The sequence below is a fragment of the Amblyraja radiata genome, chromosome 23 (genome assembly GCF_010909765.2).
Source record: "Amblyraja radiata isolate CabotCenter1 chromosome 23, sAmbRad1.1.pri, whole genome shotgun sequence".
NCBI lineage: Eukaryota > Metazoa > Chordata > Chondrichthyes > Rajiformes > Rajidae > Amblyraja > Amblyraja radiata.
The window spans coordinates 16,966,152-17,254,509 of record NC_045978.1 but is presented as its reverse complement, the minus strand read 5'-3'; the positions used below and the strand labels follow the sequence as shown (position 1 = coordinate 17,254,509).

The 288,358-nt window shown below is 41.0% G+C and overlaps 2 protein-coding genes across 3 annotated transcripts; both read left to right on the top strand.

The window, feature by feature from the left end:
- Window positions 1-58,655: 58,655 nt before the first annotated feature.
- kiaa1755 (KIAA1755 ortholog) lies at window positions 58,656-182,919 on the top strand. Of its 2 annotated transcripts, XM_033041617.1 has the most exons (24): window positions 58,656-59,621; window positions 96,655-96,852; window positions 108,001-109,300; window positions 124,789-124,869; window positions 128,457-128,580; window positions 130,640-130,733; window positions 133,513-133,599; window positions 135,616-135,732; window positions 141,216-141,314; window positions 144,253-144,401; window positions 145,577-145,715; window positions 146,690-146,812; window positions 148,304-148,495; window positions 150,269-151,101; window positions 153,887-154,139; window positions 155,651-155,740; window positions 160,954-161,178; window positions 162,742-162,912; window positions 163,913-164,090; window positions 170,122-170,238; window positions 171,582-171,809; window positions 174,521-174,738; window positions 179,388-179,452; window positions 181,011-182,919. In XM_033041617.1, exons 1-23 carry the CDS (start codon window positions 59,619-59,621, stop codon window positions 179,430-179,432), a joined length of 5,064 nt encoding a protein of 1,687 aa, XP_032897508.1. In that variant the 5' UTR covers window positions 58,656-59,618; the 3' UTR covers window positions 179,433-179,452; window positions 181,011-182,919. The 2 variants fall into 2 exon arrangements, with proteins under 2 accessions (XP_032897508.1, XP_032897509.1); XM_033041618.1 differs by lacking the exon at window positions 170,122-170,238 and having other exon boundaries at window positions 58,659-59,621.
- A 55,140-nt stretch (window positions 182,920-238,059) lies between these two features.
- LOC116986257 (protein-glutamine gamma-glutamyltransferase 2-like) lies at window positions 238,060-270,260 on the top strand. The gene is made up of 13 exons (XM_033041616.1): window positions 238,060-238,289; window positions 238,604-238,783; window positions 250,431-250,670; window positions 251,592-251,710; window positions 253,525-253,653; window positions 254,663-254,840; window positions 256,997-257,132; window positions 260,015-260,118; window positions 260,814-261,056; window positions 262,511-262,783; window positions 264,036-264,196; window positions 266,801-266,937; window positions 268,208-270,260. Exons 1-13 carry the CDS (start codon window positions 238,280-238,282, stop codon window positions 268,362-268,364), a joined length of 2,067 nt encoding a protein of 688 aa, XP_032897507.1. The 5' UTR covers window positions 238,060-238,279; the 3' UTR covers window positions 268,365-270,260.
- The last annotated feature ends 18,098 nt before the right edge of the window (window positions 270,261-288,358 follow it).

Sequence of the window (288,358 nt, the reverse complement as noted above, 5' to 3'; positions counted from 1 at the left end):
TTAAATAAATTGCTAACTATTGTTCTTGTTAACTTTCATTTGACATCTAACTTAGCTTTGTGAGCTTAGTTATTCATAGGTTCATGAGTTATTAGTCATGAGTTCATGAGAATTAGGCCATTCAGCCCATCATTTCACTCTGCCATTCAATCATGGCTGATCTTCCTTTCCCTCTCAACCCCATTCTCTTGCCTTCTCTCCCTAACCCCGGACACCCTTACTAATCAAGAATCTGTCAATCTGCACCTTAGAATATACCCATTGATTTGGCCTCCACAGACGACTGTGGCAATGAATTCCACAGATTTCCAAGCCTCTGCCTAAGGAGATTCCTCATCTCCTTTCTAAAGGCATATCCTTTGGTACTTCTAAAGCTATGGCTAGTTCCAGACTCTCTCTCACTAGTGGAAACCTTCTCCACATCCACTTTATCCAGGCCTTTCACTATTTAGTAAGCTTCAATGCGGTCCCCCCCTCATCTTTCTAAATTCCAGTGAGTTCAGACCCAGTGCCGTCAAATGCTCATCATATGTAAACCCAATCATTTCTGGGATCCTTCTCGTAAACCTCCTTTGGACCCTCTTCAACGCAAGCATATCTTTCCTCACATATTGATCTAAAACTGATCAGAATACTCCAAATCTGTTCTGACCAGTGCCTTATAAAACCTTAGCATTACATCCCTGTTTTTATACTTTAGTCCTTACTACTGACTCAACTTGCAAATGACCCTTTGGGAATCCTGCACCAGCACTTCCAAGTCCCAAGTTTGATTTCTGGATTCTCTCCCCATTTCTAAAATAGTCTGCGCCTTTATTCCTACTTCCAAAATTTGTGACTCCACACTTTGCTACACTGCATTCCAACTGCCACTTCTTAGCCCACTCTCCCAACCTGTCCAAGTCCTTCTGCAGAGTCACTGCTTTCTCAACACAACCTGCCCCCCCACCTATCTTCGTATAATCTGCATACCTGGCCACAAAGCCTTCAATTCTCTCATCCAAATCATTTATATACATCATGTAGAGCAGCAGACCTAGCATCGATCCCTGTGGAACTCCGCTAATCACTGGCAGCCAACCAGAAAAAAAACCCTTATTCTCACTATTTGCCTTCTGCCATTCAGCTAACCTTCTATCCATGCTACTAGCATCTTCCCTCTAATACCATGGGTTCTCATCTTCTTTCAGATATGGAGCCCAAAACCTCTTAAAATACTCCAAATGCAGTCTGACCAGTTCCTTTTTAAGCCTTAGCATTACATCCCTGTTTTAATTTTCCACTCCTCTCCAAATAAATGCTAGCAATTCGAGGGATTTCTGATGAAAGATCATCAACCTGAAACTTTAACTAATTCTCTTTCTACGAATTCTGCCTGACCCATTGTTTCCAATATTTTCTGTTTTTATTTCAGATTCCCATCATCTGCATGATGTTCGCCTTTCTGAACTGTGTTAATTTTTTTACAGCCATGAACATTGTGACAATGTAATAGGCTAGATAATTTCAACTTCTAATAACTAAAACTTAACTGCACCTCATTTGTAAAACACATTTATTGTTATTTATCGTTATTTCCGTGGACGTAGAATATGAGGTAGGCCATCTAATAAAATGTTGTTGAAGTTTGCATGATTCCAGGAGAAAGTTATAGAGCAGTGCTTACAATCTTTAGCTGACGGTATTACAGCACGAATAAATAGGCACCAATTGGAGTGATCATTGTAGTCAGAGGCTAACCTCTTCAGATTCCAGATTCTTAATTACTGGTCCAGTAATGTATCTTCTTGCATTTTGAAGATGCGCTCACCAAATCTGAGTATATGGTGTGGCTTTGATCCCAGGTCTGCACAGTTAAAGAAAGACCACAGGTGGGTGAATACTAACTGTTTAACTACAGAAAAAGGCTGAATTAAAAGCCACACGATACATTCAGATCTGGTGAGCACTTCTTGGAAAAGTATGAAGTTGCATTACAGGGCCAGAAATTAAGAAGCCTGGATTGATGAACCGAAGGGTTAGACCATTTCATGGGAGCTCTTAAATTCATCTGGACAATTTCAATTCAGTTAAATAAAGATGGAATTGAAAATTTCATAATCTTCTAAAATTTAAGACTGTCATGAACACTTATGTTGGCTACTTTCCCAAGGCAGCATGAAGTGTGGATAGTGTCAATGGTGGGAAGTCTGGTCTGGTCTGTGTAATGGACTGGGCTACACCCATGACTGCAATTTCTTGCGGTCTTGGACAGAGCTGTTCTCAAACTAAGCTGTGATACAACTCAACAGTCTGCCTTATATGGTGCATCTGTGGATATTTATGAGACTCTATAACACTATGACTCTAAAGAACCATTCTCCAATTGTTGGAAGTTGTGTCAGAGAGTTGGAGTGATAGTACACACAGACTTTTGGAGAAAAATCAAAGGATTGAATAGTTCCTTCATGGAAAGCATGGTTAATGGTTTAAAAAGTCTATTCTTCAAAATTAATTTCTCACAGAAGACACCATATATTATAAGTAAAAGTGAGAGAAAAGTTATTTTAAATGTCATGCAATTATGGGGAAGGATTTACAGAAATAAACTTTCACTTGGTTAGCACTTTTATGTTTTACTAAGTACAAATGTTTTGTCCAGTTTTCTTTTGTGAACATATTAAGCAAGTCATGGGGAAATGCAACATTTTGAAACGGGCTCTTTGACCCTTGGAGGTCATGCCAACCATAAAGCACACATTTTTAATCTAATCCTATTTTATCCTCCCTACATTCCCATTAATTCCCCCCAGTTTCTACTACTCATCCATACATTTGGTATTCTGTTAACTCATCAACCCACATGTTTTACGTGTGGGAGGAAACAGGAGCACCTGGCAGAAACTTGCACTGTCATAGGGAGAGCATGCAAAATCCACAAAGACTGTACTGGAGGATTGAACCGAGGTCATAGCTCTGCCAGCTGTGCCACTGCACTGTGCATTTTTAGGAAATCCTCTTCAGCCAGTACACAAAGAGTCGTCTCACTCTGCTGACATCTTGGTATTGCAGTTCTATCTAAGTATCTTATCGTCATCCATATAATTTTTTTTGCACCATTTCAGTGCATTCTTTTATACTACTTAGAGACCTATATACCTGTACGATGCTCAAAATGTGGAGTATTAACCATGGTTTGACATTAATTGAGCATTGACGTCCCCAACTTTCAATTTTGCCTCTTATGACATATATGTTATAGGACAGCACGGTGGTGCTGCGGTAGACCCGGGTTCGATCCTGACTACGAGTGCTTGTCTGTACAGAGTTTGAACGTTCTCCCCGTGACCTGTGTGGGTTTTACTCGAGAGCTCCAGTTTTCTCCCATGCTCCAAAGACGTACATGTTTGTAGGTTAATTGTCTTGGTAAAATTGTAAAATTGTCTCTTGTGTGTGTGTGTAGGATGGTGTTGGTGTATGGGGATCGCTGGTCCGCGTAGACTCGTTGGGCTGAATTACCTGATTTCATGCTGTACCATTCCATGATATCTAATTTTTAATTTTAGTTTTAGAGATAAAAGTCCTTCAGCCCAAATTGTCTTCACCTACCAGCAGTCTCTCTTCTATATTAATGCCTATCAGTTGCTTTGCTCATTTACGACCCACTTTGCTCCTTTTAGTGATTTATGTATTTGTACAGTTAGCCTTGTTCCTTTATCCCATTTACATTGATATTTTCTGAATTTAAGATTTCCTTACTTTCCTCACAAAATTTCAGTCTTACTTACCGTGAAATTATTTTGAAATTTGTAAGGCTGTTCTGCAGGTTTATTGATGCTTTTCCATTAGGTGGTGACTGTGGGAATGATGACAGTTATGGAGTTTCACGCTGATAATTTTTCATGCTGCTTGTTTCCTGGGATTCTGGTTCCCCCTTCATGGATTCTGCTTAACCTGATGGGTATTTCTAATATGTCCTGATTTTATGTTAGATCGCAGATGTAACTCCACATATGGTTGGACATTTTTACCACACAACCTTCAATATTTCTTAAGGAAAGTGAACACACAAGTGAGCAGCAATTGCCATTTGTGGAAGAGAAATCCAAATTTCTAACCCTTGCATGTAGAAGTGTTTTTTGAACTTCACTCTTGTAAGATTTGGCTCTAATTTTTCATGATACCGCTGTTGCACCACACAATAAATTGTAAATTAGCCTTTCCTTGCTAACTTGCATTGATTACCAGATTTTTAAAGCTTCTAATTTAAAGTTCAACTTCAGAATTATTTTTCTCCTGCTCTGACCTCTTGTGAAACTACCCTTTCCCTTCCCCAATCTAATGCCATAATATTCATTTGTCAAATCTCTGTGCTTTCTTATTTCCTGCACCTCTCTAAAACAGTCATCTTTAGTCCAGCGGTCCTTGGTTTACTAAGAATGTTTTTGTCAGATTACATGAAGCACTTTGGGGATTTGTTTCCATATTAATGGCACTTTAAAATGTCAGTTTTTTAAGCAAAGACTTATCGGAGTGAGTGAAGATAGATTGATGGATGCAGAACAGTTATACTACAGATAAAATACATCTGGGCAGAATCTCCGTGCTCTTAGGTATATTGGCATCTGCCCTGGGCGCATAACACTGAGCATGCCTCCAAGTGCACAGTCTGGTCCTGAATGGACTTCTGGTTGTTTCAGTGGAACCAAAAAGAACAGTATGAGTCTGCTGAGATTATATTGAGAGTCTGCTGGAGATTGTTGGAGCTTTAATGTTTAGCTTTACTGATTACTTTTCCAAGGGTGCTTTTGTTTAATAGAAACCCAAGGGTCTGATACACTCACATATCAGGGAAAAGAAAGTTTCCACTGCACCTGTTTATAATTTAGACTCAAGTATAGTGAAATGCGAGTTTACACTGAACATCTTTAATGACATAGTTCTGCCTGGTCTAAATACCAAGTTTGGCATGAAGCAAAGCAATGTTTAAAGCTGGAATATATATCAATAAGCTTTCAAGATAGTTTTCAATGTGGTTCAATAACTGGTTATATTTAAATATGTGTACATGGCTTTTGAAATAATAATTGAAAGCATCCCACAATTTGGTTGTGATGAGCAACTTGAATATGAGTATACTTGGCAAGAAATATCAAAGCAGAAGGTTGGAGTGAAACATAAATACATACAGTACGGAAAAGCCATTAGAAGTTTTCTTTTGAAGAATTTATTTAGTATTGTACAAAAAAAACCCTCAAATACCAAACCAAATTGAAGGTATAACATCGTTGGCATATGCACTTAGGCTCAACGTAATATTTGAATGAATACTGAAATCTCAAATGTTATTGTCTGATTGCTTAATTAGCTTCAGATGAGGGGAGGGATTTAGTAAAACATAAAATATTAACTAGGCATTAGCATGCGAAAGGGGAGGTTGACCGAATACCATTTACCTGCAGCAACATTTGATCATTATTAACATGGTGAATACAATTAATAGAACAAATATTTAATAGCAAATATCAATACTTCTTTCCAAAGCCGTGGAGACAATGAGCTGAAAGAAAGTTATATCCTATTCCCTACAACACTAACCCCAGCTAGAAAAATATGTATGCTATGGTAAAAAGACCAAAAGGAAAGAAAATTAAATCTGAAAGTACATGTTGCAAACTCATGTTGCAATGATAACTATGTATTATAGGCTGTACCAAGTAGTTTTTGTTTCTGAGCAAAGGTTTCATAAATTGGGTTAGTACAAATAAATCAGGATGAAAGCCATAGCGTGCTGTTAAATAATTTATAACGAAACATCATGCTCAAAAGAAGTTGTTTATAACCTCAACAAGTTCAGAATTTGTCCTGTTTGTGATTCCCAGCCAACATCGTGAAATCTCTCACCAGCTTGTTAAAACCATCAATAAGATTAGCTTGTTTCAAAATATTTCTGCTATGTATCTGTTAATTGACTTTCTTACCTACCACTTGTGAGTTGACTGTGTGATGTGAGTGCGCTCATAATATTTCATGAAGCAAGTGGATGATTCTGCTCTGAAAGTGGTTTGACCCGCTTTGCATGAGTTGCTGATTCCCTGATTAAAGTTGATACTGCTTTTCAATGTTCTTTTGATAAAAGGGAAATGAAAGAAGTTGTTAATTGTGATAAAATAATAAACAGATGGTGAGAACCTAAAAGGAATTTTGGGAGACTCTTTACTGCAGTGGTGGGCAGGTTTGATTTGATACCAATAATCTTTATCTGGTTTCAATTACTTAGAAGCTACTTTTGTGTATTTTTTTAAAACAAAATTTAATGTATCAGTTCATTCAGATCATAAAATTCCACTCCTATGTAGAAAAAGAAAACAAGCTCAATTTCTCTTCCCAACAGAGTCTCTTTCCAACATAGAGATCACTCTTGTCCCTCATCAAAATGAAGCCATGGTGTTTAACCATTGAGTGATACAATGATCTGAAGAAGGGTTTCGGCCCGAAACATTGCCTATTTCCTTCGCTCCATAGATGCTGCTGCACCCGCTGAGTTTCTCCAGCACTTTTGTCTACCTCAGATTTTCCAGCATCTGCAGTTCCTTCTTGAACAATGATCTAATGATTTGGTGTTTTCTACTTTTTGGCCCCTCCAACTTCCACCACTTAATCCCCATGTGTTCTACTGAGGAGTGATATTGCTGAAGCTCTGAGTTGTACACTGGCACTGCCGTTAGAGAAAAGTCGACTCCTCTTGCTGGGATTCACAGATGTGTGGAAAAATGGAGAGTTTGAGAGCTTGAAGACTTGCACGTGTAATTTGTGTGGTCAAGAATAATTTATTTTGAAAACATAGGTCTGATTTGGTTTCTCACAGTTTTTGATCTGGACGATACCATGCTGATTTTTACTTTATGAATCTCTCCTGGTAAGGGCAGTCATGCCATAAAAGGCTCATGGATGGGGATCAGTAAAATGGCTTGGGCAAAAGTTGAATCAGTATTTAAACTGAGGAAGGAAGGAAGGTTGGAATGTGGTTTGATAAATTACTTCCAGCCTTCTTAAAAATATATAGTCGCATCACAGTTAATATAAATTCTTAAATGAGGAGGTGCAAGAAAAGATAAGAATTAATAAAGAGGTAGCAGAGCCACTCTGCTGTCCACTACCTGAAGTCCTGAAGATATGACATATGTCTGCATTGCTTTCTCTACGGCTATGAAACACTAAATTGTGCTCACTGTTATGCTGCACACTCAATCACTGTAACATCTTCCTCTCCAGCATCATATCAAACGGCCACTGGTTTTCCTAAACCCAGGGGTGCAATAATTAACATCAATATTACATTACATGTTTTTAAAGAATATTTCTTCCACTCCGAGAATCATACATATTGAGTATGAAACTGTAGAGGTTTTTGCATGTCAAAGTAAGTTCAAATCCATGTTCTTTTGATGTCTATATTTTTCAAAATGAGAATATCACTGAATTCTTCAAAAAAAATCATGTTAGTAGATACCATGTAGGTGACATAGCCTATCTTTTTCTCATCAACAACGCACTGTCTGAGATCGTGATGGCGGCAAAGGCTCTCACAAAATGTTAAAAGTACCTGGGCAAGCGCTTGAATCACCAAAGCATATGTACTGCTTTAAGGCACGTCGAAAGGAACTGCAGATGCTGGTTTATACTGAAGATAGACACAAAGTGCTGGAGTAACTCAACCGGTCAGGCAGCATCTCTGGAGAAAAAGAATGGTGAAATTTCGGGTTGGGATCCTTCTTCAGACTGCTCTGAACAAGCAGTCTGAAGAAGGGTCCCAATCTGAAACATCACCCATCCTTTTTCTCCGGAGGTGCTGCCTGACCGGTTGAATTACTCCAGCACTTTGTGTCTATCTTCAGTACTGTTTGGGCCCGTCCCACTTAGGCAACTTTTTAGGCGACTGCATGAGACTATGCAGTCGCCATATGGTCGCCACATGTTCGCGGATGGTTGCCGGGGAGTCGCCTTCATGGTCGTGAGGAGTTCCCGCATTCTGGGAACTAGTCGCGGCATCATTATGGTCACATGTTGAAAAATTAGCTGAGACTAGAATGAAGCCGCCATGGAGAGTAGCGAGAATTCTCGAGCCGTAGGTGGGTCGCAAGGAGGTCCTAGTGGATTGCCAGGAGGTGGAAGGTTCTCTTAGGTTCTCGTAGGTTGTAACCGGTGCTGACCGGTGAACTTCATTGGCTCATTGGGGAAAAAAAACGTAAGCAGTATTTTTCAGAATCAAAGATAACCGACTGGTAATGTTAAATGTCCGCCGAACTTCACAGCTGTGTATCTCTGGCTTATTAAAAGTTGTCTTGCTTCTTAAGTTGTCTCCACTCCTTCTCCCACACTTCTCCCCTCTTCTCCCTCCCTCTCGCCCTCTCTTTTAAAGGACTTACCTTACACTGTGATAGCTATCTTAATTACAGCGCCGACCTTCCTGTGTGTGTCTGCATCACCTTGGCTTTGCACCGTGTGAATTTCAGACAGCGCTCCCTCGATTACCCTGGCACCCACCTTTGCAATGTGTTTGTGTGTGTTCCACTCTGACAGTCACCGTTCCATTTCCCGCTTTTTCAGGCGACTGCTGACTGCTGAAAAATCGCCAAAGTGGGACAGGCCCATAAGGCAATGCTTTGATAACAGTTTTGGAGGAACATCTCCAGTTCAATTAACTTTGTATTTCCCATTTCACTCATTGTATACGAATAAGCAGGGTTAAAATGCTGCTGTATTTGATACTTATGAAATGTTAAAAGATATTCAAATGTGCACGTGCATTTTTAATATTTGCATATTGCAACCATAACAACATGGAGAGAGAACTAAGGCTGGATGAAGTACAGTCGACCATTTTCCTTGTTTAATTTCAAATGAATGATGCCATAAAAAAAATTGTTGTTGGAGGCAATTTAATTTAAGTATGATCTTGGCTGAATTAAGGCTGTGGAAACATTATCCTCTTTTGGTAGTTTTAGGATCAGTAGCGATTTCACAGAAATTATTTATTTGTAATATTTTTCATGCACTATGGTGCAGTGAAATAGAAGATAAGAATTTTTCCTTGTGACAATGACTGCATACAAATCTTGAGATTTTGTACTGAGCTACATTCGGAGGTTTCTATGGAAATATTGGAATGCTGCTTTGAATGGGTTCTCACTGTTTTTTAGTCATTAACTCTGCTGATTTAGTGCCAGTGAACTGCAGACAAGCCTCCGCCTGTAGACATTTCAATCTTTCTTCAGCTGCTGTTGTCCTTTCATTAATATGATCAAATACACCCTGACTAAAAATACAGGATGTACTCAATTGGCACTAAATCGTGCTATTGTTTTCCCAGCTGCGCAGCCTTTGAGGTTTGCTGGTTGATTTATCTGCTTTACTAAGGAGAACCCAGTTTCAAAATTGAGTGGTGTTCTGTTGTTGTCTTGTGTACACTGAAGTTCAAAATGTCCAAGAAACAGTCCGCAGAAAACGGGGTTAACTCCTTCATTCCTAACTATGTTTTTTCGTACTGACTTTTTAATCGTTCTTCTTTCCATTCTCTTCGTGCCATTCTTTGCTCCCTATGTTAGACAGAAACTGGTGATCCACTTCTAGACATCTACTGGTGACCTTCAGCAGACAGCTGATGGTCATCGGAGACAAGCTGGTGGCGGCTGGTCTTGACTTCTCCCTGCCTGCTTACAGCAAAGGTCTGATCTTTTCTCAGTGCCTACTTATGATATTGTCATATCTGGGATGTCTTAATATGGAGTTCTGTAGTCTTTAATCTTACCCTTGAAAAACTTTGGGGAAGCAGAAAATGAGCGATCTCTACAGAAGTGTTAGAATCTGACCTGCTCTTATTGGCATAGCGTATGACTGGTTTAGTTAAGTTTCTGGTCAGTGTAGACCTCTAGATGTTTACTTTGAGGTGCTAACATGATGATAGTAATTCCATTCGATGCCACAGGACTGGTTAGACTTCTGCCTTTTCCAAGGCAGTTGTTGCCTGGCACGTATTATGTTTTTCTTATCAACAAAGCTTGAACACTGTTGAGGCCCTGCTGCATGTGAGCATGGGTTCTTCATTCTCCAAGGAGTTGTGAATGGAACTGAACACTATGCTGTGCAACCATCAACAAACATCCGCATATCTGACCTTTTCATGGGGTGAAGGCTATCAATGAAACAGTTGAAAGTGTCTGGGTCTGGAAAACTGCCTGTGGAATCCTGAATCCAGGTCTTGGTACAAATAATTGACTATCAATTTATCGACTATCAAATAGCCTTAGCTATTTTCTGTTGTGATAGTTATGATTCTGGCTAGTGGGGATTTTCTATTGATTCCCATTAAATTATCACTATTTATGAACACATAAAATGACGAGTTTATAAAATATTGCAAACATTTCAGAACTTTTTATCATGCCCAGAAAAGGCAGAATAAACTGGAGTTGTTTAAAAGAGCAAAATTTAATAGATGGTAGAAATAAAACAGAAAATGGTGAAATCTCTGACCTCTGTACAGCCTCTGTCCCCCTCCCCCGTCCCCGCGCCTCCACACTGAAAGTGGAATGTATTGAAGCCCATGCCTTAATGACGACCAGAAAGCTGTTTCATTGTTGCAGCTGAGTTGACCACGTTGACATTTTTGTAATGGGCAAACCAACAAAGAAACAGAGTGGTTATGTTTGAGTGGTCCTGCTTCCTTCTCCCTGAGTTGAATTTCCCATTTGTGACCTCTACTGTTTCTTTAGAAACGTGGACATTCCAATGTGACAGTAGTGCCTTTGCGCAATGACGATGTTTCTATTGTAAACGTGGCATTCTTGGCATGCATAGATGTACAAAGCACACAATCCAATGTTTTAAAGTTTTGCATGTGTTAAGCCCTAATTTAATTTCACATTTAATTTTACCTCACAACTAAATGTTGTTAAGTGTTGCTACAAATGAATAGCTAGACCAACAAGTGCAGCTGACAATAAGCCATTCAATATAACACCCATTGTAGAAAACACAATAGATTTCCTAATAAAGAAAAACCAAACACACACCAGAGAAAAAATAATAATAATGAATAGTTTGTGGACTTTCGAAAGGAAGGTCTTGTGTGGCCTACCTTAGTGAATTCTATGAAGAGGTAGTTTGAGAGAGGTCTCAAGATTAATGTGGCAGATGTTATCTTGATTTCCAATTGGCCTTTGATAAGGTACTGCGGAATAGACTAATGCATGTTGAGGCCTGTAGTGTCGGGAGCCTGAAATAATAGCTGGCTAGCTGAAAGGCAGGAAACATAGACTGAGGTAAGGAGTAACTGCTTCGAATGGCTTGCTGAAAAATTGGGCCCCACAGGAGCAATATCAAGTTCACTATTGTTCTCAATTTGTGTTAGCAATTTAAATTTCACGATTAAAAAACAATTTCTAAATTTGCAAAATTAAGAATTCATTTTCAGTTTGAGGGATGTAGGCTGGTGGTATTAGCAATACTGCCAGACATACACTGAGCCGTACAAATTTAAATGGTTCTCACCAATCAGTCTACGCTTTACTAAGTTACAGTGTTTTTTTGCAGTATTGGTTTCCAACAACTTCTCCACCACAGATATTAGGCTGACCAGCTGATCATTTATTCGTTTGTTTGTCATTCTCTTGAATAGTTGGACACAATTAACATTCCAGTCTGCTACAGCCAATGAAAACCGAAACACTGTGACAAATGCCACTGCTTGTTTCAACTTTGCAAACTCCCAAATTCATTCCCAGGTGATTCACCACATTTCAATAAATTTAATTGTTTTTAATAGATATCTCATTATGTCTCACTCTCACACCAGTGTAGATCCATGTTCACTTATCTTAACATGTTTAACCTTCCTATTATTACTACCATGTCTATAAATTCTGTCTCCTCTTATACTATAACCTTCACAAGTGACTGAGGTTAAGTTCAGCAGCCCCAAAATGGACACAAGGATCACCATGGAGACAGTCTCATCACAAAGTGTTGACAATGGCTTTCACTCCACAGATGCTGCTCGACCCACTGAGTTCTCCCAGCAGCTTTTTTTTTTTACCATGATCGATGAATCCACCCTTGCTAAATGTAATACAGTCAGCACACCAAATATGCTGATGGCTAATTTAAGCATTTGCATCCCCTAGACAATGTTATACTGTTCTGATGAGAAATCACTGGTGGGAAATGTTAACTCTATTTCTCACTCCACAGAGGCTGCCCGTCGGGGCTGAGTTTCTCCAGCATTTGGCGTTTTTATTTCAGGTTTCTATCTTCTGCAGTTTTCGGCTTTTTGCTAACTACACAATAAGGGATCAACATGAATTTCGGCTTGCATGGCCTTCAATGTGCATGGCTCATCTTTGAAAGTCTCTTCATGTCTCTCGATCATATCTGTCATGTGTAGGAAGGAACTGCAGATGCTGGTTTAAACACATCTGGTAGACACTAAAAGCTGGAGTAACTCAGTGGGACGGGCAGCATCTCTGGAGAGAAGGATTGGGTGATGTTTCAGGTCAAGATCCTTCTTCACATCTATCATGTTCCAGTCTTATTTGTCTAAACATGCTGCATCTTCTGACAATCTGAGGCATTTTCTTTCAGTCCGTTTCTTCCTGGCGTATTGATTCTGGAGACGTGGTCTTTTAGCCTACATGATACATTTCTCCCCTGACCAGCAATCAGGCAGCATAAGTTTCCTTTCAAAGCAGTAACAGTCTTTGCTTATCTTTTTATGATTATATTAGGTTTTCCTTGGAACACTGTGTTTTATTATCTGTCCCCTATGCACACTGTTACATTAAACAGTGCTGCATATTATTATGTTGAGATCTCACTGCTTGTGCAACTTCCAGTGTGTTCTCAAGGGGGAGATTCATCTGCTGAAACTGATCATCATTGATTCCATATGCCAACATGTAGGTTTGAGTAAAATTTTGAGAAAAAATCTACAAATTGGCCAAAAATACATTGGATATTTTGCTGGGGAGATGTCTTGTATATTAATTAATAGGCTATAATGGACCATGTTAAGGTCTTCAATGACACCTCTTTACACAGCTGCAGGGTCATTGCCACACTGGGAAGGCTCGTAGAGATATGGCCCAAATGTGGGCGGATGAGACTAGTGTGGATGGTCGGCATGGACAAGTTGGGCTGAAGTACCTGTTTCCATGCTTTATGACTTTATGACTCTATGACTCTATGATTCTTCTTCAATTCCAGCAATTATATATTTTTGATGGCCAAGGAACCAGGGCTGAGTTTAACTTTCTGTTAAAGCAATGCATTGGAGGTTGAGCCTGTCACTTTGATTGGAAATGCCGCGCATTACATTGGGCCTCAACGACCTGCTGGCAGCTGGATTCTACAAGGAAGACTGTGGCTGAAGACCACATTAGATCAGAGGCAGCTCACCAGTCAGCTGAAGGTCTAGGATACATTGTTGTTTTGTTCACTTAAATCATCAGCAGCTATCTCAAACCGATAGCTTGTGGTAATCCTTAACCCATTGCCTTGAACAATTGTTGATGGAGTATCTAACCACTGTTCTCAAGATGTTCCAAAGCATTTCACACCCAATTAATTACTTTTTGAAATGCACTGTTGTGATGTGGGTAATTATGGCAGCCATTTTGCAATTGTTAGTGTTGCTCATCGGCAGGCATGGGGAAGGATGTTTGGTTTTGGTTCCTGAAGAACAGCAGAATCTCATGTTTAACTGGAGTAAGGAGTCTACAACATCATGTCAAAGGATGCTATTTTAAACCACCAATGCTAAGTCCACCATTCCCTTTGCATTGAACACATTAGTTTAAAACCCACCAAAGTGAGGGGTGTTCATAAAACACCCTTATTTCGGGCTGCTTGGATGGGACATGGATAGGACAGGTTTAGAGGGATATGGGACAATTGCAAGTGAGGTGGGACTAGTGTAGATGGGGCATGTTGGTCAGTGTGGGCAAGTTGGGCCGAAGGGTCTGTTTCCACACTGTGGCTCCATGACTCTATAACTCTATGCTTCACCACCTTCTGACCAGTCAAACCTCACTTGATGTCAAACCATCTTTATCAAATTAAAGTTGCTTTTGACTGTTACCTTTGTGTTCTGGTTCATTGAAAATCTTCCTTGACTAAACAAAATGACTTTAATTTGGCAATACCCACAAAGCAGTCTTAATATGGGCAGTACAGCAATGGTGATACAAAGTGTTTTTATGGTCCAGCTTGATACTGAAATAGATTTGGGAATGAGATGTCAATTAACAGGTCAGTATAGTTGCTTTGATGTCCTACACACAGAATCTCCCAGACACATTTTTCAATAGCCAGCATTGAATTCACTGAGGCTCTCTCCGCTGATGGCTGTGTTTTGTCACCAATAGCATGTGGCCTGCAGTGACCTCTTGCTTTTGATGAGGCCGCAGCTCACAGTGGCTTGGGGCCACTTGTTCCAGGGAATGTTATCAGGCTGTTTCATCACTGATAGGGATGTCCAGACACACTGGAGAGTGCGATATTTCTCTTCCTATGTGTTTTCCTTTGTTTAATTGGGTTGCTTTCTGAGGGTGCCATAGGGTGATTTGACTCACTCCCCAGTCTGCTGCTCTGAACTCTATAAAGAGGTGCCAAAGAGAGGCACTACGTGTTCCATTATGGCTATACTATTTTTATACTAGGCATCCCCATAGCATCACATCCATTTGGCCAATTTATAGATTTTTTTTGCAAAATGTGAGTAGGTGTAACTGTATCATAATAAATGCATCATAATAAAATAAGGTGGATTATAATTTTGATATTTATGTAAAGTGTTTGAGAAAACCCCCCAAAGAAATTTGGGATTCACCTTTGTTTTCTGTAGAGAAGATCAGCACAAACCAATTTCCCAATGATAGACTAATTTTGATATTTGTAAAGTGTTTGAGAGATAAAAAATACTAAGAAATTGGAATTCACCTTTTTCTGTAGAGAAGATTAGCACAAGCAATTTCCATTTAGGCTGGTCAGAGGCAGAATGTGTTGCTTCTGCTTCAGCTGTGAAAGATACATTGTGCATTCTGTAGTGTAAAACTGAGGCAAGTATTTGCAACTGCTTATTCTGAATTCATAGTAAATTCATGACGTAGTTCATGTTTAAATGGATTATTTATTATCAGACATTTCTGAGATTGGCAAAGCATGAGGTAACCATCTCACCAATTATACAACATTATTTTTTGGATATGAACATAATAAGCTGCTATAAGCTTTCAAGAGAGAGTTAGATTCAGCTCTTCGAACTAAGGGAATCAAGCTAAGGGGATAAAGCCAGTACGGGGTACTGATTTTGGATGATCAGCCATGATCAAATTGAATGGCGGTGCTGGCTCGAAGGGCCGAATGGCCTACTTCTACAACTATTTTCTATGTTTCTATACATTAATATTTAATCTCAGGTAATATTGCATTTGATGCAGCCCTTTGAATCAGAGAGAAAATAAGTGAATAAATGCAAAACCAGTATAGCTGTGATGCACTTTATTGTGTTTTGAGTTGTCCCTACATTGTTAATAAATCAGCCCAGTGTGGAACAGAGGTACAGATAGTATACCTGCTGCCTCGCGACTCCAGTGATCCAAGTTCAATTCTCATCTCAGAACAATTGACATGTGCTTATGTGATGATTTTCTATAACACCAGATTTCTTAGGAACATAATTGTTGTGTAATAGCAGAACTACTTGTATTTTAGAAGATCAAATCAGATAGGAGATACATATCATGAATGCTCTATCCCAATCAAGTATTTGGAAGCACTCTGGTATACAATTCGATAGATTCCAAAACGTGGCAGCATAGGTTGTTAAGGTGATAAGGAAGGCATAGATTTCTTGGGGCATATGGTATAAGAGGATGGAGATCATGGTGCAACCTTATAAAACATTTGTTAGGCCACATCTTGAATATTGTCGTTGTCCACTGTGGAAAGGATTGTTCTGGAGAGGGTGTGAAGGAGATTCATTGGGATGTATCAGGAGAGACTGGATGTGCTGGTTTTGTTTATCCTGAAGTGAAGAAGGCTAACATGAAACCTGGTAGAGGTATACAAAATGATGAGGGGCATAGATCGTGAGAAACTTTGCCCCATAACTGAGAATGAATAAAACCAAAGTGCAGTAAGTTTTCGGCGAGGAATAAGAGTGTTAGTGGGAGGGAGGGGGTAGATGGAAGGTAGATTAGGCAAAGATTGTCTTCATTCAGAGGTACTCAGAAGATTCACTTGGGCAGGTACTATCACAATGTTTAAGAAACATTTAGAGAGGTACATGGATAAGACAGGTTTAGAGGGATATGGGCCAAATGCAGGCATGTGGGACTAGTGCAGATGGGACATGTTGGTCGGTGTGGGTAAGTTGAGCCGAAGGGCCTGTTTGCACACTGTATAACTATGACTTTGACTCTAGGACTCTAAGGTGGTTGCAATCTGGGATGCACTGTCTGAGAAAATGGTGGAGGCTGAAACTCTCACAACATTTGCAAAATATCTGGATGAGGACTTGAATTGCCAATGTATAGTAGGATTGGGACCAAGTGCAAGTGAATGGGATTGGTATAGATCAGCATGGATATGGTGGGCTGAAGGGCCTGTTTCTATGCTGTACAACTTTGTGAATCTATAACTTAATGATTCCTTCCAGGTGAAAATATTTTTCCTAAGCTCCCCTCTAATAATTCTATCAATTTCTATAGATCCATGTCGCCTGGTTTTTGATTCCCATCAATGGAAATAGGTCCTTCCTACATAGTATGTGAGGGCGCCTTGTAATTATATACCTCCATTAAAGTCTCTCAACCACATCTGTTCCAAAGAAAATCTATCTTATCTAATCATCCTTCACTGCTACTATTTTCTTGACCTCATAAATCTCTTCTGGGGTCTTTTGAATTTTGACCACACCTTTCCTGTAATGTGGTGATCTAGACTGAGCACAATTCTCAAGCTGTTGCTTAATTAGTGTTTTTTTATGTTGCTGGTATAATCAATCTACTCTGACATTCTATGCTTCAGCAATAAATGAAAGCATCAGATGCTTGTTCACCTGTCCTGTTGCTTTGTGGAATCTATTGAGATACATTCTCAGGACTTTTTAACATAATGGCAATTGGCCATTAAAAATTGACCCTAGTGCAGGTTGGTAGTAGTGGAATCAGGGCAAATTGATGTCAAGTGAGAGAAAATAGATGACACAGGAAACGAGTGGGGGAATATGATTGATGAAGTTGCTCTGAGAGCTGGCATGGACATAAGTTTGCTGATGACACCAAAATTGGAGGAGTTGCAGACAGTGAGGAATGGTGGCATAGGCTACAGTGGGATATTGATCAGCTGCAGAAATAGGCAGAGAAATAGCAGGTGGAGTTTAACCTGCACAAGTATGAGGTGTTGCACTTAGGGAGGTAGGATGTAAGGGGAGAGTATACAGATAATGGCAGGCCTTAACAGCAGTGATGTGCAGAGGGATCTTGGAGTCCAACTTCATGGCTCACTGAAGGTAGTAAAGCAGGCGTATCAAATGCTTGCCTTCATTACTTGAAGCATTGAATATAAGAGTCAGGAAGTCATGCTGCAGCTCTATAGGACATCGGTTAGGTCGCATTTGCAGTATTGCATGTAGTTCCCCATTACAGGAGAGATATGGAGGCTTTGTAAAGGGTGCAGAGGATGTTTACCAGAATGCTGCCTGGATTTTAGGTTTTCAGCTTCAGATTGGATAGACATGGATTGTTTTTTCTGGAATGTCAGAGGTTGAGAAGAAACTGATAGAAGTATTTAAAATTATGAGAGCCATAGATAAGGTAGATTGTCAAAACCCTTTATCCCAGGGTGGAAATGTCTAACACTAGAGGGCATAGCTATAAGGTGAGAGGGGGCAAGTTTAATGGAGATGTTACACAGAGAGTGGTGGGAGCCTGGAACACATTGCAGGGGTGGTGGTGGAGCAGATATGAAACGTTTTTTATACAGGCACATGGAAGTGCAGGGAATAGAGGGATATAGATCTCGTGCAGGCAGATGAGGTTAGTTGAACTTGGCATCATGTACAGCACAAACATTGTGGGCCGAAGGGCCCGTTCCTAAGCTGTACTGTTTTATGTGTAGGAAAAAACTGCAGATGCTGGTATAAATCAAAGGTAGACACAAAATGCTGGAGTAACTCAGCGGGTCAGGCAGCATCTCTGGAGCGAAGGAATGGGTGACGTTTCGGGTCAAGACCCTTCTTCAGTCTGTACTGTTTTATGTTCTATTACTCTGTCCAATTCATGAAACACATTCCTTTACTTATAAATAACATTTATAAACATGAGAAAGCCTTGATAGCTTATTCAATACTTCTGCTGCTGTGATTGTTGTTAAATCTACCCTGCAAAAGGTAATGTTCCACAAAATGTTTTCATGTCTGTAATCATGCTATTTGGCACAGCATCTATTCCATCCAACTTGTGAAATCAAGTCTTCCACCAAAAGCTGAATTAGTGGTTTATTTCTACTTAATCATAAGTGTATCAATTAATCACCCAATTTATAAATGCAATTGCAATGATTTTTGTACAAAATAAGCCTGCATCCAGGGAAGTTGCAACTTGGGTGGTCCCTCAGAAATATACAGAATTTTTCATCTCTGAGAAAAATAGTTGAATTCCTTTTTCAACTGAAAAAATAGACAAAAGACAATAGGTGCAGGAGTAGACCATTCGGCCCTTCGAGCCCGCACTGCCATTCACTGTGATCATGGCTGATCATCCACAATCAGTACCCCTTTTCTGCCTTCTCCCCATATCCCTTGACTCCGCTATCTTTAAGAGCTCTATCTAACTCTCTCTTGAAAGCATCCAGAGAATCGGCCTCCACTGCCTTCTGAGGCAGAGAATTCCATAGATTCACAACTCTCTGGGTGAAAAGGTTTTTCCTCATCTCCGTTCTAAATGGCCTAACCCTTATTCTTAGACTGGTGTCCCTGGTTCTGGACTCCCCCAACATCAGGAACAGGTTTCCTACCTCTAGAGTGTCCAATCTCTTAATAATCTTATATGTTTCAATAAGATGCCTTCTCATCCTTCTAAATTCCAGTGTATACAAGCCCAGTCGCTACATTCTTTCAATATATGACAGTCCCAACATCCTGGGAATTAATCTCAAGAACCTACGCTACACTCCCTCAATAGCAAGAATGTCCTTCCTCAAATTTGGACACCAAAACTACACACAATACTCCAGGTATGTTCTCACCAGGGTGCTGTAAAATTGCATAAGGACCTCTTTGCTCCTACACTCAACTCCTCTTGTTATGCAGGCCAACATGCAATTAGCTTTCTTCACTGCCTGCTGTACCTGCATGCTGTACCTGCATCGTAAATGGAAAGTCACTGATTAACCATTCACAATATTTGAAGAGGGAATTTGACTTTTAAAGACAGCCTTCTGATAAATAGTGTAGGAAGGAATTGCAGATATTGGTTTACACCGAAGATAGACACAATAGGCTGGAGTAATTCAACGGGTCGGGCAGCATCTCTGGAGAAAAGGAATAGGTGATGTTTTGGGCTGAAACCCTTCTTTAGATTCAGGGGTGTTGGGAGGGAATCTGGAGGTATGAAAAGGTTCAGAACAAATCAGAACAACTAGGGTGGGGGAGGGGCAGAGAGCGGGAATGCAGGGGTACTTGAAATTAGAGACATCAACATCCCCCCCCCCCCCCCACCCTAGGCATCCTGCCAGTTCCACAGTATGCATCCTTATATTTCTTCTTTATCACCTCTTCCACAGCCAACAATGAACCATTGTGGGCTCCACCTTTCTTTGGTCATCGGTGCCGGCTCAGATTTGTTATGAACTTTTCCCTCCCCCAACTCTCAGTATGAAGAAGGGCTTCAACCTGAAATGTCACCTATTACTTTTCTCCAGAGATGCTGTCTGACCCAGCATTATCTTCAGAGATGCTGTCTGACTCCAGCATTTTGTGTCTATCTTCTGATAAATAGTATGTTGAGAGAGATTTAAGAAACCTTCATTATTCTTTCAAAATAGTCAACCATAAATAGAAGTGTTATTGCATAAAAATCCAAAGATTGCAGATATGATAATGATACGATATAATACAATACGATATAGTAGAACTTTATTTATCCCAGGAGAGCAAATATCTGCGGACAGTCATAAAAACACAAAAAAACACAAAATACATGAAACATGATTGGAAAGGATTAGGGCTGTGAAAAGATTGGAGGCGGGGTGCGGGGGGAGAGTCAGTGGGAGAGTCAGTCTCAGTCTCAGTCTCAGTCCACCCCACGACAGAAGGGGGAGAAGTTGTACAGTTTGATAACCACAGGGAAGAAGGATCTCCTGGGGAGTTCTTACTTCTGCATCTTGGGTGCAGATGCTGGAAATCTGAAATAAAATCTGAAATAAAAACAGAAAACACTAGAAATACGTAGCAGGTCAGGCTGCATCTGTGCAATCTGGTGTATGAAGGTTGCTAAGAAGGCACATCCAGATGCTTTGAACATTATTTTAATGCTTTCATTAAAGTTAATGCTCCAAGTTCAGACCTATTGTCAGAACTGTGAAGAGGGAAAGCCAGTTGGTTTGTAGTAGCAGAGAAGGCGATGGGTATATGTGTTAATACATCCTTTGAGACAACTGTTTTGATCGTTTGCGTAGGATGGGAGTTGGTGGCAAGACATTGTTAATTTATCCACCTCCAAGTATGATCCCAGTACTGGACTCTGAGGATTGAGGATTGCTCAAGCAATCAGGTGAATTTATAAAGGCATACAGTCCATGTCACTGGATGCCACTGAGAATGCCCAGACCCCAAGATGCGTGGCACTCAAAATTATGCATCATTAAAAAAAATGTTTCCACTTGTGACCTTATGCATGGAAGATTCAGCTTAATGTTAAAAGTGTCCAAAAGCTTGCAAACAGTTAACAGAAACTCAAAATGGTGATTATTCTTTGGATGTGAGACCAGTTTTATGCACAAGGCTATAAGGAATTTTCTTTAAACTTAATTCAACAATTTTTCATTTGTTGTCCAAATTCAGTTTTATTACTCAGGCACCAACAGTTACAGAAATGTTTACAGTCACACACTAAACGTGCAAACGAGTTTCTTGCACACACGAGATGCCCAGGTTTGGCTTCCAGGCATGTTGGACATACTCTGACCCATGAGCTCTTCCTCAGAAGGCTGCTAACAGTTCTAAAATAATCAATTTCTATCTATGCCTTTACTGTACAAAACACCTATGTCTACTTAACTTACATGATGCTTAGAAATGTGCAATTAAAGAAATTCCTCCAAAGTAAATGTCCAAGCATGATGTAATGGTTACTTTGATGTTACATTAGAATAGAAGATATCCTGACCATATAAGTAAATCTTCTACAATACACTCACACACATAGCCACACAAGCAGTAAATCCTTTTGTAACACACACATAACTGCAAGGTCACAAATTGTTGGAGTAACTCAGCGGGCCAGGCAGCTATTCCTGTAGAACATAGATAGGCGACTTTTTGTATTAGGACCCTTCAGACTGATTGTGGGGGTGAGAAACCTGGAAGAGAAGAGAGGAGAGGCAGAACAAAGCATGGAAGGTAGTAGGTGATCACAGGTGTGGGGGGAGGGGGGGAGAGGAGGAGAGGAGAGGAGGGCTGGTTAATAGGCAGATGGTTAAACAAAAGCCTGGGATTTAAAAAAAAAAGTGAAACAAAAGGATTGAACAGTTCCAAATTGTGAAGCTCGGGGAAGGAATGTAAGTTGGGGGGGAGGGAAGGGGATAAATAGGTGCAAGTCCAGGTGGGGTACAGGGAAGGGGGTTACATAAAGTGGGGTCTCGAGGAGAAAGTGCAGCAGGGGCAGACAAAATGTAATAAAAAGTAATTGCAAAACTGGTTTATACCAAATAAAGATACAACATGCTGGAGTAACTCAGCAGGTCAGGCAGTAGGTCAGAGGGAGGGGGTGTCTGTTAGAAGTTATCTAAAATTGGAGAATTCAATGTTCATACCGTAAGCTACCCAAGCGGAATATAAGGTGCTGTTCCTCCAGTTTGCATGTGGCCTCACTCAGGCAATGGAGGAGGCCCAGGACTGAAAGATCAGTATGTGAATGGGATACTGGTCAAGGCATACTGGATCTCCTGGTTGCTAACCATTTTAACTACCCTTCCCATTCCCATCAAATCCTAGTAGTTTATTTATATTGCTAGTAGTTGCAATCTACAAATTGATTTGATCTGATTGAAATGATCAGTAATCTGATCATTTTGCACCTGTAAAATAAGGGGCTGGTCATTCAAAACAGATGTGCAGATAAATTAATTTTCTCAGAAGGTTGTGAATCTCTGAAATTCTCTGCCCCAGAGGGTGGTGGGGCCTAAGATAATTTGATCTATTTAAATATTTGAAAGATCAGGATTTGAGGGTTTTGGGGAACAGGCACAGAAGAGTCGTTGAGGCCAGCATCGATCAGCCATGATCATATTGAATGGTGGGACAAGCTTAGATTTAGATCTAGCTCTTAGGGCCAACGGAATCAAGGGATATGGGGAGAAAGCAGGAACGAGGTATTGATTTTTGATGATCAGCCATGATCATATTGAATTGCGGTGCTGGCTCGAAGGGCCGAATGGCCTACTTCTGCACCTATTTTCTATGCTTCTATGTTTCAAAATTCTTCCCACATCCCAAAGAGGAACTAGTATGTAGACTAATTAGTCACTGAAAAATAGCCCCTAGTATGTAGGTGAGTGGTAGAATGTAGGGGGAATTGATGGGAATGTGAGAAGAATATAATGGGCTGTGTAATCCCATTGGCCTGCTGAATTTGTCCAGCATTTTCTACTTTTTTTTCAGGATTATAACATTGTAGTCTTTTGAAAATGTTGATTCACTGTAATGAGTGCTTGATGACTATTGCTGACTTGATGAGCTTACGGCCCTGTTTCTGTGCTGTACAACTCACGTAAATGTATTTCACCACAGAATTAAAAAAAAACAGTTTTTTTAATGTTATTCAGAAAAAATCCCAAATCTAGACTTTTGTAGGGCCATTGACAACCCAATAAATAGTCCACTGTGTGTGTAGGAAGGTACTGCAGATTCCGGTTATACACCAAAGATAGACAGAAGAAGGGTCTCAACCCGAATCGTCGCCCATTCCTTCTCTCCAGAGATGCTGCCTGTCCCGCTGAGTTACTCCAGCATTTTGTGTCTATACGATATGATAAGAGACTGTCTATAAACAGTCCACTGTAAACTTAAGTAGGCACCAGTCTTGCATTATTTGAATCATGGTAGAATGTCATGACACTTTAATGACAAGAGATGTAGTTTATCGATTTTAATATAAATATAAGGGCAACTAGAAATCTAAAGGGATACAAAAGCATATGAACATAGCACAGTTGCTTTGATTTTATTCTGGCAATGATGGCTTAACTACCAGTGCTCACTGCTCTAACTTTTTGCTATTGACCACTATTTAGCTGAGCAGGAAATGCCACTATTTCACCATTGATTGCAAATGTTGTTCTGCAGTGATCACAAAGCCATTTGGCATTATATTTCGAAAGTACTGGTAATAATATTAATTAATTCAGGTAAAAAATAAAACCCAAAGATTTAGAACAGTTATCTAAGCCTGTCAATTGCATTTTTATTAGAACATGTCATCAAATTTACCTCAGAGATTTCCACAGTGATCTGAGTTTCCAACCACGGAACATTAGTTGGACCAGCACATCATAAAATATCAAGACATTCATTAAACGCTTGCTATTAAAACCAGGGATCATAATTAACTGGAACTGAAACAGAGTTTGTGGCCTTTAAAAAGAGGCCCCACTTGCCTTTCCAAGTGGATATTAAAAATCTCATGGGCCTATTGCGACTTACATTTCTGCCTTCACTGTTTTAGGGAAAACAAAGGAGACAAGGAATAAAAGCAGGTTCCACTGCCTTATACTCACATCTATTATTTTTTCCCAAAAATTAATCAAGGCAGGAATTTCTGTCCCTTTGTTCATGTACCAGTTTTTGTGGAAAAAAATATATAAATGCTGATTGAGAGAGCTTGTCTTCTGTAGCTTCATTGCCTTGACTAATGTGGGGCTAATTAATTTGGAATTATAAAATAATGAATTAATTTTATTCACTGAAAAAATAAATCATATCTAGCATGAGCCGTATGCTAGTACTTTATGCCAAATTCTCCAGCCTACGATGTTTCAGTGATCTTGCAGGGAGAATGGCACAAGTCTTATCACTGAAGAGGGATGCTTCTGTGTGTGTGTCTGTGTGGTCTGATATGATTGATGCATAAGAAAACAAAGCAGAACTTAAGGCTGTTAACCATCAAACTTAAAAAAAAGAACTGGAATTCTGACCCCTGTGACCCTTGAATCATGTTATGTGTGATCTATTGTTGTTGAATACAGAGAATAAAGAGATATTCTCAATGCTATCTTTACAAAACTGGTACATTTGATGAAAGACTTTATTGATTGATGCTCCATAAGGTCCACATATCACAGAAAGAGTCATACAGCTATTCCTTATATCTGTGTCACTATATAATTATATACAGAATATTTGAAAATTATGGAATATTTTACCATCCACTTGGCTATGTATCCAGAATCCTGCAACTCTCTGGGGTCTTGGATGTTGTATCAGGTGTAAGCTAGTACATGCACAAGATCCAGGCACCTATATCCTATACATTTTTATATGTACACTTGTGAATATAGGTAGGAAAGAACTGCAGATATTGGTTTAAATCAAAAGTAGGCACAAAATGCTGGAGTCTGAGGAAGTCTGAAGTCTGAAGAAGGAGCTCGACCCGAAACGTCACTCATTCCTTCTCTCCAGAGATGCTGCCCGTCCCGCTGTGTTACTCCAGCATTTTGTGTCTACCTTGTGAATATAGGGATGTGCGCAATTGGCTAACTTGCCTAGAACATTTCGACAAACCACACTTAGTGTTGGCCACAAAGCTCACCAGTGCATTCGAGTGTGAACCTACCACTTAGAAAGTCCAAAGCATAGGATGCCACTGGATTGTCTTGACTCAAAGGAAAGCCTCTCTTTTTTGCATTGCACAAATGCACAGTATGCAAAAGAAAGCAGGTAAGATTAGGGAGGTTATAGAGGAAAGAGTTAGGGCAGGGAATGTGAATTGGAAGGTTGATTAGTGACTGAGGAAGGTTGGGATGGGCGTAATGTTGCATGAACTATGTGAGCTTGTGGGATTGCTTCAGAAGAGGTGGGGATAAGTGGGGGCAGAGCTGTAGGTAAATAACTCAGAAGAGGCCTATTGAGGCTGACTTCCCAGTAATCCAAAATATTTTTTTTTAAATAAGAGCAGAAACAGTGAAAATTCTCAGCCAGGCTGACAGTATCTATGGAAAGAAAAACAGAGTTGAATGTGTTCTGATGAAAGACCATAGATCACAAACATTAACTGTTTCTCCTTCCACAGATGCCATCTATATTTCCAACATTCTGTGTTTGTGATTTGGGTTCCAAGTCTTGGTTTGTGGGGTTTCCATTTAATTAACACATAGACAGCAACGCTATGAAAATCTGCTTAGATTGTGAGTGACCAATTTCAGCAATGAGTTTGATCAACTCACAATGTTCTGGATGAGTGCACAATGCACAGAATCATGATTCATGAAGGAAAATATCAAGGATTTGACTTTGAAAATCATGCAGTCACATAATAATTTTGATGTTGATATGTGTTCTACTGAAAGAAAGGGCACACCAGCACATCATTGCTTAATTGAATTCCCCATTTGCCTGAAATCTGCCAAACCCACGTGACCATTTGCAAATGCATTTGCACATATTTTAACTTTGGTTTAGAAGGCTTCCTACTGCAAACAGGCCTCCCCCATTAAGAAAGCCTTGCTTGCAGACTGAAGTAATAAAGGTACACAAAATTGCTGGAGAAACTCAGCGGGTGCAGCAGCCCGAAACGTCGCCTATTTCCTTCGCTCCATAGATGCTGCTGCACCCGCTGAGTTTCTCCAGCAATTTTGTGTACCTTCGATCTTCCAGCATCTGCAGTTCCTTCTTGAACACGAAGTAATAAAGGTGTTGAGTTTCCATCACATGCATGTTCAAAACAAAATTATTTTAAGGTGCAAATGATTCACTAGTCATATGTTAAAGTTTTAAACTGATTTGTGTACATCAATGAAACTAAAATATGGAGCAGTGTAATTTTCTGAAGTAAAACATTTTCTTCAGTGATGAAGGAATCAGGTTATTCACACACATGTGGCGTTGAGTCAGTAATCACTGCCTTGAGGATGACATTAAATGCAAATGTGTCTGCTCTCTCTAGTGTGCATGAGAGATTCACAAAGGAGAGTGAAGTAGATATTCCTGGTGTCCTGGCCAATATATATCCCTCACTTAACTTTACTGAAGCAGTTTATCTTTTCATTATCCTAATGTAGTTAATGGGAGACTGCTGTGCACCAACTGTATTGTAATAGTTTAATTGTAACCAACATTCATTTGTATAGGAAGGAACTGCAGATGCTGGTTTATATGAAGATAGACACAAATGCTGGAGTAAATCAGCAGGTCAGGCAACATCTCTGCAGAAAAGGAATAGGTCATGTTTCACATCAGAACCCTTCTTCAGATCTATTCCTTTTCTCCAGAGATGCTGCCTGACCCACTGAGTTACAGCAGTATTTTGTGTCTATCTGTCCACCAACATTACTTCATCTATTATGCAGGGCTGCCAGGGACAATTTACAGAAGCCAATTAACCTACAAAGCTGTACTTCTTTCAGATGTGGGAGAAACAGGAATATCCGGAGAAAACCCATGTGGTCATAGGGAGAATGTAAACATTCTGTACAGACAGCACCCGTAGGCAGGATCAAATCTGGGTCTGTGGTGCTGTAAGGCAGCAACTCTACCGCTGCGCCACCGTACCACCCCATCAAATTATCTTTTCTGTAATATATTTATTATGGTGTCAATAAAGATGAACACATGATTCTGATTTCTGCCTTTAGTTGGATAACACACATCTCCAGTCACTGTGTTTTACATCTATATGGCTGGTTTTCAACCTCTTCAGTCTGAAGGGTCTTGACCCAAAACATCACCCATTCCTTCTCTCCAGAGATGCTATCTGTCTCGCTGAGTTATTCCAGCTTTTTGTGTTTATCTTCAGTTTAAACCAGCATCCGCAATTCCTTCCTACACTCTTTGTTAAGCGAAACAGGTCCTATTCTCATAATATTATTCACCTCAACTAAGTATTTTTTTCACCTCCGTTGCTGCAGAGAACACAATCCCGGTTATCAAATCTTTCTTCATAGTGAAAAAAGATTCTCAAATCTTAATATCCTCTGATCTGAAGAAGGGTCCTGATTCGAAATGCCACCTATTCATATTCTTCATAGATGCTGCCTGACCCGCTGTGTTTACTCCAGCACTTTGTGTATGTTGTTTTTAGTGTTATTATGTGTGAAATGTTTTAAATTTCATGTGCGATGCTCCACTATTCCCTGGGAAACGTCTTTTCATTTTGCACTGTACAACTGTTGCTTGCAAGATGACAATGAAGGTTGATTGATTGATTGGTTATTGCTTTTCCAAAGTTCCAGGCAAGTTAGCCACTTATTACTCTTTGGTATAACACACAATTTCAATGGGATTAATAACTAGTTAAAGAATAAAATAAAGGTCATGAATATAAAATGTACTTTGCAAAAATAAATTTGATCCCTAGTAATGCATGCGATTCCTACAATTTACTGACCAGCACAAAGACTTTGTTGATATTTCAGATAGGTTTTTACTCACTATGTAACTGTACAACTCCTCCCCCTTCTGTCGTGGGGTAGACTGAGACTGAGACTGATTCCCCTACCCCCACCCGCACATACCCAATCCTTTCCACTCGTCACTTTAATTTCATGTTTCATGTATTTTGTAATTTTTTTATGACTGTTGGCAGATCAATTTCCCTCCTGGGATAAATAAAGTTCTATCGTATCGTATCATATCATACTCAGTGCAGGTCAGCTGTGTAAATGACACAGTTCTATTTAAAGTCACGGCGAGTTTTTGTATATTTCAGGATGAGCAATACCTAGTGAGAAGGAACTTCGAGTGGGACCTAAGAAATTGGGGAAATTATTTTATTAATGTTTTGAAGCCAGGATTAAAGTTAGTGAGCCAGGTGGCTTGCTGTCTGCTCCACTAGCAAGGGACATCAATATCATGAAGACATGCATGAGGATTTTACATCAGTGAGATGAGATGAGTAAGCAATGTTTTACTGGGGACTAATCTTGGGGACTGATAATTTATGGGATCAACATAGAGACAAGCACATCTGGAAATGACTATTATCAGTTAAATTTTGCGGCTACTCATTCCCACTACCCAATACAACCCGTGACCAGCATTCACACTTCAGAACAAATATTGAAATGAGGCCAAAAAATGTTTTGATCTTCAAGCCCCAGTTTTTAGATGGAAAGCACGATTAAGCCTAAATGCAAAACTAATCACGCCTGCTACTCATTTCCATAATTATCACTTTCCACTTTCGATCACAAGATTGGGATAAAAAGTTGGGACCGTGGCTCTCTTTCCCACATGCCTTTTCGAATAGCAGTAATGGGGCCTTTTCACGGGGCGAGTTGACGCAAGATGTCACCAGAGTGAAGAGGTCGAGGTCCAGCACGAGTCTCGCACGATATAACGGGGGTAGATAAAGAGTTCCCACGGTACTCGGCATTTCTGTTATTTGTGCGAGTGACTTGTCCGTTTCCCGAGCTTTCGCGTTAAATCTTGAATGAACATCGTGAACTACACGTGACACAAATGATGTAACTTTTTTTTTCACACACTATATATATCCTCCCTTGGTTGAATTGGCTCATTTGGAGACATATTTTACTGTGTATGTGGGAGACACAGATGGACTGAGCACAGTACCTCAGTCTTACTGTGTGTGGGAGAGGGGGAGAAAGAGACGTACACTCACAGAGGCAGAGTCTCTCAGCCTGTGTAAGAGGGAGGGAGAGAGAGAGAGAGGCACACACAAGGTGGATGTGAAATCTCACCTGCCTGTTTCAGTGACAGACACCCGCCGCCAGTAAATGAAGACACCCCCATCTGTCTCCCCCTCCTCTCCCTCGACTCCCCCACCTTTCCCTCCCAACTCCAGTCCCATCCCGACCCCCTGGGAAACTGAATAGAGCAACAATATAGATATAGAAACTGAAACAATATAGAAACTGAATAGCGCAACATGGCAAAAACATCTCTGACACGCTTTACCCCCTTTCTTTGAGATTTTCTGGGAGCCATCTCTGCAAGTGTTGTACGTGCCCCCTTGGGCAAGAGTGACCATAATATGGTTGAGTTCTTCATTAGGATGGAGAGTGACATTGTTAATTCAGAAACAATGGTTCTGAACTTAAAGAAAGGTAACTTTGAGGGTATGAGACGTGAATTGGCCAAGATTGACTGGCAATTAATTCTAAAAGGGTTGACGGTGGATATGCAATGGAAGACATTTAAAGACTGCATGGATGAACTACAAAAATTGTTCATCCCAGTTTGGCAAAAGAATAAATCAGGGAAGGTAGTGCATCCGTGGATAACAAGGGAAATCAGGGATAGTATCAAAGCGAAGGATGATGCGTACAAATTAGCCAGAAAAAGCAGCATACCGGAGGACTGGAAGAAATTCAGAGACCAGCAGAGGAGGACAAAGGGCTTAATTAGGAAAGGAAAAATAGATTATGAAAGAAAACTGGCAGAGAACATAAAAACTGACTGCAAAAGTTTTTATAGATATGTGAAAAGAAAGAGATTAGTTAAAACAAATGTAGGTCCCTTGCAGTCAGAAACGGGTGAGTTGATCATGGGGAACAAGGATATGGCGGACCAATTAAATAACTACTTTGGTTCCGTCTTCACTAACGAAGACATAAATAATCTGCCGGAAATAGCAGGGGACCGCGGGTCAAAGGAGTTGGAGGAATGGAGTGAAATCCAGGTTAGCCGGGAAGTGGTGTTGGGTAAATTAAATGGATTAAAGGCCGATAAATCCCCAGGGCCAGATAGGCTGCATCCCAGAGTACTTAAGGAAGTAGCTCCAGAAATAGTGGATGCATTAGTAATAATCTTTCAAAACTCTTTAGACTCTGGAGTAGTTCCTGAGGATTGGCGGGTAGCAAACGTAACCCCACTTTTTAAGAAGGGAGGGAGAGAGAAAACGGGGAATTACAGACCAGTTAGTCTAACATCGGTAGTGGGGAAACTGCTAGAGTCAGTTATTAAAGATGGGATAGCAGCACATTTGGAAAGTGGTGAAATCATTGGACAAAGTCAGCATGGATTTACAAAAGGTAAATCATGTCTGACGAATCTTATAGAATTTTTCGAGGATGTAACTAGTAGCGTGGATAGGGGAGAACCAGTGGATGTGGTGTATCTGGACTTCCAGAAGGCATTCGACAAGGTCCCACATAAGAGATTAGTTTACAAACTTAAAGCACACGGCATTGGGGGTTCAGTATTGATGTGGATAGAGAACTGGCTGGCAAACAGGAAGCAAAGAGTAGGAGTAAACGGGTCCTTTTCACAATGGCAGGCAGTGACTAGTGGGGTACCGCAAGGCTCAGTGCTGGGACCCCAGCTATTTACAATATATATTAATGATCTGGATGAGGGAATTGAAGGCAATATCTCCAAGTTTGCGGATGACACTAAGCTGGGGGGCAGTGTTAGCTGTGAGGAGGATGCTAGGAGACTGCAAGATGACTTGGATAGGCTGGGTGAGTGGGCAAATGTTTGGCAGATGCAGTATAATGTGGATAAATGTGAGGTTATCCATTTTGGTGGCAAAAACAGGAAAGCAGACTATTATCTAAATGGTGGCCGACTAGGAAAAGGGGAGATGCAGCGAGACCTGGGTGTCATGGTACACCAGTCATTGAAAGTGGGCATGCAGGTGCAGCAGGCAGTGAAGAAAGCGAATGGTATGTTAGCTTTCATAGCAAAAGGATTTGAGTATAGGAGCAGGGAGGTTCTACTGCAGTTGTACAGGGTCTTGGTGAGACCACACCTGGAGTATTGCATACAGTTTTGGTCTCCAAATCTGAGGAAGGACATTATTGCCATAGAGGGAGTGCAGAGAAGGTTCACCAGACTGATTCCTGGGATGTCAGGACTGTCTTATGAAGAAAGACTGGATAGACTTGGTTTATACTCTCTAGAATTTAGGAGATTGAGAGGGGATTTTATAGAAACTTACAAAATTCTTAAGGGGTTGGACAGGCTAGATGCAGGAAGATTGCTCCCGATGTTGGGGAAGTCCAGGACAAGGGGTCACAGCTTAAGGATAAGGGGGAAATCCTTTAAAACCGAGATGAGAAGAACTTTTTTCACACAGAGAGTGGTGAATCTCTGGAACTCCCTGCCACAGAGGGTAGTCGAGGCCAGTTCATTGGCTATATTTAAGAGGGAGTTAGATGTGGCCCTTGTGGCTAAGGGGATCAGAGGGTATGGAGAGAAGGCAGGTACGGGATACTGAGTTGGATGATCAGCCATGATCATATTGAATGGCGGTGCAGGCTCGAAGGGCCGAATGGCCTACTCCTGCACCTAATTTCTATGTTTCTATGTTTCTAAGTGTTCCTGTTAAAAAGATTATCCAACAATGACAATTAGGTGGGACGTCCTCGAAGGACACATGTTCCCTTGTCGATATTTTTACTCACCTTCTGTCCCCTCTGTCCAGCTTCCGGGTTTACCGTTCGCAGGAGTTCCCACGAGCTATATCTCTAAAATCTGAAGTTAGGTAATGTCTAAAGGAACTGCAGACGCTGGTTAATGCTGGTTAATACGCACAGAAGGACACAAAATGTTGGTGTAACTCAGCAGGTAAGTCAGATCTGGGAAGAAAAACATAAAAAGCTGGAGTAAGTCAGCGGGTCAGGCAGCATCTCTGGAGAAAAATAATAGGTGACGATTCGAATCGGAGCCCTTCTTCAGACAGCCTAATCGGAATTGAGTCTGAAGATGTGTCTCGTCCCGAAACATCAGCTTTTTTTCTCCAGAGATGCTGCTTGACTCGCTGAGTTACTCCAGCTTTTTGTGTCTGTCTTCGGTTTAAACCAGCATGTGCAGTTCATTCCTTACACGGGTCTCTGTACAACATTGTTCCGGACCCCTGGACCCGAGGACTCCGACCTGTATCTCTCAAAGAAGTACATGTGAAAAATTTCTCACGGACCATAAAAAAATGCGTAACCTTTCAGTAAAGTCCCTTTTAAAGTCCCTTTTAAAGATTATAGTTATTTTCTTGAATCTCATTAACATAATTCATGAATAAGTTGATGTCCATATGCGGATGCAAATCTTTATTTTTATTTATTTTTTAAATTCAATCCCACAGAAGATAATTTTTACTCACCTTCTGTCCCCTCTGTCCAGCTTCCGGGTTCACCGTTCGCAGGAGTTCCCACGGTAACCGCAAGAGTTATTACGGATATCGCACTGGCCACTACGTTCATATAATGTTGCAATACTCAACCACAAGTGTACAAGTCACTCTTGGAGAAATTCAAACTTTCTTGAATTTTCTCCCGAGTGACCAAGTTACACGACTACCTGCCGTTAGCGCTACGGTGGTCCACGGTGGTCCACGAATGCCGTACTGTTATCGCACGAGGTTCCCACGATGTTAAACTCCGGTTAACTCTTGCGTCAAGTCGCCCCGTGAAAAGGCCGCTTAATAGGGAAACCCTTATGTTCTGCTTGTTTATTCACCTTATGCATCAACTAGGTTTGTATTGCACATGTATTGGTCAAACACCAATGGGCTCATCTCTGAGGAAGTTCCGATGCAAATACATTGAATATTTTCTTGGGTGTATTAATTTATTAAAGTTACAAGTTGATAATTTATTTCATATGCAACAACATTCAGGATATTCTTAGGCAAATGCAACACTGCATACTTGCGTCATGTTTCCTAGAGAGGTTTACACATTTTTGTTGCAAAATGGGTATAGTGTTTAATAATCTGCCTTAAAAATGTAAGGATAACTACTATTCTAAAAAATGGTAAGAAACTCATCACTGCTCTCCCTTGACTCTTAAGGAATAAAGCTTGTGTACTTATTGACCACATGGGGAGAACAATGAGCATTTCATAACACAGGCATGTTCTCCACTGAACAATAGAGGACAAGCCAACCTACAGACTTTTGAAATTCAGCAGATTGTCTTCTGAGAGCACAGTGCTGCCAGAATGTTATAAAATAGTGACCTTCTCTTGGTTCATGTTTTCAAGAGATAATTAAAAGCAGAGCAGAAAAAGCACACACATTCCTGAAGAGTGGCTTCATCTTCTTCTCATACCACCCACACCACTGTCCAACTGCTGCCCAGAATCTGGTTGTTGTCATCACAAAAAAATAGCTGCTAAATATAGAAGACATGAATCTGGAATAAAACATTCCTCAGGAAACAACTTTTCAGATCCAATTTTGTGGCTTTCATCGTTGTTTTCAGTTGTGTGCAATGTTTGATAGTGTTAAGCATATAAAATGACTTTTTAAGATAAATTTATCTTATTATATACGAGTAACGAGTTATACGAGTGGCGGCGCTGCACTGGCAGCAGCGGCTCATCGGCAGTCCCGTTTTGTTTGTGTTTTTTGTGTTGTTTATTTCGTTTGGTTAGTCTAGTTTTTGGTTCTTAGTTTGTGTTTTGGGGGGGGGGGGGTTGAAACGGGTTTTGCAGTCTCTCCCTGCGGGGGAATGCGACTTTTTTGTCGTATTCCCCTTCTCTGCCTCCGCCTGCGCTGAGGCCTAAATGGAGCTGGCGACCTCGAGGCTCCGGAGGCAGAGCCCGTCAGGACTCGCCCTGAGCTCACTCCCGTGAGGGCGGTCCGGCTCAGGGCTGGAACAGTGCTCCCGTGAGAGGTTGTCGGGGCGGCCCGGCCCGAGGGAGAAGCGACGCCCAAGTCGGGGCGGCCCGGCCAGAGGGAGAAGCGACGCCCAAGTCGGGGCGGCCCTGCCCGGGGAAGAAGCGATGCCCATGTCGGGGCGGCCCGGCCCGGGGGAGGTTCAGCGCCCATGTCGGGGCGGCCCAGCCCGAGGCTGAAGACGGTACGGTACTCACGTGAGGGTGGCTGGGACGGTGTTCTGGCGGTGGTGGCCTGAGTCCGGGGTTCGGCCGCGGGCCAGCGGCTGCGTCTGCAGGACTGGTGGACGGCAGCTTCAACCACCCCGGGCCGCGGTGTTTGAGCCGCGGGACTGATTGTAACATCGCCTGGGGGGTATCGCCTCAGCGCAGAGGGAGAAGAGGAGGGAAGAGACTGCAGACCTAAGACTTTTGCCTCCATCACAGTGAGGAGATGTGGGGTGGACTCACTGTGGTGGATGTTAATATGTGTTTATTGTTGTTTTTATTGTATTATATGTATGACTGCTGCAATTTCGTATGACAATAAAGGCATATCTATCTATCTATCTATCTATCTATCTATCTATCTATCTATCTATCTATCTATCTATCTATCTATCTATCTATCTAAAAACGTCAGATTGTGGGCAAATTTCTAAGCATCATGTTTGAGTAGTGTGTGATATATTTCTAACCCACTCTACCTTCGAGTGTGGCCTTGCACCAACTGCACAAACTCGTTAATAGGCAGTTTATCATGCTGCACTATGCAAAATCTCATTTGATGTAGGGTAGATCTTACATTTTCTCGAACGTGTCCCACTTATTAAACAATCAATGCAAAACCGATTCATAAGACTTTTTTGACCAATGTGCCAAGGAATATCCAAAGGTACTACAGTATCTGTGTCTGTCAGAAATTATAGATTGAGGTTAGAGGAAAAATAATGACACAGTAAACAATAAAATTAAAGACAGGCCTGGCAAAGAAATGTGGAAAATTATTTCTTATTTTGTATGTCATAAATACATTAGAATATAGGAAATAATCAGTATTAAATTCAAAAGACTAAATCTTGATTAATTAACTTACTCTTTCATGAGATAACAAGAAGGCTAATCTATTTGTATTTTCAAAATGCTTTGATGAAGTGATGCCTCAAGATCAAGGGCTTGACTCTAGTGTTATGGAGTCGAGACGGACTGTGTGGTGAAGCAGAAACTTTCAGTTCAGGAAACATAGATAGTTGTTGTTTCCATGTTCTTAACTGGACCACCATTACTCATAAACAACACCAATAATTTGTGTTGATGACCAACTAATTCAATTTTATAATGTGAAAAGTATAGCAAATATCGAGGTAGAATGCCACAGGGACAAGAAGTCGTGAGAACACTTTCTGTGATAGATGAACATTGATACGTTAATTTGAAATAATCTTCTCAGTCCCTTGGAAACGAGGATGACTTGCTTCCACTCCAGGTTCTGTTGGTTCTGAGATGGCTAATGACACCGTAAGGCAACTGGCAAATCTTCTGTAGATGGGGCAGGAGGTATCTGATAATATGGGCACAACATATGAGGTAGTGTACTGCATTTGGTACTTAGCAATACATGGAACAGAGAACACAGAACTGTACAGCAAAGGTACAGGCCCTTTGGACCACAATGTCCAAGCCATACTGATGCTAAGTTGAACTGATCTCCCCTGCCTGCTTGTGATCCACATACCTCTATTCACTGCATATCCATGTGCTTATCCAAAAGCCTCTTAAAGGCCACTATCATATCAGCCTCCAACACCACTCCTGGTCATTCAGCCTAGACACTTACCATTCACTATGTAAAAGACCTACCCTGCATATCTCCTTTATATGTTGCCTCGCTCACCTTAAAGCTATGTCCTCCAGTCATTGACATTTCCACCCAAGGAAAATGGTTCTGATTGTCTACCCTATCTGTGCCTCTCATAATTATTACAGTTTTAATAGGTCTCTCCTCACCCTCCGATGCTCCAGAGGAAACAATACAATTTTGACCAACCTCTCCTTATAGCTAAGGAATGGTTAATGTAGTTTACTGCATTGTGAGGTATTGCATTTTCGGAAGCCAAACCAGGGCAGAACCTTCACAGTGAATGGTAGGATCATGGGGAACATTATAGAGCTGGGGTATCTAGGAGTATAGCTACATAATTCCTTGGAAGTGGTGTCACAGGTAGATAGGGTGGTCAAGATGCCTTTTGGTACATTGGCTTTCATCAGTCAGGGTACTGAATTCAGAAGTGGAGATGTCGTATTACATTTGGCCAAAACGTTGGTATATTGGAGTTGGTGTACACATTTGGGATATTGTGATCAGTCTTGGTCGCCCAGTTATAGGAATGATATTGTTAAGCTGGAAAGAGTGCAGAGAAGATTTATGAGGATGTTGCCAGGACTTGAAGGCCTGAGCTATAGGGAATTGGGACTTTATTCCTTGGAGCACAGGAGGATGAGGGAGGTATCTGAGATCATGAGGAGAATAAATGGGGTGAATGCAGTTTTTTCCCCAGAGTAGAGGGATCAAGAACCAGAGGACATAGGTTTAAGGTGAGAGGGGAATAACATGAAGCTATCTCTCCTTACCTCCTGCATAATAATGTTGTAAGTTGTCCTCCCCCAATTTATTACTTTCCACCAAGGTCCTTATTCTTAACGTTCTTCAAACTTATGAAGTTGTGATCACTGTTCAAAAATGTTCTCCCATTGAAAAAACATGCTATTTTAAGAATAAGCTGAAAAAATTTCAATTAATTCTGAAGATCAGCTGTACTCCCACAGGACGTTTGTTGTGGTAAAAAAAGGCACAAATATTGGAGTAACTCAGCGGTCAGACAGCACCAGTGACATTTCGAGTCGGGGCTCTTATTCACACTGAAACGTCATCTATCCATGTTTTCCAGGGATGCTGCCTGACCCGCTGAGTTATTGCAGCACTTTGTGTCTTTTTTTTGTAAACCAGCATTTGTAGTTCCTGTTTCTAAGTTTGTTGTGGTGTCGGAATCAGAAAGATTTAGGAAAGTATTAGGGCAATATTTGACACAATTCATCACACCTTAGTACAATGTACAAAATAAATTGCACTTTGGGAATTAAGGAACCAAATGGGTTCAAAAGCATTGGCGACCAGACAAAAAAATAAACATTGCAGGTCATCAAACCAATTAAAATGTTAATAAAACATTAAGATTTATTTCCAATGATAAAGAATTCAGAAACAAAATATAGTTACATTAAACATATAGGATACACCAGACTGCGCTTATAGTACTGTGCATGGTTTCAGTCCCTCTACCACAAAAGGATATAAGGACTGGAGAAAGGTGAAGTAAAGTTTATACAGATGGATAAGAATTGAGAGATTATAATTATTGGCAAAGATGGAACAGACTGAGACTTTTTAACCATGGAGAAAGGAAGATTTAAAAGAGATAATTATTATTTTGAACGCTTGTGTTACCTCTTTGAAGAATTCTATCAGATTAACTAAGCCCCGTCTAGCTATTTAGAATCCACATAAACTATTTCAGAATTATTAATAGTTTGAAAGGAGAGAATGACCTAGATATTGTTCAGACTGAGTCCACATGGGACTGATACTCTGCAATAAATAGGAACTGCAGATGCTGGTTTACACTAAAGATAGACCCAAAACGCTGTATCTGAGTATCTGAGATGCTGCCTGACCTGCAGTTACTCCAGCATTTTATGTCTACCTTTGGGACTGATATTCTGTTGCATGTAGGGGCTTTCTCATCAGTGGGAGGCTCCCACCATCCATTGACTCAGTTCCTTGATGGTTTTGCGGCTTAACTGGTCTGCTTTTGCTGTATGGAAAAGAGCATTGGAGAATTTGATCTTGAGAATGAGAAATTTATATTCCTGCTGCACCAGAGGTGCATGCAAAATCAGGGAGCACTGGAGTGATCGGCGACTGAAATTTGGGTTACAGATTTCATCTCTGAAGGATGGCAAATAATATACATCAGGCCTGTGAAGATAAAGGAAAAACAATGTTTAAAGCTGAGCTGTACTTCAGAGGAAGCAATTATAAATTGAAGATGCTCTTAGAACGATTTTGTACATTTCATTTCACAGTTCCAATGAAAAGTCTGGTCTAACATCTAAATCTCTTACAGAATTGGGAGGTCCTTTTCATCTCCAGGTTACTCATTTATCAGTGTGAATGGGAATAAAAGTGAGATGCTCCACAGCTCCCTATTAACTATTAACGATTTTGAAATAGTTCAAATGGATTCTAAATGGCCAAATGATGCATTGTTAAGAACTTCGAGGAGGAGCCATCTTGGGGAACGACTGCTAACCAGCAGCTGTCCGTTTAATTCACTTTTCTTTTGTAGTTCTAGTGAGTCCTGTGTTTTGTTTGTGGGAGAAATAGACTTTTTAATGTGGGGGGAAGGGGGTAACTATATTTCTAGGTCCCTACCTGGTCGGTGAGGCAGCTTTTTCTCCGGGCTGCCCCGTCGACCCGTCCTCGTGGCCTACCAGCGGGCGTGGAGCGCCGTTTCCTGGCGGGGACCGCTCAGCACTTCGGCTTCGGTGGCGGCACAGCGCTGGAGCGCTATCGCGGAGCGGAGCGGGCGATGCCTTGCCTGGGTCGCCGCGCTGGATCGACGCGCTGGAGCTCCGGTGAGCTGTGACCGCCGAGTTCAACACCTCCGGGCTGCGGGTCTGCGGAGCGGAGCGGGCGTCGCCGACTTCAACATCGGGAGCCTGGGAGCTCCAAACCGGCGCGGCCTTGTCGGCTTCGGAAGCCGCGGTCTCCGGTAAGGAAGCGGCCGTTCCAGGTGACCCAGCCGCTGAGAGGACTCTCCCGACGCCGGGGCAACAGCACCCGGCGAGAACGGCCAGGAACATCGTGCCTCCGTAGAGGCAATAGCGGAGGCCTCAATAGGCCTGTCTTTGGGAGAACTGGGGATGGGGACTGGACATTGTGCCTTCCCCCACAGTGGTAACCATTGTAGGGGGATGATTTTTGTGTGTAAGTGATTTTTTTAGTTTGTGTCCTAGATGGATGTCGGAAGGGAGAGTGTATGCTGGCGCGGTTTAGCTGCCGCTGCTCTCTCTTCACATTGTGTTTTTGATTTTTTTTGTCTTTGGATCGAATTCTGTCTTTAATTTGTGTATTGGTGATGTCTTTATAATTTATTTTATTCCGATTATATGTTTTTTACTCTTGTTAAATTCTGTAAGGTGTCCTTGAGACTTTTGAAAGGTGCCCACAAATAAAATCTTTATTATTATTATTAACTCTGCATTCTTTGAAGTGGTAAAAAGTACTTTATTTAAATGATAAGGTCACAAGGCCATAAGGAATAGGAATAGAATTAGGTCCTTCAGCCCAACAAGCCTACTCTGCCATTCAATCATGGCTGATCTATCTTTCTCTCCTCACCCCATTCTCCTGCCTTCTCCCCATAATCTCTGACAATCAAGAATCTATCTATCTCTGCCTTAATTATTTGATATTTGATCAAGTGTGCCAATGACATGAGAAAAGTAGAGAAACCACTTTACCCACAGGTACCCCAATGTAAGCTTTAAATTATACATGTGTTCACTTTCAATGTCTTATTTAGATAAATCCAGGTGCATGTGAAATTATGGTATACAATGTCAAGGAAAGCAGGAATAACTTATTTTGCTGTAAATTATTGTTGGTTTATAGATTTTAACAAAGCATTTGTTGATGGCTGCCCTTTTATATATCCCTGTTGAGTAATGACTATTTATTTAGCTTAAATCAACAGATGCAACAGTTCTTCAAGATATGGTATGGTCACAGGAGAGTACACTGAGGAAATGTAACTGCAATTAAGTTTACCTAGGTGTTCAAAAATGCTTTTCATGTCTTTCTTCATTTATTGTTGCAATTACTGACTCACTGCCACTTTTTCCTTTATTGCTTTCATTTATCTATAGGTGTGGGTATTGTTATAACATTTAATGTTTTTGTCTCATGAAAGATGGCTGGGTACCAGCCCGAAGGGAAAAAGGATAGTGGGGTTGATCTTTGTTTTATGGTGTAAAATGGGCAATAATGAATCATCAGCATTTTAAAAAACATTTACAATGACTTTTATGGAAATAAATGTCAATGTTGATTAGAAACAGACTGCCAATTTGCTTTCAGCTGCTTTATATTATTGAATAAAGTCGAGATCAGCCTCATTCTTGTTTTGGGGTTGTAATGAAGAATTTGGGCTTGAGGAAACTTTAGAAAGCAGGGGAAAAGTTAGTGATGCAGAAACATTTAGAAACAATGGGGGCATGAGACTGAAAGGGCAATCGCCAGTAGTGAACCAGAGAATAAAGAGTAAGCCAATACTGGGAGGGTTAAATGTGAGGGGAGGGTGAATGGGTGACGTTTCGGGATGAGACCCTTCTTCAGACTGATATCAGGGGAATGGGAGTGAAAATCTTGAGGTCAATTTGCAGGCAGGGAGGCCCAGTGGAGATTGATACAGATCAGGTTTACGAACAAGACTTTTGACAAAACGATGCTATGGTATCATCAGCAGATTCTGATTCGGAGAGTGTGAAAATGACCATGAATGCTTTTGAAGATTTTGAAACTTTAGGTACCAGAAATGATTGGGAAGGGAATACAGAGAAGAGATAGGGAATCAAAACTTTTTTGAGTTAGAATAATGTGGTTTTGATGGCAAATTGGAAAAGGGGATAAATGTTTGATAAAATTAAGGAATGTTCTGAGATCACTGGTTGGCGATCAAAATAAAGATGCATAGATGACACAGTGAGGCAGCTGCAGTATAATCAATAATTGAGTTGTGAGAGTTGATATTTGATGAAGGCTGATCATCTAAAATCAGTACCCCGTTCCTGCATTTTCCCCATATCACTTGATTCCTTTAGCCCTAAGAGCTAAATCTAACTCTCTCTTGAAAACATCCAGTGAATTGGCCTCCGCTGCCTTCTGTGGTAGAGAATTCCACAGATTTACAACTCTCTGGGTGAAAAGGTTTCTCGTCATCTCAGTCGTAAATGCCCTAGCCCTTATTCTTAAACCCTGACGCCTGGTTCTGAACTCCCCCAAAATGTACCTAGCCTGTCCAATCCCTTAAGAATTGTATATGTTTCTATAAGATTCCCTCTCATCCTTCTAAATTCCAGTGAATACAAGCCCAGTTGACCCATTCTTTCATCATTTGTCAGTCCCGCCATTCCGGGAACTAACCTGGTGAACGTACGCTGCACTCCCTCAATAGCAAGAATATCCTTCCTCAAATTAGGAGACCTAAACTGCACACAATACTTCAGATTTGGTCTCACTAGGGCCCTGTTACAACTGCAGTAGGCCATCCTTGCTCCTATACCTAAACATGACATTTGCTTTCATTACTGCCTGCTGTACCTGCATGCTTACTTTCAGTAGCTGATGTACAAGGCACCCAGGTCTTGTTGCACCTTCCCTTTTCTGAATCAGACACCATTCAGATAATTGTCTGAAAAGGGTTTCGGCCCGAAACGTCGCCTATTTCCTTCGCTCCATAGATGCTGCTGCACCCGCTGAGTTTCCCCAGCAATTTTGTGTACCATTCAGATAATAATCTGCCTTCTTGTTCTTGCCACCAAAGTGGATAACATCACATTTATCCACGGATAAATTAATGGATTTAATGAAATAATCTTCATCTTTCGCTGTTTGCTTATTTAAGCCAGTTAAGAAATAAAAAAAAATAGAGGAAGATTAGTGGACATGGGTGCAAAGAAATGAATGGATTCCCACGAGGATGGAGGCAGGCGGTTCAAATAGTGGACGTAAAGTGAGGATGAGATTAATGAATGCTACAAGGTAAAATCAAAATGGTTGAAATGGGGGAAATATACTGTAAGAGGCAAAAAGGATTACATAGAAACATAGAAACATAGAAACATAGAAAGTAGGTGCGAGAGTAGACCACCAGGTCCGTCGAGCCCGCACCGCCATTCGCTCATGGCTGAACACTAAACAGACACACTTACCCACAAACAGTAGACACATGACACAGAACACAAGACACTACCCTCCCCTTTATACCACTATCACCCCTCTCCACCCCAAGAACCTCGTGATCTCCTGGGGGAGGCAAAAAAACGGATAAAAACCCAGGTCCAATTCGGGAAAAAAATCCGGGAAATTCCTCTCCGACCCCAATCCAGGCGATCGACACTTGTCCAGGAGATCACTCAGTTCTTACTATACTAACCATACCTAGGTCCATATCCCTGCCCTCTCCCCGTAGCCCCTTATCCCCTTGGCAGCTAAAAAACCATCTATTTTAGTCTTAAATATATTTAACGTTTCTGCTTCCACTGCTCCCTGGGGCAGTGAATTCCATAAATTAACCACCCTCTGGGTGAAGAAGTTCTTCCTCATCTCAGTTTTAAAAGAGCCCCCCCTTATTCTGCAACTATGTCCCCTAGTTCTAGTTTCCCCGATCATTGGGAACATCCTCGGTGCATCCACCCGATCAAGGCCCCTCACGATCTTATATGTTTCAATGAGATCGCCTCTCATTCTTCTAAACTCCAAAGAGTAGAGTTCCAGCCTACTTAACCTTTCCTCATATGTCAATCCCCTCATTGCAGGAATTAATCTTGTAAACCTTCGCTGCACTGCCTCCAGGGCTAGTACATCCTTTCTTAAGTATGGACCCCAGAACTGTACACAGTATTCCAAATGTGGTCTCACTAATACTGTGTACAGCTGCAGCAAGACCTCCGTGTTTTTATACTCAATCCCCCTAGCAATAAAGGCCAAAACTCCATTGGCCTTCCTGATTGCTTGCTGCACCTGCATACTAACTTTTAGTGATTCATGTACTAATACCCCTAGATCCCTTTGCGTTGCATTACAACGCAGCTCCTCCTCATTTAGAAAATAACTTGCCCTATCATTTTTTTTCCCAAAGTGAATGACTTCACATTTATTAGTATTAAATTTCATCTGCCAAGTTGTTGCCCACTCACCTAGCTTATCTATATCCTTTTGCAGACTCTTCCTATCCTCCTCATCCCCTACTTTTCCTCCCATTTTTGTATCGTCCGCAAATTTTGATATATTACACTTGGTTCCCTCCTCCAAATCATTTATATAAATTGTGAACAACTGGGGTCCCAGCACCGACCCTTGCGGAACCCCGCTAGTTACCGGTTGCCATCCCGAGTATGAACCATTTATCCCCACTCTCTGCTTCCTATTTGTTAGCCAATCCTCTACCCATGCTAATATATTACCCCCAATCCCATAATTTTTTATTTTTAGCAATAGTCTCTTATGTGGCACCTTGTCAAAAGCCTTTTGGAAGTCCAAGTATACCACATCCACCGGTTCCCCTTTATCCACCCGGGTTGTTACTTCCTCAAAGAATTCGAGCAGATTCATTAAACAGGACTTCCCCTTCACAAAACCATGCTGGTTCTGTCCGATGAAGTCATGTTTATCCAAGTGCCCCGTTAGTGTTTCTTTAATAATTGTCTCTAACATTTTACCCACCACCGATGTTAGACTAACCGGTCTATAGTTACCCGCCTTCTGTTTACTTCCTTTTTTAAATATAGGTGTTACATTGGCCATTTTCCAATCCACTGGGACCGTTCCTGCCTCCAGGGAGTTTTGGAAAATTATCACCAATGCATCCACAATCCCCACCGCTATCTCCCTCAAGACCCTTGGATGTAATCCATCAGGCCCAGGGGATTTATCCTCCTTCAGTCTCATTAATTTCCCTAATACCACCTCCTTGGTGATCTTAATAGTATTTAGCTCCTCCATTCCTACCGCCCCCTGTTTATCCAGCGTTGGAATATTTTTTGTGTCTTCTATGGTGAAGACTGATACAAAATACTCGTTTAATGCCTTTGCCATTTCCATGTTCCCCACCAACAACTCTCCAGTCTCACCCTCCAATGGACCAACGTTCACCTTAGCCACCCTTTTTCTTTTTATATAGCTATAAAAACTCTTACTATTAGTTTTTATGTTGTTCGCTAAATTCCTTTCATAGTCTATTTTCCCCGTCTTAATTAATCTCTTAGTTATTTTTTGCTGACCTTTAAATGCTTCCCAATCCTCTACCCTCCCACTATCTCTGGCTACCTTATATGCCCTTGCCTTCAGCCGAATACTATCCTTTATAGTTTTACTGAGCCATGGCTGACTGTTCTTACCCTTACCCCTTTTTTTCTTCATAGGAATAAATTTTTCTTGAAGGTTATACAGTAGACCCTTAAACGTACACCACTGCTCATGTACCGTCTTATTCTTGAGTCTGCTATCCCAGTCAACTTTGATCAGCTCAGTCCTCATACCTTCATAATCCCCCTTATTTAGACTAAGCACCCTAGCCTGAGTTTCAACCTGCTCCCCTTCTATTTGAATATGGAATTCGACCATATTGTGGTCACTTGTTCCCAACGAGTCCCTAACTATGACATTTTTAATTAATCCTGCTTCATTACACAGGACCAGATCCAAGATTGCCTCCCCCCTTGTCGGTTCTGTGACATACTGTTCTAGGAACCCGTCTCTAATACATTCTATAAACTCTTCCTCTAGTCTACCCTGCCCAGTTTGGTTTGCCCAATTAATATGAAAATTAGGAAATATAGGTCTAATGGTATTTTGGCCCCATTAGTATTTTGTCAGGTTGCCACAAATAACTCTACTCCTAGTTTTCTAAAGTAGTAAATGAGTGTGTTGGGAAGGAAGGTAAAGTATGAGTTATAGAACTGGCCCTTACAATTTTTTTAAAAATGGCTAACCTAGCCACTTTTGGGGAGGCCTTGGTCGTTATAAGCTAAGCCGTCCAAAACGAAAGTCTTAGAGGGAAATAGTACCTGTGTCAACTGAGGACACATCAGCTATTGCTCTGCTTACTGTGATAAGAAGAGGATCTTCATTTTATTTATCTAATTCGTTTCTCGCGTTTTATGAAGGAAAATTGGTCAATTTAAAATCCTCCCTAAAACTCTATGAAGGCAGGAAAATAGGCACCTCAGACTTCCGGATTCCACTTGGAATTTTCAGAGGAGCAGTTGAACATTTCAGCCAAACTAACTGAGGATTGGTTGTGGAAACATTCTTAGATATAGTACTTCCTACTTTGACAGAGGCCACTTCCTTTATTCTTGCACTCTTTTGGGAGTGTTAGCATCACCCAATATTCATGACTTTTTGAACTTGCATATCCCTGAACTGTCTGATGAACTTCCGTCCAGTCCATCTCCATGTTTGGTGGTCTACAATGCTAAAGGTAATTAAACTATTTCCCTTCCTATTTCTTAATTCTATCCATATGGAGTCTGTTTAAACACAACCTTAAAGTTCTAGTGCTCTGATAAAATCATTAACTAACACTGTCCACCCAACTCCTTGTTTGCCTTTCGTTCAGTGCGATAACCAGGAACATGAAATTCCATCCCCTCAAATCCAATTCATGTAATCATTACAGCTCCTAACTCACTCATTCTGTTTTGACTGTATCGCATATTTATGTTTGGCCACTCAGTTAACTCCATTTTAACACCGTAATCCTTATGCCATGTATTTCCCCTAATTCAACTATTCACTTATTGGAATATTTTGGAAATACAATTTTGAATTGATCGTTATTTGCTAAGTGATACTGGATTGCATCGTCACAAATTTACCTCAAGGGACAGTGTGCTGGCAACATCACTGTTAGATCAAGGATAACAAGGAATAAACATAGGAAAAAAAGGGAAGGGGAAAAATGTGGTCAGCGTGTCTGAGTTCCTGGATAAACAAAGTACAAATTGCAGATTAAAAGTTAAAATCACTTGGACAAAAGCTTCCATGAATATCAGTTTACTACAAAAATATAAGGCTGTTTTTTTAAATGCAAACCTCTTCTAAAAATACATCAGAAGTTAGACTTTAAAATGTTGCAACACATTCATATTCACTGAGCTAGTAAATTTCCCTGCTGTTTCCTCTGTATAATTGTTTCCATTTGTCTCTGCATATAGTTCATTTGCCTTGCTGCCTCCGCATACAACTAATCAGAATTTGATTGGCTTTCTCAGCAATCTACTTACTTCTATCATTAGTTTTCTTTTCCCCACACTGTTGCTTTCTTGGTTAAAGTATGTCTTTTTGCTGGATTTGAATATCCTTGGTGGATTTATGGCAAGATTGAATTCAAGGAGAAAAATCGGAGTAAACCATAGAGACGAGGAGTATAGGAGTTCAGAAAAAGCGGCAACAAAAATAAAAATTTAGTAAGGTAACTGAAAACACAAAAAGAGATTGAGGAAAAAAAATGAAGACACAAACAACAGCAAACGCTGGAATCTTGAGCAGAAAACTAATTGCTGGCTGAACTCTACAGATCAGGCCAGCATCTATGGAGGGATATGGGTGGAATGGGATAGGGGGGCAGGAAAAAGGGATTTAAGGAAAGATGGGACAATGGGATGGGGGATGAGTGTACGGGGATGGGAAAAGGAGCAGGTTGACTAGGATTGTGAGAGATAGCTGGATACATATGTATGAACCGGGAAGGGGATAGGGACAGGAGAAAGTGAAGGGTTTGGAGGAGGGGTGGTGGGGTATTACTTGAAATTGGGGAATTCAATTTTCATACCATTGAGTTATAAGCCATCCAAGTGGAATATGAGGTGTCATTGTCAAGTAAAATGTGATATCGTTTCCAAAGTTTAATTAAGTGAAGAGCAAACTAAGGAGACTATTTAAATAAAAGGACAAGTAAAATGTATCTGGATCAAAACTAATATAGAAAACGAGAGAATAAAAAACCTAAAAGTAAGTGATAAAGAAAAATAGAGTTAACTGAAGTAAAAAAAATGTAAGATAAAATCTCACTTATAGGTTGATGCCTCATTGCACTAGTGAGTGGTACCCACCTTGAAAGTTGCATGGTTGCTACTGCAGTAACTGACCTTGACAAAGGTACCAGTTGCCATAAGCAGCTTCAGGATAGGAAGGAAATCTACTCAGGATTTCTGCTGCTGATCATTATGTAATAACCCCCACTGGAGAGTGGGATTTTGCATGAGTCCTTGAGCAAACATGTCAAAAGAATCATTTACAATTCACTTTCTCTCATTTCACGCTTTCACTTGAATCAGTTACACCCCTCATGCAAACCCGAATCACTCATGGATAGCCTGTAAAAGGGCCCCCAGTGTTCAAATGCTTCCCTCGGTCTTTTTTTCATTTAACAGAACATTGCTGGAAATAACCAAAGTGCTATATAAATGAGCGTAAACTAGATCCCAGATACAGGCTGCCCTCGCCAAATCCTTAATGCTGACATTTATATTTCCCTTGAGTATCTTTACATATTTTATTATTTAACACTATATGTTCTTTCCTCTCACAAATGTTTACATAATCTCTCTTCAAATGCATCTGTCCTATCCGCAATCACAGCCTGTGGGAACATGTTTTGTGTCCTTCTCTCTGGGTGAAGTGATTCCTATTTGTTTACTCTTACCAACTGGAAAGATGCTGGAAATGGTTTTATATTATTTTCTTGAATTATATACATTGATGACAAGGCCAAAACTTGATGTCCTTCCCTAATTGACCTTGGAGTGACATTGAATCAGTTTATTGAAGGTCTTGTTAGCAAACATTCTCCAGCAGTGCTAGGGTATAGCGAGGTCTATGGAGGCATAGTTTTAAGCCTATAATGATGCAGCATTGATTCATTTTATAAAGTTTAGAGATACTAGAAACACACCAGGGATAATTTACATTTATACCAAGCCAGTTAGCCTACAAACCTGTACATGTGTGTGTGCAAACTGGGGCTTCCCAGAGAAAACCCAAGCGGTTCACGGCTAGAGTGTACAAACTACATACAGACAAGCACCCGTAGTCAGGATCGAACCAAGGTTTTTGGCGCCGTAAGGCAGCAACTCTACCACTGCACCACAGTGCCGTCCCAAGTGGTGAGATATTTCCAAGTCAGGATTGTATGTTAATCTTCTAGAATTTAGAAGATTGAGGGGGGATCTTATAGAAACTTACAAAATTCTTAAGGGGTTGGGCAGGCTAGATGCAGGAAGATTATTCCCGATGATGGGGAAGTCCAGAACAAGGGGTCACAGTTTAAAGATATGAGGGAAATCTTTTGGGACCGAGATGAGAAAATCATTTTTTACACAGAGAGTGGTGAATCTGTGGAATTCTCTGCCACAGAAGTTAGTTGAGGCCAGTTCATTGGCTATATTTAAGATGGAGTTAGATGTGGCCCTTGTGGCTAAAGGGATCAGGGGGTATGGAGAGAAGGCAGGTACAGGATACTGAGTTGGATGATCAGCCATGATCATATTGAATGGCGGTGCAGGCTCAAAGGGCTGAATGGCCTACTCCTGCACCTCTTTTCTATGTTTCTATGTTTCTATGTTACTTCCGTTCTTCAGCTCCCATTGTACTTCTGGTTGGAATCACAAGCAATCTATATCTCTGGTCTCCACATCTCTGGCATTTGTCCAACAATCTGCCGATCAAATACCCACCTAGCCTATGTTCACCTATAACCAGCCATGCTCTGTCCTGCCCCTCCTCTCTCTCCGTTTTCTTTCCCACCTCCCTACAATCAATCTGAAGAAGGTACCCAAACCAAAATGTCACCTATCCACGTTCAACAGGTATGCTGCCTGACCCGCTGATTACGCATTGTATATCTGTCATTTAATTGGTATATGTTTCAGATTTGGAAGGTACTGTTGATGAAACTTCTGTGCATGTTGTCACACAATACAGTCACACTGCAGCCACAATGCTTGGTGACAAGAAAATGTCTTTCAAGCTAGTTGTTTGCTTTCAATGCTGCAAAAGCAGTCAATAGTCTCAAGGCTGTTCAAAAACCTAACTTGCTCAATTGGCAATTTATCCTCCTTAAATATTCTACATTCATCACTAATGTGATGCTTGCTGCCATGCACACCATTTACAACATGCACTCACTAAGGGTTCATTAGCTTTTCTTTCTAAATCTGTGATGTCCACCACCTAAAAAGGATAAAGAGAGCAGATGAATGGAGATGCCACCATTTCTAATTCACATACAAACCAGGGTGACTCATGTCTGGAAATCCACAAAATTTCTTTCAGTTGATCTGCTAATGCCCAGCCTCTGATCTTGTAGTTGCAGCTAGAATGGCATTTTCTTGCCATTAAGTGTGGCTGGTGTGTATTCCATTTATCTTTTTTGCCAATGGTGTACCCCAGAATGTTAATAGAGGGGGATTTGTGGCCTGAAATAAGAATAATCTCAAAGGGAGGTGGTCAGACTCTCTTCTGTCAGAGGTGGCTGTGGCCTGGATTTTAAATTTCATGAACATTAAGTTTCACTTTTAAGTTCAGGTCCTTCTTCATTAGACATGGACTGTTTCATTATCTTAGGTTGTGTATAGTTCTGAACATTGCATAAATATCAGAAACAATTTAGCTTTCTGTAATGAATGTGTTTGATGCCGAAGCTAAAGGTCCTAGGAATCTTCTCTGAAGAACTCCTACAAGTCCTCAAGATGAGAAGTTTGACCTTCCACAAACACAGCCATTTTTTTGTTTGCTAGTTATGAGTCGGGCTTTGTCATTTAATCTCACTCATTAATTATTTCTCACTCATGTTATTTTTTTGCAAAACTCTATCGGATGATGCTTTGATGTTAATCAATGGCGATCATACTGGATTCACCTTAGTAACCCATTGTCTTGTGTGCATCTTTGTATCAAGGCTGCAGTGTGTTTCAGAGTCAGTATTTTTAGTTGAACCTAAAGTGAGCATTTGTGACAAGATTATTTATAAGTGACACATGATAGCTGTGTACACAACTTCTTCCAGCGCTTCAATTGTGATTGAAAATATAATGATGAGGCAGTAATTGGAATGATTAGATTGTTTTTCCTTTTGTGGACTGGACATATCTGGACAATTTTCTATGTTCGCCCGTAGTGAATGGGGTATCTGGAGTGTAACAGCTTGAGTAGAGCACATCTTCAATTTTAGGACCCAGATAAAACATCTTATAAATTCAAAGCTCTCTTATAAATCTTCTCTAAGTTATTACTTTTCAAGTGTGTTTATCATTTCCTGACAGGCATAATTTGGTATTTCCAAAAATGCGTTAGAAAAAGTAGTCAGTCTCCTGGCCCCAGATCATGGTTGATCTAATTGTAATAATGTTCCACATTCCAGTCTACCTGTGGTAACCTTTCAATACCTCCCAATTTTGCTTATCAAGTATCTATCTACCTCTCCCTTCACATACTTTGCTTCTACCCCCTCTCTGAGAAAGAGAATTCCAATGTCTCATGCCTCTTTGACAGAAAATAAATTGCTTCATGTTTACCTTAAATGGATGACCACTTATTTTTAAAGAGTAACCCCTAGGTTTAGGCTCCTCCTCAGGTGGAACCATTCTCTTCAAATCCACCCTGTAAAGGCACTCTCACACCACCCCCCCCCCCCCCCCCCCCAGCGCTACCTGCCCCTCCCCCCCCCCCCCCCCCCTCCAAGATTTTATACCATCTGGTACAATCTTTGGGATGTGTTTGGCAATTCTGTATCATTTTTATATGATGTTCAATGGAATGTACATAGTACTCCAAATGTGGTCTGGCCAATGTTCACTATAAGGTTTACATAACTTCTCTATTATTAAATTCTATCAGTTTCCTTCCGATTAGTTGGCATACATTGTGTCAAAAAAGGACACAAAGTGCTGGAGTAACTCAACAGGTCATGCAGCATCTGCAGTTCCTTGTGTCAGACCCTCTCTCACTGCTCCCACTTTGTGATTCCTGCTGCGCTTCAATGATGCTGCCTGGCCTGTTGAGTTACTTGAGCACTTTGTGTCTTTTTTCATTTGTCTATTAATGAGTTAATTTGTAAATTTGGATACATTTATGACAAGCTTTGTTATCTGTTTCCTTTTTAACAGTTTAGTGATGTCTGTCAAGCATGATTTTCCATTTTTTAATTTAGTTTAAATTATTATATATTTTTATTTCTTGGTGTTTCTTATTTCTCTATTGGGCAGGATTCTGTTATTTTCTCTTCCAATGTTCTTAAATTAACTGGCTTATAATTCACTGGACATATTTTGCTTACTTCTTCAATATAAAATATTACTTTAGATGCCTATCGGTTCTATGGCACCACACCCTGCACTAACTAATTATTAAATGTGCGTAAAAGTACCCTGTTATCTTTTATGAGATTACTTTCAAAATAAAAACATATCAATCTATCCAGCCCCGGGTGTGATTGTTTTGTTTAATACTTATTGGTCTATTTTAAATACTATTATACTGAAAAATGGATGTGATCCTGCGAAATAAATATAGGGAGTTAGGCAAAAGGTTAAAAAACAGGATCTCGGGGGAAGTAATCTCTGGATTACTCCCGATGATAGGTGCTGATTAGGAGAGGACTAGAAGGATAGGATGTGTGGTTGAGATGCATGGGGCAGGGATTCAGATTTTTGGGCGGGGGGGAGAGAAGGATTTGATTAAAAAAGTGTACATAAACACAACGAAATTTAATGAGGAGTGGATACTTGGAATGAAAAGTGAAATCTCTACCGAAATGGAAAAAATCAGGGCGTTTCTGGGTCGGGTGTTGGCGTAGCAACGAATCAAAGGCTGGCAGCCACAAGCCAGGCAGAAACACACACAGCCAGCCGGCCGCCACACAGTTTTATATATAGATAGAGATAGATAGATAGATAGATAGATAGATAGATAGATAGATAGATAGATAGATAGATAGATAGATAGATAGATAGATAGATAGATAGATAGATAGATAGATAGATAGATAGATAGATAGATAGATAGATAGATAGATAGATAGATAGATAGATAAAGTAAATAGGAAGGAACTCAAGTGGGCTATTAGAAGGGGCAAAAGGGGCCATGAAGTGTCTTTGGTGAGTCAGATTAAAAAATCCAAAGGCTTTTTAAACGTACATTAGAAACAAGAGAGAAGGTAAGACCACTCATGAATAAAGGTTGGAATTTGTGCTTGCACTCAGAGATACTAAACGAGTAATTTGCATCTGCATTCACCAAGGAGAAGGACATGGAGGACATTGAGATGAAGGAGTTGTGTTGGGGCTCTTGAAGAGCATTGAGGTGGATAAATTCCCAAGGCCAAATAGAAACTATCTGAGGTTATTAAGAGAGGCAAGAGAGGCGATTGCTGGAACTTTGATGAAGTTCATTGCATCTTCTCTAGCCACAAATAAGGTCCCAGAGGCCTGAAGAGTAGCCAATGCTATTCCTTTCTTTAAGAAGGGAAGAGAGAGAATTTTGGGGATTCCAGGACTCATGCCAGTGGTCAGGAATCTATTGAAGCGGACTCTTCGGTATAGGACTTTCACGCTTTTGGAAGAAAATTGGCTAATTAGAGATAGTCAGCGTGGCTTTGTATGTAGCAGATCCTGTTTTACTACCTTGATCGGGTGTTGTAAGGAGATTACACCGATGTTCGATGAAGGTGGGACAGTGGATGTAGTTTACATAGATTTTAACAAAACATTTGATAAAGTCCTCCATGTTAGATTGAGCTAGAAGTTTAAGATGCACGGGGTTTGAAGATGCACTTACTTATCAATGATAGAGGGTGTGGTCCTGAGTGTTTGGTTGGAGAATTGTGACCAGTGGGGTTCTGTGGAGAACTCTGCTGGGAACTTTGTTGTTTGTGATATATAAATTATATAATGGAGATGTTGTGTTTAATTTATTGTCACGTGTACCGAAATACAGTGAAAAGCTTTTGTTGTGTGCTAACCAGTCAGCGGAAAGACAATACATGATTAAAATTGAGCCATCCATAAGTTAGCAGATGGTACTAAGATTGCTGGAGTTGCAGGCAGTGAGGAAGGCTGTCAAAGTATACAGCAGTATATAGATCAGGTACAGAAATGGCTGGTGAAACAGCAGATGGAGTTTAATCCAAGCAACTGTGAGCATTTAGGCGGTCGAATGTAAGGGAAAGGCACACAGTTAATGGCAAGATTCTAAACAGATTGATGCACAGGTGGATCTAGGGATCCAAGTTCATAGCTCCCTGAAAGTGGCAATACAAGTAGATGGAATGGTAAAGAAGGTTTATTGTATGCTTGCCTTCATTGGTCAGGGCATTGAGTATAGGAGACATGAAGTCATGATGCAACTCTCTGACACTTTTGATAGGCTGCATATCGAGTATTGTTTGCAGTTCGGCTTGCTCCAATGCAGGAAGAATGTGGAGATGTACAAAGAGGAGGTTCACTAGAATGATGCCTGGATTAGGGGGTATTAACTACAGGAAGAAATTGAAGAAGCTTGGATTGTTTTCTCTGGAACGCCAGAAATTGAGGGGAGACCTAATAGAAGTATATACAGTTTTGAGAGATATAGATAGGGAAGACAGTCAGGGTGGAAATGTCAAAGACTATCGGGCATAGGTTTAAAGTAAGAGTGGCAAAGTATAAAGGAGATGTGCAGACTAGTTATTTTACACCGAGGGTGCTGAGTGCTTGGAACGTCCTGACAGGGATGGCGGTGGAGGCAATTACAATAGTGACGGTGAAAAGGCGTTTAGATAACTCATGCATATGCAGGGAATGGTGATATATGGATCATGAACAAGTGGGAGGGATTCGTTTATCTTGGCATTATGTTCAGCACAGACATTATGGGCCAAAAGGCCTGTCTCTGCTTTATATTCTATGTATATTATTGATAATCTCATCTAATACCATCATGTCTCCCTTATCTGACCTCTTGTTAAATATGGATCCAAAAGTTTCTTGCCTCTCAGCCAATGTTTACATTGGAACCATTTGCTAATAACTTTACTCCTGCCGTGACTAATCCATCTACATTTATATGAACATGAAATATTGTGTTACTATTTTGTGTTATATTCCTTATGTTCATAGTTCCTCTTGCCCTTTCAGTTGTATTTCGATTTATTTCCTAATTTAGTTCTTTTAACATACTCATCCAAACACAGTTAGTACACTTAGCATAAGCTTCTTTGAAACATTCAATCTTTCTCTTATGTCATTGTTTATTCATGGAGTCTCATTACAGTTTAATTTATTCTTGTTTATTCATTGAGTATATTTTTCCTGGACAGATCAAGAGGTTCAGATTTACCCTGCTGTTTGAAATCATTGTTTGCCAATACTTTTGTACATTTTATTTTCCCAAGTTCTCAAATTGTCCTTTCTCCAATTCATTACTTTGGTCTTCATCATACTTGTCCTTCTCACTTATTAAATCAAATGATATTGTGGTCTCTGTTACTTAACTACTCCCGTGCTTTTATTTCTAATCTCTGTGTAAATTCTTTGTTGACTTTTTAAAATCTATTTGGTTAGGAAATAGTCCTGTGCACTCTTTCTGCCTCATTGCCTACCTTTTCATGCCAACTAATTCTGGTGTCATAATCATGGGATTTGCATTTTCTTTCTCTGCTTGCTTCCTTTATTAGAGTGCCTGCAGATTATTTTAATTGACCTTTTATAAAATCTTTTTCACGACTGGATTCAGATGGATTCCTTTTATTGGTACTGAGTCTGTCCCTTTTATCATCTCCGCCTTTTCTGAATGTGTCATATCCTGCAGGTTCTTTATTCAAATCCTGAGTTTTCAACACCTATGTCAATAATCACTCTTAAACTTTGTTCTAGATATTATTGTCTCCAGCTGCCCTGCTTTATCATAGGTGCTAAATGGGCGAATCCTTGCCAGTTCAACCTTATAATTTTTGTTTCATTCATTCATTGGGAGGCGACATCATTAGCCAGCTTTGTGTTTGTTGTCCATTCCCTTTTGCCTTTGAACCAAATAGTTTTTTGTCATTTGATTTAAAAGTGAACTACATTGTTCTGTGCCTTGAATCATAAGTAGGGAAAAATACTAGACTTCCTTCTTAAAGGAGCTTACCAAAACAATTGTTTTATTTTTACAATCTGGTAGTTTCATGGTTACAATTATGGAAAACAGATTTTTATTCTGGATAAATAATATTGAATTTATATTCCCAGATCATGGGATTGGATTAAAATTCATGTTTCTGGAGTATCACTCCAAAGCTCCAGGATACGTTCAGATGCAAGGAGACAGAATTTAGATCAGTGAGTTTCCATGATAAATGTTCCTCCTGTTTCAATTCTTGTAGGTCTTTGTCCAACTGGTGTTCCCCGTGATTCTCATCCTACACAGTTCAATCTAACCTTTCACAAGTGAACCTATCAATAGGTTGATTCTGTACTGAACCCAAGTGTGGAAATCCATTTTGTGGAAACAAACTGTGTTTACTCCAAGAGTTGAGTGCTGGCATCACTTGCCAGGATTCTGAGTCTCAAAGTCTGTCTGATGTTTCAAAATCTTGAGGTATCATTAACCATACATTTGAACCTCTGATTTCTGCTGGGCCTCAATGCTGAAGGCAGGCGGAGCGGAGAGCCCACAGGCTTTGGCGTATTGGAACGTGTTGGCTTATGTATAAGGAACGAGTGCCAGAGGAAGTGGTTGGGGTAGGTCTTATAATAGCATTTAAAAGACACTTGAACAACTACATGGATGGGAAAGGTTTAGATAGATATGGGCCAAACACAAGCAAATGGGACTAGCTTAGATAGGATATTTTGTTCAGCATGAATGAATTGGGCCAAAGGGCATGTTTCTGTGCTGCATGGCTCTATGACTGCATTACCAGTAGAGGCTGAAAGAGGAGGGAAAAGGCCTCTAGCTAGAAGTTCTACTCTCTAAATGTCTTTGGAAACATTGCTTCAGCGTTATAGATGAGCAATGTATAGGATTTTAAAATGATTTGTTTACTGACAGGTACTATCCATTCCAGACATGGTTTGGGATTTGAAGCTGCTCTGCTTTTACAACAATCCTTTCTCAGTTGATGAGTAAAACTGCTAGTCACCATGGCTACAACCATGTCTGGACCATTCTTCCTGACGCTGATGGCTCCCAACCTTGCCTCTGGCTCATTGCAAATGGTGGTGGGGTGAGGTGTGGCTGGTTTCAGTTGTAAATAACTTGCAGTTACTAGGTGTGGAGGATGACAGAGACTCTCAAGCAGAACGGAATTAATTTAATTCCACTTTGGTAGAGCAGAGGCAGCATAAAAATAGTTTGCCAACATGGATATTTTCTAAAGGTTCAAGGAATAATAGATGAAATACTGAGCTCCTGCCACAAAATCCAGACTATTTAGAATGAATTGTAGAATTAAAGAAAAAATGGGAGTGAAAAAAAGTGAAGCATTGAAAATAGTTTATCTCTGAATATATTGTAAGGGTGGGGCTAATCACTATTTACTCAGCTGAGAAACAAAAGCAAATACTGTCTTACATCAGGGAATTATGAAAACCATGCTATATGCTGAAGTGTAATTAAAAAAAGAACTGTATACCAAAGATCTTTATACCAAAGATAGACACAAAATGCTGGAGTAATTCAGTGGGTCAGGGAGCATCTCTCGTGAAAATGGATATGTGACATTTCGGGCTGTGTCTGAAGAAGGGTCCCGACCTGAAACGTCACCTATCCATTCTCACGAGAAATGCTCCCTGACCCGCTGAGTTACTCCAACATTTTGTGTCTATCCATATGCTGAAGGTTTGGACATCTGCTTCGGATTGATTAATCCACACCTTACAGATGGTGTGAGTAAAATGTCCACCCATTTCTCCTCGATAATCAACAGTATTACTATTCTCAAATTCCAGCATTAATATTATGGGGTTCACAGATAACTAGATGGTGGGAGATGGTGTCCTGAGGTTTCCCCTGATGATCCTACTATCCACCTACTCCAGGGTTAACTTGCAGAAGCCAATTTACATACCAATTTGTCTTTGAGATGCTGTGGAAACCAGGTGACCATCATATTCTATATTAACAGGAGATCAAACTGATCACTGGAATTATGAATCATAGTGTCAGAAAAATATCCGGAAATTGGGCCTCAGCCCACCAACCAACTCAACTACTCATTTACACTCATCATACTTAATCCCATTGTATTCTTCCCACTGTCTCATCAACTACCCCCAGATTCAATCACTCACCTACACAGTGGCCAATTAATACAACAACCTGCACATTTTTGGGATGAGGGAGGAAATTGGAACATCTGGAGGAAACCACTCATGCACAGAAAGAAGTTTATAAATTCCGAATCTACACCACCAGAGGTTAGGATTGAACCCATTTCCCTGCAGTACTATCTGCTGAGCCACTGAGGCATTCTAAGTAGAGACTTGATTCTATTTAAAGTTTATTTCCAAATATTTTGCTACCTTTTCACAAATGCAGAGAAATTCTCCACACCAGTCTTTTGGCCACGCCTGTATCCTCTGGTATATTTAGTTTGAGATACAGCACGGAAATAGGCCCTTCTGCCCATTGAATCCATGGTGATCATCGCCCATTCACACTAGTCCCATGGTATCCCACTTTTTCATTCACTTTTTACACATTAGGGGCATTTTCACAGCGCAAAAATTAGCATACAAACTTGCATATCGTTGGGACATGAGAGGAAACCGTAGCACCAGAAGGAAACCCACTGAGTCACAGGGATAACGTGCAAACTCCACACGGACTGCACCCGAGGTCAGAATCAAACCTGGGTCTCTGGAGTTGTGAGGCCATACTCTATCTGCTGCGCAACCGTGTTGCCTTTAAATCTGAAAATGTTGGAATCATTCAATATGTCAGGCAATAACCATTTCTCTCTTCATAGATACAAGATACAAGATACATCATAGATGCTGCTTGACATGTTGATTCTTTTCACAGCATTTTCTGTTTTGTTTTGGATTTTCAGTATCTGCAGGTTATTTTACATTTTCATTTCCTGTATTCTTTGGCTGTCTCACCATTTGAATTGGATTGTTTTATGCTCACCCAATTATGGGTAGTTTATTGGAAATCAATGGATTTTCTAACACTAGCTACAAACAAGATAAATTTGCTTGGTTGTGGCAAAGAGTTTCTCCGAACCACTTCACTCTGGTGAAGCTCAGTGATGGAAAAGTGGAAAAAAATATTCATTTTGATTTCACATTATGATTATGATTTGGAACTGTGCCAATGGAACTGAACTCTAGCGACTGTCGGGGAAAGGCGGGGAGAATATTTTAAAAATAAAGAGAGTTAAAAGATGACATCAAAAATAAATTCAGAACAGAATGAAACAGCTACAGTATGAAACTGCATGCAAATATCTTTGTGTTTGTGTTTGTGTGGTCAAATGTTCATGTGACCAAGAAACTAAAAACATTTTAAATGCTGATTTTTAAAATTTCAAAATGTTGTGCAAGAAAACTGAATGTAGACACAGTACAGCACTGCAACATCACAACCGGGTGTAGCTGTGCATCTTCAGAGGTTGAAAACACTGCACGGATCATATTGCTTATTAGTTCTGAGGCGGCTCGGGAGAGTATTGAAATGTTGCCACAAAGCATATATCCCATCCAGTCCAAACTTCTGTATCTTATGCTATTACCACAAAGAAGATGGCAAGATTCCATTAAAACTCTTTGAGATAAAATCCGTCAGAGGTTGCCTTTAACAGTTTCATGATGTGTCACAGAAAAGGGAGCCTGCTCGCTTGTCAGGAAATGTTGGCAAGCAGACAGGGGGGGCGTGATTCACTGGATTAATAAGTGGAAAGAGGAGTGCCGGTCTGTACAGTGACATAGTGAGCCACAGTAGCTCAGACGGAGTTGTACTTCTAAACTCAGTGTTAGATATTGCAGAATTATCTAGGGCTTTTTACAGCTGTTAGGCACAAAACAAAAGCAAGCCGTGGTATATGAAAGGGCCTTTGTGTTTGGACAAGCTGTAAGCTTATTTACAATGTGGAAGGGAGAACCTAACACATTTTTCTGGCTGTGCAAGCATCATAAAACTGAGAGGAGCACGGGGTTCTCGATGACAAGTGCAAATATTTGCTGCAAGATTAATGTATCCTGTGAGAATAGTGGCAAGAATGGACTTCTGCGCAATAAAGCATGAGGCAGTGTTAACTTACCTGACCAGGAAAACCTTCTTAGAAACCTTTGCATTTGGAAATCTTTAAAGAATCATGATTTTGCCAGCCATGACTGGTACTTCAAATCTCAGTGAAATGTTCAACTGAAGCTTTTTCAACTGGTTCAAGCTTTTGGAATTTCTGAAGACAGCTTTATTTTTGTAGACCTCCTCCACTCCCTCCCCTTTTTACCAGCCTACTTGTCCACTGAAGGAGGCACATTCATGCATTGCTTCTCCCACTGCAAATCACTTTTCTAAGCTCAACAGAGCTCTGAATTCATCGTGTCATGCTGCATTCTTCAAGCTTGCTGCTCCGATGAGATCCTACAGTGTGTGGCTGATCGTTATGAGTGGGGAGTGCTGACCCTTAGCACAGACTTGTTCTTCTGAACACAGACAGTGTGGGCGGACCATACATCCTGAAGCAATGGGATAACAGTGATATACTGAGGAAGATGGTAAAGTTCTTTCAATTCCATTTTTGAAATAGCTGTAAGCTTAGCATTTAAAACTGCCTGAGCCTGCATAACAGTTCAAAAACTAAATGAAAATCTAATCAATATTGTAAGAAGTAATAACATTAAGAAATATTCTTTGATACAGTAGTATCTATGTTTTGTTGGTATTATGTGCGAAAGAAAAACTGTTTGATCAGCCCTGCATTAGTTCCAGTTGAATTATTATTGCTAGTCTTTTGGCAAAAATTTAAACATAACTAAAATGTGGCTGTTTCCAAGAGAATTTTATGTGAATGATGTTGGGAGATATTAAGTTTCAATATTACCAGAGAGTTTCTTTTCAGTACTTGGCTTATGTTTCTGTCAGAGAAAGAAACATAATTGGAATTGATCAATTTGCCTTGGGATGGATTGTTCATCTTGCTAATGAAGCAAAGAATAACAATGAATACTTGTTAAAGTTGTTTTCCAAGAGCTTGCACTAGTGTTTTATCACACGCCTTGATTTCAGTCCCACTAGTCACACCTGTTGTTGGATGCCCTGGAATCAACAGACTTTAAACTTAGACTCGGAGCTGTGCACCAGCAGAGTATGTGCAGTACAACATATCCATAATCACCTGCCCTCCTCACTTGTAAAACAACCCTCCCATGCCTACTGTGCTCCAGACAGGTCACTCGAACTCCCAGTCTGTGGTGGGTGCTTGTTATTTGGTGGGGGAGGTAGTCAGATAAAATCACGTTGATTACGCAGCACCTAAACACACTTAAATAGGCAAGGCAAAGAAGAAAAAGGATCTGTATATTCCCATGAATGGGATCTCCTCCAACTACATAGTCCCCATTCCCACCTAGCAGGAGATTCAGATTCCCTGATTTTCCTTTGCTGATGGCCTTGACCCCACTCCCATGCATCAGAATATATTTGTCCTTTCTGATCCCCCACAACTCCTGCAAATCCTATATTCCCTCAATCCCAGAGGCTCCAGACTTTCCTGATCTCCAATTACCACACCCCCATCCCTTTCATATCCATTGTGATTCATGCTCTCCCAACAACAATCTGATCACGAAAAATGTTCCCAATGTTGGGCGAGTCCAGAACCAGAGGCCACAGTCTTAGAATAGTGAGAAAAAACTTTTTCACCCAGAGATTTGTGAATTTGTGGAATTCCCTGCCACAGAGGGCTGTGGAGGCCAAATCACTGGATGGATTTAAGAGAGAGTTATATAGAGCTCTAGGGGGCTATTGGAATCAAGGGATATGGGGAGAAGGCAGGCAAGGGTTATTGATTGGGGACGATCATCCGTGAGCACAATGAATGGTGGTGCTGGCTCGAAGGACCGAATGGCCTCCTCCTGCACCTATTTCCTATGTTTCTATGACTCTGATGACTGTTTCTCCCCCAGCAATCTGCTGGTTCTAATGCCCCCCCCGCCCCCCTCACTCCGCCCCCTACAATCTGCTGCTTCAGAATATCCCCCTCAAGATCTGTTGGCTCTCATAATCCAATCGCCAACCCATTTGTTTTGATTGTTCCCGACCTCCCCAGAGATACTGCTGGTCCTCACCACGCTCAATACCAACTGCCCGCGTGAATGCTGGGCTCTGGTGATGAGGCCTCTGGCTGAAGATGTACTAAACCCAGTCTCAGTAAAAGTGGACCAGGTGGCCCTTCCAGTCTAACGTGCATCCTTAACTCTTTATGGACCAGAATCAGCAGGAAAGGTCCTCCCAAGGTATTCCAGCTTGATTAGGCATCTCAAGCCCTAGTCTTTTTTGAAAGGCTTGATGTTAGAAACGTTTTTCAAGATTTTCCGAGAATCGTGGAAAAAGGTTTTTCACAAATTACATTAACTACCCGTTGCTCCTGGATAATCATTGCAACTTCCTGTTTCTGTCAAACTGCATTTCTATATGAGATCCCATTAATTTAGAAACTGTTATGTATTTGCCTGGAAATGGACTTAAAATAAGACTCAGAACACGCAGGTACTTTACATGCTTCTTGCATTGAAATCGCCATCTTGAGTCTCCCTGCGCATGCGTACAATTGTGCAAGACCTTCAAATATGCTAATCATATTCTCATACACAACACTCCTCCCCCTTTAACTTGGAGGCAGGTAACACAATTTCACCTTTATGGTTTATGCTCTTTTACACAACATCCGGTCTCTCAGGAAACTCCCATGGATGGATTTGGGCTTCAACAGTACTATGTTGACTCTGTTGACAGCTTGGACAACTTCTCACTTGTTGTTCCAACTCTTTGTTGATTACTGGCCACCAGACGTATGATCTGGCCAATGCCTTCATTTTCACGAGTGGATAGAGTGGATGTGGAGAGGATGTTTCCACTAGTGGGAGAGTCTAGGACTAAAGGTCAGCCTCAGAATTAAAGGACGTTCCTTTCGGAAGGAGATTAGAAGGAATTTCTTTAGTCAGAGGGTGGTGAATCTGTGGAATTCGTTGCCACAGAAGGCATTGGAGGCCGTTAATGGATATTTTTAAAGCAGAAATAGATGGATTCTTGATTAATACGGGTTACGGGGAGAAGGCAGGAGAATGGGTAGGAGGTTGGGGTAGATCAGCCGTGATTGAATGGCGGAGTAGATGATGGGCTGAATGGCCTAATTCTGCTCCTATCACATGACCTTATGACTTTCTCATGCGATGGCAGGAAATGCAACAGTTGTCCTTTCAATTCCATCTTTTCCAGCAACCAGCTGAAGCAGTGACTCACTTACACAAGAACTCAAGAAAAGTGGAGTCAGCTACCAATCACCTCAAGCCTGCCACACCGGTCAATATGATCATGGCTGATTGGCTTCAGCTCCATTTCTGTGCTAGTTCCACGTAATCCTTGGCTCCTTGATGTTTCAAATATTTATCTATCTCCAACTAAATATATCTAGTTCTGGCCTCCACCCCCTCTCAGGGGCAGAGAATTCCAGAGGTTCACTCGGCTCTGAGGGAAGACTTTTTTGTGCCTCCGTTTTAAACGATGGGCCCTTTATTTTGCAATATGTCCCCTTGTTTGTGACCCCCAATTGTTCCCCTTGCATTTCCAATCTAGTGCTCTCAGAACACCCTTAACTTTAATAAATCCAGCAGTGTCAGCATTTGTATATCCTATATTTTTTCTCTCATCCATCTGCTTTATTCTTTGATCACTTGTATTTGTCAAAAAAGTAGATGGAAGGTCCAGGAACAACCACACAAGATTATGTTTGCTGATAATTTTGATTTGTATCTTCTGTTTATAAAAATAATTCAGGAGCTAAAAGTAAATGTATTCTACACACTAAACATCCCATATTCCAAACTTCATTGACTTGCAGCAAGAAAGTCTTTGCAAATGAATCACTTCCACAAAATAACTACTGTTTCGCTTATTGTGTGTCACATAATTTGGACTGATGTTTGCCTTCTGCTGTCAATAGATCCTAGTTTAAAACAGTGTGAACAATTGGAACCAGTATCTCACCAAAGACTACCACAGGCCAGCTTTTACAGACCATTGTCAGAACTGTTTGGGGAGAAGATCAGAATTCAATAGTTTAGGTCATGAGCCAAGAGTGTTGTATTGTCATATGTACTGGAATGGAACAATGAAATTCTTACTTGCAGCAGCTTGGGAACAGATTTGTAAACAGAACTCAATAGATAATCTAATGAGCAAGCAAAAAATCTTCAATAAATAAATAAACCCAATATAGGGCAAAAATAAAACAAAACCCAAAGCCCCTAGTGCAACCTCGGCAGTAGTTCGGAGTTTAATTGGAGTTCATAGTGTTCAATAGCCTGATGGTTGTTGGGAAGAAGCTTTTCACACTCGTATACCTTCTTCATGATGGCAGGAGTGAAATGAGTGTGTGGCTAGGGTGGTGTGGGTCCTTGATAATGCTCACAGCCTTTTTGAGACAGCGCTTCTTCTATATCCCTTCGATGGTGGGTAAGTCATTACATCAAATCACAACAAAACAACTCTATCCACACACAATAAATCCCATTGATTCTGCAGGAGGAGGCAGTGCTCTTTTCTTTGTGAGTTAGCTTAGAGATATAGCATGGAAACAGGTCCTTCGGCCCACTGGGTCCGTGCAGACCAACAATCGCCCTACACTAGTTGTATCCTACACAGAAGGGACAATTTACAGAAGCCAATTAACCTTCAAACCTGCACATCTTTCGAATGAGGAAAGAAACCAAGCACCCAGAGAAACACATGCAGAAAAGTTACAGGGAGAAAGTGCAAACTCCATACAGACAGCAATAGACATAGACAATAGGTGCAGGAGTAGGCCATTCGGCCCTTCGAGCCAGCACCGCCATTCAATGAGATCATGGCTGATCATCCCCAATCAGTACCCCGTTCCTACCTTCTCCCCATATCCTCTGACTCCGCTATCTTTAAGAGCCCTATCTAGCTCTCTCTTGAAAGTATCCAGAGAACCGGCCTTCACCCCCCGATGAGGCGGAGAATTCCCCAGACTCACGACTCTCTGTGAGAAAAAGTGTTTCCTCATCTCCGTTCTAAATGGCTTACCCCTTATTCTTAAACTGTGGCCCCTGGTTCTGGATTCCACCAACATCGGGAACATGTTTCCTGCCTTTAGCGTGTCCAAACCCTTAATAATCTTATATGTTTCAATAAGATATCCTCTCATCCTTCTAAACTCCAGAGTGTACAAGCACAGCCGCTCCATTCTCTCAGCATATCACAGTCCCGCCATCCCGGGAATTAACCTTGTAAACCTACGCTGCACTCCCTCAATAGCAAGAATGTCCTTCATCAAATTAGGGAACCAAAACTGCACACAATACTCCAGGTGTGGTCTCATTAGGCCCTATACAACTGCAGAAGGACCTCTTTGCTCCTATACTCAAATCCTCTTGTTATAAAGGCCAACATGCCATTCGCTTTCTTCACTGCCTGCTGTACCTGCATGCTTACTTTCATTGACTGCATCCATAGTCAGGATTGAACGTGGGTCTCAGGCATTGTAAGGCAGTGACTCTACCGCTGCGCCACTGTGCCACATTGTTGTCGTACATTGTGTCTTGCGCATTATGCTTTGGCAGCAGTTTGATTGGTTGAGTCCCAACATCATTCAATAACCTAAGACACTACGACAAGATCAAGAAAAATTACCCACACTGTTGTGACCAGAAGATATTTATGAACGTGCGTCATTGTAAAAGATTACAATGCAGCTCATTAGGGTAGCTGGAATCTGTTACCTCACAGGACAAGTGACTCAGGTTCAATCTTGACCTTAAGGTGCTATCTATGTGGAGTTGGTCTGTTCTCCCTTTAACCTCCAGGGTTTTCACCTGTGACTTAGGCTTTCTCAAGTATCCCAAAAATATGGGTTGTTGGGTTCACTGGCCACTGTAAGTTGCCCCTGCCTTGTAGATGGTTGGTAGAATTACTGTAGGGGGAGGGGGTAGAGGGTGTTTGATATCAATTTAGGGAGAATACACAATGGAACCAATGTTAGATTAGCCAAAATACCTGTTTCAGTGCTGCATCACTATGACTGTAAGACTACAATATTATTGCTGATTTTGTGTATGAGATCTAAGTCTGTGCTTACACTGTATTTAAAGCTTCCTTGTGTTCTCAAAGATCATGAAAGAAAACGCAATTTATGTGTTTTGCAATTTTTTGGCGAATATTTCAAAACTATTTTTGAATGGTGAGTTGTGATATTTCAATTTCCATCCCAATCATAGATGTATGTTACAATTGTTACCACTTTGTAGTGTTTGAAAGATTAATTAAATATTATCTTTCTTCCTTCCTGGCTTTCTCTTTGCAAGAATTCTTTCAGAAAGTTGGTTACTTTGCCAGTTGGGTGACGTCACACCATATACCTGCAACTGCGGAAGCGATTGCTAACCTTTAGCCAGATCTTTTTGAAGTCTGCATCAGGCTCTGTTGCTTTCCCTTTTTACCGTAAATTTCAGCCTTTCATGATTGGTACACATTGGGTTCACTATGTACACATACCAACCATACGTAGCAACCGTAGCAACTCAATTAGGTTATCAAAGTGGCCATAAAATAATATCTCTTCCAAATAGTTATTCATTGGCTAGTTAATGTTTATTTTCCTCCATCTCATCCCTGTGTTCCACCTGAATTTGCACAGATTTCTCCTTTCCCCCTCCCCAGGCTTTGCCCTGGCCCCTCATCTCTTCCAGCTTTCTCCCCACACCACAATCAGTCTACAGAAGGGTCCCAAACTAAAACATCACCTATCCATGTTCTCCAGAGATGCTGCATGACCCGCTGTTATTCCAGCATTTTGTGTCTTATTTGTTCCATGCTTATGCTCAGTTAATGAATAGACTGAACACCTCATGGTATTTAACAGCCACAAGGGTTGGCGCTGTATACTAAGCTTCAATAAGCTCTACAATTGTGATCCAAATGCTCCCAGCAACGATGTTTATGGAAATTTAAAATTGCATTTATTGAAAATCTGAAATTAAAAACAAAAATGCTGGAAACACTCGGCAGGTCATGCTGCAGCTGTAGAAAGAGAAGCAGGGTCAACGTTTCAGATTACTGTCTATTCATCATGTCATTCTTTTTTTCACTTTTGGTGTGTGTGTGCGTGATGTGTAATGAAAAGAAGCCCTCTGTGGTTACTGGCTCAATTCTCTATTTGGAAGCATTGCAAACAAGTTTTAGTATTAGGCAGTGTCGTACGTGCAAAATAAGGACACACTGCTGAGGCTTCTCTTGCATGGATCATTTGAACTTTGCTAGATTTTACCCCATCAACGTAACCTTACCTTCTTTCCTAGCTAATCAATTAGCGTCAACTGTGACAATGTTTGGTAGAAATCTAGACTAGTAATGGATCAGACCAAGAAATAATTTGAATTCAGTTAAGGTCTTAGATTTTGGAGATTTGATGATGACCTCTTTCTCTTTCATCTGTCGCAAACCATTCTTATCCACTCTTAAATCCAAATACTTAATTTCCTTTTGCACATTAGTGTTTTATTTTAAACTCAATGAATCCCTCGCAAAATCTTACCATTGTTGAACAACATCATGAAAATATTTTATCACAGACGTAATCAAGGCTACAACCAAGGCTGTATAAAATGGAGAAATAATTGAGGGACACTGAAGGAATTACACAGGAAGATTTTAGAAGAGTTCCATGCAGAACACTTGGCTACAGTACATATAAAGATAGTGCCTGGGGAAGCTACCAATGAACCTGATATGAACAAACTTAGAAATCTGGTAAATCAATGAAAATATGTTTATACTACAGATTACGCCATCCTGTACAGCTATTCCAACACGTCCATTTACGATTCAAACGGTGCAGAACTTCTTGGTATTACTTCAGAACTAGTTGAACTGCCAGTAGTAAATCTTTTTAAAATGTATCTCAGTTTGTAGAGCAATGGAATGAAACACAACTTTACTTCTCCTGCCAACCCTCTTCAAATGAGGAAGCAGAAAAGTAATTTTGCTTGGTAAAGAAGATTCAAAGAATCAGAGTATGGAAGGCTGACTGATCATCATCACAGTTTCCTCTTACTCCTTAAGAATAGGGCACTACACATTGCCTTTCTGTCCTAGATCTCCTCTATTGTCAGAGTGAGGCTAAAAGGAAATTGGAGGAACAGCATCTCATATTTTGCTTGGGCAGCTTACTGGCCAATGGTATGAATATTGATTTATCTCGCTTCAGGTAGCCCTGGCATTCCATCTCTTTCTATCCCTCCCTCACCCAAGTCGCAAGAGCTTCTCATTTTCACCCGACGAACAGCTATCGATGACTTGTTTCCTTTATCATCATTACTTTTTTGCATATCTTTCATTCATTGTTCTTTATCTCTACACATCTCCATCTATATCTCTCATTTCCCTTATCCCTAACCAGTCTGAAGAAGGGCCTCAAACCGAACGTCACCCATTCCTTCTCTCCAGAGATGCTGCTTGTCCTGCTGAGTTACTCCAGTTTTTTGTGTCTATCTTCAGTTTAAACCAGCATCTGCAGTTCCTTCTTACACAATACACATTGCACTGCAGGATTTCTTCCAGCTGAAATGTTAATGAGCAGAGACAGAACGTAGTTGAGACTTGTCCAATCGACTTTGGAAGAGAAAATGTGGGAGATCCAATTGAAGCAGGTAAATCATCATGGCACAAAGAGAAGTGTTCGACAGAGTCTGTGTACTAAGATAGGGAAGTGAGACATCAGGGAGATACTGGAATTATACATGTTGAGAATTACGTGTTCAAAACCAGAAATAAATTCTGTCAGATTAATGTTGACCTCGTAGATGGGACCTGGGTGAATAACGAATCCGCAAGGTGAAAATGTTTACAAACTATTTTGCAGAAATCTACATGGGCTATCTCTAATGCCAGTTAGGGTGAGATAACTGGCATCATCTGGTGAGAGTAGGCCAGTTAGGTCTAACATTAACTCCTACATTAACACCTACAACACCAGGCGAATTTGCACCTTCAACATCAGCATTACTGCGGCAATTATAGTGCGCAGAAATCAGTTCCTCAAACAAATTTGTAATGTATGTATAATTGCAAAGGGCATTGAGAGTTTAAGAACCCACTGAGCTCCATAGTTAGCTCCCACGTTGTTACCCCTGGACAAACTCCAAACTCTTTAAGTTCTTCCTGCCGCGCGTGTGTGGGTTTGCAATTGAGCTTTGAGAGTTTAAGAACCCACTGAGCTCCATACATTGCATCTCCCAATGTGCAGCTTTAACTCTCAGCCAACCACTTTGGCGTGATCTCACTTCCACACTTGGCGTGATCTCACTTACATTCAAAGCACCAACTTGCTGAAAAGATGATAAATGAGGAAACAAGAACAGCAGCAGGAAAAGCTTTCTGATTATCCAAAACCTAAACAGAAGGTAGATAACATTCGGGGAATGGTTGATAAGAATTGATAAGTCTGTTGACTGATTGATGCTGTAGCAACCAGATTATGGATATTTCTCATTGGATTCATATTCTATGCAAGTTTATGTACATTGCGTGGCTAGCCCTTTGAATAAGTGCTTATTGAAAGCATTACATCACAATTGCTGGCTTCTCTAACATTTTTTGTGTTCTGTGAGTCAAAATATTTTCTAAGACAATTATAGAAATAACAAGGTAGTAGGTTTGAATTAATATTCCTGCATAGTGGTTATTATTTGGAAAGTATCAGTTCCTGGAAAACCTAAATGATTACCAGGAAAATGTTTGTGCCACGACAAATTTTCCACATCAATGCAGCGCATGCTGTTAGCTCTGTGGCAGAGAAGGAGGAATTCAGTCTGTCAAGTCTATGCTAGCACACAGACTGATCCCATCCCTCCATTCATTTTTCTTGTAGCCTGTTCTTCTGACATTCATCTACCTACAGAAGAGTACAATTTACAGCAGCTAATTAACCAATGGACCACATGTCTATGGAATGTGGGAGGAAAACTGGTGGAAACCCATAGTGTATAGAGACAACATGCAAACGCCACACAGACAGAATTTCAAACATAAAGCAAGAATTTAATTGTCCTATCTGGGACACATGACAATAAACTCTCTTGAATCTTGAATCTTGAATTAAAGGCCTGGATGAAACCTGTTGCCGGAGTTGTGTGGTAGCGGTTCTACTTGATGTTCCTAAGTTCATATGTTCTAGGAGTAGAATTAGGCGATTAGGCCCATCAAGTCGACTCTGCCATTCAATTATGGCTGATCTATCTTTCCCTCTTAATCCCATTCTCCTGCCTTCTCCCCGTAATCCCTGACACCTGATGTCCCAATGTGCCACTTCCTGATCATTGCATCTATTGTGGAGTAACTCTATAGTTTTAAATTGTATCTTTTTAAATAAATATATTTTTGCATGATGTGCTACAATGGCCTGAGTCCAAATCTGAGATGTAAATATTAAAGATCAATAAAGCAAATAGATCAGAAACTTGAACTTTGTAGGACCCATTGTCTTGATGCTAAAGGTGGCTTTGTAACAGCCTGGTCTCCATCTGTTCATTCCTCTGGTGCTGTACCTTTCTTGAATACTTCTCTGCTCCACATGGTTTCAGGGACATCTACCAGCACTTAGTACAATACACACAAGATGCATGGTATGGTTTTAAATGGCCAATTAGTTTTAGGTAGCTCTGACTGGCACTAGCCAGCCACAAAATCAGGCCTCCTGCTGAGGTAATGAATGTATTTTAAATGCATTTCAGAAAAAGATACAATGCACTGATGGCCTTCAATATGTTTAACACCAACAACTGGTAATGCATTTCTAGGTATTTTCTTCACAATACAATGTCTTAGCACTGGGTTTGTATTGCTTGATGCTTACAAGAAAAGAGCAGTCTCTCAGTATTGTGCAAGCTGGGCTTTGTTTAGAAGTGCTCAACATATTAAATTCCCAATCTCAATGTAATTGTATTTTCCTTGTATGTAGGTCTACGCTATTGTAACATGATTCCAATCTCGCCATCTAATCTGATCCTTCCATGAAGTTTATACATTAAAAGCCTTGGTTCAGGAGACGGCGAGTGTACTTCCTGCATTTGCAGATAATATTAACAAGTAGACGGCAAAGAATGCTTCCACAATCTAATTATGTTGGCACAACGTTTATTTACTTTAAAGAGATGAGTAAATTCAAGTAAAATAGTTTAGTTTTGTTTAGTTTGGAGACACAACGTGGAAACAGGTATTTCAGCCCACCGAGTCCGCACCGACTAGCGATCCCCACACACTAACTCTAACCTACACATTAAAGCTGATTTACAATGATACCAAGACAATTAGCCTACAAACCTGTACGTCTTTGGAAATACATCAAGTTTTCAGTGCTTTCAGCTGATCAAAACATACAGCACACAGCGTGGCACAGTCACGCAGCGGTAGAGTTGCTGCCAGGGACCCAGGTTCGATCCTGACTGCCGGTGCTGTCTGTATGTTCATCCTGGGACTGTGTGGGTTTTTTCTGTGTGCTTCGGATTCCTCCCACACTCCAAAGATGTACAGGTTTATAGGTTAATAGTTTTATAGGTTAATTGGCTTTGGTAAAATTGTAAATTTTTCCTAGTGTGTAGGATAGTGTCAGTGTACTGGGTGATCGTTGCTCCACGCAAACTCGGTAGGGTGAAGGGCCTGTTTCCACACAGTATCTCTGAAGTCTAAAGTCTAGGTCTACTTCAAATGAAATCACTGGTGTGTCAAGAGTGAAACATCAGTTGCTACCTGTGTCTGAAAACGCCCAGCATTAACTAATTTCCTGTATTAAATATATTTTGCATGTATGTATTTGCCTCACAAACATCTACCAATCTTTCATAATCAAGTGAGTAATGCATGTACAATAATCAAAAACCACACACATTCTGATTTTCACCTCACAATCTCAACAACAATCACTAAAACAATTAATTTATGTTTGTGCATGGCATGGACTCTTTATATCATGTCCAAAGAACATGACACAAGAAACAGCAGATGCTGGAATCTTGAGCAAAAAACAACTCAAAGGAGAAACTCAACAGATCAAGCAGCATCTATGGAGGGAATTGACAGATGACATTGGGACTCTTCTTCAGACTGTTGGAGTAGGGGGGAAGAAAGCTTGAAAATAGAAGTGAGGGTGGGGCAAGTGATAGGATGATACAGGTGAGTGGGGGGTGGGGGTGATTGAAAGATGGGTGGAGTAAATGATAAAGGTTACCGGTGAAAAGGAGACAAGAAGGTGGCATCGGGTGGTGCCGGCAATGGCTGCTTTGCCAACGGTCTGTCTGTCCTTTCTTCGGTTTTGTTATTTTAAGTACTGTTAAAGAGTATGTTTTAGTGTTCTTTGGTTTGTTTTTTTTGTGGGGGTCAGGGGAATCTTTTTTTCAATCTCTTACCTTGTTTGGTCTTGCTGATGTAAAAGAATGTGCCTGTTTCACCATTTTTATTCATTCATCAGGACTGGATATGATATGTTTAGTTTGGTTCAGTTTATTGTCACGTGTTCTGAGGTACAATGAAAAGCTTTTTGGTGCGTGCTATCCAGTCAGCGGAAAAATATATACATGATTACAATCAAGCTGTCGGAGTGTACAGACACAGGATAAAGGGAATAATATTTAGTGCAAGATAAGGTCCAGTAAAGTCCGATTAAAGATAGTCCGAGGTTTTCCAATGAGGTAGCTGGTAGGCCTGGACCACTCTCTAGTTGGTGATAGGATGGTTCAGTTGCCTGATAACAGCTGGGAAGAAACTGTCACTCAATCTGGAGGTGTGTGTTTTCACACTTCTGCATCTCATGCATGATGGAAGAGGAGAGAAGAGGGAGTATCTGGCGAGACTCGTCCTTGATTATGCTGGTGGCCTTGCAGAGGCAGCTTGAAATGTAGATGGAATCAATGGAAGGGAGGTTTGTTTGCGTGATCGTCTGGGCTGCATCCACAATTCTTTGCAATTTCTTGCGATCTTGGATGGAGCGGAAATGGAAATTGTGCAGGCAATCAGATACCATAGAGATAGCATGTTGATGGGTGATGACTCGATCAGTGTTGACTCGATGGGCCAAAGGGCCTGTTTCCATGCTGAAACTACAGGAAAACAGTGACATAATATAAAATCAAATTAATCCCTTAACACACAAGGCCATAAAAGAATGAACCAGTTCAATGACAGAAGACATGACACCATTACTGGCTGTAAAACTAGCCAAGTAAACTTTTGCTCAACGCTTATTCTTTGTAAATTCAGTATCAATTGCCGAATGCAACTTTGTTAAAAAAAAATGTCAACTAGATTTTGTCCGTCAAAATGTGGATTAGCCAGTTTTACATCAGCGACCTTGTCCCTCAAAATGAGAATTGTTCATTAATTGAGGTGAAGCAATCACAATTTTAAGATTGTAATTACCCAACACATCCGAAGGAAAAGGCACCTCATGTTTAAATTGCGAAAGCAATTGGAGCAAGAGCTGGCAAGTGATAGGTGGATCGAGGGTAGAAGGGATGGATTGACAGGTGAGTCAAGTGGGGGGTCGAAGGGGTGAGATGGTAACCAAGGCTGGAGGTGAGAAGTGAAGAAGACAAAAGGGTATAAATGGTGGAATCTGATGAGAAAGGAAGAACGGGAGTGAAATATAGAACCAGTGAGAGGGATGATGGGTAGAAGAGAACAGAGGAAGGGAAGATAAATGGGGCACCCAGAGTAGGGAGGTTTGGGTGATGAGGAGATGTAGGAGGGGGAAGGAACTGGATGACAGGGCCGGGGAGTAGAAAGTAAGGTGTGCGTGAAAGGAGGTGGGGGGGGGGGGGGGGGGGCATGTCGGCAGAGGACCTTTGCTCGAACTTTTGGCCTCTTGCAGTGAGATCTGTGAACTGATCATGTGTTAAAACCTAGATATATTGTTTATTTGAAAACAACTAATAATGACTAACAGTTTTTCATCTTGTAATTAATTGCAGTTGACTATTTTCATTGTTGGGCTCATAAAAACTTAGGCATTCAGTCATAAAGTGCCTTTTTCTTTTGGTGTTGTGAGTCCCAATTTATTAGCAATTACGATCAAAAATAGCGTTTGCTTTATTATGGAACCCAAAACATAGAGGAGTGCAGCACAGAAACATGCCCTTCAGCCTGCAATGTTTGTTCTGAACTTGATCCCAAGATTAGTTTATCTCATCTGCTTGCACATGATCCATATCCCTCCATTCCCTGCATATCCATGTTTCTATCTAAAAACTTATTAACCACCACTGTCATATCTGCCTCCACCGTACCACCCTTGACAATGCATCCCAGGCACCCACACCCCTCAGTATAAAAAAAACTTGTCCCATATATCTTCTTTAATGAAGGTCAAAGAAGTAGGACATGCAGTTGTTTCAGAGTTTAGCAATGGAGAAGGGAAGGACACTAGCAGTGACAGGGCTGAGGGATCTTTTAAGGGAATGAATACTGAGCTATTAAACCATGAATTTGATTTCATAAGAGGAGAGCAAGTCAGCTCATTCTCTGTTAATTAACAGCAAAACGGACTGCAGCTAAGGCCTGCTTTGGTATGAGTGAGTTATAGAATTTGTACGCTCCATATGCACAACTGCTGTTGCCAAATTATGTGTTGCACACAACTTGACATCAGTGCACGTGGCTGGCAGTGTTTCCGCTGACCTCAGCTGAATCCGTCGAAGAGCAGACAAAGGAGATTAAACTCATTTGCATGGCACATAAAAAATGTGGCACTGTCTGTAGGAATTTATTGTCCCCTCTTTTTGAATGTACTTTGGAACAACAACCTCCCATTCGTATATCAAAAGAAGTTTGTGTCATTTCACATGGTTGACTAGTAAAACATAATTGTTACTGAGCCACGAATGGATAGGTGATGAAAAACTTAATCAATGAGTTAAGTTTTGAGGAACATTTTAAAGCAGCAAACCTAGTAGAAAGAGAGGGAATTCCAAACCTTACAGCAAAGCAATAAGAGGGCAGTAGCCATTATTATATAGTCACAGAGCTGTACAGCATAGAAACAGGACCTTCGTCCCACCTGGTCCATGCCGACCAACTGGGCATTTTGCACTGGTCCCACTTGCCGGCATTTGGCCCATAACCCTCTAAATCCTTCCTATCCATATATCTGTCCGAAGGTCTCTATTTCTATAGCTACCTCTGGCATCTCATTCCAGGTCCCAACTACCCTCTGAGTGAAATAATTGTATCTGAGGTCCATCTTAAATTTCTACCCTCTCAACTTGTTATGGGGCAAAGGAACTGTGACTTAAAACCAAGGGTGATAATTTGAATAGTGACATATTGTCACACCAGGAGACATTATGAGTAAACAGGACTGGTGTAAATTAAGTTACTAGAAGATTACAAGTTGAAGACAAAAAAGTGGAGTTGCCAGAGCACAATTTTGTTAATTAACTCTCCAGACAGTCACCTACATTTGCATTAATTGTGTATCTCCACAATAATGTTAAAGTTAGGTTCCCAGTTACAACCTGATTTGGTTCTTTTGAGAAATGGAAATGTTTGCTAACAATAAATTATTTTGTCATCTTCTGGTTTTCTTCATCATTCGTGATGAGAGCAGGTTATGCGGCAACGTCCAGTAAACCAAGGAAGTGGGGAAGAAACTTATGGCAGCCCTGAATCGAACATTTTTAAAACAAAGCTGTCAGTGTTCGTACCACCAGCAAAATTCATAGCATGAAAAGCGTAACAGTTTCCACAATTCTGTGAGGAGAATTTTCTATGTACTTGGTATATTGTTGCCCCTTGAGATCTGTAGCTTGGTTCTCGGCAGTGCCATTAATTAAAAAAATAGACCTTTTCCAGTGCATTCATAGACTTTAAACAAGGCCTTTCGATTTGTTTCTTCATACTGAATGAATGTATTCACATAGAAACTCAGCCTCACCAGGTTAATTCAAACGGGCTCTTTAATTTCGTTTATTTCCTGTTTACACTGCAGGCTCAATTTCAGAGGGGAGTCGCCTAAATGCAATTACAGAGCTTTAAGGCTATGGTTATTCTACTCTTAACAACATACTGGGATTTACTATGACATTTGGGGGTTTTTTTGCTGGGGAGGAGTAAAGATGAAATGAGATTTCCTTCTCCTTGACAGGCCAACATTTTGTCACTGATGTTGTGGAGTATCTTTTGACACCAATCAGAAGAGTCATACAACATGCAAACAGGCTCTTCAGGCCACAAAAGTCTATTGTGGCCCATCAAGCACCCGTTTGCATTATTCCACTCTATACTCTCCAGATTCCCATCAACTATCTCCAGATTCTACCTCTCATTTAGGGGCAATTTACCGTGACCAGTTAACCCACCTTAGTGTGTCTTTGGGATGTGAAAGGAAAATGCAGTACTGAAGGCAGGATCGAACCTGGGTTGATGGAGCTGTGAGGCAGTAGCTAGGCTTTTAAAAAATTCATTCAAGAAATGTGGGCTTTGCGGTGTGAGCCACTATTTAATTGCCCACCTTTATTGCCCTTGAGAAGGTGGTTATGAACTGCCTTCTTGAACACCTGCAGTCCTTATGGAGTGGATATACCAATAATGCTGCTATGGAGAGAGGTATAGTATTTTAATGCAGTGACAATTAAGAAACGGCAATATATTTCCAATTCTAGTTTGGATCACAATTTGCCGATGGGGGTGTTCTCCTACTACTGTACCACTGTACTGATCTTATTGCGTTGGCCAATTATTTTTAGTGTGCCGGACAATGAATTGCAGGCAAATTAGATTTACAACATGTTTCCCAGCAAAGGGAAATTTCTGATGAACCCCATTTGGTGATGTTGATGCAACTTTGTGCCATTTGGGAATGTTATGCAAAGGGCTCAAACTTCCATTGCACTGTTGACAGAGCAACACTGTAAGGTTCCTCTGCATAACGGCATTGGTAAAACATCACCTGTGCAGTTCCTGATAACAGCTCCCAAACAAATTGTTGCCAATAGTTGCCTCGTGTTTGCCTTCGCCTTCGAATGAACATGTACCATGCCAACCAGGCCAAAGCATCATAAAAGGCTACCATAGAGACAGGGGAAAATGTGGGAAGAGAGTCTAGCCAGGCAATCATCTTACTGGAGTGGCCCCAAACATTTACAATTTATGGTTCACAAAAGGTGGTGAACTCTACCCAGTCAATCACGGATGCTGACCTCCCCACCATCAAAGGAATCTATGGGAGGCGTGCCTCACAAAGGCAGCCAGCATCATCAACAACCCATACCACCCTGGCCAAACTCTAATTTCACTCCTGCCACCAAGAAGGTATGAAAAGCCGGAAAACTGTAAATGTCCTGGTTCAGGAACAGATTCTTCCCAACAACCATCATTCTATTGAACACTAAGAACTCCAAAGGACGTAGGTTAACTTAGGTTGTCGTAGGTTGTCGCCTGTGTGGTCGTAGGTTGTCGTAGGTGTGGTTGTAGGTGAACGTCCTAAGTCGCGACAATTGGGTCGCTGGTTGTCGGTGGCTTGCCGTAGCTTAATGTCGACTAGGTGGTAGGTTGTTGTAGACATTGACATAGGGGGGTCCAGTCGTCGCTTTTTCAGCGACTGTGACAGTCTCTGGCAGTCGCCGAAAATATCGCAAAAGTGGGACAGGCCCTTTAACCTCTGAAGAAGAGTCTCGACCCGAAACGTCACCTATTCCTTTTCTCCAGAGGTGCTGCCAGAGTTACTCCAGCTTTTTGTGTCTATCTTTAGTTCACCAGACAGTTATCTGCAGTCTTGACAGCAAATTCCCAGCTTGGATTTGTGATAAATGAAAATGATTAACTCTCTCTCTGCCATTGCATCATCTCAGTCGGTGAATGAACTATTAAAACTTCACAACCTGTCAGGAACAATTGTGCACCCAGTGGTGTGTTAGATAAGATCCGATTGAGGTAGTAGTTGCGGACAGTTTGATTTACCAGAAATAACAGATCAATTCCCCATGCTGCTTACTTTTAACAGTCCTTCAATGTGCAAGACAGGGAAATGCAGAGTGAAGTTCAGAGGTAACATGTTGGTACATCAGTGAAGTCGAGATGGGCTGTGCTATAATCAAGCTAGAAGTTCCTGTCATATACAAATACAAATCTTAATTTTCATTTTTGTGTTCAGGTAATGCTATCTTTAACTTTAATCAACACCTTTAATCTCAAGCCTTAGTCTCAGTAAAGCTACTGTACTTCTGTGAGCTGTGGGGAGGAACCACATGTTGGAATAGCTCGGTTTATCTTAATGAATTTTGAACTTTGGAAAAGCATAGAAGGTGCCCAACCTCAAATTGATTTCTGCCATTCAAACATGCAGATATAGCCCTGACATGTTGATGGCTCAGGATAAAAGGGCAGCCATGGTATGAGTTGATTATTAAAAGTATGTTTGAAAAATAGGCGAAGAGTGTGCGATGTTTGCACAATTGGCTGGATTTATTATGCTAAAATATAATGAAGTAACATCATTTTATATTCATTTTACAGAATATTGCTGTGGTATAATCTTTAATTGTGATTTTTTTTCAAATATTTAATGGCAATTGATTGCAAAATTGAAAGAAAGATCAACAGAGGAGAACAATTTTTCACTATGTGTAAATACATTGATGAATGCGTGTGCTGGTTGGTTGCTAGCATAACCATTAATGATTCGTTTTAACTACATTATTTTCAAGATTCTTGGTAGTCATAAACAACATTTGTTACAAATTTATCTTTATATATTTACGAATGTTTTGTACGTTGGATGGATAATAACTATTATGCTAATATAATTGGAACATCTACACTCAGTTTAAGTTTGTTTTTAAACTCATAACAAATCTTAACGGCAAAATGAAAGTTTTGATCGCAAGCCAAAAAAATAAATGTAATAAACATTTTGTTTCTGTCACAAAAATCTAAAAGGGGAGCTGGTCAATTTTTATCATGTTTTTATGCAGTTAATATTTGATTTATTGGCTGGAATTAGCACAATGTTATACGTGTTCATGGCCGTCCTATTGTCTTTAATGACCCATGATAGTGATAGAGCTGCTGCCAACCTAACAGTGAATTATCAACATACATATCTATGCTTTTGGAAGGTCATATTTAGCATACCACAGCAAATTCACTTCAGGTCTATTCATAGCATGTGGTAACCAGTGTTTGACATCAACAGTTGGCTTCCCAAGTTTTTGCTGCAAATTATTTGCAAATCCCATGGAATTAACCTTTTTAAATGTTGAACATCAAAATGAATAAATTGAATATTTTTTGGGTTACCTTCCCTTCCACCTGTGAGGACGTATCTGATACACAATGATGTTATTTGTTAAGAAATTGGGCATTAATGATGCCCAATTGGTACAAGTATGTACTTTCCTTGTCCTCCCAAACGTACCACTGAGACACAGTTACCAAGTTGCCACTTATCATGTATCCACAACCAAAGGAAATTGAAGATAGAATTAGATCAAAAGAACCTGAATTTTCTATGTTTCTATGTTTCTATCTAAAATACATAGATACATAGACAATAGGTGCTGGAGTAGGCCATTTGGCCCTTCGAGCCAGCACCGCCAGTCAATGTGATCATGGCTGATCATCCGCAATCAGTACCCAGTTCCTGCCTTCTCCCCATACTCCTTGGTTCTGCTAGCCCTGAGAGCTCTATCTTACTCTCTTTTGAATGCATCCAGTGAATCGACCTCCACTGCCTTCTGAGGCAGAGAATTCCACAAATTCACAACTCTTTGTGTGAAAAAGTTTTTCTTCATCTCAGTTGCAAATGGCCTACCCCTTATTCTTAAACTGTGGCCCCTGGTTCTGGACTCCCCCAATATCGGAAACAGTTTCCTGCATCTAGCATGTCCAATCCCTTAATAATTTTGTATGTTTCCATAAGATTCCCTCTCATCCTTCTAAATTCCAGTGAAATAATGACAGAAGCAGCTGTAAACAGAGTAGGTCATAGGAGACATAGGGAATGTTTCAGGTCAAAGACCCTCAATCAGAAATTGATCTGAGGAACAGTGTTCAGACTGTAGCAGGTCTGTTTCTCTTCTCAGATGCTGCATGTATTGCTGTGTTTACAACATGATATTAGACAAATCTAATAGAGCATTTGCAAATAAAGCCTGCAGAGTAGATAAGAGGAAAGTCAAAAGATGTAATAACTCTGGACTTTCTAAAGGTATTACATTGCATTAAATCAGGGTTCGAGGGGTATGGGTGAAAATTTGGTTTTCAGCAGAGCAGAAAAGCATGACTAATTCAGGTCAATAGGCTGGGATCACTCATTGGCCCTCTGCTGTTTACAATTTATATGAATTAGTTACATATTCCATTTGTTTATGATACATAGCTAGGTGTGATAATGAACTGGCAAAGTAGGTGAAAAGAATTTACAAACCGATTGGAAACAGAAGAAGATATACAGTGGCCCATAATGTGGGAAACATGCAATAGGAATAAAATAGTGTTTTTTGCACAACGAGTACCTTTCAATCTGCAAAAGAGGGTCCAATTTAAAGGGCACAGAAAACCCCCCACCAATTCTGCAAGCAGCGACAATAGTAAATAGTACATTGATTGGTCTCTATTGATCGGTGTTTCAATCAGGAAGACCTGATATTGTCTAGGATTTAGCTGAGGAATCTAGGAAAAGGGGATATAAAGGTTATGTAATAATCTTAAAGCAAATATAGTATAGATAGGCTTGAAAGTTATCTTTTCCAAGCTAAACATACAATTTGTATTTGAACGTGGTTGGACAATTTCTATAAGTGCTGTGTGAAAAATATACATCTTCTAGATGCTCTGGGACGCATCCTCAGTGATGTGACCTGGGGTCATCGGATGTTTCGGGTCTCACAACATCAGACACCCTCGCCCAGGTGACCCAGCCGGGGTGGATCAGGCCCCGACTTGCGTCCCAGCAGCATCCGCCCACGGATCAGCCCTCTTAATAACTACTCTGCAGGGGTTGGGAGACTCTAGTGTGTGGAGGGACTGGGCTCTGTGGGGTGAGTCCTGGCCGGGCTCCTCCTGCGTCTCACCAGGTTCAAGGCCTGTGCGCTGCACCTCTTTCTCCTTCTCCGAGCATTCTTCTCGCCTGATGGATTTTTAGGCCACGGTGATTCATAAGACCTTTCTGTAGCTTTATTGGGTGTCTTTCTCACGAAAGGCACAGACTGGGGTTGCTAACCCAGCCTGTCCCGGGTGCCATCTTTCCGTGCCGTCAACTGTCTCTCCAGTAGTCACCAAACTATTCTTGGTTGTCACCCAGTCTATTCCTATATGCCGCTGGCTGAGCCCGACTTCAGTGTGAAATATATACATCTTCTAGACGCGCTGGGACGCATCCTCAGTGATGTGACCTGATGTCATCGGGTGTTTCGGGTCTCACAATATCAGACACCCTCGCCCAGGCGACCCAGCCGGGGTTGATCAGGCCCCGACTTATAATTTCCATAATACCCTTACCCCTGCCTCTCCTTCTATGTGCAGCATTTTTACAAAAATATACCCCAAGATGCCTCGTTCACTCAGGAGATAAATAGGCATGAATGCTGCTTATTTTATTAATCAATGTGCAATACACTACAAAACCAAATTATGGTGCAGAATTGAGGCAGAGTGACACAGTGGCACAGCTGGTAGAACTGCTGCCTCACAACACCAGAGACCTGGGTTCGATCCTGGCGCAGGGTGCTGTGTGTGTGGAGTTTACATATTCTCTCTATGACTATGTGTGTGACGTACGGCGTCGAGACGTGCGTACGGCGTCGAGATGCTGCGCACACCCATCGAGGCGGTGCATACGGCGTCGAGGCGGCTGTGGGCCGGCAGGCCGTTGCCGTGCAGAATTTTTGAACACGGTCAATTTTTCGGAGCCCCGCGCGATGTCGGGACCAGCTCCGCACAACTCCATACGGCTCCGGCGATCAAAGAGGGACCGGCCCCGCGAGGCCGTACGGCTCAAGCGACCACGTTAGGTTGCGCTTGCCGCATGGAGTCGCATGCTCGACCGAAACATCACCCATTCCTTCCCTCCAGAGATGCTGCCTGTTCCACTGAGTTACTCCAGCTTTTTGTGTCTATCTTCAGTTTAAACCAGCATCTGCAGTTCCTTCTTACATATTAAAAATTATGCTGTTCCTTTATGATGTCATGTCTGTGAGGATTCATGTGATCAGTTGTTCAGTCAGTTTAGTGGCAGCACAACTGCTAGACGCCATGAATTCTTCTGAATTTAAGTGATATCACATCTTTGTTCCAGCTGTCACTGGAACTTGGTGAGCAGTTTGCTTTGCGTGTGCCATACTGCAAAGTCTAGGCCTTTGACGAGAAACAAAATGTTTGATTTAAATGGTAGATTTTATGAGTGAAGAGGGCATCACAATTTAAAAAAGAAATCAAAATACTGCAAAGAGGGGGAGGTGCTCAGGTTAGCAAGATTCTCATAGGTCTTCCCTGCACTCTTTCCAAATAAATGACAACTTTTCTATAGCAGAGTGACCATAACTAAACGCAATACTTCAGATGTGGCCTCACCAATGTGTTGTGCAAATGTAATGTAATGTTCCCCATTCTTACTCAATTTCCTGACTGATGAAGTCCAGTGCCGAAAGCCTTCTTCACCAATTTATCTGTCTACAAGGCCACTTTCAGGGAACTATGTACTTGCATTCTTCGATACCTTTGCTCGACAACACACCTCAGGGTCCCACCACTCAGTCCTACCATCCTGGTTCCACTTCCCAAAATGCAACACCTCACACGTATTTGACTTAAACTCCAGTAGCCATTCCTCAGCTCACTTGCCCAGCTGATCAAAATCCCGCTGTGATTCTTGATAACCATCTTTACATGTGCAATACCACCTATTTTAGTGTCATCTTCAAACTTTCTAATCATGCCTTGTACATTCTCATCCCAATTGTTGATATAGATGACATACACAAATGGGCTGAGCTTTCCAGATGTGACACCACTAGTCACGGGCCTCCAGTCGCATCAACAATCTTCCACCAGCACCTTCTGCTTCCTGCCATGAAGCCAATTCTGTCTCCAGTTAGCTTGCTCACCTGGATCCCATGTGGTCTAGCCTCACCACAATCGAAGGTAGACACAAAGTGGTGGAGTAACACAGTGGGACAGGCAACATCTCTGGAGATAAGGAATGGGTGACGTTTCGGGTCGAGACCCTTCTTCAGACTGATAATATTTATTATTAATATTTATTTATTTATATTCTCCTCTCTTCTTTTCAACTTAAATCTTGTCTTGAACATTACCAGTTCTTGATATATTTGTTCATTTCTCTATGGGTTCTGCCTGACCCATGGAGTATTTGTGTACTTGTTTTTAGTTAATGAACTCAGATACCAAGGTCTTAAATTCTGGATTTCCCTTTTTCAAACTCCCCACCTCTGTATCTCTCCCCAATTTAAATCTCCTGTGACAAGTTCCTCAGTTATTATGTCTTTATGTGGCTTCATGTTTTGTTGTTTAGGGAAAAATGGCTGGATTATTTTTATTGAGTGAACATTGGTCAATGCTCCTCTCAGACTTTCAGCAGAAGTAGAAAATGGCACAAAATCAGAGGAAGTTCCTATGCTGCAAATCTAGGAATTATACAACTAGTGATGGATGTGGTGTACATTTCACAATATTTCTGTTGATTGTCACAATTTGAGAAGTCAATCATATTTTGGATTGACCCAATAAGGCAAAGTGATTGCAAGCAGATCGAGGCAGTACTACTTTGCAGGGTGTCATTGCGTTTAACATGGCTAGCCAATGTACATTTGCTATATTACCAGGTGTGTTTACTAATCTGAATCAGGACTGTGTGGGTGTGGGGTGTGGCCATTCTTTTATGATTCAAAAGACATGTATCAGCTAATGCCCTAAAGTATAGACACTACAGCCAAACGCACAATTACATCGCTAGAGGAAAGATATTCATGTAAGTATAGTATTTCCTTTTCTTATTATGCCATTTTTAGAGAGTTAGAAGATTATTTTATGATATAATTGTTTTCATTTAGTCGTATTTTGCAAGTTATTTTCAAATGAGGTAAAGCTTGCCAGAAACATTGCTTCAAACATTCATATTTCTGCCTGTATTTATTGTGTCTACAAGATGATATTTTGCTTCATATTAAAAGTTTAAACTCTTGTTAAAGGTAAACACATAACCTGTTCCTGGTGTATCCTTGAGCCTTCTTTATCACAGTCTTAAGAGTACATTAAGAATTTGGTTTGTTCAAATGGAATTGTTGTGGAATACTTGTACATTGTAACAATGAATGCAATTCCTCAAGCTAGCAGATCAAGTACATATTATTTCAGTTTCATTTGTTAAATGAAATGTGAGGAATATAAATGTATACACTGGAATTGAAGGTTTGATCTGGCTGGCCAGTTTCATATTTTCTTCAAGGGAATTATAATGTTATCAATGTACCTGAATAAAAATAATACCAAAAATCCTGTGCAAACCTGCACATATCCTGGAATCTAAAGCACGATTTTTTTTTTGACTTTCATTTGTAAGTGCTATTTTACTTGCTGGAGGCAAACTAGAACTCCACAGTATAGAACACAAAGGTTACATTTCAATTTATGTCGCTGCAAGTCCATATATTATCTGTTTGATAATCTTCTAAATATTCATGCAGATCAAGGGTGGAATTTATAAATGATGCACAGCTGGCATTAGATTCACTGACATGATTATTGTTAAACTCTATTATTTAATCAGTGCGAAAAATTTTCCAGATTGGCATAATTTCTCTTTAATTTTATTTGCATGACAATCACAGAAATCATAGCGATAAAGCAGGTCAGTAGTTCTGTATGTTGGCATCTGTAAAAAAGCATTGATGCAATTGGTTTCATACCAAAATACTGAAACATAAACATCTGAGGGGAAATTATGCATAAATGGAAGTCAAATCTCTATTTCTGATCTTTATAACCCCTGAAACATTAAAATACTCCCATATCATGGCATTCCTCCAATTTTGGCTGGATGTACAATATCTTCACCTTTCTTCACCCCTTCTTTAGTGGCTGTTACAGACCCTTAGCTCTGCAATTCTTTTATATTAAACTCTCCACTTTAATCTTACCTTTGAACATTTCTCTTGAAAACATTATTATTACTACTGTGAGAAATACTTAGCTCCATTTTGTCCGTCAGTTATCTTCAAGGTTTGTGATGCGTGCCTAACTTTGCGTCAGTGTTAAAGTGTTAAAGTCTTAATTCTCCTCTCTGTAAACTCAAATGAGCCCCTGGTGTTGAAGATGGTGCTGAGTTTGGAATTTGGTAGTGGATTTTAAGATATTAAGGTGAATTAAAAAAGCTAGTTGCGACTTGTGTGAACAAATGTTCTGGCCTCAAGTACATTTCTCGTGTCAATGCTGTTCACTGGCAGAATTGATGTTGATATATGAGAATACAATTGCAAAGAAGAAATGACATAGAATTACACCAAATTTGAGTGACGGTTCAGAAAAAATACAGCATATATATTTCAAACAATTTTTATTTATTTAGGGAATTTGTAGATTGAGACAACACTTAATTGTCTATCTTTAATCACCCTTAAGAAGGTGGTGTTGAGCTGTCTTCTGAACTACTGCAATCCTTGAGGTGTGAGTACACCACAGTGCTATTAGGGAGGGTGTTCCATGATTTTGACTATGCTATGGTGAAGGAAGGGTCATACATTTTCAACACCAGATGGTGCGTGGCTTCAAGGCAACTTCCAGGAGGTAATGTTCCCTTGTGTTTATTAGCTTTGTCCTTGGTACGTTTGGAGGGTGCTATCTGAGGAGTGTTGGTGAGTTGGTACACACTGCTATTTCTGTGCATTGGTGAGTGAATGGTTGTAGATGGGGTGGCAATGAAGCGGGCTATCAGGCACGAACATTGTGAACTTAGTGTGGTCAATGAATAAATAAATAAATTCCAGAATATTGTATTCATTGGAGTTTGCAGATGTATCTCATTTGACCACAGCTGAGTGTGATATTTTGTTTGTTCGACTACACCCAATTAGAACATGAGCATCAGATATACTTCACTCATAAGATAGTTCGGGTTTGGATTCAGATGTTGTTAGTTTCATGTGTACCACTCCCTGCATTATAAAGGCTCTAGTGTTGCTGAAGGAGTTTAGTTTGGTTTAGAGATACACTGTGGAAACAGGCCCTTCGGCTTATTGATTCCATGCCAACTAACGATCACCTATACACTAGTTCTATCCTAAAAAATGACAATTTACAGAAGCCAATTAACCTTCAAAACTGCACATCTTTGGAATGTGGGAGAAAACCGGAGCACCCGGAGAAAACCCAGGTGATCACAGGTAGAATGTACAAACTTCCTGCAGGCAGGATTGGTCGATCTCTGGCCCTGTAAGGCAGCAACTCTACCACTGCACCCTTGTTCCACCCAAGTTCACCAGCTGGACTTGTTGCTTTTCTGTCCCCTCTTACCACAATTACTTGGTTTAGAAGATTGAACTTGCTGGCCATCAGTATCCAAGAGACAGTGAAACATGCGTGTATAATGTTAGGGCCTTGTGTAGTGTATCAGGATCACATGGACAAGGTTAAAGAAACAAGCTGTTGGAGGAACTCAGCGGGCCAGGCGGTATCGTGATGGTAGATGTATTGTTCCAGACATCTGCAATCTCTTGGGTCGACATGGATCAAGTAATCTTCCCACAAAGCTATTGGGTGTATCTTTCCACACCCCAGCAATGTTGCCTATCAATGTTGACAAGCCTTTGAAATGCTTCTGGATGTTGTTAACATTGAGAAGTACTCAACATTTTATTTTTAAAGAATTAGAAAAATTAAACATTGTTAACATTCTGCCTAAAATGAACAATCATCTCCAAAAATAACCTTTAAAGATTAACATCCAACTCAAATTATTAAAATAAATTGAACTCAGAGCCCTGCCTTCATTCCTGGCAGACGTAACATTTTCACATAAATACTTGGAACTGCAGGTCCTGGGCATGGGTGCAGCATCTGTGAGCAGATTCTTCAGCAGGTTCATGCCTGATTACTGGATCCTGTGTGGACTCTAGCAGCAAAGTCTATTGGCAAGAATCTATCAGCAGGCCTGAGACGTTGGATTCGCATTCACCAAAGTCTTGGACCTTAACCAGGATAAACATCAGCAGTTCACCATGAAACTGTTGGCATCCATTTGCAAGATTTAGTCCAATACCTCCATTGGGTTTCTAAGGAAAACCACTTAACTGATTGATATCGATATATTAGATGCTCTAGAAATGAATGCACATCCTTCCTTAAAAGTAAGGAGAATATGTTCGAAGCAAAACTTTTAACAGATGCTCCTTAAGAGGTAACATTTTGCTCACAGTTCCCACTTTGAGCACCAGTGATTTAAATTTTGAGGTAAGTAAACAAATGCACAACAGAGAAGAACATATGGTTCTTATTTGATTGAGAGCAAGGCTATTATTTTGTTTACTGTTGACTTTATTTCAGAAATACTTTCAATTCAAATGCAGCCATAATAATTCAAACTATGTCAAATAATTTAAATTGACATCATTCAATGCATTCTGTGGAAGAACGAAAGACTGGCTATCAAAGAACAACAGTCATTTTTTACAAACTTGTCAATACTCAGAAGAAATAAACCTTTTATTAAATACATTACATCAACTAAAGTAGGCTGGAATATTAATAAATCTTTAACATGCCTCCCAGAACAACAGTAGGCTTTTCAGTGTGGTGAAGTTGTAAAATACTGCCTAACTCGGGCTTTTGCTGAATAACCTATTGATCTCGAGCACATGAAGTTTATCATTGATACTTTACCCAATGCCTGAAGAATGTACATTTGTTACTAACTAAAATACCATAAGCTGAAGTTTGAGCCAACTCACTGCTGGATTCATATAATCAGTTTGTTGTGTCTATAATGTAATACTTTAATGAAGCTGAGCTCTCATCTTAAAGTAATATTGGAGCCACAAATCCACAGAAATGAAATCCTAGTATTTCTGTTTATTCGTGTGGGGGTGACGGGATGATTTCCCCAGGCTCTTTCATTGATTTTGGCAATAGTCTGCTTGGCTCAATGAGCAAGGGGTTCAATCTTCCATTTATTGAGTGTCCAGGCTATTTATCTGCCTAAATCCCCATTGGTAAGACTCAACTTCATTCAAGTGGAGCTCTGCATGTCATTATCCTGGTGTACAGTACTCCTGACTTCAACATTCCCCACTTCTTGTTCTAAACCAAAATTGCCACCCTGATTCCATTATTTGTCATTTAAAGAGAATGAAAGGATCTCTCACAAGCTCCCTGAAATTGCATAGAATCCAGACCTAAAATATCACCTAAGATAGTCACAAAATGCTGGAGTAACTCAGCAGGTCAGACAGCATCTCTGGAAAAAAGGAATAGGTGATATTTCAGGTCGAGAACTTTCTCCAGCCTGATGAAGTGTCTTGACCTGAAACGTCATCTATTCCTTTTCTCCAGAGATGCTGCCCGTCCCGCTGAGTTATTCCAGCATTTAGTGTATATCTTTGGTGTAAACCAGCATCTGCAGTTCCTTCCAAAACCTGAAACACCTGAAACATCACCTATTCATGTCTTCTGGACCTGCTGAGATACTCCGGAGCTTCCAGCACAAAATGCTGGAATGACTAAGCAGGTTAGGCAACATCTATGAAAGGAGAAACAGTTATAATTTCATGTCTGAAGATAGATACAAAATGATGGATTAACTCTGTTGCCTGTCCCGCTGAGTTACTCCAGCATTTTGTGTCTATCTTCGATGTAAACCGGTATCTGCAGTTCCTTCCTATCCTGTCATTTTATGTCTTGCATCTACGGTTCTTTTGATTTTAATTGGACATCAGTTGTTTTGCCAGCCTCCAAGTTGAGTCAAACCAGGAACAGACTGAACTATTTGGAATCGTGCCACTATTATTGCACAATAAAAATTTCAACAACACATTTTTGATTATACACACACAAGGTAAAATTCTATAAATCGATTTCCAGTCTATGATTGTGTCAGTTGCATGCAATAGCACCATGATAAAATTATCCTTTGTGCTTCTCCATCATGTGTTTCACCACATAATTGTCCTTCTGAAGAAAATGTTCCTGGGAAGATATGACTTAATTTGTGCACTGCAAGATCCCATAATAGGTATGAGATCATGAGGTAGGCTGAGGAATGGATATTATCCATGACATCAAGTAGAACTTCCTTATCTAATTGTGTAGGAAGGAACTGCAGATGCTGGTTTAAATCAAAGATGGGCACAAAATGCTGGAGAAGCTCAGCTGGACAGGCAGCATCTCTGGAGAGGAATGGATGTCATTTCGGGTCGAGACTCTTCTTTAGATTCTTCAATCTGAAGAAGGGTGTCGACCTGAAACATCACCCATTCCTTCTCTTCAGAGATGCTGTCTGTCCCACTGAGTTACTCCAGCAATTTGTGTCCATCCCTTATCTAATTTATACTGTTTATACATATAAATAGACTTGATTTAACATTTCTTCTGGTAGACATTTCAATGAGTACAAGCTGCATTAAACTGAGTGCACAGAGATTATGTAACTCTGTCTGAAGCATGATTTGAACCCACAGCTTTCTGATTCACCAAGGGTGCCAGCACAAAACCACAGCCCTGTGTGGCTGTCTGTTCTTGGTTCCTGCCCATCCCACTGCTGACAGCATGCCATCAGCCCTTCGTGTCTCTAACAGGATTAGATGATTCACAGATGAAAAATCATTCCTTGTAGCATTATATTGTTACTTTACTATGTAGGTCGCCTGAAGTCAAAAGATTATTGAATCCAATATTCAAATGCAAATTAACTTCCTTGTCTGAACAAGGGTAATATCTGTCCCGAAATATCACCTATCCATGTTCTCCAGAGATGCTGCCAAACCCGCTGAGTATCTCTTGCACTTTGTGTTATTTTTCAAACGCATATTCAAGTATTTTCACCAATGTAAGCTCTTCAAACATATATTAGTTGCAGAGTTGCTATTATCTGGAATTTGGTGTGAAGAATTATACGAGGCTATCAGTGCCCATTATTATCATGAAGCAATCACAACGTCAGGTTCTTAGTTTAGTTTAGTTTAGTTTAGAGATACAGCATGGAAACAGGCCCATCGGCCCACCAAATCCATACTGACCAACTATCAACAGTACCCTAGTTCTATCCTACATGCTAGGGATAATTTACAGAGCCAATTAAGCAACATACCTGCAAGTCTTTGGGATGTGGGAGGATACGATATGATATGATAAAACTTTATTCATCCCCAGAAGGAAATTGGTCTGCCGACAGTCACACCACACAAGGTACACAAAAAGTTGAAATTAAAAGTGAAAACAAAAAGACAAGCAACTGTTGGTTGGCTGCCGTGTGCACAGCGCCTTCACCGGAACAAATGAACAAACAAACAAACAAACACAGACTTATCCCCTGGGCAGAGGACTCTAAAACTAGAGTGCACCCCCCACCCCCCTCTTCCACCCCCCCTCTTTGCTCTCCCTCCGTCCCTCACGGAGGTCCCCCTACGCCGGATCCCCATTCTTCTTCATGGCGGTCCCCCCACGCCGGGTCCCCATTGTCTTCCCCTCCCCCCTTACACTCATCGACCGTGATACCCCACCGCCACCGAGGCCCACGCTGCCGCTGAGGCCCATGCTTGAACATTCTCCAATGTAGCATTACAGTATGAATGAAATGATGAGAACATTAAATGTTTATAATCCATTTTCACTTTGAGGCAAATTAAAAATGTAACGCTTTGTTGCATGAAATTTTACTGAGCACTATTTAATATTTATCAGCCTCATCACTTTTAAAAATGAGAGACCCATGGATTTTATCGTAATCAATTATATCAGGTCAAAACTGAAGAGTGTCACATGTCCCAAAACGGAACAATTAAATTGTTACTTGCAGCAGCATATATATATATATAATACCCCTACGTGTATGTAGTTCGGAGCTTATTTGGGTGATGTAGTGTTTAATAGCCTGACGGTTGTTGAGAAGAAGTTGTTCCTGAACTTGGACTTTACAGTTTTCCGGTTCCCATACCTTCTTGCCGATGGCAGAAGTAACATGAGAGTGTGGCCAGGGTGGTGAGGGTCTCTGAGGATGTTGGCTAAAATATCTAAAATGTAATTTTTAACTCATCATTTTTCAGTTTCTATCTTTATCGGCAAGCATGTTGTAATCTTTACTTTACTGCCTGTGAAATGTGAGTAGTTTCTTTTATTTTTATTTGATTTGCTCCCCGTGTGAATTCTTTAAGGAATTGACAGAAATCCTGTAGGACTGTAAACCTTTCAGCAAATACCGCCAGGAACAATGAAATCCCTACAGTGTGGTTTTCTATATCGTCATGGGTAGCTGCCTTTGAGGTTCATGGCCAACTCTGCTGGTCTACTGCAGCATAAAATCCAGGCGAGTGTTTCATGGGACAACATGACTCCACTGGGTTGGGATTTGCTGGAGAGGCAGGATATTTGGAATCATTGCTTGATTGCTGTTGGGATCAAAGTATGTTTATACCATCTCTCGGGAGATTAAGTAAATGCAATTGAAGCCAGGGTCACGTAGATTATATGTGCTCTGTGGAAAGAGCAGAGATGTTGAGCAGAATCATTTCTCCTTGGATATAGAAAAACAAGTCTAATGTTTCCTGATTTCATTTCATGGATTACTCTCTTTCACACTTGAGTACCTCCTTTGATTTTATGTTTGTTTCTTTAAATTGAGAATCTATCAGAATGCCACATGCAGAAGAGACTGGGGTATACGATCTTGTTCATTTCTTGTTTTTTTAACTCTGGGACAGGGGAACTGGGTAAGGGCAGTGGGATATAGAAAGGAGGATCAGTATTCGAAGGGCAGTAAACACATTGATTAACGCAATCAACCCCACTTTAAACACATTTAGTAATAATTGTCATTTGGTAATAACAAAAGTCATATCTATACACGTATTCAGGGTGGACAATAGTGCAGTTGGTAGAGCTGCCACCTCACAATGCTAGAAACGCGGGTTTGATCCTGACCTCAGGTACTGTTTGTATGAGTTTGCATGGTCTCCCTGCGACCAAATGGATTTCCTCTGGGTGCTCCAGTTTCCTCCCACATCCTAAAGACATACAGGTTTGTATGTTAATTGGCCTCTGTATTTTGCCCCTAGTGTGTAGGGATGAGAAAGTGGGATAACATAAAACTAGTGTGAACGATGATCGCTGGTCGGTATGGACTCGACGGGCAGTAGGGCCTGTTTCCATGATGTATCGCCAAAACTAAACTAAACTAAACTAAACTAAACTGATAGGGCCAGATGAAGAATTGCAAGGACCAATGTGAATTTGTTTGGATCAACCAGGACAAATAATTTAAACGCTACCTAATTCTCCACATACCAGATAGATTATTTGGAAAGGACCAATTTAATTCATTGAGGACTCTTTGAACAGTTGAAATGAACATGCCATTGTATAAACAATTCCTTTTACGAATTGAACATTTGCATTAATTTAAAGGCTGGTTATCATCCCACCCAAAAAACAGCCTCTGAGAGAGTGTTGAAATCCAGGCACTTTTATGACGCACCTAGCCTAAGGATATATGCAACTCTCTTGCAAATTGTTACAATAACGCTTCCAAAGAATGAGTCAAGATAGAGTCATCATTACCTTGGCATTGTTAGTCAAAGGTGTGCTTATGTACAATAGGCATGAGGGTTGTGATTAATTGTTTTACGACTCCTCATATCGTGTTGCCATCCTTCCTATTACTGAAAATGTCTCAAGGTTTAATCACAAAATGTACTTCCTTACTTTCTCTTCGCTTCTTCAATCCATCTCTATCTGATCAATAACACATACGTCATTGGTGTTATTCTTCCCTTTTATTCTCTTTGCCTTCTCCATCTCTTAAGTGCTGATGTCATCGGACATCACTGGTCTCTCGGCTGACACATCTGTCCAAACTCAGATTCATTCGGAGGTCCTGCCAACACTTAGAATCTATTCAACTGAATTATCAAAGTACCAACACTGAAGTCTGTTGACAAATTCTAGCACTCCTTCTATCATTCTGTCGAACTCCAGGTAAAAATGGCATCTGGATAAAGAGCATGACCATCCACTGCTTTAAACATCAAAATTTAAGATTTCATTTTAAGCTTTTCAGTATCTCCCCTACCCTGTCCTCACTGAATCCTGACTGCTACCCACAACCTATAATGTGACCTCAATGACAATCACATTATCCCCCTCCCCCAACCTAACCTATCTTGAAAGATTGAAAGATAGGCACAAGGAGACAATTAGCTTATTCCTATGTCTATAATATCAGATTCAACCTTGGTATTTGCTTAACCATATGATCAATGTATACGGTGAAAAACTGAAGAACCAATATACAGTAGATTTCTATAAAGCATATCATGTTACATTACCCTTGCTCCATCCCTTATTACCAAATTCTCCATCTATCTCATGACATTATCTCTACTTCCCTAATGCCTGCAATTCTAAAAAATGTAAATACATATGCAGAATCTGGAGTCTACAATCTGATGAAAGATTGCAACATTAAAATGCCAGGCTACTTTTGACCAAACAGGGATCACCAATGCCTGCACCTCCTTGGGTTGGACATGGAAGGGACATCTCATGGGATCTCCATTCATTCAAATCTAAAGGACAGTGTTTGGGCATCTGTTGAGGGATTGCCATCAAAGCTGTTATTGATTTCAATAGTTTTAAAATACTTCTGACGTCAAAGCAACTAAACTTTAATTCTTTCAAAGAAAAAGTCAAACACACCAAAGTAACTTAAGAAGAGAAATTTGCCTTTCATTTAGCTCCCAAATCTGTGCAAGGCAAGGCTCATTACAAATTGCCATTGGGAGTCTAGCAGTGAACAAAGTGACACATTCAGCCTGACAAATATGCCTGTAGGTTGCAGACTCAGATATATCTTCCAGCCCAAGACTTATTCAGTTTAAATGGCTGAACATTGTCAATACTGTTCGAAATAGGCGGCGTGATCTGGTCTGTTAAATATTACACCAAGGGGGCTCATTCAAGTAAAACCCAAACCAGAACATGCAGATATCTGGATAACTTATATCACCACAATTGTAAAGTTTTTAATTTAAAAAAGCCCACATATAACCCCAGCAACATCATAACTACATTGCGTTCTTGACAACTCAAATGGAAACTTCCTTGATCCTGGCTCCTTTCTGCCATCTCCTCAGGTACTTGCCACTGAAGTCTCCCGTGGGACTCCGTTCCTTGTGACTGAGGTAATTTCATGAAAATCCCCCCTGAGCTCATGCATCCCAAGTCAAACGATTCCCTGTCTAGACAGCTCCTCTGCTACTCCATTCATTCCACTACCTCTCCTTCATGTCCTATTTGGACCTAAGTCCAGTTAACACTGAGCAGATGTAATGTATTTCAAAAGGTACCATTCCTGGTAATTTGGGGGGAGGGGGAGGGGGAGGGGGGTGGGGGGCGGGACAATGGGGAGGGGCAGTGCAAGTTGCACAGACCCTGCAACTGTTTTATTTTAATTTAGTTTAGCTGAGAGAAACATTATGGAAACAAGCCCTTCAGCTGACCAAGTCCGTGCCGAAGAGGTATCCCGGCACATTAACACTACTCTACACACACCAGGGACAATTTACACATACACCAAGCCAATTAACCTACATACTTGTACGTCTTTGGAGTGTGGGAGGAAACCTAAGATTTCGGAGAAAACCCATGCGGTCACGGGGAGAACGGAAAACTCCGTACAGACAGCAACAGTAGTCGGGATCGAACCTGGGTCTCTGGCGCTGCAAGCGCTGTCAGGCAGCAACTCTACTGCTGCGCCAACGTGCCACCCTTTCTGAAGAACATTCTTCTACTTCCAGGCATGGCTATGTTTAGCAGTCTTGAGAATCAATCAATCAATCAACCTTTATTGTCATCTTGCAAGCAACAGTTGTACAGTGCAAAATGAAAAGACGTTTCCCAGGGAATAGCGGAGCATCGCACATGAAATTTAAAACATTTCACACATAATAACACTAAAAACAATCCAGTCCCTGATGGAACAGTATAAATAGTTAAAAGCAGGTAAAACACAACGTTAAAATACAATAAACCAATCATAAAAATGTCCGGGGCAGCTGATTTGAGTGGCCAGTGCCAGTTATTAAAGTGGCCAGTGCCAGTTATTGCCGTGCCAGCCGCAGAATCAAGTGACTGTGAGTACAGAGTGACTGTTTAGCAGCCTCACAGCCTGTGGTAGGAAACTGTTTAGCAGTCTTGTAAACCGGGCTTTGATGCTTCGATATCTCTTGCCTGATGGCAGAAGATCCAGGTGTATGTGGAGGGGGTGCAGTTTGTCCTTAGCAATTCTCTGAGCTTTTTTCAGACAGCGGCTCTGGAACAGTTCTTGTACCGAGGGTAGGGAGACGCCAATGATCCTCTCTGCTCCCCTCACTACCCTCTGCAGAGCCTTCCTGTCCGAGCAGTTGCAGGTGGAGTACCATGTATTTATGCAGTACGTGAGTACAGACTCCACCGTACCCCTGTAGAAAGTCCTGAGGATGTTGGTGGGGAGTGAGGCCTGTTTTAGTTTCCTCAGGAAGTGCAGTCGCTGATGGGCCCGTTTGACGGTCCCAGTGGTGTTCCTGGACCAGGTGAGGCTGTCTGTAATTTGCACACCGAGGAACTTTATGCTCTCCACTCTCTCCACTGTGGTGCCACTGATGTTGAGGGGTGTATGCTTTGGCTGCGCCCTCCTGAAGTCGACAACCATCTCCTTCCTTTTGTCGACATTTAATTCTAGATTATTTTTGCCGCACCAGTCCACTAGTTGTTTTACTTCCTCCCTGTACATTGATTCGTCATCTCCGTTACAGTTGTATTTGTAATGAGACATGCTGCCACAGCATAATCGCCTCAACAACTCTCCAGTCCAGGAGTCCAAATCCTTAACTGCCTATTAGGTAGATAATGAGCAAGTTGAACAGCTTTCACTCTGTCCTGGGTTTGGGGCTGGTTAAAATGGGTTAAGGATGGCCATATGGAGGGTCACCAATAAATCCAGGGACCATTATTTACAAAGAGTGTGACCTCAACACTGCTCACAGCACTCTATAGAAATGTCAGAAAGTTACTTTCCCACTTAATGAATAACAAGAGTTACTTCCTATCACATCAACCCCTGAAACCCCTTTAATGCCATTGGGAAGGTGGTAATGAGGGCTTGTTTTCTTCATGCCATGACCCCAAGATATCCCATATGTAATTGGTAAAAGGAAGTTGTTGAATTATTGCAACACAGTGTGGCGGCACAGGTGTCAATCAGCATTGTACAAGGACTAACATTGACAACCTTCTCTGAGTATTTCAGGCACTCATGCTTGTCCTGACGACCATTGCACTAACCAATGTGTCCAGCTAGATATGTCATGCTTAGTGATGCATTGTGACTTACACAAGGAAATGGAGGAGAATTATATTAATGATATTACACAGCCTGATTCTGTGGTATCTGTCTTTTCCCGACCCAAAATGCTTTATTTCACCCAAACCGTTGGCTATACTCTTCAGAATTTTGAATTTGCCCTCTTCTTGTCACTCTTTCTGCCGTTGGTCAAAAGCTAAACTGCTAGATAATTGAAAACCAAGTCACTAATCATCCTCTGGTTCAGTGGAATTTGTCCCAATAGAACGTTCCAAGTCAAGTTAGGTTTATTGTCAAATGCATGAGTGCGGAGAGGTACAGGTCCAATGAAAATCCTTCTTGCAGCAGCATCACAGGTTCATAGACTCAGACAACACACAAAAACATCAATTAAGCTTACAGTAATGATTCATTTTGAAAGAGAGAGAAAAAAACGGTGGCAAAAAATATATATTCATACAAACCATACTGAGAAAACAAGTTCATGGTCATGGAAGAGGTGCTTTGAGTGTTTCTTTGATGATGTAGGATTGCGGTTGTGCAGATCAATTTTAAGAGCCTGATTTGTTGAAGTAGCTGTTTCTGAACCTGGTGATGTGAGACTTCAGGCTTCTGTTCTTCGTGCCTGATGGTAGCAGGGAGAAGAGTGCATTGCCTGGATGGTGGACTGTTAGAGGTTCACAAAATTATGAGGAGCACAGACAAAAGAGTATTTTACCAAAGGCAGGGGAGTCTAGAACTAGAGGGCACAGGTATAAGGTGATAGGGAAGAAATCTAAAGGAGACCAAAGGAACAGGTTTTTACACAGACGGTGGTAGTGTTCTTCATGCTCTTCCTTGAAGAGATTGTGCTCTTCCTTGTGTTTTTACCTAAAAAATAATTAATAACCAATGAAATTGAGTAGATAGAATTTTGGATCAGTTTGGATCAATTGATAATACATATTTCTTTTCTTACTCAGAATTCACAATCGCTGGACACCTGTATACAGAGCATTCTCTCTGCTTTGTATCCTCCGTTCAATGCTACTGCTCCTACTGTGCTCAGTCAAATCTTCAGGGTGATCGACACCGTGTACAAAGGAGATGGACTCTGCTGCTTGCTAGATTTCCTGATTCCAGCAAAGCGTATCCTGGAGACTGTGCAGCAAGATGCTTGTGTAAGTATGTTGAAGGACTTAAAGCTTGTCTTCAAACACACTCAAGGAAGGATCAAGGAGACAGATGTTAGCAAGACCCAGTCCAGGAGTTGGTTATCTCCTTAAGTCATAAAGCCACAGCTCCCGCATATTGCTCCACAATATTTTGTATGCATCAATCCAGAATATACAACCTGGAACATTGCACAAAGAACTGTCACTTAACCTGTCTGCTTCCCCCTGATGCCACTCATCACACTCCTCACAATCCACACTGGCACCCATCATTCCGTCTTCAGCAAACCTGGGTAATTTACGGTTTGTCTTAGCATCCAAGTTTGTTCGCTCGTGTGACAAACGACGTATAGCTCGCTGTTGGCTTCCGTCGTCATCCAACTTGTTGACAGAATTGTACCATTGAGCTATAAGCTACCCAAGCAAAATATGAGGCACTGTTCCTCCAATTTGCATACAGCCCCACTCTGGCAAAGGAAGAGGCCCAGGACTGAAAGGTCAGTATGAGAATGGGAAGGGGAATTAAAATGGTTAGCAACTAGGATATCCAGTAGACCTTGGTAGACCAAGTTTTCAGCGAAATGGTCGCCTAGTCTATGCTTGGTCTTGCTGACATATAAAAGCCCACATTTGAAACTGGGACTGCAGTTCTGGTTGCCCTTCTATAGGAAGATGTCATTAAACTGGAAGGAGTGCAAAATATATTTACAAGGATGTTACTGGGCATGGAGGGTTTGTGTTAAAAAGAATGACTGGATAGGCTTTTTTCCCTGGAGCATGGAAGGTTCAGAAATGACCTTATGGAGATGTATAACATTAAGTGAGACATATATAAGGTGAAAAGTCCCCAGGATAGGAGAGTCTACAATAAGGGGCATAGATTTAAAGTGAGAGGAGATTCATTTAAAATGTACCTGAAGGGTAACATTTTTACACCAAGAAAAAATGCATGTATGGAACAGGTACATGGATAGGAATCGTTTGGAGGGATATTTCCATATTCAATTAATATTTTTAAGGCAGAGATTGATAGATTCTTGATTGGTATAGGTGTCAGGGGTTATGGGGAGAAGGCAGGAGAATGGGGTTAGGAGGAAGCGATAGATCAGCCATGATTGAATGGCGTAGACAATGGGCCGAATGGCCTAATTATGCTCCTATCACATGGCCTTATTGGCCAGATGCAGGCAAGTAGGACTAGGTCGGTTCGAAATCTTAGTCAGAATGGACAAGTTGGGCTGAAGGGCCTGCTTCTGTAACTCAAAATCAAACATTAAAAGCTGAAAGAACTCACCGAGTCAATGCTGTTGAATCATCTGATCCATTTAAAGACATTTAGTGGTTCTATGGATTCATAATTGCTGAAAATAAATGTGGCTCACTTTAGAAAATTAGGAATAAAAAAATACATTTATTCCGGTCACAATGATATGTAAATCTTTCATACAAGTGACACCATGGGTATGTATGAAAAGGAACCAAATTAATTTGAATTGACTTAACAATACACACTGTGTCTCCTTATGAAGGAGTTTAGTTCTTGGAGCAAAAGATTACTTGGCACACTCTCTTGATTGTTTACTAGATTCCGTAGTGAGGGGAATATGCCTACTCCAGAACATCACCAGCACCCACACTCCAAATTCATCCTTACCCGCAGGTTTTATTTGGAGAAATAACAAATGACGATTGAATAATTGACATTTTTAATTTTATTTCTTATTCCCAGAGTGAAGTTCGGTTGCAATGGAAAACACCCTGACTTTGTGCTCATAAAATATTTTAACCTCATACAAGCAACCCTCACTGCACAATCAACTATTTCCTTTTCCCGTAGACTCGGGTTTGTGACCTCTTTCAGCATACTTGCTTAAGTCAGCGTGCTGCGTAATTCAAACTAGTTCAGCTTTAGCTTGGCTGCCATCTGATTAGATTGAGATTGTCCCAACCTGCTTGTAGTGTAGAGATTAACAGGGAATTTTTTTTATCAGTTTCAATGTTACCTCCACCCTAACATTTCATTGTACACTAGACATGGGTGTGTTAGTAAAGCTCCAACATTCTGGCCCAGGACCAGAGGAATGTTGAATGCAGACATTGTTAGTTGAAAATGCAGCTGGCTAGTTGGAACCAACTTTCTACACTTTTCCTGGCCAACGAGAGGAAAATAACTGTATAAAATCCAGATGATTTATTTGTTGTTTGGCTGATATACCACAGAAATGTAGCTGTTCATTTTGAATGTGCTGTCCAAATCAGCGTCCAAAGTTATTAAAGGTGAAAGTTTACTTTCTGTTTATGTTGGAAAGAAGCTTCCTTTTGGAGAACATTAATTAACTACTGTGAATGGCAAAAATAGCAAATCTGAAAACTATTACTCTGAATGATTGTACAGTGTTCCCAGTGATTTCCTTGAACTGAATATTATGTCTGATTTTATCCTCTGCAGAAAGGAACACATTTCAACAGTTGAGTTCTTGTTTACATTAATCCTATCAATTAGCGATGTTTTATATTTGTGTTCAGCAGCAAATAAGCTTTGTGTTTGGGTGGTTATTCAACTCAAACATAATTGATGCATAAAACTTTGCTATCCATTGACATGGCTCTATATCTTACATTGGCTTAGACCCTTTTCAAACCTTTTGGCATCAAACGAGCTTTCCATTCACAATGGTAATTCTTTTTTTATTTATTAGCGTGGCTGCCTCTGCTCTGTATTCCCTGCACATTCTGTTTTGATCACATATTTTAAGAGCCAAGAAACACTGGAGTAGGCGCAAGTTAGTTTGCAACTCAAAACCACTCTGCCATTCATTAAGGGCATGCCTGATTCAATCTTGCCCTCAGCACCGCTTTTCCAGTCTCACTCCATAGTCTTTATCTTGCTTACAATTATTGGTAGGTAGTGGCAGCCTGTCAGCAGCGCGTTAGTTTTTTCAACTTTTTTAATTTTTTTAGTATGTTTTAAAGTATGTTTTTGATGTTTCTCTGTGTGTTTTGTGTGGGGGGTGGTGTGGGGGGTGGTGTGGGGGAAACCGTTTCGGCCGCCTCCTCCACGGAGAGGCGACTTTTTCCAGGTCGCCTCCCCCGTAGCCTAACAGCAAGGATCGGCGCGGCCTTTCCGGGAGACGCGCCCGGGGCTTCAGCGGCGGGCGCAGCGTGGACTCTCGGCGTGGAGCGGGGCTCGCTGGAGGGGAGCGCTCCGTTTCGCTGGCCTGGGGCAGCTGGCAGCCTGAAGCCGCGGTCTGCACAGCTCCAGCTGGCGCGGCGTCTACAGCCCGGGATCCCTCGTGGGGGACCCGGGGGAAGAAGAAGCCATCACTGCCGGCCCGCGGCCAACTTCTACCGCGGGTCCGGCATGGACTTACCATCACCCCTGGAGGGGAGCTTCGACCACCGGCCCTGTGGTCTGCGGTACTTCTGGCTGCGGCGCGGCGCGGCGGGAACCTTAAATCTTCGACCGCCGGCCTGCGGCCTACACCAGCCTGAAGCTGCGGTCTCCGGTGGGGAAGAGCCGATCCTGGACTTACCTTGCCTTTGACTTTGTCCCTTACCATCTGGACGCCCGCAGCAACGGCTGCGGAGGGTGGAGGTCCCGACCACGTGGGGAAATGGAGGAGGTCTGGCCAAGTTCTGTGCCTTCCACCACAGTGATGAATGCTGTGGATGTTTGTGTTATATTTTTATTGTGGTTGTGTGTTCTTTATTATTGTACCGCTGCTGACAACCCAAAATTCCACCGACCCTGGTTGTGTGGCAATAAATTCTATCAAATTCTATCAAATTTATGTTCAAATACTGCACCTCCACATCTTTCTGAGGAACAGCATTCACAACCTTCAGAGAGAAGGATTTCCTCCTCATCTTTGTCTTAAATAGGTGACTCTTTGTTTTTAAAACTATGCTCATGTTCAAGATACATCCATTCGAGGAACATCCTCTGAGCATCCCTCTTTGGAATCTTATGTTTCAAAAATTTCCCTCCTCATTGTTCTTAACTCCAATGAGTATAGGGTTAATCTGCCAAACCTCTCTTGAAACATCAACCCTTTCATCCCAGGAGTCTACCTAATTAAACTCTCTGCATTGCCGTCAATAAAAGCATATAATTTCTCAATCGCAGAGGCCAAAACTATAAGCAATAGTTGGATAAACACACACCGGAACACTCATTGTAAAGTGATATCAAAACTTTCCGACTTGAAAGTTACATATGCCGTGCAGTAAAGATCAATATTTCATTAGACCTCAATTATTTGCTGTATTTGCATGCTAACTTTATGAACTATTTCCATCAGATCACTTAGTGTCCACCCCAACATTTTGTGGTCTCACTTGATTTAAATAATTTTTCCTCCTTTTTTCTTCCTTACAAAGTGGATAACTCCACATCACATTCCACCTCGCCCCCTCCCACACTGCCCCCCTTTTCCTCACACTCCAAAGACGTACAGATTTGTAGGCTAATTGGCTTTGATAAACTTGCAAATTGTCCCTAGTGAACGGGGATCGTTGATCGACATGGACTCAGTGGGCCGAATGGCCTGTTTCCATGCTATATCTCAAAAGTCTGGTCTAACGATAACATCTTGCATTTATATAACTTCTTTAATGTATTGAATTTCTCCAAGGACCTTCATGGAAAAACTAATCGTGTTAGGACAGGGAACCAAAAAGTTGCTGACAAAGATCTGATTTGGAGACCAGACTAATAGGGGACAAAAGTGAGAGCAGCAGAAGTCCAGAGACAGAATTTCAGATTGGTGCTGCGGAACTGGAGGTATGGCCAGCAATGGCACGGTAATTAGATTTGGAAGCAAACAAGACAAACCCACATATCTGAAATAAATAAATGATTTCCCTTGGGCTTTTATGGCTGGATGAAAGTACAGTATATTTTTACGATGGTTCATTCTGCTTTTTAAAACACACACACACACTCCACAACTGGAGCAGCTGTGGAAGAAATTACTTTGTGGGATAGTGTGCTGACTGCCAGCCAGTGCAAGTGATTGGGGAATCATTGGCCTTTTCATGCTCCCTTGTTGATGGTTTGTAAAACTATCCCTAATATAAACCAAGTGGTCCTCTAGCTGGAACACAACTTTCCATCAATTCACAAATCTGTTCTGTATTTAACCATGGCAGTAAAAGAATTTTGGAAGCTAGGTTCTTGAAAAATGCCTGTTTAGTAAGAGGGAAAAATGACAACGATGAATTAGGCCAACAAATTTGCAATGCCGGTTATTTGGGCAGTTTTTGTAGCTGTGCTATTTGTGGACATCCTTTTGAATATTCATCATAAGTGGAGAGAAATTCCATTTCACTTAACTAACCATTGTAAACAAACTGACCATAAATGTCACATGATGTTACTGTTATGTATTCCTTCTGTCACAGTAATATAGGCACAGACCTATTCTACACTCAATGGCAAGATGACTGATGTGTGGCCATCTTTGTCAAAAACCCACAAAGGTTATTAGAAATTGGTGTACTTTAATTGCCAATTCGAAGAGTGTGTTCCAAATGTACTCATCCTATGCAAGTAGTACTGTTTCTTAAAATTGTTTGTGCAAAGCCTCACTCTAGTTTTGAAACTATAACCCCTTGATTTAGAGTTGTCAACCTACAGGATTCGTTTATCTTTATCTAATCCATTGTCCCCTTAAAATCTTGAAGACTTCAATCAAATCTCAATGAACCATTTAATTTCACCCTTTGAGTCAAAGTACCATCCTGCTAAGACTATGGTAGATTTGCCTCTTGATCAATATATCTTGAACAGTGATACAATATAAGTGGTCATAATATTGAATGTGGTCTACCCGGGCTTCACATTACTGCAGCTTAATTTCAGCTTCTTTTCATTCAAATCTCAGGTACAAAGCCCAACCTTCCAACAGACTTTCTGCTTATATTCTTTAATTATTTATGACTTTTTGATCATCTATGTACAATGAACTTTTAAGTCTAGTTGGTTGTTCAATAGCTGTTCAATATTAAGGAAGTTCTTCATACTGCTGGTTTTTACTTCAGTGGGTGACCTCACATTTGCCTGTATCTACTACACCCGTTTGCCACAATTTATGAACCAATATTGCTAATTTACTATTATTTCTTAGTAATGTATTATTTCATCTGCATTTCTGGCAATAATGTTTAGTTTAGTGTCATCAGCAAACTGGGATATTTGTCCTTCTATCCCATGTCTTTAAGCTTTTTTGTGTGGTCCAGTGAATAATTCCAACCCCCAACACCCATACTCACACAACACTACTAGTTGCATCTTGACAGTTCCATTCCTTGCCCATTATCCCTCCTTTCCTTTGTTTCTCAAGCAATTTCACATCCAGAATAATAATTCACTCTTGAAACCATCATTAATAACTTTAGCAAATAGTCTTTCATGAAGGGATTTGCCAAATCCGTTCTGGAAGTCCATATCAATAACATCCATAAACATTTCCATATTTCTTCATGGAACTAATATTCTGGGAATTTTTGGGTACACCACAAAATCATTTATAGTAATTCATGCGATTGTCATATGAGAGAGATTAAGCAGACCTGCAGAGACATGAGAGGTGATCTCGTTGAAATGTACAAAAGTTTTATGGTACCTGACACAGAGATGATATTTCCCTTTGCTGCGATGTCAGAGATTGTGGTCTCAAAATAAAGTCAGCCATTATCTGTTCACCAACAGGATGGTGACTCTGGAATTCACTACCTAAATTAAATTTGGAGACCCAAGTCACAGTCACATAATGAAGATTAATAAATATTTGGATATTAATAGAATCAAGGGCCATGAGGTTAGTGCAGTAAAGTGCTGCTCAGGTAAAAGACCAGCTGTGATGTTGTTGCAACATGGAGTACACTGAATCGAAAGGCCCACTCCTGCTTCTATTACTAATGTTTTAATGAATTGCCTTTGTGACTGGCTCCTTGCAAACTCTGATCAGCCCTTTCCAAATTCTGTCATTTCCTTTCCTGTCAGTTAGTCATCTTATTCATAGTGTTTCACAAGTCATATCAAGTTTGATGTTTATGTAATCATGAAATAGGAATGCTAAGAGTTTGGAACTCATTAACACGAGAAAGAGTTAAGACAAATTGCAACGAGTAGAATATAAATTGTTGCTAGCCCTATGTTTCAATGTTACAAATTCTATCTGAATTTTGTAAGATCATTTTATTGTATTAACTTATAATGTCAGTCATCCATGGCACATTTACTCTTTCCATAATAGCCTTCCCATTTTTATATTTCAGTGAAAAGTCTACTTATCATTTTCCTGTGTTGGTTATTTTACTCTCTTAACTGATTTTTTTTGACCGTGCAGCCCAAGATTTTATGTCACTGCCTTTGAAAACTTGATCAGTTTTCTTAATAGACGGGCTACCACCATATCTTAAAACAAATACAAGCAAATTATTCCAGAGGAGATCTGAACCGTTTTAAATCTCTTCCCTGTGCGGGGACCCGACTATTCCCTGTCGGGTCTCGGATGTCGTTGGGCCTAACATCGTGGAGCTGGCGGCAACCTCCGGCCGGGACTAACCTGGGGGCTCCAGTTGCAGAGCCTGCGGAACTGAGATCGTGGAGCTGGCCAACTTCGGAGCGGGAAGAGCTGTGGTGGCGTGCGGCTGCGACCCGACTTTGGAGTTCGGAGGCACCGGCTGCAGACCCGGTGAACAGGAACATCGGGAGCTCGCAGGTCCCTGGTGGGAGACCGCTTTTCCGAGCTCCGCAACGGCGACTTCTCCCGCTGGAACAGCGGGTTTAAAGGACATGGAGCCGGGGCCTAACATCGCCCGGCGTGGCTTAAACGGCCTCAGGACTTACCATCGCCCGCCGGGGGCTTTAACATCGGAGCCCCAGTTCGCCTCGACACTGCAGTTGGACTGCTGAACCGCGGGAGAAGGAACAAAGGGAAGAGATAAAGACTTTGCCTTCCATCACAGTGAGGAGATGTTGGAGACTCAATGTGATGGATGTTTATGTAAACTGTGTTAAGTGTGGGTCTTGGATTGTTTTGTAATGTAAAAAAAAAACCTGTAGAAATGATATTTCGTTCAAACCTAGGTTTGAATGACAATTAATAGTATTCTATTCTCTTCTATACTATTCATGACAATTATAGTGAATGAGCTCTTCAAAATCATGCAGTCATTAGAATAATATAATCCAACTGAACAAAATTAAAGGAGCATCAATTCTTATTTTATGGGATACTTGTATTATGCTAAAATATTAGAGGTGAGGATTATTCTATTATTTCCATGTCCACGTCATATTAGAATGAAAATCAATCTTAACAGCATTGATGTACAGAGAGATCCATAACAGCATTGATGTAAAAAGTGATCTATAACAGTGTAGGAGATGACTGAAGAAGGATCTCGACCTGAAACATCACCCATTCCTTCTCTCCAGAGATGCCTCCAGTCCTGCTGCGTTACTCCAGCATTTTACATCTTTCTTCAGGATCCATAACCAGTTTGATGTACAGAGGGATCTTAGGGTCCAATTCCATGAAAAATGGAATAGAATTGGAGCATTTAATCTGGCAGACCATTAAATCCATAAAGTTTCTGCTGATTCCATATACAGGAATCTTGTCAGTCCCATTCCCCCTGCTTTTTCTGACAGAATATGGTGAATGGACCCGCTCAGACATTCGTATCTATTATAGAAATGACATTTTATACGGTAATCAAACTCTAGCCTCTGAGACCACATGTCAGATGATTATTTTAAGAATATTACTACAATATTTATGAAATATCATTTGGTGTCATAATCGTGAATATTAAAGCAGATAAAATTAAGAGTGGCACATTGATGCAGTGGATAGTGCTACTGCCTCACTGTTCCAATGGTCCAGATTCAATCCTGATCTCTCGTGAAGTTTATGTGGAGTTGATACATTCTGTTCATAGCCTTGGGTTTCCCTCACGTAAAATTCCGAACAGACAAGTCGGAATTGAAGCCAGGTCTCTGGCACTGTAAGGCAGCAATTCTACCATTACGCCACTGTGCCAGCCAATGTTGAAAATTACACTTCAATTGTTTTAAATTTTTGAATAAATATTTTCAGGCTAAAGTAAGCCACATTTTTGTACAGTTTCTGCTACGAAGTAGATCATTTATGTCAATATATCCGTGGGTTGCACAATTTTATGTGTACGAAAATAGTGTTCAGCGCATTTGGACATTTTAATAAGCTGTTGTGCTGGTCTAAATCTGCAACTAATTAATATGGAGAAAAATTCAACAAATTCAGTGGGTAGAGTTTCCTCTTTGGGTATAGTAGGGTGTCTATTTCTAATTTGTGCTGGTAATCACACCTGCTTTCCAAACGTTTCTGCCATAGATTGTCTATGTTCAAAGTATTTGTATAATCATAAATGCAAAATCATAAAATTTAGCAAGAACTTTGCACAATGGATGATTGTCTCTCGTTCCATGCAGTAATGTTTTAATTAAAGCATTGCTACTTAGTATAGCCTGTTATTATTACGTGCAAAAAAATGGGTTTATCACAAAATGTGAACAGTTTTGATAAATGTGCCGACTTCACTAAGGTGGAAACTGATTATAAATCACTAAAATCTTACATCAAAGCCATTTATGTGTTTTGTAGACAGACTCTGGTCAAATGTTCATCTTCTAATTCATGGTTTTGTGTCTAACAAAGAGCATAATTAGAATAGCCTTCGTGAACAGCCGGGAATGGATACAATTTACTACCCATGCTATTTCATTCTGGGAGAATGGCGAGGGATGGCTTCCAGTATCATATCTTTTCAAACAGGCTATCATGTTCAGAGAATTTCTATTGCACTCAACTTAACTTGTGCTTAAAATATCCCAATCATTTACATTCAGCCTAAAGATTTTACCTTTCTACAGTGGTCCCCCCAGAGTCCTGGCAGTATTCTTCTTCTTACAGAAAAGCTTATTATGGACCATTATCAGTAGGCATTACAGCACAGACATCAGAGGTGAGCAGGTGCATCAAGCCTCCTCCTCCACCACTGGACTCAACCCTTAGTTGGATATAGGACCATACGTATAACTGAGGAGTTGGCTGTACTTTGCAGTTTGCACCTCAGCTTTATGTGAGGAAAGGGTATTTTTCTTAATGTCTTAAAACATTTTAATAAGCTTTTTAAAAATTTATATTATGTATTTATACATTATATATTATAGATTTCTATATTATATAATATTGTATAATTCTTAAATATTATATATGGTTATACTTTTATTATTTAAATCAAATTGATCCAAAGATTCATCACGCTCTTAGTGAAAAACGTTCTCCTTATCTCAGTCCAAAATGGTCTACCCTTATTCTGAGGCTTCACCCTAGTTCTAGATTCCTCAACTAGGGGGAATATCCTTCCTCACATCTCTCCTGTCGAGCTCTTTAAGAGTTTTGCTGGGTTCAGGAAATGCCTTTGAACGAAAAAAGAGTTGTAAAATTCCTCCTCTCATTGCCTATTCCTAATAATTAGGTTTGTCTGTAGAAATGGCACAGAAAGTGTACAGATGATTACACCATGGTATAATGAGCCTTTACTTAGTGATCAAAGGTTATACCTCAAAACTTTATTTTCATTATTTGGTAACAGCATGTTGGTGATGTGAAAAAATGAAATAGTTTGTATCTCCAGGCACCCCAGTCCTCTTTCTTCGCCATTACACCTCCAAACTAAAAGTAATAATGCCATGAGCATGAAAATGTCTTCAAATAACACCTTTTATAGAATGCATGCTCATGTATGGCATCTTTCACCTTATTTGATAACCCCGAGCCTGCTGACGACTGAGATTAAGTGCATTAAAACATCCAAAGACTCAATATAATACAACTTGATCAAATGATATGATACAGCAATGTCAGTGCATTTGGTGTAATTTGGTGCTATAGAACTTTACAGGTTAGGATCACAAATGGAGGGAACGGGGGAAAAAAAGGATACTTGGCTGTCCATGGGAATGTGGATTTAATAACCATCTCCATACTGAGAACTAATCTGCTTAAGTAGTTCCGTGGCTACCCAAGTTGTTTGTTTATAGCAATTTGGCTGCAGTGAGTTTTCTATTAATGAGTGTTCAATGTTTTTCTTTCTCAGGCCGAATATTCAAGCCTCCTGTTCCGTCACGAAGGCTGGCCTTTGTGCCTCCACGAGAAGTTAGTGGTGCAGTTGTCATCATTCAACATCTTTCTTCTGCGCCCAGGTGATTTCTACCTCCAAATTGTACCCGTTGGGAAGCAGTCTGCACGGATTGTGTTGAAATGCTTGGGCAGGGACTTCCGCAGCGTGGAAGAGAAGTTAATACCAGAAGTATCCTACACTAATATTTTTACCACAGAATGGCTGGAAACAATAAACAGTGAACGTTCAGGAACACCATTGCAAACTTGCCTACTTGCCACTGATAATGGAGTTGTAAAAGAGCTTTGGTCTAAAATAGTAAACCCTGAATTTGTAAATAAGACCAAAGCAGCACCATCATCTGGGCACGAAACATCTTCTGTTCAGGAAACGGGAAACAACTGTGGTTCCGCTAGGATGACTTTGCAGACAGGAATGGAGATGGCTCATTCGGTTGGATCTTCTGAGCTAGATTCAGATAATAAAATCAAAAATCCTTTGACTAACTTGGGCCAAAAGGAAGGTGCAAAATGTTTAAGTCACCTATCCATGAAATCGGGAATAATCTCACCAAATCAATTTGAAATCTCCAATGAAAATGTTGAAGGAGATTATGTGGATTTAATGATGTTTTCTAAAGATAAATGCTCTGATAACAGGACTGCACAGCTTCCACTGAAGAAAGGTGAATCTTCTGTGGTTCCAGTCAACGGCACATGGGCATGTGGAGGGACAATTAGGTTTGCATCAGAACCTTGCACACCATGCTTAAGCAGGTCAAACAGAGACTTTGAAGAACAAGGGATAAAATGCCGCTATCGTGAATCTTATATAGAAGCTCTGCAAAATCCTTTGAACTTTGGGTTCAGCATTCAAGCAGCAGAAGCTTCCACAGAGGACAGGAGAGATCAGGCCAACCACAAATCCAACCGTGATACAAAAAGCACAGTCCAGCGCAAGGATTCCACCCGATCTACTGCTGCACCATCGTGCAAAACTGCACTCAAGGCCAAATTATCAGCGCATCCCATTCCATGTTCCACTTCAGTTAAGGCACCATGCCAATCCATGGCTAAGTTTGATGCTCAAATTGAGTCGATGTCTTCAGATCTTTGCACCAAGCAAACAGTTCCCGATGACTCGAGATCATGCCTGCCAGCTGGCGATACTGTGTCCTCCGAACCTTTGCCTGGCAGGAAAAGTATGGAAGCTACAAAAAGGTGTTCAGCTGGTTACGTATCTCCGAGAAACCGAAGATATAAATCTCAGGGAAAAGGTAAAAGCAGAAATTGTTATGCTTGTACAAAAAATCTGAGTGCAATTATCAATCAGGACAGTTCATTTACAAAAAACATGATTGCCTATTTTCTTTTGCTTTGAAAGATTTCAACATTTTTACAATCAGATTTTTCTTTCTGAAAGTAACGAAGACTAGAAGCAAGTGGGGATATTTATTTACAAAGTCACTAGATAGCGAATGAGAAAAGAAGAATTTAACTGTAAAATATACAAAATACTCAGAACTAAGGGAGTATTTCAGAGTCGGTAGGAAGGATCCAAACTAGGATGTGCACTCTATAGTATTTCTTGGCTATTTTGTTTTATTTTGGTTTAGTTTGAAAGCACTGGAGTTTTTGGAGCATTCTGCTTCTTTAAGTTCTGAGGCTAGATTATATGGGAAAGAATGGGTAATGTGCAAATTTCACACAGCCAGTGCAGGAGGTTAAAATGAACGCAGGTCTCAGGTGTCATCTGCACCCACACAGCGAGCTGTCAAAACCTGTCAGGACTGTGAAGGGCAACAGGTTCCACCACTGTGGCCTGGTCTTCAGTTGCGGATGGTGCTCCCTCATGGGATGGCATCACCAGTCAGGCTTCCAGCTTGATCAGCCCCCAATATCATTATAAGACTAACGTTATTTATATTGCTGTCTTCCATTTTATATGGCTGTAGGAACTCTTAAGAACTTTTGTTCAATTTCTTGCTATATTGCTTTCATATTGTACCTTGCTTCTCCTTTCTTGTGCGGTTATTACTGTTTTCCAAAATATTCTATTTGCCAAGCATATCACTCAACATCTAAAGCTATCTTCGATTTCCTTAATTAACAACAGACAGATCACTTTCATGTGGAATTTAGGATTCTCAATGGACGTTGATTGATAATTTAGAAACATTTGAGTGGAACCGAGTAAGTTCATAAGAAACTTCTGCCAATTAATTACTTTCATACCATACATGGAATGACTTATTGGATACAACAAAATCCTATCTGAATCTAATTATTCCCCTTTCTTTACAATGTTAGAATCATACAATTCAGAAGGAAGTCTTAAAAGAATATTACATCTGGCTTCTCAAAAGAATATCATTCCCTCCGCATGTCCTTTCCTCATATCTAAAATGTTTTCCTTATAAAATCACATTTACTGCTTAAATGACCCCATGGCTGTAATGAACATAACAAATGTTTATCTTTATATTATCTTTTTTCCATTTAACCTGGTGTGAATGGTGCAATGAGCTTTCTAGCTTTTCTGAAATTATCCCTGTAAGTTTGAGCTTTATTATAAAATGAATTTCAAAGTTGCTTAGTATATAATCTTGTAGCTTCCTATTGCTGTCTATGTATCTGGATATATGTCTGGCAATGTGAAGAGCTGATCATTGCTTGTACAGGGGATGGGTGAAACTGAGCCCCAAAGGCATACAGTAACATGGGTGATATTAATGGCATTATCATGTCATCTTTAGTGCTTTTTGTGACCTGCATAAATATATAAATTAATGGGAAACAGATGGGAACAATAACTTTAATAACTTTATTTGTATAGCACTTTTCATACAATTGAATGCAACCCAAAGAGCTTTTCATAAAACCACAGGTCTAAACAAAAATACAATTTAAAGCAGTAAGGCAAATGGAATATTTTGGAGTGGGAATGGGAATGTGACAGCAAGAGATTAGGGAAGTAGCCCATCGGACAAGCAGGAGCTGGTCACGACATGGGAGGAATTGATTGGAAATGAAATATGAGTGAAGCGAAGGCAAACGCTTGCTTCTGAGGCCTAGAACAATACTCTTCCTCTTCCATGTGCTCAAAGAAACCTTATAAATGGAACTTGCTGATAATCTTCCAGTTGATGCCGTGTTTGCCCTGATAGTCAATGAGTCACTGCTCTCTTTAGGCCTGCAATGTGAATTGCTAAGTTAATTGTGGTCAAGGCAGCCAGGATCTGAAAAAGAACACCATTACATATACAAGGTACACAAAATTGCTGGGGAAACTCAGCGGGTGCAGCAGCATCTATGGAGCGAAGGAAATAGGCGACGTTTCGGGCCAAAACCCTTCTTCAGATTGATGGGGGGTGGGGGGGGGGAAGAAGGAAGGAAAAGGGGAGGAGGAGGAGGAGCCCGAGGGCGGGCGGATGGGAGGAGACAGCTAGAGGGTTAAGGAAGGGGAGGAGACAGCAAGGGCTAGCAAAATTGGGAGAATTCAATGTTAATGCCATCCGGACGCAAGGTCCCCAGACGGAATATGAGGTGCTGTTCCTCCAATTTCCGCTGTTGCTCACTCTGGCAATGGAGGAGACCCAGGACAGAGAGGTCGGATTGGGAATGGGAGGGGGAGTTGAAGTGCTGAGCCACCGGGAGTTCAGGTAGGTTATTGCGGACTGAGCGGAGGTGTTCAGCGAAACGATCGCCCAACCTACGCTTAGTCTCCCCGATGTAAATCAGCTGACATCTAGAGCAGCGGATGCAGTAGATGAGGTTGGAGGAGATACAGGTGAACCTTTGTCGCACCTGGAACGATTGCTTGGGTCCTTGAATGGAGTCGAGGGGGGAGGTGAAGGGACAGGTGTTGCATTTCTTGCGGTTGCAACGGAAAGTGCCTGGGGAGGGGGTGGTGCGGGAGGGAAGGGAAGAATTAACGAGGGAGTTGCGGAGGGAGCGGTCTTTGTGGAAGGCAGACATGGGGGGAGACGGGAAGTGTGGCGAGTGGTGGGGTCACATATACATCTGTGTCCTAATCATTAGCTCTGAAACATGAGAAGAATGTAAGTCAAAGGGGAAGATTGCTGGCATCCCTTTAACTCCAGGATTCCCCATTGTCGCTCAGATGGTGTGAGTTAAAACAGCTCCAGACTTCCGAGTTTCTAATCTTTACAACAGTACATGGTTTACTAAAGAATGTTGGAAGCTACACCTTTCCCATGGGCCTAATAATACTGAGCTATGGGAAGTGTATATGTACTCAACATTTTTTCCAGCATTGTCCAATATATTGTTCCATATTTCACTCTAACAGCTATTTAAATCATACTCCTGAGAGAAAGATACTGAATAAAAAAACAAACATAATCTAGTTGGGGGAAAAGCTTCAAGAAACTTAAAAAAAAACCCTCTTATATTAATGAATAGTATATATCTTTATTCATTTGAGGGATCTGGGCATCACAAGCTGAGCCAGCATTTAATTGCCCATCCCTAGTTGCCCTTGAGAAGATGGTGGTGAGCTGCCTCTTGAACTTCTGCAGTCCTTGAAGGGTGGGGACACCCACAAATCTATTAAGGTTGAAGGTATGTGGCTTGGAGGTGGTAGCATTCCAGATGGTAGTGTCCCTTTGCCTTTGATTCTCTTGTCCTAGCTGGTAAAGGTCATGGCTTCAGAAGCTTGCTGTAAACTCAATTTGTTGCAGTTGTCTGCAAATGATTAATACTGCTTAACCTGTTCATCGGTGATGGAATGATCGCTTGGTTGTGGATGGGATGCCGATCAAGTGGGCTGCTAAGTACTGTGTGGTGTTAGGTTTCTCGAGTGCCTTTGCAGTTGCACTCATCCAGGCATCATTTAACACAATGCATATCACTGGAAATTGATGGACATAATAATGTACATAGAAAGTTAAACCATTTCTCAGTGAATGAAATGACTTGGATGAGGTAATGATGTTATAGCTGTGAAATTAACTGATGGCATGAAGATAGGTAGAAAAGTAAATTATGAGAAGGTCATAATGTCACATTAGGAAGGTTAAGTGAGTGAACAAGAATGTTGCAAATGGAGAATGGTGTGGAAAAATGTAAAATTGCCCATCTCAGCAGGAAAAGTCAAAAGAAACATGTTATCAAAACACGGCAGATTGCAGAACATTGAGATGCAAAGGGATCTGGGTGTCCTTGTGCATGAATTACAAAAACATATACTGGTTGGGTAAATCATCAAGAAGTTGACAGAATAACAGTGGTTACCGCGAAGGGTATTATATATATTTTTTAAATAAGGTGGCCATATTCCAATGGCCTGGGCTTCAGACGAACCCACAACCAGAGTGTTTTACATAATGGTCTCCTTGCTTTAGGGATATGTTAATGCATTGGAAGCAATTCAGAGAAAGTTTACCAAACAAATACCTGGAACAGATGGGCTGCCTTATGAAGACAGATTGAACAGGCTATGTTTGTATTCACTGGAGTTTAGAAGAATGAGGGGAGATTTGATTAAAATATAAGAATCTAAGCAGTCTTGGCAGGATGGATGTGGAGTGGATGTTTTCTCTTGCTAGGTAACATAGAACTGGGAGTTCCTGTTTAAAAATAAGGGACACTTATTTAAGGCAGAGGTAAGGTGAATTGTTTTTTTCTTTCAAGGCTGTAAGTCTTTATTAAGGCAGTCTTTGGGTATTTTTAAGATGATGGTAGATGGACTCTTGATAAGCAAGACGGTTAGAGAATATCATGGCTGTCAGGAATGTGGAGTTGAAATTAACATCAGATTAGCCATGATTTTATTGAATGGTAGAGCAAGCTAGAGGGGCTGAGTAACCTATTCCTGCACTTAATTTGCATGCCATATGTGATAAATGAAATTAGCTCAGAATTAAATCGTGAAGCACTTTGGTGAGAAATAAAAGGTCATATGAGTCATCAAAGTAATGATTGAAGTGCTTTTGATTTTATACATATTATGTAAGTGATAGAATACTGCATGGCATGGTACCAGCTTTCTTGTACAAACCCGCAAAATGTTAGATATAATTTAGATAACTAGTTATTGGATAAATAGTTCACTTGTTCCATTCCTCAGTCATTCAAGAATCAATTAACTTTCCGTGGTTCAAAGGTTTCTTTTACATACTTTGATACAAATCTATAGACTGGTAAGAACTCACACTTTTTTCGTGTTTGGAGCTGCTTCCAAAAGCATAACATAGCAACATGGAGCAGTAAAACAAGATACAGCAATATCCATTTAATATCAAACACCCACCCCCCAGGCCATCCATTTAGAATTGCACATTCTCCAAGACTTAAGTAACAAAACTTACAACCAGATCCTCCAGCTGACAATCAAATGTTCTTCCTTTCTGGTTATATTCCAATTCTTCAGTGTAAATGATTCAGGCTGTTACCTGCACAGGGTATGGTTTAGAACCACAAAATGTACGATTCCTTCTGTATTTCAATGTTAAATTATTCTCAGCTGTTGTTAAATCAGCCCTATATATTCATTGTAAGCTGCCAGAACAGAAACGTTACTTGAGAGACCATTTATTGACATGGTTCTTTTTCACATACCAATAGTTTGAAAGATTGAGACCAACATAAATATTCTTGGGCTGTAAAAATGTAGTCTATCAAAATATTACTTTACATTTAACTGAAATAATGTTGATTAATCCAGCAGAGTTACCGCTTATTTAAATTCACATAAAGAAGAACTGCATAAAGAAGATATTTGATTCTATGTTTTTTACTAAAATTTCCTTTATGCGGAAAGCTACAAACTTATACATTTATGATTCGACAGGAAGCAGCCTAGAGCACTGGACTGATTAATTGGATTGTGGCCAAGAGTATTGGTTGGATGTTGCTATTCAAAATTACAGTAGTTGAATCTGATGTAATTTTAGCGAGTCTGAATTATATTGTTCCAAACAGTTTTGTAGCATCTTCTGGCCAATATCTATATATAAACATTGACAATGAGTTCTGGTTGAATTTTCTAAGGCACTTCAGAGCTCTTGTTTCAAGGTTTAATGCCAAGCATGTACGCTCACTGCAGTCACTGAATAATAAAAAGTGAAACGTTAACCTTTGGTTGTGCAAGAGACATTAAAGCAAATATCACATAACTACATTCATCAGCTAAATCACTAATGCTTGAGGAGTAGAGACTGGTCAATGTGGTTCAGTACTAAATTTTGCTGTGTATCCTTCCGTCAAGACACTGGAAATGTCATTCAAGCTAATTCCAACAATACATTTACACAGAGGGTCTAAGAGAGTGAACCTGCTGACCATGGTTATTTTTGGTGGCTGTTTGGTTATTTTAAACCCATTGCAGATGCTTCTACATTTCAAACAACGTGGAATGAGAGGAATTTAGGATCTCTGGATACAGCTGCAAAAATAATTTGCAGATTATCTTTAGGACAGCGAGCAGTGTGTTACTAATACTAGAATAAGACATACTGCCAGTAAGTGACCTATGCCCTAGTTATTCATTTTGACACTGGTATCATGGCAAAACCATTTTTAATATAATTAAATGTTATAATGTTAGTCAAATTATTTAAAAATCGATGGTCCAACTTCTCTCTGCACCCAATATTCAAACTAAAGTATTTGAATTAAAAATTTTAGCAGCTTGTAAATATTTGAGTTTAGGTTAAATCATCTTTATTTTCATTTGTGGAAATCCAGCAGTTTAGGGCGTGTGCGGACATGGCGTTGAAGGACGAGAAGCTGAAGCAAAGAAGTGGAAGCCAAATAAATGAACGTAAATGAAGCCGAAAATACAAATAACCGAAAGCGTACAAACCCAAAAAGCGAGCTAACTGAAAGGGCGGGACGCATAAAAGCGAACTAAGCGAAAGGGTGGGACGTCTAAAAGCCAACTTACTGAAAGGCTGCCATGCTGAAACGTCAACTAACTGAAAGGCAGCGTCGCCTAGAAGCCAACTCACCGAATGGCGGCTGTGCCAAAAAGCTAAATAATGGACATGTCAGCGATTGTTCCAGACCTTTCGGTTAGTTGGCGTTTCGGCATGGCGGCCTTTCAGTGAGTTGGCTTTTAGGCGTCCCGCCCTTTCGGTTAGTTCGCTTTTCGGCTTTGTACGCTTTCGGTTATTTGGCTTATCGACTTTGTTTCCATTCGGTTATTTGGCTTCCACTTCTTTGCTTCAGCTTCTCGTCCTTCAACGCCATGTCCGGGTACCGTTTAGGGGCTGCCAACATTTTTTTGAATGATGAAATTTCAAAATTATGCTGAAGCGTTTGTACTAGAGCTAAGCACACATCTTCATGTTGTCACCAACAAACAAACAATGCAAATTTAAAAGGATAATTGAATAATTACTGGCATTTTTAATATGTGCCCATTCACAATATGCGGTATAAATATCTGAGATTAAATAGAACGTACAGTAAAAAGACTGTCTATTATGAGCACTGGTACCAGCTGGTATTTATATTTTATGTAAAGTTCACTCATTCCTCTTCATCAAACACAATCATAATATCTTTCTGTTCCTTGCTCCATCATGTATCTATCCTGCTGCATATTAATTGCATTAATAAACCTCCATTCATTTTCTGAAAGGTTCGAACAGTGAGTGGTGGAGAGTTGTTGTTGTATGAGGATCATGTACAGGCAGATTAGATCAGTTTAACTAGGTATCATGTTCAGCACAAACTTTGTGGGCCGAAGGGCCTGTTCCTGTGCTGTAATGATATGTTCCATGTATAATGGGGGTACTACAGAACAAGAGTTTCAGAAAACTAATTTTGGAGTTTAGTTTATCTGACTCAGTTGTGTATACACACCCATGGGACAATCATTCATAGAGATGAAACTAATCAAAAACATGAATTGTTCATTTTGGTGGTTTTACAATGCTTTAACTTTTACAGTTGGCTTTCCAACCACTGAGAATTTTTTGTGAGCGAGACAAGCAACCTGATGCTTTATCTGCTATCAGCTTCCTGCTCAGAAGTCCTTTTTAAACTGTGATCAGTTTTGGAGGATGAAAGAGGTGTCTTAGTCTGCTGTTGAATAGGGTGTCTTTGATGATGACAGATACAAGGCACTGTGAGGATACAGCAAACCTTCATCTCAGGATGCAGAAAGATGTATCATTGGCAGTGATCATGTCCTGGATTCTCTTAAAGATGCAAAATAAAAATTAGATATTTTTTACAATTCCTGCCGTTCGTTCAGGTGGGGACAAGCTGATGGTGATTGCATGCATTGTAAAGTATGTTACCCATAGCGTGATACAGAAATGATGTCTTAATCTTGCATGGGAGTTTTGCTGTCTTCAACAATGAATGTCACAGCAGCATAATCCAGCAGTTTATTGGCATGTAATTGCTTCTTCTATTCTGATTAGGATGTGCTTATTGAAATAGGCAAGACTGGTAACCTCAAGCAGTTTTGTTAATGTTGTAGAAAATGGGTTTATCTGCAAAAATGAGCAATTATACCTCTTGTAATGCATCTCACTTAAAATCATGGAAAATGACTGAAGCGACTTCATCCTGAACCATTTAGTAGCTTTACTGGTTTGCACAAGTTAATTTCTTAAATAGTTTAGAATAAAAAATTGTTGTTTTCTTAACCAGAAAAGATTTTCCAACCTTTATATTCAGATGAATCTATCTTAGTTTGATCTCAGGTCTTGCTGAGTATTGTAGGTGGAATCTGATGCTACCAGATTTTGGAACCAATTATGGTACACAGTCTTTAATATAACTTCAGATTCCTTGATTTTTCACATTTTGTTGGTCGATAACATAGGATGCCCATATTTATTTTATTGGTATTCAGTCTTCCATGGGAAACCCAATTTAATAGCCTGATGGGCTGTAGGGAAGAAGCACATTCAGGACAGCTATTTCATAATGACCACTGGGAAGTCCATACACAGCCAGTGACCTAGTTCAATCCTTACCTTAGGTGTTGTTTGTGTGCAGTTTGCACATTCTCCCAGTAACCAGGCTGATTTTGCCTGGATGCTCTGGTTGTCTCCCACATCCCAAAGACATACAGGTTGGTACGTTAATTGTCAACTATAACTTTCATCCGGTGTTGGTAAGTGATAGAATCTGAGGAGAATGGGGAGGGTATTGACCGGAGTGCAGGGAGTATCAAATGGGATTTCTTTAGGCACAGTGTAAATGAGTGAGTTGCTGAGGACTCTGTGAGCCATAGAACCTGCTTCCATGCTGTAAGATTCGATGACTTTTCATCTAAAAAGTGAACATAAGCTTAGAGTAACAGAGCCACATAGTCATACAGCATGAAAACAGGTCCATCGGCCCAACTTGTCCATGCCAACCAAGATGCCCCAGCCATGCTTCCTGCGTTTGGCCCATATCGCTCTAAACGTTCCTATCCATGCACCTGTCCAAATGTCTTTTAAATGCAGTTATATAGTACCTGCCATAATTGCAAACTCTGGCAGTTCATTCCATGTGTCCACCACCCTCTGTGTGTAACAAATTTCCCACAGGTTCTTACTAAATCTTTCCCCTCTCACCTTAAACCTATGTCCTCTCATTCTTGATTACCCTACCCTGCGTAAAAGACTCTATGCATTCACTATATCTAATCCATTCATGATTTTACACACCTCTATAAGATCACTGCTCAGCCTCCTGCGCTCCAAAGAATAAAGTCCTAACCTGTTCAATTTCCCTATAACTCAGAACCACGAGGCCTGGCAATATCCTCATAAATCTTCTATGTACTCTTTCCAGCTTAATGACGTCCTTCTTATAGCAGGGTGACCAAAACTGTACATACTGTAATTCCCTAAATGTAACTTCACAAAGGTATTGTACATCTGTAACATAACATCCCAACTTCTCTACTCAATACCCTAACTGATGAAGCCCATTGTACCGAAAGCTTTCTTGACCACCCAATCTAACTGCAATGCCACTTTCAGGGAACTATGTACCTGCATTCATAGATGATTCTGCTCCACAACACTGCCTTTCCGTAGCACGGTGGCTCAGCAGTGCAGTTGCAGCCTTACAGTTTCAGAGACCTGGATTCAATCCTGACTACGGCTGCTGTCTGTATGGAGTTTATACGTTCTCCCTGGAACCATGTGTGTTTCTTCCGGGTGCTCCAGTTTCATCCCACATTCCAAAGACGTGTAGATTTGTTGGTTAATTGAGTTTTGTAAATTGCCCCTAGTGTGTAAGAGAGAAGTAGTGTAAGGGTGATCGCTGGTCAGCGTGGACTCCGTGGGACAAAGGGTCTGTTTCCACACGGTTTATTTAACTAAACTAAACTAAGCTCCCCAGGGCCCTGTCATTCATTGTGAAAGTTCCGTGTTGTAGATTCTGAGGTGCCTTATGAGGCCAATGTAGAAACCTAGTCTTTTTTAGAGAGTAGGTGGGTGTGGACTTTCTAAGTTAATGTGCTCTTTCTACAGCATCTGCCAAGCCTCTGCATTTACAATGCATGGCCTTGGGGTTCTCAATACCATCCTGAATGGTTCTCCATTCTGAGCAGTGATGGGCCAGAAGTTCCCTAGAATCTGTAGGGGTGTGGCGTTTCACCAACGAGGTTTTGAGCACATCATTGAATCTTTTGCTCTACCTGCCCAGCAATCTCTTCTCCTGGTGGCTCAGAGTACAACATGGAACATAAAACATACAACAGGACAGCACAGCACACGCTCATCAGCCCACATTGTCTGTGCCGAACATAATGCCAAGACCAACTCTCATCTGCATGTTCATAATCCATATCCCTCAATTTCCTGCATATCCACATGCTTGTCCAAAAGTCTCTTAAATACTACTATCGTATCTGCCTCCACCACCACTCCTGGAAGGGTATTCCAGGCATTCACCACCCTCTGTGTAAAAATACTGTTCTGACTGTCTACCCTACCTATGCCTCTCATCATTTTATATACGTCTGTAAATATAACAGCAGGTCCTCAAAATCCGGCATTCTAAAGAAAACAATCCAAGTCTTTCCAACCTCTCCTTGTATCTAATACCCCCTAATCCAGGCATCGTTCTAGTAAGTGGACTCTAGAGCCACTAGAGGGCGATACTTATGGGAACACATTTACAGAAACACAAAAAATACAGAATGAAGATTATTGACAAAAGCGTCTATCACAAAATGAGGAGAATCTTTTCATGGAGTGAGTGTTTAGGATCCGGATTGAATCGTCGGAGGGATAGTAGAGATAGATTGGATCACGGTGTTCAAAAGGAAACTGTTTAAACACTTGAATGGAATAAAATGCAGTGGGAGGAAAGGGAATTGTTTAACAAACTGAATTTGTTTGGCATGGAGCTGGCATGGATTCATTGGGTCAAATGGCTTCCTTTTGTGGTGTGATATTTCTGTGATGCCACACAAAGGAATTCAGTCTTTTATCTTCGGATTTGTCTGAGCGTAATTCATTTTTTATTGCCTTGGAATCATCAAACGGTCAGCTGCACCCATTTATGATGATCTGCAAACATCGTTGATACTTTTTTCCAGTTTGCCAGTCCTATGTTCAGGCATCATTGATTTTGAGTTTTTTTTTGTCTCAGTCATGTCTCAATGTCCCATTCCCATGACATCACAGTGTCTGCACTTGCTGCTGTTTTGATGTAATTGACCACATGTACATTTCTGCTGAGATAGTGCATTTATTGTCAGCTGTAAGATCTGATTAAAATCAAACTGGATAAATATAATAATCTTTTAAGTCTTTTAACGTATCTACAGATTGAAGAGCTACAGCATCAATTGAGTAGGTGACTCACACTGTCAAATTCCAAACAAATTAGTTTAGATTGGGGACAGGGAGGATAGTCACCATCTATGACTCTACTAAATCCTGTGCAAACTGATTCCCTTGTAGAAAATATCCAGTATAAAGATCTGCAGAAGAAACTTTCCATTGATCTCATCCAGTTCTGCACATGGATTTCAGTGATAAGTTAAGGCATAACCTATTTCATCATGTTCAAGTTCAAGTTCATGTTCAAGTGAGTTTATTGTCATGTGTCCCTGTATAGGACAATGAAATTCTTGCTTCTTATACCTTTATTATTCTTAAAGGAATCCCTTGTAATAAATGTTTGAAGATATTTCCTTGGTATTATCAGAATCTATGCATTGCAGAAGTTACTGTACAAACCAAATCAGGATCTGAATTCAAACTAACTGTATCAGGATGAAGGTTCACAGAGCTGAGCAAACAGTAAGTTCTGCATTTTAAATGATTGTCGGGTTTTACTCGAGCATAGCATTACTGCATATTCATGTCCTCATAGATTTCTTCTTAATGCAGCAGCGTAAATTGGAAGCAATGCTCCAGTTGTGTTCTTTAAAGGCTCAACATAATCTCCCTGATTTTGTAATCCACCCTTCTACTTTTGACACCCAGGAGTGTCTTCTTAACATGATTTGCCATCTCCATCTCCAAAGATTTTATGCCTGTATGCACCCAGGTATTCTATTTCTGAGCACCTTTCAGAACTGGGTCCGTTTGTCATTATTGTGCATGACAGAACAATTGTCCTAGCACTGACCTCTGAGAAGCACCATAATCTCCCATCCTCCAGTCCGAGAAACACATTTTTAGTAGAATACTCTGGCTTTGTGAACTTAAGCCAATTTCTCAGGCGCGCTGGCACTGATGCTGTTATTCCACAAAACTTTAGTATATTGACTGGTCTTTTATGTGGGACTTTGTTTAACGGCTTCTGAAAATCCTTGTGGATGGTATCCATTGCATTCCTTTCATTAATCTTCTCAGACTGTCATCATCCAAAAGAATCAGTCAGGGAATCAGCCAAACATAATTTGCCTTTAACAAATCTGTGCTGACCCTTCTTTATTAACCCAAACTTCTCCAAGTGTCTATTGCCTTTTTCTCTGATTATCTTATCTAGTAACTATTAAAAGTCTAATCTTGGATGTGTGTGTGTGTGTGTGTGTGTGTGTGTGTGTGTGTGTGTGTGTGTGTGTGTGTGTGTGTGTGTGTGTGTGTGTGTGTGTGTGTGTGTGTGTGTGTGTGTGTGTGTGTGTGTGTGTGTGTGTGATGTTCCTATGCGTTTCACATCTCCTCGAAAACACGACGCGATAACGGTGAAATATTCACATATTCCGATGGAGATTTATGCCATGATGTCAAAAATCGCCTTATATGAAAATTTCATGCATTATTTCTCGAGATTTATGAAAATATTCGAAAATTTCAAATAACTTGGAAAATAAACGAGATGGTCTCGCTGATGACGTCACAATGGCTCTGCTCCTCGCGGCCTGCTGCCCTATGCTTCTAGTAAGTGGTCTACCGAGGTCACAAGCGCTCACGAGCTTACCAGCTTGCTTTTCCAAAGCTTTCTCCTCACGGCCTGCTGCACTATGTTCCACGTGCAGCGAGTGACGTCACCCCTCTCCCCCTCCCTCCCCCCACACCCCCTCCCCCCGTTCTTCAAAAGACGCAGAAAGAACAAGCAAGTGGGCTCTGTACTGTAGTTCCCGAGCGCTTCCGAGGGCTTCAGAGGTCACGAGCACTCACGAGTTTCCCGTGTTGCTTTTCCAGGACTTTCTAAACGGTCATTATATCACTTTGATGAATGAGGCTTAATGCTGACTTCCACATGTCTAAAGATAAGAGTCCGATTGAACTTCATTGTTTTTGTTAAACTTCGAAAACGTTGCATTTTTTGTTCTTTAAAGACTTTCCAGCGTCTCACTTAACTGTACTAATTCTTAAAGATAACATTTAATTTCAAAGAGCGCTTTTTTAATTTTAAAATATATTTCTAATGTTGCTTTTCCCCATTTGTTACTTCCCGTTTTTATTCCGCTACTAATTTCTTTAGAATTTTAAAAGTTCGCAGTTATTTACTCTGCGAATTTTGACACATTTTTGACCGCTTTCAAAAAAAATTGATGTTGATTTGGAAATACTCAGATACCACCCCCCTTCTTTCCCTCCCCCCTCTTCCCCCCCCCCCCATCTTTCCCCCCTAGGCACTCTCTTCCACCCTCCTCTTCCTCCCCCCCCCTCCCCCCTCCCTCCCGCTCTCCCCCCTCCTCTCTTTCCCCCTCTCGTCTCTCTCCTCCCTCCTCTCTCTCCCCCCCCCTCTCTCCCCCCTCCTCTCTCTCCTCCCTCCTCTCTCTCACCCCTCTCTCCCCCCCCCTCTCCCCCCCCTCTCTCTCCCCAGCCTTTCTCTTCCTCCTCGGCATCCTTCTTCCTCCCCCCTCCCTCCTCCATTCTTTCCCCCGCCGCTCTCTCCCCCCCACTCTCCCTCTCCCCCTCCCCCGCGCGTTGAGGGGACGGGACCCGACGGGTCCCACTTGGTCTAGTTAATTCTAAAAGTTTCTCCACCAACAAGGTTAAACTGAGCAGCCTGCATTGCCACAGATAACCCATTACCCCTTTGTGAATGACAATGCCTTACTTCAGTTTTCAGTCATTTGGCACCTTCCTTGTACCTTGGAGGAGGGGAAGCTTTACAACAAGTCCTCCAAAATATTTGGTCCATTTCCTCATTGAGCTGATGTGCATTCTGCACAGATCAGTTGACATTTACTCTCAAGTCAAACTTTCTGGTGTCTCTTCTTTATTAAGTTTGATTCTATTCATTATTTTTGCCACCTTTCCTTCCACTGAGAAAAATATTTATTAATATTCCAATCATTCTCAGCGCCTCTTATGAATCACAATCTTGTCCTTTATTAGCCCCATCTTTTCTCACACTATTTGCTATCTACTTGCCTATCCTTTTTTGTTTAGATCACAATTTTCCAGTTCCTTTCAAACTCTTTCCTTTTCCCATATTCAACTTGGGTCTCACTTGCACTGTCCAGCTGACATGCTCTATGCACATTTATTCATCATTTTGGCAGCATTGACTTTGCTTCTGCTGCTGGAGGTTTGACTCTCAACTCTATCTGAAGCTGTGGAAAGCTCATCTATTATTCCACTACAGTCTTACATGCCTATCATTCTTCTTCTTCTTATCGAGTCCACACACAAGATTAGAAGTTGTTCAGCCAGAGCTGAACACACTTCTCGGCATCTGCACACAATGGTGTCTGTCTTGCACTTCTTGTGCGTCTTGTGCGTGGTGGTGGAAAGATTGGTTGAAACAGGGCCGCGACGTGAACGCTCTTTCCTTGACCCCATGCCTATCATTGGTAAAATGCAAATATGAAAATATGCAAGATTTTCTCTCTTCCCATTTTCCCACACCCAATTAAAAAGTTCTGCTCCAAAACTTGTTAGAATTTCTTCTTTCCAACAGCTGAGATATACATTTACTTATGATATTTTTACATTGGTTGCATATTGACAATAAAATGTATCATGCCCGACCTAATCTGCTTCTTGCCTTTAGCCCCTATGTGATCCTTGTCATTGGAACAATACTTTAATTAGGTCTATTAAAGTTCCAGACCTTGCTTTTGCAACCAGGTAGCAGAGGAGTCTGCAAGTGCCAACTAAATCTTAGGAAACATCAAACGCCTGCTTATCTGAAGCTAATTGTATTCCATGTATTATTTCAACACTATTATCCATCTTCAGTGAATTGGTTTATCATTGCAAACAATTCATGCGTGGTGGAATAACCATTTCGATTTTCATTTCTCCAACAGATTTCAGTGCAGAGGTTAGGACACAGTCAAAAGCTCCTCTCATACAGAGTGATAAAGCTGAGATAGCCTCATCAGCTACTGCTGCTAATTTACTAACCGCTGACCTTTCTTTATCAGAACGGCTGCAGAAGAGGTTCCCTACGCAATCGCTGGATTTAAACAGTGAACTGCTACATTCAGGAATTGCTTGTTTACCAGGTAATCTCAGTTAACAGCATTCAGCAAAAGATACTGACATACATTGGTTATTTTTAATGAATTACAACATAGCGATGAGTTGAAAATAGAGTGAAATATATCGAAGCAGCTGTAATAGGCACTGACGTTTTCAGGCACAATGGACCTTTCACTCTCTATAGCATATATTCAAGAATAAAATGTGGATGCTAGTCAGCAAACACTGAATATCATTAGTCAATATGTTACCAAATTCAGACGTTGCTCCTTAAAGGACATATAAGAGTACAGTTAAAACCCCACAATATATTGTGTCAAGCGCTGTTTCTAGTGGTTAAATTATACTCATGAATATTTTAATGTAGATGAGAAGAAGCATAAAGCCTGACAACTAAATATCAGTTCACTAAACATTGGTAATCTTTCAGATGCAATACTGAAGGCAAAATTAACATTTATTTACAAATTATGGAATAATAAATTTTTCTGCTGGTATTTTCAGGATTTTATACATTTATTTTCTAAAGACAAATCATATTTGACTATTAAAAATGAACTGCAGATACTGGTTTATACCAATGTATTTGACTAAGACGATCAAGTTCTATGATGCCGTTTTGACAGGTCTCCCTGTAACCTCCTGCAATCCAGAGAAAACAAACCTGTCTGCCCAACCTCTTCCTATAGTTAATACTCCCTAATCCAGGCATCATTCTGGTAAACCTCCTCTGTATCCTTTCCAAAGCCTCCAAAGTCCTTTAAAGCTGCATCATATCTTCCTGAATCTTATACTCACTATCCCGACCTATAAAAGCGAGGATACCATATGCCTTCTTTACTACTGTATCTACTTATGTTGCCACATTCAGGCAGTTATGGACTTGAATCCCTCTGTATATCAAGGTTCAATCCTGACCTTAAGTGCTGCCAATGTGGAGATTGCATGTTTCCCCGTGACCATGTGGGTTTTGTTTGGGTAGTTTTGTTTCCTCCCATATCCAAAACAAGTGTGGGCTAATGGGTTCATTGTCCACTGTAAATTGTCCCTAGGGTTATTGTGTTGGTAGGTTAGTGGCGGAATCAAAGTGGAGTTGGGAGGTTGAGGAGGAGCTGAGGTGATTGTGTGGAGAATAATAGAAAAAGGAATAGAGTAGGATTTGTGCAAACGGGTGCTTAATTGTTGGCGTAGACTGAGTAGACCAAAGGGCCTATTTCCATGTTGTGACTATGACTAAATGACTCATGTAAGAGGAAAGGCGGAATAGCAAATATATTCCTGTCAAAAGGTGTGTGCATGCGCAATTTAACTTCAAAGGAGGGAATGATTTTAGAAGGATCATTGAGGCATCATTCTATTACTTGCTGTAGTCTAATTTGCTAAAAAGAGAGTCAGCACTGTTTTATTAATGGAAAATTTGTGGGTTGACTAACCTGAGGAATCTTTTGATGGAGTTTCAAAGGGTAGATACCTATCCCTGGATTTTTAAAATATATTTCAGAAAGTTCTTCATGGAAGGAAGGTTAGAAAAGATGATGACTACAGAGTTGAAGGCTTATTGGCAGCGTCGATAAAAAAAACGTGGGCTGTAAGTAGGGAGCTGTGTTAACTTATTTTTTGGATTTGTAATAGATAGGTTTTCATGGGGTTGTTACCAGGACTACTGGCATTTTCAATTTACAGGATTGTGTAGGATGAAATTTAAAATAAGTATGGGTGACCCGAGGCTTGGAAGTGCACTGAATGGTGATAAAAAGTGTAATTGACCTCAAATATAGTAGGCTAATAGAATGGGCCAATATAAAATAGATGACATTTAAACAGAAGGAAAATTTGGTAGGCAGAATGAGGAAAGGCAACAAACTCTAAATTGACAATAAACAATAGGTGCAGGAGTAGGCCCTTCGGCCCTTCGAGCCAGCACCGCCATTCAATGTGATCATGGCTGATCATCCACAATCAGTACCCCGTTCCTGCCTTCTCCCCATATCATCTGACTCCGCTATCTTTAAGAGCTCTCTCTTGAAAGTATCCAGAGAACCGGCCTCCACCGCCCTCTGAGGCAGAGAATTCCACAGACTCAGAACTCTCTGTGTGAAAAAGTGTTTCCTTGTCTCCGTTCTAAATGGCTTACCCCTTATTCTTAAACTGTGGCCAAGAGAAAATTCTGGACTCCCCCAACATCGAACATGTTCCCTGCCTCTAGCGTGTCCAAACCCTTAATAATCTTATATGTTTCAATAATAATCCCTCTCATCCTTCCAAACTCCAGAGTATACAAGTCCAGCCGCTCCATTCTCTCAGCATATGACAGTCCCGTCTTCCCGGGAATCAACCTTGTAAACCTACGCTGCACTCCCTCAATAGCAAGAATGCCCTTCCTCAAATTAGGGGACCAAAACTGCACACAATACTCCAGGTGAGGTCTCACTAGGGCCCTATACAACTGCAGAAGGACCTCTTTGCTCCTATACTCAGCTCCTCTTGTTATGAAGGCCAACGTGCCATTCGCTTTCTTCACTGCCTGCTGTACCTGCATGCTTACTTTCATTGACTGATCAACAAGGATCCCCAGATCCAGTTGTACTTCCCCTTTTCCCAACTTGACACCATTTAGATAATAATCTGCCTTCCTGTTTTTGCTACCAGTGGATAACCACACATTTATCCACATTAAACTGCATCTGCCATGCATCTGCCCACTCACCCAACCTGTTCAAGTCATCCTGCATTCTCATAGCATCCTCCTCACAGTTCACACTGCCACCCAGCTTTGTGCCATCTGCAAATTTGCTAATGTTACTTTGAATCCATTCATCTAAATCATTGTTGTATATTGTAAATAGCTGCGGTCCCAGCACCGAGCCTTGCAGTACCACACTAGTCACTGCCTGCCATTTTTAAAGGGACCCGTTAATCCCTACTCTTTGTTTCCTGTCTGCCAACCAATTTTCTATCCATGTCAGCACTCTACCCCAATACCATGTACCCTAATTTTGCCCACTAATCTTCCATGTGGGACCTTATCAAATGCATTCTGAAAGTCCAGGTACACTACATCCACTGGCTCTTCCTTGTCCATATTCCCAGTTACATCCACAAAATATTCCAGAAGAATAATCAAGCATGATTTCCCCTTCGTAAATCCATGCTGACTCAGGAATAGTCCCATCTGCCTGTGTTTGGCCCATACCCCTTTAACCCTGTCCTATACAAGTACTAGTTTGATGGTTGGGCTTCTCTGGCCCTTTCACTAGACCCAGTACCACTGTGCCAGGCCTGACAATATGCAAAGCTATGCCAATTGATGCAGAAAACTCCTGACCAGCAGTTTGGTCTTGCAGACTCTCACCAGACAGCTGGGTACCCATGCAGTGAGTGCAGGGGGTGCTGCTCATTCAGCAACATCTGTATTTGTTGCTCCTGGAATTTTTTCCTCCATTTGTACCACAGCAGGAAAAGGTGCCTCACACTGACTGGGATATGCATTGTATGTAGATGGAGTCCAAGCATTGCAGATATATATCTATAGTTTTCAGCAAGAATCAGAATGATTTAATAAGAGAACTGGATGAATGCATAATTTAACATTATTTTCTAATCTTTCCAGGAAGCAGGGATAAGGCAGGAAGAGCTGTGTTACAAATCTGCACGGATAATAGCCTCCTGCAAGGACAAACCTGTACCAGCAATGACCTCACCAGGCTCCTACTGTACCTCCACAACATTCCCAGGTGAAATTTTCCTCCACACTGTTGTAGGAAGATGCTTCAAAGTTTGAGGAAATTTCATTTTTCACTTTTAGAAAAGTAAAGCTCAAAATTACATCAGGTTGGATGCTGCATTTAACATTGTGGAAATTACAACCAGTTGCAACACAGCCAAGGCGCTGGCCAGCCAACAAGATCCAATTCCAATCAGATATGTCGAGCTTCCAAACACCACTGCAGGAAACAGATGGCTTGGCTTGGTTAGAATTGAACTCTCACTGCTACAGTGATGAAAAGATTGAAAGTGAAGCCTGTTCTCACTTGTGCTACTGACCCAGGTCTTGGCAATTCCGTGCATATCTGAGGATCAAAAACCAAGGTCATCTTAAGTTAACATGAGCGGCACAATGGTTTGGGAGCTAGTGCTGCTCTTGCAAAACTTCAGGCACAGAGTCTGAGCCTGACTTTGTGTATTCATAATGTAGAGTTTGCATCATTTCTTCATGACGCATGTTCCTGTTTCCTCCTACACTCCATGGCATGCCAGTAGATTCTTCGGGAATTGTAAATTACTTCTTAGTGTAGAAAAACAGCAAATGAATCAAAGGGCTGTTGATCACGTGTGAGAATAAAATTCAGGACACAGGGAAATAAATAGAGGTGAATTGGGAATGATAGGATTAGCCTGCTCGGATTGGCAAGCCCCAAATAGCCTCATGCTTTCTCATATTAGATAAATTGACCCAGGTGGGAATGTTGATAAATTTGGACGTGAAGTATTTTTTCTAGGAAGCGATGGGAATGAATCCTACAAAGTATGGCAATTTTGAAATTGAATGATTTTAGACAGCCATCTACATCTTTGGTTATCTTATTCATTTACAAGCTAAGTGCAATCAAACTGATTGTGAAATGCAATAAAGAGCAAAGCTTTACTGTATTCCAATGTTTATTTGATGTCTGTCCCATTGTTTGCAATGTAGATTATAAAGTCAACCGTGATGGTTTAGTACTGCCATCTACTGGAAATAAGAAACTCCATTTATAGTGTTGCATTGTGAAGAGAAACAAGGCTTGCTTGCATGTATACAGATGGTGATCATATTTCCTCAACTGCATTAAATAGAGTATTTTCAGATTGCAACCCACTGATACTAAATTCCCAACAAGAGGGCAATTGATATTGGTATTGGGTTATTATTATCACATATACAGAGATACAGTGAAAAACATTGGTCATCCAGACAGATCATATTACTTATGAGAGTGATCACACAAATACACCAGCTAGTGCATACAAGAGAAAGGAAACTGGTGCAGAATATAGAGTTACAGCAACAGAGAAAGTGCAGATAAAAAAAAGCTACAAGGTAGACAGGGAGATAGGGAATACATGCTTGGCTCATACAAGAGTCTCATAACAATTTATAGATGATGGAATTTCCTTGATACTCAATTACATTTCCTCATCCAGGGACCATAGGATGAGTGGCATCAATTTTGGTGTGTTAGGTGATTTTATTTTATTGACAAATCAAATGTAAAGGAAAATTGGAGACTTACTCCAAATTACAAGATGCATTAGTTTCTTGCCAAGCAGGGGAGTTGAAGAATGTTGCTGCCAGCTTTCTGCCATGCAGAATCACGTCCTCAAGAGTATTCAGTGTGACTTAAATGAGACCTACCTGAACAGGTACTAGCTTGTGGAGCCACTGGAAACTTGCCTCATGCAAGGTCCTTTGAGAATTGTCTGCCTATTCCTTGGGACCACAGCTCTTCCTATCAAGCCATTCATGCACGAATGGCCTCCCAAAGAGCCCATCAATTTAGAAAGGGTATTCTTATCATCCATCCATCTGCCCATCTGATTAGTAACTGGGGACTGAATAAAATAGCTGGAAAACTCTACTACTGATTGTGAACAGGACAAATTTCAGCAACGGTCCTTTGTGCATATAGACAGTGTTCTTTTGAGGCACCTAGATATTTTGGACATCCATAGTTAATTATGCCAAATTTTCTGTACTAATTAAAACAAAAATAAGGAAACTTTTACTTTTAATCTGAATTTTTCTCATCGTAGGAAGGAGGTTGGAGATCTGGGTCTGACGATAGTTATGGATGCTCGAAAACACCCCCCGCATCCCGTGTTATTTAAAGCATTTGGATTGCTACAGGTGAGCATGAGTGAAATATTCCTGTGCCCCATTAATATTTTTAAAGGCTACGGCTTCCTTCCAAAAGACTTATGAAATTCTAGTCACAAATAGCTGCATAGGTCTACTCACCTTGTCTAGCTAATAAAATGATCCATGCATGATTATGTGTGCATTTTGATCTGTGCTCAGGGTTCATAATTTTTGTACAAAGAAGTAAAAACAGTGCTTTTACTTGAAATTATTCAAGTCATTTCTTTTCACCACACAATCTGTCTGATGGATTCACTGCTGTCCCTTGTTCTGACATTTTGATACGAGGTCTCCACCTGAAACATTGTCAGTCCATTTCCCTACACAGATGCTGCCTTACCCTCTGAGTTCCTCCAACAGTTTGTTTCTTGCTACCAGATCCCAGCTTCTGCAGCCTCTTGTATCTCGAAGTTCTGATATCTAATTTTCTTCTGCCTTGCCAACATGGCCCAAGTCCTCCCTTATCCATTTAGTTGAAACACATTGTTTGCCCAAATGCCATCACATCTCTTCTTCAACTTATAGGGCTAGATCATTGAGAATTGATCCTAATTGACAATGGTACCTAAATCGATGGTTCCTCAATAGTGGGTTGTGTTGCCAAATCTAATTTGCAATATTTGTATTATGACTATCACCAGATGTTCTTTCTATAAACGGTCTAAGTTAAGTATTAAAATAACTAAAATGTAAATGTAATGTAATAAACTAAAAGTGGTATGCAGCCCAGGCTCTGATCTCCCATCTTCCAGTCTCCACTGAGAAAGATCCATTGATTAAATTTCATCATCATTTTCAATAGAGCAGAATTATAGAAGTGGAACACAACATGCATGACAGGGGCAAGTAGATGATAGGTGGAAACAGCTGAGGAGGGGATGATAGGCCAAAGGAAGCAGAATTTGGAAGGGAGGGTAAAGGCTAAAACAAAGGCAGATAGATGATAAGTAAAACCAGATAAGGGTATGATGATGAGAAATTGGGGAAGAGGATAGGGAAGGCGAATGTAGACACAAAATGCTGGAGTAACTCTGCGGGACAGGCAGCATCTCTGGAGAGAAGGAATGGGTGACGTTTCGGGTCGAGACCCTTCTTGAGATTGATGTCAGGGAAGGGGGAGGGGATGGGGAGAGAGAGGGAAAGCAAGGGCTATTTGAAATTAGATCAGTCAATTTTCATACCGCTGGGGTGTAAGCTACCCAAGCAAAATATGAGGTGTTGTTCCTCCGATTTGCACTGGGCCTCACTCTGACAATGGAGGAGGCCCAGGCCAGAAAGGTCAGATTGGGAATGGGAGGTAGGAAAGGCGAACCAAGAGAGTTGAAACTCAGGACCAAAAGTATGTGAGTATTGGTCAAATGGAACAGGGTGAAGGAGGGTAATGAATCAGAGTAAAAAAAGGGCGAGGGGAAGGAATGGAAAAAGTGAACATAGGGAGAGGACCCCTAAGTGGGTCGGTGGGAATGGGAAAGAAACACAAGGAGAGTGGTTACCTGAACATGAACATTGTAATGTTCATACCATTGGGCTGAGTTTCTGTTCTTCTACTTTAGCCTCACCATGAAAGGCTGAGGACAGGTAAATTGGTGTGGGAGTTGAAATGAAATGCAACTGCAAACTCAAGAAGGCCATTATGCACAGAGCACAGTTGCTTTGCAAAACGGTCACGATGTGTATGCTTAGCTTCACTTGTAGAGAGAAGACCACATTGTGACCACCAAATGCAATAGACCAGGTTGGAGAAGGTGCAGGTGAATCTCTGCCTCACCTGGAAGGTCCCTGGATGGTGGTGGAGGAGGAGGTGTAGGAACAAATGTTGCACCTCCCAGGGAAAGTGCCAGGGGTCAGAGCGGGGTGGGTGGGAATGGATGAGCGAACTAGGCGGGCACGGAGAGAGCAGTGCCTGTGGAAAGCAGACTGGGGAGGCGGGCAAGATGTGGCCAGTGGCGGGATCCCATTGGAGCTGGCGGAAGTGGCAAAGGATGATTTGCTGAATGAAGAGGCTTGTGGGATGAAAGGTGAGGGAAAGGGGAACTTTACTGTTTGATCTGGAGAGACATGAGGGGGGTGAGAACAGGTGAGGGAAATGTAGGATATGCCTGTGAGGGCCTCGTCAACTGGCAGAGGGGAGAAGGAAGACATTTCAGAAGTCTTAAGAGCAGAAAGCCTCATCTTGAGAACAGATGTGGTAGAACAGAGAAACAGAAATAAGTGGATAGCGTCCTCACAGGAGACAGGGTGAGAGGAAATGTAATCAGGGTAGCTGTGGGTTTATGGTAGATATCGGTGGATAGTTGTCTCCTGACATGGACGCAGAAATACAGAAAAAGAAGAGAAGTGTCATGTGTATTCCAGGTGAATCTGAGGACAGGGTGGGAGTTGGTGACAAATATATTGTTCCTGGAGATGTATGCTGAACTAAATTAATGTTTTAACCAGCTGGGCATAAAGGTTGTTCTCTCGTGACTGCACAAAAAATGGATGACACCCATACATAAATAGTTACATAGTCACCTTCTATTGATTTAAACTGATGTTATATACATTAGATTCAATTCAATTTCTTGTGCTCTGTGAAACTGGTGCTTCAAATTTAAACTGTAATAAAAATCTCTGCTCCATTTAGAGAGTATTTTGATTCTTGGAATATGCGGGCTGCTTTTAAGTGTGGTTAGCATCTACAATCTCATATACAGTAATTGGTTTACTGACCTACACAGCCGTAATGTCTCCACTATTTTAAAACCGATGTTGTTTCACTTTGCAGGAACGTGTTTCCCACTCTATTCATTGTATACTGATATTGTCAGATAAAGACTCAACTGTCAAGCTTGAGAAATGTCCTGGAATATCCGTAAGTGTTATTTGGAAGAAATCTCAGCTGCATTAAAAGGCTGTTTGAAAGTAAAAATTACAGTGATTTACTCCAGTTGGAACTGTTCCATTAACATTTTATTCCTTCCCATAGTTATGTTAGTCTATGTGCAAACCTCTGGTGACGTTTAGCTCAAGAAATGTCTCGGATCAATCCCACTCTATATTGACTTGTTAGAGAGGCAACCAGTTCTCAAATGATGCTGAGTTGGTAGTACTTCTTCTGTGCCAAGTGTTCTAGGGATCAAGTCCCTCTCCAGGGACCTAAGCACAAACATCAAGGCAGACTCTACAGGGCATTACAGAGGATATTCGATCAGAGATATAGGCCTGGAAATGTGATTGCAAAGTGCTTACGATGATTTCAGAGTTAATGCTGGATATTAGAATGGGCATTCTTGTGCTTGTGTGGATCAACCACTAACCACATTGCTCAAAGTGACTTTCTACTGTGAGAGGCTTGGTGAAGATGGCTTTAAAATGTTTCAGTTATTGGGAATGCTCAATTTCACCCGGTGTTAATACTACTGATGCTCTAGCAGCATTATTTAAAGAGGAAAATATCAGCATTCCTCTGACAATCTGATTCAGCTAGATGCTCTCTATCTTATCTACCTGCTCTCCTTTGGACTTCAGCCAATGAACATACATTTGTTGGTGCTGACAAATTTTGAAACCAAAATGTTTTGAATGAAACATTAAAGAAATGCCAACGTCTACTGTCTCAGGTTTATGCACAAGATCGATGTAATTATTTTTAAGAGTTATCCCCAATGTCCTCTTCAAACTAACCTTCAAACAAAATCACAAAACAAATGTTTCAGTTATCAGGTTGTGGGAATGTCAGGGTATTGATTATATTACCAGACTGAGTTAAAGTTACACGATGTACAATTAATACAATGGCATCTGGCGAATTTGAATCAAATTATTTATTTAATTAAATATATGTCCTGAAGTAACTACTGGTATCATGAATCATGGCTGTAAAATCCATTGGTTCATGAATATTCTTTAGTAAACAGTACCCTCTCTCTTAGTAAGGTCCTTATGCGACTCTATTCTCAGCAATGTAGTTGCTTATTATCTGCTCTCTGAAATGACCAGCATTTTATTAGATCAAACGACAATCCTGCAAGTTCAACTATGAGGTTAGCAATGGCAGCAGGCACACAGAAAAATCACTGTCTCCAAGTCTCCTCTCCTAGTTGCATACCATCCATCCATGCAAATGTAGCATAATTCTATTTTAGATTAGTTTAGTTTAGAGATACAATGCGGAAACAGACCTTTCGGCCCGCCGAGTCCGCGATCCCCTCACACTAACACTACCTGACACACATTTGGGACAATTTACAATGATACCAAGCTAATTAACCTTTGGAGCGTGGGAGAAAACCGGAGATCCTGGAGAAAACCTCACGCATGTCACGGGGAGAATGTTACAAACTTCATACAGACAGCACCTATAGTCAGGATCGAACCCGAGTGTCTAGCACAGTAAGGCAGCAACTCTACCGCTGCACCAACGTGCCACTATTCCTTCATCAGTAAGAAATAATGCTTTTACCCTTACAGAGTAGTTATGACTAAATGGATTACACGTTAGTGTGATTTTTCTCTGAATCCTGAAAGCATCAAGTGAAATGATATGAATGGTTGCTGGAATGGATGCCCCAAATATCATATCATTGAATTGTTATGGTACAGAAGGCCATTCAGCCCAATCGAGTGTAGTGCATCTGCTGGTATAAACAATTACTAGGGTGCACTGACTGAAACCAATGTGTTTACTTACATAGGTGAACATTGAAGGTTCTTGTGCTCATTATTTTCCTGGCAGTAGATATTCTTATCAAGGGGCTGGTCAAGGGAATCAGTTGTATGGAATCAAGAGCAGTGTTGTAAAAAAATAGACTATTACAGTATGTTCTGCAATGTTATGATAGGTTTTAGATGGATTATAAATTATACAATATTTGTGTTTCTTAACCAGATGGAAGTTTTGACATCCTTGAAAACACTTCATAAGTTCATTGAAAGCACTCAACTGACTGAAAATCTGGAGGGAACATTCCCTTACAATCACTCTGGATGGATTCAGTTTCGTATGGTGAGTAAAAAATATATAGATTGAGCTGCATTTCAGAAATACATTTATAAATAATTTATTTTGATGGATGTTGTTGACAATAGAGGTGCTGTTGATTTTCACTGCATGTATCTGGGCTGTCTCTTGTTCGAGTCTGTTACAGACCACATAGAGGCACATGCATTGCCTGACATTTGTTTGTCCAAGTCTTGAAGTTGTCAAGTCCTGGTGATGTGTGCGCTGCATTAGTATTGGTGGTCATTAAACAAGCTTATGACAGGAATTTGGTCATTGGTGAAACAGTTGGAGGTGTTTGGACCTTGGAGGCATCTCTGGAGTTTTTAGAAAGATGCTCTGAAGCTGTGACAATTGATCTTCAATAACCACAGCCACATTTGCACCAGAGGTGACTGCAGCCACTGAGGATTTCATTCACAGCCAGATTTCTCTCGGTAACAAGGTGCAGAATTTACCTTTATTATTTTATTTGGAAATCCATCCTTGCTGTTTTCAACCATCCACTCAGCTTAGCAAATCTGGATCAAGTTGTTTGCACTCAAATACACCATTTAGCATGTGGTACTGAGGAAGAGATGTAATGCCCGAGAACAGTCGCTTAATTTCCAATTTTCGTTTGAAATCATTGAATTTCTCAGCTCCCATCGTCCTTATAGCACCAAGACCAGGGTCATTACAGGATTATAAATAGACACAAAATAATGGTGTAGTTAAGGGGGTCAGGCAACATCCCTGGAGAACATGGATACGTGACATTTCTACTAGTCACATCCTCTCATCTCCACCTCTTTCTGCCTTCCACAGAGACTGCTCCTTCTGCAACTCCTTGATTCACTCATTCCATCTGGACCACTCCATTCTCATATATTTATTTACTCACCGTACGAAACTGAATCCATCCAGAGTGATTGTAAGGGAATGTTCCCTCCAGATTTTCAGTCAGTTGAGTGCTACTTTCTCTTGCAACCACAGGAGATGTAACACTTGCCCCTGTACCTCTTTCACCCAGAGACCCAAGCTGTCCTTCCAGGTGTGACAGAGGTTCACATGCACCTCATCTATTGTGCCTGTTAATGTGGGTTCCTGTAAATCACCAAGACCAAGCTTAGACTCGGCAACCGCTTTGCTGAACACTTACACTTAATCTGCCAAGACCTATTGGATCTCACGGTTGCCAACTATTTTAACTCCCCATCCCATTCCCATACTGACCTCTCTGTCCCAGGCCTCCTCCATTGCCAGAGTGAGGTCACATGGAAATGGAGGAACGGAACCTCATATTCCACTTGTGGAGCCCACAACCCCATTATGACCATTGAATTTTTAAATTTCCAGTAACTAATCCACAACAGCCTCCACACCCGCCCTCCTCACCCCCTCTGCTGAAACCAGACTGACCTCACAATGATTTCTCCCCTCCCCTCCACTTGATCCGTTTACAGCAGATACACAATTCGCAATTTTGCTATCCCCAAGCTTAACAATTTGCAACTCTATATCCTTTTGGCTCGCACCCATCTTTTATTCTCTGGCCCTTGTACAACATTCTGCCTATTAAATAACCCCCTCGCCTGTGTTCACCTATTACCGACCATGCTCTGTCCTCTCCCTCGCCCCGCTTTCTTTCCCACCCCTCCCTACAATCAGTCCCAAGAAGAATTTGTATTTGAAACGTCACCTATTCATGTTCTCCAGAGATGCTGCCTGACACATTGTATTACTCCAGCATTTTGTGTCTATCTTTGGTATAAACCAGCAAATGCAGTTCCTTTTTTTCTCCACATTCACCCTTTTAACAACCTTCCCTAATCTTGACCATCAGCTCATGAAAATAGCCTTTTTTTGGTCTGTTATTTAAACCTGGCAAATTCTTGTCCATCTCTACCAGATCTCCCCTCAACCTGCTCCCCTCAACCTGCACAATAACCACAACTCCTCCAACCTAACCTACAGAAGGACTTTCACATCCTTCCCAAAGAATGGTCATTGGAGATAATTGCAAAGCTTCCGTTTTGGTCTAACTGAATTTCATAACATTTCAGCATAACTTTCTTGGTTTTTTTATACAATATCTTTTTTACACAATAATTTTATAATTTTATAATATTAAGCCCACAATTCTACATTTGCTCCTGCAGAGTCTTTAGGACTATGGTTTTAAATCTATACTGCCTCTACCCATTCCTTCAGCCAGAGTACATCATCTCACATATCTCTGTATTAAATTCCATCTGCCATTTGTCTACCTGTTCAGCCTGTCAATGTCTTGTTGCAGTCACTTGATATCATTTTACTGCCAGAGACTCAGCGTTGGTAACAGTGGAATGTTCTGAAGATTTATCCTATCAATATCCAAGCCATAAGTTCATGTTAATTAGTTCTAGGACCAGAATTAGGCCAATCAAGCCAATTCCGCCATTCAATCATGGCTGATCTATCTCTTCCTGTCAACCCCATTCTCCTGTCTTCACCCTTTAATCCCAACACCCAAGTCATTCATACATTCAAAAACAAGGCTATGGGCCTCAGTGAACTCTACAACCTTGCAGTATGGAAAAGCTATTAGTTACCATGGTTAACTTTTTATCTTTAAGCCATTTCTTAATCAAAGCTGATAGTGATCCTCCTAATAATGGAGCCCCAGTTTAGTTTTACTTTTTACGTGGTACCTTGTCACTCCAATAGCTGATGGGAGGATTGATTACATCCGTTGGAAGTACAGAGTGATTATCTGATTATTACCATATTTTTTTATGGGGCATCGAGTTGCACAATTTGGCTGCTGGGATTTTTCCTACAAAGCCTCTTCTTTACCAAGTTGGCTGTGATATGTCTGGAACATCATGGGAAAATGAAAGATGCTGATATAAATACTTCCCTGGTTTGGAATGGGCTGAAGCACACCTGCTCATTGAAATCAGATTCAGATTCAAATTCAAATGAAATAGGTTTGTTTAAACATAATTTATGTGTTCCTTAGCAGCAGCAAGTCCATAGCAATATTTTGGCAAAAGCAAGTACTGTGTTGGATTTGAAAAGTTGATTAATTACGACAGCTAATTATTAACAAATGTGAAGTGAAGTGATACGGGTATCAGCGAATATTTGAAGTTGCCAATAAAACCAATATGTGCTGCTTATGCTGAATGGCCTGTTCTTGAAATAAACCTCCATGCAAAACTGCTTTCTCAATATTTGCATTGTGCTCCTGGCACTTGAATCTGAAATTCTCATGAAAAATACAAAAGTAACATTATGAAGCTAAAGCATTTATTCAATGCATCAGATGTGCCTTCTCATAGAGCATTTAATATGAAATGGAAATTCAGCAATTTCACTGCATCACAAGGCAAGCTGTAACTTTATAGTATTCAGAATAAAATATGATGATGCCAGATGTTACCATTCATTGTACTAAGTGCAACAGTTTGCATGAATAAATGTTTATTGAATAAAATAGCTTCAGGGTAATGGTTTAATGGAGCTCTTTTAATTAATACCAGTGCAGTATTCTCAGTAATGTCGCGGTGCCAAAGGCTTCAGTACAACAGTGGCAGATGTTGTAGTTCCATCATGTTGAATGCTCAACAATCTGTTTGAGTAAATATGTCCTGGAAAATACATCACATTGTTTTTTCCATTGTAAATCATATTGAGATTCTTCACATTGATGCGGGAAGAAGGCAAACAGCAGGAAGCAGGAGATAAATATGAAGGTTCGGAATAGAAGAAAAGTCAAGCATAATTTGTTACACAAATCATTAACATGTTGGGAAACAGTAGAAACAATACAGAACTATTGGACTGCTCTCTTGCTCATACTGTCAACAACAAAGAGGGGTCTCAACCCGAAACGTCACGCATTCCTTCTCTCCAGAGATGCTGTCTGTACCGCTGAGTTACTCCAGCATTTTGTGTCTTTCTTCTGTTTAAACCAGCATCTGCAGTTCCTTCCTACACACAACAACATTTTGAAGATGGGCTTTCAGTTTTCTTCCATAGTATTAGCCATGTATTTTTGTTTTAATTTGCCACCTGCGGTAAGTTAGCTTCCTCAGCGAGATAGAATTGATGCAACATCTGTCTTTTTTGTTACATTCATGTATTCATAACAAAAGTTAACATCAAAAGGCATTTAGAGTAGCTGAAGCTGAACCCTCTGAGCCTCTGAAACGCCTCCGACGGCATCTAGCTCATTATGACCCTCCCCAATACTGTGCCATGACCACTGCATTGAACAATTGTTCCCAACGTTGATTACTCACAGTAAAAACTAATTTTCTAACATCTGCCTTCAAATTACATGGTCTAATTTCAGTTTTTATCACTGAGCCCTTCACTTCCAATTTAAGATCATCTTGTAAACTTGCACTATAGAAACTGGTGAATATTTAATATCTCAATGTATTCTTTCTTATTTGTTTTCCTACTCAACTATCAATCTTAACCTTCACTAATCAAACTTTCCCTTTCAGTCCCTTTTACTTTGGAAACACTTTTATTGTTCTTTCTGACAAGTAATCAGGATTAAATTCAGTTTTCCCATGGTGGTCTGGCCAATGTAGTTCAGAATCCCAGTGTAACAACAGTTTTGCTCTTTAACCCAGACACATTGTTAGGGCATTGAAAGCACTGAGGGAATTATTAATCCCAGCTCTCTTGCTGTCTGTGAATTTGCTTAGATCGAAACAACAGAGTTGCAAGAATATATTAAGAAACCTCACTCAGTAACAATCCCTCGTGTGTGACAATGCTCCTGTCCTGGATCCTCTGCTCCCTTTTGGTGATCTAAACTCTTGGCTCAGTTGATGCCGCAAAGCCACATGGCAACGAGCTGGGGGAATTCTGCTTGAACTTCAATTCCTTTTTATTAACTTTGGCTAATTTGAACTAGGTTAATCTGCTGTGCTTTAATTCACACTCAGAAATATGCTGCGGGTAACATTTTATAGGATGATCTTCTGAAATCTGGACCTACATTCTCACTGGTGACTCATAAAACAAAACCCCATGGTGATAGGCTGGAGTTCTGAAATCTATCCTCTGCTACAAATGCGAGGTAACATGCTGTTATATCACCTCACTGTAGTGCTTTCCGTGCCATGCTGTTGATTACTGGTATTTCTTGGACTGTTGCTTCCCAATGTGTCAAACTGATTTAAAGTTTCTGGTACCTGATCTATTTTCAAGCAGGCCAGAGAGAATATGGGTGCAGCGGTAGAGATGCTGCCATATAGCACCAGATATCAGGTTCGATTACAGATCTGTACGGATGGGCTACCACAGCCCCACTGTGCCACCCGTTAAACGATGTTTGATTTCTAATCTCCCCATTCTTAGTTCAAGGACATGAAAGAACATTGACTTGAAATGTTAACTGTTTTTCTCTCCGCTGCTGCCACCTGACCCAGTCATTTTCTATATCTACTTGAGATTTACAGCATCTTTGTAGCCTTTTTGTGACTGTAATTGTTTTGATGTTTCAGAAACTCGAGTCATTCATTGCAAACTGCAGAGAGACTTCCAATTTGTTAATGGACACCATTAGAATGTTTGAATATAATAAACCCAGCAACAATGCGCAGGTACGTGGCCAAATGACAAAATACAACACATCAGGAATGCAGCAGTAAAGAGAATGACTGGGAAATGGATAAATCATGAAAGTATTTGCGATGATTATGTGAACACTGACATTTTGATCAAATTGGGTGATAAAAATCTCAAAACCTTTTAATTATACATTATTTTTTTTATTTATTTTTTATTATTTTATTTTATTAGAAGTAAGTACAATCATATGGCACCAAAGTGCCTAATATATATTTTCATAATACATTTTATGTACAGCTTCTTTTTTGTTGTTGTTATTTTAAAGAAAGATTAGAATAAGAAAAAGAAGTTAGATAGTAAAGGATAGAAAGACGTGAGATATAGTGTGTGAAGAAAAAGACAAATGAGTGAAGAAAGTTGAGAAAAAGAAAATAGAAAAAAGAGAATAAAACATTAAAAAAAAATAAAAAAATAAAAAAGTAAGGAGATCATTGTTTATAATCTTGACCAACCCTCGTCCATTCCTGAAACAGTTATTTTTTAAATTGTGTTGCACCATATGATTCCAAAAAGACGACAAATGAAGACCAACTCGTTATGAATTGGTCTGATTTATCCATTAGGAGGAATCGCATTTCCTCAAGATGTGCGGTGTCCAACATACTTGCAATCCACATTTTAAGCGTTGGTATTGATGTAATTTTCCAAAATTTAAGTATTAATTTTTTTGCTATTATTAAACCATAGTTAAAAAATAAATTTTGAGATGTGTTCAATTTATTCCTATCTTCCATTACGCCAGATATAATCATTTCAGTATTAGGTTCCATTCTTATCTTGAATAATTTTGTAAATATTTTGAAAATATCACTCCAAAATCTATAAAGTTTTATGCAGGAAACTAAGGAGTGTGTTATAGTTGCATTTTGGGATATACATTTATCACAAATGGCAGATATATTTGGATAAAATTTGTTCAATCTTGTTTTTGAATAATATAATCTATGTAAAATTTTAAATTGAATTAGATTATGTCTTACATTAATCGAACATTTGTGAATATATATCTACTTTTCCCATGTAACCTTCGTAATTTTTATCATTAGTTCCCGTTCCCACTCTTCTCTAAGTACCTTTGTCGATGGTAGGTCTATATTTAGAATACTATTATATAAATATGATATAAATTTTTGTGAGTCAGCTTCAATATTCAATGCTTCTTCCAATAATTCAGGAGTTATTTTTTGAATTATACATTAGTTGTTATAGCTTTTAACTCAACTGCCCATATACATATGTTGATAGACATTTAAAGTTCAGTTTAGTTTTTCAGTTCAAGTAACTTTAAAGTAACTTCACATTAAGTTTGAAGAAGGGTTTTGGCCCGAAATGTTGCCTATTTCCTTCGCTCCATAGAACATCTCAACATGCTGCACCCGCTGAGTTTCTCCAGCATTTTGGTGTACCTTCAAATTAAGTAACACTAATCTCAAAAATAAATATAAAGAAATATTTGATGATCACCTGTTATAATTACCTGATGATTTCCACCTCGGATCATCCTTTATAGAACCTATTTTATTTCTATTGATCTCTAGATGAAAATGTAGCCCAGTGGTTGATTAAGTGAAAAATGTTGCGCATCTTAGCTTGCTGGACTCACTTTCTCAAATCAAACTAATCGTACCATCAGTCAACAGCATCGTGGATAAACTATGATTGTTTAACTAAATAACATTTCCTGAATTAAAATAGAGGCAAAAGAAAATTATAATTCATTCAATTCATTAAATTGGTTCCTGGGATGGCAGGTCAACCAGATGAAGAGAATGAATAGATTTCTGGATGTTGGAGGAATCAAGGGAGATGGGGATAAGCCTGGAAAATGATACCGAGTCAGATCAGCTATGGTCTTGTAGAATAGTGGATCAGGTTGGAGGGGGCGAATGGTTCACTACTGTTCCTATTTATATGCACAGTTAGTCTTATGAACATTTGCGATAATCACTCTAAACAACAAAATATCAAATCTACATCCTGGATAATTGAGTTACGTACAACATTTAGATATTTTTTCTCTTTTTGTTCACTGATCTTTTCTTTTGTATATTTGAACTGTTATCTTTTTAGATTGCTCCCTCACCAGCTAACATGGATGAGGGTTGGTGGGATAAATGAAACATCAGTAGCAGGGTAAAAATCAACAAGGGTTTGAGTACAAATTAATCACAGATAACACTTTGTGGGAGCAAATTGAATTCTAATACTCTGTAGGAGCAACAGGTTAATCAAACATCTTGATGGCTTAAGAACTCTTGATTGTGTGAGAACATCTTACCAAACATAAACAACAGAAGCAGTTGTAAGTCTGGCTGCTGTTTCAGTAAGATCATGCCCATTCCAAATCTTGCCCTCAGCACCACCTACTAGCTCATTCAGCACCCTGCATTCCCCCCCCCCCCCCCCCCCCCCCCCGATTCTCTCATAGCTCACTGCAAATATATTTACTGATTCTGCCTTCTTAGATCTTGGGGGTGGGGAATTCCGAAGAATCAGAACACTATGGGAGCAGAAATTCCTCTTTACTTACATCTTCAATGGGTGATTCCTTATTCTGAAACCATTTTCTCTAGATCTGTGTAGCCCCTTCAAGTGCAACATCCTCTCAACATCTATTCTGCATTTTACCTGTAACGTGGGTTTTCAGTAGGTGCTCCGTGTTCCCTCCCACACTTCAAAGACGTACAGGTTTGTAGGTTAATTGGATTCAGTAAAATTGTAAATTGTCCTTATTGTGTAGGATAGTGCTAGTGTGCAGGGTGATTGCTGGTCGGTGTGGACTTGGTGGAGCGAAGGGCCTGTTTCTGCACTGTATATGTAAGGTCTAATGCCCAAAGCATCAAAACCTTTGGTTGGCTTGAGCCTGCTACTTTTCAGCAGTTACCATTTTGTGTTTACCTTTATTTGAAGGAAGTTATTAATTGCATCAGTAACCACAAGTTGACCATGCAGAGGGTTTTGCAAGATGCCCGGTTGGTTAATTTACAACTGGAAGGTGGAGCAATTCTCGCCAGACTCAAGAAAGAGGAAACTCGATTCAGTTTCTCTGAGGACTACAGGTGGGAAACTAATATGACTGAGTTGAACATTTTCAGGATCGTTTCTTCTAATCATCTAAAATCAGTACCCCGTTCCTGCTCTTTCCTGATATCCCTTGATTCAGTTAGCCCGAAGAGCTAAATTGAATTCTCTCCTGAAAACATCCAGTGAAATGGCCTACACTGCAATCTGTGGCAGAGAATTCCACAGATTCACAACACTCTGGGTGAATAAGTTGTTCCTCATTTCAGTACTACATGACCTTCTCCTTATTCTTAAATTGTGACCCCTGGTTCTGGACTCCCCCAACATCGGGAATTTTTTTCCTGCATCTAGCTTGTCCAACCCCTTAAGAATTTTATATGTTTCTATAAGAGATCCTCTCATCCTTCTAAATTACAGTGAATACAAGCCCAGTGGACCTATTCTTTCATCATATGTCAGTCCCGCCATCCCGAGAATTAACCTGGTGAACCTACACTGCACTCTTTCAATAGCAAGAATGTCCTTCTTCAAATTAGGAGACCAAAACTGCACAATACACCAGGTGTGGTATTGCCAGGGCCCTGTACAACTGCAGAAGGACCTCCTTGCTCCTATACTCAAATCGTCTTGCTATGAATGCCAACATGCCAATTGCTTTCTTCACTGCCTGCTGTACCTGCATGCTTGCTTTCAATGACTGATGTACAAGGACACCCAGGTCTCGTTGCAACTCCACTACCCACTACCCTCCATGTGAAAAGGTTACCCCTCGAGTCTCTTTTAAATTTTTCCCCTCTCATCTTAATTCCATTCTCTCTGGTTTTAGACACCTTTATTCCAGGAAATGATTGCGACCATCCATTATCCATGTCCCAAATTATTTTATACACCTCTATAAGGTCATTATTCAACCTCCAATGCTTCAGAGATAAAGGTCTCTCCTTATAACTCAAGCCCTCCAGTTCCAGTAACATCCTCTTTAATTTTTTCTGCACCCTTTTCAGTTTAATGACATCCTTCCTATAGCTGGGGGACCAGAACTGCACCCAACACATCAAGTCTCACTTGATGTATTGTGTGCAGTAGGCATTTGTACGGAGAAACGCACTTTCATTTGTTGTTGCATTTGTTAGTCATGTAACCTCTATATTTATAATGGTACTGTGAATATATATGACTCACGATGTTTTGCAACCTTATACATTTGCAGGGATGCCATTGATTCAGTAACACCTCTCTATAATACGGTGGAAGAAAGTGTCCATACTCTAGTGATGAAGTCCAATCAGTGTCTGCAGCATTTGGAGTTCTTGCAGAATCTGAGGACACTCGAGGACAAATTTAAACAGGTTGGGAATTTCACCACGAAACTCTATCTCTATTTCTACATAGCAACGCACATGGTCCAACTGCAAAGATTTAAAGTTGAACCTATACTCTAGCTGAGCCACAATGGTGATATCTCTGAGCATCTAATTACAATGGGGTCACTGATGGGTTGAAAAGCCCACACTACAGATTCATTCATCATCCTCTCTGTGAGAAAAAGGACAAGTATGGCCCTGAAACTGAGCATACACTTGTAGTTCTCTTCTGGTTCTAATCCCACCCACCATGTTTGTCCTGTTGTCCAACTGAATCCAATAGATCACTCCCGAAATAATACAAATAGGGACTTTAGAATTACATAAGTCACCAAATATTGTTTGCACTGTGGGAGAGTCAAGGAACAGAGACCATAGCCACAAAATAAAAGGATGTACCTTTAGAAAGGAGATGAGGAGGAATTTATTTAGTCAGAGGGTGGTGAATCTGTGGAATTCATTGCCACATTGAGCTGTGGAGGCCAAGTCAATGGATATTTTTAAGGCTGTGGTTGACATATTCTTGATTGGTGTCAGGGGTTATGGGAAGAATGCAGAAGATTGGGGCTGAGAAGGAAAGATAAATCAGCCATGATTTAATGGCATGGTAGACTTGATGGGTAGAATGGCCCAATTTGGGGATCGTAAACCATGCACATGCTATATCAGATGATGTGGCCTATCAGCGTTACAAAATGCTCACCTTAATTCATACTTCAAATGCCATTTTACAGAATATTAAATGACATAATTAATTTCCAGGAGTATAATTGCTGGAAATATAGTGCAAAACTGAAAATGTCCCATGGAATGCTAAATATGCTTCTGTGTTTTCCAGCAATTCCAGTTTATAATTGCCGTAAAATTCACTTAATGCTGATTAAAAACAAGTATTCAATCGTATCTTGCTTTAAAACTATTATTGGAGAGTTCTCTTCATCTCTTTATTGCCTCTTCAGCAAAACAACTGGCTTCTTTGTGAAGGTGAACCATATCTGCATAATTCAGTCACAAGTGGAGATTCACTTAAAGTCATACAACAAACCCAGCAAAAGTTCAGTGAATTCTTTATCTTGGCCACAGTAAGTCATATTCACTATACCTATATGTTTTATTTATATATAATTGAAACATTCCTAATAATAACATTCACAATTTACGGGCACCCATAAACTGAGTGCATTCACCAATTAGACAATGTTCAAAGCTGGACAGGGTTTTGTGAAGTAGGTCAATATTTACAAATTTTTGGAATTCATACACAAGGTGTAAGCACACTGGCCTAGTTGTCCCCGAGCTGACAATGGTTAGCAGCCTCTTTAGTCCACTGTGTGAAGTTGTGTCCACCGTGCTGACAAGTGGAGAGACACAGAACAATGGAGGAATGATTATATTTGTTCCTATTAGTATTGTGTGATTTTGAAGGAAATTGGAGGTGCCAATTTCCCCATTTGCTGCCTCTGGATCTCTGGGTGATAGGAGTTGTGAGTCTGGCAGATGCTATTGAAGAATCTTTCGTGAGGCACTGCAGTGCATTCAGTAGATGGTATTCACTGCAGCTGCAGTATTCTGGAGGGATCGGATACTTAAGATGGAGGTTGTGATACTTATGTCCAGATAGCAGCATGTCCATGATGGTGCTCAGCTTCTTCAGTGTGTTTGGAACTCACTCATCCAGGTCGGTCGAGAGTTTCTGCCATATCCCTGCCATCGTGGGTGACATGATGGTGATGCAGTCAATGCTGTTCCCCACAACTGTGTGGACCCAGATGAATCCAAACCTTGCCGTCTGCATGTGCAGCACTTTCCACCTTCTCTCTGTGAGCAGGTGGGTTCCCTCCTGCCATTCTGTTTTCTGCCGTGTCCTAAAGGTTTGCTGGTCATTTAGTTGGCCGCTATAAATTATCCCTTATGGGTAAAAATAATCAAAAGTTGATAGGCATGTGTGAAGAGATTGGCACTGAGGTACAAGGGTATAAGGAGAGGGGGAATGGCACTTATGGGATTGCTTCCCTGGAAGCTGGCATGGACACAATGAGCCAAATAGCTTCCACCCCTGTTGTTATGTTTAAGATTTATCTTATAACTGATGGAAAGGCTTTTGGCTTAGGACATTTTCTTGTTGTTACACTATCAATTGTAGTTCGATTCCCTAATATATGAAAATGGAGGGTGTTAGCATACGCATTTTTATTATGTGAGTTATTGACCTGACATATTAGTGCAGCAAAGTGCCTTGTATAGGTTTTTAGTTACATCTTAAATTTCTGTCAGATCAATGAAAACATTATTGACATGTATGAAAAGAATTAAGAAGATGGGTGGAAAGTTAAAGATGGCACAAAACTAACACAGTAATTAGGACAGTGATACTTAAATTGTATTTACTCTCTAAACCTTGCCACGTCTTTGAACGCTAACCACCTTTATCTTATACCTCCGCATATAACTTAGCATCATGTTTGTTATCACTCTTATGAAACACCTTGGGTTAATAAAGTACCACAAGTATAACTTGCTATGTAATATAGAAAACAACATTGCTCCACTTTACAATTGTCTTGCAATTACAGCAGGAATACAAAAAGAGTTTGGAGCTGTTGCAGGAGGCAAATCAACTGGACGGTTTCGCGTATCCTGAGTTTTCAGTTTTCAAAGATATGGTGGAAGAGTTTAAAATCCGACTTGACAATTTTCACATTAGTGCTAAGAAACAGCAGGCAGAATTGAATGCTCTAGTCAACCTGTACAACTACTGTGATAAGGTTTGTATAAAGAAAAACATAACGGCAAGTATTGTAAAATAAATATCACATTACCTTGTCTTTCTCCCCCAATATTGCAGAATGCGAAGCTGAATAAAATATAATATGAACTTTAAAAAAAAATTCTATAACATGACTGATTGGCACATAAATAAAATCTTTCAAATACAAATTTAAAAGACTAACCAATATGCAGAGATTGTAAGAGTATCTTCCTTAGGAAGTTATTGGCTGATATCAGCCCAAATAAATTCCAGTTGCCAAAATAGTGATACGATTTCCACCCAAATGGTAAGCTAATTGGGATAATTACAATAAGCAGAATTTAAGCAGCAGAAACCAATGGATAAGACAACTTTGCATCAGTAAAACTTAAAGACAAGGACTTTGAAAGGGTGGTTAGGGAATGGATGGTGGTGGGCAACAGCATTTAACCAACCTGGATGTTATTTGAAAAGCATTGTGTGGCTTTGGCTAGGCTGAAGAAGTAGGAGATTAGGCAAATCTGAAAGGAAAATAACCCCGACACGGAGACAAGGTCCACAGACATGTGAGCGAGAACCAGTTTCAAGATGCCCACTGGTGTAAACTTTAACTTGTTCAACAAGCATGTTATATGTGAAAGGAACATAAGAAAACTCTCACAGTAAAAGCAGAATGGCCTCACCAAATGTGTGGGCAGAACACCACAGCCAATTATGTCTAGGTTTTATTTTCCTTCTAACACACCACAGGAGAACTCCACTGGCTAATTGAATAGATTCAGTCAGGGATTTGGAGGGCAGGACCAGCATCTTCAGGTGATTCAGGCTGGAAAGCAGGTGCTTGATGAAGGGATTGCCAGGTGTATCATAGTCAAGCAGATTGTTCATTCTCAAATGAGGAAACTGAATTAAGAAAGGCTAGTAATCACAGAGCTTTGACCGGTCAACCACTTGGACTGGGGGATTAGAAAACAATAATGATAATAATGATAATGGATGGGATTTATATAGCGCCTTTCTATAATACTCAAGGCGCTTTACATCGCATTATTCATTCACTCCTCAGTCACACTCGGTGGTGGTGAGCTACTTCTGTAGCCACAGCTGCCCTGGGGCAGACTGACGAATGATGAAATAATTATTAAAACTGCTTTAAGAAAACTGCTCCCTGACTTTCTCTGCCGAGCTTTGTTGAACTGCTTGCTGGGGGAGCTGATGATAGGGAGCTGAATTTCCCAACAGGCTGCCCTTTTTGTTTGCTGCAACTTTGGCAGGATATTTATAGAAACACCAGAGAAGCAGAACAGACAGCTTTTGTTCATTTCACTGGTGTTTTCGCAAATCTTATTGCAGGTACTATGGGAAAATCCCTATGGAAACTAACAGTAAGCCTTATGAATTTTCAAGTATGTCAGTGTTTTGCCACTCAATATATGGGTAAAGGATATGACAAACCTGTTTCACCTGTCAAAATATCAAATCCATGCCCTCCAAGACTTAGGAATGCACAGTAAATAGATACACAAAGGATGTATGGAAGCTCAAAGCTACTCACTTATGAAATGGGTTCTGTAATTTTGCAATGTTTATCTCATAATAGATGTTTACCTTATGCCAAATAGAGAAAGTGCATGTGAAATGAGATAAATGGATATTTCTTCTGATATTTGTATCCTTTCTTCATTCTGTTATGTATCTCCAGCATTTATTACTTCTGTTTCAGATTTCTATCATTTGCAGTATTTTCTTTTTCATTAACATTCATTACACATGTGGTCTCTTTTGTTAGGCTCTGAAGCTGATCGAGGATTGCAAATGTTGCTTGGCCCAGCTGGGAACGTGTAACTCCACAAAATTCAGTGAAGAAACACTGCAGCATCTTGAAAATTATCATCAACGATTTTCAGAATTCTCTGTTGAAAAATTTAATCAGATGAAGAGTCAGACCCATGGCCCGAACAGCGTTCAGGGCATGAAGATGTGGAATGTAACTTTGTTGAATTACGAAGAAGTCAGGCAACTCCTTGAGGAAAACCTAGAGTTGTGCAGGAAGGTGCTGAAGGCTGATGGAAGTTCTTCTTCAGATAGCAAGAGAGAGTCAAAGAGCGCTGAGCAAAAAAGCAGTAAGGACTTGGTCTCAGGTGCCTCTCATGTGAGTGGGAGTTTTTGGACTGAAGAAAGAATAATCTGGCAGAAAAAGGAAGAACATAAACATTTGCCTGCGAAGAGCATTCATAATCACAAAGAAAATGTGACAAACAAGCCAAAAAGGGTACAAGCCAAGTCTTCAGTATTTGAATGGTCAGTGTGTCTGAATACAAAAGACGAGTCGAGTGATGAGAGGAGCCCTCAGATCTCTTCCCTCCCTTCCTACTCAGACCCAATATTTTCTCCCGCTGCTCGTCACAGAAGCTATCCCTCAAAAAAGATTATGCAGGCAGCACAGGGCTTCCAGTTGTCACGGCATGCGAGCTTTTGCTCTGAAGACAAACATTATAGGAGCACTGCAGCTGGCAGTAAAAGAAGTGGTGCTGCTCCACCGATTAGGTCTGTTCTCAGTGAACCTGAAGGACCAAGCATGTCACGAGGAGCAATACAAGAACTGACAAAGGAGAATTCATGGTAATAATAGGAGTTTGATATTTGGCAGAAACCTGTCCATCAGATGTGAATATAAGGGAATAATGCATTTTCCCCTCAGTGTATTGTATCATGATTATATTTTTAATAATTATACTCAAAAGGACCTGTGTTACCCATAAGCCCAAGGCAAGATAGTCACGAAGTCCCCTCCACTTGCATGAATAGTTATAATTAGTGACATTGCAAAAGTTCATTAAATCAGTCTGTTCAACCAGCACCTCAAAACCAATTAATACCAATACCTTCACCTCTACCACAGGTAATAAATGACAGAGTGATAATATAATTGGATGCACTCTTCAAAGTTTTCTGCTACATATTTGATAACTTATGACATTATATGACTTTAAGCTTCCAGTCTGTGATGAGGAATATGGGAGAGATTTTTGATCTAAATTTTGTATGATACCCCATCAGAACATCAGTCGCAGACCCAGACAAAGTTCATAATATTTAGAGGTGATCTTCTATAATACAGTGGATTTATTCACAATATTATCATTTTGGGATGCAGAATAAATTTTCTGACATTTCAAATCTGGGGGTTTATGGGGTATTGTCCCGTGGAAAAAAATGTAAACTGCTCCTGGCTATGGTTAAATAATGCATTCTTTCAGGAGGAAGGGTTACGAACCTGGCCAGGAATTCCTATGTGGACCCAGACTTTCCATCTAATTCAATTTACTCCAATGGAAGATGTAACACATATTGGGCGGTTTATGAGTGTTAGTTGAGTTCAGTTCAGTTTATTGTCATGTGTACTGAGGTACAGTGAAAACCTTTTGTTGCATGCTAACCAGTCAGCAGAAAAACAATACATGGTCAATTCGTCCCTTCCCACCCGAACCACCCCATCTCCAGGCACTTTCCCTTGTAACTGCAAGAAATGCAACACTTGTCGCTTTACCTCCCCCTTGACTCCATCCAAGGACCCAAGCAGTCTTTCCAGGTGCGGCAGAGGTTCACCTGCACCTCCTCCAACCTCATCTATTGCATCCGCTCCTCTAGATGTCAGCTGCTCTACATCGGTCAGACCAAGCGTAGGCTTGGCGATCGCTTCACCAAACACCTCCGCTCGATTCGCAATAACCAACCTGATCTCCCGGTGGCTCAGCACTTCAACTCCCCCTCCCATTCCGAATCCAACCTTTCTGTCCTGGGCCTCCTCCATGGCCAGAGTGAGGACCACTTTAAATTGGAGGAGCAGCACCTTATATTTCTTGGGCAGTTTGCACCCCAGTGGTATGAACATTGACTTGTCTAATTTCAGGTAGTCCTTACTTTCACCTCCCCATCTCAGCTCTCCCTCAGTCCTCTGGCTCCACCTCTTCCTTTCTTCCTCCCGCCCCACCCTCACATCAGTCTGAAGAAGGGTTTCGACCCGAAACGTTGCCTATTTCCTTCGCTCCATAGATGCTGCCTCACCCGCTGAGTTTCTCCAGCATTTTTGTCTACCTTCGATTTTCCAGTATCTGCAGTTCCTTCTTAAACACATGCTTACAATCGATCCATTTACAGCAAATAGATACATGAGAAGGGAATAACATTTAATGCAAGGTAAAGCCAGTAAAGTCCAATCAAGGAAAATCTGAGGGTCACCAATGAGGGAGATAATAGTTCAGCAATAGTTCTGTCTTACTTCCCAAAATGTCTAAGTTACAGTTTACCTTGCCATTTCTCTTGTTCGTAAACATTTAAAACATGTCTTCAAAACTGAAACTCCAGATGGTGATTGATAACTTTAGAATGTTATCTTTTTTTATGACCCGAACCACCCCCTCTCCAGGCACTTTCCCTTGTAACCGCAAGAAATGCAACACTTGTCGCTTTACCTCCCCCTTGACTCCATCCAAGGACCCAAGCAGTCTTTCCAGGTGCGGCAGAGGTTCACCTGCACCTCCTCCAACCTCATCTACTGCATCCGCTCCTCTAGATGTCAGCTGCTCTACATCGGTCAGACCAAGCGTAGGCTTGGCGATCGCTTCACCAAACACCTCCGCTCGATTCGCAATAACCAACCTGATCTCCCGGTGGCTCAGCACTTCAACTCCCCCTCCCATTCCGAATCCGACCTTTCTGTCCTGGGCCTCCTCCATGGCCAGAGTGAGGCCCACTTTAAATTGGAGGAGCAGCACCTTATATTTCTTGGGCAGTTTGCACCCCAGTGGTATGAACATTGACTTGTCTAATTTCAGGTAGTCCTTACTTTCACCTCCCCATCTCAGCTCTCCCTCAGCCCTCTGGCTCCACCTCTTCCTTTCTTCCTCCCGCCCCACCCTCACATCAGTCTGAAGAAGGGTTTTGACCCGAAACGTTGCCTATTTCCTTCGCTCCATAGATGCTGCCTCACCCGCTGAGTTTCTCCAGCATTTTTGTCTACCTTCGATTTTCCAGTATCTGCAGTTCCTTCTTAAACACATGCTTACAATCGATCCATTTACAGCAAATAGATGCATGAGAAGGGAATAACATTTAGTGCAAGGTAAAGCCAGTAAAGTCCAATCAAGGAAAATCTGAGGGTCACCAATGAGGGAGATAATAGTTCAGCAATAGTTCTGTCTTACTTCCCAAAATGTCTAAGTTACAGTTTACCTTGCCATTTCTCTTGTTCGTAATCATTTAAAACATGTCTTCAAAACTGAAACTCCAGATGGTGATTGATAACTTTAGAATGTTATCTTTTTTTATTGTGGATTATCACAATTGTTGAAAGGAACACTTTAAGTAATATTTTTACTTCTGTTTGCTTCTTATTTCTTTAAAGCAATAAACTGCAACACATTATGGAAGAGATATTGATCACCGAGAGGGAGTACGTCCGTTCCCTTGGATACGTCACTTCAGAATACTTCCCTGAGATGGATCGTATGGACCTTCCTCAGGATTTGCGGGGACATCGAGGGACCATCTTTGGAAATCTAGAGAAACTGTATGACTTCCATAGCCAGTACTTCCTGAAGGAGCTGGAAAGCTGTGCAAGGGACCCCATCAGAGTTGGACGCTGCTTCCTTAGACACGTGAGATGCCTATAGATCTCCTACGTATTCTTTTACCAACATTAAAATAATCTGTCTCTTAGATTACACACTTCTTTGGAATTATAGGACTGTTTCGGCCGCATTGAGATTATTGCATGCTGTTTTGGACATCCCGTTCCAGGAAAGACGTAGAAGCCTTGGAAAGAGCACAGAGGAGGTTTGCCAGAATGATGCCTGGAATAGGGGGGCATTAGCTACAGCGAGATGTTGGACAGACTTGGATTGCTTTGTCTGGAATGCCAGTACTTGAGGGGAGACCTGATAGAAGTATATAAAATTATAAGTGGCACAGGTAGGGTAGACTTTTGGAGGATGGACTGTCCTAGGGTGGAAATATCAAGTAGACGAGGGCAGAGCTTTAAGGTGAGAGGGGCAAAGTTTAAAGGAGATGTGCAAAACAGATTTCTTTACACAAAGTGGTATGAATGCCTGGAACGCTTGGGATGGTGGAGGTGGCAGATATGATAGTGGCATGTAAAATACATTTGGATAGGCACGTGGATATGCGGGGATGGAGGGATATGGGTTATGTGCGGGCAGAAAGGAGTAAGTCTTGGCACCATGTTTGGCACAGACATTTGGGCCGAAGAGCCTGTTCCTGCTCTGTACTGTTCTATGTTCTCTATCCTTTTCTCAATCCATTCCAATATCTTCCTAATTTATTTTCCTTCAGAAGCAACATCTTTGGAGGGAAATGGCCAACCAAAGGTTTAGGTCAAGACTCTTCATGTAGACAGTCTGGATGAAGGGTCCTGGTCCATAATCATCAACTGCTCATTTCCCTCCACAGATGCTGCCTGCCCCCGCTAAGTTCCTTTTACAGATTCCAGTATCTGCATCTGTGGTGCTTCACTACTCCCTTATACTTGTATTGTTTATTTTTACATTAATTATTGCGATCACTTCAACTTTGTGTGTGGTTTTCCCTTTAGTTTCAATAGCTACAACTTACATTCCTTGAGATGTGCAATAAGCATATCTTTCAGCATTATTTTGCATTTTCACACATTATAACTACACCAACTTGCAGGGGGTGATCAGAACATTTTAAAGAAGTGTTAGAAATCAAGTGGTGTGCACTAAATATTGGAAACTCATGTCTGATCCACATTACAGCAGTTGCATCCAGAAATGCTTTGTACATTAATGATGCCAAACTGCATGTTTGATTTTCCCCATGTGAGTCAGCAGGAAAATCACACAATTCATGGAATTTCCAGTATTCCACAATTTTCCAATGTTATTTGACTTCTATTGAAATTAAATTGTGCCGTGCAGAAAAAGGAGACATTAATAAATCCATGGCAGTAATGTTTGATTTCTGCTATGACACGATCGTTAGCTGGAACAGCTAATCCTATCAGATCCTTTGAAGTATGAGAGAAAAAAATACTTTGTTTTAATAAGTTGCTGTCAGTGATAATTAATTTGATAATTACAATTGCTTCATTATTAAAAAGGAGTTTGCACCTTTCTTTCTTTTATTTTAGGAGAAACAGTTTGGACTGTATGCGCTGTACAGCAAGAACAAGCCCCGATCAGACTTACTGCTCAGCAGCCATGGAAACACCTTTTTCAGGGTATGTGTTTGAACTTATCTTAATTCTGGTCCAGCGATCTTGCATTGAAGTGACCTTGTCAATTCAGGCTGCCACCCTGCTGAACAAAACTGTAGCCAATCCAATATGGTGGCCATCACTCCTCCAAGCAAAGCTTGGTACATGGTTCTGACAAAATAGTCTGCCTCATTTATGTCAGTTTTACTCCAAAACGCAGAACAAAGCAAGTTGAACCTTCTGTGTACGAAGGAAATGCAAGGGCTATGTTTAAACCAAAGATGGACACAAAAATCTGGAGTAACTCAATGGATTAGGCAACATCTCTGGAGAAAAGGAATAGGTGACATTTCATATTCATACATTGAGTATAGGAGCAGGGAGATTCTACTGCAGTTGTACAGGGTCTTAGTGAGACCACACCTGGAGTATTGTGTACAGTTTTGGTCTCCTAATCTGAGGAAAGACATTCTTGCCATAGAGGGAGTACAGAGAAGGTTCACCAGACTGATTCCTGAGATGTCAGGACTTTCATATGAAGAAAGACTGGATAGACTCGGCTTGTACTCGTTAGAATTTAGAAGATTGAGGGGGGATCTTATAGAAACTTACAAAATTCTTAAGGGGTTGGACAGGCTAGATGCAGGAAGATTGTTCCCGATGTTGGGGAAGTCCAGAACAAGGTGTCACAGTTTAAGGATAAGGGGGAAATTTTTTAGGACCTAGATGAGAAAAACATTTTTCACACAGAGTGGTGAATCTCTGGTATTCTCTGCCACAGAAGGTAGTTGAGGCCAGTTCATTAGCTATATTTAAGAGGGAGTTAGATGTGGCCCTTGTGGCTAAAGGGATCAGGGGGTATGGAGAGAAGGCAGGTACGGGATACTGAGTTGGATGATCAGCCATGATCATATTGAATGGCGGTGCAGACTCGAAGGGCTGAATGGCCTACTCCTGCAGCTAATTTCTATGTTTCTATGTTTCAGGTCGAGACCATTCCTCAGAAAAACCCTTCACAAAAAGATACTCTAGCTTTTTGTGTCTATCTCAAATTGAACATTTTGGCTTCTTCCTTTCACCTCAGTGTTCCAACCCTGAGTATCACCCCAAACTAAACTTATTTCCAAAGCTGTGGGATTTTGGAACCACATTCATAAACATCGTTAACATTAAGAACCACATGACTACTGAATGCCCTATACACCAACCCATAAAATGCACTAAATATAACTTCAGATGTAGTCAAAATTTTCATCAAAATAAAACCCCTCATAATCACATCATATTTTCAAGACAAGTCAAGAGTGTTTTATTGTCGTATGTCCCGGATGATACGACATTACTTGCTGCAGCACAACATAATATGTGAATATGTAAACATAGTACATAATGGGGGAAGAGAAAGAAAAGAAAAAGTTCAATAAATAACAAATATAGTGAATTAATAATGTAGTATTTTGCAGTTCAGAGCTCAGAGCTTATTCGTTGTTGTGTTTAATAGCCTGATGGCTGTAGGGAAGAAGCTGTTCCTGAATCTGGACGTTACAGTTTTCAGGCTCCTGTACCTTCTTCCTGATGGCAATGGTGAGATGAGCATGTGGCCAGGATGGAGTGTGTCCTTGATGATTTTGGCTGCCTTTTTGAGGAAGCGACTATGATCGATCCCTTCGACGGTGGGGAGGTCAAAGTCGGACTGGATGTACTGTGCAGTGGTCACAACTTTTCGTAGTCTTTTTCGCTCCTGGACATTCAAGTTGCCGAACCAGGCCACAATGCAACCAGTCAGAATGCTCTCTATGATGCACCTGCAGAAGTTTAGGAGAATCCTCTTCAACATGCCGAATCTCCATAATCTTCTCAGGAAGTAGAGTCGCTGATGTGCCTTCTTTATAATTGCATCGGTGTGCTGGGTCCAGGAAAAATCTACGGAAATATGCACGCCCAGGAATTTGAAGTTATTGACCCTCTCCATCGTCCCATTGATATGAACAGGATTGTGGGTCCACATCCTTCCCCTACCAAAGTCCACATCAGTTCCTTGGTCTTACTGATGTTGAGAGCCAGGTTGTTGTGCTGGCACCATTTGGTCAGTCGGTCGATCTCACTTCTATACACTGACTCGTCCCCATCTGTGATTCGTCCAACAACAGTGGTGTTAACGGCGAACTTGATGATGGAGTTCACATTATGTCCGGCTCCGCAGTCATGGGCATAGAGTGAGTAAAGCAGGGGGCTGATACCTGTTCCAATATTGAACAAATAGATCTGGGTTCAGACTTATTATTGTCACATGCATTGAGGTGCAGTGAAAAGCTTTGCTTTGCATGCTAGCCAAACAGATCAGATAAATACAATTGTGAAACTCCAGTACAATAGATAGAGCCAAAATGACGATGCAGAGTGCAAAATATAGCTCTCAGCATTGTATCGCATCAGTTCCAATGTCTACAATGTCTACAATGGGATAGAGGTAAATAGAGTGCTAACTGACATTGACTGAGAGGTTATTGCCCTGACGCCATGACTCTAAGTTTTCTATCTCCTTCCTGGACACCATCTCATCATTGTTTGTGATCCGGCCCACCACAGTGGTGGCATCTGCAAATTTCTGGATGAAGTTAGAGCTAAATTTTGCTGCGCAGTCATGAGTGTATAGGGAATATAGTAGGGGACTGTGAACGTAACCTTGAGGAGCATCAGTGTTGAGAATTGGATGCCTCGGTAGGTCTTCCCACCCAAACCACCCCTTCTGCAGGTACCTTCCCCATCAACCGCAGAAGATGCAACACCTGTCGCTCTACCTCAATCCTTTCAGGTTAGGCAGAGGTTCACTTGCACCTCCTGCATCCTCATCTACCGTTGTTCAAGATGTGGACTCTTATACATCGGCGAGACCAAACGCAGACTGGGCGATCGTTTCGCGCAACACCTTCGCTCAGCCCTTGTGAACCAACCTGATCTCCCGGTTCATCAGGATATGGCGCCAGGTGCTCCGGGCGGGTCAAGACCTGCACTTGGTCAGGTCTGTAGGTCAGATAGGGGTCGGTGCCACTTCAATGTCAGGGCCTGCACTCAGTCAGGCCTAACGGTTCAGAGAGGTCGATGGTCCTTCCATATCGGGGCCCAGTCATCCAGTCAGGTCCGCCGTTACGTGAGCGCGAGGCATAGGAGGATACGTGGAGGCTGCAGGCTTCACCAGTCACAGTAGGCCTCACTGTCCGGTTGGCTCAGGACAGGTAAGGCCTTCACTCCCGAGGATCACGGGATCTTCAGACCTGCAGGAAATATTATTAGAACATCTATAAATGATGCTATACTTACAAGTAGAAAAGAGATTTAAAAGATTAGAGCATGTATCACATAATAGTCGATTTTTCCTCTGAGAAGAGCATGCAAAGAGTCACAATTGTCCAGCATCATCTTGTCATCTGCGGTATCCACGTTCATATGCCATTTGCGGAACCTATCTGTATAAATATGGTGATGATCTCCCAGACACTTGAGGCTAGTGGCTACAACCCAGCTGCTGTCCTGATAGAGAGCAGTCATTGTTTGCACAACTGCATCTTGTGGCTTTGAAACCAGTCCCTGCTATGAATCACTACACTCGATTGCTACTTGCATATATTAACAATTTCTATATTATTGATGTACCCATTGACCATATATCAATGCTCTCCAACAGTTATTAAGAGTCAAGTCTACAGTTGAAGCATAGTTAATTTTCACATGCACTGGGAAGGGAATAATGAAGTTGTTACTCGCTGGAGATTTACAGGCACATTAACGCAACAAATAACTATACAATAAACCATAATACGATAAATTAATAGTTATTCCAGATAAACAGGCCAGAATTGTGCAAGGGGAAGTATATAGTGCAACCTGTAAAGAGGTCACAAAAGCTGAAGGTGATAAATGGAACGCACCCCAGACACACACTTTCTCTCTCCTTCTGACACAGGTTCTCTCGTTAACACCTTTCTTTTCACTTTCCGTCCCCACTGTAACCTAGTCCCTAGTCTACTTTCTTACCCATCCCTATCTCCTCCCGGTCCCCCCCCCCCCCCCCACTTCCCCATCTACTCATCACCCTTCCCTTTGGTTTTATATTTCACTCCTCACCTTCCTTTCTTATATTTTACCATCTGCAGCCTTTGTTTTCTCTACTTATCACCTCCAGCCTTTGTGCCTTGTAAGACACTGCCCAATTCACCACTGACTCAGAAAGAGAAGGAATGCTGGGGCTACCTGAAGTGAGATAAATCAAAATGTATACCATTGGGCTGTAAACTGCCCAAGCGAAATATGAGATGCTGTTCCTCCAATTTGCGTTTAGCCTCACTCTGACAATGGAGGAGACAGATGACAAAGGTCTGTGTAGGAAAGGGAAGGAGAATTAAAGTGTCTAGCATCCGTGAGATCACATGGGCTGAACGAAGGTGTTCCGCGAAACAATCACCCAGTCTGCGTATGGTCTCGCCGATGTATAAGAGTCCACATCTTGAACAACGGATACAGTAGATGAAGTTGGAGGAGGTGCAAGTGAACCTCTGCCAAACCTGAATGGATTGTCGAGGTCCCTGGACAGAGACGAGGGAGGAGGTATAGCGATAGGTGTTGCATCTTCTGCAGTTGCAGGGGAAGGTACCCGTGGAAGGGTTGGTTTGGATGGGAAGTTATGAGTTAAGCAGGGAGTTGCGGAGAGAACAGTCTCTGTGGGAAGACAGAAAGGGGTGGAGATGTAAAAATGTGGCTAGGGGTGGGATCCAGTTGGAGGTGGGGGAAATTTCGGAGGATTATGTGTTGTATGAGACGGCTGATGGGGTGGAAGGTAAATACTAGGGGGGGACTGTCTCTGTTGTGACTAGGGGGAGAGGGAACAAGGACAGAGCTGCAGGGTATGGAGGAAAGACAAGTGAGGGCCTCATCTATGAAGGGAATATTTGTTGGTGTTATTCCAGCATCAGGGAGAATGTAGCTGAAGCCTCCAAGCATGTGTGTGGATACCATGGGCCGAAACAAACTTTAATAAGAGAAATTGGAGATCACAGAGGAAAGTGTTTTCAATTACATTATTGCAAAACTTAAACAATTGCAGTTTTAATAAGGTTTACAGGATTACCACTCAAATATAGGCAGCGCAGGATTCAACCCTCAGTGTTTGCGATCTGAAAGGTTTCACTGGTAAATTCAGCACTGAAACAGTTTAAAACATTGACTTTCTTTCGACACAGGCCAAACAGCTAGAATTAGGTGACAAGATGGACTTGGCATCGTATCTTTTGAAACCGATTCAGAGAATCAGCAAGTACAACCTACTCCTGAGGGATATGTTCAAAGAGTGCAGCACAGCCCAGGAAAAAGAGTGCAAGGAACTGCAGGGAGCCCATGAGATAGTGTGCTTCCAGCTCCGGTATGGGAATGATCTTCTTGCCATGGATGATATACAGGAGTGTGATGTAAGTTTAGATAGACTTTGCAATTTGAAGGCATTTTTTAATTATTTTATATACAACGTTACTTTTTGCATGATTGCATATTCAATGGGTTAAAGAATTGAGGATTATGAAAATCGCAGCAACGTTATCTAATTTACAATTTTATGACAAATTTCATTTCTTCAATATTTTGCAATTTTAAAATGTTTTATTTATTCAGTTAAATATCCTGCATCTCGCAATATTTTGCGATCTAAATGACATGGTATATTTATGTTGTCATTTTCTATTTTTCCACTTCCATGTATTGAACATATTGATATGTTAGAAGGACTATGGCATTGTACCCAATCTTCGTATGTGAGGCATCGCAACAAATTGCAATTTTGTTCTCACCCAGTAATTATATCTGGGCACATTTCACATGATTGAGAATTGAGATAAGAAGTATGAACAGGAATGAATTCCTCCCTACCAGGGCACATGGATCAAGCTCTGTGCTGATTTGAAGATGGGATTAGAAATTATATACCATGTAACATGAAATATTTTTTTAAAAAAATATGCATTAATTATACTTAATACGGATTATACTTCCTGGTGTAATGGGTTTTGTTTGTGGATTTTTAATGAATCTTCTTAAGAAAAACTGAGGCTATTATAAGTAGAAATACATGAGAAATGAATAAAAATTTAATAAAAAGGAACTGCAGATGCTGGTGTACATACTAAAGATAGACACAAAATGCTGGAGTAACTAAATGGGTCATGCAGCCTTTCTGCAGAAAATACAGAGGTATCACCTATCCATTTTCTCCAGAGATGCTGCCTGACCTGTGGAGTTACTCCAGCAATTTGTCTATATTATGAGAAATTAATATAAATATTTTACCTGTATTTAAGAAGGGAGATAGTAAGGTGTTTTAGTTGTTTTATGTTTGCTTATTCAAATAAAAAAATATTTTATTTGTAATATTTCTGAATGCCAGCGACATTTGAAAATGTGGAAACACATCGCAGAAGAGAATGTGTACAACACATTTCCTTTCACTTTAAGGAGAAATCTGAAGGCTGATTTTTTAAATTATTAAATGTTTGAATGCTGTGCAATTCTAAGGAAGACCAGAACTAAATGTCATAGACGTAAAATAGTCAACGATAAATCAAATGGCTAATTTAGAAGAAATGTATTTTACCCAGAAGAAAGAGTGAACATGTGGGCAAGGCTTATAATATAGGTGCCTTCAGTGGGATGCTAATGACAGAGGAGAACTGCATTGATAAAATTAGATATGGAAGAATCGAGGAGATTTAGATGAAGCACAAATGCCGGCAGGGACTTGAACGGTTTGAATAGTTTATTTCTATGCTGTTTCTTCTGCATTAGCTTCTCAGTCTTGTGACCCAAACAGCACAGACCAGAGTGTAAACCTAATAATTTGTTATCTGTATGTTTTCTTACTACATCTGAGACTGTATGTAGTCATTATCCATGGGAGTTCTCAAGGCATTTTAAAAATCTAAGTTAAGTAAAATGTTGCACCACTAATCATATCCTTAATTGTAACCATGAATTGTAACTAGGTGAACCTGAAGGAGCAGGGCCAATTATTACGTCGGGACGAGTTTGTTGTATGGTCTGGGCGAAAGAAATGTTACAGGCACATCTTCCTCTTTGAAGATCTCATACTCTTCAGCAAGACCAAGAAAACAGAAGGAAGCAATGACATCTACATTTACAAACAATCCTTCAAGGTAAAATGAGCGTATTCTAGTTAGCAAATAGACTTCAAGTCCCCACTTTGGATATGACAAGCTTAAATGCATGTATAGGGCACTTAACATTCCAATCAAACTGTGCAAGAATATTATAAAGTTATACATTTAAATAATTTAGAACAAAATAATCTTGATTATATTTCATCAGCATGAAGACCTAAATAAGCAAACTATGATTATGTTAGAACAATCCTGGTATTAACCTCATGCTTTTACATTCCTTTATGCAAACCTTACTCACAAGGGAGACATTGTGAAGTCTTCAGATGAAGAACTTCTATCTAAAGTACAGCAATAATAAATTGCGTTTAACGTGGCAAAAATGTAATATGTTAATATCGGTAGCGTTCTCATATATTTCCTTTAAGAAGTTAAATGAATGTTTTATATGTGATTTATTGTCTGATCATCCTGTTAACCTGGAACGATAATGATTCATATTAAGCTGTGAGCTAGATAACAAAAAATGAGATCCTGCAAAGTTTAATTAAAGACTGCATTCGGCCCATTAAACCTGCTTCGTCATATAAGCAACAAGGCAGTTAACCTGAATTTTGCACCTTTCTTGAAATGCACCTCTGACTTGACAAAAAAATCAAGACTGCTCCACTGGCCTTTGTGGAAGAGAGTTGCAATGGCAAATGATCCGGAAATATTGCTTTGCATTGATTATGCAAAAAGATTGTGCAGCAAACGCATATCACATATTCTCCATGTCCTCTCATATTGAAGTGACAGGGAAGTGGTAGTGACACTGCCAACTACCTCTAAGAACATCAGTATCCTTGTGATTTCCACTGAGACACATGCGAATGTGGGAGGTCTAAGCTATTACCAGTAGTCTACAGCTGGATAGCTGAAGTGAAAGATTTGACAAAGATAAATAAATCATGAGTTTCCAAAGGATAAATCTACTGCTGTATGATTGACTTAATCTTGATCGTTGTGTGTTTTGTTTTATTATTTTGTAATTCAGACTTCTGAAATTGGAATGACACATAACTCTGGTGAAAGTGGACAGCGTTTTGAAATTTGGTTCAGAAGGCAGAAATCCCAAGATACTTATATCTTGCATGCACCAACTCCAGATGTGAAACAGGTGTGGATAGATGATTTAGAGAAAATATTATGGAACCAAGCGTTGAGGAACAGAGGTCAGTAAATTAACAGGAATTAACAGATAGGTTGAAGAATGCCATAAAGCCAGTAATAGTCTTCTCCTTAAACTTAAATGTCTCCTAATTACTCTAATTTAACGATATGTTGTGCACTCTTTTTTTAATTATTGTATTTTTAAAAATAAAATTAATTATTCTGTTGCATCTTGTTGTCATGGGACTGAACATAACATGCATGTTTCAGTGATTATTCAGTAAGTGGTCTGTCGCATATATGACAGAAGATAAAATATATTTATTCGGTGAAGAGATAATTTAATCTCTTGCTCAGTAATGGCCGGTTCTCACGGTGCGACCTGACCCAAGATGTCACAAGAGTGAAGTGGTCGTGGTCCAGCACGAGTTCCGCACGATATAACGGGGGGTAGATAAAGAGTTCCCACGGTACTCGGCAATTCTGTCATTTGTGCGAGTGACTTGTCCGTCTCCCGATCTTTCCCGTTAATCGTGAATGAACATCGTGGACTGTAGTGTAGTTAATCACGTGGCACAAATGATGTCACTTTTTTTCACACACTATATAAATATCCTCCGTTCGTAGAATTGGCTCATTTGCAGACATGCCTATACAAAGTTGGTTCGAGTACAGGCTGGTTGTTATTTTCATTGACGCGCTGTATGCATTAGCGCAACATGTGCATCGAAAACGCTTGCGTGAAGGCAGAAGGGTGAGATTAATTAAAAAGAGAATTAAGAGGAAGTCTCACTGGGTTAAGCCCATGTTTCAACGGAGACCTCAATTTGGACAATATGAGCAACTGCTTAATGTGCTGTGCGAAGAGGATAAAAGTGCATTCAAAAACTTTGTCAGAATTTCACCCGAGCTCTTTAATGAGTTAAATAATAATTTGGGACCTCTGCTGAAGAAGACTGACACTGTAATGAGAAAGGCACTGGAACCAGGGTTGCGCATAGCAATCACCCTCCGCTACTTGGCCTCAGGCGATTCTTATAAAAGTCTATCTTACAACTTTCTTGTCGCCACCAACAGCATCTGTGGTATTGTCCGAGAAACCTGTGAGGCGATCATCCAATTTTATTCAGCTGAAGTGATGGAATGCCCCAGTACACCAGATGCGTGGAAGAGAGTTGCACTGGGGTTTGAAAACAGGTGGAACTTTGCTCACACATGTGGGGCTTTGGATGGCAAGCATGTGGCAATACGTAAACCACCCGGAGGTGGCTCAAATTATTTCAATTACAAGAAATTCCACTCATTGTACTCATGGCGGTGGTTGATTATAACTACGACTTCCTGTATGTGGATGTGGGCACACCTGGAAGTGTTGGTGATGGCCGGATTTGGAAAGAAACCTGGCTTGGAAAGAAAATGGAAGGTGGAACAGCAGGCATGCCTGATCCAGAACCTCTGTCAGGGGAAGACAGCCCGGACATCCCATATGCGATGGTTGCTGATGAAGCCTTTGTACTACGGCCCTGGATTATGAAGCCATATCCACAGAGGAATCTAACTAGGGAACAGAGGATCTTCAATTACAGGCTGTCAAGGGCCAGGAGGGTAGTAGAAAATTATTTTGGCATCTTGGCAAACAGATTTAGATGCTTGCTCAAGACAATGGAGCAGAGGCCCAAGAATGTGGAGAGTATAGTATATGCAGCATGTGTTCTGCACAACCTGATCTGAATGAGAGGTGCAGCTGCTGGATCAGCAACATCCATCCAGGACGTTGACATAGTGGACAGTGACACAGGGGAAGTAACACTAGGTGCTTGGAGAAGTGGTGCGAACAAGTTGAAATTGGTCTCACTGCAGCGTTTGAAAGGTGACTCGGGCACATCCAGTGTGAAAGAGCAAAGAGACCATCTCTGCGCTTACTACAATTCACAATTGGGGAGTGTGCCGTGGCAGGACAGCTATATTGATGGGTAGCCGACCACAGGAACACTACTGCATGTTATAAGCTGACTTCCTAGTGTTGTCCTCTGAAAAGTGCTTCCTATAAGATGTTTGTGCGCAAAACCTGCCGTTTAGAACATTGCATTGTCCCTTTAAATGCCTGAGTTCATGCTTGTAGCGGAGGTTGATGGATATAATGTGTTTTAAATAATCTCGCGTGCCTCATTTGTTGTATTTCGTGTTTGCGAGGCCCTTTTACAGACAAATGTTTTGTGTGATGCATCTCCTCTCAATATGTGACAGAATTCGTCTTCTTATATTGTCAAATAGGAATAAAGACTTTGTATCACATTTACCGTGCTGATTGTCTTATTTCATTTTCTACCAAGAGGTGAAGAACACATTTAAATAGCTAAACATTTCAGGGTCCTGCACACTCAAAAATGTAAATGAGTGAAAAGGTGATTATATCACCTCCATTAAGATATTTTGTGTTTCAGCATGAGAGGGATTATAACATTAGAGACATTCATCTTGTAGTGATGTATTAATGATGATTTGCAGACATCAAGCTGATAGTAAAAAATAAATTTATTTAGCAGTGAGGTAAACAAGCAATGACAATCAAAATGCTGAGGTAAAAGCTTTATCACACTTCAGGATATAATAAAATGTGGAGCCACCAACACTCCACCAGTTCCCCCTCTTGTTCACTGTTGAAGTTATATGGCCTTACCTTCTGCCATCTTACCTTTATGTTATCGTCTGCTGAGGATATTGGGGAGGCAACAGCTACTGGGGAGGCAATCTCAAATCCACCTTGATCACCCTCTCCCTGCTCCAAGGAGCCCACAGGCAGTGGTATCTCTGGCATCTCCTCTTGCCTCTCCACCTGTCTCTCTTGCTGAGTCTCCTCCTCATTTACCTGCATGGCTAAAAACTTTCTGACTTTCTTTGACCCCTTTCTTTGCGCTTTTCTGAGAGGCATCTCTGCAAGTCTTTTTACTGTGAAAAAGATTCTCAAACAATGACAATTAGGTGGCACGTCCTCGATGGACACATGGTCCATTGGCGATATTGAGACCACCTTTTTTACTCACCTTATGTCCCTTCTGTCAAGCTTCCGGGTTTACCATTCGCAGGAGTTCCCACGGTACCCGCAAGAGTCATTACGGATATCGCACGGATATCGCACTGGCATCTGCGTTCATACAATGTTGCAACGCTGCTCAAGTCACTCTTGGAGAAATTCAAAAAATTTTGAATTTTCTCCCGACCGTACAAAGTTACACGACTACCTGCCGTTAGCGCCCACGGAGGTCCTCGGTGGTCCACGAATGCCGTACTGCTATCGCAGAAGGTTCCCACGATGTTAAACTCTTGTTAAGTCTTGCTTCAGGTCGCACCGTGAGAAAGCCCTTTAAGCAAGAAGCTGGCCCTCCAAGTATTGTTGTAAATCTGTTACCATTACAAAGTCACTAAGTCACATTCTAAAAGCTACAATCTAAACAGATAAAAAATATGTGGTTAGGATAGCTTTGCCAGCATCTTACTGGCTGTGACCTTTGGACCTTGGCAAAGCTAAATGTAGTTCATTGAATTGAACTTGTTCTGACTTTTGGCATTGCAAACCTTTGGTGATCATTGTTTGGAGGCAACATGCTGCTACGCATCTGGTCAGTTAATGAAATGTTAAGGCATCAAGGTCAGAAGTTTCTTTTACAATGTGTGCCTAATTGTTTTTATGGGAACAAGCAATGCTTTTTTTGGGATGGTATGCACCAGTATGGTGTATGGGCACCTCTAGAATGTTGAATACTAGATGGATGTAAAGCAGCTAATAGTGGAGTATGAAAAGTTATTCGTGAATCGGCACCTTTTATCTGCAAAGAAAGTACTGGTGACAAGGTAGTCTGAGTCAGTGTAGAACGTGGAGCATGGAAAGGTACAGCACAAAAACAGACCCTTCTACCTATAATGTCTGTGCCGAATATAATGCCAAGATAAACTTACCTCATCTACCTGCACATGATCCCCATCCCTCCATTTCCTACATATCCATGCACCCATCTAAAAGCCTCTTAAATGCCACTATCATGTCTCCACCACCACCCCTGGCTGTGCATTCCAGGTACCCATAATTCTCTAACTAACTTATCTGTCTTATCTATGCCTCCCATAATTGTATATTATTTTATCAGGTCTCCCCTCAACATTCCAGAGAAAACAATCCAACCTCTCCTTGTAGCCACATACCCCCTAATACAGGCAACATTCTGGTCAACCTCTTCCCCACCCTCCCCAACGTCTCCACATCCTTCCTGTAATGGGGTGACTAGAACTGCATGCAATACTCCAAGTGTGCCTCAACTTGAGAAGGATTACTAGTCACTGGAAATGTATACCAACATAAGTCTTCATCAGAAAAATCACACGAGAATAAAAATATAACAGAGAATGATAGAGAAATACAGCATGGACCATCAAGCAAACATTTTTACTAATCATCTTGTATTCTCCCCACAATTCCATCAACTCTTCCCCCCAGATATCACCATTTATCTACCCACTATAGGAAATCTACAGTGGATAATTACCCTACTAACCCACACATTTATGCTCTGTGGGATGAAACTGAAGCACACAGGAGGAATATATGCTTCTCAAGAAGAAAAAAATATATTTCCCCCAAACAGCACCAGAGGTCAGGATTGAACCTGTGTCTCTGGCGCTATGAGGCAGTGCTGTGCCAGCATTTTATGAAAAATCTATACTTATATTGACCGTTTCATTTGACCATTTATACCCCAGATTCAACCAATGCTAAAAATATTCATTTCTGGCAATAGGCTTCATGTCAATTTTAAAGTGTTATCCAAAACATTTATAAATTGGCATTGGATTACAAAGTGGAATGGAGGAATCTCAGGATTCTGTTCACAATAGATGGATTACAATGTGACATTAATTATGCACTATACATTCTATGTGAATAGTGAGGAATGTGATTACATGTTTAAGGTCTGACACTTCCTCTGCCCTCATTGCTTGACAATTTGCACAGCTTTTGTGTGAACCAAACTAAATAAGACTTTTCTTTATTTATGACATTTAAGGAATAAATGAAAAATGAGGCTTAGATTGGTTCCAAAAGTATTGGTCATGTATGAGCCTTGATGGAAAAAATAACTTTAAAATGCTGACATTGGAAGTAACAATGAGCCATTTTAAATAAAAACACAAATATTTGAGGCTATGTTTCTGTGATGGAAGTATACCTGCAATTCCAATGTCAATAGGTTAGAGGGAAGTAGATAGGAGAGTAGATAGGACTGCACTAATAGTTGGCATAAACTGATTGGCCAAATGTTCTCCTTAATGAAATATAATACAAAAGTAACGTAAAAATTATACACAATTATTTTCTGATTAGATTGGTTCACAGCATTGAAACACAGAGTGAATTAAAATCAACATACGAGAGCCTATCCAAACATACATATTATTCTTGCACCAAAAATATTCAGCTAAATGATTTTGATCTAACCATCTTAGCAGCATGGCTGGTTGTGAATGGAAGTGATTTCTGGCATGATGCTTAAATATCGAACACAAAAGATTGGGAATATTTGAGTAGAGGTGTTTGCGACTCTCCACAATTATTTTTGTTGATTACACTGCAGTCAACCAAATTGCACTCCAAAAAATCCTCACTGTATACCATAAGCCATACACCATAATGTTGAGAATTAATTAGACAGTGGAAGATGGCGTTCTTCCACTTGCTAATATTGGTGAAAGGGGGGTATGGCTGTGAAGTGTGATTCTTTATCCAGCTAACATTTGTTTTTCTAAAGAAATATTGCCACTTGCAATTCTTGTCAATGGTCTGTTGTGCATTTTCTATTCTAGGTAGAAATCACTGTCCAAATATCTGCACTGAAGCTTCTGGTTGGATATTGCAGTGTGCAGGAACTTGGTGTCTTGTTTAACTCCTAGGGTGTCCACTAACTGGCATGAATTGTTTTGCTAGTTAGAAGTAACTTAACATCACCCACGAGTTTGGAAATTGTTTTCCAGTTTTGTTTAAACATTTTGTGTTAACTAATTGCAAAACGGTCCCTATCAATGTTGAAATTCCTTCTTTAGAACACCAGAAGCAGGAGAGGGTGTTTATGGGCATTGGCAATAAGCCATTTATGGACATCAAACCTAGCGAAGCAGCTATCAGTGACAGGTCGGTTCACTGCATCACAAAAGGGAAAGGTATGAGTTGAACTCGAAGGCTAACTTAGTGAGGGACCGGATTCTGCAGTGTATCAGAAAAAACATCCTATGTCTTGGAGGCTGAGCTTAAAGACTTTTCTTCCACAGATTATGAGCAGATTTTTGATAATCATAACTATTAAAAATCCAAAAGAATGACTTCAGTAAAACGTTAATTGACAATCATCTCAGAATCATCTTCAAGGCCACAAGAACTAAATATTAGAGGTTGACATGTCCTATTCCTCATTGATTGGAACCAAGGTATTAAACAACAGGAGTATTAAGCTAGATTCAACCATTGTCACAGCTAACCTTGACATGAGTTTACAATCTTGAGGCACATAAAAGAAAAGTATTTTATTATTTGCTGTTTATTCTTTTTTTAAAGTATGCAACTTCCTATAATATAAAGACACCAATTTCATTCATACTGGAAGGACTACAGCATTATAGTGGTGTGAAATTTTGGATTATATTGACATTGTAGCTACTGTGGTCTTTGATTAAATATCTTATGCGCTACATAAATTCAAGTCATCAATGCACCTGTTTGTTGTAAGTGAAAATTGTTATGATGATCAATCGATTCTTCATTTCTTCTATGCTTGCAATGCAGAGGAACAGCTTGTGCACCAGAAATCTTGTGAAAGAATGAAAAAGTTGCATTCACATTATATTTACATCATATATGACATATACTTTCATCCAGCCACCTTCACATTTAAAATAATTAATTCAAGCCTGGAACAATATCCCATGTGCCTGCTAAATGATATTGGAAGTCTAATTCTAGAGTGCTGCTACAAAAGGCACATAAGACATATGATGTTTCACCTTACAGTGGTTCCAAACATGCCAAAGTCAAACATGTACCATCTTGTACCTTTTCTCCAAGTATGCATCCAAGTATGTTTCTGTTGTTACTGGGGCAAAAATCAAGGAGTAATATTCTCTGAATATTGCACAGCCTTCAGGCATTTCTCCTTGACACCAACATTCACACCCTCAGACTTTCCACTGAGCCCGTTCTTGGTAGGCAATTTTGATTGACTACATATCAAAATTAAGTTTGTGATCAAATCATATATAATGGCAGAGCAACAGCAGGTCATATTTTTTACAACCAAAACATATGATATCAAAACTTTATTTGGTCAAGCTGCATGATTTTTCTCAGAATGGAATCAAAGCCGAATTAACTCATACACTGATTGGAACATTCGTAACATTTCCAGAATTTCTGGAAAATTTCCTAAAAGGTAGATCACCTGTCTGCTGATGCTGATCAAAATGTGTCTTCACTCTCAACATTCCAACAAGGTTAGTTATGTATGTTACAGAGCAGACCAAGAGACCAAATTCCATCGGATCCAATGGCAGTGCTTCTTCCTCAGGAAGCCAATCTTCTTCATCATCTTCTGGCATTGGTTCTTCCCTGAATGTGCACAGTTACTCCTCTTCACCGTCAACTTTAAGAAGCAATACTGGCACCAACTGCTTATATAACACGCGGACATGCATTGAGGAAGATGACCTGGAGAATGTTTCAAGTGGGAGACCTTTTATGAGTGAGTGACCAAATCACAACTACCTGTATGTAATAAGTAAATTGAAGCATTCATTGCCACTGATGCATTCTTCAGAGGAAGAATGGAACTGTGCGGTTAAACAGCATGGAAATAAATATTTCAGTTCATTTTCCATGCTGATCATCAAGTAGTCATTTACACCAATCCCACACTAATACTATGTAACCCCTGCATTCCCTCTCTCTCCATTCTTCTTCAACTTAAGTCGAACCAGTTTCAAAGTTGTCTTGTTGAGTCTCATTGTCTGTACTCGTTCTCACCTAACAAAGAGCTAACAATGGCCTGTTTCCTTTATCATTGTTACTTTTTTGCATATATTTAATTCATTTGTTCTATATCTCTCTACATCACTGTCTATATCTCTCATTCTTTCCCCTGACTCTCGGTCTGAAGAAGAGTCTCGACCCAAAACGGCACCTATTCCTTTTCTCCAGAGATGCTGCCTTACCCGCTGAGTTACTCCAACTTTAACTGTCTTCGTACGCTAATTCTATTCAATACACCCCTAATTCCCAGAGTTAACCATTCGGCTGCACACTAGGAGCATTTTTTAGTGATTAATTAACCGAACAACCAACACAGCTTTGGGCTGTGTGTGGAAACTGGGGAAATTGTGGGCAGCTTCAGAGGTCAGCATGGAACTAAAGTTCATTGAAATTATGAGGCAGCATCTGTATTAGTTGCACAACTGAGTTGCCTGCATTGGATAACACAGTGAATGATATGCTGTCCATGGACTGACACAACCAAAAGTTACATTCCACATGTAATGTGGTTAGTTTGCCAGAATTAATAGGAAGTGAAAAGTGAGGTTTACTGGAAGTATAACTTTCTTATGTCGCAATAACCATATAACCATATAACAATTACAGCACGGAAACAGGCCATCTCGGCCCTACAAGTCCGTGCCGAACAACTTTTTTCCCTTAGTCCCACCTGCCTGCACTCATACCATAACCCTCCATTCCCTTCTCATCCATATGCCTATCCAATTAGTTTTAAATGATACCAACGAACCTGCCGCCACCACTTCCACTGGAAGCTCATTCCACACCGCTACCACTCTCTGAGTAAAGAAGTTCCCCCTCATGTTACCCCTAAACTTCTGTCCTTTAATTCTGAAGTCATGTCCTCTTGTTTGAATCTTCCCTATTCTCAAAGGGAAAAGCTTGATCACATCAACTCTGTCTATCCCTCTCATCATTTTAAAGACCTCTATCAAGTCCCCCCTTAACCTTCTGCGTTCCAGAGAATAAAGACCTAACTTATTCAACCTATCTCTGTAACTTAGTTGTTGAAACCCAGGCAACATTCTAGTAAATCTCCTCTGTACTCTCTCTATTTTGTTGACATCCTTCCTATAATTGGGCGACCAAAATTGTACACCATACTCCAGATTTGGTCTCACCAATGCCTTGTACAATTTTAACATTACATCCCAGCAATAATTTTCCTTTTGCTGGAATATTAAAGAAAGAGAACTACTTTTTCTAATAATGAAATAAATAAAAGTATTAAAAGCTATTAAATGTCAGCACTGCTGATTTCCCTGTATGCAGGCCAGGATGGTCCAGTATGTGAACATTGACCTACTGGTTGGTCAGTTGTTGGTGTAGCTGAAAGAGAAAAGCCTTCCTAATTCAACCCTTTTTGTTGATGGCACGTTGATTGGTTTAGTCACTGACTGATATAAATCCAAATCAAATAGAAATAGAACTGCCAAGCCAAAGGATGACAAAATCATTCACATTTAGGAACCTTTCTTTCCTCATGTTGGAGTATTTCTTCATATTGGTGATTGCCTCTTGCAGATAACTAAATCTAAAGAACAGGTTAAGCAACAGCCATGACCTAGATGTGATAAATAATCCACGTTAAAATGTATCCTCTCCAAGAGCAGGTGATTCAATCACAATGTGTAGGAAGGAACTGCAGATGCTGGTTTAAACTGAAGATATACACAAAAAGCTGGAGTAACTCAGTGGGTCAGACAGCATCTCTGGAGAAAAGGAATAAGTGACGTTTCCGGTCGAGAAATGTCCCGAAATGTCATCTATTGGGTCTCGACCCAAAACGTCAGACCCCTTTTCGCCAGAGATGCTGTCTGATCTGCTGACTTACTCCAGGATTTTGTGTCTATCTTTGATTCAGAGGTCTGGTACAGTCTGTCTGGTACAGTTCAGTCCATGGTCCCACCCAGTGCCAAGGCACCACAATGGCCCATTATGAATACTTCCGATCATTCAATGGCTGAACATTTTTATGTAGTGGAAATTATTTGTGGTTTATTGCATCTACTTATATAGAGGTGAATATCCAGAGGTGTGTTCCATCAGTCATTTGTTTTAACCTTGTTGGAAGAGCTTTTGAAAAAAATGATGTTAGAATTAGTTGCAATGTTTTTGTAAGCTTTCCACTACTCTTACTTCAAGGCTACACCAGATGAATGAGAAATTTGCAATGTAATGATCGATTCCTATTCCCATAAATCTCCGTGAATGCTAAACTAGATGGAATGACAGATTAATAGAAGGAAACACGCGAGGGACATTTTTCACTGTCTTTTTTGCCTTTTTAATATCCATGCCAAAATACAGGGAAGGACTTGCTATATTTGGAAATTGTACTCGGTGTTCCACATGCAGTAATGAAGGACTGAGTTGATAAAAAGTTGTTTGCTTCATCCACAGTTAAGAGTTTAGAAACATCCTCCCAGTGTAACTCGACAGAGAGTGTCAGTGGCTTCAGCAGTTCCGAACACAGTAGCCTTTCCCTGACTGGAGGAGAAACAGAGGAAGTGTTGTCAACCTGTCCTATATCATGCAAGCCCAGTTCTGAACAATGCTCACTCTATGCACCTCCATTATTGCCCAAGGGTGAACTACCATTTGGAAATTTGATCAAAAAGGTATGTGTCCTGATGCAGATGTGTTTTCTATGCTATCTTTTCCCCTTTCCCATTCACTGGATTTATAAACACCGGTGATTGGTATTATTCATGGGCTTCAGCTGTTCGCCTGGATCTCAACGAATTGCTCCTCTTCAGTGGTATACCTTGCACCATCTTTGCCAACATATCTTTCCACAGCCTGTTCTCTGCAACTTATCAAATAAAGTTGATCCTAGTTTCAGTTAGTATCCTGATACAAATGTCAGTCACTATTTCACCCACTATGTCAGTCACAGAGGATATTGAATTATGTGAGGTAAGGGAAACGAGTAGAGTAGTTATGGATACTATGAGTTTCAAAGTAAAAGAAGTACTGACACTTTTGAAAAATATAAAAGTGGATAAGTCTCCAGGTCCTGACAGGATATTCCCTAGGACATTGAGGGAAGTTAGTGTAGAAATAGCCGGGGCTATGACAGAAATATTTCAAATGTCATTAGAAACGGGAATAGTCCCCGAGGATTGGCGTACTGCGCATGTTGTTCCATTGTTTAAAAAGGGTTCTAAGAGTAAACCTAGCAATTATAGACGTTAGTTTGACTTCAGTGGTGGGCAAATTAATGGAAAAGATACTTAGAGATAATGTATATAAGCATCTGGATAAACAGGGTCTGATTAGGAACAGTCAACATGGATTTGTGCCTGGAAGGTCATGTTTGACTAATCTTCTTGAATTTTTTGAAGAGGTTACTAGGGAAATTGACGAGGGTAAAGCAGGGGATGTTGTCTATATGGACTTTAGTAAGGCCTTTGACAAGGTTCCTCATGGAAGGTTGGTTAAGAAGGTTAAACTGTTGGGTATAAATGCAGGAATAGCAAGATCGATTCAGCAGTGGCTGAATGGGAGAAGCCAGAGGGTAATGGTGGATGGCTGTTTGTCGGGTTGGAGGCAGGTGACTAGTGGGGTGCCTCAGGGATCTGTGTTGGGTCCTTTGTTGTTTGTCATGTACATCAATGATCTGGATGAAGGGGTGGTAAATTGGATTAGTAAGTATGCAGATGATACCAAGATAGGGGGTGTTGTGGATAATGAAGAGGATTTCCAAAGTCTACAGAGTGATTTAGGCCATTTGGAAAAATGGGCTGAAAGATGGCAGATGGAGTTTAATGCTGATAAATGTGAGGTGTTACACCTTGGCAGGACAAATCAAAATAGGACGTACATGATAAATGGTAGGGAATTGAAGAATACAGTTGAACAGAGGGATCTGGGAATAACCGTGCATAGTTCCTTGAAGGTGGAATCTCATATAGATAGGGTGGTAAAGAAAGCTTTTGGTATGCTAGCCTTTATAAATCAGAGCATTGAGTATAGAAGCTGGGATGTAATGTTAAAATTGTACAAGGCATTGGTGAGACCAAATCTGGAGTATGGTGTACAATTTTGGTCGCCCAATTATAGGAAGGATGTCAACAAAATAGAGAGAGTGCAGAGGAGATTTACTAGAATGTTGCCTGGGTTTCAACAACTAAGTTACAGAGATAGGTTGAATAAGTTAGGTCTTTATTCTCTGGAGCGCAGAAGGTTAAGGGGGGACTTGATAGAGGTCATTAAAATGATGAGAGGGATAGACAGAGTTGATGTGATCAAGCTTTTCCCTTTGAGAATAGGGAAGGTTCAAACAAGAGGACATGACTTCAGAATTAAGGGACAGAAGTTTAGGGGTAACATGAGGGGGAACTTCTTTACTCAGAGAGTGGTAGCGGTGTGGAATGAGCTTCCAGTGGAAGTGGTGGCGGCAGGTTCGTTGGTATCATTTAAGAATAAATTGGATAGGCATATGGATGAGAAGGGAATGGAGGGTTATGGTATGAGTGCAGGCAGGTGGGACTAAGGGAAAAAAATTGTTCGGCGCGGACTTGTAGGGCCGAGATGGCCTGTTTCCGTGCTGTAATTGTTATATGGTTATATGGTTATATTTATATTGAAAGTGAGTAACTCAATCACTGTGAGCACATAGCTAAATCAAGATTCAAGATTGTCACATGTACCAAATAAGGTACAGTGAAATATGAGTTACCATACTAAGTAAAAAAGCAAAAATACACACAGCACATAAAATAAAATTCAACATAAACATCTACCACGGTGGAATCAACATTCCTCACTGTGATGGGAGGCAATAAAGTTCAGACATCTTCCTCCTTTGTTCACCCCTGGTCGCCCCCTTGAATCCTCCAGCCATTACCGACGGTCTGCTGTTCAAGCCCTCTTGTCGGAATGATCGAAACTCCGGCGTCGGGACGGATTGGACCACTCCGCGGCATGGAGCTCCCAAGTCAGCCATTTCTTACCGGAGACCGCTGCTTCATGGAGTTAAAGTCCACAGGCCGCATGGTCAGAGCTCCAGCACTGGCAATCCTCGGCAAAAGATCCCAGGCTCCACAATGGGACCAGCGGTTTGAAGCTCCGAGCCGGACTCCAGCAAAGGCCGCACCACTCCACGTTGTAGAAATTGCCTTCACCACGCAGTCATATAGTCATACACAATATAGCACAGAAACAGGCCCTTTGGCCCAACATGCCCATGCTGACCAAGATGCCCCATCTACACCACTTCCACGTGCCTGTGTTTGGCCAATATCCCTCTAATCCTTTCCTGTCCATGTACCTGGTAATTTTAACATCATGAATATTCCAATAGATATTACCATTTAACAAAGATGAGAAATTGGATTATTTGTCCTATCAGCCTGGAACTAGTGTTGCCATCCAATTGCTATTCCATTAAAAATCACAAAACACAAAACAGGGATGGGCTCTTCAACCAAGAATATCAAACTCCACATTGTCATTGCTTTATCAAAAAAAAAGAAACATGTGTAAATAGCTTATAGACACATTTGAAATATGAACCAAAACAAAATTGCTGGATATATAATGATCTCATCATGTGAGGATTAGTTCTTTTTTAGTTATTAGTTCTTTTTAAAACCATTAAGTAGGCAGCATCCTGACATAGTGAGCAGTCTTCAGTACAGGCTCTCATGAAAAATTATCATCCTGCAATGTTAAATCTGCTTCTTTCTCCCCAGATGTTGTCAGATTTATTGGGTTTTTTCTCACATTTTGTTCTTATTTCAAATTTCCTACACCTTCAGTTTATTGTTCTTTTATTACTGACACATCTGGTTAGTTTTGATTTAAAAAGTGATTTTGTAATGGATGAAAATTCCTACTATTTTATGTTATATTAATGTCTTTGGATCCTTTTAGTAATTTTTATTTTTTACTCTAATACCACTCTGTAAATATTTTTTGTAAGGCATGGGAGATGAGAGAGATGATATTTCCGAGACCCTCAAACCAATTTAATGTAAGTTGAACTAGATTCTGTCTGTTACCGATAGATCCACGATGGATACAAAGTATTGGCCTATAATTAGCAGATAAGTGCTCTCATATTATTTTTTTTGTATTTGGTGAAATGCAGGACCTGTGAGGATGAGAGCATTACTTCATTTTAGGGGTATATAACCTTTCCTTAATTTAAAAATGAGATGTGTTGCTGGAGAGTAATTGTTTTGTAAATGGAAAAAGACTAGGCAAAATGCATTAAGGATATGTGGTATAGGGTAATGCCATGCATAGAGGGTGGTGTGCTACTTGTGTTGTGTAAATCAACTCTGTAAATAGAAGGCATGTGCCCCAAAGGGTTAATGGCCATGCAGTGATCATTTGTAAATCGAGGTGTACCTGTAGTCAGTAAACCTGTTGGATTATTTGCTACCTGGCATTGTCATGTGTGCTCAGTCCTCAGAGTGGAATATTGATCCACTGAACCAGACCATTTCCAATAGCAGAATCAATCAGATGACATCTAAATGGTGAAGATGCACTTGGAGTGGATGTCAGACAGTGAGACACATCCCACAACTATCGTTCCACACATCATACTAAGATTACAATGTTTCTCACTGCTGGTTGTCCTGAGTGCAGCAAACAGTGAACATGACCTGGATGGGACTCCCCTAAATATCTTAAGCTTCACACTATTCATTTAAATACGATTATGTGATTCAACCTCTGGCATTTAGATAATTGTAATTCAATAACGTGGTGAACTGTCCAAAACTAGGAAAATTATATTCAGTGTCATACGTTTATTTTAATTTGGAAATGTTAATATACGTTTGTCTTACTGATCAAAATTAAATATGTGCCTTTCTTTGCTTAAAGTTATTCAAATAGAATGGCACCACATAGTATTAACAAGCCCTGATAAAACACAAAAATTACACAATAGTTTTTTTTTCTTGGAATATATTTTCTTATCATTCTTACCCTTGAGAAGTGTGAGGCTTAGCAGAAAATAAATCCTAAGATAGTCTTGTGTAAAATACTTCATTCTAGGGAAACTAGTAGAGGAAATGATTGTAGACATCCTCAGCCTTGAATGATTTGATGGCTTAATGTCTGAGTCTTAAACAAAATTGAGAAATTGAGTACTTTCCTTGTCTTTCGATACCACCACCAGTTGCTTCAGCTCAACACATATGGATTATATCTATTGAGTATGTAATTATGTATATAAATGGGTCGATACATCTCTCATGTTTACTGCTCTTTATTTTCATTGTACTTACAATTTAATGATTTGATGCAGGAGAAATCACCTGAAGTGCCTGGGAAACGTTCGACACCTGTCTGATGGTGTGAAACACCACTTTGGTAAGTACTTCCATCTGCCACCAGATTCAATGTCACGGAAGCACTTTGACTTTCACTCTACTCCTGGGCGGCAGAGGTTGATTTGGCAAGTACCAAGTTGTAGCATTTGGCCATGGAGTGGGCATTTGCAGTTGCAATCTTAAGGTGTAGAGGATTGGGGTTATCATTAAGGGCTTGCAAAGGAATTAAAGGGTGAGTCCAACCCAGCCTATTTAGTATTGGACTTGATCTAACAAGTACACTAAATAGTAATGAGGCCGGCCTCATATTCATTGTAAAGCTATATTCTGCATTAATAAGCTTGTCCACTCCCAAGATGTGCTTTCACAGCTGGGTTTTGTGGGAGTGGCATCTAAACACTATCCACGAACATCATTGGATGTCTGGAACCCTCTACGCCCAGGTGCACCATATACATGGAGCTCCTGGAAACAATTTAACATTGCTCAGAACCAAACTGAACTAACCAGTCGTTGGTGACGAATAGTTCTCAGGCACAATTATGTGGTGCAGTGCATGCATTCATTACAAAGGTGTGGATTTACTCAGTGACATGGTCTGGTATGCACTACTATAAATGGTGGTAGTGGCAGATTCTCGAAACAATGTTGGCAAATAAGTGTTGGCATGTCCCAGCTACACTATTCCCATCTGCCCGTGTTTGGTACATATCCATCCAAACCTGTTTTATCCATGTACCTATCTAACTGTTTCTTAAGTGTTGGGATAGTCCCGGCCTCAACTATCTCCTCTGGCAGCTTGTTCCATACACCGACTATCCTTTGGGTGAAAAAGTTACCCCTCAAGTTTCTATTAAATCTTTTCACCTTCACCTTAAACCTTGGTCCACTGGTCCTCGATTTACCTACTCTGGGCAAGAGACTCTGTGCATCTTCCTGATCTATGCCTCTTATGATTTTATACACCTTAATAAGATCACCCCTCATGCTCCTGCGCTCCAAAGATTAGAGCCCCAGCCTACTCCCTATTGCTCAGACCCTCTAGTCCTGGCAGCATCCTTGTAAATCTTCTCTGTACCCTTTCCAGTTTGACAACATATTTTCTCTAACATGGTGCCCAGAACTGAACACAATAGTATAAATACGGCTCACCAATGTCTTATACAACTGCAACATGACCTCTCAACTTCTATACTCAATATTCTGACTGATGAAGGCCAATGTGCCAAACATTAACCATCCTATCTACCTGCGATTCTACCTTCAAAGAACCATGCACCTGCACTCCTAGATCCCTCAACTCTACAACATTTCCCAGAGCCCTACCATTCACTGTGTAGATCCTGCCAATGTTCGACTTCACAAAATGCAACACCTCACATTTCTCTGTACCACTAATTCTTTGACTCGCACTGTCCTCAGACACTCTGCCTGGTGACAAGATTTGGTAATTTAAGCTCCACATTTACCTCGTGCACCACATTATGTTAAGAATACTCCGTTCCTTTAACCGGGAGGTTTGTGGTGAATTCTGCACCACAGAGTAGGATTCATGAAAGAAAGCTGTAACATGCAATTTTAATTCTGTGATTTACCAGGTCTGCAAATCGATGAATTCCTGGTGGAAGATTGGAATCCCAACTGCCGCTGAGCACTAAGATTTAATTCCAGTTAAGAGTTGCAGTGAGTGAACAGATTTGTGAGAGATTGCTTACCTTCTGGGATTTCCTCTGACAGACTGTGGCTTTCATTTTCAGTGAAACAGATGCTGGAACATAGCAGCATTCTACAAAAAATAACCTCATTATTCTCGGAACTGACCACATGAGTCAGGTGGTTGGTCGTGACATAACCCATGGACGCAGTACATTTTAAGGTCACTGTAATGGAGATAGGACGTACTTCGTTTTGGCCTATGCTTTCACATCTCTTCCAGGATGCATGGACCAGTAACATCCAGCTATATTTTTGATCCCTAACCCTGTAAGGTTTGGAATGGCAAGCTAAAAAAAAGCAAGAAAAATCCATTTACTGCAGGATGGAATATCAACTAAGAAAATTTGATTTAAGAAAACAGCACAAAGAGGTCTAAAGGGGAAGGGCAATATAAATATAATCTTTTCATCTAATTATTAATTCATAAATATATTTTAATATGTATCATAAAGGCCAATTGATATAACATTGTATATTGTATTGTTGCCCTCTTTTGCACCTTTTAGCTTTTAATTACAACACGGTTATGAAATGTGGAGAAAAGTCAGTTATAATACTTTTATATTTTTACAATATTAAAAAAGCCATTGCTTTTCTTGATGCTAATCATTTTTTGACCCTACTTTAATATGTGTTCATATAATTCTCAGATAACATTAGCTTTATATTAAATACTATCTAATTTATCTCCCATTCGTGTGAATGCCTAAATCAATGAACACAGAAGTAATGGATCTAAAGTTATTCCATTGCCTCCAAGGACTCACAGACCAGACAAGACATTGTTCAATAATTGTCAATGAATAGACACTACACATTCAACCCAAGAGTATTAGTCGGTCAACTCACATTTTAACATCACTGAAAATAGACTTAATTTTGCAAACTGTTTAAAACTATACAACATAATTCAATTAATTGCCTGGGAATCTTTGGAGTTAGCTAAAATGTTGCAGTTAAACTCTGAAGGATATATGTTCAAAGCAATCTCTTGGAGTTGAACTGCTGATCCCCCCCCCCCCCTCTAATATCAACAGGAATTCAAATTGGACATAATTGATGGGGGTATAACTTTGCTGAGTGTGGGGCGCACTGTAGCAATCCTTGCAGTGCATTAAATTGCTGACGAAAGAGCCACATTAGGGTCTTTATGAGTTGTACATTTGCATGATAGTCCATGCCCCAACATAAGGCAAGGATATTAGAAGTGAAAAAAGTTTTAAAATTATTAGTTCCAGATCTTCATTGTGTGGTGCCTGCATTTTCCAGCTCCTACATTGATGGGCTTAGTAAATCACCTGTCGGAGATCTGTGGTGCTGAGAGAATAACCATTCTGGCAACCAGGTGCTCGATTACACCTGCAGCTAGAAGCAGTTCCCAATATATATTAATGCAAACCCTGTGCCATAACTCCTCTATTACTCTTGTTTCGGCATCTCACGCCTCCACAAAGGTCGCTGTGCCCAGGAGGTGTAGGAATTAAAATGCTGTAAAATATTGAAGACATTGACATATTTCTTGTAGCATTTTTTTTCTTTGTTCTCTGACTTTTACCACAAAGGTGGTGCAAAAAGAATGATTTTATACTCGACAACCGTGCGCTGCAGTTAACATGTAGAAGAAAATACCCCCTTTAGTTGTTCCACGTGCGCTTCTTGGGTAAATTAGAATCAATATGTTAATAACTGCTGAATTTTCGGGAGTTACTGAGTAATTTCCATTCTCTCCATACTGTAACATTGTTGCTACGCAACGGAAGATGTATTAAAGGTTTGATTTGAACCATTTGATATCAGAAGCTGTGTCCCATTTGTGCTTCCCTTCTAAAATGAAAAGACAGCAAACGTTATGAGTATTCATTGAGATTAATGGAACTGGAACATCAAATGGTCCCAGAGCTGTCTGCTTTCTTCAACACATTTGATGAAAATACATTTGAATTAAATTGAGTTTACTAAATTACTGTGTTGAGGCAAGTGCCTCGGGAATACGTAAATATGTAAAAATGTTGTTTGTGATGCAGGTGCTGCTTGGCAGACATGTGGTAATGGCCTAACGTGCTTTGGAAGTAATATGCCATCAATTTTGCTTTGAGAATTGAAGTGCTCAGCAGGCAGCTGAATGAGGGCCTAAAGAGGGGCAAGAATAGACCCCCCAATATTCCTGGTTACACAGTTCCCAGAGCAGCACTGTGGTATACCTAGTAGAACCACTGGCTCCCAGCTCCTGTGACCTGGGTTTAATCTAGATCTCTGGTGCAGGCTGTGAGCAATTTACACATTCTCTCTGTGTCTGCGTGGGTTTCCTCCCCCAGCATAAAGTCATGTGGGTTGTGTGGCGTCAAGGAAGACATTGGGTTCAGCAGTGACCACACTGACACATGTAGCAGGGTGAACTCACATATATATTTTATTTATAGTGGTAAGAAAGTCCAGGACTGGCAACTCAGTCCTGGTTTTCAGGACGTGGCGATCTCTGGCTTCTTCCTGTAGTTCATCCTTGCTGCTCAGCTGTTGTTTTTATACACACGATGCCAGCTTCTTCCCTTCTTTATTCTCCCACGGTCGGGGCACTTGAACCTTCCGTTGTCGAGGCGATCTTGGCTCCCGCAGCTGGCGGTCCAGCCCTTCGCATCGGGGCTGCCGCATTAAGCTCCCGCATCGGGGAGATCTCAGCTCACCCGCGCCGGGCGTTCCGACCCTGGGTCGGGGCTAGTCGAACCTCGTGTGGCTTGGAGCTTCCCGATATCAGTCTCTACCCAAAACTGCGAGCTCCTCGATGTTAAAATCTGCAGGCCGCGGTTGGAGCGTCGATCGATGGTAAGTCCATGGCCCCGCGGTTGGCCTCCAAGTCAGTCACGAGCAAGCCGCCAGCTCCATGATGTTAGGCCGCAGAGCCACCGGACATACGATCTGGAAAGCAATCGCATCTCCGGCAAGGTAAGAGATTGAAAAATGTTTCCCCCCCACCCCCACATAAAACAAACCAGAGAACGTTAACACATACTTTTAAACCACACTAAAAATAACAAAAAAGACGAAAAGACAGACAGACTGTTGGCGAGACTGCCATCGCTGATGGCGCTACCCAGTGACTATGGATGACAGAGTCAAAGATAGTTTAGTTTAGTTTTGAGATAAAGCACAAGGGCATGCCCTTCTGCCTATTGAGTCTACACTGACCATCAATCACCTGTTCACACTAGTTCTATGTTATCCCACTTTCTCATCCAATCCCTAACATTCTAGGGGAAATTTACAGAAGCCAATTAACCTACAAACCCACATATCTTTGGGATTTGGAATGGAAGCTGGAAGACCCAGAAGAAACACGTGGCCAAAGCAAGAATGTATGAATGTGCAACTCCACACGGACAACGCCAGAAGTCAGGATCGAACCAGAACCTCTGGAGCTATGAGCACGCACGGAAATCGCTATCAACATTTGGAGGGGACGGGGGAGAGAATTGTTTGGCGGGCGACGCGCGCGCGCGCGCACACACACACACGCACGCACGCGGCTTTGGAGGCTCAATCCAGCGCTAAATGCAGCTCAATTCTGCCTGTCTCGCCGGGTTAACCTACAAGCCCTGACTGGACTGACGGGACACCAGCGCTGCTTCTCCGCGCTGGCCATATTTCCCGCAAGCTGAGGCAGGTTAACCTGGTGGGACAGGCAGAGTTCAGCTGGGTTTAGCGATACTTCTCTGCGCTGGCTGTGGGCCTGGGGGTACAGCTCGTGTCTGACTCCCGTCCTCTCTGGCCACCCGTGGGGGGGGGCACTCGGGTGGGGACGGGACAGCGCCGGAGACCCGGCCGGGATCGATCCTGCCTGCGGATGAGGCGCAGGTCTGTGCCGAGAGTGTTTTGGCATGTCTCCCTCCACCAATCACCGCGCTCTATCCTCAGTCCCCCCCCCCCCCCCCTCCTCCCTCCTCCAATGATCGTGCTGAATCATCATGTCCCGCCCCCATTGCCTGCTGACCGACGTCTCTCTCGTTCAATCGCCGCCCTCGATTACCAGTCCCACCCCCACTGTCTCATGGAAAGTGGAGATATCACCGGGTTTTAAAATCCAGATTACAAAAACTTGGAGAAAAAAATTGCCAGGCTGGAAGATTGAACTGGAGGCTTCTCTGCTAGAGAGCCATCATGTCAATGATGGGCCAAATGGAGGTGGGAAGTGAATCAGAGAGTGGGACCGTGGGTAAAACGGAATAGGGGGGGACAAAGATGGGAGACAGAGAAAGGAGGGTTGGGTGATGAATGAATGGAGGAGGGAAAAGAAACTGGGGTAGGGGGAGTAAGCAGATGAGAGAGAAAGGAGATGGGGGTGGAGTGAGAGAGTGGGGCGAAGAAAGAGAGAAGGTGGAAAAAGGGAAGTGAGAAAATGGGGGGAGGGAGTGAGAAGATGAGGGGGGGGGGCAGGGGGGGGCGAGGCAGTGGGGAAGTGCTACTGGCCATATAAGGTGGAGGTGGGTTTACCTGAAATTGGAGAATTTAATGTTGAAGACATTGGGTTGTGGGCAGAATATGAAGGCATTTTTAAAGTTTGTATGTGGCCTCATTTTAGTGTTCAGTGAAGCAGTCAGCTTGTTTACAATTGGTCTCACCCTTCCTCTGGTTCTACATTTTACTCCCCATCTTCCTTGCATATCAGATTCCACCATTAGCACCCTTTTGTCTTCTTCACATCCAGTTTAGGTTACTGTCTCCACCCTTCAAGCCCCATCCAGATTGGTCTGCCAATCAAACCCTCCTTAACTGGATCCATAAGATCATGTTCATAAGTGGTAGGAGCAGAATTAGGCCTTTCGGCCCATCAAGTCTACTCCGCCATTCAATCATGGCTGATCTATCTCTCCCTCCTTACCCTATTCTCCTGCCTTCACCCCATAACCCCTGACACCTGTACCACAAATGCCCCTGTCCCACTTAGGAAACCTGAACGGAAACCTCTGGAGACTTTGCGCCCCAACCAAAGTTTCCGTGTGGAAGCAGGCGGGGAGACTGGCAAAAACCACCGGGAACCTCCGGGAACCGCACGGAAACCTAGGTTGGGGCGCAACATCTCCAGAGGTTTCCGTTCAGGTTTTTCTAAGTGGGACAGGGGCATTACACTCCCACTTACTACTTGCCAGCTCTTTCCCCACCCCTTGCACTCATCTCTTTCTACCAACCATCTCTTCTCTACTCCATTAGTCTGAAGAAGGGACTAACCCAAAACGATAAGTCACCTATGAACCTAACACACATACGTTGACATTAAGGGGGGCACAGTGGTGCAGCGGTGGAGTTGCTGCCTTACCGTGTCAGAGACCTGGGTTTGATCCTGACTATGGATACTGTCTATATGGAGTTTCTATGTTCTCCCCATGGCTGCATGGGTTTTCCCTGGGTTGTCCAGTTTCCTCCCACACTCCGAAGACATGAAGGTATTTAAGTAAATTGGTAAAATTGTAAATTATCCCTAAAGTATAGGATAGTCAAGTCAAGTCAAGAGAGTTTATTGTCATGTGTCCCAGATAGGACAATGAAATTCTTGCTTGCTGCAGCAGAACAGAATATTGTAGGCATAAATACAGAACAGATCAGTGTGTCTACATACGATCGATAATATGTATAAACATAAATAGATAGACAAAGTGCAATAGGCTGTTATAGTTCAGAGTTTGTTTGAAGTTGTGTTTAATAGTCTGATGGCTGTGGGGAAGGAACTGTTCCTGAACCTGGATGTTGCAGATTTCAGGCTCCAGTACCTTCTACCTGATGGCAGCGAAGAGATGAGTGTATGGCCAGGATGGTGTGGGTCCTTGATGATGTTGGCAGCTTTTTTGAGGCAGAGACTGCGATAGATACCTTCGATGGGAGGGAGGGAGGGAGGGAGGGAGAGTTGCTGGTCGGCGCGGACTCGATGGGCTGAAGGGCCTCTTTCAGCGCTGTATCTCCCGAACTAAACTAAACTAAAATAATGCTTAGAAGTGATGTTCAGCCTGTGTTGCTGAACCCTGCTGCACGGAATGGCAAGAAGTCACAAACATTGTGTAATTGACAGTAGGTTGCAGATTTTTATTTTTTTTTAAATTATATCACATCAGACTAAAATAATCATATTTTCATCTAATGACATTTGTAATGATTTCCCCGCTATGCAGAGGCAAACTAGGGAAACTGCTGCCCAGAGAGGAGGACTGGCTCTGGATTTCAATGAGGAACCATCCCAGTGGTGAAATCCCACAGCTACTTTGAGTTTCAAGCTGCAATGACAGTGGGCACTGATGGAATGTGTATTTCTCTGACTGCAAAACAGGCCTGGATGATCTTGTGCAATTGTGCACCTCAACTCCAATTCTTTGCACATTCCCCTTAATTTCCTGCAGACTTTAATTCAGTTAATTTTTGCCTACACAAAGCACCCACAGTGCCCGAATAGAGCAAAACGGTGGCACAGCGGTAGATTTGCAGCCTTGTAGCGCCAGAGATCTGGGTTCGATCATGACTATGGGAGCTGTCCATACGGACTTTGTACGTTCTCCCCGTGACTGTATAGGGTTTCCCCGGGTGCTCCAGTTTCCTCTCACATTCCAAAGATATGCAGGTTTGTAGGGTGATTGGCTTTGGTAAAAATTGTAAATTGTCCTTAGTGCATAGGTTAGTGCTAATGTAAGGGGATCGCTGGTTGACATAGACTTGGTGGGCCGAAGGGCCTGTCTCCGCACTGTATCTCGAAACTAAACTAAGCTAAACTAAACTTGAGAATATTACAAATTTGCAATCTACTGTCTAATCAGAGGATTACATCAAGACTTTAACAATTAACTATTTATAAAAGTAGAATGCTATATTTCATCCATGTTAAAGTGTATTGGCCATAGCTCATCTTATTTAACCAGTTAATTCTGAACCGTCAGGTTTCTGATTTTGTGTGTTCACGTCAACAGGGATTGATGTTGCTACTAATATTGCTCTCATCTAAATGGCTTCTCCTTTAATTAACACCCCCAAAAATCACAGTTTAGCTGAACACACATATTCATTTTTTGTTTGTAGGATCATGCTGTGTGCAAATTATCCTTGCGTGTTGGAAACAGCATTGGTTGTTGAATGTATAAGCAATTTAACATACCGAAGGCATTGACAATCAATTATATAAGTTACTAGACCGAGTGGGACCCATTGGGTCCCTGTCACGCAGGAGGTTGGTCCTGCAACGCAACCCGTTCCCCCAATGCAATATTCCACCATTCACCCATTCCCACAATGCAACCCGTTCCCCAATTAAATATTCCACCACTCATGCATAGCCCCAAACTGCGCAGGGGTGGTTCATTTCCCCTTATCCTCAGTACTCCCTCCCCATCATCTTCACCCTCCCTCTTTTTAAACTTTAAAAAATTTACTTTTCAATTAAAAAAATCCAATTGTACTTGCCGCCAGGACTCAGTGTCCTGTGATTTGCAACTTTGTAATGGACAGGGCCAGCAAGTTAAGTCGGCAGTTTATGTAAATGAGAACACATTGTGACGTCATAGCTGCTTACTTCCACTGCAAATTCAAGTGATTTTTCTCAAACTGGATTTTATGAAGTTGAAAATGTGAATAACTTGTAAAATATACCATCAATCTGAACAAAACTTGATACAACATACCACAGGACAATGGTGAGTAAGGTGGCACAAAAATTGCAGTGGTATCATGTACTGTTTTGACATAATTCAGGACATCACAGACACACATACCCATAGATAGACAGACATAGAAACAAACAAGATGAGAGTTTTAGTAATAAATAGATATCAGTAAATCATTAACATAAAGATGAATAGGGTGTGTAAAAACAGCCTATAAAGTGACAGAGAAAATACTAATAAATGTTGACATACTTGAATTATCCAGAGGGTGGCAGCAAAGGGTCATTAATGTTATAAATGGAACTATTTCAAGATTTTCCCTTAAAACAAAAACCGGATAAGTAACAGTTCATTCACTGCCGGTTAAAGTATTTATGCACATTGTAATTACAAATTAAAAAACAAAAAAAATGAAGATGCTGCAAATCTGAAATGAAAGCAGAAAGTGCTAGAATGACTTAGTAAATCAGGCAGCATTAATGTAGAGGTAAACTACGTTAAGTATTTTCTCTTTCATAGGGTCTCTGTCCTACCAATGAACAAGTTCTCTTTCTACAGATGCTGCCCAACCTGTTGAGTATTTCCAGCATTTTCTATTTTTATTTATGATTTATAAAGCATTGAAAGGTACATATGGACTGAAACAGCTGATTCCACTGAGCTTTGATGTAAAGAATGTAAATCATGTGGCAGATTCTCTATAAAGGACTTTGTGAAGGGAAAGGGGAGTGTTGGGGTGATGTACCAACTGTATTTCTGGAAAATCTAATGTTGTTCTACTTTTTCTACTTTGATTCAGTGATATGGAGACAAGAGCTCATAACACTTCATCCAAATTTAAAGAAAAATACCAATAGCGAGAAACTATGAGGTTGAAAGTAATGATATCAACAGCAGAACTTGCAGCTTCATGCACCATGAACACATCAAGTTGTTTCATAGGACATCCAAGATGTCAATTAGAGACACCGAGATACATGAGCACCAGACTGTGAAAGGATGGAAGAATCCTTCCACACCTCCCTTCTAAAGGCTTGTATGGCCTTATAGGATGCCTCCTGTCCATTACGTTTCATTAAACTTGGCCCACCATAAATCCTTTAATCTGCACCATACCCCACACCAAATTCTCCTGCAGCCACACCTTTGTGCCTTGTTGCCTCTGGTCTTCATGCCTCAGCGATTCCTCCATTGATATCCACTATTGGCCTCTTCCTCCTATCTTTATAACTTTAATTAACCACACAGGTCTCCAAACTGCCTGGCATTTTAGACACCTCCCACTCATTACAGTAATACCTGCTATATACTAGACTTATTCTACTGGAGACTGAGTCTTTTAAATATAACCTCACAGATTCAGTGGAATCACTGACTCATTGCTTTTCTCTTTTTTTGATAACACCAGACAGCTCAGGGAGGTTTATTCCATTTGCAATTCCTCAGCAATGGAAGCACCTCGGACCTGCATGTATGAACACCTAAACCACAATCAGGATATAGCAGATGAGAGATATCACAAAGTTGCCAGGCAATGACCAATTTCTAATGACTCTGACCATTTGCATTACTATCGATGAGCATCGCACCATCAATATCCTGGGAATTACCAGTGATCAGAATCGTAACTGAACCAGTCAGATAATTAGTGTTCAAAAGGGAACTGCAGATGCTGGAATATCGAAGGTACACAAAATTGCTGGGGAAACTCAGCGGGTGCAGCAGCATCTATGGAGCGAAGGAAATAGGCGACGTTTCGGGCCGAAACCCTTCTTCAGACTGATGGGGGGTGGGGAAAGAAAGAAGGAAAAGGGGAGGAGGAGGAGGAGCCCGAGGGCGGGCGGATGGGAGGGTGGGAGGAGACAGCTAGAGGGTTAAGGAAGGGGAGGAGACAGCACGGGCTAGCCAAATTGGGAGAATTCAATGTTAATGCCATAAGGACGCAAGGTCCCCAAACGGAATATGAGGTGCTGTTCCTCCAATTTACGCTGTTGCTCACTCTGGCAATGGAGGAGACCCAGGACAGAGAGGTCGGATTGGGAATGGGAGGGGGAGTTGAAGTGCTGAGCCACCGGGAGGTCAGGTAGGTTATTGCGGACTGAGCGGAGGTGTTCGGCGAAACAACTCCGTTTCGCCGAACACCTCCGCTCAGTCCGCAATAACCTACCTGACCTCCCGGTGGCTCAGCACTTCAACTCCCCCTCCCATTCCCAATCCGACCTCTCTGTCCTGGGTCTCCTCCATTGCCAGAGTGAGCAACAGCGTAAATTGGAGGAACAGCACCTCATATTCCGTCTGGGGACCTTGCGCCCTTATGGCATTAACATTGAATTCTCCCAATTTGGCTAGCCCGTGCTGTCTCCTCCCCTTCCTTAACCCTCTAGCTGTCTCCTCCCACCCTCCCATCCGCCCGCCCTCGGGCTCCTCCTCCTCCTCCCCTTTTCCTTCTTTCTTTCCCCACCCCCCATCAGTCTGAAGAAGGGTTTCGGCCCGAAACGTCGCCTATTTCCTTCGCTCCATAGATGCTGCTGCACCCGCTGAGTTTCCCCAGCAATTTTGTGTACCAGTCAGATAATTAGGTGGCTACACAAGAAGGTCACAGGCTGGTTATCAGGAGGCAAATGACTTCATTCCTCATATTCCAAGGCCTTTCCACCAACGACAATACACAATTCAGGAGCATCATGGAATCTCCTTCACTTACCTGAAGAAGTACAAAACCAACATCTCTCAGGAAGCTCAACACCATTCAGAACAAAGCATCCCGCTTGACTGGAACCCCATGACCTGCCCTAAACAGTTACTCCCTTCATCGCTAGTACACAGTAGCAGCAATGAGTAACATCGACAAAATGCAGTGCAGTTACTTGCTTTGGGTGCTCCGTCTACATGTTGAGATCTGTGACCATTACAATCAAAAGGGGCATGAGCTTCAGGAACATGGGAACACTGCTTCATACAGGACTCACTCCAAATCATGCTCAACATGACTTGGAAATACAGCATTGGTCCATCTTTAGTGGGTCAAAATTTCGGGTCTCCCTACCAAGCAACAACTGGTGAGCACCTACACCAGAAAACCCTTGAACAGAAATGCAGCAACTCCCTAAGGAGGCAACTCGCTGCCACCTTCTCTGGGGCAATTAGTGAAGGAAAGTCAATGTTGGCCTTTGCAATGAATTTAACAAAAACTGCCCATGAGATTTCTTTGACATGCTTCGTTGCTCGGCTAGCTTGATGACATGACTACTGCTGGGCACCATAGATCCCATCCTATTGATGGCATCAGATATGGAATAAAGAGACCTCACTGTGTACTACTAGATCTTGTGCATAATTTTCTTTAAAGTTTGTAGTGGGCCTTGCTACATCCAATAACATACCTGATGATAGATGGAAGGTCATTGGTGAAGTAGATAATGATAATTAGACTGAAGATACTGCTCTGAGGAACTCTTGCATTGATAATCTATATCTGGGATGGTTGATGTCTCACAACCACAACCATGTTCTTTGTGTGTGGTAGGACTCTACGACTGACATATTTTCCTTTTGATACACATTGACATCAGTTTCTCCATGTCAGATGTAGAGATGTTCAGCGTTGATAGCATAATGTTAAGCTTCATTTGCGACTCCTCGGATAATGAAGCTGTTCGCATCTTACTGCAGCAACATAGAGGAAAGTCGAGGATTGGGTTTACATATTGGTAAGCTGGAAAAGCTGGAAAGAATATTTACAAGGATATTGGCAGAACCTGAGGGCTTGAGCTGTAGGGAGAGGACTGGGAGGCAGGCTAGGACTTTATTCCTTGGAGTGCACAAGGCTTGAGGGGGGATCTTATAGAGGTATGTAAGATCATGTGAGGAATAGATTGGGTAAAGGCACACTGTCTTTTACCCAGAGTAGGGGAGTCAAGAGCCAGAAGACACAGGTTTAACATGAGGGGGGAAAGATTTAACAAGAATCTCAATGGCAAAATTTTTACACAAAGGGTGGTATGTATATGTAACGAGCTGCCGGAGGAGATCATTGACGCAGGTATTATCACAATTTTTAAAATATGTTTGGACAGATACATGAATAATATATGATTAGTGATATGGGCCAAACACAGGCAGGTGGAACGAATATAGATGGGGTGGGCAAGTTGGGCCAAAGGGTCTATTTCCACACTATGCCCCTCTGACTCTAGGTGGTGAGTTAGTATTCACGCCACACAGGTGCTGGGCAATAATGATGTTCAATAAGAGAAAATTCTGTTACATTTTTACACTACATATTGTACCCTTTATTCATTATCTTTGCACTGTGAACAGGCTTGATTGTATTCATGTACATTTTATTGGATAGCACGCAAACAAAAAGCAATTCAGTATGTCGGTATACGTGACAATATTAAACAAAAAAAAACAGACAAACACTCTATTCCTTATAATTTTATAAAATCAGTTCAATGATCAGTCCAATGAGCAATGAACTCAGTGGCTCAGTGGTAGAATTGCTGCCTTACAGCACCAAAGGTTCGGGTTTGATCCTGACTACTGTCTGACTACTTTAATCCTGACTACTGTCTGCTGTCTATAGAGAGTTTGCATGTTCTCCCTGTGACCGCATGGGTTTTCTTTGGATGCTCCTGTTTCCTCCTACACTGGGAGGCACAGTAATGCAGCTGGTAGCACCAGAGTAGCAGGTTTGATTTTGATGTCTGTGTGAAGTTTGCATGTTCCCGTGATTCCATGGGGTGCCCTCTGGGTGCTCTAATTTCCTCCCACATCCCAAAGATATGCTTCTTGTTAGTTTAATTGGACACCTTAAATTTCCCCTTGTGTGTAGACGAGTTGCAGAATCTGGGGGGAGTTAATGAAAAATGAGATTAATGTACGATTAGTAAAAATATGTGGTTGATGGTGCGGACAGGGTGGGCCGAAAAGCTGTATGTTTCTGTGCTGTATGTCACTAAACCAGTACATGGATCTAATTTCCTGATGTGTTCCAATAAAGTCCTTCCTTTTTTTGAAGTAAAACATGCTGAGGGGATGACCCAATAGAAGTTTGGAAGATGAGAGGATTTTTTTTTAAAGAGAAGATTGTCAAAATCTTTCTCCCATGGTATGGGTTAAACAAAGTACGGATTTAAGCTGAAAGGAATGAGTTTTAAGGGGAATCTGAAGTGTAGGGGAGAGTGTTTGAGAATGATGGTGATATGGAAGGTACTGCCAGTGGACTTAATGAAAGAAGGGCGATTACTTTGTTTAAGCCAGTCACTTGAATAGGCCATGCATAGGAGACATTCCAAATGCAGGCAAATGGGGAAAGATGTGAGCATGTATGTGGTAAACAAAGGGTGCATCTACCTCCATGCTGCACAGCTACTGGAGAACTGAACTAAATTTATATGGAACATCGACTCCAGTGCCAGTGAAATAGATACAAAAAGCTGGAGTAACTCAGCGGGACAGGCAACATCTTCTTCAGTCTAAACAAGGGTCTTGACCTGAAACATCACCCATTCCTTCTCTCCAGAGTTGCTGCCAGTCCTGCTGAGTTACTACAGCTTGTTTAGTCTATCTTTGGTTTAAACCAGCATCTACAGTTCCTTTCTACACATCAGTACCAGTGAGAATGAATAATTGGTTTCAGTGTTGTGTAATTGGTGAAAGGAACTGAGAGCAAATATTACTTTCAGTTCTGGTTATACAGTTCTGTGGAAGATTGGTTTTATCAGTGATTTCCCTTGCATTGGGCGAGGTGTGGAAAGCAGGTTGGGCTCTTATGATGAGAGTGGAGAAGGAGAAATGAAATAGTGAATCAACTTTTTCCCAGTAATAGACCCACCCCTGGCTGCAGTGTGCCTTGTGGTGTGGAACATCTGAGAAAGCAATTCAGAGCAAAGTAGTAAACTAATAAGTGCACCACTGGCGAAACATAAATTTCCCAAAATTCTCAAATATTTGGCTTTTTATCAATTTTATTTTTAAGCAGATTTAGCTTTTCCTGTTCACCTTTATTTAGGAAACATTTGGCTCAGTAACAAGAGGACATTCATTCACATTTTACTCGTTGACAACCAGTTACTGTTTTATGTTTTCCACTCTGTTTCTCCATGAATGCTACACACAAGACAAGATGATGTAAGTTGGTTTTAAATAATTTTGGAACGGCAAAATCCACCCCGCAGAATAAATTTGAATAGGTTGTTGAATTACAGCTTTTTTATTACACAGCAGTCCCCAGAGCATTCAGGTTCCTGAGGTTTGTAGACGAGGTAAGGGTTGTGTGGCAGAGTTGGGTAGTTCAATGGCAGGGCACCTGAGGTGGGAGAGCTGAAAATTATAGAGTACTCAGTTTTGCAGAATCTTTTCCCAGTGTTTGCTTCCCTGATTTGAGAAGCAGTAGGTGTTTGAGGAACTGCTCTCCCCATTTTGCAGATGGTAATGGAAAAGGCAGATTGCTATCCTGATATCACCTGTCAGGCATCTCTGATCACAAAGGTACTCAAAATTGCTGGGGAAACTCAGCGGGTGCAGCAGCATCTATGGAGCGAAGGAAATAGGCGACGTTTCGGGCCGAAACCCTTCTTCAGACTGATGGGGGGTGGGGAAAGAAAGAAGGAAAAGGGGAGGAGGAGGAGGAGCCCCAGGGCGGGCGGATGGGAGGGTGGGAGGAGACAGCTGGAGGGTTAAGGAAGGGGAGGAGACAGCACGGGCTAGCCAAATTGGGAGAATTCAATGTTAATGCCATAAGGACGCAAGGTCCCCAGACGGAATATGAGGTGCTAACCTCTGATCACAAAGTTGAGGTTGGAAGTGTAGCTACTCGAGGCTGAAGGTGAGAAGGTTATGAAAGGGAGCAGGGCTGTCTGATGACTTGGGGGGATTCTCTGGCAACATTCTTGCCACCTGCTTCACGGCTTGGAGGTGTAGTTCATATTACTGAAGATGTTTATGGTTGCTGGAGGTTACTCCAGATAGATCCAAGCCATCACTGCCAGAGCTTCTCAGAACAATATCCTGGACCCAGCCATCTTGAGCTCCTATCTTCCTTCTATTATTAGATTAGAAGTGAGAACATGTGCTGATGATTGTACAATGTACAATTCCACCAAACTCACCAAATTAACACACCATAAACCTAGACCACGTTCATGCATGAGCAAGTAGCATTTACATGGTAGAAGTGCTGGCAGTGACCATCTACATCAAGAAAGAGTCTAAAATAACTATCTACTGTTGGTGATGGTAATGCCATTGAATAGAGTGTCCTACCTTTAATGGCCACCTATATGAATGTCATAGCCAAAGGAGCAAATCAAAAGTAGGGCATCTTGCTGCAAGTGCATTACTACTACTAATCCAATCCTCAACTATTAAAGCACTGCACATAGCTAACACGTTAGGCAGTGAATGATCCATCACAAGGGATGCATTTGTTTCACCTTCTCCACACCAGTCTACCTGTGACAGATGCATCGGTGACAACATTGGTAGAGTTGACTATTGTATAGTTCTTGCTGAGCAAAATGCTGGTCAATGAACATCTTCAATAAGAGAGTATAACTTCCTATCCTTGACATTCAACAGTACTGCCATCATCAACTCCTCCACCATTAATATTCTGGGGATCACCATTGACCAGAAACTAAACCGACCACCCGCACAAATGCTGTGGATACAATTTTTTTAAGTCAGCCATTCCTCACCTAAGCTACTTTGACTGCACTTCCCAAAACTCCAAGGTCAAGACCAGCAGCTGGGAATACTACCCCCCAAAAAAGAATAAATATAAGAAAACCTTTTCGTTGATTAGGTCATTTGCAGGCCAGGCTGGGCAATCTCTTTTGTAGAAAACAGTACTTGACCCCATTTCGCACTCCTTGGTTGGAATGGCAATTTCCCATGGTTTTTCCTAAGTACATAATTAGAGGAAACATAGAAACATAGAAAATAGGTGCAGGAGTAGGCCATTCGGTCCTTTGAACCTGCACCGCCATTCAGTATGATCATGGCTGATCATCCAATTCAGTATCCTGTATCTGCCTTCTCTCCATACCCCCTGATCCCTTTAGCCACAAGGGCCACATCTAACTCCCTCTTCAATATAGCCAATGAACTGGCCTCAACTACCTTCTGTGGCAGAGAATTCCAGAGATTCACCACTCTCTGTGTGAAAAATGTTTTTCCCATCTCGTTCCTAAAAGATTTCCCCCTTATCCTTAAACTGTGACCCCTTGTTCTGGACTTCCCCAACATCGGGAACAATCTTCCTGCATCTAGCCTGTCCAACCCCTTAAGAATTTTGTAAGATCAGAAGAGATCAGAAGAAGGTCTTTGAGTCTAGGGTGGAGTATATTTGCAGTTACTTAAACGTTGCTTGGAATTGCTGATTCGAGTGTAGATAATATAATGAACAATGTGTGTGCCAGATTATCAAACAGCAGTGGTCTGGGCAGCCCACACTGTGTCTTCATTGGAGAATTCAGGTCCATGGAATATCTCCATATGAACCTCCTCCGTTTGTGAATAAACTGCACCCAGCATAGAAATGCATGGCTGACGTGGCTAAATAATACTATACAGCCATGTGTAGCTAAATATATTTCAGTAATAATGAATATCATTACTTACTTTCATCATTATGTCAGTGCACTTCTGCAAAATATATTACATACATCTATCATCATTTAGACTTGACAGTCCAATGCCAGGAACTCAGTCCTGCATATGCAGAAAACGAAATAAATCATTCCGCACTCAGTTGAATAAATCCACTGAATGACCAGTTAAGGAATGCATTAGGTGGGTTAGGCAGTGCTAGCAGCTACAGCTCTTTCAATGATGAACTTGGTGCCACAAACTTCCCTATTGCCAGCAAAAACGTGTGATCCTGAACTGGGGGCTCTGAAGGAGACAGAGGTTGTTGGACCCAGGGCTGTAATGGTGATCTGATCACCTTAGTGTCTTGGGTTGGATGAGGTTTTATTTTCAGGACTGGGGGTGGGGATGCGGTAAATGAGCTACTGTACATTTTAGGTTGGGTTAGTGATAAAGTGCCTACCCTGTTTATGGCCCTCATGATTTTGTGTGCATCAATGAGGTAGACCACTCCAAGGAAACAAACCAACCCTGTTCAGTCTATACTCATAAGGGAAATGCTTCATCTCATTGAATCTCCTCTCCCCCCTCTACAGTGCTATCATGTTCTTCCTACAGTGTGGTGACCATCACCTTCCTGCTGTGACATTGCATGTCCTGCCTATTGAAAATAAGTATCCTGTATTTCTGCAGTATCTTACCTACCTGCTCTACTTCCTTCAAAAATCCTGGAACTTGTAAACAGGGGTCCCATTGTTCAACACTCGTTCAGTCTCACCATGCACCATCACCTTTTAGGCTTGTATTCACTGGAGTTTAGAAGGATGAGGGGGATCTTATAGAAACATATAAAATTATAAAAGGACTGGACAAGCTAGATGCAGGAAAAATGTTCCCAATGTTGGGCGAGTCCAGAACCAGGGGCCACAGTCTTAGAATAAAGGGGAGGTCATTTAAGACTGAGGTGAGAAAAAAACTTTTTCACCCAGAGAGTTGTGAATTTATTGAATTCCCTGCCACAGAGGGCAGTGGAGGCCAAATCACTGGATGGATTTAAGAGAGAGTTAGATAGAGTTCCAGGGGCTAGTGGAATCAAGGGATATGGGGAGATGGCAGGCACGGGTTATTGATAGGGGACGATCAGCCATGATCACAATGAATGGCGGTGCTGGCTCGAAGGGCCGAATGGCCTCCTCCTGCACCTATTTTCTACGTTTCTATGCACTTTCCTGCCCTTATCTCTCTTCTTAAATTGCACCCATCACCTCACACTTAATTGAATTATACCTCTCATTGTTCTGCATATTTTACCAACTGATCAGTAACTTATTGTAATGCAAGAGTATCCTCCTCACCATCAACAGCATCAATTTTATTTTTATCTTCAATTTTGCTGATTATACCTCTTATATTCATTTTAAATCATTAATGTACATAGCAAACTGACAGGGTCCCATCACCAATCTTCATGGTACCATATGGCCATATGGCTCTCTCTCTCTCTCGCTCTCTGCCTGCAACCTCCGGCAACCACCTGCAACCTCCGGGAACTGCACGGAAACCTTGGGTGGGGCCAAAGTCTCCGGAGGTTTCCGTTCAGGTTTCCTAAGTGGGACAGGGGCATTACTAGCCAACCCATCTATATTTATCTCCATGTCATTTACATATATCAGAAATTCCAGCACAGATCCCTGCAGACCTCCACTGGTCACAGACCTCCAGCCTGAATATTGTCCTTCCACCACAGCCCTCTGTCTTCTATCACTAAGCCAGTTCAAGTTCAAGTTCAAGTTCAAATTTATTTGGTCACATACACCTTTAGGTGTAGTGAAATTCTTTTTGCCATGCAGCACATAAAAAAAAGAATACAACATGACAGTAATAGATAGTTTCAACATCAGAACATCCCCCCACAATGGTTCCCATTGTGGGGAAAGGCACAAAGTCCAGTCCCATCCCCATGTCCACCCATAGTCAGGCCTCCTTACTCGAGACCGTGGCTTCCGGAGCCGACAGGGCCGCGCCGAATGGAGCTCAACTGGCGATCTCATCAAGAGACCCCAGGCTCCCGATGGAAAGTTCAGCGCCGCCGCCCGCAGCCGCTCCACAGACCCGCAGCTCCGCAACGGACCCAGCTCCAGTTACCGGAGTTTCAGCGAAGTCACCACCAGCCCCGCAATGGCACTCCAGCGCTGCACCGCCATCCTCCGACCCGCAGCTCCGCCGCCGCCGATGCCGAGCCGGTACTGCTGCTGCCGGTGCCGCCGTCGCTGCTGAGCCAGTGCCACCGGTGCCGCCGCCGCCGGTGCCGCCGCCGCTGAGCCGGTGCCGTCGCCGGTGCCGCCGCCACTGCCACCGAGCTGGTGCCGCCTCTGAGCCGGTGCCGCCGCCACCGCTGCTGAGTCGGTGCTGCCGCCGCTGAGCCGGTGCCGCCGCCGCCGCCGATGCTCCAGGCGGTCCCCTCAGGAGACGCTGCTCCAGGCCCGCTGGTAAGCCGCGAGGACGGGTCGAAGATGGGTTCTGATTCTATACGATGAAGTTACTGTGAATCCCATGCATCTTAATCGTTTGGATCAGCCTATCAAATGCCATATTAAAAATCGTAAACATCATCCCTTTTTTTCCACTTGATTTCTCAAGCTGAAATATTAACTCTGTCTCCCTTTCCACTGCTGCTGCTGCTGCTGCTGCTGACCTGCTGAGTGTTTCCTGCATTATTTTTCTTACAACAGAAATACAGATCATTCGTGGGATGTTCTGCCTGAAGTTAGTCCATATGGAAAACGGATGCGAACAGGACTAATTTTACCCCATTGTGTGACTTTACTTCATGTATCTCTTTAAAATAAATGTCGCAATTCAACAAACGGTGTCTGTGTTTCATTCTTTACATATTATTTGAGGGAATATAAATTGATGTTATAACCACAGAGGTACATAGAGGAACAATACTGCATTGAAACCACTATGGATGTAACTCGTATTAATATATTTTCATTGTATTATTAGCCCACTGCATTTCGTTTTCTAGTAATAATTAATCATTACAACATGTATTTGAATAACATAGGTTGGCCCTGGGAGAACTGTAACAAAATCGAACACAAAATTCAAACAAACCTAATTACCTGACAGTGTAAACTGAATCAACTGGAGGGCTGGTGATTGGAGATGTGTGATCAAGCTTATAATTGTGTGCCTACAAAATTGAATCTATAATAAAGAATTTAAAAATAGTTGACAATGATGCTCTTTGAATGATTCGTAAATCATCATCAGTTCTTTGAAAAGAAATGGAAAGGTGTACTGAAAGGTGCCTTGCAGTAGTCAGAGAAACAGATGAGGAGGCATGTATCTTCATTATAACAGTGGAGACCTACCTACCTAAAGAATCAGCCTGTAATGGCAACAGTCTCTTCATGCAAGGCACAATATGGGTAGGTCAAATTAAATCAATTAAAAAAACTAAAAAAACATGTATGGAACATGACCATCATTGTCATCACAAATTTACCTCCTGACCTGAACATTTTCCAAGCTAAGAGCAGCACAGTGACACAATGGTGGAGCAGCTGCCTCAGAGTGCCGGAAACCCAGGTTCGATCCTGACCTCGGGTGCTGCCTGTGTGGAGTTTTTCATGTTCTCCCTGTCACCGCGAAGGTTTTCTCCAAGTGCACCTGTTTTCTCTCATATTCGAAAGACGTCCAGGTTTGTAGTTTACTTGGCTTCTGTAAAATTGCCCCTAGTGTGTAGGATGTGAAAGTGGGATAACATAGAATTAGTGTATGGGTGATCGGTGGTTGGTGTACACTCAGTGTGCTTTAGGGCCTGTTTTCATGCTGTATCTCTAAACTTTGCCAGAGGGTAATTAAATGTTAATCACATTGGTGGGACTGGATTCATAACAAGACCAGATGAGACATCTCTTTTTCTGAAAGGCTGGACCACCCGGTTGAGCTTTTACAACAATCCAGTATTTTTATGCTCGACATTACAATACTATGAATTTAAATTAGTTCAACCTCGTATATCTGGGTAATTTGTCTAGATCCCTGGATACTAGTCCAATTATATTCAATGCTATATAAGACAAGGCATAAAGCAAACAATTTGATTGAGTTCTGTTATGAGACGTTCAGGTAGTGTATGGCATACTCTTTGAATAGGGAACTTCCTGGTGAGTCCATACTTAACTACCATGAGTCCATTAGATAGTCTAATGGTGCTCCTGGACCCTGTGAAGTATACATAATGTGTGTATTGGTGGAGATGTTGTTTGCATTATCATATAATGAGAATGTAACATTACTTAGATGCCTTTCAGTCTAGAGTGGTATTGATCATAGCTCTCACGACTGAGACAATGATATGTGGAAGAGTTGAGAAATTCAGCAAACATGTAGCAGTTGGACAGATACATCCTTTGGAGCTTTGGATGTGGTGAGGATTGTGTAAGCGAAAACAATGCTTATAACGGTTTCAAAGGTTTTAAAGGTATTTTATTGTCACGTGTACCAATTAAGGTACAGTGATATTCAAATTACCATACAGCCATTGTAAGATATTGTGAATAATTCTTGCTCAGCCATGTAGGTTGCAACCAAGAGCAGTTTCTTCGAAGAAGAGTGGGGGAACTTATTTTAAGTAGTTTTCTCTTCCAGGTTGTTAAATATTTCGAGGCAAATATTACTTTAATAAAGAATTTAGCACAGGAGAGTTACAGTGAATTTCCACTTACTAGGATATTCTTTATGTTTCACTCAAGAAACATTGGGTTGCATAAAGCTGGCTGGGGGGAAATTGAGTGAGATTTCAACAGCCATTAAAAGGTATCGGTTTAAGTTGGGAGAGGAGCAGCTGGAAAGTATACTTGTCTTCAGACTTTGATATTACTCTTAGCAGTTCAAAGTCAACTTGTTGTGGGTTCAAGCTCTACTCCTGTGTTGTTGGAGGTACACCTTGGACACCATTGTCCAATCCAAGATGGCGTCGCGTGCACAACGTGAGGCTCTGCGTCTCCGTAGTCTGACCACCTATCTCTGTTCCTGCTCCCCAAATACACACCTCTGATCAGACGTGTGAAACCTACCGTGAGGACAGTGAAGGTTTGGCCTGAGGGGGCTGTCTCTGTTTTACAGGAGCAGTTTCAGCAAACAGACTGGAGTCTGTTTGCTACCCAGTCCACCTTTAACTCCCAAGTGGACATCAACTCATACACCTCAACCGTCTTGGACTATATAAAATTCTGCACTGATAACGTCACTACCCACAAAGAGATAAAGACCTTCCCTAACCAGAAGCCGTGGATGAGCAGGGAGGTCAGACTCCTGCTGAAGGCTCGCGATGCCGCTTTCAGATCTGGCAACGCTGAGGGATACAGCTCATCCAGGGCCAATCTGAAAATGGGAATTAGGAATGCTAAACTCAATCACAAACGGCGGATTGAGGAGCATTTCCAAAACAACTCCGACCCCAGGCGCATGTGGCAAGGAATCAAATCCATTGCCGATTACCAGAAAGTTAACCCCCCAGACAACGCCTCCCTTCCGGACGAGCTAAACCATTTCTATGCTCGCTTTGACCGGGACAACAAAACTCCAGCCACCAAAGTTGCTCCACCCCCGAATGGACAACCCCTCAGTCTCTCCACCTCTGCTGTACAAGATGCACTGAGCAAGGTGAACGAGCACAAAGCTGCCGGCCCCGATAGCATCCCCGGGCGGGTGCTCAGGGCATGTGCTGGACAACTATCCCTAGTCTTCACTGACATTTTCAATCTGTCACTGGCCCAGGGTGTTGTCTCCACTTGCCTCAAGACATCAACCATCATGCCAGTGCCCAAACAATCAGCTACAGGGAGTCTCAATGATTTCCGCCCAGTGGTACTCACCCCTGTCATTGCAAAGTGCTTTGATCGGCTGATCTTGGCTCACCTCAAAGTAAGCCTCTCGGATTATCCTTCCAAGCCTAGGAGGACATGATTAGCAAGTTTGCGGATGACACAAAAGTGAGTGGTACTGTAGAGAGTGAGTATGGTTGTCACAAATTGCAGCAGGATTTTGATCAATCGGGCTGGGATTGGTTGATGAAATTTAATCCAGAGAAATGTGAGGTGTTGCATTTTGGGAGCAATAGCATGGGCAGAACCTACACAGTGAATGGTGGGGTTCTGGGGAGGGTTGTAGAGCACAGGGATCTAGGAGTGCAGATTCATAGTTCTTTGAAAGTGGCATCACAGGTGGATAGATTGGTCAAAAAGGCTTTTGGCACATTGGTCTTTATCGGTCAGAGGGTTGATTATAGAAGTTGGGAGGTCATGTTGCAGTTATATAAGAGGCTGGTGAGGGCACATTTAGAGTACTGGTTCAGTTTTGGGCACCATGTTATAGGAAGGATGTTGTCAAGCTGGAAAGGTGCAAAGAAGCTTTACGAGGATGTTGCCAGGACTTGAGGGTCTGAGCTATGGGGAGAGGTTGAGCTAAAACTCTATTCCTTGAAGCACAGGAGGATGAGGGGTGATCTTATAGAGGTGTACAAAATCATGAGAGGAATTGATCCAGTGAACCCACAGAGTCTCTTTCCCAGAATCGGGGAATCGAGAAGCAGAGTACATAGGTTTAAGGTGAGGGGGGAAAGATTTAGGAACCTGAGGGGTAACTTTGTCACACAGTGGTGGGAGTATTGAATGAGCTGCCTCAGGAGGTAGTTGAGGTAGATATTATCGCAAAGTTTAAGACACCTTTAGACAAGCGCATGGATAGAATAGGTTTAGAAGAATATGGGCCAAACGCAGGCAGGGACTAGTGTAGATGGGACATGTTGGTCGGTGTGGGCAAGTTGGGCTGAAAGGCCTTTTACCATGCTGTATGAACCTGAAACTAAGTCTTTATGATGGTATGCTTGAAACAAAGGCTTTAATAAATGGATGGTGAACATATCAGTTCCATGTCATTAGGAACCCATAAAATCTGGTAATTCGCAAAAGATCAACTTAGTGATTGACCTTAATGCCAGGGAGTTAAAAGGAGCCTTGGCTGACAGCCTTTATTTTATTTAATGGTGACAACAAATGATTGCCTTGCATATTATGCAGGTTCAATTTTCTTTCTGATTTCCTTTAAAACAATGATCTCTCTCTCGTACATTCCCAGTGATAAAGGTTTATACACTCCATCTGCTCTGAGGATACAATTCCCTTGACCTTTCACCCCAAAGCCTCAGTGATAATTTCAAATTAATGAATCTGGTCAGCATTCCTTTGCTATGATTGATGGTGTTTACAGGCAATCAGAATAATGGGAATGCAGTCAGGGGACAACAAATGATGTGCTGCAAGGAACAATACAGGGGCCTCCACAATCCGTGGGTTCTATTAATCAGTTATATGAATGAATGAACCCAGGCTTTTCTCAACCAAGGTTAGTTTGTTGTAATCAGGCCTCACGCTACCAGTGCTCAAAGGGACTCCGCGATGTCCTGATACTCTAGTAATCTATGTTCACTAAGCCAGAAGGAGTTTTACCCTCCGACCCCAGGCGCATGTGGCAAGGAATCAAATCCATTGCCGATTACCAGAAAGTTAACCCCCCAGACAACGCCTCCCTTCCGGACGAGCTAAACCATTTCTATGCTCGCTTTGACCGGGACAACAAAACTCCAGCCACCAAAGTTGCTCCACCCCCGAATAAACAACCCCTCAGTCTCTCCACCTCTGCTGTACAAGATGCACTGAGCAAGGTGAATGAGCACAAAGCTGCCGGCCCCGATGGCATCCCCGGGCGGGTGCTCAGGGCATGTGCTGGACAACTATCCCTAGTCTTCACTGACATTTTCAATCTGTCACTGGCCCAGGTTGTTGTCCCCACTTGCCTCAAGACATCAACCATTGTGCCAGTGCCCAAACAATCAGCTACAGGGAGTCTCAACGATTTCCGCCCAGTGGTACTCACCCCTGTCATTGCAAAGTGCTTTGAGCGGCTGATCTTGGCTCACCTCAAAGCAAGCCTCCCCCCCACACTGGTGGTAGGACTGATCAGTGACAACGACGAGTCAGCCTACAGGGATGAGGTCCAGCACCTGACAATCTGGTGTGCCAACAATAACCTCGTCCTCAACTCCAAGAAGACAAAGGAAATTATTGTCGACTTCAGGAAGATCAGAGGGGGCAGACATACCCCCATCCATATAAACGGGACTGAGGTGGAGCGCGTCTCCAACTACAAATTCCTCGGGGTACACATCTCGGAGGATCTGTCCTGGTCCCTCAACACCTCCAAGCTGATCAAAAAGGTGCAGCAGCGCCTTTACTTCCTGAGGAGGCTCAAGAAAGCTCACCTGTCCCCCCAGATACTGACCAACTTTTACCGCTGTACCATCGAAAGCATCCTGACCACCTGCTTCACAGTATGGTACAGCAGTTGCACCGTAGCGGACAGGAAGGCACTACAACGGGTGGTGAAAACCGCTCAGTACATCATCGGTGCCCCGCTCCCTGCCATGGATGCCCTCCACCGAAAACGGTGTCTGAGACGGGCCGGGAAGATCATTAAAGACCCCTCCCACCCCAACCATGGACTGTTTGCCCTCCTCCCATCAGGGAGGCGGTACAGGAGCCTCAGGTCTCGTAGTAGTAGGATGAGGAACAGCTTCTACAACAACACTATCACATTGCTGAACTCGGAGTCCCGCCGATAGATTTCTCCAGTCTCTCCGTCCACATTGTTTGCTTATTCTGTATTTTTATTTCTATATTGCACTATTACTACGGACTGACGCTAAACTGCATTTCGTTGTCCCCATACTTGTATCTGTGCAATGACAATAAAGTTGAATTGAATTGAATTGAATTGAATTGAAATATTGTAACAAACTTTTTACCTTTTAAATCAGTTTGTTGTATGAGATTACTAATCATTTAGATGAAGCTTCTCCAATATACTGGTTATCATTTATCACCAAGGAACTAATCAGTCAAACTAGCTGCTCATTTATTTTCTCATTGCCAAAGACATTTGCGCAGAGACATGGGTAGACACATTTTGTAGAGAAATAAGCAAATGGGACGAGTCCAGGAAGCTAACTTGGTTGGCATGGACAAAATGAGCCGAAGGGCCTGGTTCCATATTTTATTACTCAATTATGCTTTTGCAGCCTTGTTATAGATTCAAGATTCAAGATTCAATTTACTGTCACGTGTACTATTAAGGTATTAAGGTATTAAGTTGCCAAACTAGTTACTGAATTTCCTTATATGATCATGATAATTACACACCAAAATCGCTCCCATTATCTATTAAGTAAATTACAATGTTCTGAAGTGTTGAAAGAATTAATGAAAACGTTTGTTTCTAGTTAAGTTTATGAGGTCTGGAGAATATTTTCATTTCCTACTATACTCAATGGAAGCCTCCAAATTATTTTGAAAAAATGTAATTTCCTTTCAAAGGCACTTCCCAATTTTGAAAGTTTAAAATTGAACTTTAAAAAAGTTTAATACCCAGAGACTTGGTTCGATCCTGACCTTGGGTGCTGTCTCTGTGCGGAGTTTGCATGTTCTCCCCGTGACCGCATGGGTTTCCTCCGGGTGCTTCGGTTTCCTCCACATTCCAAAGATGTGCAGGTTTTTAGGCTAGTTGGCCCTCTGTAAATTGCCCCCCTGGTGTGTAGGGAGTGGATGAGAAAGTGGGATAACATAGAACGAGTGTAAACAGGTGATCGGTGGTTAGCATGGACTTGATGGGTCGAAGGGGCTGTTTCCATGCTGTATTTCTAAATCTGTATCACCAAGAAGGATCATAGGAACATCATCTATTACTTGATCATATTCAGCAATTTCTTTATTGAACACAGAATTAATATCTGGAATTTCCTGTATTGCCTGATTGTTAGAGTCCTAGAGTCATAGAGTGATGCAGTGTGGAAACAGGCCCTTTGGCCCAACTTGCCCACACCAGCCAACATGTCCCAGCTACTCTTGTCCCACCTGCCTGCGTTTGGTCCATATCCCTCCAAATATGTCCTATCCATGTACCTGTCTAAATGCTTCTTAAACAAGGGGTAGTCCCAGCCTCAACTATCTCATCTGGATGCTTGTTCCATACACCCATCACCCTTTGTGTGAAAGAGTTACCCTTCAGATTCCTTTTAAATCTTTTCCCCTTCACCTTAACCTATGTCCTGCGCATCTACTCAGTCCATTCCTCTCATGATTTTATATACCTCTATAAGATCACCCCTCATCCTCCTGTGCTCCCAGCCTACTCAACCTCTCCATATAGCTCAGACCCTCTAGTCCTGGCAACATACTCGTAAATCTTCTCTGCACCATTTCCAGCTTGACAACATCTTTCCTGTAACATTGTGGCCAGAACTGAACACAATACTCAAAATGCAGTCTCACCAACATCTCTTACAACTGCACATGACCTCCCAACTTATATACTCAATACTCTGACTGATGGACAATACTCTGTTGCAGCAGCGATATCACTTCCTCAGCTCAACAAAAGACGGTCAAAATATGGCCTTGCCAGCTTCATCCACATTCTATAAAAAGAAATGACGAGCAAAAGTTACCAAGAAATCTAACTTATTTTTCAGAAACTGATATATTGCAATGAATGTATCTGTAGTTCTAGTCTGTCAAAATGATCATGACGCCTCACTGACATTTCTGAGTTCAATGTATAGGGTGAAAGAATAATTAATAATTTTGTTTCAATTTGGGAAGCTGGAATAGTTCTCTGAATTTCCACCAGCTCCAAATCCTCAGTACAGAATTTGTGGTTGGTGGGTGTGGGGGGGAGGATGTGGTGACTGGAAAGGAGGGTGGGGAACAGCAAGATATTTTCTCCTTCAGGACACTTTCACTGCTCTTGTCTAGAGACTTTCTTGTGGGCATGAATATTTTTGATACAGAGCAATATATCAATTTCTCAAAAACATTAATTGTTATATTGTCATCTTAATGGCAGTACTGAGGGGTGAAATGTCTAGTTGAAATCAACCAGACCAGCCTACCTACATGACTGGGAGGGGCAGAGCCAAACGTCTTTGCAAAGCGAGTGCTCAGCAGAACCAAACATTTATTTTTTTTCGAGCCTTCAAAGGTGAGCTTGTTTTTTCATGTAATTTTGTGGTTACTAACTGGTTAAACCCTGTTTACAAGATAACAATTTTCCATTTAGTGAAAACACTAGCTGTACTCAACAGGGTGCAGTTCCATGAACTGAAAATATTTGGTCAAGTTGAGAAACAAATGTTTTCTCTGGCCAGACTCCAATGAGCAATGGATGGCAGAGTTTATGTTACTGAAGCAGACCTTCGCCTCTGATTGGGAGGCAGAGGCCACAGACAGACAGTTGGAACATTTTATTCAGTGGCCGCTTCATTCGATTACATCAGTGATTTACTAATACTTTGATGTCCAATGGGAAAAAAACAGGTCTTGTTTGTACAAACAATGTTTTGGTGTTACATTTCCCATTTCTGCAGATTATTAAATGAAAATGGGCTGACGTAGTCTGATGAAAATCAGAGGCTTATTTGCATCTCATGAGACATAAGGGTGGGAAATGTAGCAAACTGATGGGTCAGCTTTAGTCCTCTACATTCTGCTAATCCATAGAGTTATGTGACTTGAAGCAAGAGTTTATATGAGGACAGCAGAAGTCTGAAAACTGTTTGTGCAGGTTGCCTTATCCAAATAGATTGATTAAAATTGCTTCAAAAAGGAAACTAGATACAGGATTATTTTACAGCAAAAAGAAAACAGAGAAAAAGCTGAACAGGATTTGTGACATTAAATGCCTTATCTAATCAAAAAAAAATACAGAGGCTTTCCACTTTGTATTGACCTATGTAATTTATCTTTGTTTTTTCATTAAATATGTCAACATGTAAAACTATCAAGGGAACAAAAACTGTCAGTTTTACATAATTACTTACACAGTGGGATGAGAAATATATTTATTCTATCAATTACTGGGGAAGACAGCATGTGAAATGATCATGAACTGATCATGAACTGATCAAGACTTTTTTATTTTAAGGGCAATTGGACAAATATCTAAAATTTGCAAAGCAGGACAAAGGAACCAGTTTTAGGTTTCATTAACAAGTAGTGACAGAATCATGATGGGTTGAATGGCCATCTTCTGTGATATTAAACGTTATGATACCAGTACAGTACACTCGGATTATCCTTCCAAGCCTAGGAGGACATGATTAGCAAGTTTGCGGATGACACAAAAGTGAGTGGTACTGTAGAGAGTGAGTATGGTTGTCACAAATTGCAGCAGGATTTTGATCAATCGGGCTGGGATTGGTTGATGAAATTTAATCCAGAGAAATGTGAGGTGTTGCATTTTGGGAGCAATAGCATGGGCAGAACCTACACAGTGAATGGTGGGGTTCTGGGGAGGGTTGTAGAGCACAGGGATCTAGGAGTGCAGATTCATAGTTCTTTGAAAGTGGCATCACAGGTGGATAGATTGGTCAAAAAGGCTTTTGGCACATTGGTCTTTATCGGTCAGAGGGTTGATTACAGAAGTTGGGAGGTCGTGTTGCAGTTATATAAGAGGCTGGTGAGGGCACATTTAGAGTACTGGTTCAGTTTTGGGCACCATGTTATAGGAAGGATGTTGTCAAGCTGGAAAGGTGCAAAGAAGATTTACGAGGATGTTGCCAGGACTTGAGGGTCTGAGCTATGGGGAGAGGTTGAGCTAAAACTCTATTCCTTGAAGCACAGGAGGATGAGGGGTGATCTTATAGAGGTGTACAAAATCATGAGAGGAATAGATCCAGTGAACCCACATAGTCTCTTTCCCAGAATCAGGGAATCGAGAAGCAGAGTACATAGGTTTAAGGTGAGGGGGGAAAGATTTAGGAACCTGAGGGGTAACTTTGTCACACAGTGGTGGGAGTATTGAATGAGCTGCCTCAGGAGGTAGTTGAGGTAGATATTATCGCAAAGTTTAAGACACCTTTAGACAAGCGCATGGATAGAATAGGTTTAGAAGAATATGGGCCAAACGCAGGCAGGGACTTGTGTAGATGGGACATGTTGGTCGGTGTGGGCAAGTTGGGCTGAAAGGCCTTTTACCATGCTGTATGAACCTGAAACTAAGTCTTTATGATGGTATGCTTGAAACAAAGGCTTTAATATATGGATGGTGAACATATCAGTTCCATGTCATTAGGAACCCATAAAATCTGGTAATTCGCAAAAGATCAACTTAGTGATTGACCTTAATGCCAGGGAGTTAAAAGGAGCCTTGGCTGACAGCCTTTATTTTATTTAATGGTGACAACAAATGATTGCCTTGCATATTATGCAGGTTCAATTTTTTTTCCGATTTCCTTTAAAACAATGATCTCTCTCTCGTACATTCCCAGTGATAAAGGTTTTATACACTCCATCTGCTCTGAGGATACAATTCCCTTGACTTTTCACCCCAAAGCCTCAGTGATAATTTCAAATTAATGAATGTGGTCAGCATTCCTTTGCTATGATTGATGGTGTTTACAGGCAATCGGAATAATGGGAATGCAGTCAGGGGACAACAAATGATGTGCTGCAAGGAACAATACAGGGGCCTCCACAATCCGTGGGTTCTATTAATCAGTTATATGAATGAATGAACCCAGGCTTTTCTCAACCAAGGTTAGTTTGTTGTAATCAGGTCTCACGCTACCAGTGCTCAAAGGGACTCCGCGATGTCCTGTCACTCTAGTAATCTATGTTCACTAAGCCAGAAGGAGTTTTACCCTGAAAGAATGCTAGTTATATGGTTTACGAATGTGCTGTGCTTATTATGAGATCTTTTGTGACCACTATATTGATTTATTTATTTCCCATGGTCTGGATATCATCAGCAAGGGCAGCATTTATTGCCCTGCCCTAATTATCCTTGGAAAGTGGTAGTTAGCGACCTTCTTGAATCACTGCAGCCCTTCAGCTGAAGGTAATCCCACAATACTGTCAGTCAGGGGATTCTAGTATCTGGACCTGGTGACAATAAAAGGCTACCAAAATATTTCCACTTCAGGATGGTGTGCAAGTTGGAGGGGAATATGTACCAGGCAACATTCCCAGAGTCTGTGGCCCAAGTCCTTCTTGCTGGTAGAAGTTATGGACTTTTAATGGGCTGTTGGAATATCTGGGTGAGTATGTTGTGTGGATTTGGAGAATGATACGAACTGCAGCCAATGTGGATTACTGGGAAAGTGAATGAATGTTTAAGGTGGTAGATATGGAATTACTCAACATGGCTGCTTTATTCCAGATGGTGTAGATGTTTTAAGAGCAATTGGATCTGTCTTTATCCAGGGAAGTGGAGAGTATTCCATCACACTGCCTTGTAGCTGCAGTATCAGGAGATGATTCCACCTTCTTTATTTGTTTACATCGCTGTTCCAGTTGAGTCTCTGGCCGAGTTGACTCCTATGGTATTGATTGTAGAGGTCTTAGTAATGGTAATGCCATTGAATGTCGAGGGTATATGTTAGGTCTGTCTTTTGTTTCAGGTGGTCAATTCCTGGCAGTCAAGTGGGGTGATTATGTTGTATCATTCGGTGGCTCAGCCTGTATTATTATGGCTTGCTGCATACTAGTATAGGCTGCTTTATTTGGTGAGAAGTTGCAAGTGGAATTGCATATTATGTCATCATCAGCAAATATTTTCATTTCTGAAATGATTGGAGGAAGCTTAATGACAAAGCAGGTGAAGATGGTTGGACCCAGGACACTGCCGATGGAATTAATATAGAGATGGCTGGGATGAATGATACCCATCAACCACTATCACTTTTTTTGATTATGTATTGACCCCAGCCATCGGAGTGCTGCACCCAATTCTTGTACTTTGTTTTCTATTTCTCCATGGTACTTTGATGCCTCACTTAAACAAATGCTGCCTTAATGTCATGAAAAGTCACTTTCATCTCTTCTCTGGCATTCAGTCTTTGGTCCACTTCTGTAATGAGAACTGGAATGAGGTTATAGGTGAGCAGTAGTCATTTTGATAGCACTACCAACACCAGCTTCAATCACTTTACTAATGATTGAGATGACTGATTTGGGTGGTAATTAGCGAGATTAGATTTGTCCTCTTTCTGAAAGAGAGTGAAGATTAGGAAATGTTCCACATTGTTGAGTAAATGGCAGTAATGAAATTGGTTAGTAAATGCAGGCAGTAGCCTAGGCTGTTTTTTCTCATTCATTTCTTGTTATCATTTGGAGTGAAGTGAATTTGTGTTTGACTGTCTTAAATGCCAGTAGAGAATCTCTATCCTTGTATCACTTGGTTCTTTTGCCAATCCTCTGGTATATACAATATATGTTTACATATCTGTTGTGTCGCTGCAAGGAAGAAATTTATTGTTCAATTTCAGGACATATGACAATATACTATTGTCTCTTGACTCCTCTGCCAATGAGAACAGTTTCTCTCGAGCTTCTTTGCCTGTAACCTTCATGTTTTTAAGCATTAGCTATTGTGGTAACCTCCACTTTTCCACAGCTCTTCTTGTGTATGGTGTGCACAGCCTAAAGCTGTAGGGCAACTTGTTCTATTTGATCTTATTTGATTGTGCATGCAGGTTGATTGCATTCGTCGAAACAGGGCGGACCATGTGAAGGTTGCAATCTCCCACCCCTCTCCACAACTATAAAATATTTTATTTATGGAAATAAATTGACAAGATGCACTTATACTACCAGCTTTTTGTATTGAGCCTATTCCAATGGGACTGTTCGGATAGAAGATTCTACGACTGATAAATCAAGGAAAGGAGAATGGTTTTTGATGAATCCAACTGGGTTTCAAATTTGAACAAGAAAGAAAATGTGAGGAAATCTGGCATTGATGTTGATTTGATTGAATGCAAGGTTCAGTCTAAAACAACTTTTAAGTTTATTGAGAAAATAGACAAAAGAGTGTATTATAGTGGCATTTTGAGATAAGCATTTATCACAGATGGGGGGAGTTTTGGATAGATTTTATTCAATCTAGTTTTCATGTAGTATAATCTATGTAATATTTTTAATTGAATTAGGTTGTGTCTTGCATTAATCGAACATTTGTGTATGTATATCAAGTATTTTTCCCATGTTTATTTCGGACTTTTTATCAGTAATTCTCGTTCCCAGCCTACTCTAATTGCCTCTGTCAATGGTAATTCTATATTTAAAATGATATTATATAAATATGATATTAAATTGCTTGATTCTGCCTTACTGTTCATTGCTTCTTCTAGTAAATCTAGGGTTAGAGTTTGATATCCTTGTATGTGTTTTTTCAAGTAGTCTCGAATTTGAAGGTATTTAAAATATTGGTTTCTTTTCAGGTTGTATTTTAATTGTAATTGTTGAAATGATAAAAGGTTTCCCATTTCATACATATCTCCAATCCTTTTAATTCCTATTCTTTCCCATTAGGTATACGTTTTGTCAGTGAGAGATGGTTTGAATGAGGGATTATTAACTATTGGAGATAAAAGCGATAGGTTTCTTAATGAGCAAATACTGAAGTAATTACTAAAAAAGACAAAATGAAATGGACAGGCTATTGAAATAGCAAAGATGAGCCCTATCTCATGGTGACAGCAATTATGAAATTGTTGAACTAGATTTGATATGAGACATTGGGTAAGCATAGCATTCCATGTTACAGTTATTATCAAGTTGAAGATTGTGATGTACTTGCTTTATCTGGTAGTGACAGAAGGAAAATGATGTGCAAGAAGCAAAATAAGTTAATAGCAGATGTTGGTTTAAAAGTGACTGATTCACTGTAAAGTCAAAAAATTGAACTTGGAGATAAACCTCTGTAAACGCACCTCCAATAAGGATATATTTATCTCAAAGTACACTAACATTTAAGGGGTCGGTCAGCTGTAATATAAATACGTTTTTTTTGCCTTTAACCCCCTGAAAATTATCAGTCTGACTACACAGAAATCTATGTACGTTACTGTTGTCTACTTCCTTCCCAGTACCCTGTCCATCACCAAGACCGAAAAGTTAATACACATATCATTTTGTTTTTGTAGAATTATGATCCATTCAGTCTGTTTCTTTTTCCACAGATGCTGCCAGATTCGCTAAGTGTTTTCAACACTTTAATTTTTATTTCAGATTATTAGCATTTGGAGTATTTTCTATTTTAATCCATGTCCTGCCTATTTTTTGTAGGTCCTAGATGTGGCCAATTTATTCAACTCATCAATTGTCAGGAAATGTCATTTAGTTTGATGTTCTTCCATTATCACAACAGAAATGCTAAATTGGGGGGAAAAAAGGCAACATATAGTCGATTAGCCACTGTACAATTACTCCTTGTATGTAGGGGAGTGGTAGATTCTGTGGGCAGTTAATTGGTATGGAAGATGTAATAAAAGTAGTGTAAGATTAATATAAATGTGTGCTTGATGATTTTGTGCACTGATAGTCATAGGGACAAACAGCATGGAAACAGGTCTTCTGCCCAACTTGCCCACTGATGAACATGTCCCATCTACACTAGTCCCAACACCTACATTTGGCTCGTATACCTCTAAACCTGTCCTATCCATGTACCTGTCTGATTGTTTCACATGTGCATTTGCTTTGATCTCCATTCACCACCACCCCTCCACCATATCTCCCTCCCCAAGTTCACTGCAAGTTAAATACATCTATTTTCTATTTTTCCCAGTTTATTCAAACATAAATGTTAATCCTGTTTCCTTCTCCACAGATGTGCCTGTTGTAATGTATTCCTCACTTGCCTGCTGCTTTGCACATCTACTGTCACTTCTTAAATATAACAAATAATTTATTCCTGGTTCCTAATATGTAATATCTTACCATTTCATCTCTATATTGTCTTGGGTATAGTCCATTGCTTTAAATATTTTGGATTCTGTTTACAATTAACATTCTTGGAGCTTCTCCAGTCTACTCTTGTTAATATGCTCAAAGATGGAATAACCTTGGTTTTCTGATCCATATTGCTAGTCAATAATTACCAATCGATGTAACGCTGTTTATTCAGGAGAACAATATGCAGGGTTGAGGAAGGGATGGTTGTGAAGGATGAATCTTTTTAGAGATTGATTGATTGACTTGCCAAGCCAATTAAATCTATTCTTGATTAGCATTGAGAGAGCTGATATGTGGAATAAACTGCGAATGATTGTAATACATGGGCAATTAATAAGAAGAAAATTATCATGTTCCACTCTATAGACACCAGCCTGATGTGATTGATCTATTTTATACAAACTAATCACAATCAATTTTGATTTACATCCCCTCATTTGGTCATGCAGCTTTTAAATCTGCACAGATATGAAGGTCGGTGTCTGGACAGCACTGAGATGAAGGGTGGTGTATGGACAGCAATGAGATGAAGGTTAGTGTATGAACCGCGTTGCGATGAAGGCTGGTGTATGGCAGCAATAAGAAGAAAGCTGGTGCATGGGCCACAATAAGATGAAGGCTGGTGTATGGGTAGCACTAAGATGTTTTGTGTATGACAGCAATGAAATGAAGGCTGGTATGTGGGCAGCAATAAAATGAAGGCTGGCATATGGGCAACAGTGTGTAGATGTCTCATTTCACCAGGCTATTTTTCTTGCATTCTTCAGCATATGACTGAATCCCTGCTGCGGAGAATGCCTTTAGAAATCTTTAAAGAGCTTGTCAAGGGAAGAAGAATTCTGAGAGAATGACTGACTTGGTTAAAGATCATATTCATCACCTGAATTACATCTTAGACGGTAGAAGTCTTATTCATTTCACAATCACGTGAGGCCCTCCATATGGTTTGAAAAGTATCTCACAGTGGCCAGCAGTTATCTTCTGTTGCTTGACTCATTTGAACTGAAATGCAGGCCAGCAATATCCTCACCAAGTGAAGCATCCCACGTATGGGACCCTGCCAGCCAGGGCCGGCCTAAAGCCAATTGGACCAATTGCTTTCAGTTGGGCCCCGCGTTGCTCCACCCCTCTCTCTCCCCGGGGGTTGGAGCAAAGTTTACAAACCTCGGCCTCGGATCACACCCATCCGCCCGGACCCCGGCATCTGCTCCTGCTGCCGACTCTCACCCTCCCTTCTCTCCTTCCCTTCCTTTTTTCCCTCCCCTTTCCACACCCCCCTCCTTCACACCCCTTCCCCACACCCCCTCTTTCCCCACACCAACCCGTTCTCCCTTTCCCCACACTCTCCTCTTCCCCACACTCCCCCCTTCCCCCACACACATCATTTGCCCACTGTTGTTGGGTGAATTATGGATACTGATGAGTTGGAGTACAGAAGGGATATCGATCATCTGATTGATTGGTACCAGAACAATAACCTTGCTCTCATCTTACCAGTTCTAATGGACGATTTTCACCAAAACCTCTGACATTGTCGGACCTGCTGAATATTTGCGACATGTTCTAGATGCAATGACCATCTTCAGCTTTCAGTTGCATTTCATTTTAACTCTCCTTCCCATTCACAAACCTACTTTCTGTCCTCTGCCTTCTCCATGGCGAAGGAGAGGCAAAATGTAAATTGGAAGAACAACATCTCATATTCTACTTGGGTACCTTACAACCCACTAGTATGAAGACTGAATTTCCTATTTGCAGGTCACCCACATTCTCAGTGTTCTCCCATACATACTCACCCGCTTTTCTTCCTTTGTTTATCTTTTCCATCCTGCTTTCCTCCTTTTCTCCCTTCCCCGCCAGGTCCCACATATTGCCTACCTTTGCTGTGTCTGATTTAGTTGAATGGATTCAAAGTAACATTAGCAAATTTGCAGATGACACAAAGCTGGGTGGCGGTGTGAACTGTGAGGAGGATGCTATGAGAATGCAGGGTGACCTGGACAGGTTGGGTGAGTGGGCAGATGCATGGCAGATACAGTTTAATGTGGATAAATGTGAGGTTATCCACTTTGGTAGCAAAAACAGGAAGGCAGATGACTATCTAAATGGTGTCGTTGGGAAAAGGGGAAGTACAACAGGATCAGGGGATCCTTGTTCATCAGTCAATGAAAGTAAGCATGCAGGTACAGCAGGCAGTGAAGAAAGCGAATGGTATGTTGGCCTTTATAACAAGAGTAGTTGAGTACAGGAGCAAAGAGGTCCTTCTGCAGTTATATAGGACCCTAGTGAGGTCACACCTGGAGTATTGTGTGGAGTTTTGGTCCCCTAATTTGAGGAAGGACATTTTTGCTATTGAGGGAGTGCAGTGTAGGTTTATAAGGTGAATTCCTGTGATGGCGGGACTGTCATATGCTGAGAGAATGGAGCGGCTGGGCTTGTATACTCTGCAGTTTAGAAGGATGAGAGGGTATTTTATTGAAACATATAAGATTATTAAGGGTTTGGACACGCTAGAGGCAGACAACATGTTCCCGATGTTCGGGGAGTCCGGAACCAGGGGCCACAGTTTGAGAATAAGCGGTGAGCCATTTAGAACGGAGACGAGGAAACACTTTTTCTCACAGAGAGTTGTGAGTTTGTGTAATTCTCTGCCTCAGAGGGCGGTGGAGGCCGGTTCTCTGGATACTTTCAAGAAAGAGCTAGATAGGGCTCTTAAAGATGGGGATATGGGGAGAAGGCAGGAACGGGGTACTGATTGGGGATGATCAGCCATGATCATATTGAATGGCGGTGCTGGCTCGAAGGGCCGAATTGCCTACTCTTGCACCTATTGTCTATTGTCTCCTGGAAATCTCTCCTCTCCCAGTTCTGAGGCTGGATCTTGACCAAAAACATCAACATACAGTAGACCTTTTGTCTCCACAGCTGCTGCTTGACCTGTTGTGTCGGTCCAGTATTCTACTTATTGATTCACCAAACTTATTACACAATTTGTTCACTGCCAATTCAAATAAGAAGCAGGTACATGATTGCGACAGGTTGATTCAGTTCTTACAAAACCAAAGATTCTTATCATAGTTGACAGAAACACCAATACATACATGTTTACATACTCATTACACAATTCTATAGCCCTTAACATTCTTCAATAAATGTCTCTGCATATTTAACAATTTCACAACTATTCATAAAGAAAAGAACAGATGGCGTTTGTTTGATACTGTTGCCTTATTAAATATTTTACAACCATGAAAACACTGGAAGAACTCAGTGGGTCAAGTAACATCCGTGGAGGCAAAATGACCTTTTATCGGGGCAGTGAGTGAATAGTATATACTGTAGCAGTACATGAGGTGGTGGGGGGGTGGGGGGGGGGGGGGATATTGGGATGGAAACTTGCAAGTGATAGGTGGAACCTGAACTACATTTGTTATTAGCAAAGTAGAGGAGGCCACTTCGTGAGCAATGCATGCCATAGACCTGGCTGGAGTAAGGGCAGGTAAACCTCTGTGTTATCTGGAAGAGATGTTTAGGTTATTTAATAGTGGTGAGGGGGGTAGATAAAAAGGCAGCTGTTAAACCTTATACTGTGATAGAGGAAAGTGGCTGGAGATGGGGAGGCAAATAATGTAAGTCAACATTTTGGATGGTGATCTTTTATCGGGACAGAGGGATGAGTGGACTTGGGAGTCCTGACGAGAGTGATTCCTGTGGAAAGCAGAAAGCAAAGTACCATCACAGAGCACATCGGAGTGTAAAATGATCATGGCAGCCCTGACCAGATCTATTCAACTGTCTATAGATTGTCAGAAGTCAGGACTTAGATGGATAGCCATCCCTCTCCCGTGGTCTGGGAAAATGAAACCCGCCCTTGCCGAATGTACAGGCTGGGATGAAGAGATTGCAGGAGTTTTCCATGCATGAGGGTATTAACAAGGATACCTGGGACAGGCTTGATAATGGGGTGTTATTTACAGAAGTGATGAATAGAATAGTACAAAGTGATCCATCACAGTTACAAGGTCCAATTCTAGCCATACAGGGACAGCTAGTGAGCAGAAAGTAGGAAAGGCAGTAACAACATGAGGGTACTTGGAAGATGTGGGCAATGGAAAAAGTAAGCAAAGGCCTAACTTAAGGTGCAGACTCGACCTGTTCGTGCCCCGAATAAAGGAGGGTTTGAGGGAAATGACATTAGAGAGCCCTATCACTGGAGATAAATAAATTTGGTTCTCCTGAGAGTGGGAATGGAGAAGAAGATACAGTTGGGATTCCAACAGGAGTATGGAAACAACATTGTGGGAAAAGGAAATAATTCCCAAAACTGTCTGCACCCGTGTATGCGACTTTGAAGGAAGTTCTCCCTGTGACCTGTGGGTTTTCTTTGCGTTTCACTCCAAAGACGTACAGGCTTGTCAGTTAATTGTATTCAGTAAAAATTGTAAAAATGAGTGTACAGGGGTGATTGTTGGTAGGCACAGACTCGGTGTGTCGAAGACCTTGTTTCTACACCGCCTGAATGCAGTCTAACTCTGCCATCTTTCAAGCCAGTTGAACAATCATTGCCTACATGGACTAGAGTTAGCGAGGCACCAAGCTGGAGCTTTCCAACTACTTTGGTAGAGATTCACAGAAACAATGGAACAACAGCTGGAATTTTGCCTCGGTGGTTTACACTTGCAATTTGTCAACCTTATGACTTGAAAAACTGGAAATTGTGACTGGGGGACAATGAAATGGAAAAATCACAATTCCAGCAATGTAGTTGTTTTCCATTTCTTCAGTTCCTCTGCAGAAGAGGTTTTGTAGAGGTTTGATTAAATGTAATAAAAAGGAGAAAATTACTCCCACAGGCAAAATTACTCCCATCTCTGGACTTTCTTGTGGTCCTGGATGCAGCTTTTCCCAAACCATGTTGTAATACACCCCGATATAATGATTTCTACGTGCATCTGCAGAAGATAGTAAGAGTTGTTGGGGACATGCTGAACTTCTTAAGCCTTCTAAGGAATGTATGTTTGCTAACCAAATGCCCACTGGCCATCTCAGTGCAATGTAGTGCCTGTCCTCACTGACTACCTAAAAGGAGCCTAATGTGCACAAGGGCACAGCAGTAGAGATGCTGCCTCACAACACCAGAGACCCTGGTTCAATCCTGACTATGGATGCTGCTGTGCAGCGTTTGTACGTTCTCCCTGTTACTGCATGGGTTTCCTGTGGGTGCTCCAGTTGTCTCCTATATTCCAAAGATGTGCAAGTTTGTAGGTTAATTGGTTTATGTAAATTGACCCTAGTGTGTAAGATGCAAAAGTAGGATAGCATAGAACTGGTGTGCAGTTGATCGATGGATGGCGTGGACTCAGTGGACTGAAGAGACTGCTTCCATGCTGTATCTCTAAACTCTACAGCTCAGCACAATATTAACCTTCCTGCATATGGTTGACATTATGTGCATAATGGATCAGAGCAGACGGTTCTCTCCCAGGATCTCCGTGATAAATATCTTCAAGGAATAAGCCTCCTAATTGTCTCACTGCACCAATCACTTTGCACACAGAGTTCAGAGAACACCTAAAGAGCAAAGCCTGTATTGTTTGAGATGCACTAATACGAGAACTTTAAAGGATATGTGCATTTAAAGGGGTGGTGGTTGAAGCAGATACATTGGTAGTATTGAAAATACTTTTACATAGGCATATGGATATGCAGGGAATAGAGTGATATGGGTGATGTGCAGGTAAATGTGATGGTCTTGGCATCATGATCGACACCGATGTTGTGGGTCATAGGGCCTGTTCTTGTGCTGTACTATGTTCTCAGATTCTCCTCATCTCACTCTACTTATTATCTCCCACAGTACTATTGTGTTCTGTGGCCTTGCCCTTTCCCATTATATCTTTTTATTTCTCCACTTCTGAACCCTTCCCCAAAGCTCCTTTATTAGCTGAAAGCCCTGTCAGTTTTCCCATATCCTATTATTTATTTGCTGCCATAGCTGTGAAATTGCCTGGGAGTAGAGTACATTCATCACCCAGAATAAACTGCTCCTAGAATGACATGATGCAACTATTCCTCCCATCCTCTCGTTTATCATATTCATGCTCCTGTTCTGTTGGGAGACAGCAGTATTGAAAAATAATCTATTTTTAATAGATTTATTTATATTAAAATTTTTCATTGTTGGGTTCCAGGAACTCAGCTCAAAAACAATGGTAGAAAACTTAATTTCTGTGGATGCAATGCGTGAATGAGTACAAATGGTCTGAAACATGGTGATCAGAATGCCGGGAGGACATTTTTTCCATTTTTGCATTTGGTGTGAAATATAGCATGTTGGAACACTGGAGCACAAACAGAATGCTTGTGAAGCAGTTTATGATTTTGTAATATGTTATCATCACAGAAAAGATCATTCTCCGTTAACTGGTGAAAATGATTTAAAGGAGCAAATGGAATACAAGACACTACTCACATACAGCAATTTCAGTCGAAATAACCCATTTGACTTCTGTATGGGTTTTATTGTTCTAATTAGAAGTGCAAGAAGAATCAAACCAATACCGAGGGAAGTCTTCATTCTTCACAAACTAGGAGAAAAGGCCTCGGCTTTTGTTCAAGAAACAAGCATCAACAATTGACTGAGTATTTCAGACCATTAATAAAATCAATAGGTTAATTGGCCACTGTTAAGCATTATAGAATGCAAGTGAGTGGTGGAATCTGCAGAGGGGAGCTGTTGAAAACAATGTAAAAAATAACAAAATGGGATTAAATGTAGGATTAGTGCAGACGGGTGTTTGGTAGTCAGCCCATACGTGATAGTCAGCTAATACTTCCAGTAATATTTATTTATCTAATGGATTACTGTGAACTAACCTCCAATGAAAGACCTGAATATTAAAAGTCATAGATACATCATTAAACATCTCATCTTTACTTTTTTATAGAACTCAATTAAATTCAGACAAACCGGATTTATTGGCACAGATTCTTAATTCTACATCAGCAACACATTTATTTCAACACAGTTGTAATCACGATTCACGCTAATAAACATGCTATACTTGCTTCTGTTAAAGGTTACTAATTTTGCCCATAACTTCTACTTTGATTCTTGGATCAGAGAAGGTTCTTAATAACACATTATCACCAAGGATTCATCTGACGGCAATCATTCAATTCAATCTAACTTTGGTTATGATTTCTGATAATTCAGTAGGTTAATGTTCAGTTTTGACTTGATTCACATGTCCTTATTTAACTTTCACGTTATTAAATTTTACAATGACATTTTTCTTGAAATTTCAACCGATGGGTTTGTTAGCTTATTCCTTTGAATTTCTACCCTTATGTTTTACACTTGTTTCATCCCATTAAAAGGGCTGGTCATTTCAATTTTAAATCTGCATTGGATTTATGGCTATCATCAGTTTCTCACAATTGCCATTCTGCCCATTTTCTCCATTTGTCAATCATCCTCTGTGGATTTCAACAAAGCCTACTTTTCTTGTCTAATATAAAATAGAATGCTGGAAATACTCAGCAGGTCAGGCCGTGCTGTGTGAAGAGCAGCAAAGTTAATGGCTCAGGCGAAGATCCTTTGACAGAGCTGGCCCTTCAACCTGAAATTGTTTCTCCTCCCACAGTTGCAGTTTAATCTGTGAGTATTTCCAGCCGTTTCTGGTTTTCTTTTAGATTTCCAGCATCTGCATTTTTTTTTTTTTAATTTTGTACTACTTTTCTTGCCTGGCTACTGTTCACAGGACAAGGTACCAAGTAAGGAAATATACTTGTAAAACAAATTAATTTGCTTAAATTTGGCAATAGACTATAGACAATAGGTGCAGGAGTAGGCCATTCGGCCCTTTGAGCCAGCACTGCCATTCAATGAGATCATGGCTGATCATTCCCAATCAGTACCCCGTTCCTGCCTTCTCCCCATATCCCATGACTCCACTATTTTTAAGAGACCTATCTAGCTCTCTCTTGAAAGCATAAATAAAACCTGCCTCCACCACCCTCTGAGGCAGAGAATTCCACAGACTCGCCACTCTCTGTGAGGAAGCTTCGAAGGCAAAGCATTGTGCTGCAAAACACCCTGTCCTCTATGGAGACCATTCGCTGCCTCCATTGATGTGTACTGTCTTCAAAGTGCACTGCAGCAATGCTTTGGCACCACCTGCCAGGCCTACCATCTCTAATTCATAAATTTATGTTCATAAGTTAAAGGAGCAGAATTAGGCCATTTGGCCCATCAAATCTACACCACCATACAATCGTCTTTCTCTCTCAACCCCATTCTCCTGCCTTCTCCCCATAACCCCAAACACCCATATTAATCAAGAATCTATCAATCTCCGCATTAAAAATATTCATTGACTTGGCCTCCACAGCCTGTTGTGGCAATGAATTCCAGCGATTCACCACCCTCTGAGTAAAGAAATACTAATACTAGATAGACAAGAGATACAAGATGGGATCACCGCCACACTGCGATGTACATCAGGACATAAAGTTGACTCCTTTTGTAGGGACATATTAAATAGATGCATATTATTTATGTTAACCCCTCTACCATTGAAAGTGGAAACATAAGAGACAGCAGATGCGGGAATTTTGAGCCAAAAAAAAAACTGTTGGAAGAACTTAGCAGATCTAGCAGTATCTGTGGAGGAAAATGGATAGATCCTCACTTCCTCATTCTCATCCCACCCCTTCTCCTCAATTTGCAGAACTTAAGTCCCTCATAAGTGAGACACACTAACTCTTCTCCACACCCACACCATTTTTTGTAGTGAAACGGATTTCCATAATCAATCCAAAACGTGACTGAATAGTCTAAGAAGCTAAAGTGCCATTTAAGGACATCTTGACATAACATAACCAATGCAAGCACAAAAAGCTTAATCAATGTAATTAAACATAATTAAATTAAATTCTTGCTAGTCCACAATTTCAGGGTAGGAACACCAGCATTTCATGCAGGGTAAGCAACATTTATTCCTTTGAACACTATATCATCCATCATTATGGACTCATAGGAAATCAAAATACAACTCATCAGAGTTAGCATGAATATATCAAGGCAAAATTAGGATTGACGAAGGTAACTGATTCTCTTCAAATTATCATAATTGCAGCATTTAATGGAACCAATATAGAGTTCAAACAATAATTCAAAACAACTAAACATGGGGAGCATTTCTAAAGAAGCCACACTTATCCATAAAGTAATTCACTGAAGGGAATTGCTAGCATCACGGTTGCAACATATATTTCTCTGCACCAACTCCTCCAAGCACTCCTCCCAATCCCACTGCCTGCCAAGTTCCTCATTCTTCCCATTCCTGATAGGCATATATTATCGCATGACACAAAATGTAAACAGCCATTGAATTGTTATGATACGGAAGTAGGCAATTTATTCAATGCCACCCTGCCACAATTCCACACCGCTACCACTCTCTGAGTAAATAAATTATCGTATAGGAAGTTTGTTGGTGTTAGTGAGAACAAAGAATTAGTTGATCCAGTGCTTGACTCAGTGTTTTTACTGAACTAAACTAAGGGTGTAAGGTGTGGAGAGCATAATTACATTGGGGGCTCGTCCGGGATCTCAATGGAGCCCCAGACAGAAGTTTGCGATCAGGGAGTTGAGTCATTCCAGATTGCGAGCTGAGAAATCGGTGCCATGGTGCGGTTTTCGCATCAGTTTTCCCCACTTCGCTGATCAGGATGAATCAATCATTTGCACGTTTGTGTTGGGGTTCCCAACGAGATCTAAGAACAGTAGTCTAGAAAGCACTGAGGGTAAGGAGAGAGGGAGTCCTTATCTAAGGGTGTGGTGGGAGTTAGGCTCACAAGGCGTTTCTCTAGTGGGTTCGAGACCCCGCACCTAGTTAGTCAACAGCTGTTGCTGTCAGGTACCATTGAGTTGGCCTGACACCAAAGAGAGAGAGATATCAGAGGTTGAAGGCCCCACTCAGACTGGGATATCTGAATTGGCTGGGGTATCTTAAGAGACAGGACTGAGTAGGTAACAGTACAGAGAGGGGAAGTACTGTATCGTTGCTGAGGGGGCGATTGGAAAGGCACTTTAAAGATCGGCATCGAACTCCGACGCGAAGCAGACACGCGCTGAAGCTCAGTACCTAGCAGGTTGTAAGGAAGGAGCCTGGGGGGGTTGAAGGCCCCGCCTGTGTGAGTAGTACCGAGAACTTTGGTTTAGTTTGGACCACAAATCATTACATACTCTGTATAATACACTTATATTGCCATATCTGAGTGGAGATATGGGGTAACGCCTACAAACCCAACCTACAGCCGTTATGCACATTACAAAAAAGAGCAATAAGAATTATCAATAACGTTGGATATTTTGAACATACCAATTTATTATTCTTAAACTCACATACACTGAAGTTCACCGATCTGGTTAAATTTAAGACTGCACAAATCATGTACAAAGCAAGAAATAATTTACTTCCAGGAAATATACAAAAACTGTTTATGGAAAGACAGGGTGGGTATAATTTGAGAGGTGAACGTAATTTAAAAAAAACTCAATGTCAGAACAACTCTTAAAAGTATGTGCAAAGCAATCTGTGGGGTGAATTTGTGGAATGGTTTGGAGATAAAACATAATTCAGTTTAAAAAGATGTACAAAAACACTTTTTTTAAAGGATATTGGGATGAGGATAGGTGATTTTGAGTGGGATATTTGTTATACTGATTGTATTGGGAAGGGTGATTATAGGGTAATGGGTTGTCTATATGACTAAGAGATACTGTATAGTATATAAGGGTTTTTTTTCTCTTTCTTTGTATGGCTTTGTAAATATTTGATTAGTGTATAAATGTAAATAATTTTGTGTACATATGGAAATGGGTGTTTATAGCTGTTAAATTTGTCTAAGATAATTATAAGCCGTTGAATAAGGGATGTGAATTAATACGCTTTGGCGTCTTCCTGCTCCTTTTCGGACACATGATTTCATTTATTTATAAATATTGTTTATGACACTTTATAAATATTCTTGTTTTGGTTTTTTCATTTTTTTTGTATGCTGTTTCACACTTGCTTTTTATTCTTTTATTCTGTTCGAAATAAAGAATCAAATAAATAAATAAATAAGTTGAGGGCTCCGTACGGTGCTGGGAACCCAGTGTGGAAGTATAATTGGCTGAAAGAAATGCTGGGGAACAACACTGAGGATTAATTGAAATTAAAGACGTGTCTATTGTAATTACTGGAATTCATGGGAAGGGAGCTAAAATAGTGGGGTACAGTAATTAAGAAAGTAAAGGTCTAAATTCTTCGATTCAAATTCTACCAAATTCAGGGCTTCATATTGAAGGAATGGCTATTGCATAGTGATCTTGTATTTCTATTCAGGACTTTCATATTGAGGGCACTGGCTATTATACATTAATAAAAGTGTATATATTGGATTGTTGAGTAAAAATATTTTTGGAATTGTTAATTTGTTGATTTATAGTTTAAAGTGTGTTTATAATTTTGCCGTTGCTTTATTGTATTTACTGTGTCTTGCCTTTGATTTAAAGTTTTGAGTGTTAGATACACTGTTGTAATCATGGTTCGAATCATGACACTTATATTGATATAGTGTGATTAAGACTACTGTTAAAATTGGAGTCCGAATCATGGCTGTTCCATCAAGGATTCATATCCTTTAGATCCGTTGATCAATAGCTGTTAGAGGAAAAAGTAACTGAGGTAGAGGAATAGTACTTGTTAGAGAAGAGTATCATGATGGGAACTGTACCTCTAAGTCTAAGCATTTAGTGTGAGGAAAGAGTACCTGATAGAAAAGAGTAACTTGATGGGAAAGTACCGTTCAGCGAAAGAGTACTTTGAAGGGAAAGTCTCCTGTATCTAAGGGAGGGGTTCCGTTGGTTGAAAGCAGCACAATTTTGGATTACAAATATATTGCGAATTGTTTTTGGGACTTACAATGCGATATTAGACGAATGTTTGTGTTTTACATTGGAGTGTGTTTTTGTATGATAGTAATAAGTGGTATAGTTTCTTGTCTAAGTACGATTTTGCTTGCGTGTTTGCAGCTCATTTGTTTGTGTCTAGATTAAAGTGTTTTGCGTGTAGGAGATTTGCTGCTGAAGAGTGTGTTTGATTGTTTGCTGAAACTCCTTAACTTGTTTGTCATCTTGAAATTGTTTACAGGATTGGAAGCTTGTGTGAATTTGTGTGAGACTGTAAATACATTTTTGGGTACCCAAGCTTGAAAGGAGATTTGATTGTGTGATTGTGTTATGAGAAGTGCGAGACTGCTGATGCGCTGCGGAACTTTTGGCCATTGTTTGGGAGCGAGTTTGATAAGTCTAGAAGATTGCAAGAGGACTGTGAATTGTTGAGAGCGTGTGTGAATCTTTGAGAGTTAGTGCAACAATGTCCAACAATGGGGAAATCAGTTCGAACGAGGACCCCGAAAGCCCATTACAGTTAGTGTGTAGCGAGTTTCGACAAAAGAGTGAAAGATTAAAGAATTTTTGGGGAGCGCTGAATAGGAAATTGGGAGATGTTTTGTGGCCCGAAGGAGGGTCCAGAACATTGAAGGGAGTGAAGTATATCGAACAGATTATTTGGCAATGCAGCAATAGCGAAGTAGCAAAGGAGTTGATAGGACTATGGAGAAAGTATTACGAAGAGCAGAAAGCGAATAGAGAGGCAGTGAGAATGGTGAATTGGCATGAAGCAGCTTCAAAGCTTGGAATAGAACTAAGACATGACGAAGTGAACTGACCTCCAGGCATCTTGAGAGCATAAGGAGCGGGAGAGAAAGAAATCTTCTGGGGAAACTGGCACCAGTAGATCTAGAATTTAAGGACCTGGTGGTTGGCATTCGCTTTGAAGGGGAAGAAGACGATTATTTGGAAGATTGGGAAAGTGTTAGAATTAGGAGAAGTTCGCAGCCTCCACCTTATTCCCCTTGCATTCTCCGTACTTCATTCACACATTGTACAACTTGCAAGCACAACGGACACTTAGAGCCTGCAGCACCTTTAACACCACCTGCAGATTCCACAATAAAGCCTGCTTTACAAACAGCAGCAACACCAGTAAAGGATTCGTTGACTCCAATCGCTCCACCATTGGCAGGTAGTCCAGTAGCTCATGGTACAAGGAGTAAAACGAAGAAGATAGCTCCTGTATTTTAAGGAGAGTGAGGTTATTAGAGACATAGTACAACCCCCAGAATACTTTTGTGATCCTAAGACTACACAAGTTAGACGAATAGCGAGAGATCAGAGAGGTTCCTTTAAGAAGTAACGCAATCCCCCTAGTGAAGAGGAAGACATATCGGAGAGTGAGACAGCAGTGGGATACACTGAGGAAGATCCCGATATGGCTAATATCATGAGAGCAGAGCAAGTATCCCGTAGGGAGTTCCCAGTCAGGGAAATGCCAAATCCAGCTTTTGATCCGGTTAATGCAGTGGGTGCAAACAATCCCCGAACTATTGAGGTATATACCCCATGGAAACCCAGTGAGATGATGGCAGTACTGAGCAAGATCCCTGACCATAATAAATCACCTGCTTCCTTTGTGAATTACCTTAGAACCACAGTGCGTGTGTATCACGCAGACTCCCGAGATTTATGGGCTGTGATCCAACAGATAGTCACTCCAACCGAACATACCAGATTCCTAGCAACCCTAGAACACCCAACGCATGGAGCACTGGCTAATGTGATCGCTGACAATAGTGCAAGAGAAGATGCAGTTTTAACTGCCCTTACGAATACTCTTCAGAAGCCGATAGATATTGCTAGGATTCTGGATGTGATACCAAAGAAAGGAGAGGGAGCAGATGAATTTTTAGAGAGATTTTTGGAGTTATACATGGATCAGTCAGCTGATCTGATTTTTAGGAATGGGGCAAATTCTCCTCAGTACTGCGCAATATTATTGAACTGCCTTCCAACTAATGTGGCTGAATCAATTAAAACCAGTAATACGGACTGGTCGGAAAATAGTTCCAGTCAGATGGCTCGGGCATTGAGATGTCATTGGAAAGATATCAAAAATCAGGAAGGTCAGCCTGCAGTAAAAACAATAAACGAATATGTAATTAAAAAGGAGGTGCCAAATCTAGACAGTGGTGTCCTAAAATATTAGCAACATATGGGACTAGAGATATTAGGGTTCCAGAATACCCAGAGCATTTGTACGATGATATACCTGCCTTAGAGCCGATTTCCTCGAGACCAAATTGGAGAAGGAATACTAAAATACTGGGACCAGATCAGTGTTATACTTGTGGTAGGACAGGGCATTGGAGTAGAGCATGTCCGATTAGGGGACGAATTGAAGGAAGGGGTCAGAGAAGAGACTCTCAGGATCAAAGGGACTACAGGATCCTGATCTCGAGATCCTGGGGATTACAGGAAGTCTTTAAATCCCAGAGATCAGAGAAAACAGAGAAGCTGGCCAGGAGATCAGGGACCAAGAAGACAGGCACCTTTTTATCAGGCCAATCAATTTTCGAAGTTTTGATCAGACAGCCAGTCCAGAATCAATGGACAAGATAACCTGACCTCTACCCCTGGACCCATCAAAATAATCTATTGAGATGAAGGAATTAAGTATACCATTATAATAAACACTGAAGATTGTACAAGGAAGATAGTAAGAAAAGATAGTCCAGATTGAAGAAAGAATTATATAAAGCCCCATACTTACATGGATAAATATTTTAAAGTAAAGAACATAGTAACTTCAGGGGCTTGCTTCAATTTTAACCAATTAGGTCACTGGAGCAGGAATGCCCTTGAAGAAGACAGAGAAGGAGAGAATGGAGCACGAGTCAAGGGAAAGATACAAAGAAACTAAGAAGGGAAACAAAGTAACTGTCATTGATGTGAGGGAACAAAGTGGGAACAAGACACGTTGAAGGAAAGGAGGACGCTGTGGAGTATGCTGAGGTACCAGTGAATTTATGGAAAAGAACTGCAGGGGTTGCTCCACATATCACCAGAAAAGTAAACTATCCGGCAAGTGCAAAAGATCTTGGAGCAATGGTGAAATGGGCAATTACTATGGCAGACCCAAATAAGTACGAAGAGCAAAATTTGTCTAACCAGTATGTTGTTAAGTTCTATCAGGCCCCAACGCCAGCATCTGGGGAGTGAGGTATGTGAGTATGTGGATCCGCAAGTTTGGGCAGAAGACGCAACTCAGGTAGGATGTGTGCACATCGATCCCATCCAAGTAGCTCTCCAGAAAGGGGTAACTCTGCCTTTGATACAGCAGTATCCGTTGAAAGCACAGGCCATTAACAGCATAGACAAATTAATTTGGGGGCTGCTGGAGCAAGAAATTTTAGTAAAATGCCAATCTATTTGCAACACACCAATCCTTGTGTTCTGAAACCAGGAAAGGAGGGCCAAGATCTAAGAACAATTACCTCAGTTGTAGAACCGCTCCATGCGCTAGTGCCAAACCCTTAGCTCTCACATCTTAGCTCTAATCCAGCTGAAGCAAAAATCTTCTCAATAGTCGACCTGCAACATGCATTCTATTTCTTGCCTCTCCATAAGAACAGCCAAGATGTGTTTGCTTTCACATATAGGGGCCAGCAATACACCTGGACCAGATTGCCTCAGGGATTCATCAATTTGCCTATTTTATTTTCCAGATGTCTACAAGAACAATTGAGTACTTTAAATTTTAGAAGAAGATCTACCTTAGTGCAGTACGTCAATAACTTATTAGTGGCCAGCAGAGACGAATCAAGCAACTGTGAAGATACTGCACAATTACTAAATCATCTGGCTAATTTGGGATATGTGGTCTCCCAGTCGAAAGTAATGATGGCCCAGGAGAAAGTAACATTTTTAGGAGTCATAATTTCGGCAACAGAAAGGAGTCTAGAAAAAAGCAGACTCAAACCAATTTGTGAATTCCAGATTCCTAAAGAAGCAAAATAAATGAGGCAATGGCTGGGTATGGTCTACATAGCTTTAGAAACTAAAGAGCTGACACTCTATACAAGTAAAGAGGGTGAATTTCAACTAACTAAGGAAGTGCAAGAGGCCTTTGAGAACTTAAAGAAATCACTGATGTGGGCCCCAGCAACGGGAAGACCTATTTTCTATGTTTCTATGTTTATGACAGACCCTTCCAACTCTATTGCACCATTCTCTCTGAGTGTTCGACGGCAGTCCTTACTCAAAAACATGGGGATAGGCATAGGCCAGTGGCCTATTATTCAAGTAAACTCAACCCAGTAGCTAGGGTACACCCACTATGCACCCAAATGCTAACCGCCATTTACAATAGTTTACAGTCTGCTGCAAATTTGACCCTACAGCAGGAGACAGTAGTATATAGTTTGCATTAAGTGGCAGCTTTGTTAGGGCAATTCCAGACTCAGCACCTAACAATGGCACGTCAGAACAAATATGAAATGTACTTATTAAATAACCTGAAGCTTCAGTTTAGGCATTGTACAACTATTAACCCAGCATCTTTTCTTGTTTCTAACGATACAAGAGATTTTTCCGATGCAGGAGGAGGCTACTGAAAGGGATAAAGAACAATGGAGGCAACTTGGTTTTACACTGGATTGTACGACAGGACTCTGGACCATTCCGGCAGGGCAAACTTGCATGACAGATTCTTTGGCAGTATGGGTTATAAAGTGCATGCACTATGCAACTCATTGCGGTGCAAGAACAGTAGTAGACACTCTTTTGGCTACTTGGTGGCATCCAAGGTTACAAACATTAGCTCAAAAAGTAAGTAGTAGTTGCCTGATTTGGCAGAAATACAATCCAGGGAAATGAGTAGGTTGCAGAGATGGAAAGACACCGTTGGCCATGGGCCCTTTTGAGACATTATAGATGGATTACATCGAATTATAAAGGTGCCAGGGTTACAGATATGTACTTGTTAAAGTCGATGCATTCAGCAGGTGGATCAAAGCTTATCCAGCTCTTGATAATAAAGTGGCTACTGTTGTCAAGGTGTTAATGAAAAAAATTGTCCTTAGATTTGGAATCCCTATTCGACTTAGTTCAGATAATGGTCCACATTTTATTGGGCAAGTTAATAGAGAGATTTGTGAACAGTTGGGCACCCAGCAGCAATTACACTGTGCTTATCGACCACAGACTGCTGGACTTGTAGAAAGGTCAAATCAGACCCTGAAAACTAAATTAGCTAAATTGTAGGCAGAGACTGGAATTAGTTGGATTAAATTACATCTCGTAGCTTTAGTTCAAATGTGAGTCACGCCTGCAGGGAAATCTAGACTGAGCCCAGCAGAAATTGTTTATGGTAGACTCCTAAGAACACCTTGGAAGCAAAATGCGATGGAAAATTATAAATTTCCATCTTATGATCGACTACATTCTAGCTTTGACTCATGCTTTGAGAGAACCACTCTGTAGGGTAAGAGCAGCGAATGGTGAGTTGCCCTTGTTGACTGCTTCTACTAAGGTGGAGACTGGAGACTATGCCCTTGTAAAGAATTGGGTAAGGAAAGGGTTGGAGGTTCGCTGGGAAGGACCTTACCAGGTTCTCCTAACGATTCCAAGAGCAGTGAAGGTAGAAGGTAGAAATGCATGGGTGTATCTCCACCGCTGCAAGAGTATCAGTGGGAGACTAGGCTGCTAACTTATTTTATTCGAGATTCTCTTAGAAACTTCAAACTCTGCGAAGAGTCAAAGACAGATGTACCTGACAGGATGGATGGAGGGGAATCACGCCCATGAAAACTTGGGAGGTGAAGACTCATCAGACAGGAATCATGAAGCTACGCCCATGAAAACTCGGGAAGCTTGATGAAATTCTGAGCGATTACATCAGCATCTTCCTGTTAGGATAGAGCGAAGTTACTGTTGTGGTTTGATTATCATAAATGATAAGAGGATTATCATAAATGATAAGAGGATTATCATAAATGATAAAAGAAGGGAATGATAATATTGGCCAAATAAAAGATGTCTCAAAATGGAGAATCTCTGTATTTGCAAAGCCTGCTTGTCCTCTTTCTGTGAAAGTTGGAGAGCTATGAGTTACGGCTCTACGATGTCTGGACCCTGGGAGGAAGTTGAGGATAAGGTGAGGTCCAGATGTCCTTCTTATTGTTAAAATGTATGAGGGTATTGCAGAAGAGCTGAGCAGGTTTGCAAATGCATGATTATGATTGGTCATAGGATGGGGTGTTGTAATGTATTGTTAATTATGTTGCAGAAAGTTTGTGCTGTTATCTTGTGATTGGTTAAAGTGTGAAGCCTTGTTCAAATTGTTTATACTACCTGGGAAAATGTTTATTTACTTTGGTGAACTGTCTTCCAACTTGTACCTTCTGTGTAAACAATGTAATGGGGTACTTTGTGATTGCGTTAGGGAACTGTAAATAAATGTATTATATGATCGATATTTGTGATTGGCTTGTAGGGGCTGCCCACCCCCATATAGTATTGCGCCACGTGTCTGATACCCTATAAAAGAGGAGACACCACATGGATCGGGGTCGATCTTCCGGGGTCCCATTTGGGACCGTGCTGACTTGCCTGAGGTGACTGCTCGCACGAGGCGGAAGGGCTTGGACGAGTAGAGACAAGGATCGGACCCGCGGTGTGGTTAGGTATCATATAGGAAGTTTGTTTGTGTTAGTGAGAATAAAGAATTGGTTGATCCAGGGTTTTTACTGAACTAGACTAGTCTACTCAGTGTTTTTACTGAACTAAACTAAGGGGGTAAGCTGTAGGGAGCATATTTACATTTTTTTCCCTTCACAGAATCCACCAGCTCGCAGACAATCTACAATTGAGAACTTGTTTTTTACCCTATCTAAGCCTGCTGTGATCTAATGTAACAAAATCTACTCTGGGCCACTCTCACTTCAAAGGAAACAGCCACGTATTCTCCAGTCTAACCTTTAGCTAATATGCATTGAACATGGAGAGTGATCAATTCTTGAACAGTGAAGGAGATTATGGAGGAAATAGGAAGTTACATTGGGGGCAGGGGATTTTGTTGAATAGCAGAGCAGATACATGGGGCAATATACCTCAATTCCTCATTAATTCCTTGGTTTTGCTGACGTTGAGCAAGAGTTTACTTTTGCAGCAGCCATGCCATTAGTTACCAAAACTCTTAGTTCTAGAACTCTTTCCCTAAAACTGCCTGCTTTTTTGATCTATTTTCCTTTATGCGACTCCTTAAACCTACCACTTTAAACAAACTTTCAGCTATCTGCTCAAATATTTCTACAAATATATCATAAAAGCATGGGGCGGCACATTGGCGCAACGGTAGAGTTGCTGCCTTATGCCCCTGTCCCACTTAGGAAACCTGAACGGAAATCTCTGGAGACTTTGCGCCCCACCAAAGGTTTCCGTGCGGTTCCCGGAGGTTCCCGGAGGTTTTTTGTCAGTCTCCCTACCTGCTTCCACTACCTGCAACCTCCGGCAACCACCTGCAACCTCCGGGAACCGCACGGAAACCTTGGGTGGGGCGCAAAGTCTCCAGAGGTTTCCGTTCAGGTTTCCTAAGTGGGACAGGGGCATTATAGTGCCAGAGACCTGATTTTGATCCTGATCAAAATCCAGTTTGCTGACGACACCACGGTGGTAGGACTGATCAGTGACAACGATGAGTCAGCCTACCGAGAGGAGGTCCAGCACCTGACAACCTGGTGTGCCAATAATAACCTCGTCCTCAACTCCAAGAAGCCGAAGGAACTTATTGTCGACTTCAGGAAGGTCAGAGGGGGCAGACATACCCCCATCCACATAAACGGGACTGAGGTGGAGCGCGTCTCCAGCTACAAATTCCTCGGGGTACACATCTCGGAGGATTTGTCCTGGTCCCTCAACACCTCCAAGCTGATCAAAAAGGCACAGCAGCGCCTTTACTTCCTGAGGAGGCTCAAGAAAGCCCACCTGTCCCCCCAGATCCTGACCAACTTCTACAGGTGTACCATCGAGAGCATCCTGACCGCCTGCTTCACGGTATGGTACAGCAGCTGCACTGTTGCGGACAGGAAGGCACTACAACGGGTGGTGAAAACCGCGCAGCACATCATCGGTGCCCCGCTCCCTGCCATGGATGCCCTCCACCGAAAACGGCGTCTGAAACGAGCTGGGAAGATCATTAAAGACCCCTCCCACCCCAACCATGGACTGTTTGCCCTCCTCCCATCAGGGAGGCGGTACAGGAGCCTCAGGTCTCGTACCAGTAGGATGAGGAACAGCTTCTACAATCATACCGTCGCATTGCTGAACTCGGAGTCCCGCCGATAGATTCCTCCGATCCCTCCGTCCCCATTGTTTAATTATTCTGTATTTTTTATTATTCTGTATCCTCTTTTTTTTTTAAATTTCTATATTGCACTACTACGGACTGACGCAAAACTGCATTTCGTTGTACCCATACTCAGTATTTGTGCAATGACATTAAAGTTGAATTGAATTGAATTGAATTGAATCTGCGGTATATACCCTCTCACTGTGACCGCATGGGTTCTCTACAGATGCTCCAGTTTCCTCCCACACTCCAAAGACGTGCAGATTTGTAGGTTAATTGGCTTTGCTAAAATTGTAAATTGACCCTAGTGTGTAGGATAGTGCTAGTGTATGAAGTCTCCAGCTGTGATGATTTTTATAGCACTGGACTCTGACCTCTGCGGCCCTGAGGGCGGGGTTGTCACAGTGCAACTACTTCTCCACCTTAAACTCATTCACGCACAGGTTTTTGTGCAGGCCTCTTCTCTAGACTCGTGAGCCATGTCAGAACTCACTAGAATTGAGACTGCACAACCCGCCATCGTCATTACCTTGGGCCACCACCCTGGGGATTGCTGGTCGGCACAGACTTGATAGGCAGAAGGGCCTGTTTCCACGCTCCATCTCTAAGCTAAACTAAACCAAACAGGAGCAGAAATTGTTAATTCTGCCTAATCCACCATTCATCTATCATCTACCTTGAAGCTCTTTGCCAAGATGATCCCTTATCATTTAATCCTCTTAATGTCGCAGAATCTATCAAAATGTGTTTTGCATGAACACAACTAATCCTCCACTAGCCCTCTGAAGAAGGAGAGAATTTCAAAAGTCCACCATCCTGCCAGTGAAGAAATGTTTCCTACTCTTAATCCTTATTCTACAATTGGGTCCCTGGTTCTCCACAGCCTTGACCAGAGGAGACATCCTTCGTGTGTCGACCCTGCATAAACCATACAAGAATCTCTTCCAAGATTACTGTTGATACGTTTTGCTGGGCCGTCTTCCAGTTCATCTGGGGGTCGAGGATACGACGGGCCACAATGCACAAGTCGGCAGACACCGGGAGTAAAAATGTGCCCGATGTCGCCCTCACCCTGATAGCCACCTTGTGTGTGGCTGCATCAGGCAGAGCGTAGAGCCAAGGCACTGGGGACCAAGTGTCACTACCTGCTGAGGTTCTACCTGTCCCCAGTGTTACAAAGGATGGGCCTGGCGCAGATGCCACGCAATGTGCCAGTCAGCTGGACATTGCCAGACCATCTGTCATATGTGGAAAGGTTCTTCCGGACCAACACCTTTGACCATAAGTCCATCGGGCAGTGGTCAGCACGGAACATCCTGCAGGCACTGCAGGGAAAGGACTCCATGGATCCTGCGGCCTGGTTCCCAGAGCAGACTGCCCAGCTTACATAGATACATAGAAAATAGATGCAGGAGTAGGCCATTCGGCCCTTCGAGCCTGCACCTCCATTCAATATGATCATGGCTGATCATCCAACTCAGTATCCCGTACCTGCCTTCTCTTCATACCCCCTGATCCCTTTAGCCACAAGGGCCACATCTAACTCCCTCTTAAATATAGCCAATGAACTGGCCTCAACTACCCTCTGTGGCAGAGAGTTCCAGAGATTCACCACTCTCTGTGTGAAAAAGTTTCTTCTCATCTCGGTCCTAAAGGATTTCCCCCTTATCCTTAAGCTGTGACCCGTTGTCCTGGACTTCCCCAACATCGGGAACAATCTTCCTGCATCTAGCCTGTCCAACCCCATAAGAATTTTGTACGTTTCTATAAGATCCCCTCTCAATCTCCTAAATTCTAGCTTGTCTGGCAAAATGCCTCATCGCTAGAACTCATCGACAAGCACCAAGACCTGGCTGGCGGTGAGGGGAGCCCTCCTAGTCAGATCCTTCCTGCACCATCGAAACCTCACTACCAGCGCACGGACTTCTAGTGCTGCTGGAAGGTCATCAACTTGGTGAAAGACACTCTTTGGTCTGCCCGAGCGTTGTTGACCACACAGCGGAGTGAGATGTCCGTCGGGGAATGTTGCCGACTGGCCCGCTGCAGACTGCAGGAGTACATGCTGAGGGATGCACTGAAGCTTGGTGCAGCCAATGTCAAGGCTCGGTGGGGGAGGACCACAGTCTATGGTCCCTTTGTGAAATTTGAGCAACGTATGTAAACATTATAAAAAGGTCTGTATAACCGCCGAAAATGTCGGATGAATTTTTTTTGCACGGTTCATGTATTGTATATATTTATTACCTGAATAAAGTCTATTTTGAAATATGAAAAAAAAGAAGGCAGACGTACATGGGCAGAGGAATGTGTAAAAAGGAACTGCAGATGCTGGTTTACACAAACTGCTGGAGTCTGGGGGTCAGGCAGCATTTCTGGAGAGAAGGAATGGGTAATGTTTCGGGTCAAGACCCTTCTTCGGACTGAGAGTCAGGGGAGAGGGAGACAGCGATATTGAAGGGTCTCAAGTTTTCACGTATGTAGCGGAGCGGGCTCTATGTGCCACCAGAGGGAGTTCTTAAAGCTCTTTCATAAAGTTGTGAACTTTCCACAACTTCAGGAAATTTTGATGTGCATATATCATTCGTCATGGTACTCGGTCACACTTTCGATTCATGACAAGTTGAGGTGGGGCGCGTAGATTTGACTATAAAAGTTTCCAGTCCAGACCAAAGACCATAGAGCTCTGTGATCTTTGGTCCGGGTCGTGACTTCGCTCAGTACGAGTGGACGGCAATATTAGCGGATACATCACTCGAGGAAAATGTCTCAAAGTGAGTAAACTTCATGGAACGATCACAAGGGTCGTTTAGGAGCATTAGTACCGAACGTGTTTGAATGATGTATTTATCCTATAAACACTTACGTTAAAAGCGAAAACGTATTTTAATTTAAAAACGTTGCATTTTTCGAAATTATTCCAGATACTGCACAATACTGTGCTAGAAATTGCTGTGCTTGCATTGGAATAATGGGTGCAAAAAATAACCATCGTTTTGTCGCGTGTACAAGAAATGAAGTATACATTCAATCAGGGTTCGGGAACCTTTTTTTGTAACATACCCTTCTTGATTGCATCTTTTCGCAGCTTTGACAATGGCAACTACAGATTTGCAGTGCAAAGTGAATAACACAGCGCACAATGCGGACGAATTCGGCTTCGAACGACTGGTTCTGAGGCGGGGTAGTCGTTTCACCATCACTGTGAATTTCATGTTCAGGGGATACCAGCCAAATGATGACAAGGTCTCCTTCATCGTGCAAACAGGTAAAGGAAGCAAATATAGGCTCAATCGCAATTTGTAATGGTCTGGTATTGCTCAGAGTTAAGGAAAGAGCTTGTATTTACGTAGAGCTTTGCAGAAGGCATCCCAGAACAATTTAGAACATGTAGTGCCTCTAATGCAGTCTCTATTGCAATGGTGGGAACACAAGACAATTTCTTACTATTAAATATCACAGTTCGATGATGACCAGGTTGTGCTTTTTACTGAAAATAAAGAGCAAATGTTGCAAATACTCAGCAGGTCAAGCAGCATAGTCAGAGAGGGAAACAGAGTCAGCAGTTCAAGTTGATGGGTCGCCATCAAGTTCTGTTAGGTTCTGATGGAAGAGCATTGAACTGAAACATAGTTTTTTCCAGTCAACAAATGCAACCTGATCAGCCAGCCTGTGTGAGTACAGCTCACACTGGCGGCATTGAGCAAAATAGTTTATATTATTGTCATAAAATAAACTGCTGGAGGAATTTTGCGGGTCAAAACGGATTCAAAATTGACTTGGAGGAAGTTGTGCAGGGTAGTTGTGCAGGAAGGAACTGCAGTTGCTGGTTAAAACCGAAGATAGACACAAAATGCTGTAGTAACTCAGCGGGACAGGTAAAATCTCAGGAGAGAAGAAATGGGTGACGTTGCAAAACATTACCCATTCCTTCTCTTCACATATGCTACGTCCCGATGTGTTACTCCAGCAGTTTATGTCTATCTTTGGTAGTTGTGTAGAGTTGCTTTCCTGATTGGAGACCTGTGACCAATGGTATGCTGCCAACATTGTTGCCAACAGTGTATATAAGCAGACTACACTAAAAATAGTGGTACAGTAATCCAGTGAGGAAGGATATCTAAATTTACAATACGATCTAGATCAGGTAGAAAGATGGAGTTTAACTCCTATGAGTATTTGTTGCACTTTGGTAAGTCAAACCAGGACAGAACCTACTCAGTAAATGGTTGAACCTTGGAGAGTGTTGTACAACAGAGAAATCTGGGAGTACAGGTACATGGTTCCTTAAAAGTGGCGAGCCAGATGGACAGTGCGATGAAGAAGTTAAATGGCATGCATTGAGAAGGATATTGAGTGTTAATGCTAGGACATCGTGATGCAGCTGTACAAGTCATTGCTGAACCATACTTGGCGTGCTGTGTGGACTTCTGGTTGTCTAGCTTTCAGAAGGATGTCATTAAGTTGGATAGGTCACTGTTTACATAGGCTTGCTGGCGAGTTATAGGGAGAGGTTTGATAGGCTGGGACATTTTTATTTGAAGCTTAGGACGATGAAGAATGATCTTTTTGAGGTGTACAATCTCATGAGAGTTATAGGCAAAGTGAATGTTCACAGATTTTTCCCAGGGTAAGAGATTCTAAAACTAGCAGGCATAGGTTTAAGGTGAGAAGGGATAGATTTAAGAAGGATCTTAGGGAAACTTTCTCACTCAGAGTGCAGTCTGATTCTGGAATGAGCTGCTAGAGGAAGCTACAGAAGAAGACACAATAACACTTTTGTTAAAGTACCTTTATCGTCTTGCCCCATCCTGGTAATCTATTCCTACCCTACAATCCCTTAGGATATCTGAAACTATAATCCCCAAACATCCCACAATTGAAACATTTTATCATTGCGAGCTGTGCCTTTAGCTTCCATGACTATAATCTGGAATTCTCTCCCTAATTCTCCCTGCCTCTTTACCTCTCTGTTCCCATTTAAGAAGTGTCTTAAAATCTATCTTTCTTACAATGTTTTACTCATATCCTTAATATCTTCTTATATTGCTATGACTAAATTTCTAAATTTGCAATATCATACACTTATGAATAGTTTCTGAAATCTATATGTACTCTGTACATTCTAATGCACTAATATTAGCTTTGAAAAATATTATTTTATTCTGTTTTATACTGTAGCTTGTTCAGAGCATTCATTTCTTTACCCAGAAAATGGTGGGACGATGATGGGAACTTGCTTCTGCATGGAGAATGTGGGGAATGAGATGAATTTCATTAAAGTGAAAAATAGATAAGTACAGAACGAAGGGAAGGAGAGCAGATGGTATCAATAGAATTAGCGGGAAGGAACTCATGAAATAAATTTAGCACCCATCAATTGGGTGAGGTAACCTGCTTCACTTCTGTAAACCCAGTGTGATATTAGAGGATTAAAATGACTAAAGTCCAAAATCAACAACCTTACTTCCTACGTTGGCTGTGTTAAAATAAACATGCTCTTTGTGATTAGAAGGTTAAACTCCTACATCTCAGTCAATGGTGCAAACAACATATTTCACAGAAAAAAACATTCAGTAAATTGTTTGTTTTGAGTTAAAACTGAACATATGGTTGGTTTTAATCTACAAAGATTCCTGCAAAACAAGTCAATTACAGTTAAATAAATGGTGTTAATGTGTATTGAAGCCTGCTGAAATTATTGGTTGACATGGGCCGCGGAACCGGGGGGGGGGTTTGGAGAGGCTGCAGCCCCCCCCCCCCCCCCCCCCCCACTTTTTTGGCTAGACATATTTCAATGTCTCTGACTTTGGACAAGGCGCTGCTGTGCTCTGAGCAACCTGGTCGTGAGTGTTGGAGAGCCAGGGCGGAGGGATGGAAGCAGAAACAGCGGCGGGGGCAGATGCGGACAGGGAGCTGGGGCTGGCAAGTGTTTGCCGGGCTGGTGAGTCGCTCTGGCCATGGAGTAGCCTCAGTGCCAGAGTCCTGGCCGGCGGAGGCATCGGACGCGTTGCGCCGCTACCGTGAGATTCCTTGCGCTGAATTCGCCCTGCAGACCGGCATGGACCAGGCTGCGGCTCGGTGCATCCTGGAGGACAACCAGTGGCTGTTGGAAGTAGGTACCAAGCACTGGGTAGAAGCGGTGGAAGATAGCGGCCTTTAAATGGGGGTGATTGGAGAAAGCATCCTGCTTGCCTGCTAGATTTTCACTTACTGTAACTGCAGGAAAAATGTTCCCGATGTTGGGGGAGTCCAAAACCAGGGGTCACAGTTTAAGAATAAGGGGTAGGCCATTTAGGACTGAGATGAGGACAAACTTTCTTCATCTAGTGAGTTGCGAATCTGTGGAATTCTCTGCCACAGAACGCAGTGGAGGCCAATTCACTGCATGTTTTCAAGAGAGAGTTATATTTAGTTCTTGGGGCTAGTGAAATCAAAGGATATGGAGAAAAACAGGAAAGCGGTACTGATTTTAGATGAACAGCCATGATCATATTAAATGGCAGTGCTAGCTCGAAGGGCCGAATGACCTAGTCCTGCATCTATTTTCTATGTTTCTATGCTTGAGTACATGGCAATAAAACTCGACCACTTGATTTTGAAGCATTCATGCATGTTGGAGGTATAATGCAGTCATAGAGTGATACAGTGTGAAAACAGGCCCGTTGGCTCAACTTGCCCTCACCTGCCAACATGTCCAGACTGATGGGGGGTGGGGAGGGGGGGCGGGAAGAAAAAAGGAAAAAGGAGGAGGAGGAGCCCGAGGGCTGAGGGAGAGATGGGAAGGGGAGGAGACAGCAAGGGCTAACAAAATTGGGAGAATGCAATGTTCATGCTACCAGGATGCAGCTACACTACCTACCTCCATATCCCTCCAAACCTGCCCTATCCATGTATCAGTCTAGCTGTTTCTTAAATGTTGGGATAGTTCCTGCCTCAACTACCTCCTCTGGCAGCTTGTTCCATACACCCACCACCCTTTGTGTGGAAAAAGTTACCCCTCAGATTCCTATGAAATCTTTTCCCCTTCACCTTAAATCTGTCCTCTGGTCCTCGATTCACCTACTCTGGGCAAGTGAGCCAGAAATGTGTATTTCTAATGCATTTAAGATTTCTCGAAATTCTTACTTTAAAAAAAGTTAAGTTTCCACAAACATATACCCCCTTTATAATGTCATGGTTTAATGATTCTAAATTTAAATCAAAATGAAATGTACATCAAAAGGAGAACGCATACTTTCCAAATACTGATTTTTTTTCCCCAAGCAAAATATAATTTGTATGACTTTTCAAAATTAGGAAATATTATGATTATTTCTTGTCCCTTTTTCCAACTACAAAAAAATAGCACTTTATAACACATTTAGTCTTTTTTGGTCAAATTTTCAGTACCGTGGAAGGCACATGTCAATCCGGGGTTGGAGGGGGGGGGGGGGTGATGGGGGATATTTCCCCCCACTTTTTGAGGTGGGGGATGCCCTGTATTATTATCGTCCAGTTTTTGGAGGTCGAGCAGTAACAAAATAATAATCACCTGCTGCTATCTCTCATGTAGGCCCTACATTATCTTAAAAATACTTCAAACAAAAAACATTGAAATCATACTTCTACAATGCACTAAAACATGATTTTAAAACATCAGATTTCAAAAGGTCCCTACCGTCGGAGGGGGGACACCCCCCTCCCACACCCTCCCCCCACTCGGTCGCTCCACTCCTCGCCAGGTACCCCCAAGGCCAGTGATCAGTGATCACTCAGCCCACCCCCACTTTCAAAAACGTTCCACGGCCCCTGATCTATTCAGCCACTGAATCCTCAGCTTCACCATAAAGTTGCCGTTGTAAAGGATAGTGGTGGAAAACTGGCTAAACTAAACAAGGGAGGATGAAACACCAAACATCTGGTGCCCATTCTGATGCCCATCATTTTAGACGGCTCACACCTCAGCCCTAAAAAAGGTGTTCTGCATTCCTGCACTAGAAGATCACTGTTGGATTGGCATGAAGTTGACGTCTTAAAGATACATTAACCAGACAGTTCTCAGTGAACCAAGAAATGTTTTATTTTAGGGCCGTCTCTGTCTAATTCAGCAGTGAAGGAGGCTCAGAGTGTCAAGCACTGGTGAACAGACTTCCTCTGTCTGCTCCACTGTTGCAAAACATGCAAAGAGCATAATGTAAATCTTGATCTGGGGCTGTTCAATAGGCTACAGCGAGTGGTATAGATGATTGGGCATTGTAAGGGTGGATCAGGCCTGTTTGATGGGAAGAGGAGTCAGGGTGCGGGTGGGCCAGAGTGATGTATTGGTGGGTTCAAAGAACACTGGTCAGGATTTGATATTGCTAGTTTGGTGTTAGGTTTGTTAATTTGGTGAGTATAATTAGTTCTCGATAGGTTTGGTTGGTGGTGCGGAGAGAGTTGTGGCGTTAGTGGTGATCTGGAGAATAGGGCTTCAAGGGAGGTGGGCCTGATCCATAGGGCAAGGTCGATAGATTTGGAGGGAGATGATTGCTGGGACTAGCCCAGGGTCTTTAGTAGTTCAAAGGGACACAATGGGTCAAGCCTGACAATAGATTGAAGTAGACAGTGGCAAAGGCAGATAGTAAAATCATCCTTAATGTTGGATGTGGTTCTGCACAAAAATCTGGTTGAAACTGGATAATACCACTCTGTGACCAGTTGCAAGTAAAGTGACCTTAAGGTGAACTTAGCATTCATTGCACATACAGTACATGGTAAAATGGAACTACTTACAGCTTTCATAGCACACGACACATTAGAGCACAGTATGTTAAGTATGAATTCCTTTATCTTATGTACTCACTGTGTATGTGGGGTAGAGATAATGGGGGAAAGTAGATAATGGGTCGCATAAAAAACGACGTATGCTTTGTATCTGCGCTAGGGTGGTTGTCTCCCAAATTTGACAATTTGTAATAAAGAAAGTTTGTTCTGAAGGTAAAACCCAGAGTCCATGTGAATTCTTCCTGTCTACAAATGAAGAGTCTGTTTTACTACCTTAGAGGATACGTATCCGGCTGGATAGGAATGACTTAGTCAGAATGAACTACTCAGGTGATTTCCTTTTAGTTAATGCTAATGCAGCTGCCACTGGCCGAGTGTAGGCATGAATGAAACACCTGACTCACAGCACCATGTGGGATTGAAATTCACAGAAATAGTAAGATTAAACGAGAACTTACCAGTTCGAAGTTTGATCTTTATTTTATGAGGAGTAACGTTGAGGGAATACAGGAAGAACCCGCTAGTCCGCATGCACGTCATTCTTCAAAGCAGCGGTGTGAATCACAGATACCTGTAATGACTTAAACATAGTAAGATTAGAGAAAAAGATACCAGCCAAGTTTATGATCCAGGGTGGGAGCGGAGGGCATGTATTCCCTCAACGTTACTCCTCATAAAATAAAGATCAAACTTCGAACTGGTAAGTGCTCGTTTAATCTTACTATTTTACTTCGGAGTCACGTGAGGGACTCCATGAAGATTTCAAAGCTCTGTGATTCTTGCCGTGGACGAGTCCATGACACACATCTGCCTTCGTATAGGGGAGAAATATATTCGACATCCATATGGTATGTAGATGCAACAAACAAATTTGTTAACAAAAGAAATCATAAACCCCATATATTCATGGGGACAAATTATATTACGGAACTTAAAATAGTTTTTGAAAAAGTTCCAGTTTCCTCCACTGATTTATTATAAAATTTACGGAAAGTTCCTTCTGATGACCATCCTGCCGTCTTGAGGATCTGATCCAATGGAACATCCAACTTGTATGCTGCCGACGTAGCTGCAGCCCTGGTGGAGTGAGATTTAAACAATTAGTATCTATACCTGCTTTAGTAAGTACTTGTTTTATCCATTTGGAAATGGTCTGTTTTGTTATTCGTTTATGAGGCTGTCTGTGGCTAAAGAGCAGTGCCTTTTTTGTGCCTCTGATGGTTTTGGTTTGTTTAATGTATTCTTTTAGATGTGTTACCACACACAGTCGCTCATCTGCAGGGTAGTTATTGAAAATCACTTTTAGGCCTGCCGACCCCTGTCTATTCTGTTTTACCAGTTCCTGGATGTAAAAATGTAAATTTTCCTGCGAACTGGTCATGTTATCCAGCCTCAATTTGTGTAGGGAGTGCGCCCTTTGTGCTGTGACCAATGCCATCAGCATGACCGTTTTTAAGGTCAAAGTCTGTAATGACAGGCTAGTGGCTGGAGTCCAGTTCCTTAGTAGATTCAGAACGATGCCAACGTCCCATATATGGGAATATCTGGCCTTAGGAGGGTTAGCATTGAATATGCCCCTCATGAGCCTGGTTACCAAAGGGTGTGACCCCACAGGCTGTAGTTCCGTTTCTCTCCAGAGGTAGGTAGACAGGGCACTTCTGGCACAGTTGATGGTGCTGTACATAAGTCGTTCGTCATGGTGTAAATTTACCAGAAATTCCAATACCGGTTGAATGTTCGTAGGTCTGTGGATAATGTTGTTCTGGTTGCAATACCTGTGCCATTTTCTGATATATACTAGGTATTGATTTTTTGTTGACTCTCGTTGGGCTCCAGCGATCATGTTCATAGCTCTCGTTGTTAAGCCCAGGTGTAATAAAGGAGCTTTCAGACTCTACAAACCAAAACATTAATGTGACGATGACAAGGATGACTTGTCCTAGTTGCTGGATTTACCAGTAGATCCGGTCAGTGTTGAATGGTGATGTGAGGTTCTAATATCATCTCCTGTACCACTGGGAACCATGGTTGGGTAGGCCAATAGGGTACTATTAAGATACCAGACGCAGAGTCTTGTCTTATCTTACTTAGTACCCGACTGATGAGGCAGAAGGGAGGGAATGCATAAAAGAACAATTTCCCCCAATGCAGCGAAACAGCATCTGTAGCTGCTGCCCCAGGGTCTGGTTCCCATGATACATATTTTGGCACTTGGTGGTTAAGCCTGGGTGCGTATAGATCGACATCTGGTGTTCCGTATCGTGCTGTAATTTCAGCAAATAATTTTTTGTCCAACATCCATTCGATGTTGTCATTGAATTTGCATGACCTGATGTCTGCCACTAAGTTTTGTCTACCTGGTAAGTAGGTAGCTGATATCCAAATTCCTCTGCGGATACACTATTGCCAGATCTTGTTTGCCAGATTGTCACATGATGTCGATTTGTTTCCACCCATGTGGTTGATGTATGCTACCACAGTGGTGTTATCAATTTGTAATCTTACATGCTGGTGAGATAACCCTAAGCAATATGACTTAAGGCCGTGAAAAGCTCCCAACATTTCTAAGTAATTTATGCCCAAAGTGTGTAGTAATGATGACTCCTGTTCATTCCATCTCCCACCACAGCTGGTGATGGAATCCGTGGCACCCCATCCGAGAGCACTAGCATCCGTTTGTAGTGTGATAGACGGATTGCTGATAATGATTGGAATGGAACAATGCCTAATGTTTTCTTTCCACCATTGTAGTTCTAATATGGCTTCTTTTGGTAGTTCCATAGGTCTATCAAAATGACCTCCATTGTTTTTTAGAGCTGTAATTTTTGCCCTTTGTAAATTCTGATAATATAAAGGTCCGAATTGTGCAGCTGGAAAAGCTGCTATTATCTTGCCAATCGTTCTCGCCACCCGTCTAATAGATGGTTTGCTTGTGTCAATGATTTTGCTGCAATCCTCCTCGAGGGCTATTGCTTTGTCTTGTGGCAAAGTCACTGACATAAGAACTGAGTTAATGGTAAATCCCAAGAAATCCATTGTTGTTGAAGGTTTCATTTTAGATTTAATTGGATGGAGAATGAATCCTAGGCTTTCAAATGGTGGCTGTTATTGTTAATTCTGCTTGTTTTACCCTTTTGCCCAATATAAGTATATCATCCAAATAAGCCATCACAATGTGTTTATGTTCCCGTAGGAAAGCTAAGGCTGGTTTTAATAATTTAGTAAATAACCTAGGTCCATTTGGTAGTGCTCTGTATTGCCAGAGTTGATCCATCCAATTAAATTTCAAATAATGTCTGTGGTCACCTGTTATGGGTACTGAATAGTAAGCATCTTTTAAATCAATGCTTGCCATATAGTAACCTTTGGAGATTAATAGTTTAGCAGTAGCAAAGGTTTCTATTTTGAAGTGAATATATTTTACAAAAACATTCAAATTACTCAAATCTATGATGATGCGGCAACCACCATCTTTCTTATGTTTAATAAAAATGTTTGACACGAATTCTAAAGGTTCGTGTTGGGTTTGTTCAATTATCCCCATTTTATGGAGTCTCTGCAGTTCAGCATGTGCTTTTGCTTTATCTTCGCCCTTAAGCCTGAACACTCTGTTCAGTACATGCTGGACTGGAGGATTACGTGGTTGTAAGAACTCTATCGTGTATCCCTGGATACTGCTTAGGATATAAGTATCTGATGTTAACTTATACCATGCATCCAGAAAAAAGTGTAATCTGCCACCAACACCCATGCTTTCGTTAATAAGTAAGGGACCAGACCTACCTACCTCTATGGTTACCAGTGGTCTTATTTCTTCCCTTGTCCCCGAGGACGTTGAGGCCCCGGTGTCTTGATTTGTGTTGTAGATGGGTGCATCTTCCACGAGGGCCGGCCTGGGCCATGTCCTAAAAAAGACCGCTGTTGGATTGGTCTTGCCCTCGACTGTTCCCCGGAGTAGTCCTTGCGACCCATGAGTGCATAGGGGTGGTACTTCTGGGGGTGGCGTTTGGTTGCTTTTATGATTCCCAGGGCTTTGGATTCTTCGTCCAAATCTTTTACCTGTTTTGGTAGGTCCCCTCCAAACAGGTAAGTCTTTTCGGTGGTCGTTTCCGTTCTGCATAGTCCTGCAAATTTTGGGCCTAGTACCGGCTGTATGCTCTTCTTTCTGATATTATTCAGTTCATATTGGGTATTGCAGAAGAGGGCCAGGGCATCTTTCTGGTGTTGATTCATATCTTCCTCATCCAGGGTTCGTGTGAATGCTGTTATCCCTGCGGTGAGGGTTTTAAGTACTTTTTGCAGTAAGACATCCCTTGTCCTGATGCATGCTCCTACATGCTTCTAAATACATGCGTTCACGGTTGGGACATTAAGGGATTTATCGTTTCCAGGTTGCAGGTGATGCCCATGGTGTCAATTAGGGCTTGTCCCTGTAGCTGGTTCAGGGACATGTAATTAATACTTGCCGCTAACCTGGCTGGTAAATTATCCCCTGTGAGTTCTGGTTTTGTGAACTGAGCCACCATTTCAAGTAAGTTCCCACTCATCCCTTGCACTGAGTTTTCCATCAGTTCCTGTTCAGGGTCAGTCCAAATCTGCCCCGCTATGCTGTCCTGGGAGGCAATAGACGCCGAATACAGCCCTGAATAAGGTACTGCAGAGAGGCTGAATGTCTGCCCAGTAGAGCCAGACCCCCTCTGGAGTATTGCCTCCATCAGCCGCTCCATTTTCGTCCAGTGCTCTCGGGCACCTGGCTCTTGCGGCTTGTCCTGGACCAGCTGCCGCTCCAATGCGGTACAGAGCTTTCGAGCGCTGACCGCTCGCGGTCGCTGGTCCCGCAGCTCAAACGCGTTCCAGTGATCTCGGTCACTGGTCGCTTGCTGCTCCTCCAATTCCTTCAGCCCCACAGGCCCCTGAGCGTAGGTGGCGTGGGGCTGTTCGAAATCCGAGTCGTCCGAAAGAACGGCTCTGTCGGTTTTACGTTTAGCCTTTCCGCCGGTGGTGAGGCTAGCTCTGGCACAGGTGCTCCCGACAATGGAGACAGCCCTGCCGTCTGCCGCCGCTGGCTGCCCGTTCCTGCACGGCTCTCCCCCGCCAGCTTTTTTGCAGCTTTGGTTCATCTTCTGTCCATCCTAGAGGTAAGAAAAACGTAGATCTCTTACCTGTCTTCGCTGGTTGTATACACCAGCCGTTTAGGAGGAACGTCCTTCCTCCATCGAAATGACTCGTGCAATGCGTGTAGCGTAATGACGTGCATGCGGACTACCGGGTTCTTCATGGAGTCCCTCACGTGACTCCGAAGTAAAATAGTATTCCCGAGTGCATTGGGAGCCAGTGGATACCAATCACCATGTCCACAGTGCCCATGTCATGGAATTCCAACCTACAGAGCATGGGCCAAATGAGGACCCTGCAGCCCTCACTTCCCCATTGCAAATCAGAAGCGGTGCGCACCTCTAAAATCATATGGTAGCATCGTTGATATGGAGCTTGAAGTCTCTCTGTGAATTGAACACAGAAATGCTCCCACTGAGTAAAAGCTGCCCTTCGACTGGCCCATTGAGTCTGAAGTGTTCCATAATGCATTTGTACTAGATTGAAATTGGAACGTCAGACCTAGTGACAACAGTGAATAGGTCCACTTTCCCTACAAGTGAGATTACATGAAAAACAGTGGCTACTCTCCGGAGTAACAACATGTGACAGGTTTCTGAGGCAGTTTAGTCCTGCATAACAGGAACCACTAAATAGATAATCAACTCTTTTCACCCCATGAATAAAAATGGATAATAGATGTTGATAAGATGAATGATTCTCACATTGAGAGGGATTGTTATTCAGCTTGCCAGTCTACCAATGTCTTTGGTGGCACTGATGAGTTAGGGAGTCATGCTAAGGAACTGAATACTGATTAAGATATAAAGTGAGAAGAGATAAAAGAAAAATGGCAAGTGAAGATACAAATGATTTTAATCGAGTAGTGAATGTAAACAAATGTAAATTCAATCGTGCATGTAAAGCCTACAGTAATTAATTGGTAAATCGATTAGATTTATCAAAGATCAAATATCACATTTATTTTGAGCAAACCATTGATGAACTTTCAATTACATAATTTGAGGAGGCAGTCTAATTCATTTTTGGAAATTCAAAAATCCTTTTTTTTCCAGGTGTGGAGGCTTCAGGGGCATTTGAAAAAATCACATTTCCACTTTCAAATACACTGGCTGAAAATTCATGGAATGCTGCCCTTGTAAGCAACGTTGGAAACCAGTTAACCCTGTCCATTTGCTCACCGTCCACCAGCAAGATTGGTCACTTCTCCTTGAATATGATGTGCTCAACAAAGGACCAATCTAGTATATTTAATCTGGGAGAATTCATCTTGCTCTTCAACCCCTGGTGCTCAGGTACAATATTGTGTGAAATTATCAAAATATATATCTCAAAGGCAGAGCAATCTGCAATAATTGCTCCTTGGTCAGCGATCCCCGCACATTTACACTATCCGACACCCACTAGGGACAATTTTTACATTTACCAAGCCAATTAACCCACAAACCCATACGTCTTTGGTGTATGGGAGGAAACTGTGAAAACCATGCAGGTCACGGGGAGAACGTACAAAATCCGTACAGATAGCACCCGTAGTCAGGATCGAATCCAGGTCTCTGGCGTAGCATTCGCTAGTAGGCAGCAACACTATTGCTGCCTCACCATGACCACCTTGCGCCTAGCTGGCCAAAGCTTGCTTAACTTTGTTAGGCATTGTTGTGAAGGCTTGTTTGTGATATTGGCAGCTGTTCAAGGTAATAAAATGTTGTCAACTTATTTGGCATTAATATGCAAAATAAATTCTCCAAGTCAGTTTCCCTTCATGCATCACAGGTAGAATCATAAATGTCCTTCAACCGACTGTTAAAATATAATAAGAATAAAACAAAATAGACCTCCAGGCATTGACCTGGACCTTTGTGGTTCATCTGTGAACTTTACCAAAGTGCTTAGCTTTACCACTCAGAAGGTCAGGGACTTCCTTCCTTCCACCACCAACTGCAACTCATATATTATCCTAGCATTAAAAAAAATAGTGCTGTTCCTTTAGGATCATGAGGTCTCAGTCCTTTATCCACTATTTAAAACCTTCCCCCCGTCAACTATCACAGTTCATGAACACACCTCCTCCCCATCATCTTAATGGTAGATCGGGATGAGAACAAATGATGACTTTGCATCAGGATAAAACATCAACATAGTATACAGATGTTAATGAAAGTAAATGTGTGAGGATATGTTTTGGCTAATCCCCCTGATTTATATTCAAATTTCAGCTGATGCTGTTTTCCTGGATGCTGACGATAAACGCAGAGAATATGTGCTGAATGACCAGGGGTTGACATATTATGGTACACATAAACATATTTCGGCCTCAGCCTGGAATTTTGGACAGGTAATGAAAACTTTACCAGTGTGTGAAGTATACATCAAAGAAGCAGAAGGAGTGGATGCAAACACACAGATGTGCGCACACACATGGAAATACATACACACATATACATAGCCATACACATGCACACAGACACATAAATAACACATCAACACAATTACGTACACATGCACTCGCATGCATATGCCCACATGCACAAACATGCACATGCACACAAATGCACACCATTGCACATATACATCTTACAAAGAAGCACTAGTAAGTGTGATATACAGGGAAATGTTGCTGTACTTATTCATGAACATGTAGAAAGTTAACAGCCAAGTACAGCAGGCAATTAAGAATGCAAATAGAAATTGAACTTTCACTGCAAAACAGTTGAAGAATAAGAACAATTCCGATTTAACTGAAATACAGTTTAGGTGATACTGCATCTGCACCACTTTTATGCTAGTTTCATCTTCCTACCTAAAGATCTACACGTCTGAAGATCTGTGCAGTAGATTCACCAGATAGATTGTTTGGAATAAGCGTTGTCCATTGGGTAAGACAGGTTTAGAAGAAGAGTAGATGATTTCATTCACAAATTGAAGCCAAAACCAACTGTAAATCTGAGGAGTGGGATCATTTCAGTGTTGAGCAGACATGAACCATGGCATTGATGAGGAAAGGGAAGGCATACAAGAAACTTAAAAACAAGTGTAAGTTACAAGTGTAAGGGTAGCAATCATCAATACAGACTATTTATAGTGAGAGGGATAATCATGTTCATGATAATCACAAAAAAAACAGATACATTTCCAATATTTTGTTCCTGTCTTTATTGAAGAAGTAGCAAACTTCCCGAAAATAATGGAAGACTATACGTCTGGTGTAAGTGGGGACCTGGAAAAGCCAGACAGGAGAAATTAATGGGACAGAAAGGTGATAAATCCCTATGATCGGATAACCTGCATCCAAGTGATTTAAAAAAAATGTGCTTTTGGAGATAATGGATGTACCGGTAGTCAACTTTCCAATATTCCATAGATTCTAGAATAGTTCCCACAAACTGGTAAGGCATTAAACGTGCCTCTACTTTTTTAGAAAGGCAGTAGGAGCAATTTAGGAAATTGGAGACACCCAGCTTAACAGCAGAAGTAGGGAAAATATTGGAAACTATTTTTAAGGAAGTGAAACAGAGCAGTTAGGACATAAGAATATGAGTGCAGAAAGACAACATGAATTTATGAAAAGATTTATATTGACAAATCTGTGTGAGGTTTTTATGGTTATAATTAACAAAAAAAGATAAAGGGGAACCGACTGATGTTGTGTATTTGGATTTCAAGTAAAGTATCATACAAAAAATCATTAAATAAACAAACTGCATGATAATTAGTATTATACTGTGGATTGACGATTGATTAAAGGCCAGAACATTTGATTAGTAATAAATAAGAATTTTCCTTTTCGATAGCTGTGAGCAGCGAGCTTCTGCTGAGATCAGTGCTGGGGCTTCAACTGTTCACAATCTGTATTAATCATATGATCGTGGTGATCAAGTGTAATATGTCTAAGTTTGTTGATGATACACATCTGGGTGTTAGTATGGGCTGCATGGAGGATGTAGACGGGCTAAGTAAATGGATAAGGTCATGGCATGGATGGAAAATAAGAAGAAAGAATGTTGTCACCCATTTTGAAAATCACCTCCAATGATGAGCATGGACACAGTCATGAGTCACAACCATGATATCATGCATTGGAAGATACACCAGACCATAATGTAAAATAGACACTTACTGTGCATTTTATTATTGATTCTTAACTTTCAGTTTGAACATGGCATTGTGGATATTTGCCTGAAACTCTTGAACGCCAGCAAAAACTATGATGATAATCCAAAAGAAGATTTCTCCAAAAGAAATGATCCTATTTACATCAGCAGGATTATATCTGCTGTGGTAAGCATGAAGCCTGGTGTCATACAAGCCAGTCATTGCTATCAATAACTTAATGAACTCCTCAGGGATAAACCAAAAGCCCTTAACAAATGTCTACGTATACATTTTGATGGACCTATTTATTGTCCCTGCTGTATTAACGTGGTAAGACATTGAAACTTTCACCGCAATAATTACATTTATATAAAGGACATTTATGAAAAGATAACTCATAATAAGTCTATTATTTCAAATTTCAGAGTAAAACGGAAGAGACATAAAGCTGGATATGGTTGCTCATACAAACCAATCAAACAATTTGTTTGCCACAGAGATTGTTGGCAAGAAACTGAACTTGAGTTTTCAAGGCATTCTACCAAGCTTATGTCAATAAAAACTGTTGATTGTTCCCACTCTTCTCTCTGAGCCTGAAAATTGAAGATGCCCACATGCTCTGGCAGGAATCCTGCAGCCCTGAGGGTTGCTTTCATTCTTTTAAGTTACTTGAAACAGTTACCAGTAGTTTTACAAAGCAACTTTAGGATTCCCGTTCAAACCACTGGTTCTAAAGTGGATAGGTGTAAATTCAAATGTCATTGGCATTTAATCACCAGGTCAATTATTACCTGTTTATTTTCTTTGTAAGGAAGTTCCAAGGATGTTTTACTGCCATATAAACCCAAGCAGGGCAAATAATATGAGGAAATAATTAACATCTGAAATTAGCATGGAACTACAAGCTTTGGTTCAAGAAACTCATATGAACCGAAGCCACTGAAACACCCACATCTCATTATCTTTGCAATGATTTTACACATTTTTACAATTCCATTTGTGCCTCTAACATGTAATTAATTATGTTACAGTTGATCATAGTCAAATTCAGCAATACAGTACCTCACAGACCTAGAATCCACATACACACCTTGCTTAAAGCGTAATCTTCAAAGATTTATCTCACATTCTTAAACTCAATATTTTTTTATTTGAATAACTGTGCAAAGAATTACAGTTTCTCACTTCTTTACAGGTGAATTGCAATGATGATAATGGGATACTATTGGGTAATTGGGGCAGTGACTATTCAAAAGGAATAGCTCCAACACAGTGGAATGGAAGCATTTCTATCCTTCGCAAATGGAATGAATTAGGGTGCCAGCCTGTACGCTATGGGCAATGTTGGGTGTTTGCCGCAGTTGCCTGCACTGGTATGTAACTCTGTCCAATGGTGTGTGATGATGAAAAACTATAAGAATTAATGTCTGGAATTAGCATGGAACTGCAAAGATTTTATTCAAGGAACTGATGTGATCCCAAGTCACTGAGGCATGCACACCTCATTATCTCTGTTATTATTTCACATATTTTTATAATTCAATTTGAGCTTCCAACATCTATTGTGAAAAGTTACACTTAACAGTTAAATATATGCAAACCACAAACCAATAGACATATATTACACTACTTTCATTTTAAAAGAAACAATTAAAAAAAAAAAAACCAACATTGTATAAATAGGTGAACATTACATTGAGAACTTATATACACAGAACATTATGAACAGCATGAACAGCATTGAGTTACTTACAACGACTGTATATTGCTATGCCAAGCACTGGTTTATTTATCCCTTGGGACCTTCTCAACAGTGTGAATGCATCCAGCACCTTGCACACATCTACTCTGGATGCTGGCATTGCTGTTCTGTACAGTCAGCATCTCAGAAGCTGTAATTATTTCCTTTTGATCCCGTTTATTGATTTGAAGCTTATTTTAATTATATGTTCTATGACTTTAAAACTGATGGGGATCACAACTTCCTTAAGAAACCGTGCCACATGGCAAATTACTGCAACATTGCAAGCTCTGGGTTTAATTAAGAGTAATTTGCTACAAAAAATTGTTGTATTTCTTTGATGCTCCTGATATAAGCAAGTTTTGTATATGCCACCTTGCAGCACAAGATCACAAATATATTTTACAAGTGAGAAGGATACACTACCTACAAACTTCAAATAATCCTTTGTTTTGATAAAGATTTTTGTAATATTTTTAATTAAACCGTTACTTAAACCTGTTTCAAAAAATATTATTTGACTAATAATGAAGCACATTCCATGGGAAATTGTTTAAAATTTACTTTGAGGCCTGGGGTTATTGCAGATATGAAAGCTCTTTCATGCTGCTCTCCAATTATGGTTAAGGCTCCTCTCATCCTGTCATGTTTTAGGAGCTATGTATTAAAACTGTGGTTTTCCAGCTTTTGGAACTGTTCACCTTTAGCTCTGAACCATAGAATTACTGTGAAACCATGGAATCAGCAAACGTTCTGAGTCTTTCTCTAGTTTTTTTTTCTACCACATGATGGAAGACAAATTCTTACATTGCTGTAACGTAATGTGTTGCAGTGTTGTAGTCATTTTACAACCATGAAAGTATGAACATGATATGATTTCAGACAATGATGAGGGTGATATAAAAACCAGAAAATACATGAAGTGAGAGTGATTTGCAAATACATAAAGTATAATGGATTGTAGATTTTGAAGACCAGTGTTATTATGGTGCACATTTGAGAAATGATGTGCCTAGAGAAAAGCCGGTCATGTTAGCCTGGCAGAATTTTTAAATGTTATATAATCTATATTTATATATTATGTTTTATTATGGTCACCAAACAGAATTTGAATTCAACTGTCAGGTAAATAAATGGGTCAATATTCTTCTGTGATTAAAAATTGGAACAGGTTCTATAGAATTTGTAACTCAGTAAGGATTAAGCCATGTCAGTCAGACCTTTCCATTATTTCCAGCAAATGGTGTAGATTCAGGAAATCCCAAAATTATTAGTAAAGTGGGTGGTGCATTCAAAGTGTCGATAAAGGCAATGTTGGGGAGTCTGGTTTGCGTAATGTTCTAGGCTGCGTCCACGACTCTCTACCCTTGTGGAAATTTCAGACTCAGTGTCTTCTTTGTAACTTCCATTTCTTAGTGTTCCCCTGAAGCTCAATCCTAACTAAAGAGAGACCTTGTGAATTTCCAGTTCATTTGTTGTTTCTCCATTTTAAGTGTTAAACAGCTGGTATGATAGAGCATGGGAAATTATTCAGGGATAAAGGACAAAACTAAATTATGATTTGTTGTGGATGTTCCAACAAACAGTGTTTCTTAATGCAACATGAACTAAATGTGAAGAGATCATTCTTCCAGTCGCTAAGGTACTTTGAGCAAATCGGAGGGTTGAGATGGGGCAGGGCTAGGTGGTTGAGGGAGGGGGGGGGGAGCTCACCTTACTGGCTTGCTTAAACAGATCTCAAATTTCATTTGCATTGAAGTCTTCCTAATAATTGTTGCTCTTCTCCAGTTTTGAGATGTTTGGGAATTGCCACTCGACACATCACAAATTTCAACTCAGCCCATGACAAGGAACAAGATTTGAAAATTGATACCTTCTGCGATGAGAGTGGAAGAACGTTGAACTTAACAAAAGATAGCATGTGGTGAGTTACATCTCTGCAGGTACAACATCCACTCATACACTGAAAGCACATAATGAAAATTAAAAACTTATAAGAGAAGCAAAATTTATATGGATGAGATTGTAGCGTGGACTCGCAGGAGTCCAGCCAAAATCTAGTCGGACATGAGTTGTGTGCACTAGACGTGTTTATTCTCTCCTATACAGCACCCTACTCCCCCAGGTCACGGGCGTTGCCCGGCCTTAAATACCAACTCAGGTACCGACCTCGTGACTAGCGCCTCCCCCACCAAGATGCCGCTATCTGGAGCCGATGGCTCGTTCTGCCCTTGGCTTGCCACCAGGTGCCACCATAAGATCAATATATATCGTTAATCATCGACCTGATGGTGACCTTTATTATCATAATCATAATTATAATCATATTTTATTAGCCAAGTATGTTTAGCAACATATGAGGAATTTCATTTGCCATAGTCATACCAATAAAAAGCAGCAGAACACACAAAATACATTTAAAATGAACATCCACCACAGTGACTCCTCCGCATTCCTCTGTGATGGAAGGCAAAAAAAAGTTCAATCTCTCCCTTCTTTGTCCTCCAGCTGTTGGGGGCCTCTAACCTTCCATTGATGGGATGTTCTTACTCCCGTAGCCGGCAGCTGGCCTTCCTCGTTGGGGCAATCAAGCTCCTGCATAGGGGGGGGGGAATCTCAGCTCCCCCACGCCGGGTGATCTACCATGAGTCGGGGCTGGTCGAATGTCGTGCGGCTTTTGTAGCTTTCCGATGTCGGTCTCAACCCGTGACTGGTAGCACATCTATAGTGAAATCTGCAGGCCGCAGTTGGAGCGTCGATCCCAGGCAAGCGATCGGCTCCAATTGTAAGTCCACATACCCACAGTGGGGCTCAAAGTTAGGCCTGAGCATGGCCTCCAACTCCATGATGTTAGGTCGCAGAGCGACCGGAGATACGATCCGGAAAACAATCGCATTTCCGGCAAGGTAAGAGATTGAAAAAAAGTTTCCCCCGACCCCATCCCCTCCCCCAACAAAAACAAACCAGAGAACATTAACACATACTTTTCAACCACACTAATAATAATTTAAAAATGATGAAAAGGACAGACAGACTGTAAGCGAGGCTGTCATCGAAGTGCCACCCGGTGGAATCATTATCATAAATAGAAAAATCGTTCAACAAATGAATGAGATATAACATTTCACTTTTATAGAGTTCGTGGAGACATAATCCATTCAGACAGGTTTTTTATCTCAGTTACATGAGTTTGAAAATTGATCCAGTTCCAGAGGAGAAAGCAATTGTGATATTTTCTGAGGGGAATTGTGTCACCCTGTAAATTTGACAGTGCAGTTTTAGGCACAAAAGATTCGGCTTGAACATAGTGGGCCGTTGCACCCAATTCTGTGACATATAACTCTAACTCTATGACATTTGCTCTAGATTGGGTGACATATTTCTGCATCAGACTTTTTACTTAATGACGACATTTCTCCATGCAAGCCGCTATTGGAATTATGGCAGAAGTATTACTTTCACATGGTTCTCTATTACCTGCCATTGCAACCAGAGTTCAATTGATGTTGCTTTTTATTGCAACAGTGCATATAATGGGGTCAGAACAGGAGTCAGCCCTGAATGTGAACCTGGCACAGGCACCTCCTTAATATTGTTACTTATCTGTATTGTTTTTGACCCTTCTTGACATAAAGCACCCAGCTGACCAACCCTGTTCCACCTTTCGATATCTTAGATCACTTTCATAAGGTCATAATAAGGTCATAATAATACTTTATGTGCCAAGTATGCTTTGCAACAACCAGGAATTTCAATGCCCAATAATATGTCAGTTTAAAAAAAAAAGAGTGGATTATATATATTTTCCTTGAGTTTTGTTTGGAATTATCAAGTTTTGGAGTAACTGCTTAAAACACAACATGCCCAATTGCCACCTTATGGTAGGAATAGCAAGGGTTAATGGAAACTGACCTTAGCCTACTCTGCCTTCACATTAATGTACCCTCTGCTCCAAAAGTGGTAAAGATAATAATCATTGTTGATAGTTTTGACTTTAACCAATCATATTACAGGTGTTAAGCACTCAGCCAAATCTAGCCTAACCTTTCCATGACCATGAATATTTGGGAGAGATTTATAATAAAGGTTCCTTTTTATAATTCTGATTCCCAGATCAAAATGATCTTGATTAATTTCATTATTGCCAAAATATCAAGTGAGGAATGGCTCATTACCAACAACTGTCTTTACTCTGTATGAAGTAAACTGATCAGACTAGAGGAATTCAGGAGTACAGGTACATCATTTCTTGAAAGTGGCATCACAGTTGGATTGGTGAAGAAGGCGTTTGGAATGCATTGAAAGTATTGTGTTCAGTTTTGGTTATCCTGCTATAAGAAAAATGCCATTAAGCTGGAAAAAGTGCAGATTTATGAGTATGTTGCCAGAACTTGAGGGCCTGAGCTATTGGGAGAGGTTGGGCAAGCTATTGAGCCACAATTAACGTGCTAAAAGGAACATTCTGGGCAGAGATTGATCAGTGCCTCCTTAAATGAATGATTCTTATGACTTCATTATTAATTGAGGCCATTTAGGTGGATGTGGAGATCACTTGTAATGTGGAGGTCTTACATATATAATTGCCATAGGTAAAAGTTATATTAATTCTACTTGTAAAGGAAAGTATTAGTAATTTGGCCAAGGAGATTTAGGGTCCTCTCACAGTTTACATTTTATCATGTGATGAATTTTAACTTTGAAAAAAGAACATTTTCTTCATCAATTTATTAATATTATAATAAATTATTATATTATATTTATTAATATCATAATATTATAAGTTGTTATTCCCTTATATTTCTGAAGGAACTACCATTGCTGGGTAGAGTGTTGGATGACACGCCCTGACTTGAAGCCAGGCTATGATGGTTGGCAGGTTCTGGACCCAACTCCACAGGAAAAGAGTGGAGGTAATTGTAGATGATATAAGGCATTCCATATGTCTTTCATGAAGCATCGGCAAGAAGCATTTCACTACACCTAGGTGTATGTGACAATAAAATAACCTTTGAACCTTTGAACACGTTCCTTACATAAGGACTTATTTTTACATCACCCGTAAACATAATGGGGAAGTGAATATGAAAGTGAAAGTGAAAGGATCCAATTGATTGGTTTCTGCTCAAACTCTTTTAACTAGAAAATACATAATGATAAAATTGTTGCCTTCTAACACCCGTGTCTTAAATCTTTATTAAAGATACAGAGCATCATTTGAAAATGTAATATTGATCAATTCTTGCAGGCACCAAGGCAACTTGGGATATGTTCCATTTACCCTGACAACCTCTGTAAGAATTTTAGATGTCCCAATAAAGTCGCATCTCTTTCTTTGAAACTTTAGAGAACATAAATCTTGTTCACTTAATTATAGAACCAACCCTCGAAAATGAATCAACTTGGTTCACTTTGTCCATTACAAGATTTATCCTTATTTAAGCTGGAAAGTCAAACTCGTAAACAATATTCCAGGTGCATGAAGCTTTGAAACTTACAAAATCTTTGGCAATTCCAATTATTAAACACGATTGTTCAGTGTAAGTGATGTACAATAAGTATTATACATTATTGTCACTGTAGTGATGTTAAGCATTGCTCTTTACAGGTGTGTTCTGCTGTGGACCTTCTCCTCTCAAAGCCATTAAAAATGGAGATATTGATCTGAAATATGATACCCCATTTGTCTTTGCTGAAGTCAATGCTGATTGTGTGACATGGCTAGTCTATAAAGATGGTTCAAAAAGACAGATTAGTGTCAACCATCAATTAGTTGGTCAGCACATCAGTACAAAGGCTGTTGGCAGAGATGAACGCGAGGATCTCACACACAATTATAAATACGCAGAAGGTAAGCAGTGAGGATGCTGATATTAAAATGACATACATATTAAAAGTTACAGGAGACATTTTTGTTTGGAAGTGGAAAGAAATAATAGAAATTGCATTCATTGCAACGTGTAAAAAGAGTTGAGATACTGTATTGTAATTTTGCTGCATGTCATTGTGGTATATATCATGTCTTGATTGGTGAATATGATTAGTTTGTGACTTTATTTGAAGCAGAAATAATATGTGAATGCTTCATTGAGCATAATTCCGACTGGTAACTACGTACTTCGTCCGAGCACATTATCGCACGCGTTATGCCAGCTGTCTTAAATTACCACCTGAACTGTCATTTGGCAACCTAAAAAGCTGCCTAGTTAGCCCGGCTAGCAACAGAGCCTTGCCTGCCTCTTTGAATGTAGAGTTTAATAGAGAGATAGAGTAATTTGGTGACACCCTTATCTCCAGGATATTACTCAAAGTCCATATTATGTCAAGTTGCATGAACGATATATAGCACCATCTCCTGCTAGGGATGGTGAAAAGCCAATTATGTTTTAATAATGCTATTTCCTCCCCACTGGAGGTGAAAAAGGCTGACTTCATTAAATTGAAGTCCTCTCCTTCAAGCACCCAACACTACCCCTAGGTGTCAAACCGTATGGATGACCATTCTCCAGATCAACCTGTCCCTCCCCACATACATACACTGCCCCATGGTCACAGCCTAATCATTGATCCCTTGAACCAACCTGCAGACCTCCCGCACATCCGCAAGTAGCTTCCAGCATAGCGCAGTTCACACTAATTCCAATTACCACCACCCCAAGCATGACAGACCTGTGATTGCTCCTTGCTGACCAGCATCTGACCCATGGTCTGATCATGATGCCCCCTTTCCAATCTACAACTCTTGCCTCCCTTGACCCCTTCCCCCCACCACATTCATTTGTGACATCCCTGACCCGATCCTTTGTGTGCTTTTTACTTGGTTTCTACCACAGGGGAAGGGCCAATTAAGTGGCGCCCACTCTCTAAGCCTCAGACACTGAATTTTCAAACAGTGGCCTCACCACAAATATGACTGAGGTGTGCCATGTGTAAATGTGACTGCACTGAATCATACATTTCTGGACCAGTCCATTTTTCTGCTGCCCTACGGCCAAAAATGAGTCGTAGACTAGAGGGAAATCCAGATCTACATGACAAATAAGTTCTACCCATTCAATAATGATGAATGACATGGCTAAGTTAATAATAATGCTGCTTCTTATAAATCTATAAACATCAGGTATTTAGGATTTTTTGAGAACTTTTGGTAGGAGGAAAGTGCTTTTTAACTTTAAACATTAAAACAAATTTTATTCTCCATAATGTTTTCTTGTGCTTATTTTCCTCATGGGAAATTCTGCATGAAAAGGGAAGGAACATTACTTACTGTTCTAACATATGCAACAATTATTCAATTAAAAAAAGGTTTACAGGAAGAAAGGGATACTTTCAATAAAGCAGATGCGAAACTCAATTTACCGACCAAATTGGATAATACGATGACTATAAAACTGAATGCAAGCCAAACCAACCTGAATGGACAGAATTTTGAGACCTCTGTTGTTGTTAAAAATAACACTTCAGTGGTGAAGAATTGCAGGCTCATGTTCTGTGCCCAAACCATCTTGCACAATGGGAAATCAATTCAGGAGTGTGGATGGAAAGATTTGGAGAGCTTCAAACTTGGACCTCAGGAAGGTAATGTTGCGATTGTGAGGGTGGTATAAGAGCTTAATATTTGAATCATTGTGAAGATAATTGAAACAAATCCTAGGAAATAAAGAACTTCCGAACTGCACGCGGATGGGTACATGCGACTGGGTCGTAAGTAGCCATGACAGAAACCTGGTTAAGAGAGGGACAGGACTGGCAGCTCAATGTTCTAAGGTACAGATGCTTCAGGATAGATAGAGTTGGGAGTAAAAGAGGAGCAGATGGATTAAGCATGATCACGGCAATGGTCAGAGATGATATTACTGATAGTAGCGAAGGTGGTTGTCAAAAATTGCAGCAGGATCTTGATTGTTGGGCAGGTGAGTTGGAGTTTAATAAAATAAGTGCAAGGTGTTGCTTTTTGGGAAGTCAAACAAGGGCAGGACCTTCACAGTGAATGTCAGGCGTCTGTGGCGTGTTGTAGAGCAGAGGGATCTAGGAGTGCAGGTACATACAATAGTTCCTTGAAAGTGATGTCACAAGTATATCGGTTGAGGGGTCATGTTGCTGTTGTAAAAGATGAGTACATTTAGAGTATAGCATTCAGTGTTGGGCACCATTCTGTCGGAAAGATGTTGTCAAAGTGGAAAGGGTGCAAAAAAGATTTACAAGGTTGTTGCAAGGATCCAAGGGCCTGAGCTATAGGAGAGGTTGAGTAGGCTAAGACTTTATTCGTTGGATCGCAGGAGGATGAAGGGAGATCTTACAGAGGTGTATAAGATCATGAGGGAAATAAATAGGGTAAATGTACAGATTCTTTTAACCAGAGTAGGGGAATCAATAACCAGAGGACACAAGTTTAAGAAGAGGGAGGGAAGATTTAATAGGAACCTGAGGGGAATTTATTTTTACTCAAAGGGTGGTAGGTAAACGGAACAAGCTGCCGGAGGAGATACCTTCACAGTGTTTATGAAACATATGGACAGGTACATGGATAGGATAGGTTTAGAGTTATATGGGCCTTTGGACTCCAAAGTCATACAGGTTTGTAGATGAATTGGTTTGGTATAATTATAAATTTCCCCTAGTGTATGTAGGATAGTGTTAGTGTACAGGGATTGCTGGTTGGCACAGACTCGGTGGGTCGAGGGGCCTGATTCCGAACTATATCTCTAAACTAAACTAAACTTAAAAACTAAACAATGCAACAGAACAGCAATGAAAAAGCAAGAAAATCAAGAATGTTTTTCAGTAAAATATATTTAATGTATTACTCAATATTATTTCTTTTCTTCAGTAAAAACCGAGACCTTTCAGGTGCGTTATTCAGACTATAGCAAGTCCATAACAGAACACAATCAGATTTGCATCACGAGCCTTGTTATAGAGTACGACGCAAATGAAGTCCTGGTTGCCAAAAAAGTGATCACACTGCAGAATCCAGAACTGGACATTAAGGTATACATTACAAGGGGAATATAATAGGAATTATCATCTTATTGCAAAATCTTTTATATTTTCTATGATTGAATGGAAAAACATGCAGTTCTGAGACATCAAGTGGTCGGCTTGGTGAAATTCTGCTGAGCCTCATGTCTGAACAGAAACTATCTTTGAATATCGATAGTCCAGGGGATCAGGTGCTCCATATTATCTTACTAACTGAAGCTGTTGTTTAAGACGAAAAATATGGTAAACCAGACTAAATGTTGCTGGCTGGCTCAAAGACACAACTAGTTGAGCTGCTGCCAAAAAGAGCTCCGTTGATCCAGATTCAGCCGTGACTTCCTGTGCTGTCCGTTTGGACTATGTGAATGTCCCCTTATGCTTTGGATTCCTCCCACGTCCCAGGATGGAGGATTAATTGGTCACTGTAAATTGTCCTCAGCATGCAGGTGAATGGGAGAATCTGGGGGAATATTTGAGAATGTGCAGAGAATAATGTAGATTTGGTGTAAAGATAAGTGGTTGATAGTCAGCATGGTGTCAAAGTGTTTCACTGCTATATGACTATGATGCAATGATGTGTGATGCCAAATAAAGGGAGTGGATGTAGCTTCTGAGCATCAAACCCTCATTCACATGAATCTCAAGCTCGAGTATATGTGGGAGGATGGGGGTGGAGGGGCATGTTATCTGAAATTAGAGAATTCAATTTTTACAATCCATGTTCTCCAGAGATGCAGCCTGACCCACTGAGTTACTCTAGCAGTTTGGTGTATTTTAATGTAATCTAGCATCTGCTGTTCACTGTGTCTTCAACATTCCAAGTGTGGACTCATCAATTGCAATATAACTTCCTTACACCTGTATTCAAATCCTCTCAATACATCATTTCAAGAAAAGTAACAACAATGTTGCTCCCTTAATCTTGATGCTTCTGCATGTTGGCTTTCGGCAACTTATGTACAAACATCAAGATATTTTTGAACATCAACTTTACTTAATCTCTCGCCATTTAACAAATACATCACTTTTTAATATGTGCACCATTGTAGAATACTGCACATTTTTCCTCATTGTATTCCATCTGTTATGTCCCTGCAATTCAGTGTACTATATCACCCTGTAACCTCTTTGCGTCCTCTGTACTTAAACTCCCATATGTTTACTATGGGAGAACTATGACATTATGTCCTACCAGTGATATCATGATACATATAATACAAAGCTGTCCCCAAGCAATCCTGTGATGCTCATCAGTCACAGTCCACCAAGCACAGAACAAACTATTTAGTCACTCTCTATGCATTCTCTACAATGACTGATTCTCAATCTATGTCACTACTTTACACCTGATTCCATGTGCTCTGATCAACCTACTGTGAGGGACATAATTGAATATTTTCCAGAAACCCAAATAGACCATGGCCAGTGGCTTACCCATCATCTGTTATACCAATTAACAGATACATCCTCAAAGATCTCCAGCAGGTTAATCTAACATGATTTTCCTTTAATAAAGGCATATTTTTCCCCTCTCATTCTTATTATTTTTTTCAAGCTGCTTGTTAATACAGCCCTAATTATGGATTCCAGTAATTTCCCTGCAGCTGATGTCAGTAGACAAGTTGCTTCTTTCTTCCATTATATATAAAATAAAGTCATATTTGTGCCCTCCAATCTGCAGAAACTATTCTGAAATCTGCAGAACTTTAAATAATAGCTTGAACTTCCACCATCTCAGTAGTTACCGTTATTGAAATTCTCTTCAAACTGTTTCCTTATACGCTGGGATGAAAATCATTGGATCCTTTGAATTTATCCATTTTTAAACCCACCTACTGCTCCCGTATTTTTTTTTTGATTAATGCTTAGTTCCTTAAGCCCCTGTCCCATTTTCCCGAGTTACCACAAATTCTCCCGGGTTTTCCCCTTGATTCAAACTCAGAGAATTACGGTAATAGCCAGCCGTAGGTACTCAGGGCTATTTGTTTTACTCGTGGACATTTTTCAACTTGCTGAAAAAATGTCCCGACTTACCTGATGCCCCGAGTACCTAAGGCTGGCATTACGAGCCGCTACAAAATATCTACGGACTCCTAGGAACTGGTACGGACTCGCTATGGACATTCCCCGAGTTTGAATCAAATGGAAAACTTGGGAGAATTCGTGAGCAACTCGGGAAAGTGGGACAGGGGCTTTATGTTCCTAGAGACATTGAATACATTCTATACTGGGCTCACTCTCCATCGCAAGCAATTTCCTTTTCATTACATTACACTCACCCCATGTTCTCCCTTTCCCCATTTGTCCTAACATTGCTGTTACTTCCAGCCTTTCATTCCTAGTGCCATTCCAAGTGTGCTTGGAATCTTAAATGCTATGTGTATATTCCTCAATCAAATGCAATAACCACAATGGATAATAAATAGCACATTGTAAAATAATTATTCAATGTGGCAGGAAATCAAAGCAAATAAAATTTGGAAAATTGATGATCATCAAACGGAAATTTGTGCCTGTTTAAGAAATGTGAAATATTTTAATTCAAAGCAATTATTTAACAGTTTGTGTAGAACAAAATATGATGGGAATTAACCAAAGATTTTGCTCCCACAGATCATAGGAGAACCAGTACAGTATCGAGAAATCGTGGCGGAAATTTGCTTTACTAACCCGCTGCCAGAGCATCTGTATAATGGGGTCTTTCATGTGGAGGGAGCTGGCCTCACTGAAGAACAGGTGCTTCAGTGCCCGTAAGTAGAATGTGCACTTGTCGGGTTCTGTGTAAAGTACTTTTTTGGCTTAGTTGGAGCTGCCTCACCTGTAACCAATGCTTGGCTGTGGTCCACAACCATTGTTGGAGGCCTGATTTAAAGCATTATATCAGTCTCATCTGAGGCCACATAAATGAGTGAAATGCAGGATGTTTCCCTCAGAATCCTGCCCAAGATTTACCCATCAAACAGATGTCATATGAGACTGATATAATGCTTTAAATCAGGCCTCCAACAATAAAATAGACTAGGCTGGAAATTCATTGATAATCAGTAGCATTATATTGTTTTAATGGCATCAGTAAATTGTGCTATGCCTCTGAAATTAAATCTATTGACTTTAGTCGAATCAAACTTCAAAGTAAAAGTGAAAAGTATGGCCAGTACAATATAGCATGCTTATTTATTTAATCCTGTTCCTTTTTTATTGCATAAACATCTCCTTTCTTTGACCAGCTCACTGTCAACTTTAGACTAAATGTGCAACTGCTGGGCACTTGGTGGAATTTTGCAATTTTCAATGTGTAACACAGAGGATACTTTTTTTAAATCAGCAGATACTTTTCAGACAGATATTGTTTCAAAGAGTTTTCTTCAGAGTGAATGCAGCACAGGCAAGGTTCATTAACTATTCACTTCTAATTATTCCAGGAAAGTGTTTGTAGGAGTTTGGTCCTTTGATTGCTGAGATGTGTTATGTAGAATGTTGCGTGCACCAAATTGGTCGCCTCATTGGTTCACAGTTTGTCTGACATAAAACAGTAATGGTTAATGAATTGATTATTTTTCAGAATTGAATTAATACATTTGAGTATTGTTTATTGTCACATGTACCGAGGTACAGTGAAAAGCTTTTGTTTCATGCTAACCAGTCAGTGGAAAGATGATACATGATTACAATCGAGTCATCCACAATATACAGATACATGATAAAGGCAATAATGTGAATAACGTTTAGTGCAAGATGAAGTACGATAAAATCCGATCAAAGATAGCCCGAGGGTTACCAATGAGGTCGATAGTAAATCAGGACTGCTCTCTAGTTGTTGGTAGGATGGTTCAGTTGCCATACGTTGCACTAAAAACAAAAGGCGTAGACTGATGAAGAGTTAGAAGAAGGGTCTCGACCCGAAACGTTCTCTATTCCTTTTGTCTTGAGATGTTGCCTGACCCGCTGAGTTATTCCAGCATTTTGTGTCAATCTTTGCAATAAAAACAAGCATTGTTTAACTTCCCTCTTTTATTCCAGGGTTAAGTCAATTAGCCCAGGCCAGCAAGTAAAGATAAGGACAAAATTCACACCTCAGAAATCAGGCCTGAGAAAAATGATTGTGGACTTCGACTGCAACAAGCTGAAAGATCTGAAGGGTTACAAAAACATTATTATTAAACCATCTCCTAAATAGTGCCAATCATACTGAAAGAAATGCTGTATCTGAGAATGCAACTTTAAAAAAGACTGGGTAACTCAGCAGAGATTAACTATTGCATTCCCTTGTCTCTTAAAAATTACTTCAATGATAAATTATATTTTTGTGATAAAATGAACCACTGTTGTGTTGCATTGTTCCATTATTTTGTGCTCTTATGAACAGACAAAACCAGGGGGAAGGAAGAGGCTTGTGTTTCTCATAAAACTTCAGAACACCTGTTAGTATTTTTGTTGGTGCTTCCTGTTTGTCAGCTCAGCTTTTTGATACACTGGCAGCCTGCAACACGAGGATCAGCAAATGGGCAAAAAGCAATAGGGAAGCATTGAGACTACAGAAAGCTTGTGGTTTGGCGACTAGTCAACTGATGCGATGATGCCAGAGGTTGGGGTGAGATCATACCTTATAATTAAGAACATAATGATCAGTTGCTGGCTGACTTGCTGAGTCTTTCCAACATTTTTTGAATTTATTTCAGATTTCCAGCATCTGCAGTGCTTTAATTTTTATTATTTGTTGATGAGGAACATAATTAAGAACATGTAGAAGTTCACATGGTATCTTCCAAACTTCCCCAATTAATCATATCTGCACAGTCTTCTATTCTCTACTTATCTATGCCTTGTTGTCTTTCAATGAAACAAATATATAACAGGAGAATTTATATTTTTCATGGGTTGGGCAAGCGTAGTCAGGGTCTGGGGTGGGGTGGTTAGTTTATGGGCGGCTTGTGAAATACCATTCCAATTATCCTGAGACAAAGCTGTGTTGTATGTAGTAGGCCAGGAATGTTAACCTGCTTTCTTATCAAACCTCCAGCTGCTGAGAATTAAGATTGTTTCCAAACATCTGGTCTCTGCATTTGCATTTGTCCTGCATTTCTTCTGTTATATTCCACGTAAGATGCAGCTTATCTGAGAGGCTTCATTGTCCGCCAGAGGCCACCGTGTGTGGGCCTCTTTATACATGAGGCAGGCATCATGTAGTTGCTGCGTGACAACTCTTCACATGTATCATTTAAAGAGAGTAGGCAATCAAATATTAGGTCGTCATATCATGGCAGTAATAGCTATTCAAGAATGTTAAGACACTGAACCAAATTACTAAAGTTTTCTATCAGAAGCAATCCTCTTTGAAAACAAAAGGACACAAAGTGCTGGGTTAACTCAGTGGGTCAAGCAACACCTAGAGAACAAAGATAGGTATGTTTTGGCTCCGGACGCTTTAATAGTGTAGGGATCCAATCCGAAACATCACCTATCCATGCTCTCCAGAGATGCTGCCTGACCTGCTGAGTTACTCCAGCATTTTGTGTCCTTCTGTGCAAACCAGCATCTGCAGTTCCTTGTTTCTGCACTCTTATTTTGGAAGTTAATTCCAAGGCCAATCCATTAACATGAGCATAAAATAAAAATTGGCATGTTAGTGCAGTTCAAAAGTATTTTGCCTCTAATTGTAAATGCTATCATGAAACCTTGGCCATTTATTACATTGTTGGCGTGACAGGGTTATTCCTGCATTTCCTTGCATTATAACAATGACAGTACTTAAGAAGTGTTTTCCAAGCTATGAAGCAGGTTCGGTTACGAATGCGAATGCCTTCAACATTTACGTTTAAATTAGCTGTTGAAATTGCCCAGTCGAACAATGGAATGTACATTGAGGTCAAGAACTATGATGATATGTGTTATTTTAATGGAAACAGCAATTTCTTTGTGTGACCTAAATATAAACTTTGACTGGGTAACGTCCTTATTATTGTTACAAGGTAATCTGCTTATTAGATTTTCTTTTGCTTTCAACATAAACATTTTATAAATCATAATGGAATTTTGCTAATTATCCAATCAATAAAATGTTTTACAAAGAGTACAGAGGACTATTGTGTTTTTATTTTCTCAATCTGTACACCTGTCAGATTTCAAACAGGTGTCCTTTTCTTTCAATTTGGTATCCGTACAGCCAATCCTCAGGTTTATTTGTCTTTTCAGTTCAGTTTCTCATCACGTGTAACCAAGGTACAGCAAAAAACGTTTGTTGCGTGCTAACCAGTCAGCAGAAAGACAATACACGATTACAATTGAACTATTCACAGTGTACAGATGCATGATAGGGGAATAACATTTAGCGCAAGATAAAGCCAATAAAGTCCAATCAAAGATAGTCCGAGGGTCACCAGTGAGGTAGATAGTAGTTCAGGACTGATCTCTAGTTGTGGTAGGATACTTCAGTTGCCTGATAGTAGTTGGGAAGAAACTGTCCCTGAATCGGGAGGTGTGCGTATTCTATACCTTCTTTACCTTTTGCCCTTTGGGAGAGGGGAGAAGAGGGAGTGGCCAGGGTGTGATTCATCCTTGATTATGCTGCTGGCCAGAATGAAGTATAAATGGAGTCAGCGGGAGTGGTTTGTGTGATGGTCTGAGCTGCATCCACAGTTCGCTGCAATTTCTTGCTGTCTTGGATGAAGCTGTTCCCAAACCAAACTGTGATGCATCCCGATAAAATGCTTTCTATGGTGCATCTGGAGAAGTCGGTGAGAGTTGTTGTGGACAAATTACAAATTTCCTAAGCCTTCCAAGGAAGTAGAGGCATTAGTGTGCTTTCTTGGCCATTGCTTCAATATGGGTGGTCCAGGAGAAGTTGTTGGTGATATTTATGGCTCGGAATTTGAAGTGTTCAACCATCTCTACTTTGGTAGCTTCAATGCAAACTGGGGTATGTGATATCGCTTCACTTCCTGACGTCGATCACTTTCTCCTTTGTCTTGCTGACATTGAGAAAAAGGTTGTTGTCTCAACACCAGGACACAAGGTTCTCAATCTCCATCCTGTACTCTTTCTCAGTCTCTGTTTGGCACAGGACGAGTAGCTCCTGTGCCAAAAAATGCCAAAAAATTGCCAATAGATTTTGGTAAAAATGCATGCTTTTCCCAAATGCTTGAATATATGGCTTTCTATTCTTGTATGTCACTCCATATCTTAACTGGTATACTCGTGTGAGTTTTCACTTTCATCTAAACCATTTCCCTGCAAATTAAGACAGTGCTACTCCTTTTGAATCAACATCATGTACCTCTTCAATTGAATACAGTGGAATTATCATGACGAGTTTCATTTTATAAATAGTTTGGTTAATAATCCCAATAATCGCTCTTTATTTCTCCAACTCACCATTTTAGGCTTCTTGCAACTAGGTTTGCACAGAGATTTCTGCAGTCATACTTGTTTTAGGAGACAATATTGGATGTCTGGGAAGCATTGATTCTCAAGCCGTGCAGTAAACCAGCAACAATTAACTCAGAATAAATGGACAGATGTGACATTCAGAATTAAATATTGACAAGCTTCTGATACCATCAATTCATGGGGTTTTAATGACATTTTAATATAGAATGTGAACATCAGGAATTTCTGAAGAATTCATTTCCTTTTTATGAATAGCTGTGCTCAGGAAGATGCAATGTTGGTTCCATCGAGCTTGAATACATTGTGAAATGTTAATGCTGAATTTGTTGTTGGCAAGAAAGTGTTTAATTAGCTTTTCAAACTGCCAAAAAACCCAGAATTTTGCAATCAAAGTAAATAACATTCCCTGAGTGACATGAGACGTGTTAATTTGTTGACTTACAACAAACAAACAGGATAAAGATAACATTGTCATAGTAGGGCGTTTTAATTTTCCCAATATAAACTAGGACTGCCATAGTGTCAATGGCTTAGATGGGGTGGAATTTGTCAAATGTGTTCAAGAAAGTTTCTTTAGCCAATATGACAAATAAATGTATCTTGTATGTAGAGGGCCATACAAGGAAGAGGGCAAAGCTTGACCTGCTCTTAGGAAATTGGGAAGGGCAAGTGACTTAAGTGTTGGTGGGCGAACCTTTTAGAGCCAGCGACCACAGTATTAAATTGTTCCTCTCTCACTGTAAACATATGTCTGCTTGTTCTTGATCCTACTACCCTGGGTAAAGAACTGCACATTTACCCTATCAAATCCCATTATGCATTTAAACACCTCTATAAGATCACCCCTCAGCCTCCTGCCCTCCAAGGATTAAAGTCCTAGTTTGCCCAGTCTGTCCATGTAGCCCACGCCCTCGAATCCTGGCAACATCCTTGTAAATCTTCTCTACACTCTTTCCAGCTTAACGGCATCCTTCTTATAGCAGGGTGACCAAAAGTGAACACAATACTCCAAATGCAGTTTCAACAACATCGTCGATGATACAATCTAGACTTGTAACATAATAACCAACTTCTATACGTAACACATCGACTGAGGTCGATGTACCAAAAGCATTATTTTCCAACCTCGCTACTGTGATGCCATTTTCAGGGAACTGTGCACCTTTTCTCCTAGATCTCTCTGCTCTACAACACAGTCTAAGGCCTTAACATTCACTGTGCAAGTCCTGCCCCGATTTGACTTCCCAAAACGCAACACCTCACACTATCTATAATGCTTTATTGTCATCTGCAAACTTACTAATTATGCCTACCACATTTTCTTCTCAATCGTTAATATAAACCACATACAGCACCAATCCCTGAGGCACATCATTAGTCAAAATCCTCCAGTCTGATAAATGAATTTCTACCACCACCCTCTGCTTCATTCCATGAAGCCAATTCTCTACCCAAGCAGCTAGCTCTCCCTGTCTAACCTTCTCAAGCACCCTACCATGCAGAATCTTATCAAAGGTGTCATTGAAGTCCATATAGGCAAAGTCTACAGCCTTGCCCTCATCAACCTTCTTGATTACATCTTTAAACCTCAATGAAATTGATCGGACAAGATCTCCCGTGTACAAAACTATGTTAACGATCCCTAATCAGCTGGTGTCTATTCTAATTCACATACAGTTAACCCTCAGAATCCTCTCCAGTAACTTAGCTACGACAGATGTTAGGCTCACTGGGCTTTCCCAGGCTTTTCTTTGCATCCCCTTCTTAAATAGAGGTGCAACAATGGCCACCCTCCAATCATCCGGCACCTCTCCCATGTCTAATGATGATACATATATTTCTATCCATGCTCCTGCAGTTTCTTCTCTCTCTTCATACCGTGTTATTGGGTTTATCTGATCAGGCCCAGGAGACTTATCTACCTTCATATGCTGTTGGGCATCCACCTCCTCGTCAATCATAATACAGTGTCCTCAAAGCATCCCCATTAACTGTCCCAAGTTCCCCAGTCTTAATGTCTTTCTCCACATTAAAAATAAAGATAAAATACTCACTGAAGACTGTGCTCATCTCTTAAGGCTCCTCATATAGATGACCGCTTTTATTTCTGAGGGACCCCATTCTCCCCCTAGTTACCCTCTTTCCCTTAATGTGCTTATAAAATACTATTGGATTCTCCTTCATCTTATTTGCTAGAGATACTGTATCTTGTTCCCTTTTTGCCCTCCTGATTTCCTTCTTAAATATGTTCCTCACCACCCTAACCTCCTCCAGGATACACTTGATCACTGCTTCCTACAGCTGGCCCATGCCTCCCTTTTCCTGACCAGATCTTCAATTTATCTTGTCATCCAGGCTTCCTTTATCTCCCACCTGCCTTGTCCTTCACTTTAACAAGAGCATGCATGCTTTGAACTCTCACCAAAAACATTCCACTTTCAGGACCTCCCTTTGCATGCAAATAATCGACTCTAATCAAGTTTGCAAGTTCCTTTCTAATGCAATTAAAGTTGACCTTGCCCCTATTCATAACTTTGACCTGTGGATCAGCCCTGTCCTTATCCATAACTATTTTCGAACTGCTAATAGAACTGTGGTCGCTGGTCCCGAAAGGCTTTCCCACTGACATTTCAGTCACTTACCCATTTCAATTTCCTAACAGTAGGTCAAGCTTTGCCCTTCCATTGTAGGGCCTCTACAGATTAGCTATGAAAAATTTCATGAGCACATTTAACAAATTCTAGCCATCTAAGCCCTTGACACCACGGCAGTTCCAGTCTAAATTAGGAAATCCTCTACCATGACAACCCTATTAGTCTTGCAGCTGCCTGTTCTCTTCCAGCATATTTGTTCTTCTAATTCTTGTTAACTATTTGGGGGCTGATAGTATATTTCCAACAGGGTGATCGTCCTCTTTTTATTTGCCTCGAGGCATATAGCTGGACAAAAGTAATGTCATCTTGAATGAATGTGGTGACATTTTTCTTCATCAGTAACACAGTTTCCCCCCCTCTTTCACCTCTATCTCACCAGCAGCACTTAAGTAAGGTTTCTGGAACCGAGGACGATACTTAACAAGAAACTGAGGAGATCAAACAGTGGTTTGGTCGGAGAGATAGGTCTGACAGATAATATGATGGAAATTCTGAGAGATTTTGCAAGTACATTCAGGAAAAGAAGAGGCTTGGTGTTGATGTTGAGCAGAGGATGACTAATTCAGCTCTCAGGATCAGCACTTTTGCTTTCTGGTGTTAGTGATTGGGAATGTGTTGTTAACACGGTGGCCAGTTCAGATATCTGGGACCAAATCCCCAGCATTTGGATGCTCAAGGCCTTGTCACTGAGTGGAACAAAATACTCATTGTTCTCTTGGTACTGAGTGCAATGCTGCCTCAGAATTGGTCAATAACTGAAGAAAATAAATATTTTTAACTTGTTCTAGCCTACCAACCGTCGCATACGTTTTAAATTCCACATGGCAACAATGTTTACATGAACTTTGTTACATAAATGGATAGGAAAAGTTTAGAGGGAAATGGGCCAAATGTGAGCAAATGGAACAAACTTGATGGGGCAACTTGTTTGGCACGGGTGAGTTGGGCTGAAGGGCCTGTTTCTGTGTTGTATGATTATAATTCCATGTCTAACTATGAGAAATGCTCTCATGCATTACAAATTGATGGCTTCTCAACACAGTTAAAACCCCAGGACTTTATTTGCTTTGGAACCTCCATAAAGTATGTTTCACACAGTTTGTAGTGCTACTGTCATTTATATTTTACACTGAATTTGCATCTGTCTTGTGGATCATTTTTTCCCTTTGCTGATTATGTTGTCACAGCTGATGCCCATTTCCCTGAGAGGGCAGAGAGAGCCTTAGTTCTGAATCCAGAATTGGCTCTGGAAAATAAAAATCTCCATTAATATATATGTGAACAGAGTGAAGCCACACTTTGTCCTGAGCTAAAGCTATCTGGATCATTCAGGCTTATGCATATGATCATTGAATTATTGTTTCCATTGACAATGGTTAAACCAGATAGTATCAGGAGTAACCAGCTTGTGTCCTGTGGGTCAGTGCACTTCCCTGATAAGACATGTTATATGTTGGTCAGTGGTTACTGCAAGTTAAGTCAAACGTTGAGAGTGTGGACAAAAATTGAGGATAGCAAAGCAAAGGGCATTTAATAAATACATTGTCACATATTCCTACACATTATCAAAAATGAGCATTGTCAAGTTGCTGAAATAGACATTGATGAGAAACATAATCCTATTTTACAAGCAGAGTTAGTGTGGAACTATGCCTTGGCAACTCAGAAACACGGATCTCCCAGTGGTTGCTGCAGGGTGGAGGCCTGGAGATATTAATCTGGCGCTTATTAAGATATGTTTCAAGAATGTACTTGAAAAGATAAAAAATAAATATAAAGTCTGGAGAAGGAACAAAGAAAGTTTTAATTGGAAATTTCAGAAACATTCTGCTGAATTGATTAGATCATTTGAATATGCACCTCATTCATTTTGAACATTCTGTGATAAACTCCCAATATTATAATTTATATTAACAATTCAATAAGCTTCTATGCTGTTTATTTTGGTTTTGAGAGCTTCATAGGTATCTAAAATTACATTTCTATTTATTTCAAAGAACTGATTCAGTTCCTCAGTCCCTTGTGTTCAATAACAATACTGTTTTTTTAATACAATTAAATTATGTATTCAACATTATATATTTTTCAAAGACATGACAATAAATGATTTACAATAATTGTACCTTTGGCAAAATTGCCTGTAATATGTGAACATAAAATAGATAACAATTATTTTGTGTTAAATCACACTGAAGATGTTTTACTGTTAAAACATTTCCTTGTGTAATTTTGTACAAGGTTTTGGTTAATCTTTACATGTTTATTTTTGTTTATTTATGGTGCTTATTCTGGGAATCAATTATAGCATGGAGAAATAGTAACTGTTTAGGAAGATGGGAATTATGGGCAGATTGACCAAACTAACCTTGGTTTTGTGGAAGAACTTAATCAACAAAACTAGGTGGGCCAGACATTCAGTTCAAGCTCACATGATAGTGATGTCGTTTTAAGCATAGATGATACTGACCACCTGAAGCTCCATTGATTAGTGAATAAATATTTAACATAAGTTGTCTGCCCATGGAAAGAGAAAAATAGAGAGGCAGACTGAATGGAGCCTTGGTTTTCTGCCCTTCCTCATTTAGAGGGCTGCAATATAAACGTCTGCAAAATTAATTATCATTTGAACTGACCAGGAGTGGCTCTTCTACTTTGCCATCCAATTGGTCAAGCCTGAGAAAAGATTTTGGAATGCTGCAGCAGGTGGATTATTAATGCCCCTTAATTATACAGGGCAGCAATAACTCCTGGTGGTCAGAGGTAAAGAAACTCATCAGCAGCCAGCAATGCCAGTGAGGATCACAACCAGCAAAGGCCTACTCTGAGGGCTACGACCAAGGGTATGCAGTCAGTACTAGTGTTAATATTGGCCAAAATAGGGATATATAAAATGGAGGACCTTTGCATCTGCAAGACCTTCTGGGCCTCTGTCTGTGAAAAACTGCAGGCTGTGGATTGGCACCAGCTAGTCTGGATCCTAGATTGATATGCATGATAAGGAAAGATCCAGATGTCCTCTCTATTGTTAAAATATGTGAGGACTGTAGAAGAGCTCAAAGGTATTGCAGATGCATTAGCATGATTGGCCGGTTGCAGAACAATTGTAAATACTGTTAATAATATTGCAAGGTGTTTGTGTTACTGTTTGATGATTGGCTGAAGTGTGAAGACTTGTTTGAGTTGTTTATACTCCCCAGGAGAATGTTGCATTACTTGATTGATTGACTTCCTTCCAGAAGCTTCTGTAGACACATTGTAATGGGATGCTTTGTAATTTGGTTGGGGAACTGTCAATAACAGTTTAATGTAATCGATATCTGTGATTGGTTTGTAGGGGGCACCAACCCTATGTAGATCTGCCACTTTTTATGACCTATAAAAAGTAACCCCCACGAGGTTCGTTGTCGATCTTCTGGAGGAGTGCTTGGGACTGCGTAACCTTTTGGAAGTATCTGCTTGCACGAGACTGAAGGGCTTGGACAAGCAGAGACAAGGATCAATCCCGCGGTGTGGTTAGGTATCGTATAGGGAATTCGTTATTGTTTCATAAAATAAAAATTTAGTGGTCCAGTGCTTGACTCGGTATTTTACTGAACTAGACAAAGGTGAGTTAGCACTAGCAGCATAATTACACTAGCATCACCTGAGGCAGGAGAACAGCCTCCTTGAAGAGTAGAATACCCTGGACTTTTGGAGCCCAGGAAGAAGCCTGTGGCTAACCCCAAGTGTAATGGGTGGTGTTTGGAACTCGGACAGATAGTTAGAAGCTAAGTAAAAGCTGAGTCTCACGTTGCAAGTTGACACAAGAGGTACCCCGAGTGAAAGACTCGTGGTTGTGTACGAGATACCAAGTGAAAGATCAAGAGTTTAACCGATTTCCCACGGGTAGACGGCAGTTTTCCGTTTACTTGTCATTTCTGCGATTTTCCAATTTCGTCTCCCGAGTTAACAAGTTCCTGTCCCATTAATCTTGAGCAAACATTGTCTTCCGACGTGTTGTAAAATCATCACATGGTACAAATGATGTGATGTATTCTTTTTACACACTATAAAAATCCTCGCTTGGTTAAATTGGCTCATTTGGAGACATGTCTGCAAGAAGGCTTTTAGAGTCCAGGATGGTGATGTTTTTTCCCCCAAGTGCTGTATGCAGCAGCTCTTTGTGTGATGCGAGGACGCTTGTGTGAAGGCAGAAGGGAGAGAATAAAAAGGACTTTATGCCATCTTTCCTTTCCATCCGCGTCTGAGGATTTTTCCAACACAATTACCTGGGAGGCAATCTGCAGATTTCCTAACTCACTGTTTCCCTGCTCCAAGGAGCCCGCAGGCAGTGTTGACTTCTCCTGTGGCATCTCCTGTTGTATCTCCTGTTGCCTCTCCTCCTACCTCTCCTGCTGCCTGTCCTCCTCCTCCTGTATGACAAAAGCCTTATTGGCAGGTTTTCTGTAAGGCTCTGCTCTTCCCTTTCGTTGTACTTTTCTTGATGCCATCTCTACCAGTCTTCCTCTCAAAAAGATTCACCAGCAATGAGGTGAAACGCCCTCGATTGACCCAGGTCACGTGGTGATATTGAAATCACCTTTTTTTCCCTCTGTTCAGCTGCCGGGTTCACCGTGCCCAGGACTTCCCACGGTAGACTCAAGAGTCACTAAGGTAAACGCACGGGCCACTACGTTATTACAACGAGTTAAAATGTTTCAATTCTTAACCACAAGAGTAAAATTGACTCGTGGAAAATTTTAAACATGTTTGATTTTTTGCAAGAGTTGACAAGTTTCACGAGTACCTGCCGTTAGCGCCACGAGTCTCTAAGTTGCGTCCACGAGTTCGGTACGTTAATCGTACGTTATTGCCATGAGTTTTAACTCGGGGTACCTCTTGTGTCAACTCGCAACGTGAGACTCAGCTATTAACCATTCCATGGTGAACTCTTGAATGTGTGTGCGAGTGTGAATAAACCTGTGTTTGCATCGGGATCTGACGTGTCCTTTTTTAACTCGTGTCAAAGGGCTAAGAAATTATAGATGCAACGTTAGCATGAAAGAAAGATTTTCTTTTCTCAACCTGAGGCATTCCTGCTGTCAGTAATTTGATATTCACAATTTGTACAATTTTTCCTTTATCTGCTTATTTGTTGGAATCTGGACATTGAAGGGATGACCAGCATTTATTGTAGATCCCTGAATTCCCATGAGAAGGTTGTAGGGGAAGCACTGCAGACCTTGTGGTGAAGATTCAGTCTGTTAAGGGAATTCCAGGATTTAAATCCAGTGGCGGTGAAGAAACCTGGATGCTTCAGCAAAGAATGAAACAGATCAATCAGTAGAACACATATCACGTGGACTGGAATTTTTGAGTCCAAGGTAAGTGAATTAAATGACTGTCATTCGTTGTTGCCCAAAGCTATAGTAGAAAGCTAAACTGTAATAGAATTGCTGCACGTGGAAATATAACTGTTCCTGATGTAAAGTTGTGGTACGAGTTGAAAATATCAAAGAAGGGAATACTTTTTGGGACAGTGAAAGAGTTGCAAGATTGTTTCTTGAAACCACTGGGTTTGCAGCTTTGATTGTTCAAGTGCTGATCTCCAAGGGCTACACACAGACATTAGCAATGCAATTAGTGTAATTCAATGCAGTGAGATACTTGGACAGAATGTTTCCACTGTTGAAGTGCCTGGGAAGCAAATGCAAGGTAGAAAGCTGACATTATGAAGCATAACATCAAAAGGTCCAAAGGCTCAGGTATAGGGCAGTTCCACATCAAAAACATTCAGTTTCAGCACCATAGGTTTTGAGGTACTTGGGCAATGTGAGCATTTACAGTGATCAACAGCAACCTTGGAAGACTCTATGACACAAACATCTTGACCTTACTCTGTCATGTCCCCTCATGAACCTATATGTTTCAATAGGATTACTCCTCCTTCTGGTATATGCACAAGAAAAGGGATCTAATTTATTTCACTGGTTGTGATAGGACAACCCTCTCATTCCAGGAAATATGAATTTCATCCATGTCATGACTGTAATGGTCGTGCAGCGGTAGAGTTGCTGCCTTACAGCAAATGCAATGCTGGAGACCCGGGTTCGATCCCGACTACAGTGCTGTCTGTACGGAGTATGTATGTTCTCTCCGTGACCTGCCTGGATTTTCTCCGAGATCTTCGGTTTCTTCCCAAACTGAAAAGACGTGCAGGTTTGTAGGTTAATTGGCTTGGTAAATGTAAAAATTGTCCCTAATGGATGTAGGATAGTGTTAATGTGCGGGGATCGCTGGTAGCGACCTGGTGGGCCGAAGGGCATGTTTCCGCGCTATATCTCAAAACTAAACTAAAAATATGAAACTTTTAAATGCATGGTAAACATACGAACATAGTTTTGAGATATTGAATAATTCCCATCTGGACTTTCAGAAATGCCATAGATCAAATATTGTAAACTGATAATTTATTTAATGAGGAGAGAAAATTGCTGAGAAAAAATCAAATAATAGTCATTACATGACATATGAAACCAAATGTACATGTGGAAAACTAATAGTCCTGTCCCACGGTGCGAGTTCATTCCAAGAGCTCTCCCAAGTTTAAAAATCAAATTCGTGGTAAGCACGGAGGATGAACGTAGCGGAAAAGTCAGAGCTCGGGGACGTCGCTCAGCGCTAACGGTAGGTACTCGGGAAGACTCACTAACGGCAGGTAAGCACGGGAAGACTCGTAAAGATTTTTCAACATGATGAGCCCCGAGTACCGACAAGTGCCCATTAACGTAAATCTCCGAGTTCGAATCAGGGCAAACTCGGGAGAACTCTTGGAATGAACTCGTACCGTGGGACAGGGCTTTAAGTGTGATATTTTCAGTAAAACAGAATAAATAAGGATAAGGTCAGAGACTATTAACCAGTCCCTTAAATCAAGAACAATTGCTTTACTACTGGTCTAAGTGTTAAAAAAAATCAACGTAACAAATGAATGTGAGATGATTTTGTTTTTGAAAGTAATTAGCAGGATCACAATGAAAAGAAAGAAGATGTGAACTTTTCAACTCATTGATAGCATTAAAGAAGCTGGTATACCAGAGGTTAATAGACAGTGCATTCTGTCTGCACCTAACTTAGCTGAGTGTATGGGACTAGGGGAGATTATGTGTTCGGCACGGACTAGAAGGGTCGAGATGGCCTGTTTCCGTGCTGTAATTGTTATATGGTTATATGGTTATATGGTATCGTAGCCAGGCAAGTATTTGAGACATAATTCTAACTCTGAAGTTGATTATCTTTGTGGTTTCGCACTTCCTGAAAAAACAACGGGTAAAACACAATTATGTACCAGATATCAAAATGTTTTGCCTGTGATTCCAGAGTCTGCATTTCCTTGTGCCTATCAAAATGTTAGGTCTCAGTTTGAGTGCAACAAGATTCCAACTGTTATCATACACTAAGAGGCATGTTGTTATTTTTGGTTTTAGGCACAGGACGAAGGAAAATATTTAACTCAAACATCAGTCATCACTCACCTTAGACATAAACATTTCAGGCCACTTACAATGTTTTCCACTAATTGATCTGTTTCATTTTCCTCAAAAACACTTTGCTTATTTCACGGTAGGGATTTTTGACCTGAAGTTAAGCATTTAGATCTAAAATCACACTGTGATTTCAGCCATTTATGGTCAGGTTGAATTACTTTGACATGCTCCACTTATCTCCCTGCTTTCGGCAGTATGTGAAGCATGACCTTAAAGGGCCAAGCCAAGTTCACATCACAACCATAACTAACCACAAGGAAATTCACTAGTATTTCATCAGAAGCAAAGTTTTAGGCAGTAAACTTATCATCAGCTTCACCCACGTAGGACCCGCAGTTTGTATTATATATACTCAAAATGAAACTGCTGTCTTGGAAACATTTCAGAGCAGTGATTCTTTGGTAATTTAGTTAGCAAACCAATAATTAAAATTGAACATAAAATCAAAACCCAATGATACATGGATATCTATTTCTCTTCTTAAACTCTCCTTTGCTATGAGGTCCACCTGCTCATTCCCCCTCACCCCAGCATGCCCGGGAACCCAGCAAAAAGTGATGTTACACGCAAACCCAATTCTAGAAAACACACTCAAGATTTCATTTAGAATGTCAGGACGAGCTTTAGATTTCCCTACTCTTAAAGTTTCAAGAGCAGCTGCAGAATCAGAACAGATAATGCCTTCTCTAAAACTGGCTTCCTCAATCCACCATAGAGCCCATTGAATTGCCATTAATTCAGTCGTGAGAACAGAGCTTCCATCAGAAATGTGCCGGCCAATCTTCAACCCAAGCTGCTCCACATACACTCCAAACCCAGCTCTCCCACTAACTGGATCTTTAGATCCATCTGTAAAAACAATCAAAGTGCTCTCACTGATTGAATTAAGATATTCCACTATTCTTGGAGTCACCTCGCGCTTATCTTTTTCCTGAAGAAAAGCAAGCTCAATAAACAGTTCAGGAAGAACCCAATAGGGCACAGGTAGCCTTATTGTATGCTCTAAAATACCCCCTTGTTCCAAACCCGACTTCCTAGCCCACTGATTTATAATGACAAAAAATGTGTTATATTTGTTACCATCGTCAACCTCTTGCAAAAAACACCTTGCTGGGAAGGTATCATTACACCCACAAAGTTTAGCCCAGTAATGTAACCCTAGCTTAATGCGCCTTAACCATAAGAGCATTTCTCCCATTTCAACAATCAGGGCAGGGACTGGGGAAGTCCTGAAGGCTCCACAGCAAAGCCTCAAAGCCTTTGCCTGCAACACATCTAGCCTAGCCAGAACAGTTTTAGACGCAGACCCATACACAAAACACCCATAGTCAAGAGAAGATCTGATCATGGCCTGATAAATTAGCAGCATTGTCTCCCTGTTGGCCCCCCACTCACACCCAACCAGACTTCTCATAACATTCAGAATTTTTTCACACTTCAACACAATTTTACCTACATGCACAGCCCAAGTCATATGCTCTTCAAACCAAACACCCCAAAACGTAAAAACCTTTACCTTCTCCAATAGAGACCCATACATATACAGCCCTAACTTAGGTAACTTTCTTTTAAAACCAAATACTATATATTTAGTCTTAGAGGCAGAGATTTTAAAGCCCCATGTGTTCCCCCATTCCTCTACAGACACTAACACTCTTTGAATCTGTTTTAAAACAAACTCTACATTACGACCTCTTTTCCAGATGGCCCCGTCATCTGCAAACAAAGGCAGACCAAATCCTCTCTCTAATTTACAAAATATGTCGTTTATCATGATATTAAATAAAACTGGACTTATAACACTTCCCTGCGGGGTTCCATTCTCTATTTCTACAGTCTCTGAGCTGACACTACCAACCATTACTTGTATTGTTCTATTCAATAAAAAATCCTTAATCCAGTTGAACATTCGTCCCCTGACTCCCAAGTCAAAAATTTTAATCATTAATCCCTCCTTCCACAAAGAATCACATGCCTTCTCAATATCAAGGAATACACTCACTACTGTTTCCTTGCTTCTAAATGCCCTTTTAATATCCTGATCCAAAACTGATACAGACTCCATTGTAGACATTCCATTCCTAAAGCCATTCTGTACATCAACAAATAGTCCTCTGGTTTCTAAGACTCTATGACACAAAACATCTTGACCTTACTCTGTCATGTCCCCTCATGAACCTATATGTTTCAATAGGATTACTCCTCCTTCTGGTATATGCACAAGAAAAGGGATCTAATTTATTTCACTGGTTGTGATAGGACAACCCTCTCATCCCAGGAAATATGAATTTCATCCAAGTCATGACTGTAATGGTCGTGCAGCGGTACAGTTGCTGCCTTACAGCAAATGCAACGCCGGAGACCCGGGTTCGATCCCGACTACAGTGCTGTCTGTACGGAGTATGTATGTTCTCTCCGTGACCTGCCTGGATTTTCTCCGAGATCTTCGGTTTCTTCCCAAACTGCAAAGACGTGCAGGTTTGTAGGTTAATTGGCTTGGTAAATGTAAAAATTGTCCCTAATGGGTGTAGGATAGTGTTAATGTGCGGGGATCGCTGGTAGCGACCTGGTGGGCCGAAGGGCATGTTTCCGCGCTATATCTCAAAACTAAACTAAAAATATGAAACTTTTAAATGCATGGTAAACATACGAACATAGTTTTGAGATATTGAATAATTCCCATCTGGACTTTCAGAAATGCCATAGATCAAATATTGTAAACTGATAATTTATTTAATGAGGAGAGAAAATTGCTGAGAAAAAATCAAATAATAGTCATTACATGACATATGAAACCAAATGTACATGTGGAAAACTAATAGTCCTGTCCCACGGTGCGAGTTCATTCCAAGAGCTCTCCCAAGTTTAAAAATCAAATTCGTGGTAAGCACGGAGGATGAACGTAGCGGAAAAGTCAGAGCTCGGGGACGTCTCTCAGCGCTAACGGCAGGTGCTCGGAAAGACTCACTAACGGCAGGTAAGCACGGGAAGACTCGTAAAGATTTTTCAACATGATGAGCCCTGAGTACCGACAAGTGCTCATTAATGTAAATCTCCGAGTTCGAATCAGGGCAAACTCGGGAGAACTCTTGGAATGAACTCGTACCGTGGGACAGGGCTTTAAGTGTGATATTTTCAGTAAAACAGAATAAATAAGGATAAGGTCAGAGACTATTAACCAGTCCCTTAAATCAAGAACAATTGCTTTACTACTGGTCTAAGTGTTGAAAAAAAATCAACGCAACAAATGAATGTGAGATGATTTTGTTTTTGAAAGTAATTAGCAGGATCACAATGAAAAGAAAGAAGATGAGAACTTTTCAACTCATTGATAGCATTAAAGAAGCTGGTATACCAGGGGTTAATAGACAGTGCATTCTGTCTGCACCTAACTTCGCTGAGTGTATCGTAGCCAGGCAAGTATTTGAGACATAATTCTAACTCCGAAGTTGATTATCTTTGTGGTTTCGCCCTTCCTGAAAAAACAACGGGTAAAACACAATTATGTACCAGATATCAAAATGTTTTGCCCGTGATTCCAGAGTCTGCATTTCCTTGTGCCTATCAAAATGTTAGGTTTCAGTTTGAGTGCAACAAGATTCCAACTGTTATCATATACTAAGAGGCATGTTGTTATTTTTGGTTTTAGGCACAGGGCGAAGGAAAATATTGAACTCAAACATCAGTCATCACTCACCTTAGACACAAAAATTTCAGGCCACTTACAATGTTTTCCACTAATTGATCTGTTTCATTTTCCTCAAAAACACTTTGCTTATTTCACGGTAGGGATTTTTGACCTGAAGTTAAGCATTTAGATCTAAAATCACACTGTGATTTCAGCCATTTATGGTCAGGTTGAATTACTTTGACATGCTCCACTTATCTCCCTGCTTTCGGCAGTATGTGAAGCATGACCTTAAAGGGCCAAGCCAAGTTCACATCACAACCATAACTAACCACAAGGAAATTCACTAGTATTTCATCAGAAGCAAAGTTTTAGGCAGTAAACTTATCATCAGCTTCACCCACGTAAGACCCGCAGTTTGTATTATATATATTCAAAATGAAACTGCTGTCTTGGAAACATTTCAGAGCAGTGATTCTTTGGTAATTTAGTTAGCAAACCAATAATTAAAATTGAACATAAAATCAAAACTACAGAGAAACAGACTTAGAAGATTGAGAGTGATCTTATTGACACAAAACATGCAGGTTACGATACGATACGATAAACTTTATTTATCCCAGGAGGGAAATTGGTTCATGAGGGCATAACTGGGTAAATATCAATAGATTTTATGAATGCAACAATCTGAAATGAGGGGACAGAGCTACCAGATTGAGGAGATGAGGAATTGATTTTAAACTGATCTTATTACCCTCTGGAGTAATCTTACAAGAAACTATGTTTTATTTAATTGTTATATTGAATGTAACTCATCATCCTGTTACTGCTCATTGGAATAAAACAGAAAGGTCAATTTGGCGATGCTCGTTCACAGATAATGTATTTATAACATCCATTTGAGCTTGCTTGGTGGTAAATATACTTTGGTGGAATTCCTTTAAATTAATATGTAGCAAGTTCATTGAATCTTAGAATGTTACAACACAGAAAAAGTCCATTGCTCCATTGTACCTCTGCCAGAACATTGATAGATCTATCCGTAGTGTTGCAATCTTCTGCTCTTAAATAATTTCCTGCATCTTTAAATAATTACTTAACATCTGCTTTAATGTTACTATTGAACCTGATTCCAGTTCCCTTTCAAGATATTTACAATAAAATGTCCCTCTGAATTTCTTCATTTTTATTGGATATCTTAGTGCTTTCTTCACTATTTTAACAATCCTTTTATTGATAGAAGCAATTTGTCACCTTCATTATCAAAAAGCTTCATTTTAAAACATGCACGATCGACACAAAATGCTGGAGTAACTCAGCAGGACAGGCAGCATCTCTGCATAGAAGGAATGTGTGACATTTCAGGACAAGACCCTTCTTCAGCCCTGCGTTGTTCATTTTAAAACACTCCTACTGAATTTTTTTGGGAACATTTTTAAGAGGAAGAGACTAGTTTGTCCAATTTGTTGCATTCTAATAAATCCTTTTCCACCTCTATGAAGGCTTTGCATAGATTCTAAATTATGGTGCTGAAACTGAGCGCATTACTCTGGCTGAAATAAAACACAAACATTACAAACACTCAACAAGGCAGGCAGCATATGGAAAGAGAAATAGATTTAATGTTTTACTAAGGGTCTTTGACCTGAAATATTAATGCTGCTGAGTGGTTTCAGCATTTCTGTGTTGTTTCAGGTTTCCAGTGTGTTACCTGTTCCACTGAGCTACTCCAGCATTTTGTGTCTCACCTCAGTGTGAAGTTGTAGTAATGTGGTATTGCGTCTGCAATAGTTCGATGTTTGCGTTCTACAGCTGAAACCTAGCCTGGATTGCTGATGCATTAACACAGCGTCCCTACTGTTGCAGAGTGTTTCTCAAAGCAAGATTTATTTGTCGCATTTTAACAGACATTTCAATGAATCTTTCCATTTTTTTTAATTAGGCAAGACATCAACTACCCACACAATAAAAATCATAAATAATGAAAGGCCAGGATTGAGTGGAAGTGGAGAGGATGTTTCCACTGGTGGAAGAGTCTAGGACCAGAGGGCACAGCCCAAGAATAAAAGGATATACCTTTAGAAAGGAGATGAGGAGTTTATTTAGCCAGAGGGTGCGGAATCTGTGGAATTAATTGCCACAGATGGTTGTGGAGGTCGTCTTTGGGTATTTTTAAAGTGATGATTGACTGGTTCTTAACTCATAAGGGTGTCACAGGTTAAGGGGAGAGGCAGGAGAATGGGGTTGAGTGAGAAAGATAGATCAGCCCTGATTGAATGGCAGAGTAGACTCAATTGGCCAAATGGCCTAATTCTGCTCCTACGACTTATGAACATTAACTCATTTGATTTAATATGCCTCCCCTCATTTGTCTTTGCAAAATGAATTACATTACACCACTGCATTAGGTTGCATCTACTAACACTTCTCTTAGTTTTATGATTTCTGAAACATATTCCTATCTGTTATATTGTTTAATTACTTTTCAGAATTATATCACCTTGAAATTATTCCTAAGTGTATAGTTGGGTGGGCAGGTACTCCTCAGGTTATGTAACAACAGAATTTTACTCATTTGAAGCCAGAACCTGCAGAAGCAACTAAGTTCCAACAGGATATTTATTAATCCAGCCGTGGTTTAAACAGTTTGGACATTTTTAGCATAAATGATTCAGTTACTTTAAACTTTGAAGATATGTTGACAAGCAAACATAAACAAACATTGAAAAGCATGCCTGGAGGTTCAGAGTTGAGACAGAAGAGACTGTTGGAATCTGGTGCAAAAACAAAATGCTGAAGGAACTCAGTGGCCTCTGTTGAGAGGCGGGGGGGGGGGGGGGGGGGGGGGGGGGGGGGGGAACTCTAACCCAACTCAAAAAGCCTCCAATATTCTACTATCGATGCTAACCTTCCATGTCACTTTTGCAACCACTTCCAAGGCCGTTCTTTCTGCTGCATATCTTTATCACCTTCACTT

Bases quoted from the DNA above. Each gene is read 5' to 3' on its own strand.
- kiaa1755 (XM_033041617.1), top strand. The intron at 144,402-145,576 runs GTGGGAAACTAA...ATACATTTGCAG, and splicing joins AGTTTCTCTGAGGACTACAG to GGATGCCATTGATTCAGTAA. The intron at 155,741-160,953 runs GTATGTGTTTGA...CTTTCGACACAG, and splicing joins ATGGAAACACCTTTTTCAGG to GCCAAACAGCTAGAATTAGG.
- LOC116986257 (XM_033041616.1), top strand. The intron at 257,133-260,014 runs GTGAGTTACATC...ATATTTCTGAAG, and splicing joins TTAACAAAAGATAGCATGTG to GAACTACCATTGCTGGGTAG. The intron at 260,119-260,813 runs GTAATTGTAGAT...TGCTCTTTACAG, and splicing joins TCCACAGGAAAAGAGTGGAG to GTGTGTTCTGCTGTGGACCT.